Source organism: Grus americana, chromosome 14 (genome assembly GCF_028858705.1).
Source record: "Grus americana isolate bGruAme1 chromosome 14, bGruAme1.mat, whole genome shotgun sequence".
Classification (NCBI taxonomy): Eukaryota; Metazoa; Chordata; class Aves; order Gruiformes; family Gruidae; genus Grus; species Grus americana.
This window is the reverse complement of record NC_072865.1, coordinates 12,132,329-12,362,688: the sequence shown is the minus strand read 5'-3', so window position 1 is coordinate 12,362,688 and position 230,360 is coordinate 12,132,329. Positions and strand designations below refer to the sequence as shown.

Sequence of the window (230,360 nt, the reverse complement as noted above, 5' to 3'; positions counted from 1 at the left end):
AGGGGCTGGACAGCCCGAGCGGCTGGCTGTGAGGGAGCAGGACTGTGCCGCTGGGCAGAGGGATGGGATCAGTCAGCTCAGCTCAGCTGCAGAATGTAACTTTGCCCTTTGTGGTCCGTATTGCAGAAGCACTCAGGATGTACACCCCCGGTGCTCATAGGTCCTACCCGCCGCAGCAGGAGGAAAGCCCTGGGGGACAGCAGCTCCACTCCAGAGAGGCTCGGAAATTACGAATTGACCTGAACGTGAGCTGACTGCTTCAGAGCAGAGGTGCTGCATGCTCTTTGAATTTTTCAATCATGACTTTGCTTAGCTTGTCATTTCACTGTTCCTCCCTCCCTCAGAGACTTTAGATGGGAGCCCAGGATATCTCTGCTGCCCAGGAGGATGAGCAGTTCCCTCCTGCTCCAACTTCACAGCAGTGCATATTTGCTGACACGGTTCAAGCATGCAAAGAGCATGCTGCTCCATCAGTGCTGCATCAAACAGCTGATTTATTACACTGAAAACACTCCTCTCCTTTGCTGGGATCAAATTAAGAGGTTTGGGGATGATCAGTTGCAAAGCAGGCACAAATAAAGGATGAACAATGCTGGGACCAAGGAGGGCAGGTCACACTGGAGGCTTGGTCATGCAGCAGGACTTCTGGCCTATCTTCTGCAAAAAGAAGAGAGGATTTATTCCTTTCACTTTATCAAGTGATGCAGCTATAAATGCGTTTTCATTGTCTCAGTGTCCCTGAAAGATGTGAAAAATAATAAAAACCGGGAGCTAAAGAATAGCTTGCGGAAGCTCTAGTAGTCCAGTTCACCCCATCCTTTTTGGTGGTGGTGCTGAGGTTGGTGTTCTCCTTGTTAGCAGTGAACTCAACGATTCTTGTTGCTCTCCTGGGTGTCCACAGAGTGCCTTTCCGGGCAGCAGGGGATGTTTCTTCACTTTTCCCATCATCTCCTTGAGCTATTTGAGTCACTAGTTTGACAGAACATTCACCCGGAGAAAACACCAAGAGAAACCATTTGGACAATTTTCTGCAGGCTGGGAGAGCTGAACCAACCTGGAGAGGGTCTGACGAGCCGCCAGAGCTGGACATTGGGAGCAGGGTGAGTAGGAGGGGAGATGGACACAGAAGCAAGACCACCCTGTGGGAGCAGCAGTAAGTCAGTAGGTCAGGCCAGCTGCTGTGAAACCGCAGCCTAAAATTCCCCTCCCAACTTACATTTGAAGTGTTTTTAATTGACATAATTTTAAATCCAATCAGTAACTCCATGACCTTTACGTTTGTGCAGATCTTGGTATTGTTTGCGTTTGTCTTCCCCAACTTCTCTGCTTTCCTAAAGACTCAGGACACAAACCCCGAGGCAGAGGCTGTGGTAGGATTTTTACAAGGCCAGGACTGCTTTCAGACTGTCACATCTCACTGCTCAGCAAGGCAAACCCCAAACACGGTCCCTTAGGATGTGGGTTTCTGCAAGGGGCTAGGAGGGGAATTTTCTTGCACTGTGGCACAAAGACAGAACAGATCTGTCAGCCGAAAGAAAAAACAGCCAAAGTTCTCGCACAGGTGGACTTCTTCCTGACACAGGAAGGAACAACACACCAAGTGAAACCCACCTCCAGATCTGATTACCTTCTGGACATCCAGGATCCATCAGGCTATGAGTCTCCTCCAATCTGATGCTCTGAACAGTGCTGTTTGTTCACTGGATTAAATCCTGCCTACCCAGAAACAGACATGCACCTTGCCTCTTCTCTGGAACTAAACCAACCTCTCTGTGCTACTGTGGAGATGTAAACAGCGCTCTGGAGTGGCTGAGATGTAAACCTGACAGGTAGGATCCAACATGGTGTCCCCAGCCCACAAACAGATGTGGTCTGCAACCACGGGAGTGAGGAAACGGGAAACAGGTTGAGGTCATCTTGGCGTGGCACACGGTGGGACACTGGTGCATGGGTGTCTCCAGCTCTTCCTTCACCTGGCCGATAAACATCAGGATGCCTGGAGCTGCCAGAGCTGGAGATGGGGCGGAGGTTTTCCCCACACTCCTGGTCCCAGTGCAGGAGGGTGTTCACAGGTTCCCTCACTGCACCTGGCCGGGGTGATGGAGCTGCAGCTGTGCTGGTAAGACTTTCTTCTTTTCTGCGTCCTGGTTTTAGCCCAGTTTATGCTGGCTGAGCTCTACCATCTCTCTGCTATCCTCCAGCCTGTGCCGCAGCCCTTCCCACATTGCCTGGAGTGATCCTCCTTTGAATTCCCCCATTCCTATCCCTGCACGACCCATTACTGAATGCATGTTAAAAATGACCCAGACCAAAAAAAAAATACCAAATGCTGACTGCTGGTCATCTTTTTTCGTACAACACCCAAATAGACTGGAGGCACTTTGGGGAAGATGTGTGCCTGGGTGCATTTGCACCAGGCTCAGCTCCACCAGTCCCTGCCCTGTGTGATGTCCCCCGGCCCCAGGCACCGGCCGTGTCCCCTGGACACAGAGATGTCCCCCGGCAGGCAGGAGGTGGCAGCATTGCATAGCCCAGGAGATCCTGCTCGCCTGCAAACCCAGGCATGGTCTATTTACTGGCCAGGAGTTGCAGACCTGTTTTTCCAGCTCCTCCAAGGATACGTGACTGGAGCCAAACGCCTCCAAACTGCTCAAATCCCATCCAGAGCAACCATTTAAAACAACTAAACCCCAAAGGCTGCTAAGCACACATCGGTCCTAAGCTGTCTGCAAATCACCATTAACAGCAATGCGAGGGCAACTGAGGACACAGGGGCTCTGCATTTAGAAATGAGTGTGATGTTTAAAGATACCTCATTTGCCCTTGAAACTCCAGCCCCCTTAACTAGTGTGTGATGTATCCAAGCTCCTCCGCACAAGATTCACATTCCCTTTGAGTGACAAGAGTGCAGATATTCTTGCTTGCGCAAATGCTCCTTGACAGAACCGAGGTGGGAACGAGTTGGAGGTTAGCTTGCTCTCGGAGCATTGTTTTCATTCTGGTGCATCTGGCACAGTTCGGGCTGATTTTGAATCCATCGCATTTTATTTTTATTAGAGATGCAGAGAGACCTGTAGTAAAACCTTGGATCTAAGCTCCCTGAAATGCAAGGGGAACTTGGAGCTGATATTTAGAGTTCAGGGCATTGCTGGCTGCCAATTTTTCCTCTCCATTCCTCCTGGTCTCTCACTATGGAGTCATCCTGTAACTGAGTCCACCACAGGAAGAAACACAGGCAAATCACAGACTTCCCTCGCTGCCTAACAGCCAGATGGACACAAGCCAGGACTTTTTTGCACTTGTGCAGACAGAAAGTGTTTGTACCACAGTGCCTTTACCAAGCTAGAAAGCAACACGGTGAGTGCAATAAAAGCCTCTGTCACCCTGTGGATGCTGTTAAGAGGACTCCTCTACCTTTATATGAACAACTTCCTACTGATATAGCGGTGTCCTAACCCGGACCTCTTAATCTCACTTTTCTCCAAAATAGTTATTAAAAAAAAATCTGTACATAGACCAGTCTTAAAATCAAACTTTTTATTATTCTCATTGCTTTGGGTGCACCAGGCAAGCTGGAAAGCAGTTTTTCTGACTGCCCCCCTTAAAAGCTGACACCCAGAGAAGGCTTTCCTTCTACATACATGAGCTACATTATACATTACTGTAAGAGCTTTCTTTCTCCTGCAGACTGAATCATTTCCCAAATGTAGGCTTGCACAGCAGAAGATGCCGCTCTGACAGGGAATGATGATGAGTCACCGGGAATTCACAGTTTTGTGTTCCTGCAAAGGAAAAACTCACAGCACCGAGCGAGGGGGCAATGGAGGAGAGCTCGGTTTTGACAGACAGCAAGAAACAGCTCCTGGAGCATGAGCTGCTGGGTCAAAGCAATCTGGGGAAGGAGAGGAGCCAAGGGTAACGGCCACATGAAGGCAGGGGCCACAGGGCCAGGAGACGTGGCCGTGATGGGTGGCTCTGTACCTCTGGCGGTCCTTGTGAGGGGGCTGTAGCCTCCTCAGGCTCCTGAATCCACACCTGGATTGAGAAACTCCCGGCAGCAACGCGTGCGGCTCATCTGATATCTGCAGTACTGTGTGCTGCAATCCGGGCAGGCCGAGGCTGAAGGTCAAAGGGATAAATCAGACGTGGCAGGGCGAGCAGGGAAGGGCAGCGAAGCAGATGTTGTGTGCACACAGGGGCGGGGAAGGTGCCACGGGCCCTCAGCTCAGCCCCACGACCCGCGGGTACCGCAGGGGGACAGGAGGCAGGTTGCTGTGGATTTATTTGCATCCAAACCCGGACCATTAACACACACGCACACTGGGGTTCGGGATGTGGTAAGACCCTTGAAACAGTGCCAGCAGGCCAGCCGCAACGCCACATAAAAGAGGCGTGAAGCGTGCGTCACAGCCGTGACTCTGACCCGGCCTTATCTCCTGTTCCCTACCCCGACCGCCACCTCGCAGCCAGCGAGGGCGGACGCCCAGCTGCTCAGGAGCCCCCCGCCACCTGAGGGACGCGAGGGCAGAGCAGACACCCAGGAGCAGCAGCAGGAGCCTCGCGGCTTTGAAGCCGCGCTGCTCCCAGCCACAAGCGGGGCAGCGCCCAGGACAGGCCCAGTCACGACCCGCCAGGCGCAGGGCTGGGACACCTGTTCCTTTAAGAAGCGGGTGAGGGCACGTATGCTTCTCTCCTTCCTCTTCCGCCCGGTCTCGTGTTCGAGTAGTGCGCATGCGCACAGCTAGCACGCGACGAGTCGCTGGGCCGGGGGCGGGTGATAAGCGACGCCGGTCATTGGCCTTGAGGGCGGGCGGTGCGTGCGCACGCGCAGAAGGCGTACCACCGCCTTCTCCCCGCCTTCTCTCCGCCCGCCTAGGCCCGCGCGCAGGCGCGCTGCGGGGAGGGGGCGGCCTTTCCCTGGCGCGTGCGCGCCGAGCGCTCCGCCCCATTCCCAGCGTGCCCCGCGCGGTGAAGAAGCGGCGGCTGCAGGCTGTGGGCATTTTGTGTCCGCGATAGCAGCGGTTGGGAGACAAGATGGCGGCGGCGGCTGAGTGAGGGACCGGCGGCGGCCGGGACCCGCCGGAGCCAGCGGGCTTCGCGTTTCCCTTCCCCTACCCCCCCTCTCCCCTACCCTCATAACACCTCGGTGGCCGCCTCTCGTCTTTCTGGAGGGCGCCGAGAGCCGAGCGCCGCCCGGCCGGGGAGCGGGACAGAGCCGCGGAGGGGGGCGCCCGCTGGAGGGGCCCGGCTGGAGCTGAGCAGCAGGGACCAGCCTTCCTTATTCTGCCCCCCCCTCCCCCTTTCCCCTTCTCTGGGGCGGCGGTAGAGCCCTCTTTCTCCCCCCGAGCCTCTCAGCGCCGGGAGGGCCCCTCAGCCGCCCCCCGCCATGGCGAGTAGCAGCGGCTCCAAGGCCGAGTTCATTGTCGGAGGCAAATACAAGCTGGTGCGGAAGATCGGGTCGGGCTCCTTCGGGGACATCTATTTGGCCATCAACATCACCAACGGGGAGGTAAGGGCGGCTCGCACTCCCTCACCTTCTTGGGCCCGGCGCGGTCCCTTCCGCACCTCGGGGGGAACCAGAGATCAGCGATAACCTTCCCGAGGCCGACTTGGAGCCTGGTTTTGTCCCCCTTTGCCCCTGGTACCGCCACCTGCGAGGGACCGCGCGGCGCCGTCCAGCCAGGGTGGCTAAGCTGCCCTCCGCGGGGTGGAGGGGTGAAGGTGTGTACCCTGGGGCTGAAGGGCTTCCCCTGCTTGACGCCCTTCATCGCCGGGGGGGTGGCACTGCCCCTTCGACAGCAGAGCCGTGCGGCAGTGGTCTCCCCCACCCAGCAGTTGCATAGTTCGCTTGCGAGTGGTAGGGAGAAGGAGACCACCATTGTGGGAAAAAGGTACTTTGTCTTTTATGAGCGGCCAAAGTCGTCCCTCTCTCACCAGTGATCTGTCCCCCTTTCTCTCAGCTGGGGAACACAGTACCTTATTTTCATCAACAGTAATAGAAACAAAGAAGATCCCTTGTTTCTTCAGCTCTTTTTTTCTTGGTGATTTTTTTTTCCCTCCCCCTCACGGCTCTGAGCTGTAAAGAAGAAACACCCACGTATGTTCTTCCTCACTTACATGGATCTGAAGACTTTACATCTCCAGCTCAATTTCATGTCCTGGAACGGATATTTATGTACAAATCATCACAGTATGGATTTCATTAGAAGACGCAACAAAATGCAGGACGTTGAGCACCGAGAGCTTAAAAAAAATTATACCTCAAAGCATTTGCAGCAGGGATGTGTGGGGGATATTGAAATGCTGTACCCCTTATACCTCAGTGGCAAGGCTGTGCTTGGTGGACGCTCTGCTCTGACTCCTTGTTCCTTCTCACTGTAGGAAGTTGCTGTAAAGTTGGAGTCTCAGAAGGCTAGACATCCCCAGCTGCTGTATGAAAGCAAACTATACAAGATTCTGCAGGGAGGAGTTGGCATCCCACATATACGGTAGGAATCATTAACATATGCCAGTACAGTGACTTTTCTGTAATGTTAGTGTGAGGCAGGACACCATCATTATAAAGAGATTTATCTGGAAGGGTTTGGGCTGTTTGGGGGGAAAAGCTCCATTCCAAGCTCTACAACTAGTTGGGTATCCTCCCCACTGGCCCACTGTCTCTTCTTATCTGTACATGCTGTGCTTTGAAAATGAGATCTTCAGCAGTTCTGAACTGTGAGAAATTCTTGTTGTGATTAGAACAAAGTGTGAGACAGTTTTAGTGAGAGCCAATGTTCTTGATGAGGTTGAGAGTTTAGAGCCGGTACTGGAAATGGCTGCTTTCTTTTGTTGCCTTTTTTTTTGTTCCAACATGTCTTCCTCCTCCGCTCAGAAAATGGCGGATGGACGTGATTAACCCTCCCCCTTCTTGTGTTGGGACAAGGGACGTGCTCAGGCATGTATCTTTTCCTTTCATAGTTATGTGCTGCAAGGCTTGAGACTGCAGAGAACCTCAACCAGGAATGAAATGGCAGCCCCTTTCTGTTACCCGCAACAGATGCGTCACTAGGATTTCCGTACAGTTAAAGTGCCAAGATTAATCCCTCCCAACTGCTCATTATGCAGCTTCCTTGTTTCATAGTCTGTCTGAAACTTTCAAGTATTTAATAATTTCCTAATGTGGAAGAAAATCACTGGTGCAGCAAACTCTAGGAGGAGTTATTTCTCTTGAGATTATTGAGGTGTTACACTGGGTTAGTTCCCAACTACTGAATCGATGCATCAGAGTAGATTAAATGAAACTTCATTTTTCTCCAGAAAGACGTTGCACAAGAAGTTGTTCTTTTTTTTAAAAAGTTGTTAATAATTGTTTTTAAAGTTAGTATTTCTTATGTTTGCACTATGACATAAAGGAATTTTGTTCCTTGAGCTGCAGAAACTATTTCAGTTTAGATATTGGGTCAAACTCCGGATTCCATTTAATCTGTTAACCCTTCCCTGTCTTTGTTGTATGTGCACCTATATCAATAGTGGCCTCTGGGGTCTATTGTAAGGTCATAATGATGACATATTCATGTATTAATTTTAACAAAACCTAAACCAAGTCTGCATTTCTGAGGTTAATAGCTCCCCTCGCCCCCTTCCCCTGCCAAGCACAACTGGCTGTAGTCCTGAATGTAAGCTGAATCTGTATACCAGAGGAGACAGTGTTGTCTTGGCCATCTGTCCTCATTCACTACAGCCTTTTGCAAGAGTAGAATAAACATATCTGAATTAAGCTGGATACTTGCAGCTTAAACAGAGTTGCTTATGTGAAAACAGATTTAGTCTTTATTTTAGACTACGGTTTCCTTCTTTTCTTCAAATGGATGCCTTTATTTCACAACTGAAAGAATAGAAACTGCATTTTGGAAAGCTATCCCAGTATAGCTATGTGCTAAAACAGAAATAACTGGGAAAATAGCCAAAGCAAGTGGGTATCAGGTGTTTGATCGCAAAACTGGAAAAGCAGGCATTCTTAAACTTTTTCAAAAAAAGTAAATGAACGTTTGGTGCTATAGTAAGGCCAAAGTTGCAAATTTTTCAGCTTTTCCATGTAACAGAAGTGAACTACTGTTTTAAGTCCTTGGATTCGGTTAAAAGTGCCGTGTGAGAGCATTTTAATTAAAGCTGAAATACTGGAAGTAGTCTTACATGTTAAGAAACTTGCTTCTAGCTTCAATTACAGTAGTCATCTTTAAGTTTTCTTTCCTCTGTATTTGACATTCTTGTGTCTGACTTTGTTTTCTGTATAGCCAGTGATGGTGGTTTAGAAGTCTCACCACCACAGGGGAACTACAGCCTTTCTTTAACACATACTTCCTTCCTCCTCCCACCAAAATAATACAAGATTTCAAGAATCTGAATAAGAGTGGACAACTGAGACAATACTCAAAGCAACTCTGATTGATTTATAGATTCATTGTGCTAAAGGTGTGTGGTCTATTTGATATCAGTGAGTCTTAAAGTTTTTCACTTTCAGGTTCTCATGGTGTTAATCTTTGTAGTATTCTTCTAGAAAAGTGTCTTTCAGAAAATATTTGGAAATACCTTTTTTGTCTTCAGAAGCAGCACTAATTTTAAATCTATTTGTATGTACCAGATGCTGCTTGACAGGTTCTTTGACTAGGCCTCTGTTACTAGTTGTCATCTTGCTGTATGACATCTGGTGATGCTTGAAGAAATCTAAAATAGTATTTTTATGTTTATCTTCTTTAAGAGGAAGCTGAGCAGGGTACCCAGTACAGTTTTTGTGACAAACATTAGAATATGATGTGTTTAGTAGAAATAGAATCCATGGTACTTTGAATGTAAGGGGGATGACTTGACCTACCAAATGAAATGTATCACTGAGGTGCTTAACAAGGATATGCCTTTGAATAGGTGATTACAAAGACTAAGACCAAAGTGCAATTACTGTGCATATTGTTTCAGACAATTCAAGCTTTTCTGACATGGGTCTTTGGCAGCAGCTGAGCTGGGAGAATGTATGACTTTGTACTTGGGTCACTTTGCATGTGTAATTGATAATACACGTTCCGCCATTGTTTTATAATGGTATGCTGTCAAGTTGGAATAAGCTGTTCTTGGCTCAGCATATTTAGAAAGATGAATCAAACTGAAGGAAAATCTTTCAAAACATTTGTTAAAATTTCTGTAATGTGACACCTTTAAACAGCAGCAGCACAAACAGAGCATTCGATACAAATTTAAGGAATCATTCTAAGCTTTTCCCATTGCCATGCTGTATAAGCTGGGCTCAGCAGCATTTTTATCCCAGTGCTACACATCCGGGAAAGAGAGGCACATAATCTTGTATTCCTCGTTTAAGAATGAGGGACTTTTTCTCTGTTCGTCATCTACTTAAGTAATGCAGTGGCCAAGATCAACTTACTAGAAGTTGCATTATGTGGCTTTGCCTTACTCAAGTGGTCTGCTGTGGTTCTTTGACTCACAAAGCTGAAATAATAGGTGAGGTATGGATAGCTCATTTTAGGCATCTATTCTTAAAACTGAATTTTGCCTTTTAGGTGTGTGATTGCAAACTTAGTAATGATAGGATAGTGTATCTGTAAATTATCGAGAACCAAGCAATGTTTCTATAGCTTTTAAGGCTCATTTGATGGCCTTTCAAGCTGATTGCAAGAAATCTAATTAACAAAATCTTAGTTTCAGAGTTAAGTTTTGTAATATTGCTTCTGTGGTATCAACTCTGAGCCTTCACTTGTCGTGGAGGGTGAACAAAGGGGCCTTGGTACTCCCACTGTAACAGAACATGGTTTTTGCACATAAAATAGCAAAAATTGAGATCAGAATATCTTTATTCTCTGAATATTCTAAACCTTTTTAGACTTGCAAATCTTTGACTTTGCTGCTTATTGTTGTTTCCTGGAAGAGTAGCAAAGTTTCTGAACTTGTCTCTGGGGTTTCACAAAACTTTATATAAATGCTCTACAGATTTTTAAGCTGTGATTTGTTCTTGATGTACAAATTTTGGTTGATTATTACCTTTATTTTTCACAATAGGCTCTTGAACCAAGCTTAACATTCTAACAATCTGATCTGCCTTTAGGACACAATGCAAAGTCTGCAGTATTCCACTGGGCTTATTGTTCTCAGCCATCAGCTGTCCTTTTTTTTTTTTTCCCCTCTTGTTTTCAGTGGCAAAGCATTTTTAGCTGTAATCTTGTTAACTGGGCACTGATCCTATTAGTTTGGACTATCTACCTTTATTCCCAAATTCTTGGTTCTGGCTTGGAGGAATGTAGCAGAGTGTTTGGTGATTTTTGTATGTTGTTTTTTTCATAGTGTAACTCTGTTAAAGCATTCTTGACAAAAGCAATTGTTTGAATTATCTGTGACAACCACTCTAGATTTTTGTCATTTATAGTGTTTATCAACTATTGTTCGTATCCTTTACAAAGATTACCTTTAGTTACTCTTTCAGATGTACTTTTGAAAGAAAAGTGGGCTTCAGATTTTTCTCATGCCAGTATCATGGGATAACTTGGTTTCATTATCATCAGTTTCAAATGTAAAACAGCTACACTGGAAACAGGTGTGGCCATTGGTGATGTGTAAGAGCAGTAAGAGAGCCTTGTGAATGTGAAACAGATACTCTGGTATTCTTGTGTGGGCAAGGCTGAAGAGATACTGTACAGCATGTGAGGCTAATCAAGGTGATACTGAAGTTTAGTCATTTGTAAGGTTAAAAACCAAAAGCTACTGACTCAGCAATTTTTTGCAACATTCTCTTGCAAACTGAACAAGTAAATCCATTTCTGAGTTTTTGCAGTGCAGTAAGTTCTTGCAAAATATTTTGGTGTTGAGAAATTCAGTATTGCCACCCATGTGTCACTACACAATCCTCTAAATAGTAAAGCATGTTGTAAAGTTTCTGGCAAAAAAGTAATCTATAGGTGCATCCACAATTTTTGTTCTTCTGGTTGCTTACTGCCATGTTGTCGGATAATCTGTTAATAACAGACTCTGCCCATACTTCACTAAGTAATAATGTAATGGAGAAATGTGGTCAAGTTTGGTAATCTTAGGGTTATTCTCACAATGGATTTTTCCTTGAGCACTTCAAATTTTGATCTCTTCAAGCAGTGCTTAAAAATCTAAAAACCTCTCAAACACCTTCATTTTAAACTGTTTTCCCAATAACTTCCTGCAGCATAAAAAAACCCCACCAAACCCACGAACAAACCCCCCCAAGAAAAATTAGAATTAAAAAAAGAAACAAACCCAAAACTTGTAGTCAGATAAAGTCTGAAAAGTTTTCTATCTTTTCATTGGTAAGACATACTTTCGTCTAGGTCTTGCAAGTAATGAGGAGGAAGGCTCTAGCAATAGAGCCTCCTATTTAATTAACCTTCTGTTATTACTTAGGGCTGCATACTGGAGGGCAGAACCACTCTAGTAGATAAGAGGAAGCTTCTTGTTCTGGTAGCTCCAAGTAAAATTGAAAGCTAGTCTTTTAAATTAATAGCTAGAATTTTTCTACTTAGACAATGAATGTCTTTACACAAAATCTATTTCATGTTTTAGAACAATCTAAACTTCTGTCTTAATTGGTCTTTGTGGATTCCTTATAAGCGTCCAAGAGAGACCGCAGTTTGAAAACAAATGAAGCTGTCTTTTTTTTATTTTTTTCTTATTTTTCTCCTCGCCTTAGCTCGGCCTTTGCAGAAAGTGCTGCAAAAGTATGCAGTTTCAGTTCAGTGTTAGTCGTTTGGAACAGGTGATCAGTAGAGGTACTACTGAAACACTTTTCATCAGCAGTGTTTCCTGTAGCTACTGCGGATTAATGGCTTACCTTCTCAACTGAACCTTGTGACTTTTATGGAAGAAACTTGACTCACGTTCTCCTCGCTTCCTACCAGGCGTTAATGTACCTCATTAAACAGCTAGGAAAACAGCAGGTCAACTACATGGAAGTTATGTATGCAATATAACACTAGGCAGATGAAATGACCTTACAGCTTAGGAGATGAGTTGCACTGGCATACTTCATGTATTGATATTTCTCTCATAACTGTACAAAAAATGATAGAGTTTTATTTATAGAGTCTATCTAACTTCATAGTGTAGGGTGTTCATTGCTGTTTCTTTATTTAGTACTTGGGTGGCCTAATTCATACTCACCATGGCAACTAATGTTAGATGACATCTGCTAAATATTCCACTTCAGTATTTCAGTCATGCCATATTTATATTACTCCTAGCTGACTAACAGTTAAGTGCTTTTTCCAGCTTCAGGGGACATTAACTAGAAATATAAAATAAAATACATGTCAATTTAGACATGAATCTTACAATGATAGATTACCTTTCTTATGTGTTGCTTCAGTATCTGTTAAGACTCAGATTAGTATATACTTCCCAATTTGTCTGAAACATCATTTGTCAGGAGATGTCTATCCTGAGAAGTCTAGAATATGGGGCCAGAAGAGACCACTTTGGTCCAAATCCAGCACCTGTTTTGGACAACATGCTATTCTTTCTGTGAATCAGTCAGGTGCGGTGTTAAAACTTTCTAGGCTGGCTGGCAGTGCTCATGATCCTGTTGTCAGACAGAGTTTCTGTGCCTAAATATAAATGCTTGTACTCGTAGGCAGTCAGCTCCTATTTATTTCTTCCCTGATTTTTTTTTGTTAATAATCTTCTCCCTATTACAGTCCTCCCATATCTATAAAGAATAGTTGCATAACTCCGTAGTTGCCTTGCTGAGCTGTTTGAATACATGATTAGAGGTCACCACCTTCCCATCTTTCTTGATGTCTCTTTCCTGTCCCTGTTCTGATCTGGATTTCCTTTACTTAATGTTGGTGACAGAGTTTGCACGTTGGTGCCTTAAGAATTTATACAGATTGCTTCACAGTTTGTGTAGAATACCTGTACTCTTACTGGTTAGGATTACTTTTTATTTTTCAGTGATGCCTGATATTAGAGCTATATGATTATAGGAAGGCCTGTGTTTTCTCTTTAGTCACATCATCTGACTAATGCCTAGTTCAGAGACTTTTGTATAAATGACTTGGTGCTTGCAGAAATGGAATACAGTTCCAGAGTGTTCATCAGTTCAGTGTCATTTGGTTTTCTGAAGGATGTCTGAATCCTTTGTGTTCATCACGCCTTCCAGATTGTGTATTCACCCTAATGTGCCTGCTGACTTGTCAAACTTACTAATAAGGTGATCTCAGGTAGTTCTAGTGGTAAGTTCTTACCAGCTTGTTTTTTCAGCGTATGCTTTCTGTTTTAATAGCTTTTTTTATCTACCTTAATTCTTCTGACAATCTCTATTTTTGTCATGTGAACTCTTCCACTTGATGTTTGAAAGCCCAAGTGCTGGGAAACTAAATGCATAGGACTACACAGAGTAATCATAGGGTCACATACTATGAATTATGAAAGTGGCAAAAGTTTATCTAATGTCAAAGAAGTCCAAAATGGCTTTTTTTTTTAATATGACTGTAAAGGTTTCTGGAGATCTAAAGGTTTAACTATTCAGGTCTTGTCACAGAAGCATTGTACTCCCTTGCAGTGGGGCACCAGGAGATAGGTTTTTTGTCTCGCAAAAGCATGACCGTCTGCAGTTCTGTTTATAATTCCAGGTTGCCACAGCCTCCACTGGGAACAGTCAGTGATCGAATTGACAGAAGTCTTTAGTGGAGGATAGCTTACCTGGTAAAGCAGGTGTTGATTGAAGAGACCTTTTATTAAGCTAGAACAAAATCGTTTTGTTATAGTTGCTCTGGTAGTAGGAACACTTTGTTGTGACACTGAGCTGATGTTCTGGTTTTGTATATAATAAGTTGTAGACGAAATGATGTGCCATTATGGTAATGGTGACAATGCCTTTACTGCCTTCCTGGTTTCAGAACGCATGGGACTTGTGGTTTCTTTACCAGTTATTAACAGCTGTAATTTAGTTAATCTTGATCTGAATTTGAGATTATGTGAATTTTCTGAAATCTTTTATTTTATTCAGCATGTGACCAGCTCACACAGCTTTGATAATTGTACTGGTTTTGTTACCTTCTTGTTGTAATTACAAGTGTCAATGTAATGGATGAAACATCTGGTTATCTACTATAATTGTGAAACTATAATTTCATAGGCTGTGTCTGAATTCTGTTAGCCCTTTGCTCACCTCTTTGCTAACTGGCTTATCTCGATTTTGACCCTTTCAAAGGAAGATTCACTAGATGTGAAGAGAAGATTCCAATAACCAAATGAAAAGTTTTCTCAGTTAAAAAGAAACAAGCAAGCTATTAACAAACATTTTCTTAAACATTTCTTTTGTCATTGGCATTATTTATGAAATATGCAGTTGCCAGAATAGACATCATACAATTTTTGAAGCATGCAGCTCTGAAAACAGAAAAGGATTTTAAGTTTGGGTAGACCTGACTACAATATTTACTACTAAGTGCTAGATGTGCATCAGTACTTCACTTGCTTGTCTCAAGGTTAGTCAAGGGAATTAAAAACAACACCCCACATGAGTTCAAGTAAACATTCACTTGTCATGTGATCTGGCATCATACCCACTTTACTGTATGGGATTTGGAAACCAAATACTCTCAAACCAGTGTGTCATGTGACTTAGTTGTTCAGCATAGAGGTACAAATATTGAAATTCAAGATGTTATGAAAAGTTTCAGCTGTGTGCATATACTGGAGCAATGTATCAGGCTGCTAAACCACATGATTTGGAAACTTGCTGACGTGGTGAGTCTTGGTCTTCCAAATTAGACAAGTCACTGAAGTCAAATTAAGGTCACTGTGTTCTGTCTTTAACCATGCTTTGAAGGAAAGTGTCATAAAGGATATTTACTGTATTCTAACTGATCTGTAGTAATTTCATCTGTAGATTTAAACAGATGAGGCAAGGGAGAGTGACAAAGCATTTTCATGCATGCGTGAGACTGGTCACGCTTTACAGATTGAATATGGACTAAGGTTTTTATTAGCTGTATCCAATATTACAGTGTTATGTTTCCTGTTCGATGATAACTCTTAGCTCTTTATAATAATATTGTCCTGTTAATGTTTTGTGAAGTCTGCAATAAGGTCATCTACTGCTGTTCTTTAGGAAAGCTGATAATAATCTGTTTGTGTGGGTTTTTTTGCCATTAGTAGGTATAAATGGATGTATACTACAGAATCAAAATTCTCTATTTAGGAAATACGTCCTAATGGGATGTATAACACTGTGGGAATGACCTAGAGAAATAATGAGTTTTCCTAATCTAGTAACTTAGCTTCTCTTTTTGAAATAATACATTTTGTGTAACTCTGTGTAGGGTCATTACCCACCTAAAGTGAACTGTCAAGTAGTTAAATCTCTTGTTCCCACATTCCACTCCCCTCCAAAACTCTCCCTGCTTAGAATGTATTGCTGCTGTTGCTTCCTCAGCTTTAGTATGAGAGAGTGTACTTCCAGGTGTGCTTAAAAAAAAAAGTCCATGGAGCTCTAACAGACATGTGGGACACTTGTGTTCTGAGATGCTAGTGTCAGCTATTAGTTGCCCAGAGCTTTGTATGGGTTATTCCTTTATATTAGTAGTTCACTCCAATTTTTGTTGCCGACGCAGCATTAGAACTTTTGAAGATTTCTGAGACACTAGCCTTTTTTTAGATTTGTGCTCAGTTTGTTGCCATATTGTTTTGCATTTTAGCCCACTAGTGTTAAAACTTGCATGCCAAAGTGCTCTGAGTTTGTGCTCATCCAAAATGTTTGTTTATATGCCATCTTACAGCCATTACGTGAATATGGGAGTAAGGACTACTTGCCAAGCTCTTAGATATCATAATATCCAAGGTTTCCTAAGAAGAGCCAAGACTTTGAACGCTTTTACTCAGAGCTGCCAGTAGTAGCAGCTACTAGACTTTGAATGGACATGATGTAGCCTTACTTCTTAATCCCATTTTCCCTGGAAATGTTCCAATGGAAATTAAAACTTACTTGCAGTGTTGGCGAAGTGAATAAAGCACAAGTTACTCCATTACCCTTGCAGAAGTTTTAGTTGCCAGTAGTGAAATGAATAGATGGGGCAGTCTTCTGTGAGGAATTACAGGCAGGTACACATGAAAATGAAATGTTAAGAGTTCCCATCTTAATTCTGTCTTGCAGAGTTGATTCTGCTTTTCACCAGTGCAAAATGGTCAGGAGATTAAAATTTTCTTGTGCATATGTAGAAGTAGGCCAAATGGAGGTTGTGCAATCAACCTGAATTGCTGCACTTTCTAAGCAGAGAGACTTCTGTAGAACCACCAAATGCTTTTTAAAATGTAGCTTCCATGGTAGGCTTCCTTTTAATCAGCTTCACTTTTTCTGGGATGCTGTAAGTAAATTTTCTTAGCTCAGTTGAAGACTGATCTTTGATCCTTTTCCATTATACTGCAGTCTCTTGGGCACTGAACCATTACTGTATTGAACAATTAAATTCAGCATCTGAATTGAACTTCCATTTCTTGAAAATCATATTTTATCTAGATCTTGATTTACTCCTCAGAATGCTTCAATTCAGCTCATTATTCTTTAGATTTTTTCACAAGAAACATAAATTTCATGTGACAGAATAACTAGGCAGGTCATTTGGTCCAGTTTTCATTGTTCTAGATGATAATGTTTTGTTTTCAACTGTGACCTATGGAGTTGTTTATAGAGCTTTGTCAAAACTTCTCAGCCATTTGCGTAGGTGACTTTGATAGGAACCAAGAAGTAGATTTACAGATATAGTTAATAATTCTTGAATTGAAGCTGGTTTGCATTTGGATAAGGACTTTTCTCAACAGCATCTCACTTTGACTCTTTCTCCCTCTCTATGTTGCGTTTTTTAAATATTCTTCTTGGTCATTCTTGCAGTTGAAGGTAGCTTCTGATCACTCCTTAAAAGGGCCTAGCTAGGCAGGTCTTTTCAAAATGCATGTGTTTCATGGCTTGGTGTCAGGTTGCAGTGTGAATATTAACCTTTTCATAAATTACAGACTTTAGCAAATAATACCATTAGCATGCTTTCCCAGATGAGTCACTTGTAAGTTGGGGTATTTTTGTCCATCATAGTACATTCAATGAAATTTTAGAAGGCAAAAATGCTAAATAGTACTTACAGTATTAGTATGATCGTTAACATGGAGGACAACTGTTTTGTTGACATGTCATTTGAATGACTGCTTTCAATATACATATTTACTGCATCCCCTCTTGATGTAGGGAATGAATAAATGTCCTAAATTGACTTGTAAAACAGTGAGTGTGATCCACAGCCCATATATAACTTTGTAATACGTTGTTATAAATTTGATAAAAGTGCATGGTTTCTACTAGAATACTAACAGTAGGAAGGTACAGGCCAGTAGTTCCTGAAACAAATCCAAATATAGAATCTTCTCTCTGTGGCTTTATAAACATTTTGCTTTACTCCCCTGGCTAAGCTTGGAATCCTGTGAGTACCAAGGAATTTGTCAGCTTTATCAGTGGTAACTATTTTCCAGACAACTATGCATTAGTCTCCTGGAGTCATTGCCTAAAGTGGAAATAAAATGACTATACAGGTCTTTAAGCCCCAGCTACTACTGTGTTTGAGCTGAATCTTTTTTATTTTTTTATCTGCATCTGGGGTGTATTATTGGTATATCTTGTCTGCACTGTGGTTGTTGGAAACTTCAAGACTCTCTCAGGAGAGAGCTGTTCAGTGCCTTATCCATTGACTGCTGGTACTAGGTCCTTGTCATGAGGACTTAGATGCCTAGCAAAGGCAAAATGTAGCCTTTTGATCAATAAGGTGTTGAATCTTCACAGTCATGTACTGATACTCAGCACAGCTTCATAAACAGTTTTTCCACACACAGCTCTCACTTAACTGTAGGTATCTGGAATGTGCAGAAGGACTGTAGAAAAGAATACTCAGGTTCTGTCTTTCAGTGCCCATTTAAAGTATGGAAATTCACAGCTGAGACTTGCAGAAGTGAAGAATGTGACTCCAGGTCTTCTGAGGCAGCTTAGGTGGTAAAATACTCTCCCAGCATTGCAGGTGACATAAAGCAATACTATGATAGAAATGCTAGACATGGATTGGAAGGAAAAATATGCATGGCAGGCCTTCTGCTTGTCCTCACAGCATTGGTAACACTTAATTTTTTGTCCCACATTGATATATCAGGCACTTAGGGGTGGTTATCACAGTCTGTTTGACTGCACTTGATACATTGCTACATCTGTATTTTTCCTTTTGTGACACACTTTTCCCTTTATGATGTTGAAAACCTAGTGAAGAGCCTTTATCTCTTACTTAATAGGATGATAGAATGTGATTGCCATTTGTTAAATTTGGATGAATTAATGAAGAGGTAGTATATGAATTCTCTGCAACAGACCAAAGCAAGTTCATGCAGTTAAGTCGTAGCTGAAAACAAAGCCTAAAGCATTTAAAGATGTTTCTGTGAAGTTAAATAATGCAGGAAACAATGATAGAAGCATAAGGTGTCCTGCAAATGAGTTTCAGTTCAGACTGTACATGAACCTCAATATATTGACATGTAATGGCTTCTGCTTTGATTGCATTTTGATTTTTGTGGTTGGTATTTCAGTTGCTGCTGAAGTGTCATAATGTTTCCTCTTAAGGGGAAAATTAAATGTGTGCATATGCACTTGCCAACTTGTGTGTTCTGTTTTGTCCTCAGACTTTGTTTCCAGGAGAAATAAGACACTACTAGCCCTACTTCTTAGTTAGCTTTCAGGATTGAACGTTAGCCAGCAACGTGCCCTTGCAGCCAAGAGAGCTGTATTAAGATTCCTGCTAATGCTGAGTAATTTTCTTTTTTGCAGGTGGTATGGTCAAGAAAAGGACTACAATGTTCTAGTTATGGATCTTCTTGGTCCCAGCCTCGAAGACCTATTCAACTTCTGTTCTCGCAGGTTTACAATGAAAACAGTACTTATGTTAGCAGACCAGGTACGTGCAAGTCTTACTGTGAGAAAGTTAAAACCCCTGAAGTATTTTGTGCAACATGGTTCTCTAAGTGAGTTAAATAATGTGTTATGCAGGTTGTATATATAGCTAAGTGAAGACTTGACCTATATAGGAACTAAGTAATGGTGGCTTCTGTGTGCTGTGGCATACAAAATGAATGTAGGCCTGTAGTGGGAGGGCAACACAGATACCAACTCCTTAAAGCTGCAGATCTAGCAAGTGCAACTTTAATAAAGTATCAACACTAATACAGATGGACTAACTCCTTGTATCAGCCACGGGGGTGTGTTAAAAGGTCTGTCTGAAGCAGTCTCCAGTTATGGCTGATCTAATTCAATGGAAACCTGTTACATGTTGGTCAGCTGTGGTGGCAGGTGGGCAACATGCAAGTGTATAGGTCTGTTTTTACTGAATGTCACTATGCGCTCACAACCTCCTGTAACTTCTAGTACCAGACCATGAGCTAACAAATACTGTTTTGGTGGTTGTGCTGCTTAAAGACAGTTCTTAAAGCTGTTAGTGGAAATGCCACTCTACCTCAAACTTGATCAAAGCCTCTAAAATGGAGGTCTGTTAAGTCTCTTTCTAGCAATTGCTATTTTTTCAAGATGGTCATGAGAGTACAGCAATTGAAATGACCAGCCATATTTATTTATTGCTATTTAATGAATAGCTTGATTGTGCTCTCTTCAGCTACTTGAAAGGCAGTAAAGGTTTCTCGAGTTGGATTTTCAATGGTAGTTTAAATTTCATCTAATATTACGTAATTGATGTTAGTACCAAGTTGTCACATAGCCAGATGCTCGTAGAATCCCAGGCTCTTGGCCAAGGAAGCTCATGGCATTTGTATGGAGACAAGGTCAGCTGTCCCTATTCTCAGCTGCCTTAAGTGAGTGGTACGCTTGCTTTAGAGAGCCATTTGCCTGCTCAGTTAGCTAGAGCCTGGGTGTTACAGCATCTCCAGGGAATCTGTATGGTTTTTGTGCAGTATTCTTTTGGATGATAAATGCTAATTAGTTGTCATCTGGGAAACATAGATGGGATGTATGATATCAGTGCACAGAACTGGCTCTTAGGTCATAGTCCAGTAGAACAGCTGTCAAGGGTATGATGTTGTAACAGTCCAACTCACTAAAGACTGTGTGAAGAGTGTTTTAGTAGCTGAAAAGCTGTACCACATAAATGCATGTGCTGTGATCTCACGCACAGGAAATCGCATGACCATATGGGATGATGCAGATGTGCCAGAGTTTCTCTGCGTCTTCACTGCTGACTGTTATTCCTGGATCACGGTAGCCTAGATATGACAGTATGGGCCACAATCAAGTTGTTACTTGCTCTGTGAAAACTATTCCCTGGAAAAGTGACACTTGATGATGAATGAATAACTGGGACGGGGAGGGAATGAGCTTTAAAATTGTATTGTGGTAGGTGTAGAAAACCTTTGTTTGAAGTAAGGAAAAGAAATTAATGGGGCACTGTAGTTAGAACGTGAACTTGAATGTCTGTGAAATAGTTTCAGGTATTTAATCTGCCATTTCCTGGTGAAGATTATGGAATTTTAACATAAAGATAAATTTATTTGAACAGCATAAAAAAAAAAAACCCTTGGTTTTCATTAAGTAAATATAGAAACTTAAGTTGCAGAGTAAGGTAACACTAAAAATTCATGCATTCATTGAAGGTTTAAGTGAATTGTATTGCTGTCACTGAAATCTTACCTGTGTTTTTTTTACAGATGATCAGTAGAATTGAATATGTTCACACAAAGAATTTTATACACAGAGACATTAAACCAGATAACTTCCTAATGGGTATTGGGCGTCACTGTAATAAGGTTAGTCTGATGCTCTTTGTTTAAAAGATCCAAAGGAAATGGCTATGTTACTTGATTCAAGCTGCACAACCTTTTTAAAACTCATTGCTAAAGCTGATGTTTTGGATGCTAAACCATGATTTTTTTGATGTGAGAACTTGGATTTCTGTGTCCACTTCTAAATGCAGTGGCAGACATGTGGGTCTCTGACCCACCCTGTGAGATACTCGATTACAAGATGATTTCTAGGCTTGCAACAAGATTATAAACAAACCCTAGAGAATACTTAGCTACTCTTCTCAATGGCATTTCATTATCAAGCTAACTGTTGTAATAGCATCTTTTTTCCTCAATGATAAAGTAAAATCTTATCTTTGGCTTTGGGGCTGACTTCCTGGGATGAAAAGAATTTGTGCCAACGTGGGAGCTCCTGACCTACCAGTCATAAGGGCATTAAATCTTGCAGTGATAGACTGGTAAAGAGAACTCTTCAGCCATCAGAATTGTGGATACAACTAACAGCCAACGTGTAGATCAATTGCCTTAATAAATGAATTTATGTAAATATGTTGATAGAAAACTGTTATGTTTTAGAGTATCTGAATATGTTGTACAGCAAACTGCTCTGTTTACTTTGTGGGGAAAAAACAGGGCGGGGGGGTGGGCTGAGGTTATTGCACTTGTTTGGATGGATAAACGTAGTCAGAAGTGCATGTTTCCCGTTGAAATCCTTATATAGAAGAAAACTGTTTTTTATTTTTAGTTCTCGAGTGAAATATGCTTAATCCTGCAATTTGTATGTCGAGCTCGGGCAGACAGGCAGCATTGGCAATGCATTAAGCATGCTACTTAATAGAAATTAACTTCAGGACAAATGTACGTGATCAAGCTGTTTATTGGAAGCAAGATTCCCACTTATCTTCTCTATATGCCATCAGAGAATGTCTCCTCTCTGTAGGCACTACTAGTGTTTAAAATGTTTACCTTTGTTTGCCTGTATGAATGCCAACTTCAGGGCCATGAACATTAGAAGGGGAAAGCTTGATTAACATGAGATAACAGCTCTTGTCTGAAGAGGTGCAGTGCACTGAATGTTTAGATACAACCATTGTTGGAAAAGCTTGTAAGTCCAGCTGAAAGGCAGTCTATATGTAATCCTGTTGCTGTTAAACTTTTGCTTGTTCCCAAGTTTCATACTTTCACTCTGTAGAGCTCTATTTCTCTGCTGTGTTGAGCAGTTAGGCTCCTTAATTTTCTGGCATGACTTAGAGTATAACTTGAAAACTTAAAATTTTTTCCTAGTTTTAGTTTCTGATTTCCAATTGTTCTTTTTGGGCCATTTTTCTATACTGTTGCACAGTCATGCCAGGTTGGCATTGTTGCACTCTATTTCGTCTTGATGTGGATAATGGCCTAGAAAATGCTACTGTGCTTACTTTAGTGGAGGAACACATTAGATTTGCATCAGCTGAAATGAAAACCAAAATTGCCTGTAAACCATTAGATTTTTTTCCCCATTAGTAGACTAGTTAGGGAGCCACGCAATGATATGGTGGTAAACACTGTGGGCATGGACTTTGTTACTGTTGCAGGATTTTAGAGATTAGGTAGTTCTGATAGAAATACAAATCAGTAGGTTTACATGAGCAAAATGAGGAATGGGTTGCTTCAGTTTGGAACCAAGTGCTTTATTTGAGGAACACTTGCCACCATACAGTATTTACATTGATTCTTTTTGTAACTAAGTGTAGTTTGGGGTTTTTAAGAGATGACTGCACAAAGTTTGAAGAAAATCAGCCACAAAGACTAGAATAGCATGGTAATCTTGTTCCAGTAGCTTCCTGTCAGTTATATTTAAAAAAAATATTTTTTTCAAATTTTAATTTGGTGATTGGGAGAAATTTTGCTCCCACCTTAAAAGATGAATTTTCAGCTATGCTAGAAATAAGCCCTGCATGCTTATGAAAGTAAACTTTAAGGTGACTAAATGCCTTCTACCTCTTCCTTACTGAAGATTTACTTTTTCTAAATGTCTTTTGGGGGAAGGGCAGTTTGTGGAACCAAAGGATGCTTTTGTAAGCAAAACTTTAATTTCCTTTTTTAATAGAGCCAAATGTCACCATTGCTATCCCTGGTCAAGGCAGTGCCATTTTGGAGCGGCTCACAGTTGAAATTTACCTTGTCACACCTTTCAAATTTTCTCCTTGGAAAAAAAAATTTAAAAAAAATGTGAACATACATAGTTTTTTGAAAAGTACAGTGCTTGGTGGAAGAAGGATGGCATTTGGCTACCCTGTTCTTTCTCGAACGCCTCGGTGTTGCCTGTCTGCGCCAGCCGTTGTTGCAATGTAAGCAATACTGTTTGATGCACTGCCACCCTCTATTGTTTGTTCAGTGTTTAGAATCTCCAGTGGGGAAGAGGAAAAGAAGCATGACTGTTAGTACTTCTCAGGACCCATCTTTCTCAGGATTAAACCAGGTCTGAACCGTCTCCTATTCCAACCTCAACCCCAAATTCATGTGCTTTATTTTTGTTTTGGTTTTGGTTTTTTGTTTTGTTTTGGTTTTTGTTTTTTTGGTTTTTTTCTCTGGAGAATGTAGACCTTGCAAAAGCACCTCTTATGTTGGCATTATTCAGACATACTTGGCAAACATGTAACATTACTAAGATGTTTCCCTGTGGCGCTTGTTTAAATTGTGGAATTATTTCTAAACTGATATTAAAAAGGGCTAAATGTATGTGCTTGATTTCAGATGCAGGTTTTATTTTTTGTCCTTTAAAACTCAAAGGCAATCTGTTGAATGTGTTGAAGGATAGACATGCCACCCTAGTGAAATAGCAGGGCTTCTGCATAGGGCTGTCTGCTTGCCTTGCTGTAGGGTTCCTGCAGTGTCTTTGCACGTGGAGTAGTTCTGTTATCGCTTCAGCCAGACTCCTTCCTTTGCAGTTTTTGTTCAAAATATTTCCAAATGTGTAATGAGGACTCTGATATTTTCATCCATTGTGCTTACAAAATGAAATTACTCCAACAAGCTGTGCCTTGGAGAAGCATGAACTTATCTTGTAGTGTTAAATGTAGTATTCCTGACTCTTAAAGAGAAGATGAATTGGAAAGAAATGAAGACACATGCCAGTTCATAGCAGGACAGCTGGAAATTGCTGAATATGAATCAAGGCTCAGGAGTTTGGCCATAGAATCCATCCGTAGCTTTCCACAATGATAGTCTTCATGTATTAAATCCCAGACAGCTAGCTGCTGTATGCAAGCTGACAGGCTTCTGTTGTCTCCTTCTGAAACTTTCTTATCTGTTGAGGCAGAGACTTTGATCTACTTCTCTAGTTGCTCTTGGCAAAAATCTTGCCCTACTTCTCCAGTTTCCTGCTGATCGTGCAACAAACAGAATTAAGGTGGTATGAGGTTATCTGCGGGAATGTGTCTGTGTTCCTGCTGGCAGACAATCAGTATGTTCTGTGCTCATCCAAATCAGGCTGTATCTTCCAACTTAACTCTTTACAAGATGGACTTAGTCCTTTGCCTTCCACCCATCTAGAATGGGAAATACAGAATGAGCCGAAGCTAGGGAACAGAGTAACTTCCCCAGAGAAATCAGTACCATAAAATCATGTCCAGTTAGTTACTTGACTAGTGAAACACAGATCTGTGTTGCTGAATTGATTCCTCTTTTTAAAGAGGTTCTACCCATACCTCTTGGAGAATGCAAAATTACCTTGTTCATGTCTAATAGATAGAGCTTGTAGCAGCTGTGGAAAAGGCAGACCATTATTTACTTCTATAACTCTTTTGAAGAAAGTAGTCTTACCAAGTTGGTGCTAAACAGGGCTAGACACCAGCTGTTTATGTATGAGGCATACATCCAGTGTTAACTATTTTGATTCATGAACTGTGACTTTGTCCCTTTGTACCATTAATTAACAGCAAGATCCCCAGGATTACAGAAGGCACATGAAGACTTTGAATGGTTTAAAGTGTTTGTAACTAAACGTGCAGTGAAAATACTCTGTGTATAGTGTTTGGTTTTCCCTCCTTCTCAAGGCATAGTATTTTGCTTAAACTAATGGACAAAGACCCTGCAAAAGTAGCTATTGCAAACTATATATCAGAGGCTGTTACCAGATCAGAGAGCTTTAATCAGAAAATAAAGGATTGCATTTGAGCTCAGGCTTTGCTTCTAGGAACGTTGCACTTGCAGTATAGTAATAACATAAAGCTTTTTGTACTATCTACTTTAGTATCAAAATTCACTAATTTCCTGGTAGCTGGAGAACATGTCCATGCTCACTAAGTGAATAACTACCTCTAGTGGTAGCTGTGGTGGGTGCAACAAAGACAAGACCCCCCCAGTTTGCTGAACTGTCTGACCAATGTAGTTGATGTAACAGCTTGGGTTTACCTCCTCTTGCTCAAAACATTCTGGATTTTCAGGGTGACTTTCATTAGGACAGCAAATGTAGAACTGCTGTGCTTTGTGGTTGCATATAAATCATGGCAAGACTTAAGGTTTTTCTGCTCCAATGTCAGTGGCTTAAGAGGTTTTTAGCTTTGTTTTTTCCTGTCTAGACTATTATAGTTAGAAAATCATCTTCAGCCAGAATTCTAAAACATACCTACCATGGAATTCAGAAACTTTCAGTCTTTCAGTATCTTTGATACTTCCATGTCGAGTGTCACTTTATAATTCACAGCACTTCTAGTGTGCTGGAGTGACTCTTTGTTTCAGTTTGGGATGCAGGTATACCTGCATATCAATCTCCAGTACTTGTTTGCATTTAAAACTGTATCTTCTGTTCTAGAATCACCTTTAAGGTCATACTGAATAGTTTTTTATTGAGAATTTCTTGAACGTTATTTCTTTCCATCATATCCCTCCCCTACCCAAGTTACTTTTGCATTATTCATTAACCTGTAGGGGTTGTAGTACCTGATCCTGTAGCATTAATCCAACGTTGGAATCAGGAGCTCAGCCTGATGATTTGTAGCTTGAAGACTGATTGCTAGAATTTGAAACATTCCTTATGTACTTCTGCCTCAGCTTTTTTGCCTAGTCTTGAAATCTTGTTGCAAGAAGGTACAGTCTGTATTGACCTTAGTAGATAGGCTGGCTATTAGCGCGCTAATTAGCACGTACTCAGTTGTTGCTAAATACCAAATCATTGGGCAAGCTTGGTTATTAGAAACCTAAATTGGATTCCATGTACTAGGCTCTAGCTTCCTGGCTGTATTAATATCATCAGCAAGTGTGTCATGCTGCTGTGATAGTGTTCCGGTAGTCTCGAAATGAGCATATGATTGAAAGCAAGGTGTCTTGTTTGCTGTTGAGGGTTTTGGCCTTACGCTCTGCAGAATGGCCAGTGTTCTTTGAGACATACGGAAGAATACAGGGTATGCATCACTTCCATTAAGCTGCTGAGCTGCCATTAACTATCTGTATGTGTAAGCTGGTCTAGTGTGAGTGGGTTTTTGTGAAGTGTGCTTTTGCACATACTAGTTTCCTTCCTTAATTGTGCACTGTAGTTATTGAGCTAATGTGATACAAACTACAAGAGTAACATTAAATAGTTGTAGAACTAAGATGCATATGCTGAGTAGCACAATCTAATCTGTTCCACTAGATTGAGAAAAGGCTTGAACTAATTCACTGTTAAGTTTTTGAACTGGCTAGTTAAAGCTAGTTGTGACTGCACTGTTACTTTGCTTCCTCTTAACTGTAGGCTGTTACATTGTGTGGATGTCTTAAAATGTAGTTAATGCCTAGTGATTCCTTGCGTTGTACAGAAATATAATCTATTTTCATTTTTCTTTAAGTTATTCCTTATTGACTTTGGTTTGGCCAAAAAGTACCGGGACAACAGGACAAGGCAACACATACCATATAGAGAAGACAAAAATCTCACTGGTACAGCTCGATATGCCAGTATCAATGCACATCTTGGCATTGAGCAGAGGTGAGTTCAAGGAGATTACTGCTGTGCTTTTGGAGACTGCAAGATGATCTTATTTGTAAGGTTCTGAAGTGTCTGAAGTAATTTTATGTGAATAAATGTATATATCCCTTTGCAAGTGCTGTTCTTCTTGGCTGCCTATGCAAGGGTAGGGAAAGAAATCCAAGCACCTAATTTGCTGCTTGAAGGTGGTCTGTCTTGCAGGCATGAGGTAGATGTTCTGCATACTGTTCTAGTTAGTTTTTTTTAAAGGATAAGCTATACTTTCATGTGGATCTGTCTGATGACCCTCACAAATAAAATGGTGCACTTTCCTTACCGTGTTTGGTACCTGTTGATGCCACTGCTGTCTGGCTTGAGATGCAGTTCTGTAGCCAGAAAGGGTATTCTAAAGCTGGTGTCTGTGTCCTGTTTTCTCATTCTCCCTTTAGGTTAGTAAACTCTGTTTTCTCTTTTTGCCTGCAAGCAAGACTTAAAGATCTTCTACTTCACTGACACTGTATTTTGGTTTCTGGTATATGCAACCATAGTTGTGGCTCTGTATGTGTGTATATATATACACATGCATTTGTGTTAATGTTTGAGCTTTGCTTAATCAACAAACACAATTTTATTTGGATCAAAAACATATTACTACTACAGTATCCTAGCAGTGGTCCAGTGGAGATAGCACTTTAAGTTGTTTGGAAGTATATGTTATGTACTTATGACATATGAAGTGATGCTTCTCTTCTCTTCCTTACCTACATGTCTACATATAATAGTGTGCTTTACCACATGATGCTGAGGTCCTTAGACATAGTTGAAACTTCCCTGAATGTCTGTGCCTCTAACCTTCAATTTAATCAAGATGGGAATGACAATTTGTAGATGTCAACTCCAATAGAACATATACCTTAAAAATATTTGGTGCTTTTAAAGTGCTCCATGTTTTCTATTTGTTTTAATTTCCTTAAGGTTCCTTGGGTGTATTTTGTTGTCTGTCAGTGTTATTTAAGCCTACTTGATATGTGGGTCAAGTAGGGTAAATGACAGGTGTCATTTCTGAAGTAAGTACACTTCATAGAACCCATGCTGTTCTCATAAGGGAATGGCTGTGCTAGCACCTTATGGTGAAGAGACAGAACCGCAAAGGACTATAGCTTTGGAATTTAGTTGGAGGTCTTGTACCATCTCTGGTATTGAGAATTCTAATGCAAATAGAAATATAGCTTGGTATGTGCTAAAAGTTATTAAACTGTCTAGATCAAGCGAACAGTGAGGCAAACAGATAATGTATTCCTGTAATCAAGAGAAACCAGTCCTGAATGGCAGAATATTTCAATTGTTAGTGCTGTCCTTTAACTGTTACAGAACATGTTTTCCTATATGTAATGGTAGCTGTTCTCAGGGAGCTGTTAGCAGTGTTATCCATTTCTTGTTTTAATAATGGAGAGTATTGTTCATTATTGTTTTCCAAATTTTGAAAATCACTTTTATCAGTATATGCTCAAATGTAACATATCATTACAGATTTGCAAAACTAAGTGGTTCCTACTACAAAATCATGAAATTAAACATTAAAACAATGAATTGGATCGGGGATGGAAAGTATTAATCCCTTTATTGCTTCTGAATTTACTACTGCCTTCTCAGAAAATGTAATTTTATGTCATGACCTTATACTGGTTCACTGAATCCTGTTGGTGATTAAAATTTGCAATTCTAATAGAATTAGCAGGTTTTACAGGCTGGAGTTTGTGGTCATAGTATCACTTTTCATCCCTCTGTCTTTGGCTGTGGTTTCGTGTTACAGCTGAGATGATCTCAGAGCTAGCTCCTGTCAAGAGGAGTGAACCAGTCTTCCCTTCCCTGACCCCTGGGCACAGCTAGTGATTTTTTTTTTTGTCCTTGTGGTAAAATGGTTTAGGGAGCCAAACTGATTTTCTTCTGGGATAGCTCCCTCAACTGGTTCCCCAAAGGGTCAGAGCTGGAACACAAGGGGGTGACAGGGAGGCCATTCTGGTGATTATTAGTGGTTACATTGGGGTGGCTATAATGTAAAGTATCACCTACAACTTCTTTCCTCTGATACCAAGATCCGGAGGTAGATCTGTCCAGGTTTTTACAGATTGTTCTCACTTAAAGGGAGCTGTTTTACCCTCACCCATATGTACAATCCTGTTTGCAATGTTGCTCTCAGCCTTTTACTCCCTTGTGGGAATAGTAGGTATGTAGTCTTTCCTGCCACTTCTGTAGTTTTCTTGCAGATCTGCCTGGGTGGCAAAGCAGCGGCAATACCTGTCAGATTCTCTTGTTAAGGGAGCTGGAAGGAGAAAAATAAGTTACTTTTCTGTTTCATGTTAAATAGATGTCAGCTGCAGTGGGGCAGTCAGAGGAAAAAAATCTGATTCTACCACAGTTGGGAAGAGACAACTTTGCCAAGAGGAAAAAAATCGTGGAGCGTATTTTCCACTTCAGTGAACTGTACTAGCCTTAGTAATTGTGAAGGCAGTGTAGCAAAGTATGATGATGTTTGTGTGGCTAAAGCGTGGATCTGGAGCATACACAGTACAGAAAACATTTGAAGCCTTTTAGATGAGAGTTTGTGTGCAAATTCTCAGTGAAGTCTAGAGATAGATAGCTTTGGAGCTTTCTAGCTGCCTTGAAACAGACTTCTGGGAAGAAAGCAGAGGCACCTCTCAGATTGATGCATGCACCTTTCTAAATATTGCTTGCCTTTTAAAAATCATGGAGGCAATTCAGGGGTTTTTTAGCAAGTGAGGAAAGAAAGGAGTTATGCCCTTCTGGGGCTAGATGTTCAGTATTGGTCCAGGAATGAGGCAAGGTTCAGGGAAAAATCTTCCTTACTGAAGTGAAGGCTAATGTCATGATCTCTCTTACAATGCATTCTGTGGTTCCTGCAGGTAAAACTTCAGATTCTATCCAAGCTACTTAATTAAATGGGACAGACATTTAATGTTTCTTTTTTATTTTCCAAAGTTTTTGTTTCCCAAATTATTCTAATGTAACTGCAGATGGAAACTTGCCACACACAATACCTACTGACTATTCCTTGCTTGAAAAATGAATAGGATCTCCTTCCTGCTTGTGAAGACTTGTTACATGTCTGCAAGTGGAATCCTGAACACCTAGATGTCTTAGCTGTAGTAGCAAGAGATCTTCCTTTGCACCAAAGCTTAGGTTTTATTTCTTAATTATTCTTTTCTTGTTTTTTAATTTTTGAATGCTTGTGCTATTTGGAATAAAGTATGAAATGCCAAAATTTGTAATTCATTGTGTTCTTCCTCTTTCTCCAGTCGTCGGGATGACATGGAGTCTCTAGGCTATGTATTGATGTACTTTAACAGAACCAGCCTGCCTTGGCAAGGATTAAAGGTAGGCTATGTTGCTTTTTCCCCCCACCCTGTTTTTTTAATGTTGGGCTGGGTAGGTGGTTGTATGTAATATTTAGCTTCAGTTATACAAAGCGATTTTTCCCTAGCTGTGATATTTATAGAATGTAGAAGAAAGGTTCTTTCACCTTCCTGTGCAGCAGGCAGAATGTGTATTGTATGACTGTCTTAAAATTTATGCTGAACAATAGTATACGTCATCTTTGCAAATTATTATTGTCTTGTAGGCTGAGGCCCTCTCTGGGAAGTAGAAAATAACATTGTTAGTGGCTTTTTGAATTGCTGTAGAGAGCATGGAAATAATCTCTCACCTAGCAAGTTCAGCTTTAGTGATATGTTCAGTTCACCATAATAAACCGAAAAATTATTAGCTGCAACAGACTTGTTTCAAGTATTATCATGTATGGTAGCCAACTACAAGCATGGCAAGTATTTCTTATTTCTGTTACATAGACTTCAGTGATTTGTTGTCATGTTTTAATTGTTTTTCTTCATGTGAGAGTTGTGTAACTCATGGTGTTGCAGCTGCAAGTTTTCTAAAAAGGCAAGTGGGTTGTGAAACACTAGAACTCTTCAGCTGCAAATGAATGTAATGGCTGCTTACTGAAACATGCAGGCAGCCCTTGAATGGGGTGCTGAGTGGGAATTAATAGAAATTTGGCAAATGGAAATGCAAGTCTGGTCTGTTTAATGGACAAAAGCAGCAGCTAGAACTACATGAGCTGTGCCATGTGATAGAAGCATTAGACTGCAACAAATAGTATTAAACTGTGTCCAAGTCTTAATACCAGATTGACCTTCATTCCCTTTGCAATAAGTGTGTGGGACTTGGAGGTTTCACATAAAATACTTATGGTTCACCAAAGAATTTTTGTCATTTTTTTTGCTACTGTCCTTGTTAATCCAGTGTTGCACAATGTCTCTTATATTGTGACCTACATGTTCCACAGGCTGCAACAAAGAAGCAAAAGTATGAAAAGATTAGTGAAAAGAAAATGTCCACTCCTGTTGAGGTTTTGTGTAAGGTAAGAGTTTCCAAATGATGTCATACTGTGAAATGGACGTTCTTTTCTCTCTTGTTTTTTAAAACTAGAGCCAATGTATTAGTCTCACATGGCATTTGCTCCTGAATAATACTTCTCTGGCAGTCGTGGGTGCCTTGTGTTTGGCCACCCAACAAGACTGTCGGCATGGCATGTGTAACGGGAGGCATTCGCTGCTGTTTCTTGGCATAGTTTGTGCCACAATCATTCCAGTACTTGGTGACTGGCTGTGCAAACTATCCAGCTCTCTTAAGTGAGGCTTGTTCATTTCTTTAGCTTCTACAGTGAAATTTCTACGTGTGTCCTCTTGGATAAATAAAACCAAGGTAGAGCTGTATAGCATGCTCATATATACTTGTTTCTACCTCTTCAAGATTGTTCAGATTGTCTTCTCTATCTCAAATAGAGGCTGTAGTGGAATTACCTATTAAGTGATCTTTAAAGCCATGTTGCAGAATGTTTTTCCAATGCTATCCTTTGGGTCTTAAGATTTATCTTGAATTGTGGCAGCCACATACTTGTTAAAAGGTCCTTGAGAACACATGGTAATTTTTGCACATCAAACAGCAGTACTGAGGATTGCACTTCCTAGTCATGCATGTTTATATACCCTTACAGTCTAACAACATCTTCCAAACTGCTGAACTGTTATGCCCTGTGTTTTCTTGTAGTACAGCAGTATGCTGTATGCTATTACCTATTTACGTGTAGGCTTTTATATAGTATTAAATGTGTAAATATGTAAAGCAGGGGATCTTTGAAAGAAGTCTTCACACTTAATACTGGTAACTGACCTTGCCTCTAGTATGCTTAAGTAGATTATCAAGGAAACATGAGTGGAATCTTTTAAGAGGCAATTACTACTTATTTCAGAGTCCTAGTTAATAAGAACTAGGTTTAATTAGGATGAATGAAGCATTTTAAATATGGTGTATGTTGAAGGCTTTGGTAGCAGAGGATTTGTGATTGCAAAACATGCATCAGGTAACAGTTCGGGGGGGCAAGGAATATGTACCTGGTAACTTGCTGATCAAATCCACTTTCTGAAATACAGAATAAATGAATAACTAGAGGCAAAATGGAGTTTACACATACAAATCTTCAGTCAATTTTTGTCTGCCATTATAGGCAGAAATACAGCTTGTTGCCTTCTTACAGGGTTGTTAGAAGCTTTTTGGTGCAAGCCATGGCTTGATTAACACTGTTGATTTACAGGGATTCCCTGCAGAATTTGCCATGTATCTGAACTACTGTCGTGGCCTGCGCTTTGAAGAGGCACCAGATTACATGTATCTGAGGCAATTATTCCGTATTCTTTTCAGGTCAGTCTCAAAGTGTAAAAGTACAGAAATTTGTCAGTGCTTTACCAGTTGGTAACTGTTCTGTGGGACTTGCACTGCAGAAAGCTCTGCTCCATGTGTGTGTGGTGTAGGGAATTCTTCTGGGACTTTCTTTCCATTTCAGAGTTTGCAAAGCTGTTTAAAAGGACCTGAAAAATACTGTTGAATGTTAAAAGTGAATGAAAATATTCTCTTGGGTTTTGAGTTGTATGATCTGACCACTAATGCTAGAGGGTTGAGCCCATGCTTCAAGTTCTGTTGCAAGTAACTTAAGAAATTGACCCCTCAGTTAAAGTGTTTGAAGCTTTTTATGTTTGGAGATCGGTGATAGGACTAAGAGTAGTGCCCCAGGAGATGGACTTCAATGGAGAGGAACAGTGCTGTTTCACTGAGCTTGTTAGAAAAACCAGAACAGAAACTCAGCCTTGTGGAGTGAACAGCATCCATCAAAAGAAGAGCTGGTACTGATCTCTCAAGAGTTTCCCTTCAGGTTTCTGGAATCCACAGCAATTTTTATTCAATGATTTTCAATACTGCAGTCCCTCCTTTAAAGTATATATTTAAAAAAAAAAACAAAACCCTGAGAACCTCAGAGCATAGAAGTTAATAAGCTGGCTTGTGAGGAAGTGCTGCTTCAATAAATACAGACTTCTTACATGAACAGTGAAGAAAATGTTGCTTGATGGTATTTGGGCTTGCTTGAAGAATCCCTTTAAGTTAGATGGTATATAAATGCTGACTATTACTATAATCTCTAAAGCAGCTACAAAGAGTTAACCTCTAGTTCTGGGCTTTCAGCAAAGGCTTGGTATTAGCAATAAGGAAGTGATGATGTGTTACAGTAAAGTATTTCACTCTTTTCTAGGACCTTGAACCACCAATATGACTACACATTCGACTGGACAATGTTAAAGCAGAAAGCAGCACAGCAGGCAGCCTCTTCCAGTGGGCAGGGGCAGCAGGCCCAAACCCCCACAGGCAAGCAAACTGACAAATCCAAGAGTAACATGAAAGGTTAGTAGCCAAGAACCAAGTGACGTTACAGGAAAAAAAATTACACTAATTTGGACAATGTTGACAATTCAAGTGTTAGATCAAGGAGGTGGTTTAAAAAATATATTTGGCTGTTAATTTAAAAAGCAAAACCAAAAGACGTCCTTGGAGAATTTGACTACTAACTTTATACCAAAATGTCCTTGTTCTTCATACCATTTCTTCTGGGGATGTTGGGTCATTTTTAACCACTGCATCTTTTGCTCCTGCATTAACCACTTTCCAAAACAAGAAACTGACTTGGTGTTGGGAATGTGACATTTTTATTTATTTTTATTTATATATATACATATGATATATATTTATATATATAAAAATATATAATACAATCCAAAATCCTAGACCTAACACTTCTTAAGGGATAATTCTCATTAATGAGGCAAGGATCTAGAGACTTTGGGTTCTACTCCTGTTCCAGCTGGTATAGTGCTGTGGGTTTGCTTCTATTCTGTTATGCCTCAAACATTGGAAACAGAAAATTGTGAATGATCTGGTTTCCTCCGGTGGGTTTACATTGAGACATTTGGTCCAAAGTTGAAAGGACCAGTGAGCTCAAAATTAAAAATGTCTTCCCTAAATCACAGAGTAATCCCAAACTGGTGTGGACTGCCAAGTCACAATTTTCTGAAGTATCTGGATGCTCTGGGGTGGGGCTTCAGGTTTCTGGACTGTTTTTAATGTTTCTAGGTTATGGTTTCAAAGGGAAATGTTGTGAAATGTTCAAAATGTAATTGTGTAAAAACCGAGTTCTGAAAAAGCACATTCAAATTTTTTTACACGTTCTAGAGGCTTTTAATTTTTTTGTGATGTAAATCTGCCAGTGTTAGTCTAGTAAGTAACTAGCAAGAAACTGCTACAGCTAGTGACTACTACAACCAGTCTTGTAATGAAACTGATTCCTCAAGATGACCTGTGGATGAAATTGAAGCTAATGAGGTTGTTCGAGTGAGAATAGACAATTTCTGTTTCTTGATGGACCTTCTTCATTGCACTTTTTAGTAACGAGGCCCATTGCTATAGCTATGGAGAAATTATTGTTGTTCTAGCAGAATTTCATTGGCTCTTACACAGAGTAACAGCCTTCTGGGGAATGACTCCCTCTTCTTCCCCCTCCCCCCCCTTCCCCCATCATTAAGGAAAAGCTTGTGACCTTTGGATTGATCAAGCTGTAATGTCAGCAAAGCATTGAAGTAGTTCTTGTCAAACATTTGAAGACTTCCTAAAACAGTTAGCTTAATCTCTTTATCAAAGTAAAGATTCCGGGTTTCTAAAATCCTACATGCTTTTTTGTGGTAAATATTGCCTGTTAATGAAGATTTTCTGAAACTAGCTAAGCTCAAGCAGGACTCTCTATGGCTTATATGTTGCACTCACATTGAAGATTAATGAAATACCTGGTTTATTTTTTCCAGAATTCAGTTGAATTACCATGTAGTTGCTGTAGCAAAGTGTATACCAAAATGGCTTAAAAGTCTTCGTGGTGTCAAATTATACTCCTCCGGTAACCATACCCAGTTTAATGAGAGTACTGGAAATAGCAATTTACAGGTGCATTTATTGGTTAAAAACCTTAAAGTATACTGTATAAAGTGCAAGTACTGTTGAAGATGTGCATCTTAGGAGTGGAGCAGGGCGAGTGTGAAATCTTAATTCTTTCAAAAAACGTCCAGAGACTTACATGACTTATTTGGACAGTGGGCTCACTTATGGATCTGAGTTAAGGCAGCCTCATCTATATTAAACCATCTCACTGAGTCCTGTAGGTTATTCAGGCTGAATATTCTGTTTGGTTCCAGGGTAGCCTGTTCTGTCAGTGGCTTTTTTTTTTCCTGTCCCTCTCTGGAACCCTGTGCAGTGTCTTTTGTAACAGCAAGATCAGCTGTTTTTGAACTTGGGAGAGGTGAACTGTTTCAACAGACAGAGCTTCTCTGCTGACTCTGGGAAGTTTAGCTCTTGATCTCTTGACAGTGCAGCAGTTGTTCAGGTGTGATTTGTAACAGTGCTTACAGTCAGCTTCTCTCAGTCATAAAACTGACTCAAGCAGTCAATCTCCAGGATAAAGTCTGTAGATTCCATTTGCAAGAGGTGTTTTTCATTCACTCAGTGGAGAGTTCTGTAAGCCTGTCAGCAGTCCCGCTAGCATTCACTGGACACCTATGGTCATGGCAGTATTTCTCAGAACAGACTATTAGTTCACTGCTTGAGACTTAGCCAGTTGACAACTAAATACTTTTCACTGCTTGTCTCTGCAGCTACTTAATAGAGAAGTTTGAACACCTCTCAAGCAGAGGAGCTTCTTAGTGTGACAGTGCAGCTACTCTTCCCCGCTGATTGGATGTGCAGCTGTAGTAATAAGCAATTTGAGTATCCCTCACATAGCATAGAGATTATCAAAGTTTTGTGTAACACCCCAGAGGGACAAGGAGTGATGAATGTGCAGATTTCAGCTGGCCCTGTATATAATGAAGATTTAGAGAGATGCTGGCATAAACTCTTTAGCATGTTCTTCATACTGGCAAAGTCTTGTGTGCTACATGAATGTCTCAACACTTCATTTGACAGCTGTGGTTGGGAACACTCCTGTGTGGTCTTAATAGGACTTGCAAGGGATGTTGTGGGTTGAATCCAGCTCCCTATTGCTCTCTGTAGAGTTGGGCATTCTCTTGCTCATAATACCTTGGATTTGAGGTGTTCTAACAAGTAGCAGCATATTGTTTCTTAGTATGTCGTTTGTCCTCAGGTTCAGGACCCCATTTTCATTGGAAACATCCAGGCTTCTAAAGCAATGAGTTGATAGGTTTCTTTCCATGCTGGGAGCACACTCCTCCTTTGTTGACTTAGTTTTGGCTGCTTGGATGGAGAAAGTGGTTCAAATGATGAATCAGTGTTCGCTGCTGAACACACCAAATGGAAAAACAGTGTAACTTTTGGTTGTGTGCATCGCTAAGGGTTATGGACGGTTTTAGGCCAGTGGAACCAAGGAATCACTAGGATTTCTGTGAGAATTTGCACTCAAGTGGGAATGACTGTCTTAATTCTGCAGGATTTTTTTTTATATTAGAATCAGTAGTGCAGGATAAAGAGAATTGTCCTACAGTGCATTAAGACTGGGTTCAAACAAAGCTACTGAATCTGTTCTAAATTACCTGTTGCCTATGCTGGAAGAGTTTAAGCTGTTGTCTTGGGTACTATCCAGATACATTTTTTGATTGAGTGTCAGGCTATGTTTAAGACTTGTTTGCACTTGCTTCTGTCTGGATGACAGCACAAACTATATCTGAGGTCAGCTTTGTATTTCACTCTGAAGAGATTTCTGTTGAAAAACTCAGAGCTGTTGCTCAGATGAATTCATACATGAACAGAAGAATACCATGCTGTTTGGAGAGCATCCAGAACGGAAATTTGCTTGGCAAACTAGTCTGTGGTTGAGATTCCTGTTACCTCTTTAAAGCACAGTGCTGCTACCTGAGTCACCAGAAATGAGTATATAAGTACTCACATGAAGACTGGCTTAGCTTGCAGTAACTGGCTCTTTGAGATGTGTGTATGTATTCCTTTTCCACAATGTCTTGAACTTGTCATTTGGCATTCTGAACTTTGAAAGAATTGTTTGTGATGCCCCACCTCCCCTGTTGCATGAGTTTCACTTGTCCTTCCAAGGACAGAAGGTATGCTGGGTTTGTAGTCACCATCAAAGGTTCTTGCTTCGGCTCTGGTTGCCCCAGAGCATCGTACCATGTGAGCATGTAGTGAACACCAGTTACTGTAAGGTGAGTTATTCCTGTTCCTTTTCCTTCTGTCTGTGTGACACTGCTGTACTGCGTCTCTGAAGAGCACCACTGCAATCAGATGACAGTTTGACATTCAAGGATATAAACATGAGACATTGCAGACAAGTAGAAAACAATCCTATGAAATTACATCCTGCTTCCTAGTGGCAATAACACATCTTGTTTTCAAACTGTTGGTCTGAATTCCTGTTTGAGGAATGTAGCATCCAGCTGGTGCATAAGCCTGTTTTCCAGTGCAGCAGTAGGTGTGAGAGGTGCGTGTTTGAGCTGAAGGATGGTGGCAAATGCTGGTTAGCTTTGGAAATGGACACCAGGAACTCTGCAGTTCTGGGACGGAGCAGCATTTTCCCCTTTGAATGACCATAACTGATGTTTAATTCTCCTACTGTGAAGGCTGTTTCTCATTTTCATCCCGTATCAGTAAGTTGTCCTTGTGTTTATCTTGCAGGTTTCTGAGCATGGCGAGGATGGGACAAAGCAGAGCAGATCGGAGCAGGACTTGTCACTCCCCAAATCCTAGAAATTTTAGTTCATACGTACACTTGCCAGTGGCTGTGGGCAACCATTTACTTGGTGTAAAGAACTTAATATCAGTATAAACTGGCTCTGGGCAGTGTCAGTGATGCTGCACTTTGAGTTGTAGCAGCTGTAATTGTGAATATTACTGAGATAGTGAAACATGGTGTCCAGTTTTCTATTGCATTTTTTCAAGTGGAGAAGTTAACTAATGGTTGACACACAAGTGGAGAAAATTGTGCATATGCCAATTTTTGTTACCTTTTTACTTTGAACTACACTGCTTATGAGATCTCATTGTTTTGGAAGAATGGCATGAACAGTCTTCAGCAACAGTTGTGATAATTGTAAATGCTCACAATTGTGCACTCTTTTCTGGTTATTCCTCCCTGGGTTTTGAAAGTTGTACACTTAAAACATTCTTAAAGTTGTTGACTTCTATGTGCGACATACCAAGCCAGCTGACATGGTAGTAACCAAAGATTCCAGTTTTTAAGCGTATGAAAGACTCTGCCTGCTTACCTGTGCTAGAAATAACAGCATCTAAAGTGAAGACTTAAGAGAAACTTAGCGACTACTAGATAATCTTTAGGACTCTGCATTAACTCTATAATGTTCTTGGTATAAAAGGAAAAACAGCATATTTGTCACGAAATTTAGTTAACATCTTACAACTGAACCTGTATGTAAGTTGCTTAGATAAATGTAATCACTGTAAACATCTATATGATCTGGGATTTTGTTTTTATTTTGAAGCGGGAGCTTTTTTGTTTACAAGTTCATTAAAAACTAAAAACTGTTTCTGTAAGGAAATGAGATTTTTTTAATTTGCCTTGTTAATTCAGTTTAAAAAAATCTGCATTACCCTGTTTTTAAACCAAGTTTCAAGGCCATTTGTTAAGCAAAAGAAGTCATATTTCTTTCCAAATCATTTTAGATTTAGCGTTGTAACTCTTCCTCATTTTGTTTTTAAATAAATTTTGTATTTTTTCCTTGAGGGGGAAGGGGCAGTCTTGCATTTTTATAACTTGTTGTTTGAGACCAGCCCTCTATACTAAGATTGGATTTAAAAAAAAAAAAAAAGAAATGGCATCTTTTGCAGACCTGGTATTGGCAGCCTCCGAGTGTTGCCATGTCATGCATCGGCTGGACTGACTTGTGACTGCTAGTTTTGAGGAAAAATTTGAATGGAGTATTTGGATGGTTTTAAACCAAGGCATTTTCTTTCAAGTTCTTGTGAAGTGGATATGACCAGATTTACTCTTGTTCTTGGGGACAGCCTTGCACCATGCAGAGTTCACATTGGTTACTGCCCCAGGCTGTCTTCCTTCTCACTCCTATTCTAGCCCAGCTGAAAGAAAGAAGTACTTTTATTGCTGGTAATTCTTTAACAGTGTAATTTATTCCTTTATAGCATGTCAGAATAAATTAAAAAAAAGTCTGAAAATGCTGCCAGATGCCTATTGTGTAAATGTTGTTTGTATGTTAGCTTTTAGACAGTTTCCATGCATGTAGCAGAGTTCCTGCTCACAGTTCATATTTTTACTGTTTGAAAAGGTCTTTCATTTTGAAAACCATTTCTTCAAGATCATACTTACACTGTGCACTCTCTGTCATCACGGAGTGATAATCTGGATCAAGGCCATGCTCCTGTGTAGTCTCTATGCATACTCCCTTTATGAGGATCTGCCCTGAGAAGATGTTAAACTTTAGCTGGAGAATGTTGTGTGCTAATAATAAACACTTGTATAGATAATGTGGAGTACAGGGAGGCATCTGCTGGGCTTCAGAGATATCTGTGCATGTTTGAAACTTCTGAGTCAGAGTGGTGTCTCTCTCTCTTACCTGGAAGGTGGAAGAAGAAATGTAGCTAGTTCTGGCTAGGATGTTTTCCTAGGCTCTGAGTATTGCCCTATCCGAATAAGGATGCTTTACAAGCAATGCCTCATATGAAAACTGGTATGTTTCTAAGAACTGGTATCTAGAACACTGTTACGTCCTTACATAAGATTTCTACTGTCTAGGCAATGCATCTGACAACACGCATTGGCAGAAGGGGAAGAAGCATCAACAAAATGCCTTCTTGGCAGCTGTTTTCAGAGTGGCTGCTTGGAATTGTTCTGGCACCTTTTTTTTTTTTTTGCTTTGACATGAGGTATTCGGAAGTCGGAGGAAATAATTTGGTTTCAGGAGAAGAAATTATTTCCTCTGTCCATTAAATGTACTCATGACTTTGAGGAGGGTTGTCAGATTTTAGAAACAAAACTGCCCTTGATAAGCACTGTATGCAAGAACAGTTTATGTGCTTGGCGTGTCAAAATGCATTGGTTGGCAGTTCTTACAACTGCAAGCCTTGTCCTGCAGAGGAGTGTGGAGTCCAGTTAGTCTTTCAGACATGGTGTGTTAATAGAGTTCACTTTGCAGAGAAGTGTGAGCTTAAACTGTCAGCTCTGCTGTGCTGCTTGGCAGAAAACCAGCCTGCACCCGATGTGCTGAGTGATGAGCAAGGTGGCAACCTTCCTTAAAGAGATGCTGTGGTACTGACACTCATTTGCTGTGTAATCTCTTTCGTTTGTAACAAAGATTTAAAAACTGAAAGCATTAAAAACTATGTGGATCTTGACTTCTGGTGGCAGCTCTGCAAAGGTTTTGTGTTGGGAAGTTTACTGTTATCTACTGTCCTGATGAAAAGTCCGAAACTTCTGCAAGCAGTCCCAGGCCCTTTACAAGTAGTAATTGTTAGAACAGGGGCCATAAAGTGCAAGAACAACCACCTTGTGTTCCCTGGAAAGTGCTAGAATTCGGGTAATGGCATTAGGCTGTGAGAACAGGTTCTTAGTCATCTTACTAAGCTGCGTACAGAGTTTCAAAGCAATTTATTAACCTCTGTGTAGCAACTCTGAGAGGCGTCCTAAGGCCACCTTTTAAAGGCTTGCTTAATTGGAGTGCAGAGTACTCCTATGTGTAGCATACTGGCTCATTATTTTTAACCTATTTAAGCCATTCCTTGTTACAAGCAATTCAGAGCTTTTTCCTTTTCTCCCATAAAAGGCTTTGAAAGAAGGACAGACTGCTCTAGCTTTCAGTTACTAGTAACATTAGTAATGTCTCACTGCCTTGCTTGCTTTGTGTGGTCTTGGGTACTGGTAATAAGGGATGAATTCCAGCCCTGACTGTGCTGAAAATATTGTCGGTCTCTGAAAGCTAGATATGTTTCTTGTAGGTGTGTCCAGTGTGTGCCATCCTAATATTTTTTGCTGATTTCTTTTAAATTCTGTCTGTACGGGGGTTACTTTCAAGGTTATGTACTGACTTGTTCTGCTGCTGTGGTGTTCTGCCTGTTCTCTCAGTTGGCTTTTTCAGGTGTGTCACAACTTGCAGGAACTTGTCCATGCTTTGTGCTGTGCTTCTCCTAAACTGGACTGCAGCAGAGGTGACGACGCTGAGGTCCCAGCTCTGCTTGGGGCAGGAGGTTGGGGTGGATGCCTCCCTGCAGTCCCTTCCAGCTGGAATTTTTTCTGTGATCCTAAGTTTGCTTTTTGCATAAGGCTTTAATTTCTCTTGACAGCATTCTCCAATTTAGAAGATTTGTTGCTTAGCCAGCTCCATCAGCCCTGTCTGCTCCTTACTTAATTGCAGTGAAATCATCATGATTTCATATCAGCTTGATGTCATAATACAAGTTTATGAGCAGGGCAGGCTCCAGACGAAAAGCAAAAGCAGGCTGGGAGGAAGAGCTGTCTGCTCTGAGCACTAATGCCTCTGGAAACACAAGGCAAGGGACGACGCAGAGGAAGTGCCCACCCTCCTAATTGGGCCTGAGTGGAAGGACTGCGTTCATGGCGTGTTCTAACGTGGAAATGGCCTGTTAATGTCATCCTTGTTAGCCAGGGCTAAACAGGAAGGGGGGGGAGGGTGGTGCCATGTCTGTATGCAAAGAATTGAGCCTGACTGTTGTGCTAGGACACAAGGACGTTGTCAGCTGTGTTCAAGAAGCTTTTCAAAATAGACCCAGGACTGTGTTGTCCTTGAAGGAAGGGTGGTGTGTTAAGGGAAGGCTCTGTCCAAAGCACAGGGCCGTGTCCTTGTTTCTGAAGGAACCACGGTGGGCTAAAGCTGCTTTGCCAAGCTCTGTACTAAAGGTGTGAAAGTTTTTAAATTAAGATGCTAACTTCAGTTTTTGCATCATGTGAGATATTCTTAGCTGTGACTGTTGCTAGTGCTGAATTCAGGTAGCTGGAAATCGAGAAGAGCTAGGGAGTATTCTCACACCAGCCTAGGGTGAATAGATTTCCAAGTATTTTTGTCCATAAAATAACTGAAGATGATGTAGCTCCTTTTTCAGAGAACACCTTGGCAATTTGGTATCAGGGGCTGCTTCTGGAAGTACCTGAGCACACTCAGTCCTAACTGCTCTGTTTTTCCTCCCCTCCCCAGGAGCCTTTTGTTCCTGTTGATAATGCGGATTGTTTTTTGTAGACACAGCTGGTCTTAACTTCATTTCTTTCCAAGTTTGAAGGATAGCATCAATACACATAGCTGGCAGAGCAGCTCCGAGCTGCTGTGTGTGCTGGTTGTGTCCGGAAGAGCAGGCTGCTGGCTCCCTTCGCTGCTCCCTGTTCTCTGCCACCCTTGAAATAATAGTGAGCCTTGAGCTATTTTGCAGATGACAGACTTTGAACTTTTTTTTTGAATGAAAGCAATTTGAGATCATCAGAAGACCTTGAAGGAGCGTACATGCTCTCATACAGGGTAGACTGGCTTTTGAGCTTTCCTTGTTGCAGTCCAAGCCCCTGCATGTAATGATAAATCTGGGCCTTATCCTTTGCAGCCCTGTAAATCCCCAGGGCAGGTTCTTGACTCAGGACAATTCAGATAACCAGCAGAGGTGGGGCACTGGTGTGACTCAGCTGTGCTTTGTGTGGGACCTCATGGTCTGCCAGACCAGGGGCATGAGGAACAAATCTTCCCTTTCCCTTCCTCGTACCCTGGATGAGTCCCTCTGCGTTGTTGTGGCACGTACCGATACCAAAGCGGTGCAACGGGACTTTTCCAAATGAGACCATGCTGTGTTTAACTGAGAACCCTGAGGGTTTAAGGCTTGTCTCCTCAGTATAGCTTACCCTGATGTTTGGCTCGCCCCTGCTGCTGAACACGCTTGTCTCGTGTTTCTTGTACACCAACTGGTAACTGCTGCTCGGCAGCATGAGTAATTTTAAAGGTTCTGGAGCCCATCTCTATATGACTACAAGAACTGATGTTTCACAAATCCTGCTGTCCCCAAGTAGGCATGGTGGGCTGCTCCAGACCAGCTTGGGGCTTGCAGCTGGTTCTGATGTTCAAAAACAGTTTCTCGTTGCTGGCCTGCAGCCAGCCTCTGCTGATGGCATTTGCCACATCATCTGGTGGCAGCTGCTGGTAGGGCTCTGCCCAGGTCAGGCAGAGAGGAGCGAGGAAGCGTTTGCCTGCCTCAGCATACAGGCAGGTACAGTCAGGCAGCGGGGGTGGAGAGCAGAGAGCTAGAAACTGGTGCAAGTCCTTTGAGCTGAGAAAAGCCACTTAGGCAGCATATTGATTCTGGTGTGCCGAAGGCTTCCCCCCGGCACAGCTCTGATTTGTGCTGAGCTCATGTTCCTGCTCCTCTGTGGCTGCTGGTGTGGCAGCAGCTGGTGTGGGGCCAGGACTGTTTGCAGCAGGCGTGTCTGGGTTGGGGTTACCTGGTGGGGCGAAGCCTGCAAACAGCATCAGGAGTATTTGCACGGTGGAGTGTGTGTTCGTGTTCCTTCGGAGCTGTTGCTCGCATTATGCGGGTTGGAGCTGGGGTAACATGCTGCATGGCACTGTTTGAACAGCAGGTATGGCTAGAAATTCCTACTGACTCACATCCTGGAAGTGCTTGCCTTCCTTCCAGAGACCCCTTTCTTCTTGGGGAGGAAAGGTGAGGAACCCAGCTGTGGCCATTCTTCCCTCAGGCTGCCCAGGAAGTATTAATTGATGGCTTTTATTAAATGGCCTTGTGCTACAATGGCCCTGCTGTGCTGCTTGTGTCTGGGTAACCGAGGAGCATCAATAAACCCTGTTTGCGTTGCACCCTGGCGTGGGAAGGTGCTGCTGTGCTAAAGCTGAGCTGACGTGGTCATAGCGAGTTCCCGGCTGGCTAGCCTGAAGCTGTTAACAAATCCCATAAACTGATTATGGGTGTTAAGTCACTGCTCACTGACCTTTCTCCCTCTCACTGACAGCTTGTTACATAGCACCTCTTGACCTTCCCCATACCTGCTGGCGGGGGCTCCCAGCTGTGGGGCAATGCAGGTGGGACGTGAGCTGGGCATGGGGCTCTGCCCGCTGCCGGCTGGGTCTGGCTCATGTGCCAGCGAGCTCCCAGGAGGCAAAGCACAGGCTGCGGAGCTTGATGCTGATTGGAAGTGGCTTGTTTTTGCTTCCCAACATGCAAACAGCTCGTGGGGTCTGATCTGTGCTGTGCTCAGCCTTTCCTAGTGAAAGGCCATCAGGGTTTGTCAGCCTGCTGCTCCCACTCCTGGCTCCCAGAACCCCAGCTGCAGGGGCAGGGAGCTGCGTGGGCAGGATACCTTTGGTGGCTGTGGAGAGGTGGAACCGTGGCACTGGACGGACTGGCTCCATTGTGGCTGGGCGGCTCTTCCTGGGCTTTTTTCTGAGGAAGGAGTTGAACATGGGTGACAAGGGACACCTGGGTGTCTGGGATGTGCAGTGCAGGGTGTGTTTAAATGTGTTTATGGCCCTTCACAGGGCGGGGAGCAGGGGGAGGAAGCAGATGCTCTAACACAAGCCCAGTCCCAGTGCCAAGATCATCCATGCAGCTGCCTGCTCCTCTTTCCTAGAGGACTCTGGTGCGTCCCTCTCCTCGGGAAGTCCTGGGGGAGCTGCCTGGTCCCCATTCAGGTGCTCTCCAGCCCCTGTCCCCATCCGCTGGTGAGGGAAAGTCTGGTACCGCCTGCTTGCTGGCCTCCCACCTTCTCCCCTGCCCTGCTGTTCCCTGGGGTTCAGCAGCCGGGCAGGCTGTGAAAGCGGAGCCGGTGCTGCTCTCCTCAGCAGGGTTGCTGGGTGACTGGTAAACACAGCAAAGGCAGCAGTGGGGGGCTGGCTGCCCTTCGCCCCCCCTTCCCGGAACTGAGGCACAGCTGTCCGTGGTGCAGCTCGGTGGCCAGGGTGGCAGCAAGGGACTCTGCTTGAAGGGCAAACAGCCCCGTGCTTGGGACATGGTGAGCCCCAGCTCATGGGTGAGAACAGCCCACCTTGCCCCAGCCGGGTGTGCGGGACACGTGGGTGTCTCTCTGCAGGGCTTCTTGCCCAAGCCCAGGGGGCTGTTGGCTGCGGGAGGTGGCTTGTTTCTTACCCCGGCATTTGGTTTGGCTGCCCAAAGGAGCTCTGCTGCTGGAGCAGCTGTCTGCTGAGCCTCCCTGGGGCTGGGCAGCCCAGCACAGAGGGTCCCAGAGCTGCAGCATCCCTTCGGGCCATGGTGTCTATCAAACACCCGGTTCACAGCAGCTTCCCTATAACCTCTAGGATGAAGTTTAAATAGAAGATACTGGAGCAAGCTGGGCACAGATAAGTACGCTTGGCTCTTCCTCAGTGTGACATGGTGGCTTGTGTGGAGGGTGGTGGCAAGCCTGCGAGGTTCTAGCGTGTGCAGGGCTGCAGTGGGGCTGTGGGCTGCAGTGCTGGCAGGCTGTGCCTCTGGCAGGTGATGGGAGAGGAAAGCGATGCTGGGAGCAATCCTGCTGCTCTAAATAGCTTGCCAGCTGCTGATGTTTGTTAATGTGGCTGAGCCATGGTCCTATGGGAATGTGGGGTACTTGGGATCAGTGTTGCAAGGGGAGCTTTGTGGGATGGGAAGGAATCCCAAACCCCAGGGAACACTTTCCAAGGAAAGAAGTGCTTGTGCCCAAATCGGATTTCTAGAAGGGCAGGGCAGCCTCCTGTGTGGATCTATGACTGCTTTTATTTCTGCTGCAGTAATGGAGAGCTGGGGCTGAAGTCCTGATCTCGGCCTCTCTGCCAACATCCTGGAAGCTAAAGGCTCCACATCGGCTCTCTTGACAGCTCTCTGGCTGCCCTGGAGCTGACTGCTGGTGTCTTCAGGGTGTTGTCCTGGTCTGGAGACATGCATGTCTGCTCTGGAGTGGGTTCAGAAGCATTGACTCAGCCCAGAGCTTGGTCCCATCCCCAGATGGGTCCTCGCCCTGGTGCCGGGGAGCAGCCGTGAGCATCCCGGCTGTGTGGGGGCACCTGCTGCGGAGATGGTACTGGAACTGCTGCGGCAGCTCGCTCTGCTCCCAGCCTGCATGTCAGCATGCCCGGGGGGGATGGGAAAGCTGGAGATGTCCTCAGCAGGGATGGATCTGCAGGGCTTGCCCTGCTGCCCTTGGACCTGCAGCTGTGTGCCAGCAGGCTCTTTGGGAAAAGCCCTGATTCTGCTAAACCCCTCATGGATGATCGTAGGTGAAAACAAAGCAGCTGAAGCCCTAAGACTATCCTTGTGCCTGGCTGCCAGGGCTGTGACAGTCCATGGAGCTGTGCCCCAGGAGGGACAGTTGCTGGGGGACCTGCTGTATCTTTCCCCCCACCAAGAAAAAGGTTTTCTGCAGTGCTTTGAGTGCACAGGGGGTTGGAGGTGCCTCCGTGCCAGGCTAGCAGTGGTGCTGGAGGCTGGCTGAAGTGTTCTAACAGCTCTGCTGTGAAAGGAGACAGGTGGTGTAGAGGCATTGGCAGAGTCTGGCCAGGGCTTGCCAACTCTCTGCCCGGATCAGCTATGTCTCTGCCTGCTTGGCTGACCTGCTGCTGCCATTTGGGCATAGGCAAATGTCTGATGCTTTGCACGTGGGATCAAAATGAGATATTGAAAGAGACCATTTTATATCTGCTGGATAACACAGCTCAGGCTGGCTGCCCTGTCAAAGCCACCCACCCACCCAGTTCCTGGGTCCCCACAGTCCAGCTCGAGGAAGTAACACTGTTTTTCTTTGAGATGGGGAGAGAATAAGCTGCTCATTGCTTCAGCTTGCATCAGGAGGAGTATGGTAAATCCCTAGCGTCTAGTCTGGCTTTGCCTGATAGCTGGAGTACGGAGGTGTTGCTGATGGAAAGCTGAGCACAGCGTGGGAAGTGCTTTGGCTTAAAACGTGTGAGCTGCCACCCAGTCTCCTTCCTGCAGAGGCCCCCAGGTGCGGTGTCTGCTCCTGCCGGGGTTGGTCTGGGGCAGTTGGCTTTCCCAGGCTCTGGGACAGGAGGGGAGGCTGCCAGCCTGGGGCAGTGCTGTCTCCAGAAGGAGAGATACACATCTGACTCGCACGTCTTGTTAGATAAGCACTTCTTCTTTTAACACGCTTGCTGGGTAGGACCAACACCTACCTTTCAAAGCTGCCATCGAGTTGAAACACTGCTCCCGCTTTGGCAGGATTTCATCAGGCGAACACGTACTCTCGTTCTTCCACCCACAAGGGAATGTCTGCTCCTGCACTGTGAGGAGGCTCCAGCCCCTGGTCCCACCTCACAGCTGGAGAGCATCACCACAGCCCCTGGCTGGAGAGGAGCTGAGAGCCTCCCTACTGCTGTTCAATAGGCTGCCTCTACCCGTGCATCCACCCTGAGCTTCTCTCCTGGTCCCTCTACCTGCCTTTGTGGCACTGGGGCTGGCTGAGCCCTGGCTGGTGGCAGGGCATGTCCCCTTGTTGGTGGGCTCAGGAAGGAGAGTGCAGCATGAGGTTGTTTCCAGACTGGGTTTCTCTTCCCCAGCTATAAAAACTTTTAGGGCATTTCTTAAAATACTCTGAACTGGCTTCTTTCTCCCTTATGAATCTGGAGCTCCCAGGCTGAGCCTGTTTTGTGCCATGTCACCCTTAAGCAGCTGGCTCCAGCTCCTTCATCCCACTTAGCCCAGATTTTCTTCTAAATAGGTCACTCATTAATTGAGGGCAAGTACAAAGTTGCTTGGTTTCTCCTAGTCCTCCTAGGCTGGACAGACCCACTTCAGGAGCTGCATGACCTGGGGCAAGGCTGAGTGATGAACTCCTCGCTGGCTACTGCAGTTCCAGCTGGATGCTCCAGCCCTTTGGTTGCTGGTGTAAAGCTGGGGAGGGCAGGTGGGGGCCAGCTCTTTCTCAACAGCCGTGTGAAAGCCTGACCCTTGCTCTTTTGCAAGAAGATGATAGTAAAAGCGGGAGTCTGGGTTGTGGCTGTTGGGAGGGAGGGAGGGAGAAGTCAGGCTCTGGTGGGATGAGCTGATATGCCTCTATGGTGGAGGATGTTCCTGCCCTTGAAAACTGCTCAGCATGGGGATGTTGGTGCCAGGCCAGCTGCTGGGAGAGGTGGCAATGGGGGTGCAGACCCCAGCAAGGACTTGATGCTGGGAGAGGGAACAGGGAGAGCTTTGCTCTTCACCTCCCTTGTGGCATACTGTTGCTGCACTGTGCAGACCCCACAGGTGCCCCAGCTGTAAGGGGAGCCTGGGGCAGCTGGGCACCACCAGCCAGGCAGCCTGCGGGGCCCATCCTGGCAGCTGCCTGCCCCTGCCCTGCACAGGCTCGAGCTCTGCGTGTGTATGTTTAGATTTCCCTGCTCCTTTCCATGCAAATGAAGGTGGATGGAGGGAGCCAGCTGCAGGGCCTTGTTCCAGGCTCCATGGACCATAGTCCAGCTGGGAGCACAGCCACAGCTGGCTTGTAGCTGCAGGACCTTTTGCTGCCCAGGGAGGGGTCTTCTGGAGCAGGCTGGACTGTGGCTTGGGGTCTTGCTACCCTGATTATGGCATTAGCCTGTTCCTGGATGGTCTGGGATGGCTGATGCAGCCCCAAGCTGTTTTATCCTGCACAGGAGCTGATCCCCAGCCCTGGGGTAGGGGTTAATGCTGCCTCGGGACCTGGTGCAAGGGCTTGGGCTGCTTCCTCAGAGGAGGAGGTGAGATAAAGCCAGAGCCTGGCCCGTGGCACCGAGGTGCGCCTTGAATCAATATTGGTTTCTAACAGCCCGTGGGTGATTGCAATGTGGGGAGCGATGCAGGCAGCTGCTGCCTGCCTGTCCTCTGGGGCTGCGCCTATGCAGTGAGTTGTGTGCGGTCTCTGCTCTCAGGGCAGGGCCAGCCAGAGGTGGATCAAGGCCAGTGCTTGTCCCAGGCCCCAGGGGGACTTGGGGAGGAGGGAAAGGCAGTGGGAAACTGCCCAGTTGGCGATTGGCTTACACTGCATTCTCCCTCCCTGGGTGCATTTTGCTTTCCCAGGCTGCTGGGTGTGACTGGGGCAGGGCGAGCCAGCCCTGCCTGGGTGCTGTGCTGTGCCGAGCAGGTTTGGAGCTGCTGGGCCTGCTTGCCAGGGCGGGAGGGCCGGGAGCTGCTGACGGAGGGGCTTTCGGGCGGTGCGTCGGTCTGGCGGGTGAGCGTGCAGGGCCGTGCCTCCCGCCCCAGGGACAGGCTGGGCACGGTGCTGGGCGCCGGCGGGTCTGCTCCCAGCTGGCAAGGCTGCGCCGTGGGGGGCTCCCACCGAGACCCCTCGTACTGCCCCCGCAACAGCTGGGGGGGTACCTGGGGGCTGGCGGTGCAGGTTCTGGCAGCGCCTTGCTTGCCCACACTTCGCTCAACCAGGACGGAGCTGCTGAGCTCCTGCCCTGACGGGTTTGGCACCGCAGGGGTTCAGGCATGCCGGGCAGGCCTGGCAAGCGCCGCTGCCGACATGGCCTTCCTGGGTGCTGACTCAGCAGGGTGGGTGGCTGCAAGCCCAGGCTGGGAGCTGGGGCGGCTGCGGGTGCCGGGCGGGGCGAGCCCTTTGGCAGGCACAGGCACCCGCGTCCCCCAGCCCTGCGCATGGGCTGGCAGTCACCCCCACGCTTGCATCCTTCTCCGTGACTCCTGCACGCCTGGGCTCCTCGGGGGGGCCGTGCCTGCCCCCTCCAGCTTCCCACACACTGGGTAATCCCACAGCGAGAGCAGCTCAGCCGGGGCAGGGCTGGGTGTGCAGGCCCAGCTCCTCAGATGGGGGCTCTGGGATGCTGTGAGCCCCCCCAGGATCTGAAGGACACAATCCTGCCTGGGTGGACCTGCCCAAGCTCGCATTCTTGTCCTTCCTGCATAGCTCTGGGGGGCTCAGCAGCATGGACCTGGGGGTCTGCTCCTTGGAGCCAGGGGGGTGGCCGGTGTGGGGCAGGGGGGTGCACTGTGGAGAGCCCCTGGAAGGGCCGTGCAGAACAGGCAGGACCAGGGGTACATGGGAGGGCCCCTGGAGATGCAGATGGGCTCAGCTGCTCATCTGCCTCTCACTGTGTGCGTGAGTGTACGCACGCAGCCTCGCCTCTCGTCCCAACCCTGCTGAGCTCTTTGAAAATCTGCATATGCAAAAAGCCCTAATCCCCGGAGCCTTTTCCCAGCTCAGGGTTGTCCTGCCTTTGGCAGGAGATAAACTGAGGTACTCCAAACCACCTTGGGGCCAAGCGCTGAAGCACAGTGGTACAGTGCTGTAAGGGCCATGATGCTGAGTGTGCTGGGCACTTGGGGCCAGCTCCTGGGCATGTTCATGCCATGCCAGCACGTGGGAGCTTGGAGAAGGGCAATGCCCTGCTGTGGGTGCCGGTGGGTGCTGTTGGGGTGCAGGCACATGGATGCCAGTGGCTGGCTGAGAGCTGCCACACCACCAGCCACCACCTCCTTGCTTAAAATCATCCTGTTTCCCTTGAGGCCCTGGCAGCGGGTGGCATCGCCCAGCCCCTGCGGGGGCCCTGCGTCCGAGGCCAGCGCAGGACACAGGGATTAGTTTTAAGCCGATTGCTGTTGCCCATTAGGAAAATGCTGAGATACTCAGCTGCGGTTCCCCTAGCAGCTGGCCGGTCACGGGGGGAGTGTGGCCACCATGGAGCTGGCACCATGCCCCGATGGGGCAGGATGAGGTTTTGCCCCTTCCCCAATCCATTTGGTTGTGCCACCACGGCTTGTAGGGGCTCCTCATCCCAATGGTCCCTAGGAGTGAGGGTGACCGGCCTCTGTCCTACCTCAGCTCAGTGGCCTGGTGGGACACTCATGGGACCCTCCTGGGTGCCTGTGGGGATGTGCCTCCCTGTGCTGGGGCAGGGATGGCTGCAGGCACCGGGGTTTGGCTTCCTGCACTGTGCCTCTTCTCTCTCTAGCTAGGCAGTAAGAGACCCCCAATATTTTTTTTTGGAGGGATGTGGTGCACCACATATGGCTCTGGGAGGAGATGGAGAGGAGGCAGGGAAGCACAAGCAGGCAGCCCCTGTACTCATAGGAGGATTTATGGCCACTGAATTTCTGCAAAGACAATAACTGTGCGGGACTCTTGGAGAGGGTGGATGGGGAAAAGCTGCCCAAAAAAGAGAGTGTGGCAGCTCAGCCTCCCCTCCTGGGTGTTTTCCAGAGAGCAAGGACCATGGGGGGCTCATCCTGCCAGGAAAAAAGGAGCAATGAGCGTGTCTGCCTATGAGCCCAGGGAAGCAGCCCTGTTCTGCCATTGGTGCCATGCCCCAGCTCCCTTCTTCATGCTCAGGCGTGGGGCTGTGCCAGCGGGTGCTGCTCCCAGGTGGTGCCAGCTGTGCCAGCTGACTCAGGACAACACCCTTCCTGGCACAGCAGGTCTCACTGCCACCGCCAGCGGCACTGGGAGGGCTGGTCCCAGGCCGGCAGTAGCACTGAGCTGGTGCGAGGCTGGGCTGTGCTGAGTGGCTGAGCGTTCCCCAGTGAGTCTGTGCCAATGCTGTCTCACCAGTGGGGAAACTGAGGCAGGGAGCATGCAATGCCTGTGACTGATGCCATGGTGGCATCTTGCCCAGGTCAGCGTGACTCCCCTTGCTGTCCTTGCACAGAGCAGCATGGCTGCCCACCCCAGCCCTGGGCTCTGGCACTGCCCTGTGCCCTCTCCGCAAACACCGGCACTGCCCAGAGGCGCTGGCTGAGCCTCATGGAAGGATGAGGCTTTGCTCCCCCATCCCATGCAGCCTGGCCATCCTGGGGCGGGTAGCAAAGCCCGGGCTGTGGAGTTCTAAAAGCAAGGGACAGGCAGGAGATGTGTGCCTCAGTTTCCCTATCAGGTAGATGGGTCAGCACTCTAGGCTTTGTGCCCAGAGCTGCTGGTAACCCATGCGCATGGGGCTGGGGGAGGCACCTGGCGAGTCCAAGGGGGACATTTGTCAAGTGTGGGGTCTCCATTTTCCCCTCCTGCCACCCTGCAGCTGCTGGTGCCGGTGCTGCTGCCCAGGTGGGCTCTGCAACCGCCCAGCTGGAAGCTGGTAGTGAGAGGTGGGGAGCTGAACCCCAGTCCTGCTTCGGTGACAAGGAGGAGGCTGGTGCTTCCCTGCAGCGGCTGGGGCAGCTGGTTCACGGGCAGGCTGGGGGCAAGTCAAAAAAAAAAAGGGCTGGTTTTGGCCAGAAATTGCCAATATTGTCCAAACCTAAATCTCTCTGAGGGACAGGGTCAGCCTTGATAAATGTTCTAGTTGAAAAGAAGGGGGGAAAAGAAAGAAGGAAACAATCAAAGCTCTCTGAGTTGGCATTTCCTGAACAAAGTGCTGTATTTTTTTAATTTGGGTGTGTGTGAGAGAGACATGGTTTTCCATCCTGCACCGGCATGTCATGTAACACCCCCCCCCCCCCCCAACAACCAAAATCAAAACAAACTGCTTGGAAAGGGTTGAAACGGAGTGATTGAAGCCATGGCAAAACAACAGTGCTGTCGCAGAGGGGGAGATTGGGTTTTGGCTTGTCATTTCCAGGAAGAAAGGGCTTATGATTTCCACTTATCCTCCTTGTGCCTTCTCCCAGCTGGGTTTTGGGGTGGCCTCTCCATGCGGGATGGACAGGTCCCATCCACCTGTCTGTCCCAGGGACCCCAAACCCCCCTGGGAACCTCAGGAAACCAAACAGCAGCAGCCTGGTGCCCCTTCCAGCTCCCCAAAGGGGCTGCCAGCCTCCCGGCCCCAGCAGAGCAGGCAGCGAGGGCTGCAGGCAGCACCAGCCACATGCAGGCATGGTTTGCCCAGCTCGACCCTGCCAGGAGCAGGGAGGGGACGTGGGCACGTGTGGGAGGGTGCCTGCGGGGAGGTGCTGGGCATGGAGAGCGCAGGCGATGATGCACGGCCCTGCGTCAGTGGCGAGCCCCACCGGGGTGGGCTGGGTGCTGCCGGCTGCGCCCTGCTGAGTCAGCGGGACGGGTGCGGAGGCGGTTAGCCTTGTGGTGTTTCGGCACAGGACGGGACGCCGGGAATGGGCTGGGTGGGAATGGGGCTGTGTGAAGCGCGGGGTCCGCCATGCCAGCAGCACGGCACAGCAGCTGTGTCAGCATCACAGGGCTGTCCCCGGGGACCTGTCCCTGGTGTGGGTGTTTGTCCACCTTGCGGGTGGATGGCTCTGGCTGTGTTTGGGGGCAGGGGTGGCTGGAGCATTAGGGCCTCTCGCCTATCCTGGCCGGGAGACAGTGACCAGTCTGCCCACCCCACGGTGTCCCCAGGCACCCGGCACTGCCCCTCGCCCTGCGCTATTCATACAGCTGGGGGGTCATGCCTCACTTGCCTGTGAAGAGCACCCAGAGCAGGGGTGAGTGGGGTCCCAGTCCCCACGGCACCCACCCAGGACAGGCTTTGGATCTCCTGCATCCAGGGCTGGCATCGGGGCAGGCAGGGCATGAGCTGGAGAGGGGACATGGGGACAGTGGCTGCTGCACCGGTGATGTGGGGACGGTGCTGCTGCTGCGTGGGGTGAGGGTGCCCGGGGCGGGGGGGTGGCAGGCAGCCCCAGCCCCTGCAGAGCCTGCCTGTTGGGTGCTCCCCCCTCCAGGGCTGGCAGGGTAGCAGGGGTAGGCAGGGCTGGCAGAGTAGGCAGGACTGGCAGGGTGGGCAGCCCTGTCTGCCTGCTCCCACCTAGGCAGCACTGCCACCTGCCGTCCGCCCTGGCAGCCCTGCCCTGCCACGCTGCCTGCGCCTGCCTGCGCCTGCCTGCTTCCTGCGCCTGCCTGCTGCACCTGTCTTCTTCCTCCGCCTCCGTCCTGCACCTGCCCCTGTGCAGGCAGGGGTCCCGTGCAGGCAGCGGGCCGCGGGGCAGAGCAGGCGGGGGAGGCAGCTCCTGCTCCCCACCCTCCGGCAGCGCCGGGAGCTGCCCCACAGCGCTCGCTGCTCCCGGCTGCGGCCAGGTCAGATCAGCAACACGGGGGTGCTCCAGTGTTGGTGGTGATGAGGGGGTCGTGATTAATGTGGGGCAGAGCTGAGTGCCCGGGAAGCTGCAGCGAGGGGTCCCAGCTCCGGCTGAGGCAGCCGCTGCCCAGGATGCTGGCGCTGCCTGGCAGCAGCAGGCACAGGGACAGTGCATTGGTTCCCTTTGCAGGAGCACGGCAGGGCCGGGAGCAGGGGGGGGACACGGGGGGAACAGAGCAGCAGGAGAGAGCATCACCTGCAGCTGTGCTCCACGGGCAGCTCTTGTCCCTCCTTCCTGCCCCAAACCGTGCTGGCACCATACCATAGGTTCCCACCCTGCTCCCAGCCCCAAAGGACCAGCCAGGACAGAGTCACTCAGAGTTGAGACCTTTATTGACCCCAGGGTGGCTAGATGGCATGCACAAGGCAGGAGTGGTCCACGAGGTCCCACAGCATGGGCCAGCTGGGGCTCACCGCCCTACCTTCGGGGTAGCCAGGGGCCCTCCCTCCCTCTCACAGCCCCCCCCCAAGCAGCCTCCCCCAAGTGATCCCATACCTTGGTCACTGGCTCATCTGCAGGCTGTGGCTCCCTGCAGGACAGGCCATCTCCAGCTGCCAAGCCGTGGCCCCAAGAACAGTATTTCCAGGAATCCCCAACATAGTGCCTAAGGGATTCCTGGGAAAACTGGACCCTGAGGGCACGGCGACCTGGGCTCTCTGCCAGCCCCGTGCGTCCTTGCTGCCGGCCAGGCTCCACGTGTGGCTGATGGGAGGTGCTGCTGCCGCATCCCTGCTGTCCCCCCTGCTGCATAAGGCTCCCACATTTCTGTGCAACCCCTCCCACTGGTGCCCAGAGCTGGTCCAGGGGTCCTGAGCAGACATGAGGGTCCCTCTGCTGCAATGAGAAACCTCCCCACCCTCCTCTCCCCATTGCTTTTTACAGGGATCTGGAGCTTTGGGGTGAGCCCTTCCCCATACCGGGGGGGGGGGGGGGGTCAGCTCTCCTTGTGCCACTCGTCCCAGTGGGTGGGGGGGTTCCCAGAGGTCCCCAGGGTGCACAGTTCCTCCCTTCCCGAGCTACAGTGCTTCATCTCAGACTCCCAATTGACCAGAGATGCAGCACTGCACCTTGGGCTGGGAGACATGGAGGAGCCTGCAGCCACCCTTGCTGTGGCTGTCGTGCATTCGTGGGTCGTGATATGGCAAGGTTGTGTGTCTGCCTGCCCAGCTGGGGTGCAGGCAAACAGGTTCACCCCCCTCCAGAGCTGTGTGCCCCCATCCCCATGCCCAGCCCCAACATGATGGCAGGACACACCTGGGCTTGGCAACTCAGCCTGGCCCCATCTCTGCAGCGACAGAAAGGGGCAGGGATAGACGGGGAAGTTCTGCCTCCAAATCCACTTACCCCCATTCCAAGAACTGGTGTGGAGCTGGGCGAGAGGGCAAGGGGTACGGGAGCTCCGCCCCCCCAGGGCCTGGGGCTGCTGCTCAGCAGGGTCAGGACACCCCCAGGATGATATGGCGCCATGGATATTGCACAGCGCATCCCTCCCTGCCCTCTGCCCCTTCCCCACCCCAGGGGGACGAGGAGCGTGTGAAAGTCTCCACAGTCCTTCCCCTCCCCGTCCCTGTCCCCGCAGAGCCTGCAGCTGGCCAGCACCTGTGGGAAGGCTTCAGCCTCTGCTCCTGGAGCTCAGACATAAGCCAGATCCATTCCCAGGGTGGCAGGGCTGAGCCCAGCCCTTCCCATGGGCAAGGACCAGGGGTTGAGAGAGTGATGCCCCCCCCAATCCTCACCCTCGGGTCTGGACAGGCTGCAGCCCGTCCGGACCTGAGGGTGAGGATCCGGGGGGAAGAAGGAGGAGAGAGAGGACAGAGGGAGCAGCCGAGCCCAAATAACGTCTTTCGCAGGAGAATGCTAACATCCTGAGCAGAGCTGAAACGTGATAAACAGACCATCTATCACAACTGTGTCCCGCTGCCGGGCCCCGGCAGCCGCGGCACTCCCAGCAGCCTGACGAGAAGCAGATGGCGCATCTCCGGTGTGAGCCCCTGCATCCGGCACCGGCCCCCCCCCCCCCCCCCCCGGCCTGGTGCACCCAGCTGGGAACCGGGGCAGAAACCCTGTGCAATGCGCCTGGCTCCCCCATCTGTTGCCCCCAGTTCTTGGTAGGAAAGAGTGGGGAAAAGAGCCCTGTGGTGCTCCAAGCCTTGGGAGCAGCCTTGGCCGGTGTGGGATTATCTCCATACAGCCATGACCGGGCCAGCCCTGAGCCCCGGCCAAGTGTGGGAACAGCCACAGGGACCCAGAGCCAGCGGAGGTGCTGCAGGGATCCTCCTGCCCCCCTATGCCTTTGCAGAGCCTCTGCCCTGCTGCTGGCCCCGCTGGGCAGCACCCCAGCTCTGTGCACACCCCCAGGAAGGGTCTGCCGTGCTTTCAGCAAGGAGTGATGTGCAGCACCGCAGCGTGCCCTGGGAGCCAGCCCCTGGAAACCAGCTTCCCCCTTGCACGACTGGGGAACAGGGGCAGGTTTGCCCACAGAGTGCAGCTGCCTGTGCCCAGGGAAAGGACGCGCGGTGGTGCCCGCGCTGGCAGCATGCTGGCATGCCGGCTCTGCCTGTCTCTCACTGCTGGCCCTGTTTCTGAGGCTCTACAGTCATCATGTGCCTTCAGCTGCCTCGATGTCCCCAGCGACTCCCACAGCTGAGCCTGTAAGACACAGAGGGTGGCCGTAAGCGTAATGGTGCAGAGCCGAGCATGGAGCGGTACGGAGCCACAAGCTCTTGGGTCCCTTCCTGGGCAGCTGCTATGGGGCCCCTTGGGTGCTCAGCACCCCATGGGACTGAGGACAGCAATGCCAACAGCTCTGTGCACACAAGAAACCCTATGATAGCTACTCGAAGGCCTCCCTTTGATTGCTTGAAGCCATGTGTGCTCAAAGCCCGAGGCTGCTGGGCACGTTCCCCTCTCCTGGTGGTGGCTGGCAGGTTCCCAGACATGCGGGGATCCCTGTTGTGGGGCCTGGGGATGGCCCCTGTCCTCTCCCTGCCATCGTCCCAGCCTTGGTGGGAAAAGATGTGATGGAGCCTTCTCTGCCCCCACAGCGTGCGGCCGGGAGACCTCAGCTGCCATCCCCGGGGAGGTAGCGGCGGGGGAAGAAACGCGAGAAAGGCTGAAGGAATGCGCCGGGCTGCGCATCCCACCCGGCTGGAGGCAAAACATCTGCCAGGGCTCACTCGTCCCTGCCCAAGGGGAGATCTCAGGGGGGAGGGAGGCACCCCCATCCTCCCTCCAATGTCCCTATCACATGTCCCCAAGATGGGGCAAAAAAGCCAGCGCTGCAGGGCCTGCGTTTTGCCCCTTGTCTCCATTCTCAGTTTTGTCCCGGTTTCCCGAGGAAAGGAGGCTGCCACCAGCGTGCCATGCGGCCACCACCCTCTGCTCCCCAGCGCTTACGTTGCTGCTGGGGAACCTCCGTGTTGGGGGACACCAGTGTCCCCCGAGCAGTGCCTGCCAGGAGAGCTCCAGCCCCAGGTTGCTCATCCCCTCACGCCTGTGAGTGTGAACACGCCACATGGCTTCAGAAGAAGAAACCAGAATAACAAATGGCTGGACCCATGGTCCTGCTGATGCTGCATGGACCACCAGCCGCCACCGCATCCTCCGGCTGAGGGTCTCCGGAGGGTGCCCGGGGCACGGTGTGCATGCCCAGGACAGTCCCCTGGCTCCTTCCTTGGTCACGCCAGCACTGCCTGGCATTTCCCTTGCTCCTACCCGCTGCTCACCTCCAGTCTTTGCCTCTGCCGAGCCGCTTCCCCTGCTCGCCCGCCCTGCCGCTGCCGGTGGGTGCTGGGAGGATGGGAGCAGGCAGGCGAGTGCTCGGCGGCCGCAAGCTGCCTCCCCGGCAGCGCTGGGCTGAGTCAGAGCTCGGCCCTCCCCACGGTTACAACACAGCGCCCTTTCCCCTCTCCAGGCAGGCCGCCGCTGCAGGAAATGTCCTTTTTTAATAGCAGTTGGGATTTGTTTCCTCCTTGAAATTCCCCAGCCCCGCGAGGCCAGCCGTGAGGCCAGACCCGGGCTTTTGAGGGAAGCCTGAACCCCCTGGCCGGGAGGGCTCTGCCGCGAGCAGCTCCAGGCTGCCCCGCTCTCTGGAGGAGGGCGGAAGGCACTGGGCGATGCTCAGCTCCATGCGGGCACCCTTTCCCCTCCTTCTGGCCCCCAAAAGCCGTTGGGGCTCCATCCCTGCCCCAGCCAAGCTTTGACCCAGTTCTGGTCATCAGCCACCCAAGGAGCCCTGATGCCACCTCCCGCTGCCTGAGGGGCTCATTGCTGGGGACACCAGGCAAGGTAACTCCTGCCCAAGGACCCCCCCCAGGTGCTTCCTCTCAGGTGGCAAGGGCTGGGACGATGGAGGGGAAGGTGCTTTTGCTGGAAGGACTCGCTCAACTCTATAGAAATGTAGGGGACTGACCCCAGGGCAGCTTCTGCTGCCTGTTGGGTGTCCCTCGCAGGCAGTGATCACAGGGGGATGGTGCTCGCTGTCGCTTTCCAGCATAAGCTGGTGGCAGGACCACTTGAGCACTCCTTCCCACCAGGGCCTTCCAGGTCTCCCAGCATCTCCATCCATCCCCCAGCATCTCCATCCCATCCCCCACGGACCATGGTGGGCTCCGCAGAAGAGAGGTGCCTCCTCCCTCCCTCCCTCGCCAGGGCTGGTATTAAATCAAAGGTTTATGAGAAAATGGAGGGGCCAAGGGAGATCCTAATCTGGTCGCAGGCTGATTAACCCCGAGTTCAGGCTGAGGTCCTGATGCTCAGCTATAAATAGCTCTGCCTTCCCTTTCCCATCCTCCCGCCGGGGCTGCGGCGTGCCTGCCCTTTTATGGTCAAAAAGGCAGATTTGGAGACCGAGCGGCCCCCATCTCCCATGCTGGGGGTGAGCCAAGGGGGCCCAGGGGGATGCTGCTCTTTCTCGCTGGGTTTTGCTGGGATAAATTATAATGCCAAGAACAAAGGAGCAGGTTTGGGGGGCTGAGAGCAGGGGATGGGTGCAGCGGGGAGAGGCATCTGGTTTGTGCTCCATCCTCCCGGGCAGGCGGCCCCTCTCCTGGTGCCAGAGTGAGGGAGAAATCACCTAATTTGGTGTCTCTGTGGAGAACCGGGCTCCTCCGCACACCGCTCGAGTTGCAGGGTGGTGGCATGGCGAGGATGGCGGGAGGGAGCCAGGGACTGGCGAGGCCTCTGCCATCTCCAGGCTGCAAACACAAGCACCTCCCCTGTTTGTCACTCCGGGGCAGGGGACAAACCCCACCGTCCCCCCTGGCCGCCACCGTGCCCACTCCTGTGACGCCATGCAGGACCCACCAGCTCCCGCAAATCCACTGGTGCTGGCCACTGCGACGAGGGGCTGAAATCTCCAGCAACATCGAAGCCTGGCTTGGGGGTGAGAAAGAGCCTCCGGAGGGGCAGGAGCAGTGGAAGAGGTTTGACAGCTGGAAGCAGCATGGCTAAGGAAGAGCCAAGGCACACAGCAGCCCGGTCATTGCCTTTCCCACGGCCTCAGCTCTTCCCCGTTGCCCCTAGCCCACCGACCATGCTCTCCCCATCCTTAGCTGGTTTCCCAGAGCTGCCTCCCCCTCCACAGGGCAGCGCAGCCCCTGGCCCCCTCCCCACCCCACCTCTGGAAGGCATTTTGGGGGTGCGGGGAGCCCGTCGGCGAGGGCTGGCGCCTGCTGGCTCCGGTGCCGGCCCTGGGGCATGTGGAGCGTGGGAGCGGGCACCGGCACCAGCCCTCCCGCTCTGTTTACACATCACATTCCCGGTCCGGAGGAAGTGGTGCAGGGGTGAAGTCCCAGCGGGGACAGGCCGTCACGTCACCAGCCTCCAGCCCTCGCTGGGAAGGGCTGGTGGGAACCCAGAGCGCTGTGGGGAAAGCTCCCTGCAGACACTGTTCCCAAGCAGGGTGGCTGCTCCAGCATCCTCCTTGCTCCCTGGGCTCTGCTCCTCGCCCCACTCTTGCCTGGCTCCCAGCCGGAGCTGGCCAGAGGAGCTGGCAGAGGGGACGCTCCTCGGCATGGCGGGCTTGCAGGAGCTCACACGAGGCCAGCAAAGAGCCTGGAGCCGGAGCGGGCAGGGAGCAACGAGGCTCCCTCTTCTCTTGCAGAGGCACAGCCATGGTGTGGCTGGAGCTCATTAAGCTGCCAGTGCTCTTGGCTACTTATCCGGGCTTTATCATCTTATCTCTGCTCCAGCAAGGGAGAGGGGGAGTGGGGATGTGTGTGCGTGTAGCATCGCCTGGACATGAGAGGAGCCCAGTTCGTAAATCACCTCCCTCTGCAGGCCCCAGCTTTCCCAGCCCTGCTTGTTGCCCGCCCAGCCGAGCAGTATAAGATGCTAAAAGAAAATGCCCTAAATGGGTTGAGGTCCCAGCAAGCAGGAGACGAGATGTGGAAGACGGTCTAGCACAAGAGTTACATCAGGACTGATACTTGGTGCTGTTCCCCTGCAGCTCTCCCGTGCCAGCAGACCCCCTGGCAGGGCTGGCCGGGGGGCACCCAGCGGTGGGGTGAGCAGTGCAGCTCCTCTGCTCAGGTGCAGCGGGGCTGGTGGGGGCTGGAGACTGGGAATAATAAAAATGAAATTTTAAAAATAAGGTTGAAAAGGAGGGGGAAAAAAAGGGCAAGTCTGAGATGAGGGAACGCAGGCGCGAAGGCCAGGCTGGAAGAGAGAGGTGCTGCCCTGTGCACCAGCTGCCAGCAAGTCAGTCCTGCAGCAAGCACCAGGGTGACCTGTTGGCCACCATGGAGCATCTGTCCCATGTGCAGCACGGTGGGTCCCACAGCCCCGTCCCCAGGCCCTGTCTGCCACCGTCCCTTGTCCAAGGGACACTGCGCATCCACCTCCCAGCAGAGCTCAGCCAAGGGAGGGAGAGGCAGCACTGTCATTAACCACCCAGCCCTGCATTGCCGCCATGACAGGGCCATCCCAGCGATCTCAGGACAAAGACTTGACTGCCTGCACACTGCTGGCTGGCACCCACAAGCCCTGGACACCCTGGCATGAGGAGCCTTCAGCATCACCGGCATGTTCCACCTCCCTGCAGCTGCTGGGGAAAAGGCTTAACAGAGCTATCACATCCCCATCCTGACACAGCCTCAGGTGGGGTCGACCCCCCCCAAGCTTCATGGGGGGCAGATTGCCAGGGCAAATGGCACTGCCCGCCGGGGTGGACGATGCCCCGCAGGGCTGGCCGTGCGTGGGCAGCCCCGCCAGCACACCTCCTCCCAGCACACTGACCATCTCCTGCAGCTCTGGCACTGCATGGCACCATGCGTCCCTGTTTTGGGGACAGCAGGACAGGGGAAACATTGGTGCTCAGCTTTGATGTGTCACATCAAACAGAGCCCGGGCAGGCTGACTGCCTCTCGCTCGCCCCGACCGCACGTGTCTGTTCATCTGCCTACCTGACAGCTGTACACAGCATACACCTAATGTGGGCACAGGGCTGGCCCCGGGGGCTCGCCAGCCCTCCAGAACGCCCCTCCCCATCCCCACGGGCAATGTGACGGTCCCCAGCTTGTCCACCAGAACAAAGCAGCTTCATCCCTCACCTCCACCGGGCAGCAGGACGACGCTCGCTCGCAGCAGCCGCAGCCCGGGCACTGGAGGCCGGCCCCGCTGCACCGGGGGCTCCCACCATGCTGCTCTGCAGAGGTCGGCTCTGCCCTGATGCCACTGCTTCTCCCTGCCCCAGGACAGCACTGGCACAGCCTTGCATGGCCACACCAGCTCTGTGGGCAGCTCTGCCGGCTGCACAGGCTGAGTGTGCAGGGGGGATTTGCTGCTGCCGCCACCGGGAAGGGTCCCTGTCCATCCCTGGGGCGGCCCAGGGCACCCACCGGTCCCTTTCCCTGCCCAGGCTGGCATTGCTGGGGTGCGGAACAGAAAAGCCCGGTAACTCCAGGTAACCGTGTCCCTCGCTCCGCACAGGGTCTGACTGCAGCCTCTGCCCTTCATCTCTATGGCCGTGCCGGACGAGCCCAGCCCCACACTTGCTGTCCCTGCCCCAATCCAAAGAGACAGGGTGCCCAGAGGAGCTGGGGGAGTACCTGTACCTCCTGGCCAGTGACCCCCTTGGCAGTTGGTAGGGGAGGCGGAGGAGGAGGCCCTACTCCCCTGTGCCATCCCTGAGCTCGGCTGGCGGGTGCTGCCGCTGGGCAGACACTGCCCCAGCTCCCTGGGATGTCCCCAGAGCAGGGTGGGCAGCACGTCCCCACCATCCCAGGGAGGCTAGAGCCAGGTGTGGAGCCAGGGCTGAGATAAGCCCTGTGAATGTGCCTGGTCCCAGACAGGCAAAGGGGTTCGGGGTTCAGAAGCGGCAAGTGCTCCCCCAGCACCCACTAGCCTGCAGCCACAGGGTGCGTGTTGGGCTTCACAGCCCTGGCTGGAGCCTCCCCAGCTGCTCTGCTTGCCTTCTCTGTGTGTGCTTCTGGCCAAGGTCAAAGGATGGTGAAATGGCTCCAGAGCTCAGATTTCCAGCCTCTTGCCTCATTGTTTGCTGCTCTGCTCCAGCTCACTCACTAAGACGAGCTTTTGCTGCTTCTGCCCCGCACAGGTCAAGGCACTGGGGCTGCCCCATGGAGCACACTGGGGTCCCCAGCCCAGCACTCAGCCCCCTGCTCTGCCCACACCGCTGCCTGCAGGATGCCTATGCCACACCACTGCCCATCACCTTCACCAAGGCATGGCGGTGACCGGCTGTGCGCAGCCCCAACCTGCCAGGAGGCAAAGCATGCCGCGGGCAGGCGGTACGGATTGTCATGGCCTCGTTCACCAGGAGCTGTGGCAGGCTGCGCCGCCAGGCTCTGGGGCACCAGCTCTCCCCCGGCTCAGCCCCAGCAGGGGAGCAGCAGCAGGATGCTGGCAATGAGCAAAGTCAGGTTTCAGTGGGGTACGGAGGAACAAGCCTCGGAAAAGCCTGAGCAGGAGCAAGGCTGGGTTTTGGTTAGAAAAGAAAAGGAGACCAAGAAAAGAGAAAAAAAAAACAAACCCTTAATCATCTCCAGACTGCCTTTTGACAAGCATGGAGGGAAATGCCACTCTATCCAGCAGCCACCCAGAGCTGCAGCCTGTCTAGACACAGCCTTCCCCAAATTCCTGCTGATAACTGCTTGGGAAATCTTTGGCGGAGGCGTCTGCCTGTGTTTGTTGGGAATTAACTCCTCTCCTGTCGGCCGGCAGCAGGGAGGCGACAGCGTTGCCCTTCAGCAACCACCACTGGCAGGGTGCTGTGGCCAGTGCGCAGGGATCGGGGTGCTGGGGCAGGCACAGGGCGAGGGCAGGATAGCCCCATGCTGGGGACACGGGCTGTGTCACACCGGTGGCTCCCTGTTCCCACGTGCAGCATCCCAGCACCGACATGCCACAGCTGCCCAGGGAGCAGTCAGTGATGGCGGGAAGCCCTTGAGGCACGGTGGGATGGGAACAGGCTGGGACTGTGGTGGCCACAGCAGCCCTGAGAGGTTACAGTGCCCTGGTTACTGTTACTGTCCCTTTGCAGAGAGATGCACAGCCCATACGGGAGCTTGCACCCCCAGGGATGGCGTTGCACCCTGGCTGGACCCACCGTCCTTGTGCTGGACCCGGGTGACAGCTGGTGGTTGTCCCTGCGGCGGTGGGAGCTGCCCTGCAGAGGAAGGAGGCAAGGGGACGTGGCAGCTTGCTGCCACACGCCTGAGGGGCACGGTGTCCCCAGGTGACCCGCTGGGAGGGGACAGTCACTGCTGGCGCCCTGGGAGCGGAGGGACAGTGCAGAGCCAGCCATAAGGCAGGCAAAGGCAGTGCTGCATCTGTGAGGGACCCTGCGGAGAGCCTTGGGGAGCCTTTGCAAGGCCGGGGTTCAAGGCTGTCTAGGAACGAGCTGTGTCCATCCCCTCACCCTGCACAGCCATTGCTTGCTGCTCAGCCGCTGGCTCCCACGGGGTGACTGCGCTCAGCAGCCACTGCTGCAAATCTGTGGGGATGAGGATGCGGCAACCATCCGCCCAGTGAGCGATGGAGCTGGGGAACCGCCGGTGGCTGAGAGCACGCTGCGGTGCCAGCTGGGTGCTGCGGCCAGGGGGGCAGAGCGATGCAGTGGCACAGGCTGGGCCGGCATCGGGGTCCCAAGAGCTGTGGGCTGGTCTGGATCGGCACGAGTACGCTGGGTAGGGTGGCTTCAGCACCCTGCAAGGCTCTGGCATTGAGCCCTGGCCCCATCCCATCCCCGGCCTGCTTTCCCCAAAAAGTGGCAGCAGCACAGCTGGCCAGAGGAGCCAAGCGAGCAGCCTGTGGCCCCTGCCGCATGAGGAGCCCGCCTGCCAAGGCTCGCCTCCGGCTTCCCATTTTTTCCGTCCTAGACATACACAGAGCAGAAAGCAATTCCTCCTCCAGCCCCGGGAGGGCCCTTCCCGGCCTCCAAAAAGCTGGACGAGCCCCACCAAGCCCCTCTCCCACGGCCAGGACAGAGCTGTAGGGACTGATTTTAGGGAACCTCTTTGCTCAGAACCCCATGGCCCTGAGGTGGGTCTGGCTCCTCTTTGCCAGCTCCATGCCCAGCAGGTTTCCTTGCCAGCGCCCCACAGCCATGTTCCGCTTGCTTCCCACCTTCCTCAGGCAGCGCATCCACACACATGGGGTGGGGGCACCCCTGCCCACCTCCCCGCGCCGGGTGGGCTGAGCGTCCCATGGCTGGCAGAGGGGGATGCTGAAGGAGCCATGCTGTCCCTTGCCCCCTGCCCGCCTGTCCCTACCCACAGCCAGGATAGGCACTGGGCAGAGCAGGAGCACCCACGCTGCCGGGGGGTCTCAGCACCAGCCACCCCCCGTCCCCGCTGCCCCTGCAGCCAGCCACCCCATGCACCCACACGCCCGCCTGCTCCCTCCATCCGCGGGCACCTACCTGCCGCCCCACAACTGCAGCAGGGCACTGCAGGGACATGGGCACGTGCCCGGCACCTCCTCCCGGCACATTATAACCTGCCACTGGGACCCTGGTGCCGCCAGTCGGGGTTTTTTAAGCGGCTGGCATGGGAGCCGTCGGCAAAAACTCCTTCCAGGCTGCTCAGAAGCTGGAAAACCTTTTTCTTTTTACCTTATATGAGCTGCAGGAGGAGGCCAGGCTGCCGACGGGCACCGCTGTCAGGGGCGCCGAGGGGATCCATTGGCTGGGGTGCCGTCACGTGGCCCCGCTGCCGCGACCCGCCGCCGCGCAGCCGAGTGTTGCTTTTACCCCCTAAGGAAGGGCTGCTTGACAATTTTCATATTTCTTCTAAATTTGGAGATTTCAGACAATGCTGGGAGGCTTGGCTCGGGATGCCAGAGGCCCATGTGGAAGTCATTAAGTCGGAGAGGGGGAGCGAGGGAAGGAGGGCTGGGGGGAGCAGGGGGGAGGAGAACGGCCAGGGCTGCGCCGGCTGCCAGCGACGCGCCTGGGAACCCAGGCCATCTCGCCCGGAGAAAGTTGTTTGCAATAACCGACTTCCTCCCGGTCCTGGGTCCGCACATCCCACCGCCGGTGGGGCGGGGGGTCCGGCGAGGCAGGCTGGCCATGGGGCCAGGGGGCTGGAGCAGCGCTGGCGGCCGTCCCGACGGCTGGGGGAAGGAAGCGGAGATGCTCCCTGGCCTGGCTGGAGGTGGCTCGTGATTCCCATTACTTTGAAAAGCTCCATCTGGCCTGGGAAAAAAGGCGATTCGGCAGCCACGGGGCTCTGGCCGGGCTGCCTGTGTGTGCAGGGGACACCCAGCACTGTGGGCGGCGGGGAGACCCTTGAGTGCCGGTGGGGTTGGGACCCCCACAGGGCGCTGGCGGCGGGGTCAGGGCTGCAGGGCTGGGTGCCCACAGTGCCTTGCCTCTGGTTTTAGCGTCACGGGGAGCCGGCGTGGGAGCTCCATCACTGCAGGGCTGCATCGGCCCCGGCCCCTCCCAGCCCTGCGTGGACCATGAGTCCATGTATGGCCTCCAGCCGGCACCAGGGCTCTGTTAATGAGCAGCCACTTGGCAGCTCGGGAGGGAAACACCCGGCACCGAATCGCCTTCTTCCTCTGGTGCTGGCAGGGACGGGGGTCACCTCTGCTCCGGACACCGCTGCCCTGAGCCCCTCCAGATGATAGAGCTGTTTGCAGGGCTGTGCTGGGCTCCCCCCGGGCAGCGAAGCTGGCAGCAGAGCGCGGCTCCAAAGGAGGAGGAAGTGGCTGCTGGGGTTCCTCTGCAGCAAGCGATAATGGAGGGAGAGCTGGGGAGCAAGGGGGGGCACCAACAGCTTCTCCCCCTGGTTTTCCCAGGCAGTGTCACTCCCTGGGGGGGGGAGCAAAGGGCTGATCTCCGGGGTTTCCTGCCCTGACTGGTCCCCTGGATCATGGAACAGAGCTCAGTCCCAAACCATGCATGGGCACTGTGGCTGCAGAGCACTCCCAGTGCCTGGGGATTTATGCACACTGCCAGCCTCGGCGGGGACAAATGTGGCGTAAGAGTCTGGCGGGGCAGGATGTCCACCAGCAACACATCCCAGAGGGGCCAGGAAAGCATCTGCTCTCATGATGTGAAGGGGAGAAAACAGCTGAGGAGATGGGTCCTACTGTCCCCGGACCCCCGAGCCTGGGAGCTGGGGACAGCCTCAGAGCCAGGACCAAGGTCCCTCTGCCATCGTGCCAGGCGTTGCAGACGGATGGTATGCCGGCATTTGGCACACACCCGCCCCCACCAGCCTCATGCACCGCCTCGGCACCGAAGCCCCTGCTACAGGAGCCGAATGTCCCTGCAGCACCACTATGTTCCCCCAGACACCCAGTGATCCCTCCCCACTCCTTCCACAGGGCCTGGGGGGGCCACTCTGCGCATTACTCCCTGCAGACCTCACCCCCACTGTGCTGAGGATGTGGCCAGCCATCAGCCCCCCCCCCCCCCCCACTAGCCCTGTGGCCCTGCAAACCCAGTGGCCACCAGCCCAGCCCAGCTCTGGACGGCTGCAGGCACCTCCGGAGGGTCAGGGCTGGAAACGAAGCCCTGCTGCCTGCAGCTGGCAGAGACGGGTGCTCAGGGTCATCCTGCTCACCTGGTGGGAGTGGAAGAAAGCAAGCTGGCAAAGCCAGCTCTGAACTGGCTAGCCTGGTTTTGCTCAGCCGCTGGAGAAACACCCACCGCTGGAAGGAAGGAGCGTGGTCGCCACTTTGGGAGTTAAAGAGGTGAGGAGGAAAGGCAGCGGCTGGCTGCAGAGCACCCGGCCACACCAGCTGGCTCTGGGGATGGCACCTCAAGGTGTGAGCGGGGCAACAGTGGGGAGCAAAACAAGTGCGCAGGAGTTGTACCAGCAACAGGGTTCAGCGGAAGGCGGAGGTGAGTCATCCAGGAGGCTGCTGTCCTGCTAGCTGCAGTAAAGGAGAAGCAGGGAACACTCACATCTCCCTCCACCCCAGGCACCCTGCAGCAATGAACACCGCAGCCAGGCCATCACAAAACAGGCAAATGTAGGAACTGCCGTGTGCTCAGCCCTGCTCCCTGCTCTGCCATGGGGACTGCAGGGCTGGCAGGCCAGCGCTGCCCGGCATGGGTGAGATCAAGACACAGGAAAGCAGCTGCCGGCACAGCCCTGGGGGATGCTCAGCATCTGCCAGGAGACCAGGGACTGGAGCGGCAGTGCCTGATCCTGCCGGCAGCATGCCCAAACTCTGCCGGGGGAGAGAGGCAGCTGATGTCCTGCGAGGAGCCAGAGGTACCTGGCCAAGAACACGAAGGACTTCCGTGGGGCTGCTGGCAGCAGACTGGGGGGGGGAAAAAAAAAACCAAACCCTGCTTGTTTCAGTCCCTGCACGCGCACATATGCAGCGGCCCCGTGGCAGGACAAGCCTTGATCTTGCCACGTCCCAGGAGCAGCAAGCTCCCAGTAGGTCTGCCTGCAGTCACCAGGGCACAGGGCTGAGCTCAGGCTAGGCTGGGCTTGTGAAGGGAGCATGGCCCTGCCACTTGCTGTCCTGCAGCAGGGACAACCCCCGCCCTCTGCTGCAGATAAGCCTTGGTGCACGGCACAGAGCTAGGACAGCACGTGTGGCATGTCCCTAGGACACGCTGGGGCTCCTCCCTGAGCACAGAGCCCTCCCACGCCGCATCTGGCCCTTGCAGTGTTGGGCACCCCATACCTGCAGGTAGCGAGCTCATCCTCATCCCGTGCCCTGGGAGCCCAGCAGCCGTCCTGGGAGCCGGCTCGGAGCCAGCATCTCCCGGCCCCACTGCCCTCTGTCCCCTCTGCCCGCTGCACGGCTGTGCAGCCCCTGCTCTCGGTGGGCTGGCTTTGAGTGAAGCACAACTAACGGCTGCCATTAAACAAACCCTATAATTAGAAACCAGGTTTCCTAAATGAAATGAAAAATGTAACGTTAGCCTCTGTTTGTTCGCTGGATGCTGCTCTCTTGTTCCATGACCCAGAGAGGTCGTGCCCTGTGGTTTCTGAGAAGCCTTAATAAGGTAATGTTTAGGAGGTTACTATCTTTACAACTCTTGTCTTATTACAACTCCATAAGAAAAACATTTGGGGCAAAGCAGGATTCCTCGGAGCGGGTTTGTTTTTGTTACTCCTTCACTAAGATGCTGCCCAGTGATCCCTCCTCGCAGCAGATTCAGTTTCAGTATCTCCACAAAAGCTTTTTTTTTCCCACCCACCCCACCAACCTCCAGCCCCCTCGGCTGGGCGCAAGGGCCCAGGTGGTCCCGGGTGGCCAGGACAGCCCCGCTCCCAGCCCAGGCAGGTGGTGAGGGGGACCGTTGGCTGCCAACCGTGCACGGGGCAATGCCGCAGGGCAGCGATGGAGCGGGAGCTCCCGGGCAGGCTCTGTGGGGTGGCTCCCACCTTCCCGAGAGTCCAGGGAGCAATAAGAGAAACCCCTCTCCTGCGAGCCCTGCTAACATCCAAACACACCGAATTTACAGCCTTCTCATCTGCTGCCCGACACCAGAGGGGGCTGCTGGGGGGCAGGTGGGTGTTTCTCAGCCCATATATTATTACACCCAAAAGCGAGCAGCCCCTGCCTCCCTCACCCCCGTGCATGCGCTGTCTTTGTTGCAGGGGCGGTGTGATTAACGGGCAAGCTGGCTGGAGCAGCTGTGAAGGTGACCTTCAGGAGTGGCCCGTGCTGCTTTGTAAATCCCTTCTCTCCACGGACTGCTAAAACAGTGTCACATAGGAGCAGGGGATGGGGACCAGGGCAGGAAACTTTCTGCGCCGACTTCAAACCACCAGTTCCCACCTGGTGACGACTCCCCAGGAGCTCAGGGGTCCCTGCATGTGCTGCAGTGGCCCCATGCCCAGGGCCGTGGGGAGGAGAGGTTTGACTTGAGCGTAACATGCCAGGGTAGACGTCAGTGCCACCGCCGAGCTTTCCATTTACCTCCTCCCTCTGCCTTGCCCTGGGAAACTGGGAACTTGGACGCCTGCCCACAAGCAAAAGCCACCAAAGCCCTAAAAATAAGAAGCTTTCTCCTTCCAGACCTGGAGGATATCACTGCCCTGGAAGCATGTCCCTGGGAGCTCCCTCCGGCCCCATGGCCTTGCAGGGAGGGCAGTGGGGATGGCTCCAGGCTGCTGCGCGTGCCCCGCATGGGGCTGGAGGGCCAGCCCTTCCTGCGGCCAGGAGCTGGGATGCAGAGGGCATCCTGCCAGGACCGTATCTTACCTTTGCAATCCAGCACAAAGTGCAGCCACCCCTCCAAGGTGCTCAGGGGTTGGTGTTCAACCACCATGTTCGCTGGCTTAGGCTGTGGGGGAAAGCAAACCCAAGTTATTTGGAAGCTCAGCATTGCCTACCCATGCTCTGCGCTGGTGGGCAGTGGGGTGCAGCTGGTACAGGCTGAGGCCAGGAGCCCAAAAGGCTGGGGAAGGCGGGAGGGCAAGCACAGGGGCCACTGAGGGAGCAGGGTGTGGGACCAAGTGCCCATCAGGCTTGGCAGGCTGAGGGGACCCGTGCCCAGGTGGTGCCTCGGTGGTCCCTGCAGCCCCCCTGCCTGGAGGAGACCATGGCTCTGCCCTGCTCTGTCCTACGGGGAGCTGGGGCGGCCCCACACAGAGCACCTGGAGGGGTCCTGCTGGGACGAGGGTCTGTCCCTGCCATGCCCTCACACCGGCCCCTCCTGTTCCCCCACTGCTGCCAGCCAGGCACGGGGCAGCAGGAGCAGGGAGCCACCAGGGCAGCGGCTGTGCCGGGGCGGAAGGAAGCTAGTGTTTCCAGCACGGGGAGGGGGAGAGCAGGCTTTTTCCATCAGGTGCTCTGTCTCCAGGATCAGAAAGCAAAAGAAAACAAAAGACAGGAGAGGAGCGGGGCAGGAGGAACCTGCGTGTCTGGATCGTGTAACCAGAGACATGCTGTAAACGCTGGGCGGCTGATGGATGCGCTGGCGGGGCCACGGCAGGATGTGCCGGACGCGCACCCTCCCTCCCACCCCGCCGTCCTGGCGCTGCCGGCAGCCGGTCTCCCGACACCTCTGGACTCCATGAGCCTCCTGCCCGGGGGTGGCCAGACTGGGGTGCTGCTGGCCCAGCGGCCCCCAGTCCCAAAGGACAACCCTGCACAGCTCTGCCTCCTGACGCCAAAGCCTGGCTCTTATCGCACATGCGTGATCCAAAGGGCGTGATTTACAGACAGCCCGGAGCATCACCCAGCTCCCCACCCGAGGAGGCAGAAGGGCCGCCAAGACAGCCGGATTAGGGCTATATAAATAATACTGTCCTTTGATGCAGAACCCAGGCACAGCAAGACCCTGGGCTGCTGACAGCTCGCCCAGCCCCTTGCGCGGCCGTCACGGTCACCCCTCCTGCCCGCGGCACCCCGGCACTTCAGGGCTGCTCCGCAGCTGCAGCACCCGCATAAGGCAATGCCCCTTCCCTCCCATGGGAAAACCCTTCCCGGCTAGGGCGGGGACTCTGGGGACAGCGCCAGCGTCGTGGGGGCACAGGGAAGGGACGAGTCCCCGTCCCGTGGATGGATGCCTGGGGGAGGGCACCCACCCCGCTTGATGCCAGCAACGAATTCCTGGCTGCCCTCGCCAGCCAGGCTGTGGCTCTGTGTTTATGCAACGGCAGGAACTAGCAGAATTAAGCACTTTTTGTTTTTCCCTTTTTTGAGAACGGGGAGTTTTAATTCCCACCAAACAATGTTCTTTTTCCAGCAAGTTTAAAATAAGCCTTTTTGGCCCGGGTGTCTCTGGAGCCACTCATGCACTGAGCGGGCCTTTGTGCAAATATGGATGTGAGCACCGTGCCGCCAGCTTGGCTGGGTGCTACCTGCTGCGGGTGGCGGGGGGAACCAGGAGGGCCCCGTGCTAGCCCCCTGCACCAACGGCCCCAGCCCCAGCCCTCCTCCCCACCGTGGTGCGGGGCTGGCTCTGGCGAGGCGAGCTTGCTGGAGCACACTTACATTTGATGAGTGGAAAATGTTGCTCATGCAGAGACAGGAGGTGCCATGGCAATGCCGGAGCCTTTCGCCGGCCCCCCCCCCCCCGCCGCCTGGCCCATGGGTGGGTGTGTGCTCAGGTGTGCTGGGGACTCGCAAACCCTGCGGAGGATCCGTGCTTGGGAGCAGCCTGGAGAAGCAGCTATGCCCTGCAGTGTGGCATCAGCAGTGATGCTGCTCACTGCCCACCATGCGTGGGTGGAGGGGTCCACCATTGGCTCCCAGCCTGGCAGGGACATTCCTGCTTGTGAAAAAAGGTGAAAAGCTATTTGCTGCCAGTGCGGGAACTGTAGTCTGATTTCCCCCCATTCCCTTTCCTGCGGCCACCATCGTGTGCTCTGCCATGTGCTCCCTGGCCAGCGCATCCCTTCCACCCGGCATAGCACGGCCACCCTGCATCCCTCTACCCTGGGATCTCGGGCTCAGCCAGGGGCACGGCAGCAGGTTCTGTGCTGGGTTTACTGTGGCAGGTAGAGCCTATCTTCACAGCCCCTGCTGCCATGTTTGGGGGCACTCTCCAGGCTCTGCTTTCCACCCAAGTTTCCTGTGGTACTGGGGCAATGTAGTGGGGAGGTAGCAAGGACGAGCATGTACAACAAAACCCAAAAGCACGTCCCCTCTCGCCTTTGGGTAACCCACTCCCAGGGAGCTCTGCGGGGGATTCCAGCCCTTCCTGGCCACCCGCTTCCTTGCCTCCCCCCCGCGAGGCTGACCCCAGCACACCCCACTGCCGCGGGGGCGGCACCACGGCTGGCACAGGCACATGGAGCCCGCCAGCTGCCCCATCCCAGCTGGGCAGGCAGGGGCTGGCCATGACCCAGCCGCCTGCACATCCCGGCCCCTTCCCTCGCACGAGGCCAGTGGGGAAAAAGCCGCCCACACCCGCCCCCGCCTCCCCCAGCTTATCAAATTTGGCCATGTCTGAAAAGCCCTGGTTTCCTTTTCACCAAAAAAGATCAAAACTGGGTAACTGGCTGCCGGCGCAGATGCCTCTGAGCCTCTCTCATGTGTAAACAGCATTGCCGAGTGCTGACACAACGCAGGCGGCTGCGGCACATGCAGGCGGCCGGCACCCTCTGGGCGCCCCAGGCCCAGGGCTGCTCACTGGCCCTTCTTGGGGGATCATGGAAGAGGGGGTGAAATTGCTGGTGTGCAGGCAGGGGCTGGCTCAGCACCCCAGAAAAGGCTGGTGGTGGAGGGCCGGGTGCTGCCTTACCACCCGGTGCAGCAAAGGCAGGTGGCTGCAGGGCCCCTCCGACAGCCAGGTCCCCGAGGTGACAAAAGGGACACACTGTGCCCAGAGCACAGCATCAGACCTCACCCAAGAGGATGGCAAAGCCCCCCAAAACGCTGTGCTGGGGCTGTCCTTGGGGATGTCAACGTGGGCTGGGGCTCCGCTGTGGTGGGAGCAGCTGGGCTGTGTTCTGGGGATGGTGGGGCTGGGAGGAGGAGAGGCGCAGCATGAATTGGGGGTGCAGTGAGTTTTACCCTATTTGCGGGGTTTTCTAAAGAATTTTTCTAAAGTTCATGGACCGGGAAAAGGAAGTGGAAATTTCCCACCGCCCTACAAAGCACAAGGGCCTTCAAACCCCTGGGGATGAACAGTGAGTTGGGAGGCAGAGGGAAACTCAACATCTAGTGCTGCCGCAAAAGCTGGGGGGGGGGGGTGGAACGGGGAGGCAGAAAACACCAGAGAGAGGTGGAGCAGCCCCCCAGCGCCACCCGGCCTGCGGGGTCAGCAGCCCTAACGATGTAAAGGGCCCCTCCAAAGGAGCAGGGCAGACCCTGCTGCCCGTGAGCGTGGGGAGCAGCACCGGGCAGCCCCGCCTCCCGCGGCCGGCTGGGGCTGGCAGGGGAAGAGGGATGCAGGGAGGGATGGAGGGGAGGAGGGATGCAGGGAGGGAAGTTGCGGAGGAGGGATGCAGAGGGGGAGGACGGAGGGCTGGCGGCGCGGTTGGGTGGAGGACAGCACCATCGTGTGGCACAGCGGCTGCCTGGCCGCCGGGACAGGGACAGCCGAGGGCGGGGGGGGCTGCAATGCCGGGCTGCTGCAGCCCCCGACCCACGGCCAAGGCCAACCCCCTCCCGAGAGAGACCCCTTCTCCTCCATCCCTGGGACGAGGCTTCACAGCCGGCACCTCCCGTGCCTCAGTTTCCCTCACCGCAGCACGCCGCATCCCAGTGCTGGGCCCCAGGAAGCCAGAGCAGCACGGCAGGGGCAGGGGCAGCACCCCACCACTCACACCCGCCACCCTGCAGCTCTGGGGCCCAGCCCCAAGGCCAGCTGTGAGCAGAGCTGGTGTGTCCCCGGGGCCAAGGGTTGGGGACAGGTCTGAGGATAGCAGGAGGGGAAGGACTCAGGGACAGACAGACCAGGGGTGCAGGAAGCGATGGGTGCCATCGCCTCACCGCTGAGCAGAAGGGTCTGGTGGCTCCTGGGGATGGCAGAGCTGGTGGTGGCACACGGATGACAGCAGGACAGCCCCAGGCTACCTACACACCTTGCTGCCAGACACAGCCGGACACAGCCCACCCCTGGTGCTCCTGCAAGCGCCTGCTCCCCCAGCCCAGCAGCCATGTCCGTCCTGGCCCCGGCAGGGCTGTGACCATGCTGGTGGCAACACCAGAGCCCTCCCCAGGGCAGGTTATTGCCCAGTGAGCCCCTCGGGGCTGCCTGGCCCAGAGGGGACCGGCCACCATCCACAGCCACAGGTGGAGCCAGTGCCCAGGGAGGCGGCGGGTGGCCGAGTCCCAGACCACGCTGGCCCCACGCTGGCCCCCCGCCCTGCCGGCGCGGAGGCTCCCTGGCACCTCGGGGACCGGACACACCTCCGGCCGAGCGGAGCTGGGGGCTGGGGCTTTCCCTTTATAGCTCCCCGGCTCACCAGTGCCAGCCACACTGCAGGACAGCAGCCGGCAGCCCCTCCGCGGCAATGGAGCGGGCTCCAAACCTGGTAGGTGACTGCACGGCGGCTCAGGGCTTGCTCCTCGTTTTCCTTCTTTAATATAATTATTTGCATGCTTGTTTACGGATGGCTACCTGGGTTTGTTTGCTTTGGAGATGCATGCTGTGGGCTGCCAGGCCCATTGCTGCCACGCCTGGCACGGCGAGGATGCAGCTGCCTCAGAGAGCAAAGCCGCGATAATCTGACCGGGCAGCGCGGCACCAGATGGGGAAAACAGCCCCGGCCGAGCGGTCCCTGCCCCAGGGCACCGCACACCTTTGGGAAGGGCTGCGGGACGGCAGGCAGGGCTGCGGGACGGTGGGCAGGGCTGCAGGACTGACGGCGGGCAGGGCTGCAGGGACACGAATAGCAGGGAACAGGACTACAGAAAGCAACTTTGTTCACCGCTGGGCAGCCTGCCGGGTGTCAGCACACGGGAGCTCGGCCCTGCGAGGCCAGAGGGAGAAGGAAAGGAAAAAGCATCTTTCTTTTCTCTCTCACCGTCCTCGGAGCACAAGAGGGAGGGAGAGGAGGGTTTGGATAAAGATCCCATTCTTGACTGTCTCGTCTCTAAAGCTCCTTTTAAACCAAAGGCTGCCCAGGTACGGCCTGAGCTGATGGTGTACTCATCCCTCCCAGCGCACGGCCGCCCCGGGGTGGGCAGGGAAGGGACTGGGGACAGCTTGGGCAGCGCAGGCAGGGGCACTTTGGGCAACACAGGTTGCCAGCTGCAACGGGAGCGAGGGGCTTTGCAGCCACACGCATCAGCTGGAGCTTGGGCTAGGGGCTCACCAGGACCGCGTGCCCACCACCCCTGCAAACTGCCCTCGTGTGCTTCAACGGGTCTCGCCCGCAGGCCAGCGTTGCCCTTTGGGGGTTGCACATACCACCCCAAAGTCGATGCGGTCCTGCCATCACCCGGTGACCCATGGGAGGTGGGAGAGCTCCCCTTCCACACCAGCCCTGCAGCCTGGGCAGCCACGCACCATCCTCCTTCCTCCTCAGCTTCTCCTCTGCATCTTCACCTTTGCCATGGTCCTAGTCCCTGAAGCAAAAGACCAAAGCAAGGCAGCGAAGGGCAGGAGAAGGGGCCTGGCACGGCCCCCCACGGCCACCCCTGCCCTTGCCTGGGCCCCAGATGACCCCTATACCACCATGGCAGACTACGAGCGCAGCATCCAGGACATGGTGCGCCAGCTTAGAAACAGCTCTGAGCCGGGTGACACCAAGTGCCAAGTCAACTTGAGGCTCTGGAGGTCCAACCGGAGGAGCCTGTCCCCCTGGGCATACAGGTGAGCTTGGGGCAGGGACCTTGGGGACATGCATGGTGGCTCCATGCCAGCAAGCACTGCAGCAGCCATGGCTCCAGCATCACGGGGCTGCAGTGGCTGCTAGGGGGTGCAATGTGATGCAGCACCCCATTTCACCCTGCGGAAGCATTGCCCTGCCCATCCCCAGCCACCCACTGCCCCCTATGTCACTGTCTCTCCAGTCTCGTCTTGCTTTCCCTCTCCTCCAGCATAAACCACGATGCAACGCGGATCCCGGCAGACATCCCTGAGGCCCGATGCCTCTGTACTGGCTGCATCAATCCCTTCACGATGCAGGAGGACCGCACCATGGCCAGCATTCCCATCTACAGCCGGTTGCCCGTCCGCCGGCTGCTCTGCCAGGTGCTGGGCGAGGCGGGGCACCAGCCCTCCGGGAAGAAGAAGTGTCACAAGAAGTACCAGATGGTCATGGAGACCATCGCTGTGGGCTGCACCTGCATCTTCTGAGGTTGCAAAGCTAACCCCTGCAGCTATCCACGGGCTTCTAACCAGCTTGCTCTTGCTTTCCGAGCTTGCCCAGCCCTCTGGGAGAGGGTGACCTGGCTGAGCATCAGGGTGAGGAGAACCCCTGTGCAAGGCGATGGCAGCTCCAAGAGCTCCCCGAAATTCCCCGGCAGACTCTGTCAGCCTCAGCCCAAGCAGCCACTTTGGGGACACCCAGCGTGGGGGCAGCCCCTGCAAGTCACCCAGCTATGCAGTCCTGCAGCCGACCTCACAGCGAGACACCGCCCCAAGCCCCCTCACCTCCAGAGAGGAGCTCAGCAGGGCGGGCTAGGGGAGAGAGGGAGGCAGCTGCCCCCCAGTCCCTCTGGCTGGGCAGGATCAGACCTCCTCCCTCCCCAAAGTCCCCATTTGCCTTTCTCCATTGGTGCAACAGCTCTGGGAGTGCCCAGTCCTCCCCAGCCCTCCCACAAATTCCTCCGTGCTGGGCCCAGCAGCCCAGGGAGCGGGGTAAGCGGACGGTGGCTTGGGCAGCTTCTGAGGTCTTCAATAAAGCGCATCGCTCACCCCCGTCTCAGCTGCCCCCTGCCTCGGCCTGTCACACTACCCCTCTGCCCCTGCCCGCCCAGGGGTGGGTGCTGCCCAGCCTTCTTCCAGCAAGGCTCTTCTGCCCCCCAAAACACAGCCGAGCCCCAGGCTCAGGGAACCCTGGACGTCCCTGGAAACAGGGAGCGCCTGGCAGCAGGCACCTCTCCCTGCAAGCCAGGACCTGCGATAGCCCACCCAGCACACCCACCCCTGGGCTGCCAGGCCAGTGAGCGGGGCTAGGCTCTGTGCACGCACGGCATGGGAGAGGCCACGGGACCTCCTGCCCCGGCTGGAGGGACCAGCCCTGCCACCAAGTTTTGTGGGGACAAAGCCAGGAAGGTAGGAAAGGCAGAGCAGGAGCCAGGCAGCTCACCGAGGGGCAGGACCCTGTTCCTGCGCAGGGCCAGCACCCATCTGCTGCTGACACCAGCCAGCCTCATCCTTGAAAGGTCCCTGAGGTCCCTCCAAAAAACAGATGCCCAGTGACCTTTTTTCAGAGGAAAAGAGAGAGGCTCCTTCCAGTAGAGCCTGGGGAGGGAGAACAGGGAAACTGAGGCACACAGCATAAACACGCAGCACCACTGGGCACAGACTGTATTCCTGAAGGCAAATCACGTTCAAGTAATCTGGGACACAGCATGTCCCTTCTCCCCCAGCCCCAAACCCCCTGGTGTCCCCAAGGCAACAAATACTCCCCAGGTTACTACACGCAGAAGCTCCCAGCCCACCACCTCCCCCGGGCATCACAGCTCAGTCTTCACCTTGTGCATCAAGTCCTTCTGGTCAATTTTCTCCAGGTCCTGATGCCAGCGGTTGTAAGCCAGCAGGGCCACGTTTTTGGCCGCCACCGCTATCATCTCCATGGAGCTGGCCACCCATTCCACGCCACTGAGGTAGTAGAGGTTTTCATGGAGCACGATGGGTGGGAGGGACTTAGCGGCGTCATAGCGGGGATACGCCTGCCACTCTGTCACCTGCACCGAGTAGTAGGACCTGAAGAGGGTCTTTAGCTGCTGCTTGTCCAGTGGCTGCTGGGAGAGGACACGCCACACCGCGGCTTCCTGGGGCTGCTTGCGGCGGAAAGCCGCTGAGATGTTGACAGGACAGATGTTGTCCATGGCATTGAAGAAGAGGTCAGGGGTGTCGGTGGTGAGGATGCTGGCGAAGGGGAAGAGCTTGGGGTCAGGGAAGCCGAAGTAGGAGGAGTTGAGGTAGCCGTGCACCACAGAGGTGACAGAGGGCTGGAAGGCTCCGGGGAAGTCGGCGATGGGAGGTTCAAAGTTCTCAAAGGTGAAGTTGCTCCTGCTGGGGTGCAGGGGAGTCGTCACCACCACCGTGTCGTAGAAAGCTGAACCCTGGCCTTCGCTGCCCTCATAGTGCACCTGGTACAGGGCTTTCCCTTCTATAAAGGAGATGGTGGACAGTTAGGAGTAGCCCTGAGCCCCATGTGGTATTGCTCTGGCCCTCTTTTTTCTAACATGGCCTCCATCCCCTGGTTTTCCAGTACACACCAGTGCTGGACCATAGCACTTGATGGTTGCAGATGAGTTGCTGATGCTTTAGGGCAGTGGAAAGAGCATTTTATCAAGCCCGTGGCAGAAAGCTTCCAGAGAAGCCAAACCCAGTGAGTGGCAGAAGGAGGACTAGGGCAGCAGAGCCCACTCCAAAACCCCAGCTATCCAGTGCTTCGCTGTGTGGAGAGCAAGCCTGCAACAAGGACAGTGCCAGAGAAGAGACCTGAGGGTCCTCAGGAAGGAGGGAGGGGAACCTCAAGGCCAAGGTCTGTACCAAAGGGCCCCCAGGTGATCACATGAGGGGAGGAGATGGACAGACCCCCAGACCCTCACCCAAATGCTTTACCAGGACCAAGATGCTCTCCCGCCTCCCAAGGCTCCCTCTCTGCCCCAGCATCCCCATGCTGCCACCACCCGTCACCTTGGTGGCACCCAGAGCAGACCCCACGTCCAGGCTCACCTGAGCTGTGCAGAGAGACGCCTGTCACCCTGGCTGGGATGACATTGGCTTTGGTCAGCTTCAGTAGACCCGAACACACCAGCTTGTTTCCTCCTTCCACCGCCCAGGTGCTGCCCTGGGCCCCTGCCAGTGACATGGCTCCTGGGGAGAGGAAGAGGAGGGTGGCTTAACAGCCTACCTGGGGAGGGGACACCAGGAAAAAGAGTCACATGGGGAGGGAGAGGGGGTCCCCGGTTTCACCTGCAAAGGCAGGCACCAGCACCGATTGCCCATAGCTGGAGCGCAGGACGGCTGCGATGACATCGTCCACGAAGCGCTGCGTGACGCCCACCTCCAGCAAGGACTCCGCCACCGAGCGCTGCGTCATGTTGACAAAGGCATCACCCCCCAGCGAGCGCAGCAGCTCCTCCAGGCTGGAGAAGGCATAGCCGTGCGCCTGGTACTTGTAGATCCTGGAAGGGACAGGAGCACAGGGCATTTGGTGATGCCCCAGTGCCAGGGAAGACCCTCTGTGTCCCCTCAGGCTCGCAGGCTCTCCTACCTCATGAACTTCTCCATCACCTCTTCCACCCACATCTGCAGGCGCAGGAAGCTGATGCCATAGTGCCACCAGAGCCGGAAGAGGTTGAGCAGGTACCAGTCGGTCTCCTCCAGGACGAAGTGCTCCCCGCTGAATATGGCGCTCTTCCCCGCCACCTCGCGCCGGTGCTTGAGGCCTGCAGGGAGCAGAGGGGCCACAGCCCCGCGGGGCTCACACGCCTCCCTGGGACTGGCCAGCTGCTGGGAAAGGCCAGTGCCAAACACCGCCACGGCGGGAACATGGGCAAAGGGGCTTTTGGAGGAGATTCAGAGAGTGTGAGACCCCAGGGCACTGGGGTCCCAGCCACACTCTATATGTTGGGAGGGCATCCCGTGGAGTTGACATGCTGCTGGCTGGGACAAACTGGTGGGATTTTTGTGATCCCCCTCCCACGCACTAATTCCACCAGTACCCCTTCCCCTGATGCTCTGCAGGGCTGCCCCGTCCCTTTCTCTTCCAGGGCACAACAGGGCTGGGGCGCAGGGACAGCAAGGGGGTCACTGGGGTGCAGAGGTGCACTGGAAGCAGCCCTCCTCACGCCCCTAAGGTGCAGCCCCCCGGCTCAGGGAGGGAGGCCATGCAAGCGCTGGGGTGCCCGTGCTCACCCAGGATCTTGACAAAGTCCTGCATGTGCAGACTGAGGGCGTGGATGGAGGCTCCCCTGCTCTCGTACTGCTGCTTGTTCACGGTGACGGTGGCCAGCCGCCCGCCCACACCCGCCGGCTCGTACACGTCCAGCTGCACCTGCGGCCCGAAGTGCTGCTGCAGAAAGTAGGCGACGGCCGAGCCGCCCAGCCCGGCGCCCACCACGGCTGCCGGCAGAGAGGTGCGAGGGCGGCCGGGTCAGCGGCGTGCCCCGGGAGAACAGGAGGGCACCGCTGCTCCCCGCTTGGACGCCCGCGCTCTCCGGCCGCGGGGAGGGAAGGGGCCCGCGCCGCCTGCGAGGATGCCGCGGGGATGCTCCACCGCACGCCCGGCTTCCGCCGCGGAGGGGTGCGGGAGCTCCCCGCGGGGCCCCTCTCCCACCCCGGAGACAGGCAGGCAGGGAGGAGGCCGGGTGCTGCCGGTACCCGGGATGGGTGCCCACCCCCCACCCCCCCGACCCCGTGTGCCCTCCCGCTCCTACCGATGCTGCGCGGCGGGGCGCGGGCGGCGGCGGACGCGGCCAGGAAGGCGGCGAGGGCCGGCAGGAACAGCGCGGCGGGCGGCGGGGCCATGGCGCGGACGGCGGCGCGGAGAGCGGGTCCCGGCAGCGCCCGCCCCGGCCCGCCCCTTACCGCAGGCTCGGCCCCCGCGCCCCCCGCTGCCGCCCCGCCCCGCCCGGGCAGCGGCTCGGCCCCAGGCGGGGAGCCCGCTCCTGGCGAGCGGAGGCGGGCCTGCCCCGGCCCTGGGAACCTTCGGCGGCGGGAAGCGAGGGGGAGCGGGGCGAGCACGGGGAGGGGAGCGGGCTTTGTTGCCCAGGGCCGGAGGGATGCACACAGCCTCGCACTGCTCCCCAGCACAGGGGCAGCACCGGGGACACAGCAGCGGTACAAAAGCGGGCCTTGTAATAACATCGCCCAGCGCTCATCCTCTGAGAATGACACTGAGGGTCAGAGGAGACCCTCCACATTCAAAACTGCTGCGTGTGCCACACGAACAACTGCAGCACAGCCACGGTGAGGATCCTCAGTGTCCTCTGTTTGTCACACGCTGGCGGTGCGTCCACCAGGATCCCACTCACGATCAACCCAATGGCGAACCAAGGACCCAAACCGAGGAGCTCCCCCCCAGCACCACCTCTCTCCCACTGCAAGCGTGCTGGGGGCTGCGGCGTAGCACAGTACTCGGGCCAAACTGCTGCTGGAGCATGTCTTCTGTGTGCTGGCTCTGCACATTGGTGACGGCACACAGTGCTCAGTTCCTGGCTGAGGGGAGTGGGCTGGATCCTGCGTGGCTTATGCATCAGCAAGGGCATTTCAAGCTTTTGCTTGTATTTTCTGCCCTGGGCAAAACAAGGTGCCTGACGGCAAGGAGCTTATGCCATAGGGATCCCATCTGGGAGCCTACTGCTGCTCAGATTACAAAGGATAGCAAAGGCTGAGCAAAAACTCTGGAACAGGTAGGACGTGTAATTACAGACCCAGAGCCAGCTGCAGCCCAGGGCTGGCTCCATACCAAATGACAAAATTTAGTTTGAGAATACATCATCTGAACTTTGTCTCAGGAGAAACACAACACAAGCACAGGCCCCCTCCTTTCCCCCACCTAGGAGCCGCTTCAGAGTTCCTGCATGGGGGAACACACACAACCCAGGAACTTGGCGTGAACATTTCGGGGGGGGGGGGCCACAGACAAAAACTACTGTTGCTCAGTTCACCCATGTCCTTACAATGGGCAGGATCAACCCCCCAGGATGGGGAGACAGCGTTCTCAAAGGTGCTTAAAACCCAGCACACAAATATCTTTGCAGCACGCCTCAGGTTTTGACAAGCTCTTACTTAACTGGCCTGATTCTGCCAGTGCTGTAGGCGACAAGAAATCTGGCTATACACGCAGCGAGGCTCCTAGGAGTCCAGGTCAGCACCGCTCACGATTGCCTCCCTCTCATGGCACACCGTGCCCTGCTGCAGGCGTTCTGCAATACCGTGCCATAAGCAGAATGCTCGTGCTCACCAGCTCCGATGCTTTTCTGCAGATGGTGGTGGCTGTGGTTTGAAGACTCCCAACTCTCACTGTTGCTGCAGAAAAAAACCAGCAGAGCCAGAAATTAACTAACATGGCAGCAGGCAGCACTATTTCCTGGTCTAGTCTGGTTAGCCAACGCCGAGCAATGCCACTGCAGCAAACATGGAGCAATGCTCACACATTTTAGGCAGAAGGAGGAAGAGCCCCTCTAACGGGACATAACCTCTGCGATCACAAGGGGACTTTTCTGGCAGCTCTTTAGCACAGAAAGAGAGATCTCACCCCATAAAGGCCATTTGTAAATGGTCTTTGCAAAAGTTTTTTCTAGCAAGAAGTGCCCAGGGGGATTCAGAGCTTCAGGAGGTGGGCAAGCAAGGCCCACTGACATGGCACCAACTGTTACGAGACCAAGGCGAAACCAGGAATGGAAGCCTGGTTATTTTTGCAGAGGATGCAGGAAGGGAGAATGAGATCTGTTACAATGATACTCCTATAGAGAAAGCCTGTTCTTTTCTCCAACAAATCCCTGAAGTCATAACCCGCCTGTGGATACCGCAAGCGTTAATACACACGTTGAGCCATTTGATTCGGGCTGCCACACAGTACGCCTGCTGCAACACACCACACACAAAAGGGCAAAAATGCAGCAAAGCGAAGCTGTGAGAGAATAGACTGGCAAAAATAAAACCAGATATCGAGATTTCAACTGTTAGCAGAGTTCTGCGGAATGAACCACCACCAGAGGCTGGCAGGCAGCATTCCTCCACACCACGTCCGTGAGTGGACTTACTGGGGACAGACAGGGAAGCACCAGAGAACACCACACCCTGTCAGTTTATTGGCACAGAAATCCCCAACAACTCACCTGCGTGAGGAAAGATGACACGCACACGTGTGTGGGCATTTCTGGGAGTCCACCTAAAGCATTATTAATAAAAGTTAACAAATAAAAAAGTTAACAAAGTACTGCCGTGGAATATAGCCCTTATTTTAGACAATCGGAGCAGGAAGAGCGAGAAGCCTTTCAACCCACAGTCCCACCCAATTAAAGTGGCAGTTGGAATGAGCAGCAGGTTGGGACAGGGAAAAAAGGAAAAAGCAACTGCAATTCTTTGTTCTTTTTTCTCTTTTTTTTTTTTATTAGCAAATGGACAGTATCTGGACATCTAAAGGAAATCAGCCCTTTCCAACATTAACTCAAATGTCATTGTCAATTACTGGCACCACTCCCACACTTCAGTCTTTTGTCTTTCATCCAGCCAGAACCTTTGGGTAAACAAAAAGCATAGAAACACAAAAAAATTACAATATATACAGTTTTCTCACCAACTAAATGGACTTAGATTTTTGGAGATTAGCAATGCTTTGTTCATTTGACTTTGCAAGTAATATCAAAACATCTGAAGTTTTAAAATAAAAAAATACTACAATATTCACAATATAAAACTTAAATATATTTTTTTAAAAATTAAAGGACTACTAATAGCTATTGATTTATCACAGCTGTCTCTTTCAACAGAAGCTCTGCTGATGAAGCACTGAGAATTTAAGGTTCACAAAGCGACATTCACATTCTGCACTGCTCCTGGTCAGAGTTAAGATGCTGCCACGCTCGTAAGACAGTGCGACCGGAGACTCGTCCAGGAGTTCAACTCAAATACGTCCCACTGACGGGGTATGGCAAGGTCACAGAACAAGGCAAACGCCCACGCACAGCGGGGCTGCCTGAGAGCGGAAACGCAGGTCCACGCATCACCATTGCACGCACGTCTTATCTAGTTGTCTGTATTCCCAGCTTGAGCTCTTCAGTTCATGGCTGGGCACACGGAGTGGAAATGACTAAGAGGTATGAGAGGCTTCCTCTCCTCTGATATTCCATCCCTGCTAACATATTCTCGTGTTTGATTAAATAGCCATTGAATAAAGTGACCGGAGAGAAAAAGCTCATGAGTAGGTCTCCTCTCTGGTGTAACTCTGCAGAGTGCAATGGAACCGCACCAATGGGGAGTCTGCCCCACTGTGCTGAGTGTGCAAGCTTTACACAAACCAGGCAGACAAGGGAGCAAGAACCTACAAAGGAGAAATTCAATCTATCCTTACGCAATCTCATCCACGATAAAAGAGATCATTAAGTGTGCTTGAAAGGCAAGAGAATCAAATTTTGCCAAGGAAATCTGGATTCTGTGATGGAATCCAGGTTTGGTTATATTTTCACTTCACCATTCAAAGGAAGCAGAAATTAGGACAAACAACAGCTACAGTATTTATCTCTTTGGTAACTTCTGTAAAAGAGTCTCTAAGCAATGGGTACAACTTACAGCAATCATCATAAAAGCCTGATAAGATCTTGCAGAGGTTTCATAGATTGAAAAAAAACCTGGGGCATGAACTGGGAAAATAGCTTGCCCAAAATTAAACAGGACCTGTGGGATGGTGAGAAAGACTGCACAGGAACTGGATCCCTCAGATTCCTGCTCTAGCCACACAACAATGCCTCAGTGAAAGCGGATCCCAGACACACAAGCTGAATCAATAACCTCTTATTACAGACAGAAGGTCTGGAGTGCATTGTAGGGTATTTCTTTAAGGCAAAAATGGGTGAATACTAGCTGAGGGCACAGGCAGACTTGGCAAATAGTCCGAAGGTGGACTGAGTAGCAGTAGTATGTTTTCACAGTCAAGTGGCTCCAAGGGTTGGTTTAAAGAGGATTGGGATCTCATCACTTCTGGTCACACCCTACATTTAAATCCGGCTCAGGTAAGTTGCAGCCTTTCTATGATAGAAAACTACCTATTGTATAAGATGCTTTTGCTTTTGTTTAGTTCCTTAGAAATAAATTTTCACATTCAAAGTTAGTTTCCATAACCAGCTCTCCCCTCGTATTACAAAAAGACTCAGCTGATATAGCAGGGGCTGAAGAGGCAGCAGAGAAACCAACCACTCCTTCCCGTTGAAGACACGGTTTCATCAGAACAAGCTGCAGACAGTCTTGAGGCAGAACAGCAAGACTTGCATTGCCACACTTCATATTTTACCTGTTCGTTGTCTTGAGTAACAGCGTAACCTGGTGACCCAGTCAGCATGTAGACCAGCAAAACAATGAACAGGAAGTCCTGTATATCTCTGAAATTTCCAACATGATAAAACAAGACCACTGAAGAAGGTTTGTCCAAAGCAGATCTAATGCTGCCATGAAGCACTGTTTCAGGGTTGAAATCTCAAGTACCTGCCTGAAAACTTAACTACACAGAGGCAGAAAACCGCACTGCAAAAAGCATCCACTATCAAGTCACTCACATACAGCTGTCACTAAAGCAGCCTGCATGAAGCATATTAGAAATGTGCGTCTTCCTTAAATTTCTGGAATGACAACAACTAGCTCCACATAGTCTCCCCAGATGAAAGACTGTCGATAGCTCTTAATTGAAGGCTGCGGTAATCTTGAAGTCCACCACAAAAGGATTATGCAACTGAAGCCTGCAAAGGAATGGGAGAAGAATAAGCTTTCTTCCAAACCAGTGATGGCATCCACCGTAAGTAAAGAGTTTTTGGAAGTGGATCTCAAATAACTGTCAGGCCATGGATCCAATTCCAGAAAGTAAAAAGGCAGTATTTAACGCATAAATAAGAAACAACCTGAAAACACTGTCGGTTTTGTGTAGTGTAGACCATAGGCTGGTTTATATAACTCTACTGTCAATATACTGCTTGCCGCTCTGTAAAGGGTTAAATTCTGATCTTACTTGGTGATTGCATCCTTTCAGCTGAGATAAATGGATTCTCAGGCAAAAGGACCACTGGGAAATACATATGCCATGCTGTGACAACAACATGCCTCCAACTAAGAGGACGGCTTGAGGTCAGCTTTCACTTCCTCAGCCTTCTGCTTCTCTTGCTTTCTTGTCACCACTGCTAAAATTAGTTCAAGGGCACTTGAGACTTTTAGTAGAAAAGATTTTTCTCCGTGCGTCAAAACCCAAAAGGTTTAATGTTTACTATGACCACGCAAAAGTAGAATCTGAATGTGAACTGGAAGTTAGTGTTATCTGAGTACCATTATTGGAGAGCTGAGAAAATAAAACAGTCCAGATTTCCTGCTTAAGGGCACATCTCCATTTTGCCAGCAGCTGCAGCAATGAGCATATACTTTATCATGCTTGAAAGCTGCACAAATACCCATCAGGGAAGAGACGTTACTCTCCTCTAAAATATACTTTTTGGTTGGAGAAAGAGAGATCTGAGAACAGTTTTCTGGCTCTACCAAGAACCACTACTCCCTGTTCTACCTTTATGAACAAGGAGGCAAGCTGAAGTTTTACCTGGAGAAAAACTATTAACATGTTAAAGTCTGACCTAACAACTGAATTCTCTTCAAAACCTCATCCCTATTTAACTGTAGTACGACAGAGATTTCATTAATTCAGGATTGTTTTCCTGAAGTTACATGAGAAAAAGCTGCCCCTAAATGTCATTTCAAGTGATTGTCTTCATCCCCACCTGAGGGGTCTGGGGATGAGGAAGACAACAAAACCAGCCTGATAATAATACTCAGCCCTTTGGGCTTTTCCTCTTCCGAGTACTTTGCAAAGAAAAAACCTCACTGCATCCCTGTGAGGTAGGTCAATAAGTATTATTATGTTCCCTTAATACAGATATGGAAACTGAGGCAGAGAAGTTACTTTCCTGAAGGCCACCGCAGGAATCTGTCTCAGAGATGGAACCAGGAGACAAGATTCCTTAGCTCTCGGAGAATTTCCCTTTCTCTCCTGTATCTCCCCTCTTCCCCATACAAGTCTTAATGGAGAAACAAGCAATGGAGAAAGGGACTACAGTGCCACATTTCTGACAAATAGCAGGACTCCTAGCACTACTCCACATACTCCAAAAAGGATTATTAAATATACCAGTACCTTAGAATTAATGGCAAAATGACTGCACACATTATAAAGAAGCCAACGTACAATACAAACCTAGCTTAATAAATAAGTAAAGACATGCAGCTGCAGTTGTGACTGAGTGCTGAGGGGTCCTCAGCTCAGTAAAGTCCCAGAGGCCAATGGGTAAGCCCACGTCATTCCTGTGACTCTACTGCCACGCCGACGAGTGCGTGTCTGATAGTGCGACCGTGGAGTTTATAGCCGTCCTGAGTCACCAGTGCTATCGTGCCGGGCTGCATTCCCTCGGCCGGTACATGGCAGACTATTTCATGGTCATACGGATCATATTTGCCACCAACAGGGTTCATCTTCTGAAGGCCGTGTTTGGCAAACACACTTTGCAATTTGGCCTCTATGAGAGAGAGGCCTTCATAGATTTTCTTCAGAGTTGGATTTGGATTGCTAGGCTCCGCTTCTTCTGCAGCACTCTCAGCAGTCTTCTCCAAGATATCTGCTACCTCCACAAGGTCCCTGCAGAAACTCTGGATCCCTACAGGTACAAAGAAACAAGAAGTAAATGAATGACAGTTTACAGAGGTACAGTATCAGTGACAGGCACAAAGTCACAGCAGTTTGAAAGCCCCTTTCAAGCTGCTAATAGATTTGAACTGTTACTTTAGTGAGAGCAGACAGAGAGTGTCTTCTGTATCCTGGAGCCAAAACTTTATCATTACTTGGGTAGTAATCTAAAAACTACTCAAATCAAGGTATATGCAGGACAGGCACATCTATACACATCAACATTTATATATGTATACTATACCTGACAAAGCAGAACATTAGTATTTCACTCTAAAAAGTCCTTACAACTAAGACTTGTCATTTAGGACGCTGTTCCACACCCTCTCATACAGCCCCACAGACATAAATGTTTTGCCAAGCAACTCACACAAATGCCCACGCACACAGGAAAAAAACACAATGGCGGGAGGGGAAGTAAAAATAATACACGGTCATTCAAAAATACACCCACAATTTTATTTGTAAGTTAAAACTGTTGTGGAAGGACTGGACAAAGTGGTCCTTGGGTTGGTCATGAAAAGTCATGCAGTCTCTTTCTTTAGAAAAATCGGTTTAGATTGTATACATTTCCAGAAGTGGTCTATTACACAGTGCAGAAATGTCAGGAAAGCCAGCCTCCCTCAGTTATATAGACTCCATAACTAACATACTGGAAAGACACATTAGGAAAACAGAAAAAGAGAAACAATAGTTAGGTGCTGTCTATAGTTGTACACACATGTTTAAACATGCACACAACAAAGAAGCATGAAGGAGAAGCAACAAAGGAGCAGACAGAAGCAGAACAATTACCAACCATTTCACTGAATCATAGCATCATTTAGGTTGGCAAAGACCTTTAAGATCATCGAGTCCAATGGTGAACTTAACACTGCCAAGTCCACCACTAAACCACATCCCTAAGTGCCACGTCTACATGTCTTTTAAATACCTCCACTTCCCTGGGCAGCCTGTTCCAATGATTGATAACCCTTTCAGTGAAGAATTTTTTCCTAATATCCATCTAAACCTCCCCTGGTGCAACTTGAGGCCATTTCCTCTTGTCCTATCACTTGTTACTTGGGAGAAGAGACCTACACCCACCTCGCTACAACCTCCTTTCACATTTTCCTCTTGCACCAGAGTCTGTTTTAATGCTCTATAGACCCGCATGCCTCACTCCATGAACAACTTCTAACAGAGAACATAATTTTTCTTCAAATCTGAAGCAGACTATACATAAAATTCAAAGAGCTCAAAAAAACCCTCTTAAAACCTCTCAACAGTGCTGATTATCCCAGAACTCAACAGCACAATGGGTAGAACATTAAGAAAAATACAGCAGCTTTATTTTCAAAGCTACTGGAATTACTAACAAAAAAACCTTCTGAGATTCATGCATTGTGGAGAGTAAAAGTTTCTCAGACATGGTGCTGGCAGAGTGCAATGATTAAACATCAGTTTCTTCACCCTTCAACCTGCCTCCACATCTGGCTCACTTCATTGATGCTAAAATATTTATTATAGAAGTTTTAAAGAACATCTGATATAGGAACTGACAACCGTTGTCCCAGGCAGGATCTACCTCCTAAAAGCTAGAGCAGAAGAGAACAGACTGTTAATATAGTAAAGGAAATCACAGCCTGATGACACAGCTAAGAGTATGAAATACACCCTGCCAGAGCCAGTTCTCAGCAAACAGACAAACTTGTAATTTCAACCCCATCAGTAGAACTACACTCAATTGCATCAGACCTATTTTATTAGAAAAAGATCACAAAAAAGTCACTGAGATAAACCTGATAGGACACAGCTGGATATACAGAAAAAAAAGTGAGCAAGCTCAGACACCAATGGTCCAGGCCAAACATCATGTCAGACTTTACAATGACCAAGGGCAGGATGAGGGGAGAGAAAAGCTCTTGATCAGCATTTTATGCTCAGACAGGCAGGCCGCTGCAGTAAACACAGCTCTGCCTCACTTTGCTTACCAAAGAGCTTGGCATCTTCCACAAACTTCTGCGTTCTCCTCCGGACATTCTCAGAATCTGCCAAAGCTTTTCGGTATCGCTCCTGTAACCACAATAGCAAGGGAAGACATCAAACCAGGAGGTAAAACCCATTTCCTGACAAGTCGGCAACCCCTTAGAAATGATTTAAAAAGAGCCCACTTCATGTCAGAAGGTTGGGCTCCTGCGTTTTCATTACATGCAAACCCAAGTCCCTCTCCTACTGATTAATTAGCGCAACTGTGACTCCCTCAAAAGACCCAAGTGAAGGCCAGAAACATTCAGGGTGCAGCTCAACTGAACACAGCATTGTCAGGCTGCTGCTTTTTGCATGACTCACTGCGGCTATTGAGACACTCCTTTATCTAGCAGGCAAGTTAGCGGTCTCAGCAACAGGTCTGCAACCAGCTGATTTATCGCTTGGTGCAGTAGTATTCTCAGGGCGATGATCTCCAGAATTGTCTGCCCAGTGCTGCAGTATTTAATCCTCTCCTTAGTCACACCTGTTCTTTAAAGTCCCTATAACACCATCCCTACCATTTCCACCACACCACCGGCACTAGAGAGGACTTTCTTTCTTGGACAATCTGGATCCGATGCGACACAATATGTGATGGTAATCAGGAGGAAGCTACGGCCATTCCCTCTGTACAATGCTGTGAAAGAATTGGCCAGACCATCTCCAACATACAGTTTTGCCTGCCAGGATCATACTATCGGTGTCTTGCTCCTAGGTACTACTGACAGATGGTGCTTCTGGGGAAGGCAGACTATACTTTCGCAGTGCACTCTCTCATACTTAGAGCACAGCTGCTTTGAATGCTGCCATAGCACACAAGTGTTGTGCACATGTAAAAGGGCTTACGGAAAAAGCTAGGGCTGAAAGACAGACCAAGTCAAGGGGACTGAACGGAAGACATCATGATGCCACCAGCAGCATACTCACAGTTAAATCCCGGACTTGTTCTTCCAATTTGATGGCTTTGTGCTCTAAGGTACAGTCAGAAAGGGGATGCTTGGGCTCATCACGGGGATCTTCTGGGCCACACTCGTCTCCTGTACTTCTCTGCTGCGCTGCAGTGCTGAAAACACACAGGGACTCCCTGAAATACAAACTAATGACAAAGAAGGAAAATTGAGTAACAGCAGCATCAAAACGAAGAATTCTAGTTTAGTATCATTACTAAAAGCAGGCTCACTTAAAAAAGGTACATAGGATTCTAGATAAAATTTTAGCTCTTTTCAGAAAATATGGACAACTAGCACAGAAAGACAGATGTTTTGAAAAATTCTTTTATTTTAGATTCACATGTCACTACAGAGGCTGTACACCACTTCTTTGACATAGGTTGAAGAGAGTCACATTTTCACAGGAAAAAAAGCTGTGGGTTGCATTTTTGCTGACCTCCCAGTACAGGTGGTTGATGCTGGATGACAAACTTCAGAAATATTTTTGCAAGGTAGTCTTGAAAAGGAGGCAGGTGGTATAAAGCTGTTTTTACAGTTATTTTAAAAACCCCCAAATGTTCTGAGCAAAATTCAGTAAGATCTGCAAACCCATGGCGCTTAATAAGATATGGAGGCAGAGCCTAGCCTGCTGCCTAAGATGGTACAGTGACTGCAAAAGGGCAAGTCACACCAGTGGAATGGCTGTGGATTTCTGTGGAGCAATTTAAGAAGCAAGGAAAGACATACACATCTCAAACCTCTGGCTAACCGATGATCCAATTCTTGGATGCTCTGACCTGTTTGTTCTCCTGGGTGCAAACAGACATAGTATTTGGTGTATTCTGTTTTCCTCCTATTGAGTGAAAAGGAGGAGAGTTTCAACCTATTGCCTATAAGTTCTTCTCACAAAGTAGAAACTGTTAGGCTGTACCCAGTTTTCATGTCCACTGCACAAAGAACAATTAAGAAACAAAAGAGAACTCTCAGAGACATGACCAAGGTGCGTGCAGCCCAAATATTCTGAGGCCTTCCGCCAGGACCTTCACAGCTCCATAAGCTGTGTTTGGAAAAGGGAATGAACATGCCAAACGAAAATTGTCCCTAATTCTCTAACAGTTCTAAACACTTCAACTGTTTTTATCTCTACTGACATTAAAGACTCCCAAAGGAAAAAAAAAAAACCCACAAACAAAAAAAGCCCAAGCTTCAAGTGCTGAAGCCTACCTTATTTCCAATGAGTTTTCCATCCTGAGTACGCTTTTCAACTAAAAAGCACACTTGTCAGTGGTTTGTGTTGGTACAGCAGGTGGAGCTCATCCTGGATGCTGACTCCATAACTTGCAGATGAAATGATGAAACAACCCAAGAGTCAGATAATTGGATTGAGCTGTATAAACACCGCCTAGGTGCTTAGCAGCCTATTCTATACTGTAACAATCTCACAGGTTTCCCAAAAAAACCCACGTTTGGTCAGAAGATGATCAAAACCAGCATGCTAGATACTTTGAAAAATAAAATATTTTCACTTCATTCTGTTCTTTTCCAGAAAGTCATTCACCTGTGGTAACAATGCTGCCACTCCAAGAGCGAAACAAAGAGTTTTCACTCCCCCTCCTACATCACCTGCTTCTACAAACCAACCTAGACAGGACCCACTCCTGCCAGCATGAGGTCAAAGCCTTGGCCAACCTCCCTCTCATGCCTTACGCCAGCAACAGTCTGCAGAAGAAAGTACCATTTATTCCCAAATCAGCTCCATTCAGGAAACATTTTAGCATATGCTGAACAAGGAAGGGTATCTCCTTTTTTGGGAACACCTGGGCTCTTCCACTGAGTGGGGCTTTCAACATCCCCTTTAATAGAGGGGTTTTGCATATACTAAGTGCACATCTACCGAGTGAAACACAGGATGGCACAGAAATTACTGCACTGGCACCGACTCAAACTTCTGTGTTTATACAGCACAATTCAACACTGCACAGAGATACCAATTTAGACCCCAGAATCAATGTAGCTGAGTTCATATTACCAGGCCTGCACCATTAAACTTTCTTACTTTTCAGCAAGGCTATATTGCTCGGGTGCAATGCTGTAGAAGTACATAGCTTTTGTTTCTGGGTCTATCAAATTGGTCATGAGACCTAAATGTTGTTCAGCAATCCAGCTAAGCTGAGCTTACAGCAGCAACTGGAAGGGACAGGTTTGCTCCCCTTATTCCAGTACTGGAACTGTGCAGAACAAAGGTTCAGGGAGCTAAACCAGCTAAAACATAACCCTACAAAACAAAAAGACTTTTCTGTCTGTGTACCTGAATAGGTTTGCTGACAGATCAGATGAGCACAAGTACCAGTACAAAAGAGAAGACAAACATGTGAAGCCTGGTGAGATGCAGGAGGGAGAACACTGGGAAGGGAAGAGATGTTGCGCTTTGAGTGGCAGCTAGGGCTTAGACTGCCTCAGCTGTATGACCAAAGCACAGTTTAAGAGATTTATATCTGCCCAAAGACCAGCAAGCATCTCCTACCACTCCCTGCTTAGCAGCCCAGATGTTCCCTCATTTTATCTTTAATACAAGGTTGCTAAACATCCCACAATGCTAATGACAAACTTCCTTTTCCCACCTGAAGACATTTGCATATGCAATTTTTTTAATAAGTGGGTACTTAAAACATGATTTGTATGTCAAACAACTCCTTTACAAGACATTACATGCCAACTGCAAGTCTGAAAGTGCTTCAGCTACACTTGTTCTGCAATAGGATGTTCCTCACACTAATGTTTTAAAGAACCAGGCGAGGGGCTGTCACCAGGCTCTTTTCGAAAAGCTGCCCAGCCGCTGTGGCTCTGGGTTCCAGGAATGCCAACAGAGAAGAAAACCCCACATTTAATCCCTGGCTGCAGAGAGAGCTGGGGCACAAGACCCCATCTTGAATTATTTTTAAGATGCTTGTCACATTCGTTTTCTTGACTGGTTAACATAGCACTTTCAAAGTTACAAAAAGTAGACTAAACCGGAGGTGGGGACAGAGAGGGTCCCCCTTCACCAAGCCTTTCAAAATTAATCCATGAAGCTTTAAACAACTTTCTTTGTAAATAAAAGGTGTGTCCGTGGCAAGCACCAACTACAGGCTTTGTCCTTTATCATCTCACATTTCACTTAAAGAGCTGCAGGGATGGAAATTAGCCATGCTACAGATGAATCAAAGAACCTGAAAGGCTGCTGAGAAAGTAGCCTTGCTAGGCACCTCACAGGTTATCCTCCTGCATCTTAAAAAAACTATACAAATGAGTTAACTCTTTTGCATCCAAGAAGCAAAGGTTAGCGAGTCATTTCCCTCTGCAAGTGATTTACACTACACGAATGGGTGTGTGTGTTTCGGTGTGTAGGAGGAGAGGGGCATGAATGAGCTGGTGCCTCAGCTACCGGGACCTGCCTACGTGAAGCAGAGAGCTGCCTGCATGGACTCCTTTCTACAGCTCATGAAACCAAGTCACAGAACACTCCCCCGTGCAGTGAAATATCCCGAGTATCACGTGCTGCTCAGACAAGCCTGCCTTAAAAGTTACAGGCAAGAAACAAGAACCACAGACTGACTCCAAAGGGAATTCTTAAGAAGGACTATTATGCAGAATTGAAAATGCTGCTCAATTTACTTCTTCCCCTAGGATGAAAGAAATACTCCACTAAAAAGTGTAAGTGCTATTTACAGTCTGTCCACTGCACTGTGCTCCATCTTCTAAACACAGTCATGATTACAGCTGCCCTAAAAATAGGCAGAAATCCCACTGGAGGAAGTTGACACATCCTGAAGTGACAGACGCGTGGAAGTCCCAGAGCGTGTGAAGGGACTATACAACTAAGATAGTGATATAAAAAAATTTACAAACTGATGTCACATAAAGACAAATAGATAGCGGTAGCAGAGAAGTTGATTGTATTCATATGGTTTAAGCCAGTTGTCCTTAAAGATTAGAATTTGAATGATGAGAACAGGTCTCTGTGGTCAGAACAAGTATCTTCTGTTTCTGGAGCACAGGCATGACACCCAGCCATCCCAAACCGACTGTCATGCTCCCTCTGAACACAAGGGTCGTACCCCATCTCTCCTTAAACACTCCCTCCTCCTCCTCCCAAATCAGCATGACAAAGCATGCAAGTGCTGAGACACACAGAAACATCTGCATTAGTGTTAAAGCTCTGATTATTGTGCTTCAGTAGGTAGGAAATCTCCTAATTACTCCCAATTACTGAGCTCTGTTTCATCAGGGAGTGATACCAGAGATTAATACCACGTGGATTCCTCTTCGATGAAACTGGAGAACAAGTTTGTGCAGCGCACCTTAACGCAGGATGGCCGTAAACTGGGCAGCAAGCTCCCAGACTACAGCTGGTCCTGGGTAAGAAGTTCCTGGGTCGCATACGGCACGGGTGTCTGGGCCGCACCACCCACCGCTTTGCTGTACAGAGCCACTCCTGTTGGCTGCGACACAGGCACGGCCAGAGAACTTGGTACAAAGAGTTTCACACCGATGGCAAGTCCTGGTGACCCTCCATGAAGGAAGCCTGCTCAGCTCCCATCAGATAACGTCACCTATTTCAAACCTGGTGCATATTTTGAGAGAGGTGAAGCAGTTTTCACACATATAAGAGCACATGAAAGAGGAAGGACTTTCAGACACACATCTTTACATTTAACTGCAAACACAGTTGCTTCCATTATGTGCTGCAGAATTATTTTATTGCATTTAAGTGGTCTTTTCAGGGTTTTTTTTCAGGGGAAAAAGCTCTAGAATAAGCTAACATGCATTTTGACTTTCTTTTGTTTCACCTGGCCACAAACATAGATGCTTCTATTATGTGCTGTAGAATTATTTTATTGCATTTAAATGGTCTTTTGGTTGTTTGGGTTTTTTTCAGAGAAAAAACTCTAGGATAAACTAACATGCATTTTGACTTTTTTCTTCATCTGCCCACATTTCACTCAAATAACCAAAGCACCTGTTATGGATTTCCCTTTTACAAGCAATATTCCACAATGTTCAAAAATATGACTGGACACTGCTTTTCTGTCTAAATGCTGACATAAGTCAATGGACCCTCTTCCCTCAACCATCTAAAACATGCTGAAAGTTCAGGCACTGCATCATTACCAAAAATAAAACCTGAGGAGCATATATAATTAATGAATAAATGGTACAGATGGGCAAGAAGAGACACAAAAATCACCCATGGGTATGTGTAACGGCAGGAAACATCATCACAATGTGACTTACTGACCACAGAAACGCTTCTCCCTAAAAATTAAAATGAATTTTTCATCAAAAGGTCATTTTCCCAGGAAAGAACTTGCTTTTTGAGAGCCTTTTTTTGTTCCAGGCCTACTGAGGAGCTAAGGGCCGGCAGCGTGTCCCTCATGAAGGATAAAGCGGAGACCTCCGGGGGGCACAGCGCCCTTCCAGCGGCATCCCGCACCGGCCCACACCCCCGCCGCGGCGCCTCACCGGGCCCGGGGCGCTGCCACGTCTCGCCCCGAGCCCGCCACAGGAGGGGAGAGGTCAGCGCCACTACCGTTAACGGCTGACGGAGGGGGAACGACACAGCCCCCCTCACACCGCCTCACGTACCTGCCGCGCCGCGGCGCGCCGCCGAGAGAGAGGACGGTCCCGAAGCGCCGCAGGGAGAGGGCGGCCATCGCCCCGCAGACCGACGGACGGAGTGACTGACGAAGGGGAAGGACGCGCCGGCGCCGCCCGCCAACTACAGCTCCCAGAAGCCCCTGCGCGGACTACGAGTCCCGGCAGGCAGTGCGGCTGCGCGGGCAGCTCCGGCGGGGTGCTTCGCGCGGCTGCCCCGGCCCCCGAGGGCCCGGACCGCGGGACCAGAGCTTGAGCCGCTGCTTCTGCTGCTGCTGGCTGCGCAGCTTAGAGCGGTAATAACGGGACGGGTTTCGCCTCTTGTTCAATAAAGACTGAGGGAGGCTTGGGCCGGTAGGCTGACCTGAGATGGAAGAAACGGTGTTTCTTATCTCATGGTGAATAAACGTTAAAAAACCCCCAAACCTTGGCCAAGTGTGTCTTTTAACTGAGGACTGTGTCCACGGAGGGGCTACAGGAAAGATGAGGAGGGACTCTTTATCAGGGAGTGTAGTGTTGGGACAAGGGGTAGTGGGTTTAAATGGAAAGAGGGTAGATTTAACATTAATCTGTGTGAAGAAATTCTTCCCTGTGAGGGTGGTGAGGCACTGGAACAGGTTGCCCAGAGAAGCTGTGGAGGCCCCATCCCTGGCAGTGTTCAAGGCCAGGTTGGATGGGGCTTTGGGCAACCTGGGCCAGTGGAGGGTGTCCCTGCCCATGGCAGGGGGTTGGAACTGGATGGGCTTTGAGGTCTCTTCCAACCCAAACCATTCTATGATGTGCTTTCACAGGCTGTGGTGGTCCAGCTCCATTTCTGCCCACTGTGGACACAGGGTCCTTGCTTCTTTAGCAGGAGAGGTGATGCTTTGAGAGGGTTTTTACCCATTTCTGAAGTGAAACAGGACAGTGCGGCTCCAGGTCCCAGAGGGGACAGGAACAGTGACAACCAGCATGGGGAAGCTGCTGCTGAGGATGAGGAGACTTTCCTGCACCTCCTCCCTGGGGGATGGGGAGCCCCTCCAGCCCAGGGAAGCGGGCAGCTAAGCTCGTGGCTCTGAGCTAACTGCAGTCACTGACCCAGCCTGCCCGCCCCGGCAGCTGCTGCCGCAGGGATGCCGAGCCCACCCCAGACCCGTCCTGGCCCATTTCACTGTGAGCAGTAGTTTACCTTTCGTGCTCCCTACAGCCAGGGGACGGGCGTGCCAGTGCCAGTGTTTTTATTAAATGCTGCTTACCTAGTTTCTGACAAGAGGGCTTTGAAAGAGTGAGGTCCAAAGGTTAATTGTGGCAGTCCTTAGCATGAGTGGGCGATGGGCCTGCTCCCTTGTTCCTAGCACAAAAGCCTGGGCCTTTCCCTTATATTCCTATCCCTTGTTTCTGCGTGTGCTAAATGACCTTCCTGTATTTCTCTTTTCTGTTCCAGTCACCTCATTTGACAGCACCTTTTTTATCTTTTAAACTTCCCTTCACTCCATTTTGACCACATGCCTTGGCAAACTGTGATTGCAGCAGCAATGGCGTGACTGCGCTGTTGGCCAGGGGACAACCCTGTCCCTTTCCCCAGTCCCCCAAAAGCTGGCGTGGGGCTAGGGCAGAGAAAGCCGGCCTGCCTCCAGCCTCAGCCCGTTGCAGCACTTGGCTGTTTAGCAGGATTGAAAAGTATCTGCTGTTAATTTGCTTTCAAATGCTGACACTTGAGCTTCGTTCATTCCCAAGGGAAGCCAGCATGTCCTCACCCTTACTGCCTGGAGGACAAGAAGGAAATATTGGATAAGGGCACTTTGTTGAGGCACAGTGAGCTCGAGACATGAGGAACCCTGAGATGAGACCCTGCAGAGCTGGGAGCAGTGAGCAGGGCGAATGATCAGCATCTCCAAAGTGTCCGGTCCTGAGCAGCTCATGAACTCCAACACTGAGGGGGCCAAAAAACCCCAATGAGTCCATGGTCACTTTGGAAAGTGGTAGCTTGGCCTCCAGCATCCCCAGGGTGGCACATGCTGATCCTGATAAATCAGAGAGCCTGCCAGTCAGTGCCAACTGCCAGCCCCTGGGCTCTTCCCTCCTTCCTTCTGCACCACCATGGGCACACACAGCTTGTGCCGAACTCCTGGCCCCAGGGGAGGCTCCCCCCCAGAGATGGGTTCCCCAGTAGTATGCGACCCTGATCCACAAAGGACTCCCCTTCCCCACCCACCTCCCAAATCCCCCTCCCGCCCCCTTCCCCATGGTTTATAGTGTTGCCCACGAGGCAGACGGTGCCGAAGTGGTGGGGTGTGGGAGGGTGCCTCTCCCCCCATGCCTTCCCAGCACCCTCCCGGCGCCTTGGAGAAAGGGGGCTTGTAGCTCCTCCGTGAGCCCCAGTGTCCGGTGGGAGCTCGGTAGGCATTCCCGCAGCCCGGCTTAAGTCTGCTTCTTTTCCCATTCCTGCAGAGAAAGGAAAAAACACAGGGGATGAGGAGACATCACTGGAGAAGTGAGCACTGAGCCCTTCAAGGGCATCCCTCCCCACTGGGTGCTTTGGACCACCCCAGCATCTTCAAAACCTAGAACCACTGCTGCCCCAGTCATCGTAGAGGTGATGCTCTCCCCTCTGCTCACCCAGCCCTGCACCTCCCAAATCTCCCTGCAAACCTGCAGAGAGTGCTGCTGACCTGGGCCAGCCTGGCTGCAGGTGACCCTGGCAGTACCCTTTGTTTTTGGGGTAGGGAGCATCCCTGGTCCCCAGATTTCATGGTCAAGCAAGGGGAATGGGATGAAGAATGAGATTTCCTATGGAGCTGGAGAGGAGAGGGGGAGCGAAGCAGGACCTTGGCCTTTCGCAGCACGTTTCCCTTATTGGCAGGGAGGATGGAGGGACTTCTCTTCCTCAGTTCAGCTGCAGAGTTAACGGGGACCAAGTGCTCGGGGGGGCTCCCGTTCGGCTTGTTTGTAGTTTCCTGTGGAAAAGGGGGAGCAAGGAAGAGGAGGATTTAGGAGACCCAGGGAGCAGGGACAGCCGGGGGAAACAAAAAAAACCAACAAACTGTCATGAGGTCAAAGCTGGTATGGCCAAACCTAACTGACACTTTGCTTCCCACTTCTATCTACAATGGGACAAAGCAGCAGGGATGTCCCCTCCTCCCCACATGCTGCTCCCCCCACCACCCCAAGCACCATTACTAGGGAAGCTGGAGCCGCAAGAGTGAGGAAGAAGCGGTGCATACCTCATTCTCAGCCTTGCCGGTCACAGCCAGCCCTAGGGCTGGCCCTCCCGCCAGCGACTGCTTCAGCCGCTCCTTCACTTCGGTCAGCTTGAGCTCCAGGTCAACACGGCGCTCCTCCTTCTGCCGGCACTGCTCTTCCAGCACCACCACCCGCTGCTCCAGGTCCTGCAGCTTTGACCCTGCTTGCACAAGCGTGCCCAGCTCAGCATCTTCACTCGAGGATGAGGCCGCGGGGACAGAGGAGCCGCCCATCCTCTTGGACGGGACGCTAGATGGGGCTGCCAGCCCGGCAGCACGCTGCAGCCGTTGTGGCTCATGGCCACAATGCCACCACGGCCCAGCGTCCCCATCCCACCCCGGCTCGGCAGCCTTCCCCCTGGACCCGAGCGCCTTCAAACATCCCTAGCCACAGCACTTGGACAGTGCCAGCCTACCTGTGCTGCCCTTCATGGCTTCCCGCAGCTCTCGCTTCTCTTTCCGCAGCAACACCAGCTCGCTGCGGATTGATGCTTTCTCCTTCTCCAGTTTCTCCTTCTCCGTCAGAAATCGCCTGGCATCCTCCTCAGCCCGGTTCTTCCCGTACCTGTACTGGTTGGCGTCTGCATGCACGAGGAGAGCCTGTCATGAAGGCTCTGGCCCCAGCTGCACCGATGCCACCCAAGGTCCAGCTGAGATGGTGCAGCACAACCCATCGCACATTTGCTGGAGCTGGCCGGCCCCAGCCTGGCCACAGACCCTGTTGGGGGAACAACGTCCTCCCGCACAGGCCAGGGTCCCCCACCAAACTGATGTTTGCAGCTGAGGACCCCCACTCACTTGATGCGTGCCTCTTCACTTTGACTTGTGGGTCCACCCGCCGTGACTTCTCACTGCAGGAGGAGGCATGGCGCTTCACCTGGGCTCCTGCCGGCCGCCCCGGCTCCTCCTCGGCCTGCGGCAGGGACGGGAGGGAGAGCGTGCTGAAACACTCGCGGGGCCATCGCAGCCTGGCCAGGGCTCCCCAGGGCATCTTCTGTAGCCTGGCCGCAGTGGTGGGAGAGGGTGAACCCCTGAGCCACACTCACCTGAACCTTCTCATAGGGGACGTCATCGTACACCACGCGGGAAGAGTCTGGCTGGTGGTCCTGGGAGGAGCTGGCCCACCTGCAGGAGGAGGGATGGGGTCTTCCTTTCTAGGACATCCCTGCCAGCCTCCCAGTAAGCCCTTCCATCTCAGAGGGCTCCCTGCATTGCTCTCCCAGCTTCACTCACGAGCACTCTACCCTACCCTACTCTGCCCTACCTTACTCTACGCTACCGTGTGTATCCCTTAAGTCCTTCATCAGCATTGATGAAACACCTTCCGCTTTCCATCCTGCCCGAGGGAAACCGCCCTGCTCCAGGAACCGTCAACCCCTGGGACACCAGCCCTCCCTGAGATCACAGCACAAACCCTGTCCCAGCCCATGCCTTTTCTAGGGAGCACACAGGGTTGAAGATCACCATCCTCAGCCCAACACTCTGCCCCCAGCACGGCCCCTGCCCAGCCCATGGCACAGCGGGAGGGCAGCCTTACAGGTAGGAGTGCCTCACAGCCGTCACTATGTTGGCAATCGTCTCCACATCCACATAGTCATAGTGCAAGGCCTCCGGTGCTGTCTGCGAGCCTGTTTCCACCAAGAGGAGACCCAGCCAGCGGCCCAGGTCTTCAGAGCAGCTTGCCTGTGGGACAGAGAAAGGGTTGGGGTGCATGTCCAACTCCCGGCCCCTTGCCCTCGCTCCTGCCTCCTGATGCAAAGCCCCACTGTGGAGAAGGGCCCTCTGACACGAAGCGTGTGTGCCAGAGTTAGGAGGGTCCAAGAGAAAGCACACAGGCACATGCAGGAGGTCCCAGTCCCAAACCCTCAGCCACCCCCTGCAACCTGCCTGCTTCAGCCCTGCCAGCCTCCTCCCTGCCTCCAGCCTGCAAATACCTGCGCAGCTGCCCCCGGCTCACCCAAAGGATGTCCTGGGCTTCCCTAACGTGCAGGGGAGGGGAAAACAAGGCACTGCTTGCATCCAAGCATTGGTCATCACAGGAGATTCTCCCCCAGCTTGGCAACCCCCTCCTCACGGGACTGGCACACCCTGCCTGCCCCACTGCCCGCTCACCTCCAGTGCCACCACCTCCTGCCCATTGCGAAGGATGCGGAAGGCGAAGGGGTGTTTGGGGCCCAGCCCTGGGACCACCTCACAGCCCCGGAGGACGATGGCGTTCACATGGGTCCGCAGGTCGGTGCGGTCCTTGTGGAAGTAGAGGGTGTTGCCCTTCAGGCGACACCAGCGCTCCTTCCAGCACTGGTTAACCAGGACGCTGAGGTAGCCTGGGGGACAGCAGGGCCAAGGGAAGGGTCTCAGTGCCTGCTCGGCCGGACCTCAGGCAGGCTTTAACGAGACATGGCTCCCTATTCATTGGGCCTTCTGTGCCTCACTTTCCCCACAGAGAGCCAGCTGGGACACCCTGGGTCCAGGTAAGCGGGCAGGTCAGTGCCACACAGTCACCTGAGCCTGTTTGCTGGGACATGGGTGACCCTTTGCCCCTTCCCCACGCACCACGGGAATTTGCAGAGCCAGGACCAGGCACCGTTTTGTATCCCAAGGGAGTGTCACAGCTCTCCATCATCTTGGTGACCTTACCCCCATCCCACTGCCCTTTACCCCCACCTGTCCCCACTAGGGCCAGGCTGGAGGGAAGGATGCCAGCTCCCCACCACTCCTGGCCCCTCGTGAGCGGCTGGCACGAACCGCAGCAGGGGATATCCTCCTCGGTGGAGGAGGTCTGCGTGTCCTCAGGGGAAGGCTTCTTCTTGGAGAAGCTGATGATCCTGGTGATTTTCTTCCCTGCTGCCCGGCTCATTGAGCCCTTCAAGTCAGCCAAGCCACTCTTTTTGCCTTTCCCTGGAAGGAGAACAGAGTAGCTGTGTGCCCCCGATGCATGTCATGGTATCACCCCTTGCTGGCAGAGGATGCTCCCCAGCTGTGGTGCACACAGCTGGCCCCGCTGGCCAGAGGACAGCCTGCCTGGCTGGGGCAGGGGCCGTACCATGCTCGCTGGGCTCTCTGCGGATCACTGGGGAGCCAGTCTCACCCGTTGCCACGCTGTCTGAGTCAGAGGTGTGCTTCTCCTGTGACAGCCGCTGCGGGGGGAGTGGAGCAGGCACCCTGTCAGCAGTGCCCCCCTGCACAGCCCCCAGCGATGGCCACTATCAGCCCTTCGTCCCTTCCGCCTAGGGCTCAGATATCCCCCAGCACTGGGGGAGCCCTATAAGCCCTGCAGACCTGCAGGGATGGGAAGGACCCCCCACGCCACGCAGCACTGGGAGCTCAGTGCTCTCCCTGGCCCCTCATTCCCCAGGCTTGGCCGCAGCAGCCCCATGCAGCGCCTTGGCAGGGCGGTTACAAACCATCACCTTATCCAGGTCCATCTTGCACGGCATCACTGGGGAGGTGGGGGCTTCCATCCCACCCGCTGCTGGACTGCTTGCTTCCTTTATCACCTGCGGAGACAGCCCCCAGCAGCTGCTCAAAACGGACCCGAGGGCCAGGGCTACATTCCCTGGCTCAGTGCGCTCCCATCTCGACACCAGAGCTGGGCTGAACCATGGGGAGAGAGGTCCTGGTCTCTGCAGGACAGGACAGCGAGCCCTGCTCTGGGCACAAGCCCAGCTTGCCTGGGGGATTGCACACACTGTGGCCCCTTCAAAACTGCAACCAGTTTTGCAGATTTTGTCAGAGATTTTGGAAGTCTCAGAGGTGAGGAGCTTTGGTGCAAAGATGCACAATCATCCTGCCAGCACAGGACAACTCCTGACCCCCCCGTTTTACAGAGAGGCACAGCGTGGATCGCCCAGGCCATATAAACTGACCCTGTTCTCCCACGTTTGGGGTGACAGCCGGGTTTGCGGTGTGCACAGAGGCTCCTTTCCCACCCGTGGCCCCTTCCCCGCGGCCCCCGCCTCCTGCCCCTGAACAAAGGCAGGAAAAGGCCACGGGGAAGAGGAGAGGGAGAGCAAACATCCCCACCCCGCAGGGGCTATCAGCGCCGGAGACGCCCAGGCCCTGGGAAGCTGCTGGCCAGCCCACCCCCAGCCGATAAGAGACAGAAGCAAAGCCCCCTGCCACCTCCAGCGGGGCAAGACCTTTCCCAGGGCAGCCCCCTCCCCGCCTCAGCCAGGGAGGATGCCAAGGAGAGTCTGTGCCCCCCTGGGCAAAGCGGGGGGTAGCCATGGTACCTTCAGCCACTCCTCAGCCTGCTCCTTGCTCTGCACGGCCAGGACCAGCGCCTCGGCCCCCGGCAGCGAGAACCGTAGCTCGTGCTTCTTGCGCCGCCCATCCTTGGGGACGTAGATGACGTTGCAGGTGCCCAGGGGCACCTCCACGTGTGGCTGCCGGTCCTTGGAGCTTTTGTAGCACTAGGAGAAGCAAAGGGAACCACTCAGGGCTCAGCCAAAACCTGCCTGTCCCACTGCCATGCCAGGCAGAGCTGGTGTCCCTCTCAGGGTCCCTCACAGCTGGCACAGATGGAGGTGGCTCAGTCTCTGCAATGGCCTCGGTGGCGGAGGGGTGCAGGGTGCCCTTTCGCTCTGCGGGGTCCCAAAAGAGGGAAGCCCTCCGTTCGCTTGCAAGGGAAGCGAGGGCAGCCCATGCATATGCTCTGCAGGGCAGTCGCAGCCTTGGGGCAGGGTCATGGCTTGGATAGTGCTATGTTTCTTCAGCCTGGACCCAACCTCCCTCCCAACCCACCAGTGGGTTTCTGTCCCCCACCAGCTCTGGGCTCACCAGCAGTTTGCTGTCCCGTATGATGGTGAGCTGCTTGGCCCACTGCCCGAAGCGCTTCTTGCGCAACAGGAAAGCGCAAATCCTGCAATCCTTCACCAGGTTCATGGAGGCTTCCTCCGACGGCCACTGGTGTGTCAGCTGCTGGCCCTTCCCCTCCTCCTCCTCCTCGTCATACGACTCGTAAGAGCTGCTCATCGCATCCGAGTCATTGTCTGGAAGGAAGCAGACGAGTCACCCCAAATGGCACCCCAGGGCCCTGCCTGCTGGGCACGCTCAAGTGCTGCCAGGGCTCCCTGTGCCTGGTGGGCTCCAGCACAGAGCCTGGGCTGGGCGCTGCGGTGGATGGACTCCACGTCAGCCTCTGAAAACAGCAGAGTTTTGATCCCAGCCGTCTCCATTTCCCTTCCAAACCAGGCAGGATGCTCATGGGTGAAATGCCAGTCCCAGGTGCGTCTATCCAAACCCCTGGGCTGGCTTATTTCTTTAAAAGCCTCAAACTTTGAAAGCCTGGATTAAACCTTCTATCTGCAACAGAGGATCACGTGCCGGCCCTCTGCCCCACACCTCCTGTGCGGGACACAGAGGAGCAGGGCTCTGCAGTTGTGTCCCTGCCCCGGCTCTCCTCTGCCAGGGCAGAAGCAGCTGATGCAGGGCACAAGAGCTGCATAGGCAGGAACACCCCTTCCCCATGCTCGTGACAGACATGGCACCCGTTACATCCCTTCCGCAGCATGAGGGCTCTGGCTTGCGTGACAAACAGCACTCCATGCTCCTTGCTTTTTGCCTAGCAGCCTCTGACACGTGAGAGGTCCTCCAGCCTCAACCCCCCCAGCCCCCAGCCCAGCCCTCATGCCCCCATCTCGGGGCTGGACTTTGCCAAAGCTCTCCCCTTCCCGGTGAGGGCAACCAGATACCTACAGGAGTTTTTTTGCTCCCCATTCATCCTGGTGACGGGGTAGTTGCTGTCTGCATCTTCGTAATAGCCATCCTCGATGGAGTTGGGGGGGCTGGAGCTGTCTGCAGAGGAAGCAGAGGGCATCTGGGGCTGTTACACCTGGTTCCCCCCAAGGATGCTCTGAGCAGCGAGTCTGTGAGCTGGGGCAGAGCAAAGCACACCTCCCAGGGCATCTCAGCATCGGTGCCCCCACGGCTCCAGCCTCTCCCCATCACCCCCTTCCCAGTCGAGCCGGAGCAAACAACTCCTTGCAGTAACAGTGCAGCGGGGTGGGAAGGAAGCGGGACAGGAGTGATCCCGGTGAGAGCAGCAACGTTTCCCTCCCTGGGACGAGCCATCATGCCTGCTGAGGGCTGCCTGCTCTGCCAGGCAGGCGGGGGGATGCAGCGGGCAGCTTGCGGGGCTCCCTCCACCCTCCTGCCGCCGCAGAGCGGGACTCACTGCGGGAGGTGATGTACTCGGGGGCCTTGCCGGGGCCCAGGGGCAGGGCTTCCTCATAGTAATCCTCAGGTGGGGGAGTGGTGGGCAGCGGCGGAGCAGGGTCCACAGGAACCTACGGCAGAAACGCCACCGCCGTTAGCCAGGCAGCAGAGAGGATGATGAGTCCCAGCAGCTGCCATGGTGGCAAGGGACAGGAACGGGTCACAGCCCTGGGCAGGTGCAGAGCAGACATCGCAGGTGGGCATTCGGGGACTTACGGCTTTTGCCGTCTGGTTCCTTGCCAGCTCCAAGCCAACGCCGTCGCCAGTGTCCCCTTCCTCCTCCTGCATGTCCTGGAGATCCCGCAGGTCACAGTCTGCCCAGGGGTAAGTGGAGAGGGTGAAGGGAGCAGGAAAACCCAGAGCTGGCCTCCCCAGCCATGCCCTTCAGGGGCCCCCAAGGCAAGCACCCATGGCCCTTCGCTGGGAAGGTGCTGGGAGATGGGCACTGCTGGTAAATGCCGCTGGGTGTGTGTGGACCTCCCGTGGCCAGCCCCAAGCAGCTTGAGGGGACTGGGAGCAAGCACCCAGGGTGACAGTGCCCACTGCAAAAGGATGCAGCTTTTACCCTCCTTCCCTGGGGCACCCCAAGAGCTCCCATTGTCAGCAGGGACCCCAGGAATTCACCCAGTGGGACCCCCGGGTGTCACTCCAGGTTGGCCACACATACCGAACTCCTCGAAGAGAGACTCCACAAAACTGGTGCCATTGCTCAGGGACGCTGTGTTGACGTACATGTAGTCCACGTCCTTCCCTGGGAGCGAGGGGATCTTCTCAGCCTGGGGGTGGGCAGGGTGGCCGGGGCAAGCACCAGCACCCCTTTTCCCTGCAAACACCAACCCAAGGACACGGGCCAGCCCACCCCACCGTGTCATGGGGCACTCCTCCGGAGCAGGCGCCTGGGGAACAGAGGAGCCCCCGAGGGATGCTGCTGCCCCCCCAGGAGGGCAGGAAAGGAGGAGGGCTGTGAAGCCCCAGGTGCACAGCCGTCCTGGTCTTCCCACGGAAACCCCTGCGCTCAGCAGAAACCGGTGGCAGGAAGACCTCTGCAAAGCAGCCTTTCCGCAGGGAGCAGCCCGCCCACAGCCACGGCAGGGCTGACGCCAGCCCCCATGCCCGGGGCAGGGAGAAGCTGGGAAACGAGGTGGGGAGCAAAGCACCCCGAGGGGGCTGAGCAGGCACTGGGGACACCCACTGCCCCTGGAGACAGCCATCGGGCACGAGTGGGGGACAGACCTGCGGGCGGCTGCAGCTTCTGCAGGATGGTGGAGACAGCCAGCTTCTTCTCCTGCGTGGTGGCACTCAGGTACTCATGGTCCAGCAGTTTGAGCAAGATACTGAGCTCTGGCAGGAGCTGGTCCAGCACTGGGGGGAGCAGGAAAAAGCCCGTCAGCCAGGGAGGTGTTGGGGTGTTGGGGTTAAGACAAGACAGAAGGGGCTGGAATGTGTGGAAGACCCCAGGACAGGGGTCTTTCCCAGCTGGCCCAGCACGGCTCAGGCAGCGTTTGCGAAGTGCACACGTGCTCCTTCTGTGCACAGGCTCTTCCACGTGCACGCAGACACTGGGATGCAGCCTGCTGAGCCCATGAACGGAAACACCAGCTCTGCAGGGCTACTGGATCGCTATCAAAGGGCTCTCAGCACACATATTTTCCATGCAGATAAAACTACACTTCTGTCTGCCCAACAGTCCATCGCTGCTGCTGGTGCCCCCTCGCTGTGACAGGCGCTGGGTAATGGAGGGAAGGAAGGAAGGAAGGAACGGAAACCTGGATGCCATCTCCAGAGCCACCTGGCAATGCCGCCCAGGGAGACGTCCCCCCACGCCTCGCCTGCTGGGGGACATTCATATTCCCCTGCTGCGCTGAGACCATGCGTGACCTCCCAGGTCAGTGCCACCTCCACAAGCTCCCCATATGCAGGCTAGAGCCTTCCTCCCCACGCTCACCCACAGCAGCTCCTCTGCCCTGCTGCCACTCCTCCCCTGTATCATTCCAGCTCACCCACACCGCTCCAAGGCCACCCCACTCTTCCCTCCGGGCATGGAGTCACTGCCCCAAGGGACAGTCCCTGCCCCACACTGGTGGTCTGAGAGGTGCCCAGGGAGGGGACGGGGACTGCAGCACAGGAGGGGCTCTCCCCACCCGGCTCTGTGTTAGCTGAGCCTTGGTCCAACACACACAGCCCCAGAGGCGGCCAAGAGGGTCAGAGCAGCTGAAGTCCTGGCAAAGAGGAGCCGCACCAGAAGCCACCGCTCATCTGCTTCCCCGTCGCTCTGCAAGATCCCAGCACCTGCCACCGCACCCGAACACAGCATCAGCCCGGCAGACAGAGCCAGGCAGGAGAGATGGGGAGAGCCCAGCAAAGAGCAGGAGAAGAGAATTCGCTGCAAATCACCATTACAGGCACAACACATGAAAATGTCAGTCTTGACTTTGATGTGGTGATTCATGGGCTAGTTTTTATGAAGCAAAAGCGCACTGCAGCTGTGGGGTTACCCACACAGCAAAGCTCCAGAAAACACTTGGGTGTTTGCATATCAGAGCAGGACTACAAAATAAAATCATCGCTGAGAGCAGTACTTATGGTCCTGGCAGTAGCTGACTGACAGCTTTGGGAAAAAGTGTCGCCCAGGGATGGGAAGGATGGGGAGGACTTGAACAAGGTGAGCTCTGGACTCCAAATCTCTCATAAATTCCCACACACCCAATTCTGCACATGCACCGACATCCTCATCCCAGGTCTCTTCCTGTGTCTTATCTCCTCTGAGCAGGCTAAGACAAAACTGAGCTGGATCCAAAGCCAAGCTCCTGTTTTACACCCAGGACCATGTACCTGTCCAGCTCCACTGGCATCCAGGGTAGCTCCTGCAGGGTCCAGCGCCTGCAGGAGATGGCCCGCATTGGGGAGGCCAAGCTCAGGGACCGCAGCAAACCTGCAACTCCAGAAGCTACAGACGGTGGGAGAAAAAAAGCTGCTGTTTCTTCCAGCGCAAGCGTGAGCAGGATCCCTTCTCTTGGCAGCAACCAAAAGTGATCACAGCACAGCTGGGGCAGCGTGCAGCTGGCTTTGGGTCTCCAGGGACAGGAGGAGAGGCCAGAGGTGACTGCAGAGGCAGCTCGGATGTGCTGACTGATGGAGATGGTTTGCAAGGAGGGGAGAACATGTGCCCTGGCAGGAGGGAGCACTGGGGACACCCTGCCCAGGCTGTACCCATCCCCACCACTGACCAAGCTCTGCCAGGGGAAGGGCCCCAGCAAAGCAGAGCTGGGCAGCAGCAAGGGCTGGCATGGGGCGTATTTCCCAGAGGAAGGGCAGGATGCTGTGCTGCTGCTGGGATCCTTGTTACTCATGTTCTTTAACGAGCTTCTGCTGGGCCCTATCCAAACACTGCATCCACTCTGCCCAACACCCATCAAAAACTGGGCTGCTACAGGTTTGACCCAGTATTTTGGGTGCCCACCTTCCACCCCCATGAGCCGTGGCCCAGAGCACAGAGTGAGTCCCCCGGGACCAGGCAGGCACTGCTGCCTGAAGCAGGGAAAGCACGGTAAAACCAACTGCTCTTCCAAAGCTTTTTGGCTGAAGGGGAACCCAACACGAGTAGGTTGATACGGATCAGTGCCCGGCCAAGATGAGCCCTTGGGCAAGGAGACAACGTGCCCTGCCCCAAATCGCTGCCTCCCCAGGACACAAAGCAGGATGCAGCTCACAAGCCTCTTCCTGCAATCCCAGCTTCTATCTCTGCAGACCTTCTGCTTCCTCCTCCCTCCCCAGTGCCAAGCTAAACAGCAGCCTCAGCCCTTTCGGCAAGGGTGGCTTTGCCAGCACCCACCTCCTGTGGGCAGGCCAAACCAGGACAGGTAGCCCCCAGGCAGGGGGAGAAGCCTCAGCACAGCCCCAGAAGGAGCAAGCAAGCCTGGGGAGCTGGCAGCATCCTCCAGCCTGTGGGGAAAGAGAGGGCAATCACAGGGGGAGCAGGACTCCTGCTCCCTGAGCAAAAGAAACTCCACAGCCAGCAGGCAGCCATGGGACCCAGGTCCTGCTGATGCTCCACTCGCTGCCCCGCTCCAGCATGCACCTCCTGGGGTAGGGACTGGCTCCGGCCACGCGAGAGCCCCGTGCGTGTGATGAGCGAGGGTAAGCACTCAGCTCCCATGGCCTTCTCTTTGCAGAGGCAGGAAGGGAGGGAAGAGGGGCAGATCCTCCCTGGGGTGTTTGCAGAGCACTGCTCAGGCAGGATGGGAGCAGGCTCCTGCTCAGCAATGCAGTGGTGGTCTCCAGGTGAGACATCCTCCCCTGCCTTGTCCAGGATGCAGCTGCAGGGCTTGGTGGGGTATGGGGCTAGCAAGGAAGTAGCTGGGACAAAAAGAAAGATGTCCCCCTGTCCACCCAGCACCTGCAAGTACCTAGGGAGACACTTACCCATCTTCCTGCTGCCCCAGCTCAGCTGGCTCTCAGCGGGCCGTGAGCTCCCACGGAGGAGATGGGGACCATGCACACACCCTACATCAGCTTCCCGCAGCACACCGAAACCTAGGCCATGGTGCTCACCAGCATCTCCATCCCCTGCCTGCAGGGCATCTCCCATCACAGCTACCAGCTCCTGTGTCAAGGCTTCGGACCAGCGGAGGGCAAAAGGGCAAGCACATTTCTATTAATAGCGACAAAGCAGGCAGCGTGCATGGCGAGGAGACCCTGCTGCACAGGAGAAGCGAGAGCAGCCGATCAGTGAGGTTTGTCACCCGGCATGGCAGGCGGGTGAGCTCATCAGCAACGCCCCGAGCGCCAGCTCTGAGCTGGGACGCACGAAGCACGGCGCGGGGCGAGCACTGAAGGCGCCTTTGTTTCCCCCCAGCTGAGCTGTCCCCTCCGTCTCCCTTGTTAAACATCCTCCAAAATACAAGGGGGGGTGAGTGGGGGTTGTCAAAGAGGTCTGTGATCCCAGGAGGGCGTGTGGCTCGCTGAGCTGAGCCTCTGCTCGGGGTTGTGGAGGAAGGGAAGGAATTCATTTCCTACGCTAGTTCGGCTCCCAGCCTAAATGAGGTTAATGGGGTGGCTGCAGGAAGCAAGGGGAAATTGCTCCAGGGTTGCTGCGTGGAGGGCAGCGGGTGCAGATGTGACCGACCCAAGGTCACTTGGCAAGCAAGAACCGGCACATTACTTCTGCAACGGCTAGCAGGAGCGAGTAGAGACCCCGCACCAGCCTGCGTCCGTGTCTGTGCCCACGCTGCGGTGGGCAGGGGATCAGGCTCATGTGCCGGGGGTGGGCGCATGGGTGCTGGTGTTGGTGCACAAGCCCTGCCCTCAGGGCTCTGGCAACCGAGGTGTGAAACCACGGAGCCTGGGGATGGAGGCTGCGGCAGGACATCAAAGGGCTCCTGGGGGGAAGGCGGCAGACAGAGTGGCCACAGTGACACAGCCGAGAAAGGACTCAGTGTTTCCCCGGGGGCCCATGGAGCCACTGCTCACTCGTGGGACACCTCCAGCTTCGCATCTGCCTCTGGCACTGACAAATGGCTCCCACCTGCTGGTTTCTTCTGGGGCTTCTCTTGCAACCGAAATCCTGCGGGATTGCACTGCTTCACTGGGCTCAGGCTTCGGATGCAGGCATCTCGGGACAGGGAGCGACGCCAGCCTCCCCTCCTGCAAACTCATTCCTCTCCAGGTTTGCAGCCTGTCCCGCTGCCGCAGTGGGATGGGGAGATGTCAGTGAGGTCTCCGAGCCTGGGAAGGCCAGGAGCCGTGGCAGCAGATGGCTTTAGCATTAGCTAACTCAGGCGGGATGGGCTGGGGGGATGCAGGGCAGCTCTGCTGGGACAGGGTGAGCCAGGGGACCAGCACCAGGACGCTGCTGGTGTTCAGGACAAGAGAGCAGTATCTCCTCTGCTGCCAAAGCCTGCCCTAGAAGCAGCACCAAGCACGACGCTGGCAGAGGAGCTGTGTCCCCTCCAGCACCCCACTGTCTGTCTCCACCTTGCACCCAGGCCAGCTCTATTTTTAGACCCCCTTTGGGGACCTGCTTCCACAGTGCAGAGATAAGGGTCTGGGCATAGCCTGCAGCTGCAGAGCCCATCTCCCCCTCCCTGGCCTTTGCTCTGTCACAGGAGTGAAAGTCAGGTCTTGCTCCAGCATCCTGCAGAGAGGAGGAAGAGGAGGAAGAGGAGGAAGAGGAGGAAGAGGAGGAAGAGGAGGAAGAGGAGGAAGAGGAGGAAGAGGAGGAAGAGGAGGAAGAGGAGGAAGAGGAGGAAGAGGAGGAAGAGGAGGAAGAGGAGGAAGAGGAGGAAGAGGAGGAAGAGGAGGAAGAGGAGGAAGAGGAGGAAGAGGAGGAAGAGGAGGAAGAGGAGGAAGAGGAGGCTCTGGCCAAGCCAAAGCAGGAGTTTCCTGGTATACAGACCCAGCTTTTGCAGGGGGAAAGACAAGATAATGCACATGGAGTTGTCACTCCAAGCAAAGCCAGTCTGCAGCCTGACAGAGAGCCCCGGGGAGGGGAGATGCTGTTTCACAGCACCATAATGCTGTGAGGCTGCTGCAGTGAGAGGTGCATGGGGACCCCCTGTCCTGCGGCCACAGCTCTCCTGTCCTCTGCCTGCCCCTGGACACGCTTCCTCCTGCGCCAGGTGAAGGCTGGGGGCGAGGGGGGCCGGGGGGAAATCGGATGCTGGGAGTGATGGCCATTGTTTGTAGCTAAAATAAAAGCCAAGCAAAAATAAATCCTTCCTGTTGGCGGAGGCAGGGCCCTGGGACACCCTGCCTGCGCAGGGCTGCTTAGAGCTGCCACCAGCAGTAAACAAATGTTTATAGCTCCTGGGATGCCATAAATAGGTGGGGTGTGGGCCAGGGAAGGGAGAACAGCCAGGGGCTACCCCAGCACCCAGTGACGACAGTGGAGACGCCCCAAGCCCCAGGAGGAGCCCTGGAGGGAGGTCACCCACCCTGTGGGACAAACAGACCCAGCGCAGCTGGAGGAGTTGCTTGCAGCAGATAAACCACTCTGCCCTCTCCATGGGCCGATGTTGGGGTGCCTGCAAGAGGCACCTGGGCATCAGGATGTGCCTCCATACCTTGCTGTCTGTCCCCAGCTTCCTCCTGCCCCAGCACAGGCTGCGGGCATCACCAGAGGGGCGATGCCTGAAGTGGGTGTTGGCAGCCTCCTCCAGCCCCAGCTCGCTGCTTCCCACCCTGGTGGGGCCAGCTTTCCCCTGCTGCTGCTCCTTGAGGAAGACGATGTCCTCCTGAGCTCTTTGCTGAGCTCCCGGGGCTGTTCCTGTTCCCATTCCCAAGAAGGTTTCTTTCCAATGGGGAGGAGGCAGGCACGCAGCCGGTGAGGAAGTGCCTTGGCGGGGGTGGTGCAGCGCTCCCAGAATTGTTCCTTTGTGCACAAGACAGGAGGACAGACTGCCGCCTGCCTGCACCCTGCCTGCGGCCACCGCTCCTCCGGTGCAGGCAGGAGGAGCACCCTGCCAAGCAGGCAGGAGAAGGGCAGCACTCAGCCCCCGGGCAGGCAGCAGGGGCGAGCAGGGCATCTCTGCCAGCCAGGCTCAGCTTCCCAGCCAGCCATCACCACCTGGGTGTGGGGCAAACTGGGATGACTGGGACAGGCTGGCATTCCTGGCCCCACCAGCCTGGGAAGCACCTCCTCCTTCAAACGTGGCTGGCTGTACAGCTACGGAGCAACTTGGTGTGCTCCAGCCCGGAGGGTTTTTAGAGAAAAGCCAACCATTAATGATTACACTTGAGCTCTGACAACATCCTGTAACAGTGGAAGATTTGCTAAGGGGCCACTCGATGCACATGAATCATCTCCTCCCTGGAAACAAGGGCCCCTTGAGTGGGGCGGATGGGGGGAGCACCTCTGACTCGGCATCCGACAATATCAGCAGGAGCCTGAGTACTTGGGGCTGGCTCCTGCATGGCTGGGACCCCCCCCACCCTCCCTGGCTCTCCAACTGCCCCAGCCAGCACCTCTTCCCACCCCTCGCTGTGATTAACCCCCTTGCTGTTAGCCCAGGACCCCAGTGGCTCCCAGCTCAGACACCTCAGCACCCCCGAGCATTGCAGAGCACAAGGTGACCTCAAACCTTTTGACCTATCCCCCAAAGTCCCAGCACCTCCCCGCTGCCTCCCCACCGCCCCACGCACACCTCGTGCCCCACCAAGCCAGGCTGCAGCCGCAGGGCAGAGACGCACGTCTCCTAGGGATCTCATCATCATGGCCTTACAGTAACTAATATCCTTAGCTGATAACCTTGGAAAATCAATCCCAGGAGATGAACGTGAAACCTGCTTGCTCAAGAGGACAGAAGGTCCCCCGCCAGCTCTCCCTCTGGGCACAGTCACCCGCTGGCTTCTCTCCTTACACGAAGGAGCCTGTGAGGGTCCACAGGGCCCCTCCGTCCCGCTCCAGCCCTGGGAGAGGGGGAGATGAGCAACCAGAGAGGTGAAATAGCAAGAAGGCTGCCCTGGCTGTGTCTGCTGAGCCTCCTTCAGCTCTTCCCCATCAGCTCCAGACACACACCCCAATGCTGACAGCAGCTCGGGGGGGGATTCCTTTCCCGGCACGGCCCCAGCGGCACGGCCAGCTCAGCCGCTTTCAGCGGTGCTTGTGTGAAGGGTCCTGCGTCTGGCCCCGTGCCTTTGCCAGCAGCAGCTCATCTCCCCAGTATAAATAGCTCTGCAGAAAGCCTTATCGCATGGCCTTGCTCCCAGCCGCTCGCCCACCCCAGCAGCCAGTCCAACCTGGGGCAGAGTGGCAGAGCCGCCCTCTCAGCAAGGCTCTCCCCAAGCCCTCCTGCTTCAGCCTGCCCCTCTGTGCTGCCAAAGCAGTTTATCGGAGTCCTTGCCACCCCCAAAAAAGCGGAGAGGGGAGTAGCAGCACAAACCCAGGGGCTGGTGCTCTGTGCAGCATACCCAGCCAATGCCAAGAGCGCAGACACGAGGGAATCAGCCGCAGGAGCAAGACCCCAAACACCCCCATCCCAATGCGCTCTTTTCTGAAGGAGAAGCAGTTTCACATCCTCCCCACAGTCTTACACATGAAAACAGGAGTCCTGAATAGAGAGAAGCATAATTACAGGCTGACAGAACTTGCACAGGGCAAAGATTATCACCCGTGTTCATGCCCCTGCCAGGTCACACACTGCAGAAAGCATCGCTCACTGCTGGGGGGCCAGTCAAGCCTCTTCTCCATATAACTGGATTAAAGGAGAAACCGGAGAACAAGGGGATCATGGTGGTTCCCTTCCCACCCAGTGCCCTGCCAGCAGCACAGCCCTCGCAGAGGGAGGGGTGCTGCCCTGCCGTGAAGCCCCAAGCTGGGTCGAGGCTCTGCTGGCGATGCCCACGCTCAGAGCATGGCTGCGGGCGGAAAATCTCTCCCTCAGCGGCAGCGACTGCACACCCAGAGCTGCAGCCTTCCCCCAGGGCTGCAGCACCCTCACCCTGCCTGCTCTGCTTGGCACCCCAGTCCCTTGGGCTCATGGGGGGGTGTCACCTCCCCAGGCAGCCCCCGACAATGCTGCGGGGCATCGGAGGGGCAGAGGCTCTCTGGAGAAGAGGAGATCCCTGGGGCAGCCCTTGTTGGGCTGCAGGGTATGTCCTTCCTCGCAGCAGCTTGCATCAAAGCAGAGCAGCTTCAGGAGCGGTGCAGGTAATAATTAACAGGCTGATTAAATCACCCACAAACATCCCCTATGACCCAGGCAGATAACCACCCTGTTCCCCCTCCACTGAGGGCTTAGCTGCCCTTTCTCTGTCTCCTGGGGAAGACTGTGGGGGTTTGCTTTAGCTCACCAAAAGCAAACTTTATCCCTCTAACCCAAAGAGGCTCCAGCTGCCCCCACCCCAGAGGAGAAGGGGGGGTTGGGATCACCCTCTCTTACTGCTGAACACAGCAAGAAGTTGAGCAAATAAAAGCACCCAGGTGAGATATCGCCGAGTGACCCTGCTCAGGCAGGGCACAGGCAGCCTCCTCCCTCTGCCCCCTGAACCCCGGGGGGGGCTCCTAACCCCAGGTACAAGTTGTTTCCAGCCACAGTTCAACCCAATTAATGCAATTAGCTCTGCGTGGACCAGCTTCAGTGCTTCCAGGTGACATGTCGAAACCGGGTGCCAGCCTCAGCGGGCGGGTGGCAGGATGCTCCACTGGGCCAGCCTGGGAGCAGGGCTCGGAGGCTGCTGGCTGGAGAACACATTTAAATAATGAATGAAAAAGAGAGGTTTGAGATGCCCTTTAAAGGAATAGTCAGGCAGGGGTGAGACCTGCTGAGTAATGTATAAAAAACAAGCTTCAGGCAGAGGGGAGGTGTTAGGATTAGTCAGAACCCAGAATAAACTGTATTTTCTCCAACCAAAATTTTGGCGTTGGCCTTTTCCAAACAAACTCTACAGCGTAGGGAGCAGCAGGTTGGCCTAGGCTCCCTTCCGACAGCGGGAGAGGCCCCAGGACCAGCGCCACAGCCATTTGCCCCCCCCCTCGCAATGGGCAGAGCACTGGGAAGCCTCCCCAGGTTGCACCTTCCCAATGCAGCTAGCTCAGAGCTGGGGGCACCTGAAGCTCTCGCCTCTCTGTAGCACTCTGTCTCCACCAAACCTCTGCCTCCAGGACAGCAGGAGTTACAGCTAATTGCAGGTACGGTAGTGGGAAACCCGCTGACTCAGCACCCCAGTGCTGAGGATGGCTGTCCCATGGGCATGCCCTCCCCACCGCCCTGTGCCCAGGCAGGCACGGCCACATCACCACCCCAGGCCGGGTGGGTTCTCCGGCCCCCAAATCTCCAAAATGGACACCCCAGCCCCACTGATGGGGGTAGAAAGTTCCCTGCATCCCAGAAGGCTGCTCTCTGTGTCCTGTGCCTCCCCTTTCCCCAAAGCCAAGATCCAAAACATCTTGGGTGCAATACCCAACCCACAGGAGCAAGATGCGGGGAGGCTGGCAGGGCTGTTACGTGTTTCTAGGAGGAAAAGTCACACGACGCAGATTGTGCCTGGACCCTTGGAAGCAGAGGAGGGTACAGGACCCTCACCTAGCAGGGTGTGGGCAGGGAGGACGCAGGATTTGCAGGAAGGAGCTGGTGGATTAGCCACCAGCCAGCTCCACTTCCCGGAATGCTTTCAGCCACATTGCACAATGCAGATGCCTCTTTTCAGAGGTGGTGGGAGGAGAAACCACAGACTCCCTATGGGGGAAATATCCCTGTGGAGTCAGGGGGAGCGAGACAAGTGCCCAGCACCCAGCCTCCTGCGTTAGCAGGTGTCTGTGGGCATCCCTGCCTTCACCCCGGCAATGCCCAGGAGTCTGGGGGCTGCACCAGGCACGAGTCCGCCCTGCCCAGGGTGGGGATTGGGACCCACTCAGTGGCCCCCCCAGCCCTGTCCCTGCGGGACAGTGATGCTCCCAGGGCATGGCAGGGGTTCTCTGTGCTCAGGAGCCGGGGCTGTGCTGCCCTGGAGGATCCTCGGAGAGCAGGATGAGCGTATTTTCTCAGCTGAGAACAGCCCTTCCGTTTCCTTCCCTTGCCCAGCTCTGCCGGGAGCATCAGGTGCAGCAGCAAGGCCACCGGCCGACAGCATTTCCTACGCGCTTAACCCCTGCGGGGTGGGGGTGGAGAGGCGGAAAGCCAGTTTATCCCAGCAGGAAAGCTGACAAGCCTGAGCACAGGGGAAGATGCAACTGCTTTGGTTATTGCCGATGGCTCCATCAATGCCGGGACTGGTTCACTGTATCTGCTTTTAACGCAGGATGCAAAAACCAGCTATCAAACCTCTTGCTACATAACTTCTGTTCCTGGCTCTGTCCTTCACAACCTTGGTTTCCCAAAGTGCAAGATGATGCTGGGACCCATGAAAATGGGAGGCTGAACCCACCGGACAAGGAGCCTAAAAGGGGCTGTTCCCCAGTCACCAAGTTGGGTGGGTTTGGCGTCCAAAAAAACCCAGAGGAAAACGAAAGCCATTCTTAAAGCTGCTCCTTACACATCTCCTGCTAATTGCCAGTGATCAGAGCATACCAGCATCTCCCAGAGCTTCCTCCTATCACTTCCAGGATCACATGCGCATGAAACCCACTTCAAAAAAAAGTATTTTGAGCATGGAAACCCCTTGCAGCAAAGATCTGTTTTCGTTCCAAACTGTTACGAAATGTCAGCGTTCTCCCTTGCCTGCCAAAGAGCCTGCCTTTGATGCGATGGGATGCATATCAGGAGCAAAAATGGAGGGGGCTGCAGCAGCCGTGCCACGGGGGAAGCCTGGGGGAGGGAGGCCAAAGAAGGTGTTTTCATCCTTCCCCACTGCAGAGGCTGCAGATTGTCGGCGCAGTGTCTGCAGAGAGACACGAGCTCCCCGAGTGCCGCAACTTTTAGCGCCGTGGGGTGATGAAAGGCAGGCCGTTGGTGGCTGCTCGGTGCCCTCCCCACGGGTGGCAGGACCTGCTCTATTCATCCCGCGGGTGCCTGGCAGGGGGTGCCAGCCCCTTGTTTGCACGGTGGCAGGACAGGGCTGGCAGAGACAATGCAGAGCTCCTTGGGAGGTTTCCAACCCAATTGTCCTGCTGCTGCCCTGGAAGAGTGACGTTTAATAGATATTTTGCAGGACTGACAGCTGTGCCATTATTTTAAGGTTCCTTATATGCAGGAGGAGATGCATGTTCCTCAGGAGAGAACTGTAGCTGTGCCAGACTAGATAGTAGCTGGTGTAGGGAAGGGTTAAGGGGGTAGGACATGAGCCTGGGATGCCAGAAACCACTTCAAGCCTTCACTCTGCTAAATCGTTATCTCCTGTCCCCAGCAAGTTACTTGGCTACTGAACAACAGGCAAATCTTGGGTCTAGCCCAGTTTTCACTCCCTGTCCTCCTCTGAAAAGCCTTCCCACTGTTTGGGATAAGACAACTTCTTCAAAACCTTAAACAAAGTTTTCCTGGGCTGGGATGAGAACTGCCGGCCAGCTGCAGGCGAGACAGTTTCAGGCACACTGGGGCTCAGCGCTGCTCCATAGCAAAGGGCGCGTCAGCCTCGCAGCTCAGCACATTTGCACCGGAAAACAACATTTCCAGGTCAAGAGCAAACGCGGGAAAGAGGCAGGTTTTCCAGACAGCCCAGGCAGATAGGACAGTCCCCAGGGTCCCTGGCTGGAGGACACTACCCCCGCAGCAGTCAGTAAGGACACCAGCCCGCTCCTTCCCCGCTCCAGCAGTGTGGGTCACAGCAGGCACCTGGGACATGCAGGGCAGGGCAGTTTGTGTCCCAGCTGGTGCAGCCAGGCTGGCTTCAACCGGGATCCAATACCTACAACGAGACCATCACCCCAGTTAAGGGCAGCGTTGCACGTAGAAGGATATCAGAAGATACAGAGAGGCATATAACTCCAGTGCTTCCCTGCTCCGCTTGGCATCAGCATCCCTGGGGCCAGCTTCCCACCCCTCCTTGTCCCGCACGGTGGGGCTGGGGCAGCCCGTGGTGGGCTCAGCCCCCTTCCCCGCACTCTCCTGGCTATAAACAGGCTGGGCCCCAGCCCCGGGCAGCTGAGCTTCCAGCGGAAGGAATGGCTGCAATGCGGGGGAGAGCTCGGCACTTGCCTGGCGTGCTAACAGCTGGCCCGGTCTGGGTTTCGCACCCACTCCGCACCCCCTTCCACCGGGCTACGTGCGTGGGGCAGGCGGGATTCCTGCCGCCAGCTTGCAGGCAGCAGGTCAGGAATGATCCGGGCTCCCTCCCACCAACCCCGCTGCCTCCCCATTCCTGTGGGCGAGCTGGAGCCAAGTTTATCCCTGACACATCTCCGCTGGCTTTTCTGGATTTAGACCCCAGATAAGTTTAGTGCAGGACCTAAATTCTGGTGGCGCAAAAGGTCAGGGAAGAGTCACTAACAAGGAGAAGCCGTGTGCGAGCACAGCCCTGCTAGAGTAAAGGCTCTTGGCACAGACCACCTCCCAAATCGCGCACACATGCACTCCTCCATCAGCGCAACCTGAAACAACTCCACCATCAGCCCACAGCACCGATTCCCCCGGTTAGCTGCTGGTGTAGAGCTGAGCCCCACACCGGGTGCTGCCCAGCCTGCCAGGAAAGGCAGCAGGCTCAGCTGGAGCACAGAAAAGGATGAAGAAGTTGGCGGATCATAAAGCAAGAACAAGTCAAGATACACACAGGGGCTGAGCAGAGCTCCAGGTGAAGAAAGGGGCTGCCAGAGAGCAGGCAGAGGTTGGGAACAGGGCACCGAGCTCCTGCCCACCACTGGACTCAGCACCCCTTGCACTAGGGAAGGGAACCTGGCGAGACCCCCACACCTTCCCTTTGTGGGCCACAGCCCCCAGAGGGATCCAGCAGCTCTGGGAGATGAACAGGAGGGTCTGGAGGAGGTTTACATTAGCAAAGAGCCATCCAGGTGCCAACAGTAATTCATTACGAGCACTCAAAGCAAAGCAGGCAGGCACTGCTGCTGCTACCATAGAAGGCACCAGCAAGGCGGATAAAACAGCAGAGTGGCTCTCCCCTGGCAGGGCTAGCCTGTGGAGCAGCAGCACCATGCCCAGGCCCATCTCCACAATGTTTCAGGATGGTTTCCACAGTGTACTGGGCACCTCCTGCCCTTCCCTGTGGTGAGGTCCCAGGTTTGGTTTTGGGGGCAGGCTGGGATGCAAACAGGGTAGCCTCCCACCAGCTCGCACAGCAAGAGAATGGGGAAGCTGAGACCCTCTGCTCTGCCCTCTCCCCATCAGTGAGGTCCTATGGGACCTTGAAGGACAGCTCTGGCATCACATATCATTGACAACATTCACCCTCCTTCAGAGCTGGCAAAGCCACCCTGTCTGGCTGGCAGGCAGGGCAAGCCACAGCCATGGGGGAAGGCTATCCCTGTCCCTGTCCCCATCCCCTCCCGGGCTGCTGGGCACTGACACTGCACTCCAAGCACTGACACCGTGAGCTGCAGCCCGAGAGTCAAACTCCTCATGCTGCGTTTCCACTGCGGAAACACCACCCCATCCTTTTACATTGGGAAGGGGAACCCTTGACCCTCAAGGTCTTTCTGATGCTGACCCAGAGCTGCAGACACAGCACTGCCTGAACCACCCTGGGACTTCAGAATGGTCCCAGCCTGCAGAGCTGGAACAATGCCCCTGGCCCCTCTGTTATCATTATTGGCTGGTGCTGCTGCAGCACCTCCTAGGACTGGTCAAGGGCCAGGACCCCGGTACTACACCATGTCACCACCTGCTCCTCCTCTGCAGCCCTAGGCCACCATTCTGCAGCAGCAAGCAGCAATTCCCGTGAAAGCCTTCCTCTGCTCCCATCCAGGGATGTGCCAGCCCCCGCAGAAAGCCAGGACCTTCTCTGCAAAGTTGGCCCAAAGCCCTGGCAGGTTTATTCATATCCCAGATCAAAGTCTAACAGCTACGTGAGCCCAATGCCACAAGCTGCAGGCGGGAATCACACACATGTGGGAACGCAGCCGCTTCCCAGCAGGGTGGGGATCAGGCCCTCCATGGCTTTACAAGACCACTGGCATCTTCCCCAGCTGGGGAAACTCTCCAGATCCAATCAGCTGCATCTGGAAACACCAGTCACCTCCTTTTCAACGACCATAATTTCCCCTAACAAGTGCTTACACCCCACAGACTTGCTTACAAACCGCTGGTTTTTCACCCATCTGACCAGCAAAGGGAAACTGGTACCAGTTTGTGTCCCAACTGGCCCTGCCGCAGGGCTGCTGGGGCGGGGGGGGAGGGCAAAGGCACCCTGGGGGCAGGGTCCCACATCAGTCCGGTGAGCTGCACCCGCTCGGTTGGGAAGGGATGCGCGACCCCCAGCCCCCCCGGGACCGGGACGGGCATCCCCTCTCCCCGCCGTGCCGGGCGTGCTTAAGCACGCCCGGCACGGCGGGGAGAGGGGATGCCCGTCCCGGTCCCATCCTGTTCCCCCTTACCGCTGAGACGGTCCATGGTCCCGGAGCCGCGGGCAGCACCGGCCGCCCCGGGAGGCGCGGGCGGGCGAGTGTCACCGGTTGCAGCCGCCCGGCGGGGCCGGGTCTCAGCTTCGGAGCAGCCAATCGCTTCATCCGCCCCTCCCTTCTGTGCACGGCAGCGCCGAGCACCGGCACGGCACGGCACGGCACCGAGAGATCATCTGGAGGTGTCCTCGCCGGCAGCACGGGTGGAAAGTTTGTCCCCATTAACCCCCATCCGTGTGCAGCCCTGCAGCACCCACATCCCTCCACCCCCCGCTTGCACGGCTGAGGGTGTCCCGGGGTGCACCCCCCCGCCCCGTGCATCTCCCACAGGTGCTACCCCACACTGGGTGTGCGTGTCCCACCCTGGTGCTGCCCTACACAGGGGGTGCGTCTCCCCCAGGTGCTGCTCCATCGCCAGCACTGGCAGCACCCGGAGATCCCCCCATTGAGGATGGGGGTCCAGAGCAGGCCACCTCCACCTGCCCTCAGGGGTTGTTGGTTTGGGCAACTTCACTTTGGGCAAAGAGCCAGAACCAAGCCCCCACCCAAAGGCACACCCACTGAGCAAGCACAGTGCTCCTATACCCCCTCACTCCCTGCTTCACCCGTGCTGCCCCTTGCTCCCCCACCCTACCCAAACCCCTTCATGTCTGCTCCCTCCCGGTGTCCCTCACGTGCCCGGCCCCTGCCTGGCCATGGTGCTCATGCCACCGTCACTGTCCCTCCCTAACAAAGACCTCAGGGGACACCTGGGCCTGGGACGCTTGTGGGATGTGCGAGGGAGCGTCCCACGCGTGGAGAGCGTGTGGTAGCAGGGGCAGTGACTCCTGGCACCAATTTCTCCTGGCCTCAGGACTGCAGGTGAGCCCTCTTCTGGGGACAGCAGGCTGTGACAGAAATGTGGTTCAGTTTCACACGTACCCAATTATCACTTGGGAAAGCAATAATTGAAATATTAGACGTGCATTAACAACTGGCCTCCAGGGCTTCCTCATGTGGGGCACTCGTAGCCCAGGGCAGATCGGAGGCAGCGACCCCCCTCTTGCACCCCCCGTGCCAGCCCTGCCCTGCTCTGCTCTCCCCAGGCAGCTCGTGCCCAGACGCTGCTCCCTGCCTGGCCCGCGTTCACTGCTCCCTCCCTCCTGGATCGAGCCCCATTTTCTCTCGTAACGCGGGGTCACCTCTGGGGCTGTGGTCGAGGCACAGGGTGCTACTCACAGGCCAAAGGCGCTGCCTGCCGGGCTCCAGCTGCTTTGTGGCTGGGACTTGCAAAGCAGACAAATGAGAGCGGGCTCAGGCAGTGACAGCTTCCAGGGCAGGCGCTAATGCCCCCGCTGCTGCTTGCTGGGGTGCAGATGGGTGCTCTCTGCACACCCCAGGGCAATGGGAGCCCATCAGGATCCCACATGGTGTCTGCTGCCCCTGAACAGCATGGGCTGGAGAGGCTTCCTTGGCTCCGAGAGATAGCACTGAGTCCTGCCTCAGTTTCCCCATCTTTGCCATGCAGGTAGTTGTGGGGAACAGTTAGTCACTGTCCTTAAAATGCTTTGAAAATTAAAAGACTCCTGCTGTTATGTTGCTGTTGTTAATAATAATAATAATAATAATATCATCCTCCAGGCTTTATCACTGAAACTGCTGCTGGAGATGGAAGTTTCTTATAGCCACAAATGGTTGAGCTTGATTTAGTTTATATGAGTGAAATCATTATAAATACAATTGGTTCATTTACTGCTGCACTAAAGCAGACAGGAGTAATTACCAGTGCAATATTGCCATCTCCACCTCAGGCCCCAGCCCCTTCCATGCCAGCATAAAGCTCTCGGAGCTGGGGCTGCTGCTGACAGGAGACCTGCCCCAAGCACCCGGCACCCTGGCAAACCCATGCAAGGGGCCACATACGTCTCTCCCGCCTCACGGAGAAACCCAGGGATGGCTTTTTTGGGTAACAAGCTGGGCAGGCTCGGCACCCGGTGGTGGTGGTGCTGATGGCAGAGATGGCATTCCATCCACCTGATGGGAGACACCAGGACAGAAGGGTTTCAGAGAGGACCAGGACAGGCAGCAGCAGAGCTGGCCCATGGTACAGCAATAGTAAGATGTCCCCTTGGAGGAACCCTGCTGACTCAGCTCTTGCAGAGGTGCCCTGTGGCTTGCTGGCCCGTTTGGGACTGCTCTGTCCTGTGGTATGCCTGAAAATTGTGCCAGACAAGCAAATAGGAAACCAGAGAACCACAGACACCAGGAAATATGTTTGTGTGGAAATAACCCTATTAGTTTTAAGAAAAAGTATGCGAAAGCAAAAAAAAAAAAAAATCCCAATAGTTTGCAGTGGAGTGAATGCTGAATGGCCCCAGTAGTGGTTTTCATTCCTGGAGGTTTGCAGAGGGATTCATCCAGGACACAGCCATCAGTGATGGGGTAATTCAGGAAACCCCCCACGGAAAGGCCCAGCAGTTAGTAGGACTGGCACCCACCTTGCCCCCAGGTCCCGGCCAGACTGCTCCCACTGCTGCTCACATGGGTGCCGAGACCCTGGAGCAGCAGGGCTGGGTGCTCACTCCACCTCTGGTAGGGTCCGATGGGCGGCAGAGCCCAGGACTAGGTGGCATCACAGCTTGCCCGCTCTTGGGGCTTGCTGGCCCTGGACAAACCTGAAGAGCCGCAAGAAACCACACAAGGGAGGAGGCGGCTTTGGCTCTTTCATTTCAGAAGGGCTTGATTTTGGGATGGCCTGGAAAGCATCATTCCAGCACTTTGGGAGGAGAAACGGGCTCCGTAGCCATGCAGGGTTTGCAGGGAAATCCAACAGCTCAGGACACAGCAGGGCTCAGGCTTGCACCCTGACACACAGGGGTGAACCTTGCTCCCCACCTCTGCTCCTCTTTGTATTTCTGATCCTAAGGGTGAGGCTGAAGGTACCCCCCAGTGCACAGCCCTGTTAAAGGCAGGGAGGGCAAAAAGGAGACCATGGTGGGATCCCACTGTCTTGTAAACAAACCCAGGGCCTTTGCCAACACGTAAGTAAATACACAGACCAGCTGAGCAGAAGGGCAACAGGAGACTCCCCATCCCATAGCCCTGCTCCTCCCCATCCCCAAGACACAGCCCCGGGTGCTGTGGCTGCAGCAGGAAAACCCGCCTCCCTTGCCCCCATGGGTCAGTAGTGATGGACACCAAGCACTTCGGGGCTCACGTGGCTTTAGCCTCTGGGAAAATCCAAGGATTGATACAGAAACAGGGTTGGAAAAGAAAAGGAAACAAAGAGCATGATCTGCAAAACTCCAATTCACTCTCAGGGGTGCAGAGGGCGCCTCTGCCACATACAGCACTGAGAATCATACAGAGCTGCAATATAGAGATCTTTCTATGTATATATTTATAGGTATGTATATATTTATAGTGCACTGCATTTAAAACAGCCGAGCCTGCTTCTTCAGCTCGTTCCTCTTCCAGAGGGCCAGGCGGTCGAACTCGGCGATGGTCATGCCAAAGATCTGGTAGAACTCCTCCTGGGAGAGGTGGCGCTGGGGAGAGAGGAGATGCTGAGCCAGGGCTGAGGACCGCAGCCAGCACCTGGGACCAACGGCCACCACACGGGCTGTACGGCTGCAGTGGGGGGAGAGGGCACGCGAGGGGGTCCGATGGCATCCCTTGCCCGGCTGGGTGCAATGAGGGGCTGCAACCCCCAGCAGTGCTCACCTAGGGGGGGGGCACCCAGCTCCCTCCTGCTCCTGCCAAATGCACTTGTGCCATGGGCATGGGGAGCAGCTCTGCCCAGCCAGCAGAGCTGCAGGACAGCTATGACAGTGTGCTGGCACGTGTGTGCTCCTGGGGAGCCGTGGAGATGCTCCTCACATGTCCACAAGCCCCTGCAGCCTAATGCTGCCTGCCAGCTAAGGGGACACCCCACAGGACTGGGTCCTTCTAACCCCGAGGAGATTGTCCCTGATGGAAAAGGCTCCCCTCACCTCTAACCGAGTCCTGTCCACATCTTTGGGCAGCTGGTTCCTCCCCCTCGTCTTCACCAGGAGCAGCTCATAGGGGTATATCTGCACGGGAACAGAAAGACCATGGGGTAGCTCTGGAGCCAGAAGAGGACAGTTGGGGCACACCTGGGAATGGGGCCATGGGGGCCACCAGGCCAAAGCCTTCCCTGCCATAGCAGAGTTTGGGTGGCACAGCTGCCTCCAGGGCTTGGATGGGACAAGGCAGAGGGGGGACTTGATCTCAGGGTGACCCTAATCCACCCCAAATCACCTCAGTGGCTCTGGAATAGCCTGCTCACTCTGCAAAACCAGGAGTGGCCCAGGGATGGGTGTGAGTAGGGAACCACCAGCACAACCACCCTTCTCTGTTCCTCACCCAGGAGACAATTCTGCTTGGCCAAGTGCTTGGGACCCTGGCAGGAGGGGAAGGACTCTGGTCTGAGCCCCACAGTCCTGGGACGGGGCTTTCAGGTGGGGGATGGAGGGGAATGAAGGTAGGGCATTGCGGGCAGAGGGCAAAAGTTTCTTCCTGAAGGGCCTGGGGACACATGGACACGTCTCTGGGACTCCCTCTGGGTGGTACTTGCACCTCCAGCTGGCAGCCGCTCCTTGGAGTGGGAGCATCTTACCTTGTACTCTGCAGGGAGAGAGAAAAGACAGAGACACATGAGCCATGCTGATCCCTCCACTGCCAGGATCCTCCCCCTGGGGCTGTGGGGACCCATGCTTGTCTCCCCGCTTCTCCCTCCAGCCTGGACCTCATCTTCTGGAGCTGCCTGCAGTGGGGTAGGCAGCCCCACGGCACCTGGCTCCATGCCTACAGGGTCCCCTGCCCGCGCTGCTCCCCGGCCCTGCAGTGCCTTACCTCGCATCCCCCAGTTGACGGCGTTCGTGCTGTCGTAGTGGAAAAGCTCGGCACTGGGAGGCTGCGGGAAGGATACAGGGAGGGAGGGAGGGAGGAGTAAGAGGGGGTCCCTCAGCATGGCACCTCCTATGTCCCCGGGGGGAAGGCACCCACCCACCCCGAAGCAGGACCTACTTCCCACATGTGGCAGTGAGGAAACTGAGGCACAAGGCGGTAAAGTGACAAGCCCGGATCACACAGAGGCAGGACCAGGTCTCCTGACCCCCAGCAATTGCTGCCCCAGGGTATAAAGCAAAGCTCTTGCGTTGGGAAGGAACACCAGCATCTCTCTGAAACGTGTCCTGCAGGACATTCAGGGCAGGCACCTCTGTCCTGTAGTGCACTTTGGACAGGGCACTTCGGTCCCCAGTACGGGTCATTTTGGATTGGCACAGACCAGCAGTGACAGCAGGGGTGCAGAGAATGGGGGAGCAGGACACCCTAGTCGTGAAAGGGGAGCACCGGGGGCTTTGAGGAGCCTGAGGAGAACAATGAAGGGTGCAGAGATGCCTGGCAGCAGCAGGATACAGGCAGAAGGCACTTACCCTGTGCAGCCCGTTCCTCCTGTAGGCAGGGAGGGAGGCCGACTTAGAAATGAGGGGATCTACAAAGAAGCCACCAAGGTGCATAAGGGAAAACGCAAGGGTGAGCCCCACACCCCAGGAGAGCACCCGCTGGGCCACCTTACCCCTGTGCTCCCACATCGCTACCCAGCTCCACATTTACCCAGCTCTGTCTCCTTCCAGCTCCAACTTGTTTCCAGCCATGCTTCCTCCCGTACTGATATTCCTCTCCCCAAAATCCCTCTCCCATGGCAGCCCTCCCACCTCACCCTTCAGCACAACACAATCTATTCTCTCAGTTTCTCTAACTCATCCTCTCCCAGCGCTGCCACCAGCTCTGCCCTAGTTCAGCTCTACCCTGGCCCAGCCTTTCAAGGGCTGCTTCTTCTCTCCCCTTCCTCCCTCCCTGGTCCCAGCATCTCCTCCAGCTCAGGCTCTGGACCGCACAGCCACAGGGGACAGCCACGGAGGGCTGCACGCTCACACACTCACCGCTGTCGGCCAGGTAGTGCATCCGGGGAGCTGCAAGGAGAGCAGAGCCGGGCGTCAGGGAGGACCGAGTGCCCCACACCAGGCAGAACTGCCCAGATGCCAGCCCCATGGGTCCTCCTTGGGGCTCCTGGGAGCCCAGCGGGGCTGAGAGGCTCCCTGAGCATCCCCATCTCCGTGAGGGCAGATGTGCCATGAGGAAGGAGAGCATGGCACGGGCAGGGGCATCTATGTTGCCAGGCCCTCCAACACCGCCAGCCCCTCCTGCAGCCCCAAGGGGAGAGGGGCTGGGTGCCCTGGGTGCTGTGCAGTGAGAGCAGCACAAGCAAGGAAGGCAACCCTGGGGCCATCCAGCAGGTCTGGGGTGCCAGGAGGTCCCAGATGTGCCATTAGTGAGGAGGTACACACGCAGCGAGCCCAAAACAGGTCAGAGTGAAGCCAGCGAGGCTGTGCTGTGAGATTCCCAAGGGACCCTTCAACCACCCAGTGAGGCACTCACCAGGCCGCCCGGACTGCAAACACCCGCCGGGCAATGCCCCATCCCGGCTGCGGCACAGGGAATGGATGGAGCCCTCCGGAGAGGAAAAGAGTCTCCCACCTGGCACCAGCACCTCTCCCACCACCCCACCCCTGTGCCCTGTCCTTCCCTCTGCACCCCAGCAAACTTCCCACAGGGGCTAGGGCCATGCAGTGCCAGGTGGGACGGGCAGATGGACAGGGCTGTCCTTACAGCCATTGAGGGAGCCCTCGTAGCCAGCCGTGTGCAGGGCTTCTCTGCTGCTGGCCGAGCTGCGAGGGGGTGTCCAGGGGTCTGCGTAGGAGTTGGACCGAGCCTTCATCTCCTCCCTCAGGATCAGCCTGCCGATGCCACTCTGGATCTGGGTGGGGGGAAAGCCACTTTTGCACCCCTCCTTTCCTCACCCGGCCCTTCCTGACCACTGGCACATCGTGGCAGGGCACGGCACCTCCTGGTATGGGCCCAGCACCTCCCATCTGCTCCCTTGTCCTCAGGGACAAGGTGCTGGGGTGGGGTGTCTGGGCAAGCGGGGTGCATCCCCCCTCAAGGGAGATCACTCACCTTGTGCATGCCTCGGTCATACCCGTCCTCCTCACCTCCTGACGAGAACCTCCGGGCCCGGGGGGCTGCAAGGAGACACGTCGGGGGATCAGACAGGGGTGAAGGTAGAGGCAGGTGGGGAGGAGACAGTCCCCAGCTGCATGAGGACAGCCAAGTCTCAAGGGCTGCTAGGATTTTGGGGTCACTTTGGCAGGTGTCTCAGCTCAACCCCACCTTTGGGTCCAAACCCAGCTCAGGGTGGGGGTTCCCTCCCAGAAGTGGATGAGCTTGGAGGCAGGAATGGGTTTCCCTTTCTGCCAGCACCATGGGGGGCTGTTACCTTTGGGGGAGCCTTGGAAGGACCAGTACTCTGACTCGGAATGGTAATACGGGTCAGGGGAGTAGGCAGGGCTGTACTTGGATGACTGTGCAATGTCTTCACTGGTTTTGCTTTTCGTTGCTGCAGGGAGGTTGTCTGCAAAAGGAGCAGGGAGAGCTGTAACGATGACCCTGAGTCCCGCCAGCAGGACTTGCAAAGATCCACCCCAGGACAAAGGCAAATCCTCTTCCCTCCCCTCTTCCCAGTGACCACCAGCGATTTATGTCTGGGACAGCACTGAGCAGAGCTAGGAATAATCTATTTTCAAACTGCTGGCACCTCCTGGAGATAAGGGTGCAGAGGCAGATGGTGGGGACAGTCACAAGCAGAGGAGCTGGAAAGGGACCCAAACAGCTCATAGCCCACAGCACCAAGACAAGCTCTGGCTCCTGCAAAGAGGTCACCCCCAGCCCCAGTACCACCAGGGCCACCGACCTCCCCGTGCCCCTGTGCCTCAGGCTGTCCCATCACCTGGAGGGCTATAACTGCACAGGCGGGAGGGGATGGAGGAAAGCTCAGTCCCGGCAGGGAAAGGGCTCTTGGAGGGTTACTGCCAGGGGAAGGCAGCAGTGGGCTGTGCAGCAGGGGGGAGCAGAGGGGTGACCCCATCAGCTCCGGCTCTGGCAGGGGCTCAGCACCCTATGGCAGGGCCACACACACAGCTCTGCTCAGTCTGGGGGCTGAGCCTTGGCAGCACACGAGAAAACCAAGGGTGAGCCCTGATCCTTTCCCCCGAGGCCAGGGGACTCGCAGGGGAAGGAGCACCAAGGACAGGCTGTGCGGCAGAGCCACCCCACCACCCCAAGCAGGGGCAGGGGACCCTGCCAACGGCAGCTACTTACAGCAGCGGGTGCAGCCAGCAGCGGGGTGGCGGGAGTTGGGCAGGTGGGAAGGGAGAGCCCAGGGAGAGAGAAGAGACAGAGTTACTGCTCGGGGGGAGCTGCTGTCCCCCTACACACAGAAGCAAGCAGGGAGAGCACAAGCCAGCCCTGCTGAGACACACCAAACACCCCTGTGCCTCCTCCCCGGTCTTCAACGCCCCCTGCTCCCCGGGCCCATTTTACCCTGGAGCATCTGTCCAGGACAGGCTGTGATTTTCCTCCAGGGCTCCAGATGAAACTGCAAATTACCTTCTTCATCCCTTTCCTGCAGCTGCTCTGGCTCCTGGCATCAGCTAGCAACGGCCACCCTCTTCCCCTCTACCACCCCTCTGTGGACTCGCTCCCCCTCCCATGGCTATCCTTGTCCCTGGCGCTGCTGACAGCCTTCGCCTGCGTTCCTTGCAACAGGGATGTGGTTCAAAGCTTTTTCCTCACACTGAACCCTGCATTCTGCTGCTCAGAGGGGAAGCAGGACCATTAGCCCACCAAAGCCTGCTCACCCTGATGCCTGCTCCCAACTCCTGCCCTGCCCCAAATGCAACTCAGCCAGACCGAGCCCCGCACTGGTACCCTGCCCCGCTTCCCCCATGGAGCAGAGCCCAGCGTGCAAATGGCAGACCATACCGTGTCGCTTATAGATGGGGGGTTTCCGGTAGATGTTACTCTCGCCGGCAGCTGGTGGCAGAAGAAAGAAAGAAAAGGAAGAAAAAAGGAAAGAAGGGAGGAAGGGGAGGTCAGCATGGGCGTGCTGAGAGCAGACAGGACAAAGGTCCTGCAGGAGATGCTATCCCCACGCCACGTTTCCATCACACAGCCGCCTCCAGGTCCACGCGTCCCACGGGAGTGCAGTGCCAGGCCAGGGCCAGGCAGGCTCCGGGACGGGCAGCAGGAGCATGGTCCCGGGGCTGCCTTCGGGCAGCAGTGCGCACAGAAGACATGCAGTGAGCGCCCCAGCATCAGCATGCACCGTGGGGCGGCGCGCGCTGCCGGCCCCGGGAGGGAGCAGCACAGCCAGGAACCACCGGCCACCCCTGCCAGCCGGCAGCAATGTACCACGGCTCACGCTAGTGCGGTTTCTTGGGGGTGCCAGCATCTGGAAGAACCATCTGCAATCTACCTGGGGTGAAACAACATCAGCCAAAGCCTCTTTCCGCAGCAGAGAGAGAAAAGAGCGAGCTGGGAGGGAAAGCGAGCTGGAGCCTGGCACTGAGAGCTATGGTCCCCGCGCAGGGACCAGGCAGCAGAGCTGGCGGAGCAGGGAGGGGGCCATCCATAAACCACCGACCATCAGTGGGAGGGCAGGGCAGGGCAAGCGGCAGGGCCAAACCCTGGCAGCGATGGGATGGGAGCAGGGGACCACAGTGGGGAGCCTTTGGGTGTCCCCACAGCGCTGTCCCAGGGCATCAGCTACACATTGTGGAGGACAAGGGCAGCGGGAGATGCCTACAGCTGAGCAGGCTGGTCTGGGGCTCTGGCCCCCCTGCACATGCTGAAGGATGGATGGGCAGCTCTGCCTGCTTCCCTCCCCACTCTCCCCTTCTGCCCACTCTGTCCCCATGGGCTCTGTGTGGCCGGGAGCGGGTGATGGCCCTTACCTGATGGCCCCCTGCAATCCCTGCAGAAGGGGAGCAGGCATCTGGCAAGCCCAGAAGACTCTGGGGGGAGGGAGCAGCGGGCCCTAGGGGGAGTATAAAATAGTCATCTGTAGCGGATGGGTGCGGAAAGGCCTCCGGCAGACACGCTTCAGCTTGTGATCCTGGGGGGGGAGGCAGGGAAGGGACAGGTTCTCCGCAGGGGACTTGTCTTCGTGTGGGGGGTGGAGGAAGGTCAGGGAAGAGGAAGAAGAGGGATATTGCAAGGATCAAGCAGACTCCGGGCGGCTCTGGGACGTCCGGGTGGTGATGGGGAAGAAGGAGGGTTCAAGCTGCAGGTCCTGTTTATGGATGGCCTCTACCAGGGGTAGATCCTGCTGCCAGCTGGCTCTAGGCAGGCGGTGGAGCTACGCATGCGACACAGGGGGGACGGCACATGCGGGCATGCCACAGACACGGCGCTTCCCCGGGAACCGGGGAGCTCCAGAGCCTACCTGGGATGTGGAAATGCTTGGGTGCTTGGTATGAGGTTGGAGTGGAAGACCTCACATCTAACTGGCTATAGTAGGGGGAGCTGCGCCCGCTCTCGGTGCCTACGCGGTGCCGAGCAGAAGCAGCCATAAGTGACCGAGAGAGAGAACAAGAGGCAGAAGAAAACGGGTGTTAAATGCAGCAGTGTTAGAAGAGTGGGGGGCGACCCACGTGGTGGGGGTGACAGGGACGTGTGCCAGGCCATGGTCCAGGATGGGGCGTGATGGAGCAGGGGAAGATTTCCCGCATCTCCAGAGGAAGGCGGGATGCAAAGGAACCGTGTGCTGGTGCTGTTCCAGGGCAGCAGGTTGCCCTGCCGCTGGTGAGATGAAAGCCGAGTGTGCTGCAGAGGCAAACAGTGACGGCGCCTTGGTGGTGCAGCGTGGGGGTAGCTCAGGGAATGCAGGACTTCTGGAATTACTGACCTCGGATTTTCCCAGTGATTCCTCCCCGGCTCCAAAGGACAGAAGACATGGCACAGACACACTCTGCTTCCTCCCCTGACATGCTCCAGGGTGTGCACACACGAGCGTGTGTGTAAGGACTCCCCTTACAGCCCTGGCTGGGTACAAGCACTCTCATGCACACCCCTCCCAGAGTTACCAAGCCAGCTGAGGGGTCTTCACTGGACCTGGGAGTCACTTCTTTCCCCACTCCATCCTCCATGAGCCCCAGCTCAGGTCTGAGCCAGGACAAAGCCCCCTTGAGCTCTGATGAGTCAGGGGAACCAGAGGATGCACACAGCAAAGTTGGTCACTGCCTCTCAGCTCCTGTTGCTGTCAGCCCTCCATGGACCCCCCCCGGACCTCCCACCTGCTTGCCAGAGGAGGGACCACTGAGGTCCCCTGGGAGAAGCAGGGGACACTTCGGTGATCCCCGCTCCACTTGAGGGTCTGAGCTTAACTCAGCCTGAGGTTGCAGATGAAATCCTCACCTGAGCGGTAGAAATGGTGGGGGGACCTCGGAATGGTGGGGGACATGCCCTGGCGGCTGTAGGTGGGGGAGTCGATGTAGCCAGGGCTGGAGGCTCGCCTCTGCCGCGTGTCAAAGCTCTCGTAGATGTCCTGGGGACAGGGAAAGGCGTGGAGAGAAGCAGGGTTAGAGCTGGCAGGGCGAGGGATGAGGCAGGTCAGTGTCTCAGCAGCCCTGCGGGGAGGTGCCCCATGGACAGGGGTCCTCATGCTTGTGGCAGCCCAGGAGGATGCATGCTCTGCGGCATGACATGCTGGGCAGCATGCATTTCCTCCGCGGCTGGAGGGGGTCCTCAGGCTGCTCTGCCTCCCCAGTGCCTAAGTGCAGGCAGCAAAGCCCAGGGTTTGGGACCAGGTGACAGTGTCTGGCCAGAGGCTTTCACCCCCTTGCCTGGAGATCATCCCTCTCCCTGTGCCTGTTCCCAATTACTGGTGTCCCCCCCCACGGGGCAGAAGCTGCATGCTGGGTCCACTCTGCCAGGGAGGGCTTGCCTGCTGCTCTCCCCAGGGCCCAAAGGACAGGACCCTCGTGGACAGGGTCCCCCCATCTCCCCCCACCTCGGGGCAGCACCCGGGCAGAGGGACATTCAGCAGAGCACTGCAGCAGCAGCAGCAGGTAACAGACCCCTCGGTGCGCGGCGGGGGCATTACCTGTGAGTACGGGGAGAGGGTCCCCAGGGACTGGAGGCAGCAGGAGGCAAAGAGGGGAGAGAGAGAGAGACAGACAGCACGTGGTTAAGGGGACAGTGACAGACTGGGGTCCCACAGCAGCTCGTTTGCCCCGTGTTACAGCCACGTCACAGCTGCCAGGCAGCGAGGGCGGCAGGCGGCACGGCCAGAGCTGAACTGCGGCAGGACCCCGGGCAGGGAGCCCCTGGCCAGGAGGGGACCTGGCGCGAGGATGGCACCTCCTGAATTGGCAGCCTGCACCCTTTCTCAGAGACCTCGGTGGAGCGGCTGCAGGGGGAACGGTGGCTGCTGGCCCCAGAGCAGGCCATGGCCGTGCTGCCTGCACCATCACCAGGTGGGCTGGAGGAAACCAGACTTGTGACAAGCCTTAGGACTGGAGAAGAGCTGCCGCTGCTGCTGATCATTACAGTCCTTTTCCAGGACCACCTCAGGTCCCCCAGCGCTGTGTGAGCTGCTCAGACCCTCTTCCATGGACTTACTGAAATAATCCAGCAGCCCCAGCCTGCCTGGGGGACTGGGGAAGGGCAGTCCCATGCCACGTGCTGCTCAGGCATCATCTCGCCACACGCCTGCAAATACTCACTTACCAAGGCCCCTTGCCCTGGCTGTGGGGCCAGCACCCAACAGGGGCAGCCCCACCATGCTCCAGAGATGCCACGCTGGGGCTGGGTGGCCAGGAGGCTTGCCTGCCAGGGGCCAGGCTTTGGGCTGAGCCTGCTGGCCGTCTGTCCCTCCACCCCAGAGGGATGCACGTGTGCTGCATGCCCTCGTCCTCTCCTGCTGCGGGCTGCAATGGGTGAGCTCCCTGCCACATCACTCCCGAGGGTGACGTCTCCTCCCGCACAAGCGCTGTCTGTCCCTGCACGTCGGGCCTGCGGCACAGTGTGGGCAGGGAGCTGCCATCAGCTGATAAGGTTACTAGTTTCTTTCTTTCTTTCCTTACAGTAGCAGCACCAAGATTTCTCTTCCAGCCCAGGCCCTCTTCCCAGTGACAGGGAGCCTCGGGGAGAGGTCTTACCCCCACTCCTGCCTCCCTGCCGTATTCCCACTGGAGTAAGCAAACTCACGCAGTTTTCCCCATCACCCTGAATCAGGACCCAGCTCCCTGCACAGCCCGGCATTGGGCGTATGGAGACTCAGTACCTCCCCATAGCTATATCTCTCCAGCGTCTCATCCGACGTGTATCTGTGATAGGGCTCGTAGGAAATGAGGTCAGGACGCTGGACTTCATAGATGGCTTTAATCTTGGGAAGAGCTGCCAGGTCTTTGTAATTAAGGATCTCATTATCCACTTTAGCCTAGGGAGAGGGAGAGACAGAGACAGAGAGACGGAAAGGAAGAGGAGGACAGAAGGAAGGGGAGGCTGGAGCGCACAGTGTGGAGCCAGCACAGAGCAGACAGAGCCCATCGTCATCCCAGCAGCAGGAAGAGGTAAGAGGAGATGCCTGAGAGGCAGCAGCGGGAAGGGGCAGAGGAGCTGGGAGGGTGGGACTGTGTCCCTCGGAGCGCTCCTGCTCTGTGCCAATGGCACTGGTGGCACGGCATGCTGCTGGGGCACAGCTTGTCTGTGCTATCCCCAAATGCTGGGCTTGTCCCTGGAGGACACCTCACGCTGCAGAGCAACACCAGGAACCTGCCGCTCCCTTCCTTGGGGCCGGAGCATCCGTCCTGCCCTGCGCGGATGAGGGGCAGAGCTGTACTTACGCAGATGACGCGGTTTGGGGAGCCAATGCTGGAACCAGGGGGTGAGATGGAGGTTTCTGACGTTCTTCTGTGCTGTGGAGGCAGAAAAGCAGAGGACATGTGGGAGCATGCTGAGGAGGGACCCCTGAGCAGGCGCAATGCTAGGTGCAGCAAGCAATTTGTTGGTTTTGGGGCTGAATTTCACTCAAGGTCCAGTTCCTCTGCCCTTTCATCCTCTCGCTGCGGGTGCCCACGGCCTTGCAGGCTGCCCTGCCATCCAGCTTTGCGCCCTGGTCTCTCCTGAGGCCAGATCTGGAGTCAGGCGAGTGGCCTGGCAAGACCCAGCGGGCAGCCATCCCCGTGGCCAGCCAGGCGCAGAGAGGGAGCAACAGCCCAAGGGGTGCAGGGGGGGTGGAGAGGGGACTGCTGTGCCCCCTCCCCGGCTGGGGCACGGGCTGCTGCCAGCCAGGAGCCAGGTCCCCGCTAACACCCACCATCCCCTGGGCAGTGGGGACAGAGCTCATGCCAGCCTCGGGAAGCCACCCTGGGCTTGGACACTGCCACAACAGTTCACCTCCAGCAGGGACTTGGGGGCAACATCACACGGGACATGGCACCTCTCGGAGATGCCCCTCACCCTGCTGCCTACCTTTAGCTTCTTCTCTGCTCTGGCTGCCTGCTTGCAGATGGGGTGCCACACTTCAGAGCCTGCAACGCAGCAAAGGGAAAGTCTTTCAGCTCCACGCGCAGCTCACCCCCGCTGCTAGGGATCGTCCAGCTCCCCCTGCCATGGGGGAGCCCCGTCCTGTCCCTGCCGCCTCCAGCACTGACCTGCAGCCCGCGGTCCCCCGGGGGGGACGTGTCAGCGCTCTCCCTAGTTGCGTTGAGCAACCGGTGTTATAGGAGTGCAACTCCTGCATGCTTGGGGGTAGCTCCTGGGGGGCCCTGCAGGGGCAGGAGGTAGGAACTGGAGTCTCTCCATGGGGAGCAGCGCAGGAGAGAGGCACTGAGCCCCAAGGATGCAGAGGGGGGTCACCTGCTGCGTCCCACCAGCTCTCCTGGGTGCCTTCTCCACTACAGCACAGCCACAGGCATGTGCCCACTGGGAAAGCAGGGCAGTGGGCACCGGGTGTCCGTACTAAGAAATGAAACAGCTCCCAAGCACAGAGACGTAGGGGCCAACACTACTAAACTCTGACGGCAAACCCAGGTGTGATTTTGGCCCAGCACAACCAGTGCTCAGCCAGGCAGCTCCTGCTGGTTAAACTCAGGGTAACACTGAGCCCAGGACGTCCACAGCCCCTCACACACCCTCTGGGCTGGAACCAGCAAAGCCACCAAGCTTTGTCCAGGTGTGCCCCGGGATGGATGCTGAGCACACCCATCCTGCTGCTGCCCACGACAGGGCCTTGCTGGGACCCCCACCCCAGCTCTCTCAGTGCACAGTTCCCCCTTTGCCACCCGTGGGATCATTAGTGATGGGCAAGTGCAGGTTACTGAGAGAACACAAACCCTCCCTCTGCACTTGAAATAGCCCCTAAGGCAGCTCCAGGCATGGAGGGGCTCCTGCTGAAACCAAACCCAAACCATCCAGCTGTGCCGAGCAAAAGCCTTACCCCTCTGGTGCTGCTTGCAGCGTAACCTGGACAGGGGGAGTTGGGGACGGTGGGGAAAGGGTCCTGGACCACCCTCCCATGGGGCTGGGGAAAGTGGAGAGCCAGGCACCCTGTGCCCCTCCCAGCCTCTATGCGCTGGGTACAGGCCAGGGACACATCCAGGCATGCCCGGCAGCGCTCCCCAGCTGTGCAGGGGGACTCGCAGGGAGCAAAAAGCTGCCAACGAGGAGCAAAGTCTCCTCCAGCTCAGTGGCAGGGAAAGTTTCATGGAGAGAAATGATTGCCACACAGCTCAGGAAGAGCACAAGGTCTGGGGAGCAGAGGAGAAGGGTTCTCTGGCATTGCTGCACAGAGACCTTTTTGGCACCAATCGCCATGAGGACCCAAACCCCAAATGCCCCCACAGCCAGCACCTCCGCACAGCCAGGCTGGTCCATGCCCCAACGTGGGGCAGGGGAGTCCCTTCTTGACGCAGCAGGATCCCTACCTGTGAGGTACATCTCCTCTCCTTCTGTGAACATCTGGTGGCAGCGGACACATCTGGCACAGGTGGGGTGGTAGTGCTTCCCTCCTGCCTGCAAGGGTGAGCAGAGAAGAGGAGCCCCTGAGCAAGGCAGGACATGGTGACCTGCTCACATCCCTGAGGGTGAGTGGCCCTGGCATCACTCGCTGCTGCAATGACAAGGTGAATGGGGGAAAACTGCCCAGGGTGGCCTCGGAGACCTCCACAACACACAGAGAAAACCAGAGACCACTTCATCGCTAATGCTTCTGACCTGCTGGACTATGAGTCAGACTGGGAACCTTCTACTCTCCTTGAACTGTCCAACACACAGGAAAGCAGAGCCAGGAGGTCCCAAACCCTCAAGGAAGGTACGTCTACAAACCTCATCCCTAATAAATTGTCCTTGCCCTCTGGAAATAACCAAGACCCTCTACAGTAATGCTCAGGCAAGCAGCCATGCTTTGTACCAGGTCCATTCCCTCTACAGCTTTGAAGAGACACAGCTAATTTGGCCCAGGATGTCACAGCAGGGAAGCAGTAAAGAGAGAAGGGCCCCAAAGATAAACCTCACAAAATACAGGCTTCCTTTTGCTGTCAGATTCTCCCTGGTTACCATTGCCAGCCCCTATCCCTCAAGGAACATTTCTCCTTCTGTGAAGTCATGCCCAAACTTCAGCGCTAGCAACGTGCTATTCCCCAGCTGGACAGGAGCTGGGCTGCTCCCTTTGCTCTTTGACAGGGATAATAGCTTTAACTGGTAGCTTGTTTCCACTCAAAGCGTCTGCTAGCATTTCAATTATAGGCTTGTTTCCTGGGCTGGGAGCTGGGAGGCAGGAGCTGGCTCGGGGCAGGAGGAACCCAGGCTGTGCTGTTAGAGCTCGACCCCAAAGGACATTTTACACCCATAATAATCCAAGAGAAGAGGAAGGATAATTTAAGGCGGCAGAGGGAAGATGAGGCTCTTGCTGACAAGGAAGGGGGTTAGGATAGAGGGGGCTGGAGCCGGTTTGAAACAGGGAGGATCAACAGGAAAATGTGCTGTGAGGATAACTGAGAATCTGCTGGTTGATTGCCCATAAAAATAAACCTGGAATTCAATGTCCTTGGGGTGCAGATGGCAGCCAGTAGCTTTTCCCCTCCAGTTTATTCCAAAAATGAGTGGAAGGTTTTAGGGCAGGTAGGGGAGATGAGTGGGAGAGTTTGGACCCCTCTTCCTTTCACTGCAGCGCACCCCAATGCAGGGAGGAGCAGCCCTGCGCCCCAGGCACCTCCCTGTACCAGCTGACAGCAGCACAACATACTCCTGGGCTGGTCCAAGTGAGCCCACAGCCCAAACATCCCCAGTTCACACCCGAAAGCTTGATAACACAGCAGGAAAGTCACCAGTGGGAGGGCTGCAGAGACAGACCCACCACGAACGCAGAGGAGCGGTAAGGAAGGCCCCGGCCCCAGTCCCCCAGGCTTTCTGGTGGGATGGGAGAGGTCCCCGTGGCAGCCCCAGCAAGCAGCCACCCTGAGCCCCAGCACCCCACGGCAGGGACTCGCACTGAACACATTGCCAGCCTGAGCAAACACACCGGCTGGTTCCAGGCTGTACAGATGCAAAACCAGTTTTACCCCTAAAAGCCTCATCTGGAGCCCCCGGTGTCGACATTGTGCCAGCAGGCTCATGGTGTCCCACCCCCATTGCTCCAGGAAGGTGACCCACCGCTCCGCCAAGGCAGAGGCTGCCCAAGGACAGCCAGTTCCTCCTGCTCTGCCCGAGCCCCGGTGCACAAAGCCCTGCTGGGGCAGCTGCCCATGCCGGCACCGTGCCAGCACCCTTCCGCAGCAGGCACCCACCAGCCAGCGCTGTGCACCCACAGCAGGCACACTGAGCTGCATCAGTTGGAGGAAACGGCTGTAAACACAGGGAACAGAGATGAAAAATAACCCAGCTAAAGCCCAGCTCCTGCACACTTCAGGTCAGTGTGCAGTTCCCATCACTTGTATTTCCAGCTGGCTAGAGAGAGCTAATGCAGGGGACATGGGGCCCTGGTGACTGATGTGCCGCCTTCCCCTGTCCTTCTCAGTCGAGGGTGGGTTTGGTGCTCTGGGACCCTCTTAGTATCCCCAAAATCTTGGTGTGCTGGGAAGAAAAACAACCCTATCTAGACTACATGGACTAACGTCACAGGTCAGACCGTGCCAAAAGGGGATGCTTTGCAGATCGGAATGTGGGTGTGGAGGGAGCCTGCCTGCTCCCCCCACAGTATGCACTAGCCCAGTCCCAACTTTCATTTCAATGCAGACCTTCTCCAAAAACCACCCAACACCCACCACTCCTCCTCGAGGACCAACTCTCCAAACCATGCACAAACCTTGTTCCTTTTATATTGGTTAATATCACAGCTCGTAAAAGGCTGGTAGAGGCTGTGGGGGAAGAGACCTGCTCGTTATCACTTGGAGTCCCTTAAAGACTCATTAATAATCCAAGCTTGGCTGTGCAGCTCGGAGCAGTTGGGAAAGCCCAGAGGCTGCCGGGATAGCATGAGAAGGCTCCGTAAAGCCTGAAATGATTTAAAGGCACCCTTTCCATTTCACTTTCTGCTGGAGAAGACAAAGCCTGTGGTTTTACAGATCATTCACATCCACGAGCAGGAACATACTTGGGGAGGGTGGGGAGAGCAGGCTCAGCCCTGCCCGTGGGGAGGTGAGGGGTGCCCACAGCACCCGCACATTCCATGGTGCTTGCCTGGCACAGCCCTCCAGCACCCAAACCCTACGCTCCTCTTGGCACCATGATGGCACCTGTGAGGAGGTGGCACCTCGACTCTGTCTGTGGGGACCCCGGCGCTAAGGCACGTTACTTCCAGCCCACGGAGTCCCACTGCGCAAGGAGGGCACCCAGGCACGGGTGCAGTAGGCAGGGTGCTAATGCGAGATGACTGCTGCCCAGAGCATCTCGTGGGATTCAGCCAGCTTCTTCCCACGGCCCAGCATGGGCGGGCAGAGCTGGCTGGCCCCTCCAGCCAGGAAGAGCAGATGCTGGGAGCCGAGCTGGGGTTGGAGAGCACAGGGGGAGGCCGAGAGAGGCAGGAGAAGAGCCAGGGGAGAGGGAGGTGAGGGAAAGCAGGGAGGACTGTCCCCTCATCACCACCCCAGGACCATCTCCAGCTTGCCAGTGGGCTGCTGCTACCCCCACACCCGTCATGCCCTGCAGAGCTGCTCTCTGTCCATCCCCTCAGACGTGCAGCAGCAGGAACATCCTGTGCTCCTCCTGACTCCGCTGTGATTGCACTGAGTGAGGAAAACCCCGAGAGCAATGCAACAAGTGGCTCAGAGGCAGCGGTGCTGATGGCGCAAGCCAGGCTGGCAGCACAGTCTCCCAGCCTGGGGCAGGGGTCCCAGGTCCCCTCTGGCTTCTCTCACCCACCCTCAGACACTGAACATCTCACACCATTAACACCCAGCCTGCTTAACCTGCTGGGGAGGCTGAGGATGCTCTGTCCTGGCACGGGGTTATTGGGGACCAGACTGCCTAGGGGAGCAGTGTCAGGAATTTGATGTCAGGGGAGCCTCTGGCTTCACCCTGCTCCATCCAGATATTTGCTCATCAAGTAGCTCTGTGATGGGCAGCTGGCCCATGGCAGCCGCTACAGTGCTGAGCTCACACTCACAGCAGGCAGCACTAGGACTGCTGCTGAAGCCTGGAGTCAGCAGAAAGCCTTCCCAAGCAGAGGCTGCTCCCTGAAGACGGGGAAGGTGCTGGAGGGCTCCTGGCACCTGCCTCCAGCTTCAGGAGAGGTTCCCTGGCTGCTGGCAGAACCGGAGGGGGTGACCACTTCTTGGTACACTGTGAGAAACAGGCTGGAGATGTCCTAGAACAGCTCTCAGCAGGCTGGAGACCTACACTGCTGCTGCCACTCCAGCCCACAGCACCTGCTGTCTGGCTTGCTGTGGAGCCACGGTACCTCTGATTTTGGGATACAGCTTCCTACCGCTGCTGTCTGGGGATGGCAGAGATGTGGGTACCAACGTTGCCCCAGGAGCGTTTCCCTCCTGCTCAGCTGTGCAGAAGGGAAGGTCTCAGGAGTGACTGAGCATGCTTTCAGCACTGCTGCCTCTCTACGCCACCACAGTCTGGATCCACAGTATCACCAGGGGGTCTAAAAATCACAACAGGCTTCATTTTGACATCTTCCTCTAGGCTTCCTGAGCCTTTAGTTTACCCTCAGACAAAATTTTCTGGCTTTTTTTAATCCCTGCAAACATTGGAGTAGAAACAGAAAGCATGACAGGACACTTCACCTCCAGGAGCAGGGACCACAGGCAGGACGGGACTGACAGACCAGCCCTGACAGACCTGTCTGTCCCTCCCCAGCAGCAACCCCCACTCCCCTTGCCAGCTGTGCAGCTCCACCATTGCCCAAAACATGCTCCACAGCCACCTGCACCCATGCCTTGCTGTGGGGTCCCCGTGGGGTCCCTGCACCCCTCGGTGGCTCTGCCAGAGTGGCTTCTGCTGGCCAGCAACGTGATGAGCAAAGCCCCCTCTGGATTTGGCTAAGGGAATGGAACTCCCCCTGCTCCAGCTGCTTGCCCACGGGCAGGGTGCTGCAGCCCCTTGTCCGGGCTCGGCAGCGGGCAGCCGTGCTGGATGTGTTTCCAAGGCAACAGGCAGGCTGCCTGCACAGGGATGCGCTCAGAAGGCAGGTTGGGGTGAGCACGGTGGGGACACTCCAGAGTCGGGCACGGTAGCAGCTGGTTAAGGCTAGTGTCCCCACATCTTGGGCTCTGGACATATCTCAGCATACCCAGGCTACCACTTGCTCTGGCTGCTTCTGGAGCTCCAGTACCCAAGCCATCTCTCCAAAGGTCTGCAGCACAATGGTGCTTCTTCGCCCACTCCCACCCTCCAGAGAAGGTGGTCAGACTGTGTCTACACACCTCCCACAGGAAGAGCCATGGCCCCGAGAGACAGGATAGCATGACAAGGGTGCAGGATGCTGAAACTCCAACTCCTCTCCAAGACATGCACCTCTGGGCAGGACACACGCGGTCCCTAGCACAGACTGGGACGAGGCGGCTGTGGCCCTGGGACTCACCTCCAGGACCCTGCCGCTGATGTACCGGTCGCAGGTCTCACACTTGATGCCGAACTGGGCATGGTAGTCAGACTCACAGTATGGGACGCCATCCCTTTGGGAGAGGAAGGAGAAGCGGGTGAGCGGCGGGGCAGCCCCAGCCCTAGGGAGTGCAGCCCAGCAGCGGCCAGCACGGCCAAGCCTGCCGCCAGGACAGCGGCACTCACTTGCTGATGTACTCGCCGGTGAGGATGATCCCGCACGTTTGGCACTTGAAGCAGCTGACGTGCCACTGCTTCTCCAGGGCCAGGAGGGACTGGCCTTGCTTGATCTCCTCCTTGCAGCCTGCGCAGTCTGAAGGGACAGAAGTGGGGGAGAGGAGCCTGGGACCACTGCAGGTCCCCAGCGGGGGGCTCGGCAGGAACACCCACGCCTGCGGGCCAACACCGAGGCACCCCAGCTATTTAACATGGCACACCTCTTGCACCCAGAGGAAAGCTCTGCTGAAGGACCCCCTTTTCTAGGGAATGCTGCTGTTATAAACACCCTGCTCCTGAGACCAGTCCAGGGGTAGCCTCTTGGGGATCATTTCTTTATGGAGAATCATTTCTTTGCGGGAATATGCCACCTCTGGTTGTTCCCAGCAAAGGAGCCAGGAGAAAAACCTCCTGCTGAGGCTGGGACCTCTGAGGCACTGCTGGCACCCAGCCACCCTGAACAAGCACCTGCCACAGCACAGAGCCGGGTCTCCCTGCTGGGTGGCAAGCTCGAGCCAGGGCAAGTGCGTGGGCTGCTGGGGCCATGCTGGCCCGGCCGGTCCCCAGGGGCTCCCCTCCGGGGCGGGAATAGTGGGAAGCGTCCGGCAGTGAGTGCAGCAGAGGAAGGGCTGTGCTCTCCGGCAGCCGCATCCGGCCCCGCTGCAGTATTTATGAGACTCCCTTCCTTCCCCACTTCCCCTGGCTCCTGTCAAGGCTGGGAGCAGGAAGCACATGGGCCCTGGACCCCTGACCTTGACCCCTCCTTGTCCTCTTCTCCCCCTTGAGCAGCAGGTTTGCCCGGATGGGATTTCTCCTTAACCCCCTCTCTGCCGCTTCCCTCCCTGCTGCGGCACCAGGGGTGTGCAGCAGCACCGCACAGGCAGCCTGAGCAGGCAGGCTTTTCCACTCAGCCCATCCCCAGGCAGCTCTGCACCAAGTCCCTGCCCGCTGGACAAAGTTAAGGGGGGCAGATTTTTGACCCCTGGCAAAAAGCAGGCTGGCCAGCTCAGCTGAGCCAGGATCTGTTCCCTCTCTCACAGAGGTCCTGCTGGGTTTTGAGTTGCTGGCAGGGCTGGGGCTGCAGGGAGAGGCTCAGCATCCTTCTTCTAGGGATGTCCTCCCTGCAGAGCGCACCAGTGCAGGCTCCAGCAGGCACACCTCCCTTGCCACCCCTTCTGGGTGACACTGCCAGGGCCACCCGGGCCACAAGGGGCACACGCAGGCAGCAGGCTACATCTGGCTGCTGCCTGCATCTGCCTATGAATAAAGCATGGTGCCCTCAGGTAACCCCGCTCTGCGGGCCAGGCAGGAGCGCTGGCGGGAAGGGGATGGGAAGGGAGAGGAAGGCAGGTGAGACAGCAGGGTGCTGCAGGCTGGCCACAGCCTGCCTCTGGGCAGCTCGGGGTGCCAGTGGAGGAAGATGGGGGAAGCCCTGTCCTCTCGCTGGAGCTCATTCAAACCCTGCCACATCCCGTAACTCCATCGAGGCCATGGTGACAGCTGGGGGGAGGCAGTTGGGGGGGGGCTCCCAGGGACCCATCAACACCAACTCATGACTCAACCCAAAGAGCCGCTACCAGTGCCACCATGGTGACCGGGTGACACCACGGTCCTGGGTCCGGCCCTGGCTGCAGGACTCTGCTCCAGGCACTGATGCTCCAGAGCTTGCTGAGTCACAGCAGCAAGGGTCCCCACCTGACCCCCCCAAAGCTCAGCCTGCTGATGTGGCAGGGTTTGGTCCCCACAGTGTGGCACATCTGGCTCTCCCTGCCCACGCACTGCACTGAGACAGCTCCCCTGGGACTTGACAGCAGCAAACATGGGGCATATGGGAGACAGTGAAGCATGGACCACAGGTTAACGCTGCAGTCCTCTCGCTCTGGACGCAGGCTGAAGCGAACCCTGCATGCAGCAGCTCCATGCTGCAGGGATACTCTACCAGTCCCCAAGCACAGCACCGACAGGATGCTCTGCAGCAGCCCAGGGAAGAGAGCCAACAGCAAAGAAAAACTGGGGGGGTAAAGCATGGCATGAAGGGAGGGTATCCCAAGGAACAACCTGAGGTCAAAAGCAAGGCCAAATCCACCTGAAAGAGTCCATTGCTCTTGCTGAGTTTTAGCTTGGGTTCATCAGTGCAAGGGGATGAGTGTAAGAAGCTTTCAGCACCTGCAGAGGCAGCGAGTAATGCCAGCATTGGGAAAGCCGGGCGAGTGGTCCTGCAGCTGGCACCTGGACAGAGACCTTGGTGCAGCTGGACACAAAGCAATGTCTGGGCACTGTCTCAGAGCAAACCCAGCTCCAAAACCTCCCTGCTAGACAGCACCTGCTGGGGTGGTGGCACCTGCCCAGGACACAAACAGGCCAAGGGAGTTTCCAAAACCAGTGATGACCTGCAACCCCGGGTGGAGCCACAAGACTACCCTATTCCTCCTCCAAAACCTCTGCAAACACCCATGGCTCCGTGCAGCGCTGCATGCTGACCCCAAAGCCTGTCCCGTCACCCACCCAAGCACCATCCAGGAGCATGTGGTCCCTCTGCTTGCAGCCATCACATAACATGAGAGTAGTCAACTTACGGCTGGGCCCATGGATCTTGATGGGTTTGGTGCTGATGAGAGAGTGGGAGCAGTTTTGGCAGACGCAGTCCTTCCCACTGAACGTGACCTTGTCTCCAATGGGGAACGGCTTCCTGTGGCCAAGGAGAGGTGAGGAGCCGTGAGCCACTTGCTCCCCTCCATGCAGTGCTGGGGGCTGCCCATGAGCTCCTTCCCCAGGGGCCAGCAGGATCCACAGTGCCGGGGAGCAGAGGGGCTCCAGGCAAGGGCTACAAGGGGAGGCAGCAAACGTGCACGTGTGCTGGGGCAGGAAGGCCGAGGCAGGCATTAAGGCAGGTCTCCAGGCTGCAAAGGGAAGGGTCGGAGCCATTTCATTGCCTCCCAAGGGTTTCCAGTAAGAAAACACAGAGGAGGTGCCTGCTGTGGTGCTGAGTGGGGAAATGAGGGGCTGTGGGCTAATGAAGAGCCCTCTCGCTGGTACACAGCCAAGGGCTGCATGGGGTTTCTGCAGGGGGGTCATGCACCCTTGATGATGGCTTCAGCTCACCTGCAGGTGCTGCAGACAAAGCACTTGGGGTGGTAGGTCCTCCCCAGCGCAGAGATGACCTCTCCGGTGATGAAGTCCCCGCAGCTATCACAGCGGGTCCCGTAGAGCTGCTGGTAGTCGTGGGTGCAGATGTACTCCTGGTTCTTAAAGAAGAAGCCCGACTGGGCCAGGTCACAGCCGCACACTGTGGGGGGGGGAGGACACACACCCGTCAAGGGGGCAGCGGGCAGGTCCAGCCCCAGGGCTCGGCCGGGATCTCTGAGCCCACCTCTGCTGCCTCTCCAGCAGAGGTCCCAGGGCATCCCTGAAAACACAGCTTTCTGCAGGCATCTCAGAGGGTTTCCCTTCCCACCAGATGCACTGGGGCCTTCCCCCAGCACCACAAGATGTCAGTGTTGGGCTGTGGCGGGGTGCAGGGTGCTGCTGCCCAGACAGCCAGGGCCAGGCGCTCCCAGAGGAAACCCCAGCGCTGGGCAGGGAACCCCTGCAGCCCCCACTCATTGTGCACAAACAACCTGGGAGGGCCCGTGGCATCCCCTCCTGGACCTGGAGGGGGCTCAGCCCCTCCATTTGACACTCTCATGGTGTCAGGAAGACAACAACAGGACTGGCAAAGAGTTGGGCATACCCGAGGGACAGCTGGGGAGAGGTCTTTATACTTTGAGGCATGGCCTTCTCCATGATGAACCACCTCCACTCTCTGGCTTGGACATGAAGCCATGCCCTAATAGGAACAGGTCCTGGGACACACTGGGGCTGGTGCTCTCACTGCTTCTTTTTCCACACATGTCCAGCCCAACCTCATTTCCGCCCTTGCTACGGGAACCGTGGGTGGTGCACAGCCCATCAGAGTAATCCAAGGAGACGTGGCAAGACCTAGCCCTTAGTGCCATTTCCCTCCTACGTCTCCTCCATCCACAGAGGGACCTCGAGAGCATCAGACCCTGGAAGGCATATCAGGAGTGGCACAGGGACCAGGTCCTGGGGCCTTTGCACAGTGCCCATCACCTGTCCTGCAAGGTGACAGGGTGGAGGGGGGAATTACAGAGCAAGTGAGCACCTGCTGGCACAGCCCATCTTGTCTCTGCTTTACCCTTCACCCCTAGCACACCTCACCTGCACCCATGGGCCAGCCCGCACAGCAGCCACCCTCCCAGGGTGCAGCTGGACCCGCTTGCTGCAAAGATGCAGCTCCTCCTCCGCAGAGCATCCCCTGGCAAAGCTGCTCCCTGGAGCTGTGGGCAGACAGCCAGGGGGTACAGGGTCAGCACCCACTGCTCTCTGAAACAGCCTGCCAGCGCTTACTTGTCAGCGATGAGGGACAGGCCACCAGCTCTGGGAGAGCATCGGGAAGCAGGAGCAAGAAAAAAAATGAGATGAGTCTGGGTCCTGTTTTCTGGGGGACCCATAGCACATCCCCAGGGGCTGCACCAGCCATGCAAGGCTCCTGGGGACACGTCAGGGACAAGCCGTGGAGCTGGCATGGGAACTGTTGGCAGCCAGCCGGAGGTGGCAGGGGGTAAAAGCTGTGAGGGAAGGTGAGACAGGAGGATTTCCTCTCATTATTTATTCCCTTTCACTTGGAAATCAGGCAGCGAGCACTGCCAAGCTCTCCCTGTCGACTCCTGGACCCTTTGAAGCCAGCGGCTGTCTGAGCTCTTTGTCTGGATGCGCAGCTCGATCCCACACGTCTGAGCTGGGAAGGAGCAGGGGGCTCAGCAGGGCACCCCACACATGTAGGTCAGCCCTGAGGGCAACCTGGGGCCTGCACCCCCTCCCTGAGATCCAGGGCTGCCCATGCCATGGGGGACAGGGCTGCAGTAGGGGTGGTGACAGCCCAGGAGAAGAGTGCCCTCCAGCCAAACCCTCTGTTCCCCGGGGAGGAGCAGCAAAGCATGGCCAAGGGGACAGGGATTTATGCCCTGCTTAGCACAAGGTGCTGGGAGCTTGGAAGACCAGAGACCTTTAAAAAGCCCTGGTAATGGGATGCTTTACAACCCACAGAAGCAGCCACTGGCCTGGTTGAGAGCGGCTGCTTCAATAAATGCACTAAGGAGCCCTTTGGCGTCAGCTCTGGGCCGTTAGCTTTTCCAGCTCTGCAGCTCTCCTCTTGTGCTCAGGCAGGATTCAAGCAACATCTCTCCTCTATTTCTGCCAGCCCCTGGGGGCCACCGAGCCCCAGCAGCATCCCACGGCACCTCGGTTGCATCCCACACACGGGTGGCAGCGATCCGTCACCCGCCCCCAGCCCTGCCAGGAGCTGCTCCAGGTGTCTCCCCCGCCTCACTGCCTCTCAGCCAGGCTGGCAACACCTCCTCCTCCTCCTCCTCCCAATTTGTGGCCAGGCAGGCGGCTGAAGGATGCGGTGCCCCACACAGATCACAGATGGGCCATGGGTATGTCTGGGACCGGCGCAGTGCAGGCTGTTGGCATTCAGGCAGCTCCAGGGTAGCGATGGTGCCCGGGTCTCAGCCAGCCCTGTTCACAGCCTGCCAGCTCCGGCATCACGCAGGGGCATTGCCTGCGCCACGCCACCCCATGCCGTTACCCTCCCGCCTGCACCGCACCATGCGCACCCCTGCGGGAAGCTGCCACCCCCGGGCGTGTGACCACACCTCAGTGGGCCGGCAGGTCTGTCCCCAGCCTTTTGCTTTCCAGACTACACCCAGGGCCGTGGGGCAACCTGGCCACCAGCTCTTAGGGTGGCACCGTCCTACCTTGGCAGGTGAAGCAGCGGATGTGGAAGTGATTGCTCTGGACACGTACCACCTCGCCCTTGCAGGTGTCCCCACAGCGGTAGCACTGGATGACGGTGGAGCTGCTCCCAGGAGTGTAGGGGTTTTGCTGATAGGGAACTGCTGGCAGAAAGGAGGGAGGGAAAAGTGAGAGAGGGGAAGGATCTGTTAGCATTCGGGACACAGCCGGGCATCACGGCACTGATCTCAGATGGGCAGATGCAGGAAAGCCCTCTGGTGACTGTGGTGCAGCAGCCAGACATCGGGCCGTGGCTAAGGGCAAAGGACAGCCGAGACTGTGCCAGTGCCCGCTGACTGAGCTGGGCACGCATCCCTGTCTGGATTCAGGATTTCCCTGTCCCCACAAAAGAGCCCCTACCCAGGTTTGGCTTGCACTGCACAGTACTTAGGACTGCAGATCTGTAAGTGCCTGGCACTGCTCCCTGTCCCTGCCTGGACAACCAGGTCACCTGCACCATCACCCCAAAGCCATGCAGAGCTCCCCAGATGCTCTCCTGTCTCCTAAGCAGGTGCAGAAGGAGAACGCAGGGACCAGCTACCCACCAGCTCTGCTCAGCCTTTGGGCAGTCCTGGCTTGCTGCTGACCTGCTCTGAAACATGCCAGTGAGCACTTATTTGGCAGCAGCACGGGAAGGAACTGTTGTTTTTTGGAGCTTCCACTTGTTTGGTTAGGAACTGGATGAAGAAGTAATTTTTCAAGAAGCTTTCAAACATCACAGCAATTGAGTGTTTGGCCCTGATGGGACTCTCACCTCCTCGGCGAGAAGCAGCATCCCAGCCCCACTGTTCCATCCGGAGCTGCACATGCAGCCTCTGTGCTGAGCCAGGGACTGCAGGGGAAAGGAGGGCAATGTGGCTCCCCTGGAGCTACGGGCAAGAGCCAACCTTCTCCTGCTGCAGAAGGTCCTGGAACTCACATCCACCCTCATCCCCCTCCAGCAGCTCTGCAAACCACCAGGAGGGGCTGATGCTCTGCAGCCTCACCCCACACTGCAGGCGAGGAACTGTATGGAGCAGGGGGTCTTTCTGCTGTCTCAGCACAATCCCCGAACACACACAGAAAACACCTTAACGAGCAGCTCCTAATTTCCCTGCCCCACCTGCAAGTGCACGAGCTGCTTGCAGAAGCTCTGGGCCGGCTGACACCATGCTAACCATTGCAGGCAGTGACCAAGCAGTAAAGGACTTGTTTGCTGTAAGATTTCAGGAAGGGAGTTGCAATTTGTGCAACTGAGCAGTGAAGGGCAGGATTTCAATGGACCAGACACTTTCTGACCCAGTGCTGAACTGCATTCCCAGGAACAAGAGAAGCAGCTGATTGAAACCTGGTATGTGAACTCCCTCCAGAGCCTGGAGGAAGGGGCACAGGACAGAAGAGATCACTCATCAAAGAGGCTCCTCGTTCACTGTGGGGCAGATCGTGTGACGGGGAACAGAAACAGCCCATTAGTGGCCTCAAAAGCAAAGAAAGAGAAGTCAAAAATGACATTGAGACCGTCTCACAGTAAAATCCCATCCCATGCGCCAAGTGCTCAGAGACATGCTCTACAGACGTGCTGCACTGCTCACCTCTGGGAAAACGGGCTGACCCTCCCTGACCGCTGCTCCATCCCCGGGGCTATGGAGCTGCTGGGGGCTGCTGCCTTGCCGAGTCTGACCTGAGGGCTGGAAGGAAAGCCAAGGTGCCTTCCTGCGAGTGCCTCCCAGATGCTTGCAAAGCTCAAGCTCCAGCCTTGACATGAACTTCCAAGAGTTGCTGGGACTTCCCTCCTGATCATGCTCTTGCAGGCCAAGAGCTCTCAGAGGTCAACAGAGGCACTTGAGGAACTCAAGGTTCTGCAGTGCCAGCACAGGTGCTATGAAATGGGACCCAGGTCTGGAGCTCAGACCAGCAGAGCCATTAACTAGTTTGTGTCTGGCTGTAGATCCATATCACCTTGAGGTCCCAAATATGATGAAGGACACCTGTAAAGGGAGCAGGGTGCCCCCCCGCCATGTTTTTGCAGGCATGTTTTGCAGGGAGGTGCAAGCCCTGGGCAAAGGGGCTCCAGGACCTCCTGCGGCAGCTGCTGCTAGTGGGTGACCACGAACTCTGCAGCAGCCGGGGGGGAACCCTGGCCTGACCCCGACAGGATCTCCTGAGGCTGGAATAAATGGGGAATCTCTTCTGTAGGTGTGTCCAGCAGAGCAAGAGTTACAGCTTTGAAACTTCCTCCCACACACCCAGTGCTCGCACCCTCGTGGAGAATGAAGCAGAAGCCAAGCCCTGGGACACAGCCACAGCAATCCACAAAGCTCGGAGAGAAAAAGCGGAGGGAGGGGAATTAATCAACACTTAAACAAACATTAATAATAAAAACAGAGGGAAGAAAAAAAAATCAATGTCAGAAAATGCAGGCATCACTTATTCCAGGCTTCTGGTCTCTCGGGGAAACTTCTTGGTGTCCATAGCAACACATCGCCAGGCCCCTGCGCCGGCAGGTCTGACGGGAGGGAAGGCAGAGGAAAAGGAGTTGAGGATGGAAGAGATGCTCATAGCTGCATTCCACCGCTGGCAGAGATGAAACCGATACAGTCACTCCTATTTGTACCCATGGAGATGGGTCAGGACCCGGCTTAGGGCACCACTGCCCTCCTGCCTGCTGGCTTTGTTCAGCACTAAGCCAAAAGCTCCCTGATTTGTGATTAACCTCCGGCCCATGCAGGAATTTTGCTCCAGGAACATTAATGCATTGTTTTGCTCAGGCTCTGCTTGTTTTTGAGCAGGCAGCTGCCCGCCTCGTGGCCTTGCGCAGGAAGTATTACACATCACAACACCCCTGAGCAGAGGGACAGCTGAGCAGGGCAAAGCTCATTACACCAAAATAATCCAGTAATAATGTAAGTAGCATTAGTGGCCTCGCAGACCGAGATACAGCAGTCAGGCTAAGGGGGTGGGAGCTGCCCAAGGAATGCCTTAATCTCACCCTAGTTTGCTCCTGCTTTTTCTGGTATAGTGGGAAATTAAGCTGGCTTCTCTCAGCGATTAATGTATTTGTACTCCACAATGCAGCACGAAAGGCTGCCCGGGGCTGGCTTCCTCCGGGGCTGCCCCCACGTCCTGGCTGGCACTTGATCCATGGAGCCCAAGGAGCCGCGAGCTGCCGCAGGGCCGTGTGGGCACACAACAGATTTCCCACTCATCTGGATTAAGGTGGCACCTCCGGTCAGGGATCGGTGCCCTGCACAGTCTTAGGGACAGACAGCAGCAGCCATATGCAAGCAAGGGCAATTGCAACCTGGTGGGGGGAATGACAGTGCCCCCAAACAACACCCAAGGCTGCGTAGAGGAGCTTTGTTCCCCAGGAGGGCAGAGGGACCTCATCCAAGAGATCCTCCAAGCCATGCTGCAGTGAGCAACCTGCAGGTTCCTGCTATGCATCCCTGGGCAATCCCCCCCCTTCACTCCCAGAGCACCTACCTACCACTTCGGGAGGAACAACCACCTTGTTTGCCGTCCTGCCTTCTTCCTGCACAGCATCACAGCCCTCCACCGAGGAGCAGAGGGACAGGGCAGTGCTGAGCCCTCACACTGCCTCTGAAACACTTTGAGCCCTTCGGGACAGGAGGGGCTGATGGGAGATGATCCCTATCTACCTTGGAGGGATGGCAGCTCAACACCAATGCAAGTAGCAGGGCACAGCCCCCCAAGGTGGCTCAGGGCTGAACAGCAGACACACAGCAAGCCCCACCAGCCACCTGGGCAGCCGCCACACCACCACCCCCGCCCCAGGCAGCCCCATGTACCAGCAGCAGCAAACCAGGAACACAAGCTGCAAGGAACAGGACACCCAGGCACATTTATAAAGATCCATCCATCATCCCTTACTGGGATCAGACCAGGTCCCACTGCTTTCCTACCTATCTCCCTCTCCCAGCTCATCAGCCCTCCAGGAAGGTCAATTAGGTAGAAACTGCTGCAGGTGGGGTTTGCATCATTAGCAACAGGTAATTAGAAGCTCCCACCCAGCCCAGAGAGCCTGCCCTGACGATGTGTTTGCTATCAGCATGTTTATGAGACAGCATCTCCACAGGGGGATGGGGAGGCCTGATTTAATTAATTACCAGTAATGACTATTTGCACAATGCTTGGAGAGCCACAGGTGAAGGGGACTGTAGAAAAGCAAATCACCCTTTGACTAATAATGAGAGGCAGTGCCACTGTGGGAAGCTGAGGCGGGTGGGTGCCAGGGGATGGGAAGGGGTGCTGCTGGGGCTGAGCACCAGTATGGCTGGCACATGCAGTCAGGTGTGAGCAAACGGGTGCTGGCCATGTGTGGGGGAGATGTCCCCCTTGGGTGCTGTGGGTGTCAGCATGGGGCCAGCTCCAGGGGTGCTGGGTCTGTGCCTGGGTGAGACCTGAATTGGGGTGGATGTCCAGGGGCGAGGGGGAGCTGCAGCAGTGTGTCAGGGCAGACAATGCCATTGGGGGTCCTCACACCTCCCCATGGGGCTGAGCCCCCTACCAGCAGCCACTGCCTCCCACTTCTCCCCACTGTCCCACAGTGAGTGATTCACCGCAGTCACCCTCTGCACGCTCCCTGTGCTAACTGTAAATCACCTCTCGCAAAAACCCACTGGGGCAGCGGGGCTGGAGTTGCACAGAAGATGCACGGGATGCAGCTCCCCTGGGAAGGGTGAGGGGAGCTGGGCACCCCCACCGGGCACCCAAACCCCAAGGTGGGCTCACCTGGCAGACCCTGCACCCTCATGTCCCTAGGGAAGGGCCGATGCCACCACACTGGGCGAAGGCAAGGAGGGGGCCAGGAGCGCGGCGGGGACCGGGGCGGCTCAGGAAGAGGAAGCCTGGCCCCGCCAGCGCGCCGGCCCCGGAGGCGTCAAGGCCAAGGGGCGGCAATGACTGGCCAGAAAGGAATTTTGCTGGAAGCACTGGAAGCTGAAGGAGAGGCTGGGGTGAAGCACTGGCGATGGGACGTGATGTCCTGGGCTGAGGGCAGAGAGCGAGGGAATGTGAAAGAACCCCCTGCCAGGAGGTAGGGAGGGAGCCCCCAGGGCAGGAGCCCGTGTCCCAAATCCTCTTGGCATAGCAGGGCTGCAGGGTGACCTGGCCAGCTCTGAGCCCCGTGGGAGGTGATGGTGAGGGGGAGGATTTCCCCTCCAGGCAGGAGCCATGCTGCGTCCCAAGGGCGGCTGGGGAGGAAGGGTGGGAGCTCCAGCAGCCGTGGGATATGGCTCAGACCATCAGCAGCTGGTCTGAGGGCTGTGCCTGTCATCCCGCAATGGCCAAAGAGCTTGGTCGTGGCCATAAAAATGCCTTGAGGAGGAAGGGAAAGATGGGCTCAGAGCCAAACGATGCTGGTGCCGCGGGCGGGCGCAGGGAGAGCCACAGCTGGCTGTCCTGCCTCGGCTGCCTCCGACCCTGGGATGCGGCAATGAGCCTGCTCTGGCCATCATGGCCACTTGCTCCCCCCAGCTCCCTGCCAAGAAGATGACAGTAGAGAAAGGTGCTGGGGGCTGCCAGCTGCAAATAGCCGTGAAGGGGCACAACATAGGCATGTGCACCCCACCATGATGGTGGGCCAGCTGAGAAAGATCAGCCAAATTACCCCTGAAATAAAGCAAGGGGCCAGCAGTTGGGGTGCTCAGCTCCAGCGGTGAATCTGACACCTGCTGTGACATCTGCATGGCCATCTCGGTGCTCAGGCAGCTGGCCACTGCTTTCCATCGAGCTTCTGCAGGTAAAAGTCATTTTGATCAAGGAGAAAATTATGTATTTACCTTTGGTCAAATTATTTTATCTTCTGATCCTTCCCTTAAGGAAAATCCAGAAGTGTCACATGATTCCTTACTTAATATTTGCGTTTTTAAGCTTGGGCAGGCCAGGTGCTCCTGATAAAGGAACGGGCTGAGGGCAGGTACCACGGATCTGCTGTGGGATAGTTTGAGCCTGGAGCAGCTCCGGCTGCTTCTCCCAGTGTTTGCATTGCATCCATTGCTGTTCCCACGAGTGGAGCGCAGCAGTGGGCTGTGACGGCACCGGCAGGGAGGGGGCAGCGCGGGGAGCGTGGGCTGGGAGCACAGGGACCGCCTGCCTTACACAGACCAGGCACAGAGGTGTTTCCAAACCCTCAGAAAACAGTCCCGTTAGTCAGCACAGAGCATCGTGCAGGCAGGATTACGCACCCCCGGCAAGTCCTCACCAGCCTCTCCTCTCCCAGCTCGCGGGCAGAGCCATCTGCAGCTTACGGCTAAAAGCCCTCCACTGTGTCACAGCTCTTAATCTAGCCCTAGGCTTCCCTAATTAGATCATGACCAGTTATTGCTTCCACCTGCCTCACACCATCCCCTTGCCCCCCACTGCTGTCACTCCCGCACCGCGTCACCTTCCTCGGCGTGACACAGGACACAAACAAGACGTGGGTGTCGCAAGGATGGCAGCCAGCAGAACTGCAGCGGCAGATGCCAGCGCAGGCGAGGGCATGTGGCTGCCTGCAGCAGGACGGGGCTGGGATGGGGCTGGGACAGGGACACTGGGATGGGGACACCGTGCCAGCACTGGCATCACATGGGGGAGGGAGTCCTCTTTAGCCAGGTATTGTGGGGAGGACCTGAATGAGCGTGGCTGGATATCACAGAGGATAACAGCAGCTAAGCTCTTTGCAGAGGTAGGTCAAGGATGCAGGGCAGAGGTTCCAGCCCCATGCTCCCACCCTGCAGCACCCTCGCCGCTCCCCATGTGCCACTGCCTGGCCTGTTTGCGCCTCCCCCCACCCGCTGCCTTTCCCGGGAGGGCTGGCAGCCGGGCAAAACCACTGCGCTAAGGAGCTCAAATGCACGCTCTGGCCCCGCTCCAGTCCCCAACCCACTTGCTGCGGATTTGAACCTCGGGATGCTCAAAGGCTCACGCCATGTCTCAGCAGGATGGCGGGAAGGATGGGGGCCAGGGTGTGGGCGCAGCCCAGAGAGCCGGCAGCACCGTGCTTTGCACCACACAGGACAGTGCTGCTTGCACAGAGGGGTGGAGCGGGCAGAACCAGCCTCTCCTCTTGCTCTGCTCCCCAAGCTCCCAGCACTGCGCTGGGAAGCAAAGGAGCCAGTGCTGGGGGGTTCCCCAGAGCTCATGTCAAGCTGGAACTGGGAGGAGGCAGCAAACTGTCACTGTCACACAGACTCAAGTGGTGGCGGCCACTGTGGCTGGCCAGTGACATGGGAAGGTGCCCAAGTGGGTGCCAAAGCCTCGTGCTAACAGCAAGGGCACAGCAGGACCATGTGCCAGGGTGGGAGCTGGTCTGTGGGGGGTACACACTGCTACCGCTCTGAAAAGAGAGAGGAGGGAGGTCAAAAACCAGAGGAGACAAAGGAGAAGGGTAAAGAGGGAAAGAAGGAAGGAGAAAAAGAGGATAGAAGGAAAAAGGAAAAAAGGAGCGGTGAATAGCAAGGGCCCTGCCCGCACAGCAGAGTTTGTTTCTGGCTGCATTCATGGAAATTATTCTCCAAACGTGAGCACAGAGGAAGCCGGCGATTGTCTTCCCACACTGACCGTGCTGCCGGCAGCTGCCCGTGCCTGCCTGCAGGATGTTTACTTCCCCAGTGCAGGGCCATAATGTGCTGGGGAAACCCAAAGACCCCCCACTGCCAGCTGAGGCTGCAGCAAGTTTTACCTCCTCCCCTGCAGAAACCTGCAGCCCCCTGGGGATCCCTCCGGCCACCACCCACCCCCAGCCCCACCGCCAACAGGGCCCCGGGGTGTGCTGGGCGAGGGGCACCAGGATGTCCCTGGTTTGCTGAAGGCATCGACTGCTGCAACCGAGATTTTTCCAGATTATCAAGAAAAAGAGGAAAAAGTTGCTCTTTCGTTCTTGCAGCTGCAGGGAAATTTGAAGACCTTGGTACAGAGCAGCAGAACAACAGAAAGCCTTGTGTAGTGCTCACAAGCTTCCCCAGCCTGCCAGCTATTCCCTGGGCTGCGCGGAGCTGGTGAGCCAGGGAGCACGCTGTCCCAATAACCCCCATCCACCCAGCCCAGCAGCGGCCAGGGAGCACCACGGGGAACAAGCCCGTGCGTAGCATTCTCACTTGCAGCGACAGTCATACCCAGAGTACCACTGAGGCAAGAGCCATCGGCCAGGGAAAGAGGTCCTTTCGCCACTCACCAGGCAAAGGAGAAGAATGAGCACCCTGCCGCAGGCTAAACCGCATCCCAGTCCCACGCTGATCTGTGCCATGGGGTGGGTGCCTGGAGCTGGGCTGCATCCCTTGCTCCTGCTGCTCTCGTCCCCGTAGCAGCGCCCGCTCAGAGGCACTGGGGTTTTTAACAGCGTTTGCTTCCCAGCACAGAACCACCCTTTAAAGTTTAATCATCACTCACCAGCCCCTGCTACTAAATAAATGAAGAAGCAGAGGGCTTGGTGGGCACAAGCCTCCACTGCCTGGCAAGAGCTGTGGCATGGGCTCTCTCTCGACGGTTTCCCTAACACCTTCCCTTTCCTGCAAGGGCCCTGCTGAAATTGCTGTGCAGGGACTGGGGGAGGGCAAGGGGCCAGGAGCGTGGCTGCGCACACCCATGCATGGGACCTTGGGGGACACGGAGCTTGGGAGGGGGCTGGAGCAAGGCAGGAGGTTTTGGGGGCATAACATTGCAGGATAACACGTGTTAGGAGTTTAACACGTGCGGTTGAACACACGTGCTTGCAGCCACATTAGCGCATGGCGTGCATGGTAGGTACGTGCCCTCCACACTGGCTGCTTTTCTCCCATCTCCAACAAGCGCTGCTGGGGTCTTTTTTTCCCAGATAGTACTTGTACAGCTTGTCATGGCAACAAGATCTCCTTGAACTGCAATTGCAGCCGGGACGCCTGGTGCTAGCACATTTGCCTGTCTGCAGACGTCACAGAAGCCCCTTCCAGTAGATCTCTGGGCTCCACAGACCCCCAAATCGGGCTTGAGCAGGACCCCCAAGGGAGGGCAGTGGCCTGGCTCCCTGCGCCAGGCCCAAGCTGCCCCCCAGCCAGGATCTGGGGATTTTTTGCAATGACTAAGAGAGAGCACCAGGCAGTTCCTCCCATTTCATCCCCTCCAAGAAGGGTCTGTGGGATGCTCAGCCCCCCTGCACTGGGCCAGCTCCTCCCCACCTTCTGTGTGCCCCCTCTCAGCAGCAATTTGCAGGAGGAATGGAAGAACTGGGCGACGTGAGAGAAGGAAGGCTGTGCATCCAGCAGCCCCCTCCTTGCAGGTAGGGCTGGGACTGCGCCTGCGCCTCCCACGGTCACCCTCCTGGGCACAGCGCTCAGAGCCGTAGCAAAACCCTCCTGGCTGCTGCCTGCCTCTGCTCCCAGTGCTGCGTTTGCACCAGGAGCTGCTCTCCACAAGCAACACTGTTCTCATCCTAACCTGCGGTATCACACCCACAGTGCCGGTCCCACCGGGGCCCCGGGCTGCATCCCAGAACTGATACAGTGCTGCAGATAACCACGCAGGTCAGAGATGAGGCGTTCAGCCCCTGCGATGGCTCACGGAAAAAGAGATCCCCCAGCACCTGGTGTACCATATCTGCATGCAGGCTGAACGTGCCGCAGCTGCCTGTATATCTTACATGGCATGCTCAGTCTCCCAGGCAGGCATGGTATTTCCACCGAGCGTGGGGCTGGAGACGTAGCACTCAACAGGGAATCTCAGGCTCTAGGAGTGGCAATAAATCTCCAAAAGGCACAGCTCAAATTTCACAGTAACTATTTAATTCCCCTCCCTATTATCCCTGAGAATATTATAGCAGTTCTTGGCGTCTTGGGGAGAGGAACAGAAAGGCTAGATCGCATTTTAATTAATAATGGCTGAAATGCATGGCTGCCCAGGGCAGGAGCCGTGGTGAGCCTGGAGCAGGGAGTTATGCCGAACAGGAGGGGACAGCACGGCGGTCCCCAGGCTGGTGCTGGGTCCTGGTCCGGGGTGGCTCCGGCAGGACAGCTGTGAGCAGCCCCCTCTGCCCTATTCCCAGGCAGAAGCAAGGATGCTCCGCGCCTCTGCAAGCCAGGTGGCTGCTTTCCTTCTTTTAAAATCTTTGCGAGGACACTAGCTAGTCACAGCCCTGAAGCTCATGCCCTGCTCTGACCCGAGGTCAGACTCATGAAGGAGTCCCAAAATAGCCCCCATGGTGAAGCTGGGCAGTGGCAGCCATCCGCATGGCCAGCCCCAGCTGCAGCGCCCAGAGGTGACTGAGGCTCTTGGTTGCCAGAGCCCGGGTTCAGCAGGGCACCAGGGAGGACTGTGGCAGTCCCAGGCATGCTTTTGGGGTGAGCAGGACTGCTCCTTGCTGGTGCAGCTCCCCAGCACTGGCTATCCAACTGCTATCCAGATCCATGGCAGTGGTGTGAAGCTCCCACCAGCAACTCGGGACTAGCAGTGCTGGGAAGTGAGATGCTTCCCCCAGCACGTGGGATATGCGTCTCCACCCCAACAGCTACAAGGTGACTTGTGCTGCCAGCTCTGCTGGGTCTCCCACCCCCTGCAAGAGCAGCCTGGCCAGGAAAGCACCCTGGCTTGCACAGGTATCAGGTGCAGCAGGGGTGGAGGGGACCAGATCAGAGCTGCTCTGGCTCCATGAGCAAGCCCCCAGGGCATCACTGCAGCACACCTAGACCAGATCCCAGTTCCACTGGGCTCCCCACAGCCACGTTGAGGTCCCTGCACAAGGCACTTTCACCCCAAGCTTGTGCAGCCTGTGGCTTTGGTGCCACAAGCCACTCCTCACAGGATGTGCAGGGCTGAGAAAAGCTTGATTCAGGCACCTCGAAGCACCCTGCAGCTCCCATGGCCGGGGTCAGGAGCCCAAGTGTCACCCGCAGTCTGGGAGCCAGCCAAGCTGTGCAGGGACCGCCACGGAGCTGGTGCAGAGCCGGCAGCCGGGCAGGGCACCGTGGCACCACGCCGGGCTGCATGGCACAAGCAAGTCGGTGTAGGGCTGGGGAGCTGCGTGGAGTTGCCCAGGAGCGCTGGCAACTATCGATTTGCTTTGCTTTCAAGAAAAACGGAGCAGTAAAGCCATGGGGCGGGGGAGAGAGTGAGAAGCACGTGTGTGCAAGCTGAAGGAGAGATGGAGGATGCAGACAGCAAACAGGCATCCCCAGGGGTCAAATCCAGAGCACAGGCACTGCCCAGAGCTCTTCTCTCTCCTCACCCCAGCAGGAGATGACAGAGGTGCCCCACCATCACGGGGGACACGCGCATTCAGACATCCCGAGCAGATGCCTGCACGCACACTCATCAGCTCTTCACTCGGGAGGCTGCTACGATGCTGGATCTGGGCCCAGAAAGCTAGAACAGGTCCCTCTTGAGGGACTGCCTCTCAATTCAGAGGGTCAGCTGCAATTTAGGAGGTCTGATGAAGCAATCAGCACCAGGAGTAAAGCCCAGGGTGACACCAGCAGGGAGCTGCTGAGAGCCCCCCGGCCTCATGGTGTGTATCCCAGCCCTGCACCGGTGGGTCACAGCCCTCCAGGTCCAGAGCCCTCATGGCACCTGCCGGGAGAGCTGACACCGGGCTCCTACGGTGCTGCACAAACCCCACCCTTTTACACACAAACCCAACAATCGGGTCAGGGACACGGTGAGAGCCAACAAACACGCTCCTGCCCTCTTGCCCCACGCACATCTCTCTCTCTGCAGCATCCCAGCCCCGATCCGCAGCCGGAGGCATCCCCTGCCTGCCGCATGCAGCCGGGGTACCGCACCGGGGCCGCTCCCGCTGCTGGTGTTTGCTGCTGCTCCCGCCAGCCACCGCCTCCCCGGCAGATGTGCAGCACTCTGAGATCAGCATTTTGGGCTGCGGAAAGGTTTATTCGAGGCGGAATCCCTGCTGAGAGGCTGAAGTTGGGATTTCATCCTTACATCTGGTTCAGCTTAAAAAAATCTTGCCTGAGCTGCTATAGATACAAATAAATTGTGTATGAGCGAGGAGGCGTGATGCAGATGAGTGCATCTTGAACAGAAACACATCACACACCCATGGCTTGAGCTCTGCCTGGGTGCCAAAGCAGGGCTGGGCAGTACCCTAGGACAGGGACTTGGGCAAGCACAAACCCACCTGAGCGGTCACAGAGACACATAGCTGCTCCTGGTGGCCTCTGTGGATCCCAGGTGCAGGAGGACCACCTGAGGCCATGTTGTCTGCAGGACACCATCTGCAGCATACAGCCAAAACCATGGCAGCAGCCTCCCCTCCGCCCTGCTGTCCCCTGGGCACGCTGTGCTGGTGTTGGCCGGAACAGAGTTAATTTTCTTCACAGTAGCTAGTATGAGGCTATGTTTTGGATTTGTGCTAAAAGCAGTGTTGATGACACAGGGATGTTTTTGTTACTGCTGAGCGGTGCTTACAGAGTCAAGGCCTTTTCTGCTTCTCACCCCACTCCACCCGTGAGTAGCTGGGGGTGCACAAGAAGTTGGGAGGGGACACAGCCGGGACAGCTGACCCAAATGACCCAAGGGATATTCCACACCATATGACAATCATGCTCAGCATAGAACTGGGGAAGCTATCTGGGAGGTGGGATCATGGCTCAGGAATTAATGGAGCATCAGCTTTGGGTGGTGAGAAATTGTGCTGTGTATCACTTGTTTTGTATATTCTTTTACCATTATTATCTTCCTTTTCTGTCATATTAAACTGTCTTTATCTCAACCCATGAGTTTTACTTTTTCTTTTCGATTCTCTCCCCCATCTCAAGGAGGGGAGACAAAGTGAGTGAACAGCCAGGTTAAACCAGATGCATGCATACCCTACGGGGTGACACACAGTCCCAGCCCCAAATCTCCAGTGCAATGGGATGCTGCAGAGCAAGAGCAAATATGAAAGTCTTCCCCACGTCCCCTCCTCCATTGTGGCCATCCCATGACATCCCCCTCCCCTAATGCACATGGCCACTGCATCCCACCCATCCTCGAAGTGTGGGGCCAAACCAGAGCTGCAACCTCCAGCAGGAGCTTTGGGCCACCCAACAGCCACAAGGGTCCCCCCAGCCCCACTGTTGCCCTTGGCCACCCCAGCCTCTCTCCTGGGGTGGGGACCTGGCAGGGTGGTCTCAAGGGATGCAGCCCAGCACTGGCCGGAGCCTGTTTCCTCCCCCAGATTTTATTCACAAGGCATGACAAGTGGGTGAGCTACAGCCAGCCAAACAGCTCACCCAGCAGCCCCAGACAGTGAGAACACGGAAGGCGCACACCTCGGTATCTGCTCTAACCGGGCTGGGCAGGTTTGGGGCGTCCATGTGAGCAGACGCCCTTGAGTCAAGGGGTACCAGATGTGCGTGGTAGAAGAGATTAAATTTGAGATCCTGGACAAAAGATGAAAACCATTAGCTCGTCATTTCACTGAGGCCAAATTTCCTTCCTAAATAGTGTCTGTGTTCGATGCTGGGAGGCAGTCCATGCTGCGTGGGAGTGCAGGGAGCCTGGGGGGACTCTCCCCTTCACTGCCAAAGCCCACCCGCCGCCACCAGCCAGGGATGTGGCAGCCTGGATGAGCTTTAGTAGGAGGGATCTCTCCCAGCCAAAACCACCCCCAAAACCCAAGAAAGCAGCAAAGGGGCTTTCCGAGGAAGGGAAAGGGCAAAGGAGCTGTCAGATGGCCTCCAAGACAGTGGCATCTCCTGCTGAGCCTTGGAGGGGGCTGTGGAGTCAGTGCCAGGGTGTTCAGGACAGGAGCTGACACAATGGAAACATTCAGGCTAGTTCCTCACATGCACACGAACACGCCGGAGACAGCCAGGACAGAAATGAGCTTATTTCTGGCTGATGCATGGAGGGATTTTCTGTTTGCTGCTGTGTTTTGTATTTGCGGCTTCCCGTATGGAAATGCTTTTTCCCTTTAACCTCCACCCACAAGCCCAATGGATTTTGTTGCAGTTTTCAAAACATATGGTGCATACATCAAAAACATAAAGGATGCTATATTTAAAATATTACAAAGCAAGCCAGGAGCCAGCATTTTTAAACTAGGGCAGTGTCTGAGAGTGAAAAATGTGGGGATTTAGGATTTTCTATACCAGATCAGAGAAACAGCCCCATTAGATGAGATAGAGCCAGGCTGGCAACCTGCCACCTTGCAGCAGACTGTTGCTTACATAGTCTGGTACCCACTTCTGGGAGAGGATCCACTCAGTTAGCCCGCACGTCTGCACCCTGCTATTTCAGCTGAGTCCAGCACCTCTCTGCCCTGATCATTCAGATTAGCGTCCAGCTGATACTTGGCAAGGTGGTCTGCACGTGATGCTCTAGAAAGCCCCAAACCATAATGCACTGAGCTAATTTCTTCCTGGTTTCTTCTGTGATCAGTTGATTCCCTGATGGGCTGAATACCTCCTGTATTACTCCACTAATCGCTCTGTGCGCCGTATCATTTATCTGGCCAATACAAGCACTGCAAGGATGAGAAATTCTTGCTTTATGCAGGCACGGGTTAGGAGACCAAAGACTCCTCCATGTCATTTCTCCAGGCTGGAGCTTGTTCTTCTATTCCGCAGAGTGCAGTACACTCACTTGTTTTATTTTAAGCCATATTCACGCTGGCATTGTAACTCCAACCTGGGAGACTGCGTCATAACCAGGGAATGAGGGGTGTTGGATTTGCTATTTTTAACTCCTTCTACTCCAGGGAGGGAACTGAAATCAAATCTCTATCCAGAGACACTGTATAGATATTAATGCAATGAAATGGGAATTTGGACTGGAGGTGACAGCTGGCAAAGCAAGCCCTGGCGTCACAGAGGGGACAATCTCCCCATAAATAGGATGCATGGAAGGGGTACATGTTACAGACCAATCTCAATGCCATCAGTGCGAGCTCAGAGGGGCAGGAGGTTCAAGACCAGCCATCCCCCAAGCCAGTCCCATTCCAGGGGATGAATTACAGCTCAGGGCTAACAGCAAAACACCATCAGGAGCTTCCACAGCAGGCTCCAAATTCCTCTATCCACCCTTAAATCCTGGGAAGGTGCTTTCTAAAAGAACTGGGATCTCATCAGCTGTGCTCCTGGGAGGGGGGGGGCAACACAGCCCAGGCTGTGCGTGCAGCACAAAGGGCACTGCCACATCCCCTGGAGCCCTGCAGAACCAAGCCGCCTGCAAACCATAGTGTCAGAAGAGACAAGATTACACCTGCAGTTGATTAATACAGACCATCCCACAAAAACTGTGCAAACCCTCTTTCAGAGAAGGGCTCAGCAGAGCCCCAGCAGGGTCCTTGCAGCCAGGAGCCACGCAGCACAGAGGGTGTTTACTGCTGCTCTTAATCTACTGTGATCCCCACTCTAATTCTGTTAGAGGTAGCAAATGGAGCCTTTAAGTGGTCATAAAAAGATTGTACCCACCCCCCATGAAGATTATTTGAGACACCTGGCCATGCATACGGGTGGCAGGGAGGGGAGCACAGCAGACAGCAGGGCTGCGTGGGTAGTGGGGTGCAGCACCATGCCAGGGAGAGCCCTGTGGCCACCAACAGGTTTCAGGCACCACAAGCCCTGTAGGAACACCACAGGACATCAGCGCACTGACCCACAGGCTCCTCAGGACAGTGCTTGAAAACACCACATCACCAGCCCCTTGCTGCCTGATGTCCATCTCACCCAGCCCATCCTTAGTGCCTGCAGTTAGGGTGAAACCTCATGGGACAGAGCATCTATGAAGAGCACAGCCCCTTGGCACTGCCAGGGTCAACAGAAAGATACTCTGGAGGGGACACTCTCCTACCAGCAGCATTCCTGAGCATGGTGATCAGGATCTGGCCAACAGGCATTTGTCGCCACTGATCACAGCATCTGAGGTCTCTCTACAAACCACTGCCCCAACCCACCTAGCAGAGGCAAAGGTGGGATCAGAGGGAGGAAACTCCCGCCGCTGCAGTACAGGGATGCACTAAGGGGTCCCTGGGACACAGTAGGCTGGAGCTGTCACTGGCCACCCCTGGTGCAGAGCCAGCATGGGATTCCTGACAGCCTGCAGCTGCAAGCCCTGCCTGTGGCTGTCTCCTAGCACACGTAGGTGTGCACTCACACAGGCATGCACAGTCAGCTGCCACTGCACTCTGGCCTTCCTGCTCCTCTGCTGGCAGCTGCCATGGGCTCAGGTCTGTCCCACTGCCCCAGGAGAGGCAGATCCCCCTCTGGGCTCCTCAAGGGCTCGAAGAGCTCCTGCGCAGGCTGGCAAGGTGCTCCTGTCTCACCCAAAGCTGTTAGCATTTAGCTTCTGCCATGTGTCGGTTTCAGTTGGCCGGAAACTGAGCTTTCAATATTAAAAGACAGCAGTTTTTGTTCTTCTTGCCATCTGTATGTTTGTGTATTTCCCCTACCACCATAATTAGCAGGCTGGGCTCCAGCCAGGCTCAGGAGGAGATCTTAGTAGATGTCTTCCCAGCAATTTGAACAGCTTCATCGTTTCTTTTATAGCTCCCCTAGTGTGGGTCCCCATCACGGAGATCCTCGCAGCCCGAGCTGTCACTCCTGGCGCCCCAGCACAGGCAGCAGGGATGCTCCAAGGAGCACCAGCCCCTGCAGCCGCAGGACCAGCACCGAGCGGTGCAGGTGAGGGCCAAAACCCCACGCCATGAAAGGCAGCAGGAGGTTTGCCACAGTCCTGCCAGGTGTCCCAGCAGGGACCCACGTCACCAGAACCTCCAGAGCTCTGCCCCAGCGAGCCCAGCTCTGATGTGTGCACCACTGCAGCTACCTGCCTACTGTCTGCAAAAACAAGAGGGTAAAATAAATCAACGTGGCCTTAACAACAAACAGAGCCCAGCTGATGCCTGGACTCTCTCTCCAGCGCCGAGGGAGGCTGGCAGCACCACATGCCTCTAGTGTGGGGCCAACTGCCTCCGCTCTGCAGCACACCTCTGCTTCCTCCTCCTCTGACCTACCCACTGGCACTAAGGCTTGAGAAGTCACTCCAGCTGGCTCAAGGGTGGTCAGACCCAACGAAGCCCTCAGTTTCCACCCCAGACTCGCACTGTTGAAAGGCTCTGCATAGGTTTCAGCAACTGCATCTCTCCTCCCTGCCGCTCCCCAAGGGCACCCATACCCGTGCGCTTTGGGCAAGCCCAGGTTGCTCCAGGTGCACAGTCTCCTGCGGTTGCTCCTGCTCCCCTCACTGCAAACCCCAGCACAAAGGCAACGGGTGGGGAAGGGCTGTGCACAGTGATGTTTGCAAAGCACTTGTGTTTGAGCAGCTCTGGCAGCAAGAAGCCAGGACATGCTGCGTTCTCCAGGTAGGACCACGGGAGAAGAGTGGTGCTGTTACTGTAACCACTTCGCCCTGGCAAACCATGTTCTGGTTTCAGGCTGTCTGATAAACAGACTTGAGCTTGCACATACACAGACATCTGCCTGAGGCAAACAGCAGGAAAGAAACATACAAGCAAATTTGGCAACTTTATATGAATTAAATGTGCATTTAATTGAGATTTATGGGGGGGTTGAAATAGCAATTGATTATCAAAATCAGATTATTTATGGGGGTTTAGCAACTATACAGGAGATTAATGTTGTTTCCAGAATAAATCTTCAGTAAATATATGTTTCCCCAGTAATCAGCTAATAACACGTCATCCTAATTATCTCATGAAAGGGGCACAGAAGCTCTGACAAATACTGAAGAGATATATTGTTGTCTGCAAAGCAGCACCAGAAAGCCACAAGCCACACTCTGCCTCCAAACCACAGCTCCACTTATGTCCAACACCAGACCATGGCCAGGGGATGCATACAAGTCCCTGCTGCCAGCCTTAGTCCTCCAGTCATGGGTGAAGACCAGATCTAGGATCCAGACAACACTTTGCCCAAAGACACAGGGAGGTTTGCACCCCAGGGCCCTGAGCCTGGCCAAGGCAAGGTCAAGTCACCAGTCACTTGCATGGCAACAAGTGATGGTATCAAGAAACGCATGGCTCCTAGGGTGGGAAAGGGAAGCTTACTCCCAAAAGCAAGAGGGAAGTTGCATATGTCCTGCAATAGGGTACAGCTTTGTATTTACACAGTTTTATAGTCCTCTCTGCTGGCAGTTGGTGGTGCCCCATTAAAGCTAAAGAGACCACCTGGACTGCAGCAGCTCCTCTATTTTCCTTAAGTAGCATTTGCTCATTAAAAACATATTTATTGAAGATTAACAGTTCTGGCAGCAAGAGGCAAATAAAGCTGTGCCACACAGCCAGCCCTGCCAGTGCCTCCCCCAGCCCCCTGCACAAGGTGCTGCATGGCTCCATCCTGAGTTGGTGAGGGCTACCCCATGCCCTGACCTGTCCTCTCCCCAGACACCAGGATGTGTCGCTGGAGTGTCCTCAGGGATATCTGTCCCTGGGAGGAGGGGGACAGCTGGTCCCTCCAAGGGTCAGGAGGGCGCCCTGCCACTCCCCATTGCCAGGGCAGGCGCAGGACCACTACTCCAGGATGCAGAGATGCTCTGGCAGTCACCATGGCAACCCCAGTACACAGCCAGGGCGAACAAAGCTGACAGGAGAGAAACAGAAAAAAAGAGAAAAAAGGGGGGAAAAAAGAGAAGGAAAAAAGGAAAGGGAAGCAGCCTAAAGTCATGGAGTAAAGGCTGCGGCAGGAGGAAGTGATGGCAGGGGGGAAGCACAGGCATGAGGGAAGAGGAAAAGAGCTGCCTTTAGGCTGCTCACCTTGGGATGACCTTCAGCAAGGTGACCCAGGGCGTACACCAAGTGCACCACTGAGATGTCTGTTGGCCCTGCTGTGTCTCCCAGCAAAGGGTCCCTCCAGGACATGGCACGTCCCCCCTGCCAGTTCCCAGGCTGGCAGCCTGAGGCCACACAGCAGGACATCCCCCTCCATGGGGGTGGGCAGCTCCCTGAGAGACACCCAGGAGGCTGCGAGGAGCCCCGCCCATGCCCTGAGGCAGCTCTCAAACCCCAAACTGGAGACACCCTTAAGGTGATGGATGGTGTCTGGGGCCAGGTTATTCAGCACCTTCCTTCTTCCACTAGCACAGCTGGATTGGCCCAGCCTTTGGGTCGCAGCACATCACACACAGCATGCTAGCCTAGGGCTGCCCATGCTCCTGCTTCCCACTGCACCCTAATTCTGGGATCCAGGCCCACTTCTCAGCCCAGCTGCACCAGCTGTTTGTCCTGCTACTTCCCAAGTGGAGCAGGGCTGCCTGCATACCCTGGGCCCCAAAAAGGCATTTTGGAGGCCAGACTACCAAGACCCTTAAGTGGAACACAGGGCCCTTAACAATAGCCAGTCCCAACCCCACAACAGTGGGCCAGCTCCCTGGCCAGTTGTGAAAGGAGCCCAGAGGCAGCGTGGGACAAAAATACACTTTGTTGTGTGGCCTGGGGCTCACCTGAACCCCTAATCCAAGGTCAGAGTAGGAAGCAAAGATACAACCACAAATACACTGACATAAGCCCTTGTACTGCAAGAATATGAGCTGTGTCCACTGCCAAAGCATGCTCTGCTCTTGCTTCTCCATCCCACTTCATTAAAGGCAAAGAATTAAAAAATAGACATCAGGGTTTGGGTCAAAAAGCAGCAACTACAACCCCTCTCAGCTAGAATGGAAAAATAACATCCCACTTGGCTGTTTATTCTAATGAAATAAATCCTGAAGGGAAGCTCCCCCTGTGCTGAGCTGCCCTCACAATAGCTGAACAGTAAACACAGAAACAGCCTCTTGCAGGCAGATAGGGAGTGCTGGGGTGGTGCCTCAGCCCCACCGATGGCAGGGAGAAGAGTAGGTACCCAGGGAGCAGGAGGTGGTCAGCAGGGCTAGCTGGACATCAAAGCCTGAGGGAAGGGGAGAAAAACTGGTAAGACTCTTGGGGAAAAGCACTGGGTAAAACAGCTCAGCCATTTTAGCAAAGAGAAGATGAGAGAAACCACTGAAGTAATTAGTGCAGATGCTACAGGAGTGGCTGGAGCAGAGCAGCAGGCAATGGGCACCCAGAAAGCTGCTGCTGTGGGAGAGAAGCGCCCATCCCTGCTGTGGCATGGGGCTGTCTCAGCAGGTAAAAGCACACCTCTGCACCAGTGCTCACACAGTGAGACACACTAAGGGGGCTTAATATCCCTCCCAGCCACATCCCGAGGCTCCACTGGTAGGATGTGGGGTAGCCCAGAACAGGGCCAAGAGGCACCAAGCAGGGCTCAGTGCTGGGCAAGGACAACCCAGGCTGGGGACAGTGGGGGACATGGCAGGACAAGGCACATCTAGAACAATAAACTCCCATGAGCATATGAGGGGTTTTGGCATAGATGTAATCCTCTCCCCTCCTCCTTTCCATACTCATGCTCTCTCAGCTCCTGCGTACGCCCAGAAACCTGACTTCAAAAGGAAGGGGGGGTGCTACCAGCACGGGAAGCAGCAGGCAGGCAGACGCGGCTGTCTGCTGCTAAAAGGCTTTGGTGCCTTTCATCAGGACCAGGGGAAAAATAGCCTTCAACTGTCGGGCTGGAGGCAAACGGCCAAGCCCTGGCATCAGGTCCTGCTGCCCGGCAGCTCTGTGCTCCCAACATAGGCCAGCCAGAGATTTAACCTTCCCTCCCGGACAGGGTGGGTTTAGCCCTCCCCATCCCACCTCCCTGCTATATATACGTAAATAAATCCATCTGTGTACAGTAAGCACCAGAGATCCTATTAACCCTCCACGCTCTCTGCTCTGGAGCAAGGACTAGGTGCTGCCACCCCGTGCCACAGGCGCAGGAATTGGGGCATCCTCTGGTAACAAACCCTTTCATGCAGCTCAACTCCCCTGTGCCGAGGTCACGGCTCCCTTTCCCGCTGAGGCATCCCCCCCCAAGCTGAAGCAACAGCCTGTTCGCAACAGCCTCTGGAAGCCACATCTCCCAGCTCCTCATTAGTGGCAATTAACAGGCAATCAACAGGCCCATCAGAGCTGGCATTTTCCAGGGAACAAGTCCCCTTTCAAGGGGGAAAAATGAACATGTGCTTTGTTGTGCATGCTTTTGGCTTAAATGAGCCAAAACCTGCCTGCCAAGGAACAGAATTATTTCCCAAACCGGACCCTTTACGCCACCCGGACAGCCAAGCGGGGAGCGAGGTCAGGGCAGCCGCAGATGACCTCTCCTGGCAAGCCCTTGCTCTGCCCCGTGCCTGTAGGATGCTCTTGCAACAGCCCAGCAAAGGGCAGGCAAGGTGGGAGCAGGGACTGGGGTCACCCCCTGCCTTGGGGAGGGTAACAGGCACCTGCCAGCAAGGACTGTGCTGCTGGCTCAGACCCCCCACTGCTCCTCCAGAAGTTATTTCAAGTGAAAGCTCCTCAGAGTCAGCAGAAACCAGCCAGGACAGGAGGCACCTCTTCACCCTCCCCAGGATAGGGGCTGCCCTAGAGTTTGGTGAAGGAGGTAGGGTAGAGACCTCAGCACCCACAGAGCATGGCTGGGCTTGGACTTCAGCTCATGCTACAGCATTAAAAAAATGCTGTGGGCTGGAGAAATACAGCAAGATCAGCACACAAATGAGCAACACTTTGCAAGAGGCCAGCGCAAGAACCAGGTGGCGCACGCCCTCCAGCTTCACCATTCCCCAGCCTGCAGCTGGGTAGGGAGAACCCACAACCAGCCTCTGCTTCCCTGGGTATTTGCCTAGCTGATGAGGAAGCAAAGAAAAGACAAGAAGAAAGCAAGCAAGGGGGAGACAGCCTGGATGTGACAGGCTGGCGAGTTTGACAGAGGAGTCTTGTTAGCAGCATTTTTTCCCTGCAGTTCGAGTGGAGGCAAAGCCAAGGAATGCTTCCCAGCAGCCTGCACCAAACGAGTCTGGCTGTGCAGAGCTTTAATTGCCAGTGGCAGAGCAGGGGTGGGCAGCAGCAGCTGAGGGGTCTGGGAGGACAGACAGCAGAACAGCACTTGCTGCTTCTACTGCAGCACAAGATCCATCCTCCTCCCCCAGGATGGGAAATTCCTGTTCTCTCCAGCATGAGGGGTGCCTTTGACCCCATGCTGTGCCTGCCAGGAGCTGAGCTTGGGGTGTTTCACCCCAAGGCTGCAATGCCCTGATGAGAACATACCATGCCTTGTGCCACCAGGTATTTGTGACTGCAGGTCTGGGCCAGCTTGGGTGCAAGCCTGCGGCTCAACCGGGGCCCAGGGATGTGGGAATCAACAACTGCCACAGCAGACCTCCGTTGGCTCTCCAGGGGAAGGAGAGGAAAGATCTGGCAGATCTCTAAGCTGACTAAGACCTCGGAATGCCTAGTGGCTCTGCTGTACCAAGCGCAAGCCAAAGCAATTAGCATTTCTTGGAGACACTCCGTGTAATCTTCCCTGAGTGATGGGGAGAACTGCCACAAGCACAGGGAAGGGCCGGGAGCCGCTTCCCAGGACCAGGCAGACGCTGTGCTGGCAGTGACGCAAGGCACAGCAGGGCTGTCCTGCTGAAGGGGCCTCCTGCCAGCAGCTCTGGGACCACTGCTCCAGCCAGGCACAGGGGCACTGCACCCTCACCCAGCCACCACAGTTCTGCCATGGCCCCAGACGCACCAGATCTTGCCTCTGAGTGCTGCAAGCTGTCAGGCAGCAGAAAGCCAGAAGACAGAGCAGAGAGGCAGCTCTCAGCATCTTTCTTGGAGCACAGCCCAGGTGGGAAAGGCCACCTTGGGGAAAGGCAGGGCCAGGACCAACCTCATCCATCAGCTCCCAGGCAAGGCTGTCAGCCTGAGCCTCAAGGCAGGAAAGGAGCACAGATGAGGCTGGAGCTGTTTAGGGAGTCATGCAAGAGCAGCAGCAGCCAGCCCAGGCCCAGCCATCCAAGAGTCATGGATTATTTTTAACAGCTACTTGTAGAATGCAGCAAGCACCCGCAGGAGAGACAGCCCGAGCTGATGCTCACCCCATCCCTCTCCCCAGCACATGCAAGGAGCATATCTCACAGCCAGGCTTTTTATAGGGTTTCCCATCCCCACCAGGCATGCAGCTCAGCCACTCAGTATGACCGCACTACCCCCTCCCTCAGTAATCACTCACATGCCGTTCACTAAAGTCTTTCCATTCCCTCTCTAGCTGTTTCCTCTTCTCTCCTTATTAGGGATCCACCTACCTATCCATCTTCTCATTCTCTCCCCCTCTGTGGCTATCTTTAAAATACCATAAAAGCTTTCAACTGGTAGCATCCTCAGGGATGCAAGGGATTTTATATCTAACCCATCACAAGCCATCATCACCATATAACTCACTATGTAGGCAGTGACTTTTTTTCCAAAGGCAGGGGAGGGGAGAACATCCACACATGGCCCCTGGGCTCTCCCTGCCCAGCTCACCCAGGGCAGCACTGCCGGGCACCTCTTGTCATGGAGGGGGAAGGACCAGGTCCAACCCACACCTCTCTTGGGGGCAGGGGCCGGGGGGTGTGGGTGCAGCTAACCAGATGGTGGGGCAACAGATCAAGTCCTCTCAAGTAGCATCTGTGGGTGTATGAAGGGATGGTTTTGCTCACTGAATAAAAGGCTGTGAGCTGGGGATCATCCAGCTTCATGCCTTAGTATCTGCTGCCAGATGAAGGAGGGCTTCCTTACTGAGAAGATGGCTGTTTCTCCCTGTATGCTCATGCACATGTAAGCTGCTGTACTGCTTGGTTCCCATGCTGGTTGGTGGTCAAGAGGTGATCTGAATCAGTCAAGAGGTGGGGGATATTTTGGTGCTGCCAGCAAAACACCCTCCCTAAGGCACAACCTGTGCCAAGAACTGAATGTCTCGGGAAACAGCCTGGATGAATAGGGAAGACCAAGGTTTCCTGATCAACTCCAGCCCAGCCTGGATGGAGGGAGCAAAGGAACATTCAGGGACCACACAGGCACTCCACCAGCACCATGAAAACCACCTTTCCCTCCCAGATCTGGTTATTCCTTACAGAATGGCTGCCTTCCCCTTCTCTCCCAGAGGTCTGACTGGAGACCTGACACATGTACCCAAGATACACCCTTGCCCTGGCCCATCCATGCCACCTGTGCCCCAGCACAGCTTGGCAAGAGCTGAAGACAGGTTGCTAAATTTTTACTGCAGGGGGAAGGCTCCCTGCTGCAAGCTGTCTGGCTGCCGCTGCCAGCGAGGTACAGGCACGCTGACCCAGCCACAGGACACCAGCCTTGGCAGCTGCCAGATGGGATTAGGCTGTGCATAACCTGAGAGGTGCCCTGCCGCGTGCTAATGCGATGACACGCTCCGTGTCACCGGCAGGACCCACAGGAGCTCTTTTCCATCAGCTCCAATGACCAAGTGTTGGGTGTGTCTGCAATGGAGGCAGCAGATCTCCCAAACTCGGTCACATCACTCAGACAATGCTTGGGTGATGCAGCTATTTATAGCACACAGGAGGTTAGAGGGAGCTCATCTTACCTTGCTCCACCTTCTTCAACCTCTGAGGACCAAGAGCTGACGCAGAAGGTGCCAAGGCGGAGGGGAAAGCAGCATGATGGGGAGGGACACCCCATGGTCCCTGGCACAGTGCAGGGCAGCTGAGGCAGAGGGAGGGGTTTGCAGGGACCAGTACTGTGATCTGAGCACAGTTGAGGGGCTGTACGAGCACAGACAAGAGCTGGGGAAGCCAGTACTCCATCACACTGAGGACTGCTGTGATACCAGCAGAGATAGGGGAAAATCCAGAGCAGAGCTGCCTGCTCAGACAGCAGGAGAAGGTGGTGCTGAGCTGCACAGCACACTGCCTGGACCTGGCTCCTGCAGCCCTGTGCAGGCAGCTGCCCTATGTGGGCTGTGTTTGAGCTGGGTGCTGACAGTGAGTGGGGACTGCACCACCTCCAGAGGGGCTCTGGGATCTCTGCCTGCTCTGGTCCCCATTTCTTTGGGCCAGGCAAGGAAAATCTTTCCATGCCTTTGCTGTAGTCAGCACCTGACTGTTGATCCCCAGCTCACAGGGCAAGCACAAACCATGGGGACCTGCCATAGGTCCCTCCTGGCAGGACAGAGACCTGTTTGCTTGTTTAGTCCCACCCAGGCACCCCAGCTGATGCAAACCTTGCAGCCACACCAGCCTGCTGAGAAAGCCACTCACAGCCTCAGCTGGGCACCACTGGGGAAGAGCACTCAGCATTCAGTGCAGCAGGTGACAGGCAGGGCAGCAGCAGCTGACAGACAAGCCCTGATCCAGCCCTGCCTCATGGCCAAGGCAAGGAAGCCCCTTCTTTTGAAGAAGGGCTGCTAGGGGGAGGCAGCTGCCCCTGCCCCCCTCCCCCCCCCCAGCTCTGGGGCTTGGATGGGCTGCAGCTCCTGACATGCAGCAGAAATGGGTTTCACACACAGCTTCCTTCCCTCCTCCTCAGCTTTTAGCAGTGAAAAGTCCTTGACCAGGGGCGAAACACAGTCACCCTGCTGGAACCCTCCCTGCTTCTGCTGAGAATCCAGGCTGGGGAGCAGCTGCAACTGGGAGATCCCTACCACGGCACCTGACATGTCCCAGCAAGTGCTGCTGAGCCAGGGAACAACCCACCCAGCCCCCCAGCTGCTTTAAAAATAGCTCCCCTTTGCAAGCAAGGCCACTAGGCTGGGCACTCCTCCCCAGGACGCCTTCAGGCAAAGGTGTCCCCAGGGCTGGCAGAAGGATAGATGCCAGGAAAAAGCAGCAAAATCTTCAGGGCCAGCTAGTACAAAACACAGGTGCTGGGATGAACAAGCAGGGCCCTGCAATGTGTTTTCATGAGCAAGATGCTACAGACACGTTTGAGGGGTGCTGTACTGCAGAGCCTGGCACAGGCACTTCAGGAGCTCACACTTCTACTCCTGGTCTAGGTTATGCTTGTCTTGTCCAGCAGCAGGCTGCAGCCTGACTGCATGTATCTGAGAACAGTCATATAATTCACTACTGTGAGAACATGTCAAACCCTACAACTTAAATTCAGATTGCAGTGGGCTCATGCTGGGCTGAGGAAGGGCTCTGGGGCTGGCATTGCACCAGCAAAGCCTTTCTTGTCCCACAGCAGTGTAGTGCTGTCCAAAGTGTGCTGTTTGTTGCCAAGGAAGAACGCAGAAGCCAACAGGATGGCTTCAAACCCTCAAGCACATGCTCCCTCTGTACACTGTCCTATTCCTTAGGGAAACCTTCCCCCCAAGGACTTTCATCCAGGTCTCAGACAACATGATTCAAAATAGAAGTGGAATAAAATGTCCATGAACAGAAAAACAAGTGATGCTTGGGGCTCAGGGAAGGACTTTGCCAGGGTAAAAGGGGTAAGAAGAAAGGAAGGTCAGCCAGGCTGCATAAGGAAACCATAGTACCAGCTCCTTTTCCTTCCAGATCTCCATCCCAGGCAGCAGAGAAGGCACATCAATTCCCAGCCCAGGGCTTATGGCTGATACTGATAAAGCATTCAGCAAACTGTACCCTAACTGAAAAATGCATGTATAAACTATACCTACCAAAATCCCGAGCCACCATCAAATATGAGGACTATGTGCCTGAGTTTGCTGCCACATTAGATCAGGTTGGTACTGTTAAGCTTCAGACAGCCCTTTTTAGAAAGCAAGGCATGTCCATCAGGGCTGTGCATCAGTGCACTCAAGCTCTTCTACCTCCCCAGTGATTTACTGAGCCTATGGACTCAAAAGGCAGAGAAGCTGGGCACAGGAAGGCTTGGGACAGCCTACGTATCCAAGCAAGAACCACCTTCTCTGCTGGAGGTTGCCACCCTGCCATGCTTGCCCTGAGATACGCACAAGCAAACTTCTTGGGCCTGAAACATCTGGGACTTAGGCTCTACCTTCCCTACAGCTACTGTAGTCACTCCTAGTCCTCTTTCATCCTGCAAAGCCCACTCCTTCCCCCATCGCTCTCTGCCCAAGTCCTTGCCATCACCAGTCTACCCCCAGGGTGCTTTCCTGAGGTGTTACAGTGCTTACAACCAAGAGGCACTGCTGTATTTAGTCTAAAAATATCTAATTAGATGTTCCAACCACTTCATTATGGCACCATCATGATAGGATTGCAGGGCCTGGCAGGAACTTGGTGGGTTTGCCTTCACTCCTTCACAGCTTTGCAGAGAGCAAAGGCAGCATCACACTGACTCCTTGCTGATAACAGGACAGTCTGTCATTAGTCCAGCCTGCTGGCATCACAAATACAATTATCTAGCTAAACCGATCGTCACTTTGTCATTAGAAAACTTGCTATTTATTTTATAAGAGCATGGCAGGCCCTTGAAATAATTCAATTGCTTCAATTGACTTTACAGCATGCACTTCATTGGCCTGCAGGACCACTTTCCATGGCTTCTGCTCTTCAAAGGGCAAGCTGCCAAGAAGATGGTTTGCAGGAGAGCCTGAACAAAGCTTGGCAAGAGGACAGAGTCCATCCACCAGCCTGAGGACAGAGAGAAGCTGCCTGGGCTCTGAATTTTCTGGCACCAAAGTGAAAGCAATGGATGATTGTCCCTTTTCTAGGCTGCCCAGGAGAACAGAGGGCACAATTTGTATCAGGTTGTTCATGGCAGCAGAGTTAGGCTTGGGTGTTAATTGAGAGAAAGAAGATGTGAGTGGAAAGCCTGGAGTTCTCCTTAGTGCCCCAGTTCTGCAAAACTCAGTGCTAGAGCCCTACTTGGAGAAACATGGACACTAGGTAATGTTCATTGCTGGGTTTGGAGAAAACATACTAGGAAGATAGCTCTTCATCTCTTGCATCTGTTACCTTTCTTTCTTCTGTCCCTCCTCTCCCTATGCCTTGACCTCCAGCCATCTCACCAAGCACCTGTGGGCTAGACAGCAACACCACTGATGTGGGCAACATCTTACCCTGCTGGGTCCTCACTCACTTCGTCCCCAGTTTGCTGGATGCCTGTGGCAGCCTCCAACATTGCAAAGATGAAATGAGAACCAATGTTGACCAAGAACCATGAGTGCCATGATTGAAAAGGCACCAGGCCTGGTGTCACCACTGCAGAAAACTAGAGCCTCCTCATGGGGAGGACACTAACACTGCTCATCATACCAATGGGCTGATCCCTCTGGGTTCACTGCACTTCTGAATACAGGAGCAACACCATGTCTTCCTCAGCAGGTTCTACCCCACTGGGTGGGGAGACCCAGTGAGTCACCCTGATGAGCTGTACAGGGCAGAGCTGGAGCTCCCCAAAACATGCAGCACCATGTGATTCCTCTTTAATTACACAGGGACTTAATAGAGTTTGCTGGTAAACACCTTGTAACCACAGGGGCCTAGAGATTACTGGGTAATTATGCTTAGTGGATCACCATGTAACAGGGAGCGTGATTTAGGAAAGACAAAAATAACCAAGCAAACATGCTGCATTCATCAGTATCTGTCATGAAGCCTTCCTGCCCAAATGTTTAGCTGGCCAGCCTTTCCTCATGTCTCCTTCCCCAGCTTTCTCAGCCTAGTGGAGCCTCTGAACAGGAATTTAAGAGGTGCCAGGGGGTGGGATGGTCTTGGGAAGCTTTCCACCTTGCTTACCAAACCCCCTGCAAGACCTCTCCATGCTCTAATAGGCTATCAGCTGCTCAGAGGGAAGAGGATGGAAGATAGATGGTACTGGTTCCCCCCACCCTGAATTAACTCAGCATGAGGACAGATTCTGGTTTCTAGAGGATCTCTAGTTCTGAGCCAGTTTCACTCACTCATTGCAACCCACATCCAGCCAAACCAGATTTGACCCAGGAGTTTACTGGGGTTTAACCTCCTTTAGTAGTTGTGTGTCTTTGCTCTGACCAGGGTGGCCCATGACAATAAGGGGCACCTTGCTCCTGACAAGACCAGTGCCCACACTTCCAGCAGCCCCTTCTCACCCCAACACAGCTGGACTAGAAGAGACAACATGCAAATGCCATCTCCCATGGGTCCCACAAGGGTGACCCCTACTCACAGGACATACTCACTGCATGGACCTGCAGCACCCAAACCTGCTGGCTACCTTCAAAGCAGCAGAAGGGATTATCCACACATTTCAGAAAGTCTTAAATCCCTGGGGCAGGTGACACCTTCAGCCCTCTACCTTTCAAGGAGTGCAAACCCAGCACTGGCCACATTAACCTCCCTGTACCAGGCCAGTTTCTCAGCGAGAGGTTGAACTCAGACCTAAGGAACTTAAGGGAGTGATTTTAAGGGATGTTCTCTTGGGCAAGGGGTTGCACTACAGGATCCAGCTTCAATGGAAATGCAGCACAGCACTGATAGACATGTTGAGTATATGAATCTATCCAAAACCAATTAGCAGTGCTAACCAGAGTGGGCAGTATTAATAGCATAGCTGATGTCAATATCAACACTGTGCCCTCCAAACACTCGCTGCACACCTGGTGAGCCCAGGAGGAGAGGCTGCCTTCCCAGCCAGCATAACCCTTGCACCCTCAGGGCTGCCTGATCTGCTCTGCAGGCGCAGGATATGAGTTTACACCCAAAATCAAGAGCCTTTTCCTCTTCCCCTTAAAAACAAGATTTCCATATGGCTTTGCCTTCCCTGCATCATGGGAGAGAAGGTGATATAGGGCCTCCAACCCCAGGACCCATATTGGGGTGAAAAGCGAACCCGTCACCTCAACAAGGCCAGGCAAGAGTCCTGTGTGCTGTGCACAAAGCATCTTCAGAGATACGCTTGTACAGCCTGGCAAATCCTGCCCAGAGCTCCCCAGAGGCCTCACAGATAGTTTTGCACAACAGCATGGCTTGAGGCCAGCCATGGCCCACAGCCCCAGGTTTCCTGCCTCACATCGGCTTCAGGCAGGATAGAAGTGTTATCCAAATGCATCAAGTAAAATGGAAAGGAGTGGTGGGAATTCACTGATCAGATGATGTGGTATTTTATCCTCAGCTGTGCATCTCATTGATTTGCCAGCCCCAAAATTTTGGTCCTGCAGCTACAGGTATGCCTGTAAGTCATCACCCCATGCACAATCTGGCTTCATCATCCATCTTCTTCCTCCTCCCCCTCCTCCTCTTCCTGTGCCTCCTTTTCCCCTCACATCTGCACAGACACAGCTCCATGCACCAGGAGAGAGACCAGACTGGGGAGGCTGGAGTGCAGCTGATCCTGCTGCCTGGATCTCACCACATCTGAGCCCTCAGTCACTACAGGGGCTGGAGGGGGAACAACCAACCAAAAAAAAAAATCGACGCAGAGAACAGCAGAGCTGGCCATGCCTGGGAGGCAGAGCTGGGAAGCCTCTAGCAATAAGTGGCACCAAGCTCCCCTGAGTCACTGGCTGCCAGCAAAGGGCTGCAAAAACCATTGCAGGTCACTACCAGGTAGCATCAGTGGGGTGAAACAGAGATGGCACTGACACAAGGCTCCTGAGCTCCTTTTTTGCCTTGCAGGCACATAGACCTGAGGGGGACAGGCTGGGTAGGGATGTGCAGAGCTGAGCAAGGCAGCAGTGAGAGGGGAGGCAGCTTTTGGCAACATTCACACCAGTCAAACACACTGATGGAAGAGATGGCCCGGCACTCCATGCCTTGCTCACAGAACCAGCTGTGAGAGGACTGTGCATTGCTATGAACAGCCATGAGACAGCATTTGGGTATGGCAAGCTCTGCTTTGGGTCCCTCAGATACTGGGAGGAGAATCTGGAAGCCTAGCAGTGCAGAGCCCCCTGCCTTGCAGGGTTTGCGCAGCCCTTGTAGCAGGTGCAGTCCCTTTGCGACCACAAGTAATCCATAAGTAATCAACCCACAGCACAGGAAGCTATCAGCAGATGTTACAAAGTTCCCAAACCTTTAGTAAAACAGGTGGCTACTTAGAAAGAGTTAATGGCAACATCTAGGCAAAAATTGCAAAGCCATCCAAAGGGCTGGGCAAGAACCACCGTGGCAGCCAGCTGCTGGCAAATCCAGAAGCTGAGGCACAGCCAAATGATGTGCCCAAGGTCAGAGCAAGGCAGTGGCAGAGGAACACCTCCCAGGAGACTCCCAGCTCTGCGCTTGCTGCCTGCCCGGTGGTCTCCTCCTGTGAGTCATGTCAAAGCAACAGGTAGGCAGCACATTGGGTTTCCTGGCACCTCTCTGTGTGGGGGAGGACCTAGTAAAGGAGTTTTGCAGCACAATCAGGGAGTTATAACACACCAGCACCATAAACAGCCCTTATCACTATCAGCAGCCAAGCTGGTTATTAAGAGCTGCAAAGGAATCCCAAAAGGAACCAACATGCATTTGTCAAAATTGGCTTAGAGGAAGCTTAACAGTCCCACCTGACCACTGTGGTCACTGACCCCAGCAAGCACTGTGTGTCATCCCAGCCCTCTGCACTGGGCCCATCACCCAGAGAGGAAGAGGGAGGACCCTTTGTTATCAGGCATCCAGCAGGCTCAGAAAGAATCAGACCCTATTGTTTCCTACCTGGGCACTGCCAGCCTCACTCCCCCAGGAAGGGGGCTAGCTACTGTCCCAGGTGTGGCTCATGCAGAGGGCACCTGGAAAGTTTTCTCGCCTCTGAAACAGCCCAACAGAGCTGGAATCACCTGTTCTGTTGCCTTGCAGCATGCCAAGGCATTTTTCACAGTGTTTTGCTTGGGAACCACCCCAAGCCCTCAGATTGAGAAACCTCAACACGCCAATGCAATAGAGAAGTCACTGCTCTGCCACTTTCTGCCTGGGGAGTCCTCCCTTCTTCACATAGGCTCTAGGACCCACAGGAGGGAGGGCACCTTCCCTGGGCAGGTTATCCCAGGAGGAAGACCCTCAGGTGGCCATCAGCATCAACTCCTTTGCCTAGGGGCTCACTGCTTTTAAAGGAATGTATCAAAGCTGTGCTAGCAAGGTGAGTACAGCTGTCACACATCATATCAGTGAAGAAAAAGAAATTGATTGTGACTTGATCAAACCTGATCAATCTTTCCAGACTTTACAACAGGGACACAAAACCAGAAGTAACCAGACTAGTACCAGGTGCCAGTTCTCATCTTATGCAGCACATTTCCAAGCCCTGCTTTAGAAATTCATACATAGTGCATGAGTGGCTCCATCCCTGTCTCACACACACACAATAGAAACACCCACATCCCAGCTGCAGAAGGTACATTTTTCAGTATTGCACCTATGCTTTGCTCAGGTCCCTGGTTTCTGGGTCTCTCCTTACCCTGCTCTTCCTCCCCGTCGGCTGTTCCCCCTATGTCCATTTATACATAGGGAGCAGCAGCAAGTGAACCTGCTGCCTGTCAGAGCGCTCCTGGCTCCCTTTCACTATGTTGCATATCAACATTTTAGTCCATGATCTGCCCTCCAAACCCCAGAAATACCAGCCAAGAAAAGTACTCAGTGGAGACAAGCACCATGGCTTACCCCACAGGAAAGAAGGGCCAAAGCCAGACCCTGTCAGGAAGCAAAAGGCAGCAGGAAAATAAAAATAAATCCATCCCATTACACTTGTCAACCCTGTTGTGACATTTTCTTTCCAATTCCTCCCAGCCAGATTGGTGCAATATCAGCCCCATTCCCATAGCAAAGGCAAGGGAAAGCCATACTTACTGCTAGTGCTCATCTTGCTGGTCCTTCTCCGTCCTCATTCAACAAAAGAGGCAAAGATGCTCCTTAAATCCTCTTTTTCTTCCTCCCCCACCCCGTCAGTGGGAGGAGGTTGCCTCTCTCCTTCCTAGGAGAGATATTTCTGTGCGATCCGCCGGCTAACGCATCCCAGGGCAGCTCCGCGACCCAGTACGGCTATCCCCCCGGCTGCCGCCGCTCTCCCTCCCGAGCTGCCGGATGGCAAGGTCAAGGGTGTCGGCGGCTGGGAGGGGGCGAGGCGGGAAGGAGGACGCCCGGGACCGACCCGGGGGAGGGTCCCGGCGGGACCGCGACGTCCCAGACGAAACACTGCCATGCACTGCGGAGTGCAGCCGCGGCCGCTCCTCTTATAGCGGGGCGGGAGGCCGCGGCGGGGGACGCGCAGCGCCGCGCAGCGCCTCTCCCCGCCCGCTCGCCCCGCCCCGGCGGCTCAGCCCGCGGACAGCCGCGCCGGGTGGGGCAGCGCGGAGCGGTGCGGAGGGCAGCGCGGGGGAAGGCGGCCCGGCCCCGGGGGGCGGCTGCGGGGTGCGCCGCCTCGGTACCGCCGCCATCTGCTGGGCACCGCCTGCCCGCTGCCCTGCCTGCAGTCCTGCCTCTGGTCCGGCCCTGCCTGCTGCTCTGCCCTGCCTGCAGTCCTGCCCGCGGTCCGGCCCTGCCCGCTCCGCTGCCCTGCCCTTCCTTGCTGCCCTGTCTTCAATCCTGCAAGCTGCCCTGCCTGGTGACCTACTCGCTGCCCTGCCGTCAGCCCGGCCTGCGGCTCTGCCTGCAGCTCCCGGGGGTCCCGGGCTGGCCCCTCCTTGCCACGGGGCTCCCACCCAGTCCGGAGCTGCTCCCATCCAGCCCTGGGTGGGACCGGCTGCCATTCCCGCACCACTCGCTCTCCGGCTTGGCCCTGTAGTGGCTGAGCGTGCAAAGAAACGCTGTCCCAGGACAGCAGCATGGTGGAGAGGGCTACAATTTATGCTGAAAAACTGGATTTCCTCAAGTGCCAAGGTTCCCCTCTGACAGCTGTCCAGACTGGCCACCCCCAGCTGTCCTGACAGTCCCACACCAGGCAGCCGAGGTGTCTGTCCCACACTGGGAACAGGGAGGGGGCTGTGGGTGTCTGCACATCACCTGGCTGCAGGATGGAGAGGGGGCTCTTCCCTCGGGATCAGCAAGCAGCCTTCTTTGCTAGCAGCACATCAGGATTCCTGGAAAGGCTTCAAAGCCATTAGCTCCTTGTTCTGTTTGTGAGACGCTATCTATCAGAATAAAGCCTTACCCAGCGGAGCCGCTTCCAGGGTGCGAGTGGAGATGGGGCTGTGCCCACCCTGCCTGCGGAGCCCCCGAGAAGCTGCGCTGCGTTTCAAAGAGGCGAGCTACGATCTTCCCACTAATGAAAGGGGTTTTTCATGCAGCGTGACAGGCGCCACATCTGTCCCGCTCCTGGGGCTGGAGTGCCGCCCGGAGAGGGCCCTTTGCTTTCCCTTTCTCTTGCTGTTTTATTTGTGGCAGCAGATGTTTGCGGTGACATGACAAGACAGGTAGCAGGTCGTGTGAGCTACGCCTGTGCTGCTGGTTACGCAGCCAGCTTGCTGCAAGCCCTGCTGCCTGTCCCCTTCAGCTCTCTTCCCCCTGGAGAGGCGTTGGGTGGGTGAGAAGAGCAGGACCAGCAGCGGGAGTGAGGGTCCAGGGGTCCCTGCAGGGTTGATGGGAACAGGCAAGGGGAAAGCAGCGCTGCCCATACAGCATGGCAGGATGGCTCGGGCTGTCCCATGGCACTGATTTGGGGCCCTTTGTGAAGTTTCCCTGTGCCTGACAAGTGTCCAGAGTTTCCCCTCCTCAAAAGGACCCTGTCACAGCAAGGCTCACACCTACTGTATCAATAACGTCCATTCGGGGAGTCAATAAAAGAGACATGATGTGAGCTGGTCCCCATGGTTCAGCGAGCTAATTAAGCTTCTTCCGCTGACCTGGTTTCCAAATCTTGTTAACTTGCTGCTTTCAGAACAACTTCAAATTTCCAGCACAGACAGGCTGGGATTGCAGAGGGCTGCGGAGGAGGACGGGGTGCTTTGGTGGAGCTCAGGGGGCACCAGCGCAGAACCTTTTCCCCTTTGTCCCCTCCCAGCCAGATTGTCCCAGCACCGCGGAGCTGCTCCGTGGGGAAGGGGCAGCGGGCACTGCCAGTGGGGCAGGCAGGCAGGGCATCGGGTGCCCCCACCATGGGATTTTTGGGTTTCGGCACTGGTAAGCTAACAGCAGGGAGCTCAAACCCTTGCCACCCCCCCACCTCAGCCAGTGGCTCCCGTGCAGGGACCTGGCCCCCGGCTGGGCAGCAGCAGGGACCTGTGGTGCAGGGCACTGGTTGGAGCCCCTCACCATCAGCACTGTCCCAGGGTGTTTTGGAAATCCCATTTCCTTTTCTTTGACTGAGGAAACTGGCTGCAAAAGCTGCCATAAAATGGTGTTAGGGATGCCTGAGACAAGAAGTCAGAAATAAGGAAATGTCAGGATATTAATGCAGCATCCTTTCATCCCTTTGTGTCTGTGCATTGCAACACAGTCTTTCACGGCAATTATTAGATGCGTATTTTTCCCATAAGGCGCCTGCCTCATTCAGTACCCAGCACGTACCACGTAGCTCAGGCTGTGCAGAGGAAGCTGCCTGCAGGACCCTGCATCATTCAGTGAAAAGGGACATGGTAGTGATGGGAGTAAGATGACAGAGGAAAAAAAGGTGCTAATTTAATTTAATTTTACTGACTGCTTCCCTGGACACTGGGTTTCTTATCGCTGTGTCCTTGGCCTTGTGAGATGCTGAGGGAGTCACCTGAATCAAACTTTCCCCACCTGGTCAATAACTGTGTTTCTTCTTTCCTGATGCCTGACTCGAACACCGGCTGGCTGATTATTGGAAGAGCTGAGTGTTGCTGGCTGCATGTGGAATCACCGGCAGTGGGGCTTGAAATGTATCTTGTGCTATACCAACACCAGGAACTCGGAGAAATCAGGCCACCACCTCTCCCACCAGCAGCCTGGGAAGCCACCACCTGCATGTTTCCATTTGAGGCTGCGCTCAGCTGCTGTCCCTGGAAAGGGACGTTGGTCCCCAGGGCCAGAGGGGCAGCCCCCATCCCACCCCCACATAGTGGGGTGCCCAGGAAAAGCCCCGGAGAAGGGGATCCCTCCTCACTCCTGTGTGACTTGGGGACCAGGTGAGGAATGGAGCTGCTGCAAGGGAAATATCAGATGGCAAGTCCCAAGGCCAGGAGAGTGTTAGGAGAGGTCAGAGAGTTAAAAGATCACGTAAGCATCTCTGTCCTCAAAGCATATGGGAGGATGGTTGAGCAGCAGCCTTAGCTCTGGCATTTCTGGTTTATTTGAAGCCATAGCATCCCTTTCAGCACACCTAGGTACAGACACGTGCGTACATACCTGTTTGCAAATGCACACACACAGTCACGTGGAACAGCTTTGAGAGGTGTCTGTAGGAGCCCCAGGCTCTCCACCCACTCTTTTCCCCTTCAACTGGTAGTCATCGTGGTGAACAACCCTCGCTGCTGGGCCCTGTGAATCACAGTTGCAGGAGGAGTGGAAATGCCTCGGCCAGAGATCCCAGCTGCAGCCCTTGCTCCAGGGTGCTGTAGCACAAATGTGTCTGTCTGTCCTGGAGGCACCAGCTGGCGAACACGTCCCTGCCAGCCCGAGCTCCCGGCAGGCCTGCCTGCATGTGCGCTGGCAGCAAAACCCTCTCCTTTTGCAGCAAGAAGATTTAAGTCCAAACAGCAGCAGCGAGATGCCCACAGGGACCCCAGCATGGCACGGCCCGACGCCTCGCACAAAGCACTGGGCAGGCTGCAGAGAAGCAGGACTCTGACTCATCGGAAGCTGGTGACATTTTCCAAAAAAAGCCTGTAAGTTCGGGGCTGTAATGTTCCCAAAAGGCAGCAGAGAAGCCTAAGGGGTCTGGAGACCCCGTTATACCACAGCACATGGGATGTGTCATGGGATGGAGGAAATTCTGCAGCGCTGGGCAGCTCCCCACCCATTTTTCTCTTGTCCCCTGCCTCCCCTGTGAGGTGGGATCTGGCAGAGGCAGTCAGGAGCCGTCAGATGCTGCTGCCCGCTACCCCAGTGCAAACCCAGACTCGCTCTTCTAGCGATGACAGCATTACTTTCCAGATGATGAAGATCAGCATTTTACTTTGGGAGTCTGTGGAAAGCATACCAACTGGGACCAGAGGCAGTGAACTGGGCAGTGGGTGCTTTAAGAGGGGGCCCTGGGACACTGTGGTGAGACCTGATAGCACAGTTGGTGCCTCATCCAGCACAAGACCCCACTCCTCTTCCTCAGTCATAGCCACTACCAAGTCATTTGCCAGTGGTTTGGCTTTCTTCCAGTTCACACAGCAGCACAACAGCTCTTCCCAGCAATTCCCCATGTCGGCAGGAGGAGACACAGACAGGCAGAGGCAGATGTTCCCCAGGCTGCCTGCATTAAAGTGATAATCAAATGATAGATTATTTTCAAGCAAACTCACATTTTCAGTCATTAATTTTAGTGCTGTGCAAATGGTTTCAGGGAAAAGAAAAAAAAAAAACCAACAAAAACAGACAGTGGAGAACAGTTGTGAGCTGGATCTGCTCCCGGTGACGCTGGTGTGCACCATAGCCCATCTGTGCCCTGTAGCCATCCTGCAAAGCCAGGAAGGGATGCTTACGCCATGCATGGGAGTAGCTACAGGTCCTCTGGCATTATCGATTATCATCACAGGGGCTGAGTCCTTAGGTCAAGTGCAACAAATATTCACATATCTAAAGCAGATGAGTGAAACAAGGTGATGTGGAAACTCTGGAGCAACTCGTCCTGCATGTCGGGAGTGCTGGGCCTTCACCTCCCCTCCTGAAAGATCAGGACACCAGGAGAGGAGAGGTGCTGCATGATCTGCATAAGGCAGAGGCGATGGCAAAGGCTTTAGGGCGTTGGAAACCAGCACTTGTCCTAAAACCTGCAAGAGCCTTTCACTCTCTAGCCCTCCAGGAGAGCAAACGTCCCTGCGCAGACCTCAGCCGCAGCAGCGTGCTGGAAAAGCCAAGGAGCACACTGTTGTGGCACGCAGCAAGGCTGGGGCTCCCAGGCAGTATCAGGGCTTATTGCCTAACATTATCCCAGGCATTTCAGGGATGCTTCGTTCCCCCTCTCTGCGTGTGCAGCTGAGTTCGTGTGCACCGTGCCGTTGCAGCCCCTGCTTCCAGCCCCGCTGCAGGGCACGTGGGGACCCACTGGGGACAGCTGCCCTGCAAAGCCCGGCCAGTGGCTCCTGCTGAGCTGCATCAGAAGAGCGATGCAAAGAGATTTATCCCAGCTGCAGCTCTGGCCCCCAAGGTACCTGACCTGCTTTCCCATTGCCAACTATGTTTCAACCCATTAAAGGTCATCGGAAGTTTGGTTTATTTTTATTTTTCCCTTTTAAGTTGCCCCAAAGCAGTGAGGACTGATGGAAGAAGCATCCTCCCTCCCATCAGCCGTTAGGTCAGGATCCCAAGATGTTGTTAATGGACAGCCTTCAACATCACAAGCCACCTGTGAGAAGCCCAGCCCTTGGACCTCTCCGCTCGTGGAAGCTGGCTGACACACCTCCCGTCTTCTTATTGCTGCAGTGGCGTTATCATGATAACTTGGTTTTCCTTTTGTTCCTCATATTGTTTTGTGGGGAAACTGAAAATCAGGGTGATTCCAGGAGACTTTGGGGGACGTTCAGGCTGGAGCATGGCACTCCTTGCTCCAGGGGCTGATGGCAAAGCTCAGACCAGGTCTCCAGACTATGCTGCCTGTGCAGTTCAGGAGGAGACCAAACACGTAATTAAGAAAAGATAATTTCTTTTTACACTTCTGAGCATACAAAATACTGCAGAATGGCTAGCCTGGGGTAAGCAGCGGGTTATCTCTTTTCTAGGAAATCTCACTTTTTTTTTTTTCCCTCCGGTCTAAAAATGGAATGCAGATACTTTAAATAAATTCCTGGAGAACAAAACTGAGAAGACACAACGGGATTTGAATCAAAGTGTTTAGATTAATTAGCTTAAACTGAAAGCTTTCATTCTGATTTCAGCCTCGACTTTGTACAAAAAATTACAGCAGCAAAGCTTTGTAAGTTGAAAAATCAAAATGTTCCACCCTGAAAATATCAAAACAAGATGCTTAGCCTCACTGAGCTGATTTGTTGCTTTTTAAAAGGAAATGGCACCAAGACCAACACCTTTATAAGCAGCTTGGATCATTAAAAGCTTCAAAAAACCCCTAGATCAGCATAAACAATTAATATCTTAATCAGTTTTTCTCTTTTTCTTCCAGAGGAAAGTCTAAAAATATTGATTTTTTTTTTCCAAATTATCAAAAGATTTCTTTAAGTATGTTCCCTTTACTGTATGGTTAAGCTTGAGCTGTGTGAATTAGAAGGGGTGGTTCATACGAATCACATCTTTGCTCAGGCTCCGTGGCAGGCACTGCTCGTATCAACGCTTGCTGGGCTGGCGGTGGGGAAAGCAGCACTGGATTTGATTTTTGGTGCTGTATGTGCGGGAGATGGCTATTCAGCCCCTCGCAATTCGTACCGTGGATGTTGGAAGGAAAAGTAATATGGAGGTTGGGATTTTATACATGTTTGTAGTCTAAAGATGAACAAAATGCGGTTTAGTGACCATTTTCCTACTGTGGGTGAAATTGAAAAATGAAAAATTGGAGATCCAGAGAGTTGTGCTCACTTTGTCATTTCTGTTTCAATGGCAAAATAGGAACAGGGTAAAAGCAGAGGCAGGGGAGAATAATAAAGAAAAAGAGAGACTAGAAGGGAGAAATACAGGGAAATTGAGAAGTTAAAATGAAATAGTGTGAAAGTTTGATTTTCTAGAGATATTTTCAAATGAAACACATTTCCTTTGGAAACCTCTCCAACTTCAATGTTTTGAGCAGTTTCTTCTTCTGATTTTCAGTCAACTCTATCCAACACAGCACCTGAACAAACCCTGGCTGCACAAAAGGTTTGCCCGGCGTGTTACCTGACCTGTAGCATCTTTAACACAGAGACAATAAAATCATTGCTGGAAATGTGTGTGGCTTCACTGACTGCTGGTTAGCGTGGCGCACAGAGGCTGGCTTTTGCAAGTCAGCAACCAGCGATTCCCAACCGTGTCCTCACAGCAGTCCCTTGCAGATGGACTCCAGAAAATCATCTTCCCCAGAGATGTCCTCCAGACCCGGCCGGTCGCACTCACGTCCCCGCTGAGCCCGATGCTGCTGCTCGGGATGCGAGTCCTCTATTTTGGAGCCTTCCCTTGTTTTCTCTTGCAAGCCCAGTTCTGCAGTCCTGCAGCACTTGCCCCATCCTGGGGTTATTTCCCCACCCTGTGGACCTGGTGCCGGCTGCCGGTTGCGGGGGGCTGTGGGCAGCAGCGCTGGGGCCTGGCTCCAAACCCGTTTTTGCAAGGCTTGGACTCACGGGAGCGGGACGCTGGTGGTGCGGTAGTTGCTGCCATCTAATGGCTCTGATAATTAATATGCAGGAGGGGGAGAGCCTGGCTGCACTGTGCACCTCTGGCTGGGCAGGTGATGAGCTCTGCTGTGGGGCTGCTGGGCGGCACACCGAGCCTGAAAAGCAGCACAACGTCCCGTAAGGTGACACGGGGCACAGAGGGGAAGGCAGAGACCAGGGGTTCCTATTTTAAAGCCAAGGACAAGATCCTTAGAGGTGATGCTTGCTGGTCCCAGCAGCTCTGCCCTTCCTGGGGGAGGTGAAACGCACCGTCGCACCCTGCCGCATGCAAACTCATGGAGGCAGCAGGATTTGCATGCTGAAGGTCTGCATCCCAAATTCACCTCGGGAGATGCAATGGAAGTCTCCCAGCAGCTGAGAGCACCCCTCAGCCGATTGCCCCTTTTGTGGCGGGGAGCTGGGCAATGCAGTGAGTCCCAGACGGGGCTGTGCTCCCAACACCAGCTGTGCCCGGTGCTGCATGTCGCTGGGTGGCAGACCCCCAGCCCCCCAGATGGGGACCCCCAGGCCCCAGATAGCAGAACCCCAATGCACTCAGGCCTCTCCGCTCTGTCAACAAGGGCGGCCTGGTGCTGGCTGCGATGCCCTGACACAGCCCCGCACGCACCCCTGGGTGGAAGAGCAGCCGCCTGGCCTGTGTCTTGCAGACAGCAGCTGCACGCCAGCAGCTCCCAGACCAGTCTGCAAACTTGCAGGAAACCAGCTCAGATTCGCCTCTCTTGGGCACGTGGCCCTGATGCAATGGTTTTCCGAGCACCTTTGCAAAGAAAGGCACAGTGCCACCTTTTTCCAGTTCATTGGACAGGAATAGCACAGCCTCTGGGCTTAGCAACAGCTCCCCGGCACACAGGGGACACATCAGAGAGACCTTCCTCTACTGTCCCCAGCACAGCCTGATAGCCACGGGCTACCTGGGGCCACTGGTAAACCTGCCCAGCACATACAAGGCCACAGTGCAAAGGCTGAGATGGCCACTTGCACATAGCTGTGTCCAGCCAGTGCTTCCCCAGTGTCCCTCCGGCCGGTGAGCAGCCACCTCACGTGGGCCAGCAGAGAGGATCCCCTTCAGGTCGCTCCAGGTCCAGAGAGGTGGGCAAGGCAGGAGGGCTCCCAGTCAGATCCTGCCTGAGCTCACCACCCCAATGCGGGGTGCAGGCATTTATCCACACGTCTGATCCTGCCTGGCCATACTCAGGGAGGTCCCAATGCCCCTCAGAGACTGGCAGCTCTCTACAAGCTACCTGCATTATTGATAGGACTAAGGCCATTTAATGTTCTGGCTGGTGCTGGGCAGAGATGCTTCCAGTCTGGGAGAGGAGCAGGAATGAGAGGCCAAGGAGAGAAGCCGTGACTGGATGGGGCAGCAGGAAGGGTGGAGCTGGGGGACCTCTTTGCAGCAGCTCTTCCATCAGCCAAGAGAGATAAGGTGGCCAAGAGAGACAGTTTTCATCACCTGAGGACCCTCTTCTGCTGTGAAGATGGGGTGGATCTGGCTGCCAGCTGTGAGTCCGTCCTTGTGGGGTTGATTCCTGGGGTGGGTGGACATCTTGGCTGGGTGCAAGGCAGGGCCAGGCTTCATGGCAGTGGGAGAGCTGAGGAAGTGGTGTTGGGGGTGAGGGGGGGCACAATGGCTCCAGGAGAGGCACCACTTAGAGGGGTAGTGGGGAGAGCTCCTCTTCTGCAGGTGATGAGGAGAACAGCCCCTGCTCCGTCCCAGGAGAGTCAAGGGTCTGGGACTGGGCTGTCTGGGACGTGGAACAAGCTGGGAACGTCAGAAGCTCGTGACATTTCCTTGTGTCCCCTTGTGCCCTCCACCGGGGCGCAGGCGTCCTTGTGCAGGATGAAGTTGCTGTGGGGGGGGAGAGCCTGGCACCCCATCCCTCATCCCTGCAACCTTGCTGTAGCACAGGCAGGAGAGACCTGACAGGAGTCAGAGGGAGCTGGGAGGAGTATCCTGAGGGCGCGCAGTGGTTTCACCAGCTGTTAGCTCAGCTCTCGCAGAGGACACGAGGTCTGGGCTACCTCTGTGACCTTGGAAGAAGCTGTTCTAGAGGCAGAAAGAGGTTTTCTCTGACAGTCCTATGCCTAAAACCAGCTGTGATGTGTGATGTGTGGCTGTCCCCCCTGCAACCGTTACCAAAGCAGTGGTGGTGCTGGAAGGTGCTGCAGCTCTGCCTGTGCCTGGGCGAGGGTGCCTGAGCAAGGCAGCGCACTGGAGCAGTGACTGCTGCGGGCAGGATGGCTGAGGAAGGGATGCAATGATCAAAAGAGCTCGAAAAGGCTTTGAGAAGCAGCACCGTGGGCCTGTATGCTTGTGACTGCTATTCCTTGCTGCTCTCCTACACCTTATCATTAAGCAAAATCTGTGCCTCTGAGACACCTGCACGCAAAGTATTACAATGGGGCTTTCCCTGATGCCTCCAAACCTTCCTGCAAGCTGAACTGGAAAAAACCCAAGATGTTTGCACAGGGGTGAACTAGACGACTCCTTTCAGCAGCACAGTGCCAGGCAGGGGCTGCAGCAATCTTCAAACCCTGGAGCTCAGCTGGCTGGCTCTGGTCCTTCTTCCTTCCCATGCCTTATCTGTGGCCTCCACTTCCCTGGCTCTGTCTCCGTGCAGTCTGGAGGCTCCCCTGGGCGGTGACGCCGAGCCGCTGCCTTTGAACCCGTGGTAATGTTCAGAGGGTCGCAGGCAGGAGCAGGGAGGATGCTCGGGGTTCACACCGCAATGCCAGGGAGGAGACCTCAAAGCAGCAGCCCGGGCTGCTCCCTGCACGGCTCCCTCTGACACAGGGGCGGCCGCTGTACGTGCTGCAAGGGTGGTCCCAGCCGCCCGACCCACCCGGGCATGGCTGACACACATGGTCTGTTTTCCAAGAGCGCTTACTTCCTCCGCCTCTGGCTGAAAACAATGCGAGAGGAGCAGGCCTCAGCATTTCTGAAAATTAAGCGCTGAGTTCAGCTTAGTTCAGCCCCGGAGCCCACTTAACCCTTTAGTTGCGGGATGGAGCAAATTTCCCAGTGCAGGCAGCAGCTTTGGATTGCCGTGTGCAGCACAGAACGGAGAAAAGTAAGAAGGGTCTGAGGGCCATCAGCAAAAAGAAATATCTTAAAGCCAGGCCTGTCCAGCTGCATTTCAGTGACTTGTCACGCCGGTTTTGCTGCAAAACGTTGCACTTCCCCTGCATCCTGCAGTCATGCATGAACCCAGATGCTGGCACTCCAGGCAAGACGCTGTCCCAAGGCCACCCCATCTTGGGCAGGCAAAGGTATGCACGGGGGTACGTGGGGGCAGGTCTCTCTCCCCCATGCTCCTGTCCCCCCACCTGAGCAGGCAGGCACTGGCATGCAGCCTGAAGGGCCCAGGATTGCGGGGGGGGGGCACCGTGTGGGCAGGTGCTTATCACTGTTCTGTGCCCGTTTGCAGAGGGTGAAAGCAAAAGCAGAGAGTGCAGGAATGAGGAAATGTCCCCGCTGGCCCTGCTCCCTCCTGCCAGTGTCCCCATGGCTCCCCCGGGGTGGGTGGGCTTTCGGAGGAGGAAAGGAAAGCGCTGCTCCACCTAATGCCAAAACGGGTCCCCCCACCCGTATCAGAGATTCAAAAACATGAAACAGGAATTTGTTTGACCTGAAACAAAACATTTCAGCTTGTTTGTTTGTTTTTTTCCCCAGTTGAAGTCAGGTTTAGGCTGACTTCCTTTTTCTTTCAGGTTCATTTTTAAATAACAAAGTGAAAAGCGATGAGGCTTCGTTTTGAACCTGTCAAAGAATGGTCAACTTCTGAGCACTCCCAGAAGGAAACAGGAACATTAGAAAAGCTTGATATTAACTCTTTCATTGTTTTCAAAAGAAAAAGAAATCCCTGTATTTTTCTCTGCTATCCCTGTTTGTGGAGTTTAGCCGGGGTGCACAAATACTGCTGGGTCCACAGATCTCTTGTTCTGTGTGTCTGTATTTGCAGTTTGTCAAAGAAGGGGGTTTCAGAGCTGAGCGCCTCTGCCACCTCCCCGGGATGCCCAAACTGCGGTGCAGGTAGAGCCTGTCCCTGGGCTCTGCTGTGGCGAGACATTGGCACACAGTGAGGACGGACAGTCCCGAGCCCCAAGGACGCAGCGCCGGGGCCGGGAGCAGGAGACAGGTGAGTCCGGGAGAGGCTGCTCATGCAAAGCAGCCGCTTGCAACAGGAGCCGCAGCCGGTGCGGGCTGAGCAGAGCCCCAAGCTGCTCCCTGACACCGTGGGCAGCCTCGCTGGGTCTTGTTTACTGCAGAGCCAGGGCGAAGGTGGTGCCTGGGCGTTTGTGCTTCCCCTCGGGAGCCAGCGGTCTGCCGGCGTGCTGGGCTGTTTATAGCATAACTCCGAGTAACTCATTGACCTCCGCGCCGGCGGCTCTGCTGGGAAGCAGAGGTTCCCAAGATGATAAGCTGCTCTTGGAAGAAATTCCTTTCCTCGTGCAAGGGAGTGGCAGTGCTAGGCACGCTCGCCCTTGCAAACACGTACACAGCCCTGTGCACACGCACGGGCGCGCGCCACGTCCCGGCGCCGGCAGCGTTCCCTCAGGGGACCTGGCTTGGAGAGATTGGAGCTTTGTGGCCAAGAGTTCTCTGGGAGGAAAGCGGTGCTGGGGAGCAGAGCAAGGGGCCCCACGCAGGAGCGTGCGGAGGAGCAGGTCAGTACAGCCGCTTGCACCGCTCTGCCCTTGCAGCCGCTGTGCTGGGTCTCTCGCTGGGTGCCGGTCGCATGCCTGCGCCCTTCGTCCCCAGCTGAGCAAATACAGCCGGGACGCGGCGGTTGCGGGTGGCTGGAGTAGTCCGGTGCAAGGGCATGGCTGCGTAAATCCAGGTTGGTGCAGAGAGTTTGTGGTTTTGGTCCTGACTGAATTTGAGGCTCAGGTGCAGTGGTGATGAGCACACCAGGGAAGGGTAGGTTTGATTTGGGTCCTTTGTACCCAGGAACTGACAGAAGGACAGCAGAAATCACAGCAGACACACTGGATTTAAGAAAGTGGATTTGGTCCCAGGGAAGGGAGCTGCTGTGTGACAGCCCTGCAGACTGACAGCGCCTGCAGCAGCTACGTCCCCCAGACAAAGGGTGCCCAGACAGTCACCCTGCCTCCCGTTTAGTGCCCGGGGGAGGAAGCATGGCCGGCCGGCACTCCGCCTACGGAGGCTGCCTGGCTGGCATGGCTACACCGGGTTCGCAGAGGGAGCAGAGCCCCTGGGGAGCTGGCACAGGCAGAGACCCCCAGCCAGCACAGGCTGAGCCCCCTGGGAAGTTGCTTCTGTGATTACTAAGGACGGGGCTTTTCCAGGGCAGCCCGGCTGAGGGCTTCAGCAGCAGCGAGGGCTCTCCAGGGGAGGTCCAGGGGTGGTAAGCAGTGGGGTAAGGAGTTGAACAGGAGGTTTTTGGGTTGCTGGCCAAAGGAGAATTCCATTTCAGGTCAAACAGGAGGTTGATGCCTTTGCTTGTTGAGAGGTGAGTTTGGTCATTAAGTTATCTAGGTAAATTTAAAAGCAAAAAGAAATTTCAAAACCACAAAGGAAGACAATTGGGTTTAGAAAATGAAGCATAACATTCTGTTAATTTAAAAAAAATATTATTTTCCCCTGGGTAGAAGAATTTCACACTAATTGGTGAGCAGGTATTGCTAAAACCAACAGCATTCTGAGTGAAGCAAAAAGCTTTGTCTGAACACACCTGCCCTGTTCAAGTGCTGACCACTTTGACCAAAACCAGCAATATCTTTCATGTAAAGATGTGCCTGACTCCATCACAGAAACTCGAGCTGTGTGCTCTGAGCCCAGGCAGGCTGAAACCCACACCTGGACTTGAATTCACCCTCCAATTCCTGCACCTTCAGAGCATCCCTAGGTCGACTGAGGGAGTTTTCTAAATGCAGAGCTTTCCAGGGCCGGCGTGCAACAGGAACAGACAGTGTCCTTGCCACAGGGAGAGCAGCAATAGCCTGTCCCAGCAGCTCACCTTCATGCAGGTCACCACGGCCACACAGTTTTCCACGGGAAACATCAGCTTGACTTTAGCAGACCGGGAGAGAGCCGTAGTGCTTTGCATCCTAATGTCTGGGGCTCAGGAGGGCAGGTGAGCTGCAGCAAGGAGGATGAGAAGGATGGTCTCTTCTCCAGGCAACCCCGACATTTCAACGTCTGGTTTCTCATGATAAGGACTAGAAATCCCTACTCTTTGAGCCCTCTCCTGGGCTGAAGTAAAGACCCATCCCTAAAAGACCTTCCTATCTGTGACTTTTCTCCCTAAACCTTTTGGATTTTACTTTGCAGGGGCTGTGCTGCTCTTCCCCAGAGATGCTCTGCAGATATCTGCCACCCATAGCACAGTGAGACTACACAGCTGGTCCTGAGTCCTGGTCCTGGAGGCTGGGGAAGGTCAGAGTGTGTGAGTGAAGAGAGAACGAGACTCCATCCTGGGCAGCCCAAGGGATCCTACACAGCAGCCAAATCAGTCCCTCCTGGTGTTCGCATCTGAGGTTCACATAGTTCTGATCTCAGAGATGAGATGAGCCCTGCTAGCCCCTCAGGAGCCCACAGTGTCTGTGCTTGCAAAGAACTCATCTGTGGCTTGCCTGGACATAACTCTGCTCCACTGAGGCCAGCGTGGAGTGGGCAGTGCTGCGAGCTGCCCTTGCTGTGAAACGGGGAGAGCGCCAGCTCAGCCGGGCAGGAAGGTGGTCCAGGAACGGCTGGACAGCCAGCCCTGGATGGAGGATGCTGGACAAGCCCCAGCGGGGCATCCTGGCAGGTGAGGCAGGTGCTTGCAGCGGTGTTGGGAACAGGGTTGCCTTGGGAGGTGGGGAGGGATCAGTGTTGAAGCTCTCTGGAGGGGCCAGCTGGAAGCTCGGGCAGGCTCGGCAGACTGTGGGGCTCCCCATGCTGTGGCTGGTGGGAGGAATGAGAGGAATGTGCCACGTGGGCCGGGCAACACGCTCCCAAAGGAAAGGGTGAGAGCGGAGCCCAGGGCAACGGTGGGGCCAGCACGAGGCAGCAACGCCAGCCGGTGGGATGAGAACGCCCCAGAGTGCTGCATTCAGTTCCATGCCCCCAGCACAAGAAAGACATGGACCTGTTAGGGAGGATCCAGAGGAGGGCCATGAAAGTGATTGCAGGGCTGGAACCCCTCTCCTAGGAAGAAAGGCTGAGAAGAGAAGGCTCCAGGGAGACCTTATTGCAGCTTTTCAATACCTAAAGGGGCTTATAAGAAGGATGGAGAGAGGCTTTTCACTAGGGCCTGTAGTGATAGGACAAGGAACAATGGTTTTAAACTGAAAGAGCATAGATTTAGATTAGATATTAGGAAGCAATTCTTCACTATGAGGGTGGTGAGGCACTGGAACAGGTTGCCCAGAGAAGATGTGGATGCCCCATCCCTGGAACTGTTCAAGGCTGGGTTGGACGGGGCTTTGAGCAACTTGATCTGTGGAAGATGTTCCTGCCTATAGCAGGGGGGTTGGAACAAGGTCTTTAAAGGTCCCTTGTGAGACTTCAACTTACCAGATATCTGTGGGAAATACAATGCAGCAGAGAGGAAACAGTCTAGGAAGTTCCTGGATTGTGTGGAAGATAGCTTCCTGACACTGTGGATGAGTGAGCCAACAAGGGAAGGCATTCCACTGGACTTCTTGCTTGCAAACAGAGAAGGACTGGTGGGTGATGTGATGGTTGGAGCCTGTCTTGGGCATAGCGGTCATGAAATGAGAGTTTTCGACTCTTGGTGAAGTAAGGAGGGGGGCCAGCAGAACTGCCACCTTGGGCAGTACCGGAGGGCAGACCCTTGGGAGGCAGTCCTGAAGGGCAAAGGAGCCCAGGAAGGCTGGATGTTCTTCAAGAAGGAAATCTTCAAGGTGCAGGAACAGGCCATCCCCATGTGCCAAGAGACAAGCCAGTGGGGAAGAAGACCAACCTGGCTAAACAGAGAGCTTTGGCTGGCCTTCAGGAATCAACAGAGAGTTGAACAGGCTGCTCAGGGAAGCAGTTGAGTCCCCATCCCTGGAGGTATTTAAAAGACGTGTTGATGTGGTGCTTAGGGATGTGGTTTAGTGGTATTGGGTTTACGGTTAGACTTGATGATTTTCAAGGGCTTTTCTAACCTAAATGAGATTATGATGTTATGATTCTATGATTCTAACCCAAACCATTCTCTGATTCTGTGCCCATTGCCCCCGCCTCGCCAGCGGACGGTGCCCGGTCAAAAGGCGCATTGTGCATTGTGGCTGGGGCCGAGCCGCGGTGCCGGCCGGGCAGCGAGCAGCACGCTCAGCCCCGCCAGTGCAGCAGCAGCCTCCCGGCTCGGGGCTGGCAGTGTGGCTGCACACATGGGCTGCTGCTTGGGGACCCCCTGGCACCAGGACCTGTCCCTGCGTAGCACAGGTAAGCTGTCCATGGGGATGCCACAGCCCTGCTCTGTCCGAGTGGGGCCGTGAGACCTGTGGCTGCAGAGCTCACCCCACTGACAGGGCCACTGGGGACACTCCGGCGCTGAGCCCTGGCTCACTGTGGCTGCTTGCCTGCCTTTCCCGAGATGGCCACTGGAGTCCCCTCCTCTTGCTGGGCACTTGCTGTGTCGCTAGATTTGGGTGCGTGGGGAATGAGGCAGTGCATTTTGGCCAGGGAGGGGAGAGGATGACTTCGGGGCTAGTTTATTCCCATCCTGTTGGCTTTTCCCTTACCACCCCTGTCTTGTTGCCATTGCTGCCCAGGAGCACCCCAAGCATCGCAAGGCTTGCAGGGCCCATGGGGTGCTGCCAGCCCCCAAGGTGCGATTCCCGTACCAGCGTGCCCAAATGAGCTAAGGGGCTGTGCTAACAGGCGGGAGGAGGGACGGAGGTGGCACGGGGCCAGTGTCTGTGGCCACGTGTCCCCCGGCAGAGCCGGTGCCAGCGGGTGCCGCGAGCACTTCAGCCCCAGCTGCCAGGAGCGCAGCCCTGAGCACCGGGACCTGCGCTCGGCTCCGGGCTGGGGCTGTTTCCTGCCCGCTGTTACAAAATACTTCAGCACCGAGGAGGTAAATGAGTCACTAGCATGACTGGGAATGACTGCCCACCAGCAGTTTCAATTGGTCTCTTGAAAAAGCTCCCAGTTCCGTTTCTGAGTCTGGCCCAAACAAAAATAAACACTGAATGCATGAGTGCTGCGGGGAGCAAACCCATTTCTGCTTTAACCCAAGCGAGCCCTGGCCCCTGCCTGGCTCTGCACACACCCACCAGCATGCTTCGTCATGCCGCTGGCAGAGGCGGCATGAGCAGTGTCCGACTTGCCACCTCCTTTGGCACACCATATGGAGACCTCTCGGGCAGGGAGCATCCTGCCAGAGATCCGAACGCCTCTCTCCACCACCCACCTTCCCTAGGTGAAGAGTGTGAGTCCTGCTGCTGCCGCTCGCCTGTGCTCCTGCCCCGCCGGGACCACCTGCAGCGCACCGCAGCTGAGCGCCGGGAAAAATGGTGGCAGGAGAAGACCATGGCATCAGGTACCCATCCCTGGGGTACAGGGAGCCATCCTCTGCCCACCGGGCCCTGCCAAACCCAGCGGAGTCCGCCAGGGTCTGCTGGGATGCAGGGAGGAGAGGAGGGGAGGGAGGAGTGAAGCAGCTGGCAGGCAAGCCCAGCCCAGGCAGGAGCCAGCTCGGGTTTAGCTGTGCCTCTGGCTTGTTTCGCGTCTCTGTCTCCGTTTCCCCCACGTGTGGAAGAGGACAGAGTTGCTGGATGAAGTCCTTTGTTAAGTGTGTTCAAAGCAGCTGTTGAGAAATGTAGAGCTTTTTCTTTGAAAGAAAAGCTCATTCATTACATGTCCAGCCTTGGGCCATTCTTTTCTACCGCTAACTATAAATAAGGATTATAATTCTGTGTGCAAATATCGGTTTATTTGACTGACTAGCAAAGCTGGCTCAATAAAAAGAACTGTATAGTTATGGTCATAGAAGCGACTTACAAAAGCCGCTGCATGTTCCAGCTCCAGAACTCTGGGTACATGTTTGTCTTAGAAGTCCAATCTGATTACTGACAAAAATTGGGTTTTAATCTTGTTATTCCTCCGCAGGCAATACAGCTGTGGAGAGCACACTGGATTTTTATGTGCCTCAGCCTTCATTAACATAATTACCAGCTAAAGTTTCAGTTCCCGAATCCTTTATGGCAATAGTTGACAATGTGTGAAGCAGAGAGGATGCAGCTTGGATTTCAGATACTGACCAGAGCAGGCAGGGGAGAAAATCTCATTTTGACTGTCAAATGGATGAGCAGAGTTTCACAAGTCATTGGCTCTTCTGCACTGGGGAAGTGCTGTCACTCTGAGGTCTCCTCCAAAAAAATCTGTCACAGGATCATCCTTCTGCCAGATCTGCTCAGTGAGGGTCTGTCCCAAGAGCAAGGAGGGAATGTCCCCTCACTTCAAAGCCACTCCAGCACTGGAAAGAAGCTAGTCATCAAGGGCATCATGTAGTTAGGACACATCAGTCCCATGGATCTTGCCTCCACCCTTGAGCATGATTATAAAGTGATACCAGATTCACACAATCCCCAGCCAGATCTGCAGTGCAACTCACGGGCTTTGCTTTTAGGTGGCATGGTTAGGCAGAATCTCATAGACCTCTGCCACAAAATTTGACAGCAGCTCTTCTGTGTCCCCCTTCCTTGCTAGGTAAGGCTGGGGCATCAGAGCCAAGCAACCCCACTACCGAGGCAGCAGAAGGTTCACCGGACACCTCCTCAGTGCTGCTGGCTGTCGGGGAGGGCTTTCCACCAGGTAAGATGCTGCCTTTGGCATCACTCAGATTTCCAGTGGTTGAATGTAGCAAGGCCTGACATTGCAGCTAACCAACCCTACCATCCCTTGAGTTTCTCACCTTTGTTGCTGGAAGGGGATGACGGGCTGGGTTTGTGTTGTTTGAGCATCGCAAACGGGCGAGGGATGGAGGCACTGGTGGGGCTGGCTGCAGGAAGGCAGTGTGGCAGAGGCAGCTCTGTGCGGCATGGACCTCCTTCTCCCCCTTCACCCTGCATATTTCTCTTTCAAGAGATTTCGCTCTTCTTCTCCGTTGAGAGCCGCTCCTCCCGGTGCCTCAATTCCCAGCTCCAGGAAGCAGCCAGGAAGAAGCTGTGGGCCCTGGAGAGTGATGACAGAGATGTCTGTGCCCTGTTCAAGGTAGGAGCCCCAGCCTGGCAGGGCAGGGTGTGTACTGAGAGGCTCCTGTCCTGATGGGATATGTCATGGGACACCAAACCCAGCCGAGAAAGAGAAGTTCCTCCAAGGCCGCTGCAGGGTGTGTTCCTGCACATGGGGACTCTGTAGGGGACTGAAATCATGGGGGAAATGAACTGGTAACAGGTGAGAGGCAGATGCAAAGCTGAGCCTCATGTCAGGAGCCTGATGTTAGAGTCTCTGAGCTGCCTGAGGGATCATGCAGGTAGCCCTGGGGTGAGTCTAAATAGCTGGCATTCCACAGGGCTGGGATTACCAAAGCTGTGTGCCAGACTCAGGTCCCCGGTGGAGGTGGCATCTTTGGACAAGCACAGGGGTTCTCAGAGTATTTAGCTTCATATAGAAAAATCACTAAGGTATGGAGATGTTTCCTGGACTGAACTCTCCTTCTCTGCTGGTTTTTAAGGCCCTGACCCCTCAGGGCTCCCTGCAGAGCTTCCCAGAGCACCTGGAACAGTGCAGACATACTAGTGCCAGCAGCAGTGAAAGAAGAGCTTCTCCCCTGAGGCACAGTTAGTGCTTTCAGCCTCAGAGCTGCAGTTTGGAAGCTGTGCCCGTCCTGACTGAAGATTAACCCCTGTGTGGTACGGTTCAGGTGTCTGGGTTTCAAAAGCACAGTGGTTCTGGTGTGCAACACAGGGGAAAAGATTTGGAGGAGGAGATAGAGCTTCTTCACCCTCCCACTGCGGCACCATGGGAAGTTGTCACTTCGAGTACTCCATCCCTCCTGGCTGAAGGACTCAGCTGGCTGGAGCACCCTCCCCTTAACCCCAGGCAACCAACTTGCACAGCTTCAGTCTCAACTATGCTAATAAATGAGTGCCTAGTCTCATTCTAGGGTCTAATATTATTCCCACACTGACAAAGGAGACCCCCTGTCAGAGTCCCAGGACCGTCCCCTAATCTTGCTTTGTCCTTCGTGTGTAGGAGCTGTCAGCCAGGCTGGTCTGTATGCAAGCACAAGAGGATCGGTTCCTCCTCACCTTCAAAACCCTAGAAGAAGTCTGGAAGTTTTCCACATATCTGACTTTAGGTAATGTTTTCAAGGTGTGAGAGATCTAAACAGACAGTGTGAGAAGCGTTTTTGGAGAAGGTATTCTTCGACACCAAAAACCAGTGATGTAACAGGGTGGACAGATAAAGAATATGAATTAGAAGACCTTGGCGTCCATCTACAGATTTATGAAACCACTGTCTGGATCAATGAAAGAGACCCAGGAGGATGCCTTTTGGGTAATGCCTCTATTGCATTTTGGGGATGGAGGCAGAATTAGAGGCTGTTGCCTCATAGCATGGCTCAGTCTGGGAGACATCCAAAGAGCACTTCATCCTGCACAGTGAAGGAGGGTGCTAACACTGCTTTCCCTCTTGGTTTCTTAGGGTATGTGGGCAGCTGCTTGGAGCAGCTTCTCTTTGACCGGGAGTACTGGCTAAACTGTGCTCTGATGGAGGACACAGAGATCAGAGTTACTGTGGATGAAGATCGCTTGGCCACCATATATATGGGTCTGCTATTCCAGGAAGGTGAGAAGGGACTGCATGTGTAGGGACTTCCTCAAAAGCACCTCAGCAGGGCTGTGTTGTAGGCCTGTGCTGGGCTATGTCTTGCACTGATGCCATTGACCTGGGCATGACCCTTTCTATCTGCAGGTAACTTTTTTTCCAGAGCAGTGCCTGGTGTCTGGCAGCCAGAGCAGGCGGGAGGGGAAGGCCTGCAGCTCTGCAAGAATGAGCTGATCCATGTGAGGAACGTTGGAGAGGAGTCCAAGTGGGAAGGGATGTCCTTACTGACGGGTCAACGAGGCCTTGTGCCTTTGACAGCTCTAGAGCCAATACCTCGCCCATTTTACCAGTAAGTAGACTGGCCAATTAATAGTGCTCAGGCCAAGATTCTTTCCTGATCCTGATGCATGGACCTAGCACCAAGCTTGGGCTGAGAAACTGCTCTTGCCTCTGGCGATGGGCAAGAGCTACATAATTTTGTGAGGATATACATTATGCATAAAGACAACCACTGGAACCAATTCAGGTCCTGTTAATGGGACAGAGCAAGGACATCAGATATCATTCTTGTATGATATTGATTTAGGTCATACATGAGATTATTTGTGATTTACAGGTGAATAAGTGGGAGAAGATACCTAGCTCAAGGTTTAGGTAATGCCAGTCAAAGTGGGGCCTCACGTTGGACACCTGTCTGAGCCTCAAAGACACTTGCAGCTCCTCTTATACTCACACAGTGAAATCCTCCTTATAGGCTGGCAAAATCATCCTGTTGTGCAAAACCATACCATGTGGTGTAAGACTGCAGCTGTGAGGTACAAACTGCCTTCCATGCCCAGTAACACCATTGCAAGAGATTACTGGACTGGCCACGCTGGCCATGCTCCATAGCAGCTCCAGCACTCCCAGGGAACAGAACATCTGTCCTGCTTGTGTGAGACCATCCCTGGTGGTGGCCTGAGGACAGGACTGCTCAGAGAGGACCACTGTGGTTCCCCTTTGCCTTGCAGGTGGTTCCTGAAGAATTATGCTGTGAGTTTTGGCATCTCCCAGGAGATCAGTGGGACGACCTCTCAGCCAATTGGTGAGTGATACTTGTGTAACACGGCCACGTTTCCCAGGGAAGGGCACGGCTCTTGCAAACCTGGGTTTGGCCACAAATGCAAAGGGCCCATCTCTCATTCTGAAAATGGCACTCCACTGCAAGGTGCTCTAAGGGAATACTGCATCCTTGGACTCTCTTGAATGGAGAACAGAGCTTGCAAATTGCATGTACTTTGTAGGGAGATCTGAAGAGCACAGAGTACAGAGAGCTGCTGATGGCATCCTTCTACTGCTGCTTTTTCTATTCTACTACAATTTTGTCTCTCCCTTAATTATTTCAGGACTCAAGTTTTAAACAATGAGGCTCCCACCAGTGTGCACATGAAACCTGTGCTCACCATTCACCAGTTAGCCCCTGGCCATTCCTGGCTGGACATGGGCACTGTTCAGATCATGCTGGACATGGGAAGCCACTGCAGGTGTGAATTTGGCATGTAGCGTGATGGGCATTTGCATTGTTAAAGATTTCACTCCTGGTAGAGAGTTGAGACAGTGCAGCTTCTATGAAGCTCTAGCAGCTTCATGTTTCCAGCCACCTTCCATACTGCATCTCTCAGAGGTTTCAGTCTTTGGCTGTGTGGGGTTTATCCATGCCTCTTGTATATTTTCTCATAATGCTCAAGAAGAAACTGCAGATTTCTGAGTCCAAAAGCACAATAAATCTTAGGGGACAGAGCGCCAGCCTTCTCAACCTGGAATCATGGTCTCTCCTTGCCTGAGTCTTTTCCAGCAAGGAGGTTTTAACAGTGGCCTCACACTGAAATGCCCTTGTTTGCTTTGGTTTCCCAGTCAAAGGCAGGTGCACAGCCACAGAGGACCATAGAGCAGCAGCATGGGATGAACTGAGTTTCTCCAAAGGAGACAGCATAGAAGTCATCGGCTTCCTCATTCCAGGATGCCCGTGGTTTGTGGGCAAATCCCTCAGCAGTGGGAGCATCGGCTTTGTCCCAACCAGATACATAAATCCTGAGACTTGTGAACCTCTGTAAGTTTACTGCTACCATCTAGATTAACTTAAACTCAGGAGAAAAGGAAGGGAAGAGGATCCATTTGAGGTCTGTCCAGAAGCTTTGGCCAAGCTCTGCTGCCAACAGGCTGCAGGAGTCTCTGCCCAGACAAAGCAATCATATGTCACTTGCCTCAGGTGATTCTTGGAGAGGAACAGATCTGGCCCTGGGCTAGACCTGGCTTTGTGTTAAGGCAGCCCAGGACACCTGTGTACCAGGTGACCTGGCTTCACAGTTTCACCGTGAAATGTTCTTGACTTTGTAGCTTTGCCTGAGGGGCTGTGAGTCTGGCAAGGGTGGGGAGGATGATCACTGCCAAGGAAACCAAGTCCTGCTTTACTTTCCTTCTGCCCCTTCGCTTTCTGTGGGATGTCGAGGCAGAATGACCACTGGCACAGTTCCTCACTGAGCAGAATTTAACACTCTCCCAAGGACACAGACAAGAGTTGTCCAGGGAGGGAGGGTGACACAACCCCACTCTGATGACCCAGACAGTTGTCTTTGTTGGTGGCTTAAAGACATAGCTCCTGTTCAATACACATCCAAAAAGGCTTCTCCTACAAGAGTAGGTGTGGGAGGACAAGGTCTTAGCCTGTTGCTAGGTCTGTTGGGCTTTCCTGGATCTGCCTCACTCAAGGTAAGTCTTAGGCACTTTGACACTACAGAGAACAGAGAGGAGATCAGATGATGCTCTGGCCTCAGATATGGCTTCTGGAGACAGAAAAAACGAATAGGTCCCTCCCTCTGGTACCCATAGGTTCCTCCATGAGAAGCTGGATCTGAGAGGTCTGATGGGGAAAGTGTCCAGACTCTTGTATTCATCCGCAGTAGAGCTTTTCTAGTGGGAGGAAGAGGAGGGATGGGAAAGCCCATCCTCATGCCACAGGACAGCTGTGGGATGGGGAGACACTGACTGTTTTCCCCTGATGTCTGCCTCAACCTAGGGGAAAGGGCTTGGTGTTTCTGAGTGAAGAAGAAAAATCTCCCCTCCTGCGCATCCCCTGCAATGGTGGTGAGCAGCACTTCACCACCCTCCTTGGTGACCTGGCACGCACTGACATCACCTCTGTGTACCGGTTGGGTGAGTTTTCCCCCTCCTTATGTGCCCAGCCCCATTGCTCCCCATGGAGAGCAATGCTGCACGGTGTCTAGAGAGATCCTTGCTTGGGGCTTTGCAGGGGAGACAACTGCTGTGGTTGAGACAGCCTCCAAGCCCTCTACTCAGCCTGTTCGTGGAGGTTGTAGATACCCTCAAGAGCTGGGTCTTGCTACTGCAGTTTTCAGGGGTCTTCTCTGCTTCCAGGGCAGCTCCTCATCTGTAGTTCACCCTGGCAGATGCTGCTCTCAACTGATCCTGGCTGTAGGTCCCTGCCTACAGCAGGTCCCCTGCTGCTGTCTGACCTTTGGGCGTTTATCAAAGGGGATGCACAGCTAAAGTGGCAGGTGACACTGTCTCCATGCCCACAGCAGGAGCCAGGAGGTCAGGAGATCTCAGTAAGGTTTGAGCACTGTGTCTGCACATTAACACTGACCAAGGCTCTGGGCTTTTTGTTTTCTGTTTGTCTCTTTGTATAGATGGTTTTGAACCCACAGCCATGTTCCCGAAAGTGCCATCAGGTGAGTCTGTGGAGGGGACAGAATGGGATGCTTTTATGATGACTTCTGAGGGTGAATTTTGACATGGGGAAACATCCCACTGTGGTTTGCCTGTCCCTTCCAGAGGCTGTTCTCCGCGGCTGTAAAGATATCCAGTTGCTCCAGTCTTGGGAGGAAATAAATGGCTTGGCTACGACTAGCACCTCCGAGCTGTCTAGCCCAGGGAGTGAATCAGCCCCTGCTGCATTGGAAGATATTCTCCTGGAGAAGCTGGATGATTTTGATGATCCCAAGTTCTTTATTGACCTGAATGCTGGACACATGGAAGATGCTGATGTCTTTGACCCCATATTGACCTTCCTTAACCAAGACAGTTATGTGCCCAGTTTTCAAAGCCTCTATGACCTCAGTTTTTCCTTTCTCAATTCCACTTTTTATGGTTTCTCTGATGAGGATGAACTTGTCTTGTACCTTGAGACATCCAGGAACTGGGCCAAGAGGACTCATTCAGTCTGGGCTCATGTCAGGCTCTGTTTCCTCTTGGGTAAGCTCTGCATCAAAAAGGTCAAGTTCTCCCAGGCTCGAGTCTACTTTGAGGAAGCCATGAGCATCATGGACAGGGGTTTTGGGGACCTGCCCCTACTGGCTGCGTTGCACGTGAACCTTGCCTCCATTTACTTGAAACAGAACATGAAACACAAGTTCTCCTCCTTGTTGGGAAAAACTGTGGCCTTGCTTGTCTGCTTGCCTGGCCGCTCTTTCAGCTCTGAGAATGAGCTGGAAGTCATGTTGTACGTCCTGAGGGAAGCCATTGCTGTGGTTAACGCTCCCTTGGAGGCACGGGTCTGCTTCCTTATTGTCAAGCTCTTCCTACAACTGGGCAAAAATGATGAAGTTCTGCCCTTTACCGAGCATCTTCAATGTCTCACCACCACTTTACTCAGCCCAGACGCTAGTTCTGTGTCACTGGATGCCACCCCCATCTTGAGCTATCTATATGACAAGAAGTACTTGCCAAATATCGCACTGGCCTCCGCCAGGTTGTTTGTTCCCAGTGGTGTCAAGGGGGCACCCACACCCATTTGGAGAGCTGGCTTCATCCTCCAAAATGCTTCCAAACTCCTTGGAAGCCCACTGGAGAGGAGCAGCATCCCAGCACTGGCTTGTTTCTATCTCAAGCAGGCATTGTACTTCTCCTGTAAGAGCAAAGCTGTGCCCACCCAGAGGATGCTGTGTGCCATCTTGTCCAGGATGTACCTCCAGCACGGCATGTTGGATGGGGCAGTTTGTTATGCAGCCACAGCTGTAACCCTCAGCAGACTGATGGGTGAGGAGGAAGCTTTTGAGTCCTCCCTCTCTTTGGGGTGGATGTATCTCCTGAACAGCCAGCCGGGCCCAGCTGCAGACATCATGTGGCAGCTCTTGTGCTCTCTGCGTGGGACGGACAGCGTGACTCAGGGGGGAGCCGTGCACAATCTGCTGGCCATTGCCCTCAAAGGAGAAGGGCAGGTGCAAAAGGCTGCAGAGAACTACCTCCGGGCCCTGCACAAAGCCAAGGAGACCGGGAACAAGAGGAACCAGGCTATTGCCCTGGCTAACCTGGGGCAGCTGAGCCTCTCGCGTGGGGCGAGCCAGCTGTCTGAGCTCTACCTGCTCCAGTCGGCTCAGCTCTATGCTGAGCTCCAGGGCAGTGAAGACCTGGAGATGGACTTGGTGTGGGTGCTGCTGTGGCTAGCACAGGCCATGGTGAATAGGCAGAGGATGGAAGATGGCAAACTCTGTTATGAACTGGCGTTGGGTTTTGCCCTGAAGTGGCATAACGTGAGGAGTGAGTACAGCTTTGCTGGCGGGAACCAGGGCAGCACCTCTGCACAGCACCCTGTCAGGTTCCTAACGCAGCCCTCTGACCTGTCCTTTTCCCTTCCCTGTATCATGCAGGTCAGCTTCACATCACTGAGTCTCTCTGCCATTTCTACAGCAAAGTGTCCCCCAATCTCCAGGCCTGCATCACCTACCATGAGCACTGGGTATCACTGGCACAACAGCTCCAGGACAGAGAGATGGAAGGCAACGTCTGGCAGACCCTCAGCCAGCTCTACCAGGCTTTGGGCACATCCGAGTAAGTCCTGGCTGTGGCTGTTTGTTAGATGCTTTTAAAGTGGGGCCCCTGCTCACCCAAAGCAAGAGCAGTGGCTTTCCTGGGTTGTCCCAGGAGAGAGGTGGGGAAGGTGTGTGGTAGCTCTAGCTGCCCCGCAGGCAGGCTGATGGTTAATGCGCTGCTGAGATTTGTGAGCTGTCGCCGTGCGGTGAAGAGGGGAGCAGTTCAATGTCAACCAGAGCACCGTGACAGCTGGGCAAATGCTGGGCTGTTAGCTGGGACGGAACTGGGGTCTGGCCAGTTTTCCCGAGAGACATCCAGCCTTGATCAGAGGGGACCCAGTGACAGGGAATTCATCACTTCCTTTGGAGGTTTATTCCAGTGATTAATCACCATTCACCAGTAAAAATAGGTTCCTTATCTGTTATTTGAATAAGTCTGGCTTCAGCCTCCAGCCGCTGAGTCTGCCCTTCCTATCTCTGCTGTAATATTTTCCCCAGGGAGGTACTTAAGACCCAGTATCAGCTCACCTTTCAATCTCCCGCTTGACACATGCAGGTGACTGATTAGATTAGGTGGGAGAGGAGAGAAAGAGACCTGGACAGGCCACAGGCTTTCTTCAAGTCTTTGAAGGCAAACGTGGCAAATAGTGGAGAGCTAGCTCCCATGCCCCAGAAGGACAAATAGGCAGGGGCTGTCATTAACTTGGATGTTAACCTTCCCATGCTAGGTCACAGTGAGTTCAGAGGGAAGGAATTTAGGAAGCAGACGCTTGTCATATGAACAGTGCTATTTAAGATCACAAAGCACCCCATTCCCTGGACTCCAAGGGCAGCTGCAGCCCAGTTGCCAGCAGACGAGACACCAAGCAAACAAACATGCCCTGGGCACTGCCCAGCGCTCCCTTCGCCACAGCTGCCTTTTGCAGGCAGTGTGTCCAACCTGCTGGCTTGTCCCTTTGTCCTCTAGTGACCAGGGGCTTGAAGAGGGGCTATAATGTCTTGTAAATGTGGCCACAGATCTGCTTCTTTGGCTGCACCGAGGCACAAACAATAGGCAGAGGTGTGGTTTTGGGTGCCACATGCTGTCTGGGGTGCCACATGCTGTGTGGGGTGCAAGTATGGAGACTTCCACGATTTCACCAGGTCACATTGCTCAGAGCTGTGGCTGTCCATTTGTCTCTAATCTTTGGTAACTGTAGGAGGAGAAGACAGGATTGCCAGTGGGGAGGTGTTGCGGTAGCTTTGCAGCTGATTGCTGGGGCTGTCCTGTGATTTCTCTGTAATGGCTTTTTGCTTGTTACCATCAAAGGGCTTTGAGACAGTCCCTGGACTGCACCAAACAGAGTCTAAGGATCTTCATTGACCTTGAGGAGACTGTGAAAGCAGCAGAGGCCTGGCTGCAGGCAGGAAGGCTCTACTATCTTATGCAGGAAGATGAATTGGTGGAAATGTACTTTCAGGTATGGAAGAGGTGGCTGGAGCAGTCTTATTCTCACCCTGGCCAGCTGCATTCGCATCACAGCTATGTGACTTGGTAGGAGCCTTGTGGTGCTGGAGGATCTGGAAGAGAAAGTTCTTACAAGCAGTGTAAACCTGCTGCTGGAAGGAGGAGCTGTTGCCTTACACTCATGCACTATCTGGCACTAAATTACCTATCTTTCCTTCCATACACTGGGTTTAGAGGATTCTTGGGTGAAAGTAAGTGAATTTATTGAGTAAGAAAGTGATGTAGTAGTGCCAAAAGAAGCTGGAGGTGCCAGGTGACCAGATCCCATTGAAGTACACATAGATAAGGGGTAAGGTGCTGGGGAATTGCTTGGAGACTTCTTAGAGTAGAAGACTACTGGCTTCTTTCCATCTCTAGCATTACTTTATCAGCTGAGCTGCAAAGAGGAAGAGCAACTCATAAAATCTTAAAGCCCTCTCATTCAGGGAGCAGCTTCTATTAAAAGATGGGAAATTCTTTCACATGCCCAGAGTAAGCAGAGCAGAAGGCTGGGTGGGTCTGCTGGACTATCCAGCAAAGCCTGGACACGTGTAGAGGACGTTTTGAGTCCTCACTCTGTTACCCCAGAAGTACTTCTGAACTGGGTGGGGGTGGGTGACTGAGGAACACGGTGGTGGGAACAAGGAGAGAAGCCTTTCCCATCAGTCACAGCAGCCTGCCCCTAAATCGGAGTGGTAAAGGCAGGGAGTTACTGATACTGGGTGGCTGTTCAGTGACCTTGGTGAAATGAATAGGCGGCTTTGGCATCAGACTGTTTCCTACTGTTCACAAGGGAGATCTGAGGCCATAACAAAGAGCCATCATTGCCTCCCTGGCTCGTGGTTTCAGCAGGGAGGCAGGGGCTAAAGGAGGGGTGACTTCCCATTAGGAAGGGCCAGCCGATGCCAGATCTCAGCAGGGCATGTCTGAGTCCCTGAGGGGCCCCTTCCCAGGCAAGGTCACTGGCAATGATAAATTGTCATGGTGTAAGGAACAACATGTTCTGGCTGGAAGGTGGCACCAGGGCCAAGCGCATAATTGGCACAAATAACTCTTCTTCCCAGAAGTTAGCATACCTGCCCTCCCTCCTGTTGGCTCTGCCCTTTCTCTGTGTAAGCTGTCCATTCCCCTCGTCAATCTTCACATTGGCTCCATCACACCAATGACAGACCAGCTGCTGGCTGCACTGTCCTGACTCTAAATCTTGATGCTATTGGATATCCCAGCTGATCGATTTGTCGCACTGACCCTGCACAGGGACGGGTTATCTGGCTCCATCCTTACGCACATCACTTGCAAATGCAGCACAACAGTCCCACATACCTGCTGGCCAACCTGTCTCCATGCTCTTTGCAACACCGGGGCTCACGTTGATGATGACTTGGTTTTATGTAATCACACCAATGTCTCTGTGCAAATGTCTCTTTCCAAGTCTCACTCCAGTTCCTTTTCCTTCTAGGCAGCCATTCAGACTGCTCTGAAATCCGAGAACTTCTCCTTGGCCATGGATCTTTATGAAAAAGCAGGTGATACCTTTTTTAATGGCAGCCGAAACAGAGATCAAGCGGTGGAGTTTTATAGGGTACTGATTCCTCCAAGCATTTCTGTTCTTGTGTCCTTAATCCAGTCTTGTGACCCCATCCCAGGGCTGGCTGCAGCACTGCATGGCCAGGCTGGAGGGATGGAAGTTGGAGAGAGATGGGGTCGTTCTGAATGTGCCAGAGCGCGACCATTGCTGCAGGGGGGAAGCCTGGAGCACAGACATATTTTGCAATGGCCACAACTCACCCCAGAGGTCATTTGGGAGGTGGGAACAGGGTCTTTACATTACAAATCCTAGTACTGTTAGGTATGAGGAGGTCACTCCTGGGGACATGCTCAGAGTCAGAAATTCGGGCACCTAAGAAAGGGCAGAGACATGAGGCTCAGGTTTTGAGAACCACACTCAGGGATATGAAACTCATTTTCAAGGGAAAGAAGGGGCTAGAACCTGAACCTGCAGCACTCAACCACCCCATCGTCTGCCTGTCATGCTAAGTGCTTGGTCCATGTCCTGCTGCTCTATCACCCCTCTGTGGGCAGTGCTGTACTGATACTTCCAGGAACAGCCTGGACTCTGTTCTCTCTCCTCAGGGAGGTGCTGTCCCCTTGGCCAGGAAACTAAAGGCCACTAAGACAGAGCTACGACTGTTCAATAAGCTGGCAGAGCTGCAGATCGGACTGCAGGGCTACGAGAAGGCACTGGAGTTCGCCACGCTGGCAGCCAGGCTGAGCATCAGGGTCGGTGAGTGATGCACACCCGCAGGGCACAGGGAGTTTCTGGCTCCTGCGGATGGGGTTGCCTTTCTGGATGAGAACAGTGTGCATGTGAAAGGGGGATCTCCTGCTTTTGTAAGACTGCTGGGCCTATTCTTATCCTAAGCGATAACAACTTTTTAAGGCCACTTCCCTTTTTAAGCTGCATGACAGCTGCATGGGAGTGCTCTGCTGGTGATGGGACCGGCTGAGTGGAGGGTTGGTGCTACACTGGAGCACAGGAAGTCTGATGAAGGCACAGGACTGAACAGTTCCTCTCTGCCCTGGCTCTTCTGATAAACTCATCCCTTCCAATTACAGAAATAGTTTGAATGTGCAAAACGCCAGCATAAATGTCTGAGGTGGAACCAGTCTTGTAATAGCCCTTTCCAGCACCCAAGAAATCCCCTGGTTGAATGATATAGTCCCTGGGCAATCTGTCCAGCTTTGGTATCAGCAACCCTGCCCATGGCTCTGTTTTCTCTGAACCATCTTCAAACCCAGTGTCTCCTTATGAAGATAGGCATGCACCCAGGCTGTTGAGCAAATGCCTCCCCAAGCAGCTCAGCACGCCGGGCTGGGGATGTATTGCGAGCGCACTGCAGGCTGACTGTATCAGCAACTCTTTTCCAGGAGATCAATTGCAAGAGCTGGTTGCATTCCACCGCCTGGCTACAGTCTACTATTTTCTGCATATGTATGAGATGGCAGAAGATTGCTACCTGAAGACGCTTGCCTTGCACCCCCCCTTGCTGCAGTGCTCTGGAGAGGCCCTGTACTACTGCAAGGCGTATTGCCACCTTGGCAACCTGACCCTGCACAAACTGAAGGTAGGAAACCTTTCCATGATGCTGTTTTGAGCACTCGGGTTTTGACGGAGAGCTGGAGGTGGAGTGTCACATCTGCTGGCAGAGCAGCCACGCATGTAGATGGCTGCATCCCGTAACTCTCCATCCTATCTACAGTTTTAGAATAAATGCACACAATGCTGGCACAACCGGGTTTTGAAGGGGGAAAGGCAATTTGGAAAGAAGTGCTGGCACTTAGCTGTGACTATATAGAGCCCATTTCAATGAAGTCAGGTGTCACTGGGTTCTGCCTGGAACCACCGGGCTCTGCTCCAGCTCCCTTATACCCTGTGACCTTCAATTAAACCACTTCCTAATGCCTGCCCTGTCCTTTACGGTTAGGATGAACAGGATGCAGCAGCCTACTTCCTCCTGGCCCTCGCCGCAGCAACCGAGCTGGAAGACCAGGAGCTGCAAGGCCTCATTCGCGCCAAGCTGGGTGACATCTCCGGTGCCTCGCGGGGACCTGAGGGCACGCCGGGCTGTGCCACATACCGGCCCAGGTGGCTGAGTGAAGGCGGCCATGTCGTCTGACTGACCCGCCACCCCGGGGACTCCAGTGTGAGCCATCAAGCCACTGGCACGGTCCATGTGCTCTCCAGAACAACCGGCCCATGAGAGGTCCTGCGCCGCACCATAGGGAGCTGGCAGCGTTTGGTTGTCTTGTCCTCGGCAGGCAAGGGACCGAGTACTTGGGACCCTGCCCTCATTTTTTGGGAGCAGGGCTGTGCACCACAGCCCAGGAGGCACATCGAGGCTGGGCATCTGGGCAGGATGAGCCCCTGGCAGCGGTGGTGGAGCATGCAGCAGGGCTGAGCAAGCGATGGTGTTTCGGGAGTGCGGCTGCCCTGCCTGGGACAGGGACAGGAGAGTGCTGCCATGTGCCCACCTGTGCCCCCCAGCTGCCCCACACACCTCAAGTCCCATGGGGCAGCTCAGCCCGACCGAAATGTGTTTTAACTTGAATAGCAACTGCTTTATTTATTCCTATCTGGTTTCTGTCCTGTCTGCTCTGCGGAGGCCTGTGACCCATACCTCTGCAGAGCCTGGGGCCTCTTGGGGATAAAGCACCACCAAAGCTTTTGGCAGAATTAGGGAAAAGAGAAGAAATGGAAGGGGCTGGTCAAGCCTCACCTGTGGACGAGCCCTGTATGCAGGTGGGAGGCTGCTCGAGGGGGAGGCAGAGCCCACCCTCACCCCAGCCCTGCCGTGCAGCCTCAGCTCTGGCACTGGAGCAGCCGGGGTGGCCTTTTCTGCCCCACAGCCCATGTGTGCTTTCAGCATCTAAAGCGTGTGCACGCTACGGGTCCTGCACGGGAAAAGCGCTGTCAGTCCTCACCTGGCCCAGGCTTTGCAGCCCGGCACCCTCCCCAAACTCTCCTCTTCAGGCTGCAGAGCCCCGCAGGACACAGGAGCACTGGGGAGCAGACAGCAAGGCTGGGCGCACCGGCCTGCGCTGTGGCACACATCCAGCCCTGTGGGCAGGGGTGCTGATGGGGTGCTGGGGGACTTTTGGCAGGCAGAGGCAGCTGCATTGCCTTTGCATGGGCCATTGGCAGCCCAGGGAGAAGTCGGTCGCCTGGCAAGCAACAAGCTGCCTTCGAGTGCCCTGAGCTACACGGCTGGAGGACAAGCAAAAACTCCTCTGTGGAGTGAGCAGGGGGAGAGGGAGGCCCCAGCACCAGGAGCAGCACGCAGCTCTCCACAGTCTGTCTCACCACCAGAGAGCAATAAATGCCCACGTTTGCAGCCTCACGCGGGCGAGTGCTGCTTCCCGGCTGATCCCAACCTCGGTGTTCAGTTTGGACCGGTGCAGAGTGAAGAATGATCAGGTTTTCCAGCTCATATCTTTGCTCTGACAATCAGTGGCCAGACACCCAGCTGGAGCTTCGCAGGGAGACCCTGTTCCAAGTCCTTCCACCTCCCTGACGCGCTCCACTGCTTGGAAATGGTAAATGCAGAACATTTATTTCCTCGCTGCTCTTTGCAAATGCTGAGTTTGTTTTCCCCTTCTAATCCCTGCGAGGCATCCATCATCAGTGCAATGAATAGTTTACTGCTTGTTTACCGAGCATTCCCGCAATGCCATTAGGGGAGCCTCAGCCCTGAGCTCAGAGGAGGTAAGTCTTCATCCCGTTTGAAATACAGCAAGCTTGGGGGAGAGCCAGTCCCCAGAACCTTCCTGCCTCACTCCACCGGGCTGCCTGTTCTCAGTTCAGGTAGCTGGTGCTCACCGTGCTAGGGCAGGATCTTCTCAGCAGTTTTTCAGGTCAGTTCTGCTTTTTCTTTTCATACACAGTGAAAAGCATATTCTTACATCTTTGTAGCAGGAGGCAGGTCAATGACTGGACATCAGGCTATCGAGGGAAGCTTTGATGGCTCTGGAAGACCTGAGGGTCCACGTGGTGCAGAAGTGCCCTGCCCCGGCACCAAGATCTCCGCTCATCTCTCCTGCCACCCCCAGCACCTCACTTAGGGATGGTGCCCAGCCCCGCAGTCGCTTGCCTGCAGCAGCTGCTGCACCCAGACTGTCTGGTCCTCAGCAGTGCCGTTTGGGTCCCTGAGATGAAGCTGAGGCCACCATAAGGCAGCTGCCCAGGCATCCCAGCAGGGCTTTTGTTCCAGTGGGTGTAGCGGCTGGTGCTGTGCTGCTGGCCGGGCTCTGCACTTGGAGCTGGGGTGCGGGTGGCTGTGTCTTTCTCTGTGGCAGAGCCCCCAGACCCACACTGGTGGCCGGTGGCTGTTGCAGTTCTTGTCAAAGTTAATCCCGGTGGAGGATGAATCATGCAGAGAGCATCCCCGCTAAAATATCCCTTCCAGAGCCAAACCCGATGCTGTTCTGCATAGCACCAATGAGAAAAAAATGGGCTTTGTTTAAACATAGAGGGTCAGTGTGTCAGCTGGTCTAAATCAGCTAAGCTCCATGAAGTCAAACAGAGATGTTCTGATTTGCAGGGACTGTGGATCGGGCCCATGGTTTTTAACCAAATGTGTCCTCTTTAAATCACAGCAAACAAATTTGTGGTGCCTGGGGAAAAAAAAAAAGAGAGACTTGCTGCTTGGGAAGTTCCATAAAACGTCATTTCCCCTCTCCCTTGTCTGCCCACCCACTCCCACACACTGTGACAAAGCTGGGCTGTTTTCCTAGTTGGATGAGAGGTCAGGGTGGTCGGGGCTAATTAAGCTCTGTAATAATACTTGGAAATAAAGCGAAACTTAGAGCAGTCAGTCATGCATACCAGCTCCTGGGCCTGCGCCAGAGGGAGGGTGAGGATACCACATCCTTCCAGCTGCCAGCGCAGTTTTGTGGGTGGAAAAACATGCTTCGGGGACTTTGTGCCAGAAGAGGTCACCAGGTGATGGCTCAGGTCCTGGGTTAGCCAGGCTGGGGGTTATCGTCCTCCACCCCTTCCTGGGTGGGGGGGATATTGTCCATCATTCCCAGGGCATGCTGACTGGGAGCTGCCTGTCTTTTAAACACAGCAGGGAGCACCCGTGTGTGTAGGTAGGGAGGGAGCACAGGGACCATGTAAGCAGTATGCGCCCCAAGGTGCTGCAGGGTGCAGAGCCTGGCCAGAGCTGTGATGTTGCTCTAAGAGGAGGTTGGAAGAGCAGAACTGTAGAAACACAGGAGGTATTTATCCTGCGGTAGGCATTGGCCACCAGCGTCCAGCCCTCCTTCGCCAGCACTAATGTCAGCCCAAACAGACGGAGAAAGAAATAGGGGAAAGGGAAAGGATGGATCAAGTCTCCTCTTACGTCAGGTGTCGTTGTCTTGCTGTGGCTTATGACTTATTTCTGAGCCACATGTGACTGTCTGCTCCATGCCCAGTCCCAGGAGTTTTCCTTCCTTCAGTCCTCAGCCAGCTGAGCTGGAAATAGCACCGACAGGGACCACATGCAGCAGCACGTGCCTTCACACGGCTGCTAAAAGCAGCACCTTCCTTTCCAGCACTTCCAAAGGGTGAAGGGTGCTGCAGGAAGCTCCTTGCTTTGGCTTCGCTGCTTCTGCGTGCCAGTGTCTGGACCTGGTGCCGACCTGTCTCCCTCCAATCTTTGACCAGTGCAACCCTCTGGGCACCAGCGCTACCAGTCCTGGCGTAAGCCCACCTAAGAGCCAACGCTGGCACTCTGACCCCATTTCTGTCTAATGCCTCAGGGGGCCATGTAAGGCCTGGAATAAAGAGGGACTGTATTTCTTTAACACATGCTCATTCTTAGACAGTGGAAATACCACGATAAGAATAATTCTTGGATCATCTTAGCTCCGGTGTGAGCATCCCGAGGCATTAGGAAGAAGGAAGCACTGATAACTGTAAATACAGATACGGACAGAAGTGTAGAGAGAGCTACATTTATTTGGATTTACATAGAAACTACTCTTTCCTGCAGAAATATAACACCCAACAATAATAATAATAATCAGCAGACATCTTTCATCATTCCTTCACTGTACGGTGCTGCAAATCTTCACTGAGCCCATGCTGGATGGAGAGACCTTCCTACTCCCATCTGTACCATACAGCTCCGACCCAGCCTTTTTCCACTCCATGTTTCAGATCCCATGGGTTAAATGACGGATAGAAACCCTCTCTGAGTACTGTCAAAGCCTGGCAGTTGGGCAGGGAAGCCACATGCTGCTTGGGAGGGAAGTTTGAATTTTGGTGGTGTGCCGTGCGGATCCAGGGTGTGGGTGGGAGTCTCCTCTCGCATCCCAAGAACCCAAACCTGGGCCTCCCCTTAACCAGAGTAATCAACCACAGCTGCTGCTGCACCCCTGCTAAAAGCACGCCGCGGCTGTGCAGAGCCGTTCTGGAGCTCAGTGCCCAGGTTTTGTAGCTGGTGCCCTAGGATGTCACATCATTTATCCATCTTCATCGACCTTGGACTTCGGCAGAGGCTGGCCTCCAGCACAGCCTGCCTCTGCTGGGGGCTTCTTCAGTGATGTGGAGGAGCAGAGTCTGAGGCAGAGGTAAACCTGAGCTCATCTTATCTCAGAGGTGGCTGGTCCTCTCCAGCCAGCTTCTTCCTGTGTTGCTTGGATCAGTAATGAGAAGTTGGTAAACACCAGCTGTTCTGCTAAGCAGAGGTGGGTGAAGTATGTAAACTGGGCAATTTAGATTAAAAATCATTTATTTTCACAGCAACCTGGGTTTTTGTTCAGTGATAATTGGGATCATAAATATGTATGCCAGGAGGTGTACTGGAGGTTGATGCTGGGAGGCTGAGCAACAGCCAAGAGTCACTCACTGTAACTGCGTGTGCTTAAATAAACCTTCCCTTCCCCGCACTGCGGTAAGGTGGGCAGCAGCGCTGCAGCCTGTCTGCATGTGCTGAGATGGGGGCCGACGTCTGCACTGCTGGCGTCCCTGCCCCGGGAACTTGCTATGTCCCTGGGGGAGGGAAGAAGCAAAACCAAAAAGAGAGGAAGGACGGGGCAGCTGGAAGTGGCTGATGACTGTGGACAGGGAATAGTGAGGCCAGATGTAAAAATGAGACGAAATGCTTCTTGTGCTGAGATGAAATACTTCTTGTGCTGAGATGGCATCAGGCATGGGTCAGCCCTGGAGATGTCATCTCTGCTGTCACTGGCTGCAGGGCACCCAGATGTCACCAGGACTTACCAGCACTGATCTCCAGAGTCACTTTCTGCTCTCATGGATAGTTTGCGTTCAGCAGGACTGATGGGAGACCACTGCTGGATGCTGCGCTGGGCTTTGCCAGGGAAAACATCTCTCTGGGACTGGAGAGGGCAGAGAGAGTGAACTGGTAAACATGGTGCAGAAAGCATTATCCCTTCCAAGCGTACAGCTGGTAAAAATCATGTGAGCTACTGACAGGCACACATGGAAGGGCAACTGGCTCTCCTGGGTACCAGTTGATGGGCAAAGAGCCCCATGTTCCTGTCTTGTCCCAGCTCTGCAGACAAACACGATGGTGCCAGGGTGCACGAAGGGTCCCAGCTAAGCTGCTTGTAGCTCCTCAGCTCCTGCATGCTGTCCCAACAGCTACAGCTCCTCTGAGAGGGAAACACAGGCAGGAAACCTGGCAGCAAGAGGCTCCCCTCACCACTGCACTGGAGACAAGTGTAGGAAATAGCGCAAGTGCCAACAATTCCTGTCACACTACAGGAGAGGGGAAAAAATAAAAAAGACTCTGTATTTGGCTGCCATGAAGGCTGTTGGGATACATTCCAGGAATCGGGATGAATACAAAGAAATGAGCCCCTGAGCACCAGACGGTTTTTGAGAAAGGAAGAATAAATTCTTACATAACCAAATTCCCTTTGTGCACTGCTTATGGGGCAGTTGTTTTATTTTGCTATTTTGTTTGTTTTTTTTTTTCTTTCTTTTGCACCTGCTCTGACAGTGGCATTGGGGCCACACAAGAATGCATAAACATATATCGGTGTGTAGGGAGCAACAGCCGCAGCATTTATGTCTTGACTCTAAGGATTAATTCTGTCTGGGACACCTTCAGTTCTTTGCAGCTGGTTTTTGAACTGCAGCATTACTGTTTCTTACCACTGTCCAAGATTTAAGCCATGCTTGATCCCAAAGTATTAGTACAATATTAATCAGGTTAAAAAAAACCCCTTGCTTCCGTGCTTTGGGAAGGATTTGCAGAAGTTCCTGTATGACTGCAGTGCATCAGGCTTGCGTTCTTCTGAAGTCTCTCCCAGACTTCCCTAACCCATCAGCTGGGCTTTCCCTTGTCCATTCATGACTTGACAGAAGAATAAACTGCATGCTCTGGCGATGGCTACGCTTGGGGCAGACTACGCAGGAGCACTGCTGAGGTGCAGGGCACCTGCAAGGATGCTGTGTATCCCTGGGCAGCCAAACTCGGCAGGAGTGTCATTGCCTTCTCAGTAATTTCTCTGTCCTCTGTGTCTGCGTCATCTAATATCTGTTTTGGAAGCTATTTGATACTCCAGAAGCTCCAGTCTTTGGGAATGACAGGGCCTGCTTTGTACCTGGCTTATTCTGCAGAGTAGGGTTTGTCAGTCTGTCGGTCCTTTCCTTCTGTGTCCTGCTGAACTCCTCCTTAAAGCACCTTTGCCTGGGATTGACATCTTTTCTTCTTAAATCTCCTTGACACTGTCTTGATAAACTAGTAGACATGAGCACTAGCAGTATGGTTTGTTCTCAGATTGTTTCCAAACCTGCCTTGAAAACTGGCACATAACTATTTTTTTGATGTCATGTCCCTCTGTGCTCTCACTATTCATCTCAGATTGGAAATCTCTTGATCCTGCCTGTCTGTTGTATTTTCATGCAGAAGGATACAATGGATAAAGAGACACTTAGGCAAGAGTTTCTATTAGATACTTTACAAATCGTAATAGTGTCTGAAAGGACATCTGGTGATTTGCATTTCTTTTTTGCCAGGAAGGCTGTTGCTTTTGGAAGTCAGCAGGTGTCCCTTCGATGGTGCCACAGCTGAAAATTTCATCTTGCTTTTGTCCAAGCTGAAACCTGCTCCTGCCTCTCCTCAAAGACCTAAGCCAGGGCTGTGATGGGTGGTGTTTCAGAGCCTTATCTCAGAATGTCATCTGCTGTGACATTGTCCTGCCAGCCTGGCATGCTGCTCGCAGTCCTGTTCTTCCACTTGCATCTTAGCTCGTGTTTGTGACTGTCTACATCTGGCTGATGGAGAAGGAAAATGTCACATGAAGGACTGAGAATGGGTGATGGGCTCTGCCTTCTTGGAGGAGGGGCTTCTCTTCCAGTTTTCTTCATTCCCTCCCTTATATTTACTTCCAGTTCAGTATATCTTCCCTGGGCAATCCTGTACTGCATGAATCATTCATTTCTTTTTATTGGTACCATTTCTGTAAGGCTCCTCCTCCTGGAAATCCATCTTGGGTACTTCACTCTGTGTTAGTAGAGGCATGTCACAGCATGTCACTTGCATTTGGGACTTCCTTGTGGTTTTGTTCCGCCTGTAATACACAAAGACCTTCTCTGAGGTTTGGTGGCACCGGGTTTGTGAGCTGACGGCATTGCCTACACTAACCAAAATCTCTGACGGAATTGCTTCCTATGGCGTTGTGGGAATTTCCACCCTGCAGCTCCTGCTGTGGTTGTGCCAGCATAGACGCTTCAGCATGGCTTTGCCAGCTTGCGCTATGCCACCTCTGCTTCCAGAGTGCTGAAGAGGTTTCTGTTCACTCACAAATCCCTTGATGTCCTGGTGCCATTTTCACACCCAGTTTGAGGTTGATCTGCAAGCAGCTGCCTTCCTCTGACTGAGCTAGTCTGGGCACTCATTTCTCTGCAAATTTGCACTACCTGCAGTGTCACCCATGGGCATAACAGAAACCTTCAGTCATGGCTTTGACAGGGTGTCTCTTTGCTTTGCTTTTCTGCTCTGCAAGCTTTAGGATAACAATTTCTCTTGCCATCGTGACTGTACAGGATCCATATGCAAGTCATTTTCCATTGTCATGTTTTTCTCAGCACCACTCACAGACCTTTCTTTGCAGTTAACTTTCTCTTCTGCTTTTTATCTCTGCATATTCTTTTGGTTGCGTTTTGCTTTTTTTCTCTCATTTCCTCTGCTGAGCTGTGGAATATTGCTGAGCCTGTTTCAGTCGCCCAGCAAGTCTGCCCCTCGGTGCCCTTTCTCAGACAAGCTCCCTCTTCCCATTTTGTAACGAAAAACCACAGCTCTGAAGGCTGGATTATCTTACAGGTCAGGTGTTTTGTGAACTTCACCCACAAACAAATCTGTTGTTTTCCAGGCTCACAACTGGATGTTGTTTTCCTGGATCACAACTGTTGATAAGATGCTGCTCACGGATGCTCATTTCTAGCAGACACAAAGCCTTTCCCATGTCTACCTGTCACTTCCGCAGGTGGGATGTCAAAGGATCTTCCAGAGCCGCTAGCAACATGTGCACATGCAGCCTTTGCCCATTCCTGCTTCTAACGCTGCTGCTTGGGCTTCACTGTCCCAGCCAGCCTTGCTGCAGTTCAGCTGTGCCCCCACTGTACTCTGAAGAATGCCCAATTGCTAAACACTTCCCTTCTCGTGTCGAAAGCCTTGGGGCCTGGAAGCTGGTGTGCTGCTGTGCACGTTGTTTTCTGGGTGCCGTTTGTTTGTTTTCTGTTTGCTTTGCCGGATTTCTTGGCTCTGATTGCCTGTGCCTGCAGGAGCCAGCTTATCTCTGAACCCCGTTAGTGCTTCAACCTAAGAAGCAGGGAAGCGGCATGGCATGGCTGGGGGCACTCCTCTCCATGCTTTTAGCCAGCTCTGCTCTGGACATGATGTGACTGCATGTGCGTGGCTCTGGACCCACTCACTAAGCCCTGCTGAGGGGTGGAAGCCGTTTGCTTGTCTATGGGTGCCAGGCTAGGATGGTCTCCCTGCCTCTGCCTGGTGCTTGCCACAGCAAGCTTGTGGTGGCCCAGCACATGGCACAGAGCCATGCTTTGCTCCTTGCCTCTTGCTGCAGGTCCTCCAATGCTGCCTGGAAGTACCAGTCCCTGCCAGTCTCTACAGTCCCAGGTATTGCCTCTGTTGCTTGAGCATCCTAATGGGCCATGGGGTAGCTGCCATTGCGCTGCTGGCAAGCTTCAGTGCTTGGTCCAGGGCAAGGCACTGAGGAAGCTGCAGGTGCTGTTTCCTGTTCCCCAGTCACGTATCTACCTCAGGGGCCTGGATTTGCTCGATTTGGCAATCTGAAACGGCCAGTATCTGGGTTTTCCCAGGGCTGCAGGAGGCTTGGAGGTTACAGCGCTGGGCACCAGCAGCCAAGAAAGAGCAGCGTGAAGCACTGCCTGGCCCAGGCAGCGCTGCTCTGATCTCTCACTAGTCTTCTGCTGTTCTGGAACAAGTGTCCAAAGCAAAGAACACTGTGTAAATACCCATTCCCTGGACATTGCGTTTCTCCAAGGGGATTGCACTGCCTGAACTACAGCGAAGGGGAAGCATTCATAGTTTGTCTGTGGAGGACAGAGAGATGAAGATGCTCAGATGGCAGGTGAACATGTGGGAAATGACGGAAGGTGGGCCAGGGAGATTTGGACCACAGAGAAGAGAGGAAATAGCAAAGAAAAATGCACATTTTTGATTGCCAACACCCCCTCACCAATCCCCATGTGAGTGCATGCGTACAGGGGCTGTATGTGAGAGAGAGAAGCTCAGGAATAATTAACAGCTCATTACTTCCAGCTCTCCAGGCTAAAGGCCATTACCTCAGGCAGCCTGACAGACACAGCTCCACTCTCACAGGCATCCTGAACCCATCCCTGCCAAACCACAGCTGCCATTCCTGTGTGATTGAGGGAAACGAGCCCTTTCCTTTCCCTTCAAACAAGAGTGAGAGGCCTTGGCTGATGCGAAAAATAAACATGAAGCACTATCAGGACAAAGGTGAGTCGCTGGGCCAGCTGCTATTGTAAACAGTGCCTTTCCTCCCCTCCCCAGGCACCAGGCTTTCCTGGAAGTCCCCTCCAGCCCCGTGGTAGCCCAGCTCTTCTCCCCACATCTGGCTTCCCTGCCTTGTTTTGGAGTCACTTCCCAAACAGCTCACAGCTGGGCAGAGTAGTGCTGTCCAGTATCTGTGTGACAGGAAAAGGATGAAGGCAGCAGAGAAGGGGAACTGGAGTCACTCTTCACTCCTGGGAGCTGTGAGGATTTGAAGTATTACTCTGGCGTTCATCCACCTGCTACTGCAGCCCTTCCTGGACGCCCCACTCTCCAAGCCTGGGAGCAAAGCCCATCTGTACCCGCCATTGCGTACGCTGAGCTGCTCGGCTCACTTGTAGCCCATTTGCACTGGCCCTTGGAGCAGATAATGGTCTTGCTCTGTCCCATCTTGCTCACTGGCAGCAGAAGAGAAGGAAGAGATGGTACACGGAGAGAGATGCTGGCCTGAAATCAAGGGTGAGTGTGCTGGTTTTGGCTGGGATAGAGTTAATTTTCTTCATAGTAGCTAGTATGGGGCTGAGTTTTGGATTTGTGCTGAAAATAGTGTTGATAACACAGGGATGTTTTCGTTACTGCTGAGCAGTGCTTACACAGAGTCGAGGTCTTTGCTGCTTCTCACCCCACTCCACCAGCGAGTAGCTGGGGGTGCACAAGGAGTTGGGAGGGGGCACAGCCAGGACAGCTGACCCCAGTGACCCAAGGGATATCCCATACCATATGACATCATGCTCAGCATATAAAGCTGGGGGAAGAAGAAGGAAGGGGCCATCTCACTTTTGGAGTGATGGCATTTGTCTTCCCAAGTCACGGTTACACGTGATGGAGCCCTGCTTTCCTGGGGATGGCTGAACACCTGCCTGCCCATGGGAAGTGGGGAATGAATTCCTTGGTTTGCCTTGCTTGTGTGCGCGGCTTTTGCTTTACCTATTAAACTGTCTTTATCTCAACCCAGGAGTTTTCTCACTTTTACATTCCAATTCTCTCCCCCATCCCACTGTAGGGGGAGTGAGCGAGTGGCTGCGTGGTGCTGAGCTGCTGCCTGGGGTTAAACCATGACAGCAAGCAAGATGGAACATCTTTAGTGGGGAGATGCTTTGCAGCCCTCCTTTGGGATGGAGGATCCAGTGGTGCTTCACTGGAGAAAAGATGCAACACAAGCCACTTCCAGAAGGCTGCAGGTAGCTGCCCTCAGTGTCACGCTGTGTCTGGGTGTTGGCACCTGCATAGGATGGGGGAAGAGCTGGCAAGCATGCTGCGAGCATGGTGAATGACAGGGGACAGAGCTGTAGGTGACCACCTCATCACTCGGGGCTTCTTGTAGTGAGACAAGCCGGCTGATCTCAGCCCACAGTAGCCTGTAGATGCAGAGATGAGCTAACACTCAACTCACTTGGGAATGTGGCACACAGCCAGCCTTGTCCCTTTCTCTTCTAAGAAGCATTAATTAAGCTGGATTTACTCAGCTAAGGGACACCTCAAGCCAAGACATGTCCAGGATTACTGTTTATGCATTGCTTCTTGTACAATTAGACAGCAATAAATGATAATCATTACCAAGTTCTGACACTGAGATTGTGTAAATGCTTAAAATACCCTTCTGGATCTCAAAAGGCTCATCCATCCAATCTTGGGGAGCTCCTCGGCTCCCACCAAGCCCAGACACTGGTGTCCTTGCCCCCAGTGAGTGGCTGGTGGTTCCTGATGGCAGGAGGCTGGTTGGAGGGGCTCTGCATCCCTGCCCTGCCTCCCACTGGGTCCATCTCCAAGGTGTTAAGCAGCTCAGAGCCTCACCCTGTGAGCAAGCAAGGGTCAGCCTCGATGGACTGTGATGGGTGCTGGGATGTGTGCTGTAATTTACACATATTTGTGTGTTAATATCAAAAGAGATGGGCTTTGTTATGGATCTGAAAGCAGCAGGCACCAAACTGCAGCCCAAAACAAGGTGCAGCTGCTTCAGGAGATGTTCTTCAGGCTGGCTCCAATCTGCTGAGGACACAGCATGTGCAGACTGTGCATCCGACTGTGACTGATCCACAGTGCTTTCCTGCTGCAAGGTGGAGTTTTCAAAGGTCTTGAAAGCAGGTGGTGCTCCAACAACCACTGGATTACAGACTCATAGCTATTTCCCTCATAGCACCTTTTAAAATCCCAAATCTCCTCTCATTATTCAAGTTTTTATCAATATTAATTCCGAAAGTTATCATTCTGGGCTCCCCAGGACACTAACACATGTTCCCCTATTAGCCCTAGATCTCCTGGTTTAGCCTTTGAGAAAAACCTCCAGTCCTGATTTTCAAAGCCTCAAGTAATAGTGAATCACTCCATCCCTGTGCATGCTGTTCTGCTATTTAATTACTTACCCTGCTTCCTATTCTGAATTTGTCTAATTTCAATTTCCAGGATCTGGATCTGCTACTCAGTTGAAGGCCTTCTTATCATCACAATGCTTTTTCTGACCTAGCATTTATAGGCTGTAATCAAGTTACCCATCTGTCTTCTCATTTTCAGAGAAAATAGATGGAGTTTCTTTAATCCATTACTGCAAGCCCAGGTTGCCAGACCCTTCTGATTTTCTTATACATAGAGTGCACCTTGGCATGCGTTGAAAGTGTCATACATGTGCCAAGGGAGATTTTTAAGGAGAGGAGAGAGAACTTCTCTCCAAAACTGGCTAAATTTTGCAGTTCAGATTGGCATCGCACTCGCCAGTTTTGACACTGTTCCCATATATTAAGAAATGTGTTTAATGCTCAGTTCCACAGATTAATAAACATGACCTTTTCTGGCTGCCTTTAGCTAGGCAAGATGATGTGTTTATACTGCAGAACTCAGCCCCTGTCCTGAAGCTTTTACAATGTCATGTAAGACAGGGTACAAGGGAAGCCATTTACACGGGCAGGTGAAAAGCACCAGGGGAAGCGGCGACAGGGACGCCTGGGTACAAATATCTGCTTCGTGCTTACAAAGATGGCTAAAGTCACTTCCCATTTTTAGAAGAATGGAAATAAGTGCTGACACGAGGGAAGCATCAGCCACAGGCACATTCAGACAGCGAAGGAGCAACACAAGTTTGGGGGCAGTAGGTGAATCTGAGCGTGCAGCTGCAGCTGCGTGGGAGCCCAGCGCCGGAGCCAGCCCGGGTGTCTCTCGGGATGGGCAGCCAGCGTCTCCTTCAGCTGCTCTCTGTGTTCCTCGGTGCGCTGGGAATGGCTGGCTGAGGACATCGGGCTGAGGTACGGAGGTGGCAGTGGAGGAAGAACAGGACACGGAGGGAGAATTGCTGATGGGGCTGTGCATGGGGATGGTTTTGGGGATGAAGGACAGGCCATACACCAGTTTCTTGGCTCTTGTCCTGTGACAGATCGGCCACGCCAGGCTCATAGGGCTGCAATCGCAGCTCCCTGGGACGTGCCATGAGTAGCCACAACCTCGTTGTCATTGCTCAGTGATCTGTGAACAAGCCTGGCCATGACTGTACTTCCCACCCCCACAGATTCATCAGCTCTCAGTGGTTTAAGACCGCCAAAGAAATCATGGAATAGATTTTAAACCCAGTCTGGGAAGTTCGAGTCTGTGGGAGATTTCCTACAGCCCCTCAGTCAGTCTGTCTGCCACCGGAGCAGTGCCGGCGCGTCCATGCCGTAGCCATCTCCGCCTGGAGCTGCCTCTCCCCTGCCACGTCGGACGGGGATGCGGGAGCAGCACAAGCGATACCGGGGCATTGGCTTACTTGGTTCATTGTGAAATGAAGCATTCAGAGAGGCAGCGCCTGGGATAGCCCTCTGTCTGCTTAATTTGTTCTCTTCCGCAAGATCAATACAGAAAGCTTCGCTCTGAAGAGGCTGTTTTGCAGTTTCTGCTTTTTTTTTAGGGTGCAGGCAGGCTTTCATGGGAAGGCTGGGGTCTGCACCCAGTGGGTTGGTCCAGAGGATGGGTTTGTGAGGGACAGTGTCTAAAACTCAGAGGCTGCCTGAAAAAACAGAAGCCGGGGCCAGCAAGTGGAAAGGCTGCATGTGGCCAGGTGGGAAGGGGTTACCACAGCAAGGAGCACCGGCTGCTTCGAAGCAGGGCTGTGCTGGGTTGCCCTGGTCCTCTTCCAGAGACAAGCCCAAGCTGGAGCCTGTAGAAATCACCACCACCTGCCAGAGCTGCTTTACATAAAGGCATACATCAGCTGAATGTGTTAATTCAGTTTTAATAAGACAATAATTGCATGTTTATAAAAAACAACAGATTTTTTAAAATTACTGCTATTCAGTGACTGCCCAGGAGACACGTATTGATTTCCTGCTCATCAGCCAATCTTTAATTATTATTATGCATCACTGTATTTCATTTCATAAACAAAAGGCAATGAAAACCAAAGAGATTAACATTAGATACCTATAACTTAATTTACCTATAATAGCTTTATTAGTTCAAAGCCTGGAACATTCCAGGAGAGTTTTAGCCCACATCCTCGAGATACGAGCGCTCACGATAGCTCTTTGGCGGCTTTAACAAAGTATGCGTGACACTGCCTCGAACAGAGGCAGACTCCCAGCGAAGCCAGCGATCCTCTCCCACCCCTCCTGCCGACATCGGCAGCGCCAGGCATTCGGGGAGGCAGGAGCACCCCGGGGTTCAAGTGGCTTGAGTCTCTGTCGAGGCATGTGTTATTCTCACTTTTAAAAGTGCTCGTATTTCAATGTATATTAGCACAATATCTCGGAAAGCTTGTCCCACGCCCGCTGCTTCGCATGGCGCCCAAGGGGAATGCCACACTGAAGCACTCGGTGGCCCTGTCATTTCTCGTGCATATCATGGCTTCATCATATGTCTCATTAGTTAATTAGAGGACAGAAGAGCAAGTGGCAGAAGTCAGAGAAGCCCTACAAAACACGTGTGAAAATGTCAAATGAGCTCAGAAAGCAAAGCCCAAGGTGCTGCCCTTTGTGAAAGACACACTTTGGGCATCTTGTTCCTGTCATTCAGGATGAATGCAGAGTGCAGGCAGATGCTTGTGCCACGCCAGGACAGCTCTATTAGTGGAAAAATACACTTAGCGCAGCGCCTCGCTGCTGCACTGTGCCCAAGGGCACCTCCTGTCCAAGGGTGACCGTCAGCAGCGTGCCATGGCCCGGGCTTTCAGCAGGGACCCTCCTCACTGCAGAGCAGGGCGAAGGGAGCATCTCCAGAGAGCATCCCGTGCCGGCACACCCTGGCTGCCTGGGGGCTATCCTCCAGCCTTCAAGGGGGATTTCCAGCATTACGTCATTGTTACGGCACTGGAGCTAGGTTACACTGCCCTGGGGAAGCCAAGATGCCTGTTATTCACATGGTGACTGATGACTGCTCTGCTCCTGTCTTGCCATGGACCCTCTCGGGCAGCCTGATCTCTTCTATTAATTTATTTACCAAACAAATGGCATTTCCCCAGCTCTGCAGCGATGCACGCTCTCAGCCCCATACCACAACCAGCCAAGGAAGCACCAACTCTCAGCCCCACTGGTGCTGGAGGAGGACTTGAGGAGGTCCTCAGCCTCTGCCCAAGAGGCAGAGCAGGCAGCACTGCATTTACCTCTGCCCAAATCAGTTTGAAAAGTGAAAGAACTTGCTGTAGAAATTGCTGCCATGGGCAGTGTGCACACTGGCACTGTCCCAGGCTTGCGGGGCACATGGGAAGGCAGGAGTAAGTCCTCCATTCCAAAATGCATACAGTGCTTTCCGGAATTTGCTTTGCCATGTGGCCTGCAATACTGATTTTTAAAACCCCTCTGCTGGTTATTTAGTTCTGAAGTCGAGCAGTGTGCCTGTGAGCTCTAAATTTTAGGTAGTATATTGTACCTGACTAATTTTATGGTCTGCATTGCCTTTTATCTTGGCTTGCTATTAATTTAACAGCAAATCTCTGTGTTTGTCAGTTCTGATTCCTAGGGTACCATATAATTTCGTTTGTAAATTGATTTGTGCTTTCTGATACTTCAATAAACCCATTTGGTATAAACACAGCTCTTCATTTCCCTGCGAGTACGTGGTGAACAAGCAGAAGCTGAGCACAAAAATAGACATTTATTTAACCAACAAATATAACAAGGGAGGGCAGCAGGAACAGGGCAGTTGGACCAGCGGTCTGCTGACAGCCTCTGAACAAGGTGCAGGTTACAATGCAAACTAAACAGCAGTTTTATCTTCAGGCAGGACCCACTGAATGCAATATCCTGCTTATTTACTGTCTGCTGCGTGCAGGTGAGAGGTTTTGGCCACCGCTGGCCTCCCCCAGCCTGGCATCCCCAGCTCCCCGGGTGCACATTGCCCGAGATGCCCTGGTGTTTCCCAGCCCTGGCACCTCTCTGGGTGTGCAACACACTGGAGAGGGTGAGAGTGGGTGAGAAACCAAGCAAAAACTGGGAGTGGGCTTGGTCCGTTGTCTCTGGGAGGTGACCAGCGCTCCCTGCTCCTTCTCCCCAGCGCACGTGTCCCTATTCTCCACACTCATTCTCTCCATCCCCTGCTTGTGCCTGATTTCTGACCAGCCTCACTGTCTCTGTACTGAGACCCCAGGTGCCACTGCCAATGCTGCAGGAGAGGACAGGCATGGTTAATTTTCATTTCTTTTTTGCAACCAACTTTTCCTCTGTGTTATCCTGCATGATGCCAAGGCCACAGCATGGAGAGTTCGTTGTTCTCACCCTGCCCGCATTTCTTGCGGGAAGATGGGCTGCAGGTTGAGGCTCAGCCAGACGGCTATGTGGCCACTGTGGCATGTTCAGTGCTGACCGCATTGCTAAGGACTTTGGTACGTGGGATGCAACATATAGCCTGCATGAGCAGCACCTGCAGGAAAAGCAGGGCAGCATCCTAACCAGAGCACCCAGGGCTAGGAGTAAACATGCTGAAAGCTAAGGAGATATGGGGCACGTGGGGAAATGCCCCGACGTGGGGTTACGCTGCATCCATGCGGTAAGACAGGCAGAGGAAAGGAAAAATTGCAGATTAAGAAACTACAGGCAATGGAAACCACTTCTACGAGCTTCTTTTTAGCGTGCTAAATTCATAGATCTCCTTTTGTTTCTGTAGAGTGAGTCTTTAACATCTCCCTCAACAATCAGCAAAATGCTTTTTTTGTAAACTTTCTCCTTTTGTCACTTCTTTTATTTTATAACCCATAAGCCAGTATAGAGGCGCACGCTTTGATTACTCTATTCACTTTCTCTTTGAAGCTGTATGTTTTATTTCTTTTTCCCCCAGTTAATGAAGGTTACTTGTATGATTCCAGATTGAGAGATTAGAGAGCTAGAAAAGTTTTATTTGAAATAGCTGCCAATTTCCATTTAGACTTTTGTTATTTTTTGTCTTCCCAGATCAATACTGTTCTCAGCTATTTTAGATTGGAGAAAAGCCATCAAAATATTCTATTTTCATAAGAGATACATGATTAGACCACTAGTTCCGAGTCACCAATCATTTTTATGTTGATGGTTTGTCCAAAGACAGTTTCTTTTTCATTTCTGATACCTTTTTTCAGAATCAGAAACACTGGGAAGTGCTAGCTAAATTCAAACTTGACTTCTTGTACTGTAACACATTGCTTAATTTTGAGTGGTAAAGCATTTGGAAAAATATGGATAAAGAATTTGAAAACTAGTATAAAAAGTGAGCCCATTTCGATCCTCAGAAATAAATCAACATGTTTTCTGAGGGGTTTTTTGCACAAATCCATCTTCACTCTCCGTTGCAGGCACTGATGGTGGCTGGCTGGGAAATGTCTGTGTGGGAGAATGAAATTGCCCAAGGTGTGCCAAGTTAATGATGTTGAGTAAGATTTTTTAATTTATTTTACTCTTTTCATCAGGCAACATTTTTGGGGGGGTTGTTTTGTTTTGTTTCCCCAACTCTGAAATGCTGAGGGGAAGGAGCTGTGCAGAGAAAAGGAAATCAAAGAAATCACAGAAGTGGGGACAGAAAACGGTTGGCTCCGGTCCCTGTGTCCCTGTGTCCTGCAAGGCAGCAGGGTAATGCCGTAGCCATGCACCCTATTAGAGAGGGATGGGATCTGGAGATTGTGGTGGAAAACTCTTGGAAGTCATCAGCAGCTCTGCACTGCTCACATCAGAACATGGTACCTGGTACCACGACAGCTGATACCCACATCCGTGCGGTGCAGGCAGGGAGCGCTGCCAGACGGGCAGAGAATGGGCCTCCTCCATATTCTCAGTGGATTTTACCTCCCCTTTGGTTATCCCATAGC

The 230,360-nt window shown here is 53.7% G+C and overlaps 7 protein-coding genes and 1 long non-coding RNA gene across 22 annotated transcripts; 3 read left to right on the top strand and 5 right to left on the bottom strand.

Moving 5' to 3' along the window:
- Positions 1–4,911: 4,911 nt before the first annotated feature.
- Positions 4,912–40,540, top strand: CSNK1A1 (casein kinase 1 alpha 1). 5 transcript variants are annotated; one of them, XM_054841328.1, is made up of 11 exons: positions 4,912–5,509; positions 6,382–6,488; positions 18,857–18,983; positions 20,740–20,838; positions 23,213–23,296; positions 26,643–26,782; positions 30,079–30,157; positions 31,125–31,199; positions 32,433–32,539; positions 33,423–33,571; positions 37,850–40,540. In XM_054841328.1, the coding sequence occupies exons 1-11, from the start codon at positions 5,387–5,389 to the stop codon at positions 37,855–37,857; spliced, it is 1,098 nt and encodes a 365-aa protein (XP_054697303.1). In that variant the 5' UTR covers positions 4,912–5,386; the 3' UTR covers positions 37,858–40,540. The 5 variants fall into 5 exon arrangements, with proteins under 5 accessions (XP_054697303.1, XP_054697306.1, XP_054697305.1 ...); XM_054841330.1 differs by having other exon boundaries at positions 4,945–5,509; positions 33,423–33,535; XM_054841331.1 differs by lacking the exon at positions 23,213–23,296.
- A 13,910-nt stretch (positions 40,541–54,450) lies between these two features.
- Positions 54,451–65,189, bottom strand: LOC129212953 (uncharacterized). Its single transcript, XR_008579326.1, has 2 exons — positions 65,016–65,189; positions 54,451–56,785 (listed from the first exon to the last, which is right to left on the bottom strand). It is a non-coding gene; the product is annotated as an uncharacterized LOC129212953 (long non-coding RNA).
- A 9,295-nt stretch (positions 65,190–74,484) lies between these two features.
- On the top strand, positions 74,485–76,274 carry IL17B (interleukin 17B). The gene is made up of 3 exons (XM_054842043.1): positions 74,485–74,505; positions 75,502–75,788; positions 76,016–76,274. Exons 1-3 carry the CDS (start codon positions 74,485–74,487, stop codon positions 76,272–76,274), a joined length of 567 nt encoding a protein of 188 aa, XP_054698018.1.
- A 1,147-nt stretch (positions 76,275–77,421) lies between these two features.
- Positions 77,422–80,692, bottom strand: PCYOX1L (prenylcysteine oxidase 1 like). Its single transcript, XM_054841705.1, has 6 exons — positions 80,537–80,692; positions 80,016–80,222; positions 79,372–79,546; positions 79,071–79,282; positions 78,831–78,971; positions 77,422–78,258 (listed from the first exon to the last, which is right to left on the bottom strand). Exons 1-6 carry the CDS (start codon positions 80,625–80,627, stop codon positions 77,600–77,602), a joined length of 1,485 nt encoding a protein of 494 aa, XP_054697680.1. The 5' UTR covers positions 80,628–80,692; the 3' UTR covers positions 77,422–77,599.
- Positions 80,693–80,891: 199 nt separating this feature from the next.
- GRPEL2 (GrpE like 2, mitochondrial) lies at positions 80,892–96,221 on the bottom strand. Of its 3 annotated transcripts, XR_008579261.1 has the most exons (6): positions 96,099–96,221; positions 90,472–90,640; positions 89,508–89,589; positions 85,114–87,505; positions 82,943–82,995; positions 80,892–82,130 (listed from the first exon to the last, which is right to left on the bottom strand). XR_008579261.1 is itself a non-coding variant. In XM_054841637.1 (4 exons), the coding sequence occupies exons 1-4, from the start codon at positions 96,164–96,166 to the stop codon at positions 87,150–87,152; spliced, it is 675 nt and encodes a 224-aa protein (XP_054697612.1). In that variant the 5' UTR covers positions 96,167–96,221; the 3' UTR covers positions 83,189–87,149. The 3 variants fall into 3 exon arrangements, 1 of the variants encoding a protein (XP_054697612.1); XR_008579260.1 differs by lacking the exons at positions 80,892–82,130; positions 82,943–82,995 and having other exon boundaries at positions 83,189–85,555; positions 87,049–87,505; XM_054841637.1 differs by lacking the exons at positions 80,892–82,130; positions 82,943–82,995 and having other exon boundaries at positions 83,189–87,505.
- On the bottom strand, positions 95,159–121,542 carry AFAP1L1 (actin filament associated protein 1 like 1). 4 transcript variants are annotated; one of them, XM_054841635.1, is made up of 19 exons: positions 121,461–121,542; positions 106,778–106,906; positions 106,212–106,295; positions 105,761–105,858; positions 105,504–105,615; positions 105,026–105,124; positions 104,108–104,319; positions 103,561–103,740; positions 102,739–102,825; positions 102,372–102,465; positions 102,074–102,226; positions 101,441–101,652; positions 100,866–101,011; positions 100,375–100,453; positions 100,127–100,241; positions 99,745–99,909; positions 99,311–99,489; positions 98,915–99,043; positions 95,159–98,531 (listed from the first exon to the last, which is right to left on the bottom strand). In XM_054841635.1, the coding sequence occupies exons 1-19, from the start codon at positions 121,474–121,476 to the stop codon at positions 98,508–98,510; spliced, it is 2,313 nt and encodes a 770-aa protein (XP_054697610.1). In that variant the 5' UTR covers positions 121,477–121,542; the 3' UTR covers positions 95,159–98,507. The 4 variants fall into 4 exon arrangements, with proteins under 4 accessions (XP_054697610.1, XP_054697608.1, XP_054697611.1 ...); XM_054841633.1 differs by having other exon boundaries at positions 97,312–98,531; positions 106,212–106,367; XM_054841636.1 differs by lacking the exon at positions 121,461–121,542 and having other exon boundaries at positions 97,312–98,531; positions 106,212–106,320; positions 106,778–106,905.
- A 3,204-nt stretch (positions 121,543–124,746) lies between these two features.
- Positions 124,747–181,531, bottom strand: ABLIM3 (actin binding LIM protein family member 3). 3 transcript variants are annotated; one of them, XM_054842180.1, is made up of 23 exons: positions 180,954–181,531; positions 148,478–148,618; positions 145,761–145,944; positions 145,235–145,347; positions 142,629–142,755; positions 142,423–142,516; positions 137,318–137,405; positions 135,864–135,922; positions 135,236–135,307; positions 134,674–134,829; positions 133,492–133,521; positions 132,804–132,933; positions 131,833–131,931; positions 130,371–130,421; positions 128,827–128,961; positions 128,508–128,572; positions 128,160–128,307; positions 127,433–127,462; positions 126,923–126,981; positions 126,339–126,399; positions 126,103–126,110; positions 125,456–125,536; positions 124,748–125,011 (listed from the first exon to the last, which is right to left on the bottom strand). In XM_054842180.1, the coding sequence occupies exons 1-23, from the start codon at positions 180,964–180,966 to the stop codon at positions 124,898–124,900; spliced, it is 2,058 nt and encodes a 685-aa protein (XP_054698155.1). In that variant the 5' UTR covers positions 180,967–181,531; the 3' UTR covers positions 124,748–124,897. The 3 variants fall into 3 exon arrangements, 1 of the variants encoding a protein (XP_054698155.1); XR_008579323.1 differs by lacking the exon at positions 131,833–131,931 and having other exon boundaries at positions 124,747–125,011; positions 125,456–126,110; positions 128,827–128,946; XR_008579324.1 differs by lacking the exons at positions 133,492–133,521; positions 134,674–134,829 and having other exon boundaries at positions 124,747–125,011; positions 125,456–126,110.
- Positions 181,532–192,903: 11,372 nt separating this feature from the next.
- Positions 192,904–212,683, top strand: SH3TC2 (SH3 domain and tetratricopeptide repeats 2). Of its 4 annotated transcripts, XM_054842082.1 has the most exons (19): positions 192,905–193,195; positions 194,823–195,300; positions 197,905–198,024; positions 199,194–199,298; positions 199,570–199,697; positions 200,682–200,787; positions 201,135–201,278; positions 201,405–201,606; positions 202,268–202,341; positions 203,151–203,346; positions 204,313–204,449; positions 204,944–204,985; positions 205,089–206,792; positions 206,903–207,083; positions 208,374–208,524; positions 210,010–210,132; positions 210,684–210,834; positions 211,479–211,675; positions 212,036–212,683. In XM_054842082.1, the coding sequence occupies exons 2-19, from the start codon at positions 195,267–195,269 to the stop codon at positions 212,225–212,227; spliced, it is 3,987 nt and encodes a 1,328-aa protein (XP_054698057.1). In that variant the 5' UTR covers positions 192,905–193,195; positions 194,823–195,266; the 3' UTR covers positions 212,228–212,683. The 4 variants fall into 4 exon arrangements, with proteins under 4 accessions (XP_054698060.1, XP_054698057.1, XP_054698058.1 ...); XM_054842085.1 differs by lacking the exon at positions 194,823–195,300 and having other exon boundaries at positions 192,904–193,195; XM_054842083.1 differs by lacking the exon at positions 197,905–198,024.
- The last annotated feature ends 17,677 nt before the right edge of the window (positions 212,684–230,360 follow it).

Coding starts and splice junctions, on each gene's coding strand:
- CSNK1A1 (XM_054841328.1), top strand. CDS start 5,387: ATGGCGAGTAGCAGCGGCTCCAAGGCCGAGTTCATTGTCGGAGGCAAA. Junction 30,158..31,124: donor TGCCTTGGCAAGGATTAAAG/GTAGGCTATGTT, acceptor CATGTTCCACAG/GCTGCAACAAAGAAGCAAAA. Junction 32,540..33,422: donor TTATTCCGTATTCTTTTCAG/GTCAGTCTCAAA, acceptor ACTCTTTTCTAG/GACCTTGAACCACCAATATG.
- IL17B (XM_054842043.1), top strand. CDS start 74,485: ATGGAGCGGGCTCCAAACCTG. Junction 74,506..75,501: donor TGGAGCGGGCTCCAAACCTG/GTAGGTGACTGC, acceptor CTTCCTCCTCAG/CTTCTCCTCTGCATCTTCAC. Junction 75,789..76,015: donor CTGTCCCCCTGGGCATACAG/GTGAGCTTGGGG, acceptor CCTCTCCTCCAG/CATAAACCACGATGCAACGC.
- PCYOX1L (XM_054841705.1), bottom strand. CDS start 80,627: ATGGCCCCGCCGCCCGCCGCGCTGTTCCTGCCGGCCCTCGCCGCCTTC. Junction 79,283..79,371: donor GTGATGGAGAAGTTCATGAG/GTAGGAGAGCCT, acceptor TGTCCCTTCCAG/GATCTACAAGTACCAGGCGC. Junction 78,259..78,830: donor CGTCTCTCTGCACAGCTCAG/GTGAGCCTGGAC, acceptor TCTCCTTTATAG/AAGGGAAAGCCCTGTACCAG.
- GRPEL2 (XM_054841637.1), bottom strand. CDS start 96,166: ATGGCCGCCCTCTCCCTGCGGCGCTTCGGGACCGTCCTCTCTCTCGGC. Junction 90,641..96,098: donor GGCGCGCCGCGGCGCGGCAG/GTACGTGAGGCG, acceptor CTTTGTCATTAG/TTTGTATTTCAGGGAGTCCC. Junction 89,590..90,471: donor AACAAGTCCGGGATTTAACT/GTGAGTATGCTG, acceptor TTGTGGTTACAG/GAGCGATACCGAAAAGCTTT.
- AFAP1L1 (XM_054841632.1), bottom strand. CDS start 106,755: ATGGCTGTCTCCAGGGGCAGTGGGTGTCCCCAGTGCCTGCTCAGCCCC. Junction 105,616..105,760: donor GGAACCAGACGGCAAAAGCC/GTAAGTCCCCGA, acceptor TTTCTGCCGTAG/GTTCCTGTGGACCCTGCTCC. Junction 103,741..104,107: donor TACGGGACAGCAAACTGCTG/GTGAGCCCAGAG, acceptor TGCTTCTCCTAG/TGCTACAAAAGCTCCAAGGA.
- ABLIM3 (XM_054842180.1), bottom strand. Junction 145,945..148,477: donor CCGCTGCTTCACCTGCCAAG/GTAGGACGGTGC, acceptor CCCCCCCCACAG/TGTGCGGCTGTGACCTGGCC. Junction 137,406..142,422: donor TCAGCGGCAGGGTCCTGGAG/GTGAGTCCCAGG, acceptor TCACCCTTGCAG/GCAGGAGGGAAGCACTACCA.
- SH3TC2 (XM_054842085.1), top strand. CDS start 192,943: ATGATAAGCTGCTCTTGGAAGAAATTCCTTTCCTCGTGCAAGGGAGTG. Junction 204,986..205,088: donor GTTCCCGAAAGTGCCATCAG/GTGAGTCTGTGG, acceptor TGTCCCTTCCAG/AGGCTGTTCTCCGCGGCTGT. Junction 210,133..210,683: donor AAGCGGTGGAGTTTTATAGG/GTACTGATTCCT, acceptor CTCTCTCCTCAG/GGAGGTGCTGTCCCCTTGGC.